This window comes from Atractosteus spatula, chromosome 25 (assembly GCF_055471065.1).
Source record: "Atractosteus spatula isolate fAtrSpa1 chromosome 25, fAtrSpa1.hap1, whole genome shotgun sequence".
Taxonomy (NCBI): domain Eukaryota; kingdom Metazoa; phylum Chordata; class Actinopteri; order Semionotiformes; family Lepisosteidae; genus Atractosteus; species Atractosteus spatula.
In genome coordinates, this window is record NC_142730.1 from 7,690,425 (window position 1) to 7,970,384 (window position 279,960).

At 49.8% G+C, this 279,960-nt stretch overlaps 13 protein-coding genes across 15 annotated transcripts; 10 read left to right on the forward strand and 3 right to left on the reverse strand.

Moving 5' to 3' along the window:
• The first annotated feature begins 9,483 nt into the window (after positions 1 to 9,483).
• Positions 9,484 to 28,685, forward strand: lingo4b (leucine rich repeat and Ig domain containing 4b). Of its 2 annotated transcripts, none has more exons than XM_088905169.1 (3): positions 9,484 to 9,550; positions 24,378 to 24,496; positions 25,548 to 27,533. In XM_088905169.1, the coding sequence occupies exons 2-3, from the start codon at positions 24,389 to 24,391 to the stop codon at positions 27,396 to 27,398; spliced, it is 1,959 nt and encodes a 652-aa protein (XP_088761295.1). In that variant the 5' UTR covers positions 9,484 to 9,550; positions 24,378 to 24,388; the 3' UTR covers positions 27,399 to 27,533. The 2 variants fall into 2 exon arrangements, with proteins under 2 accessions (XP_088761295.1, XP_088761294.1); XM_088905168.1 differs by lacking the exon at positions 9,484 to 9,550 and adding an exon at positions 13,926 to 14,329 and having other exon boundaries at positions 25,548 to 28,685.
• A 7,555-nt stretch (positions 28,686 to 36,240) lies between these two features.
• On the forward strand, positions 36,241 to 53,424 carry LOC148815284 (semaphorin-7A). Its single transcript, XM_088905171.1, has 14 exons — positions 36,241 to 36,478; positions 38,521 to 38,660; positions 39,421 to 39,483; positions 40,033 to 40,128; positions 40,677 to 40,782; positions 41,541 to 41,648; positions 42,775 to 42,914; positions 43,912 to 44,090; positions 44,686 to 44,794; positions 45,413 to 45,614; positions 46,792 to 46,907; positions 47,040 to 47,212; positions 47,833 to 47,888; positions 48,777 to 53,424. Exons 1-14 carry the CDS (start codon positions 36,388 to 36,390, stop codon positions 49,121 to 49,123), a joined length of 1,926 nt encoding a protein of 641 aa, XP_088761297.1. The 5' UTR covers positions 36,241 to 36,387; the 3' UTR covers positions 49,124 to 53,424.
• A 1,142-nt stretch (positions 53,425 to 54,566) lies between these two features.
• On the forward strand, positions 54,567 to 61,784 carry mrpl9 (mitochondrial ribosomal protein L9). Its single transcript, XM_088905173.1, has 7 exons — positions 54,567 to 54,861; positions 55,795 to 55,954; positions 56,063 to 56,187; positions 56,833 to 56,886; positions 57,760 to 57,861; positions 58,400 to 58,483; positions 61,361 to 61,784. The coding sequence occupies exons 1-7, from the start codon at positions 54,763 to 54,765 to the stop codon at positions 61,505 to 61,507; spliced, it is 771 nt and encodes a 256-aa protein (XP_088761299.1). The 5' UTR covers positions 54,567 to 54,762; the 3' UTR covers positions 61,508 to 61,784.
• Positions 61,785 to 63,747: 1,963 nt separating this feature from the next.
• Positions 63,748 to 81,263, forward strand: tlr18 (toll-like receptor 18). Its single transcript, XM_088905167.1, has 5 exons — positions 63,748 to 64,014; positions 67,429 to 67,552; positions 72,434 to 73,441; positions 75,116 to 76,289; positions 77,061 to 81,263. Exons 3-5 carry the CDS (start codon positions 72,465 to 72,467, stop codon positions 77,505 to 77,507), a joined length of 2,598 nt encoding a protein of 865 aa, XP_088761293.1. The 5' UTR covers positions 63,748 to 64,014; positions 67,429 to 67,552; positions 72,434 to 72,464; the 3' UTR covers positions 77,508 to 81,263.
• Positions 81,264 to 91,428: 10,165 nt separating this feature from the next.
• On the forward strand, positions 91,429 to 93,158 carry s100a1 (S100 calcium binding protein A1). 2 transcript variants are annotated; one of them, XM_088905174.1, is made up of 3 exons: positions 91,429 to 91,497; positions 92,235 to 92,401; positions 92,936 to 93,158. In XM_088905174.1, exons 2-3 carry the CDS (start codon positions 92,261 to 92,263, stop codon positions 93,086 to 93,088), a joined length of 294 nt encoding a protein of 97 aa, XP_088761300.1. In that variant the 5' UTR covers positions 91,429 to 91,497; positions 92,235 to 92,260; the 3' UTR covers positions 93,089 to 93,158. The 2 variants fall into 2 exon arrangements, with proteins under 2 accessions (XP_088761300.1, XP_088761301.1); XM_088905175.1 differs by having other exon boundaries at positions 91,450 to 91,493.
• Positions 93,159 to 94,166: 1,008 nt separating this feature from the next.
• Positions 94,167 to 101,251, reverse strand: prcc (proline rich mitotic checkpoint control factor). Its single transcript, XM_088905172.1, has 7 exons — positions 100,093 to 101,251; positions 99,175 to 99,222; positions 98,487 to 99,047; positions 98,016 to 98,114; positions 97,165 to 97,311; positions 96,946 to 97,011; positions 94,167 to 96,085 (listed from the first exon to the last, which is right to left on the reverse strand). Exons 1-7 carry the CDS (start codon positions 100,522 to 100,524, stop codon positions 95,999 to 96,001), a joined length of 1,440 nt encoding a protein of 479 aa, XP_088761298.1. The 5' UTR covers positions 100,525 to 101,251; the 3' UTR covers positions 94,167 to 95,998.
• A 1,687-nt stretch (positions 101,252 to 102,938) lies between these two features.
• On the forward strand, positions 102,939 to 114,030 carry LOC148815289 (hepatoma-derived growth factor-like). Its single transcript, XM_088905176.1, has 6 exons — positions 102,939 to 103,419; positions 110,615 to 110,691; positions 111,087 to 111,225; positions 111,809 to 111,985; positions 112,502 to 112,747; positions 113,523 to 114,030. Exons 1-6 carry the CDS (start codon positions 103,333 to 103,335, stop codon positions 113,541 to 113,543), a joined length of 747 nt encoding a protein of 248 aa, XP_088761302.1. The 5' UTR covers positions 102,939 to 103,332; the 3' UTR covers positions 113,544 to 114,030.
• A 4,964-nt stretch (positions 114,031 to 118,994) lies between these two features.
• Positions 118,995 to 136,412, forward strand: mrpl24 (mitochondrial ribosomal protein L24). Its single transcript, XM_088905557.1, has 6 exons — positions 118,995 to 119,049; positions 119,796 to 119,988; positions 121,028 to 121,123; positions 121,980 to 122,083; positions 134,555 to 134,685; positions 135,559 to 136,412. The coding sequence occupies exons 2-6, from the start codon at positions 119,806 to 119,808 to the stop codon at positions 135,693 to 135,695; spliced, it is 651 nt and encodes a 216-aa protein (XP_088761683.1). The 5' UTR covers positions 118,995 to 119,049; positions 119,796 to 119,805; the 3' UTR covers positions 135,696 to 136,412.
• Positions 136,413 to 136,414: 2 nt separating this feature from the next.
• On the reverse strand, positions 136,415 to 144,181 carry mettl25b (methyltransferase like 25B). Its single transcript, XM_088905556.1, has 9 exons — positions 144,064 to 144,181; positions 142,869 to 142,999; positions 141,716 to 141,837; positions 140,890 to 141,106; positions 140,074 to 140,136; positions 139,273 to 139,410; positions 137,785 to 138,833; positions 137,456 to 137,640; positions 136,415 to 136,861 (listed from the first exon to the last, which is right to left on the reverse strand). Exons 2-9 carry the CDS (start codon positions 142,989 to 142,991, stop codon positions 136,674 to 136,676), a joined length of 2,085 nt encoding a protein of 694 aa, XP_088761682.1. The 5' UTR covers positions 142,992 to 142,999; positions 144,064 to 144,181; the 3' UTR covers positions 136,415 to 136,673.
• Positions 144,182 to 144,201: 20 nt separating this feature from the next.
• On the forward strand, positions 144,202 to 151,257 carry isg20l2 (interferon stimulated exonuclease gene 20-like 2). Its single transcript, XM_088905558.1, has 4 exons — positions 144,202 to 144,373; positions 145,333 to 147,114; positions 148,391 to 148,591; positions 149,988 to 151,257. The coding sequence occupies exons 2-4, from the start codon at positions 145,855 to 145,857 to the stop codon at positions 150,117 to 150,119; spliced, it is 1,593 nt and encodes a 530-aa protein (XP_088761684.1). The 5' UTR covers positions 144,202 to 144,373; positions 145,333 to 145,854; the 3' UTR covers positions 150,120 to 151,257.
• A 9,096-nt stretch (positions 151,258 to 160,353) lies between these two features.
• On the forward strand, positions 160,354 to 189,384 carry bcan (brevican). Its single transcript, XM_088904936.1, has 14 exons — positions 160,354 to 160,517; positions 165,908 to 165,990; positions 166,816 to 167,202; positions 167,933 to 168,107; positions 169,098 to 169,225; positions 172,222 to 172,515; positions 172,892 to 173,896; positions 175,501 to 176,763; positions 179,443 to 179,550; positions 181,419 to 181,577; positions 182,231 to 182,313; positions 183,132 to 183,276; positions 185,076 to 185,258; positions 186,499 to 189,384. The coding sequence occupies exons 2-14, from the start codon at positions 165,915 to 165,917 to the stop codon at positions 186,618 to 186,620; spliced, it is 4,128 nt and encodes a 1,375-aa protein (XP_088761062.1). The 5' UTR covers positions 160,354 to 160,517; positions 165,908 to 165,914; the 3' UTR covers positions 186,621 to 189,384.
• Positions 189,385 to 190,076: 692 nt separating this feature from the next.
• Positions 190,077 to 197,690, reverse strand: hapln2 (hyaluronan and proteoglycan link protein 2). The gene is made up of 5 exons (XM_088904937.1): positions 197,612 to 197,690; positions 196,184 to 196,543; positions 194,574 to 194,690; positions 193,014 to 193,199; positions 190,077 to 190,354 (listed from the first exon to the last, which is right to left on the reverse strand). Exons 1-5 carry the CDS (start codon positions 197,688 to 197,690, stop codon positions 190,077 to 190,079), a joined length of 1,020 nt encoding a protein of 339 aa, XP_088761063.1.
• Positions 197,691 to 215,497: 17,807 nt separating this feature from the next.
• rhbg (Rh family B glycoprotein) lies at positions 215,498 to 234,029 on the forward strand. Its single transcript, XM_088904938.1, has 10 exons — positions 215,498 to 215,845; positions 225,032 to 225,218; positions 226,048 to 226,198; positions 227,318 to 227,465; positions 227,985 to 228,151; positions 228,447 to 228,584; positions 229,634 to 229,767; positions 230,393 to 230,514; positions 230,841 to 230,914; positions 232,100 to 234,029. The coding sequence occupies exons 1-10, from the start codon at positions 215,656 to 215,658 to the stop codon at positions 232,184 to 232,186; spliced, it is 1,398 nt and encodes a 465-aa protein (XP_088761064.1). The 5' UTR covers positions 215,498 to 215,655; the 3' UTR covers positions 232,187 to 234,029.
• Positions 234,030 to 279,960: the final 45,931 nt, after the last annotated feature.

A 279,960-nucleotide genomic window follows, 5' to 3' on the forward strand; every position in this document is an offset into this window, starting at 1 on the left:
CCTTTGATTTCATTTCTGAACCGCCAATTGACAATCAATAGGAACCTGGTTTTAAACTGGCCTTGCAGCGTCTTCTGTATGGAGTTTGCGTGTTTCATATGGGCCTCGTGGGTTTTGTCCGTTGACCTCCCACAGTCTAAAGACCTTCTCTGTGGGTTAACGGTGTTTCTAAACAGCGCCGGCCTCCCGCTGGCGTGCGTGTGTGCGAGGCGATGGAGTGACGTCTTGCTCGCACCCTGCGCCCTGGTCTGGATTCTGCTCCGACTCCTCTCGACCCTCTCAGCACAAAGACATTCTGATAACAGTTGTGTAGCCAGTCAATAATCAGCATTAACGCCGTCATGATCGTAATCCTTTTCGAAAGACGAATTTATATCGTATGATTGAAGAGGGCTTTATCAATGTGTGCTGCCCTTCACCCGTGATTGGAGCCGTATGAGTACAAGTCAGCAAAGTTATTGACATTAGTTCTATACGGCCAGAAGATGCCCGCACTTCTTTACGCAAAGAGTAGTGGGGGTCGTGAACAAGTGTACCTCGCCGTGCTGTTGGAAGAGTTCCTTGGCGAAATCTACAGAGAAGCCAAACTCACTAGGCGCCCTGAATGGCGTACTCTCGTGTATAACCCTACCAGAGGGTATTGGGGTCGAGCGGCAGGAGCAGGATATTAAATGTTTCAGGTCAGCTTGGGTAGCCTGCGAGCAGAGCCGAATTACTGTAATGATATACTGCGGTAGCTGTCCTAAACACAGCTGGGGGAAACCTGGAAAATGCTTTACGTTAGCGGGAGCTGAGAGACTTACAATCAAGTGGCACGTCTGAGCTCATGTACAGTACTTGACTGCAGTTGTCATAATATTACAGTCACCACATCGAGAGTTGAACTCGGCTTCCGCTGCTGTCAGGAAAGAAGCGCTTCTTGTGCTCAGCTTAGGTCCGATTGCCCTTGTGCTGCCGGGCCTGGATCCGGACTGCTCGGATCTTCGTCTTTGCACAGCTCACAGACCCCCGTCAAGCATTCCGCCTGGGATCTGGGAATGCCCCTGGAACAGAGAGCACCGAGGTGGGGATTTTGTCACGATGCAGTTTCCAGTGTTACTCAGACCCCTATGGCCCAGGAGACATGTGTCAGCGCTCGATGTATATCACAGGCTCCCAGCTGTCCCGTGATGTTTCATATACAGTGCCACTCACCCCCTTCCCTGACGGATTATCAGACACTGCTGTCGCGTGTCTCTCGAGTAGATGACGTCACTTATCGAAGAGATTCTGATACAGCGTCTCGGGGATCGTCTCCGATAGGCAATAGATTGTATCCCTCAGAAAAAAAAGACACCTGAAGAAGAAACCATACCCCAAACATTGATTATGTCTTCTTTTTAACCTTACAAGGTGATATTAATTCGTTCTTGTTCCAGAATCGACAGACTCGGTATGATGTGTAAATCTACGAGACATTTGAAGTATATATACAGTATATACTGTATCTGTAGGAATGCATACCGTATGACAGGTGTTGCATGCAATGCTCTATGTCTTTAATCCTGCCCAACAAAATGAGTTATCTTGTTCTTTCATGTGTAATGCTCACAGGTCTTGTGCATCGCCTTAGAAACTGAGCAGAAATAAGCTGGTACGCGCATGTGTACAGGCTTGGGAAAATGCAGCTGTGATTGTTAAGCATGTGATAAACTATGGGATTTAAATTCGCAAACATAAAGGTAACAATAAAGAAGCTTAAAATATACACGAATTAAAACAGTGACTGACAATTTGCGATCGATGGAACTGCTGTTCGATGACCTTTCAGTTCTGGAAATGTAGTTTTAACTCTGCCCACCCCCCCTAGTGTCCATCTCCCGGCATTACACAGCAATTACAGGCCTCTTTTTAAAAAACAAATCATGTGCCAAAACAGCAATTCGGAGGCTGTTCAAATCATGAATGCTACTATTGTCTGATCTAAAGCCTGTGAGTATATTTCATGAATCGAATTAACTCGTGAAAACTTTTTTAAAGATTTTTAAATTCAATTAAGCGTGGCTAATTTTGCGATTAGGTTGGATTTTGGGAAAGGCCATTTACGTTTTGGATTTTAGTGGCAAACGCCTGCAAATGTTCTGCAGACCGGCGTTCCTCTGATTACAGTCCCATGATTTTTTTCTGAAAGTCCTGCGATTACGATGTATTTCTCATAATTGTATTTCAGTGTTGTTGGTGAGACAATAACAGTAAACGTGCGCAACTTGTGCAAATTTTGAACTGCAGCTTCGATTCGGTCGCCTCACAGCGCTTTACAAGATTCACAAGAAATGAAACTTCAGTTTGCTTTAAAAAATCCCAATTTTATTAGGCAAGCTGAGAACAAATTCTCATTTACTAACGACGACCTAGAGATACGTGTACTGTATACAGGCGATCGTTCACCAGAGGAATTAAGAGTCTACAGTCCTGAGCAGCTTCTTCAGATAAGAAGTTGGATAAGTTTTATCTAATGCACGGTACATAAAGAAACCGCATAGCAACGTATTTGTCGAAAGATTTATACTTATAGCAAACTTTCATCATACATCAATAGATTTTACCTATATGTACATATCAGATTTATAGTAGTTCAGGTGGGTAGCATGAGTCAGCATGCGTAGTCTGCAAAGGAACAAGTAATAGGTTTATTCCAGGCTGAAAAGAGAAGAAAGAAAACACAACGTTCCGGCTGTGGAGCCTTCTTGGCTCTTCTTGGTTCTTGTTCCTATAAAGTTTATAAACGTGCGTGGAAGGTTTTCCGGGCACAAAATCGGACCAGTCCTCTCCCTATTGATTCTGTTACAGGTAATTTTAGAACGGAAGGGTGATGGAGGGAGTTTTCAGTGACTCTGACCTGCCTTCTGGCTGTGAGCTCATCACAGCCCCACTGAATCAACGGTTTCCTCTGGTCTTGGGGCCGTGACACAGCGGCAACCTTGACTCAAAGTCAGTAGGTCATTTCAGCTGCAGGGCTCATTCCTTCTTCGCTGCTGGTCACTGTACACGGCTGCCTGGCTCTCCGGTCACCCGGAGTCTGCCTGTTCACGCACATCCACTGATTTAGGTCACTATCACACCGCCAGGGGGCGCCACTCAGCCAACACCACTCTTTATTAAAGGGATGGCTGACGCCGATCCAGGAGAGCCACAGTCCAGTAGTTACTATGGGCTGGGCTTTTTATCCCCTTTAAGTGCTTCTAATATTTGTAACAGCATTAAATAATTAAGTGCAAAGTGCAGCATTTGTTTCAGGTATTCACTCTTTATCAGACCTTAATGACTGATTTGAACTAACTGAGTGGATGAGAAATCAAAATTCATCTCTAATTCCCATGTCTTAATGAGGTCCTAACTGAAAAGCATCTTCCAAACACGCAGGAACTTAGGCGCTGGAGGGTTGGAACAGTCTATCCACGGCCATGGGTCCGCCCCCTACTGGCAGGAGACGGAACTGCAGCCGGAGCTCCAGTGGGCTGCCATTGGGCTCGATTGCCAGACGGACATGATAGGGGCCCAGGTTGTGAGCAGACTGCTCTGGATGTGATGTAGCCATCACACACTCTTGATGTATTGCTCTGTCGTGTTTGTTGCCGTGCTGTGCCACGCCCATTGCAATTACTGGGCCATGCATATTCGGGGGCGACACCTCGTTCTGCAGAAGCCTGGGGGTGTCAGAAATGGAGTGGAACCAGAGACGTTGTTCTGTGAGCCTGTGTGTGCTGCTCGTCTGCAAATTGCACTCATGAGCAAAGATTCTGCTGAAACCGCACCAGCAGTCTGAATTGCTCCAACATGACTTCCAACCCCCTCCCGGAAAAATAAACGCTCTCTGAACAATCATTTTGATTAGAAAGCTGATTACCTTGAGCAGAGACAAGCAGCACAAAACATGTTTGGCCGATGTAGCCCGTTTGGTAGTTAGCAGGCAGTTGATCCAAGTGTCCCACATAGCAGACACCAGGGGATCGGCTTCAACCACATGGCAGGGCCGTTTGTTCCACACCCCCACCACCCTTTGTGTAAAACAGAGCCTCCTGATCTCCCGTGTAGTTTCCACTGGAAACCTTTGGTTAACGGTTCAAGGGTGGCGTGAAACAGACAAGGCGTGGAGATTTGAGAAAAGATGGGAATGTCTCTTTAACAGAAAAACAAAAACTTGGATAATCTCTGCTCTAAATTTTAGCCTCTACCCTCGGGCCTTTAGAAACTATAGGCGTATTCCAACAAAAGTGTGAATGCTTAACTGCTCTTTAAATCTTCTTCATTGCCAGCAATTGCTCTGTTTATGAGAACTACTTAACAGAAGTTTTGAGTCTGAATATTTTTCACAAAATAACGCAGCTAAACCTAATTCAAATGGATCGTTTTTCCCACCCTTTCCTCAGAATCGTCGTTTTAACAGTGCATATTAGCCTTGTTGATGTTGTTTTTGGCTTGGATTAGCAGAGTATGCCAGAGACTTGGAGACGGACCCGACATCTACAGTAAACACAGATAAATTACAGTATTAGACAAGGGCCCGGGAAATATCTGTGAGTAAAAACTTCTGTTTCTAAGAGGCGTTTTTGTCCCGACTTCAATAACTTGAATATACACTTTGAAAACATGGATGTGACTTTTTGATCCCCTGCAAAAAAAAAAGAAGGGAGTGTTATTTGTGTGTCCTGCTGTTAAACTGGTGTGTTTGACCCCCACTTCTTGAATCCACATCTGTTGTTGTGCTGCTGTGGTTCCTGTTACACTACGGGGCAGAAAATCTTTTGGAAGCACCGAGCCGCCCCATGAGCCTCCGCTTCAGTCATATGATGTTTCCCATGATCGGGTCACGAGATTTCAATTTTAGTTTCGCGAAACGACCACAAAAAAAAAATCAGTTAGGGCGATTACATGACGTCATTGCATTGTTTTGACTCCCAACCACGAAACGCGGACGTTCGGCAGAATTGGACCGCGCGTTATTTTTTTTTACAAATCAAAATACTCCCAATAGTATTGCGAACTTTTTGTGCGTGTAGTTTGTCCCCACACGCATTCTTAGGCGCGGAGTTCATCTCATCTCCATTGAGAGCAGTGAGCGAAATTTAAGTTTTTTGTATTTTTATTTAAAGAACTGAAAGTAAGGGACTTAATAAAACGTTGTACTCATAATTTTATCTGGAATTAAATGTTATAAGTCTTGCGTAAACTTTACACTTTAAGTGTATTCCAGCCTAGAGCACCTTTCTCGCCCTTTCTAAATACTCCCTTCAGAGCGCAGACACAGATTTCCGAATTTAAAAACAAACAGGTTTAACTTCTCATTTATACCTGTGGCCAAAACCCTGCTCGACAGAGGATTCTCCTGTGCGTGTGCACGTGTATTGTTTATCTGCGTGTTTTCTTTATATTTTCTGCTGCGTTAAAACAAATTGCCCCTTGGAGGCGTCCTCTACTCTGTCGCCGCAAGCCGTCTAATAAAATACCACGGGAAACCTGTAATTACAAGTTCTGCTAAGAAAAGCGAGATGTATTTCTGTGCCGCTTAATTGCTGTTCTACAGATAAAATCGTTCTCTCATTGAAAATCTTTGATTAACTTCATTAATAGTAAGAAACGCCTTAGCCATCGTGAGAATGTGTCACCAATGTAATTAGTTCAACTTGTGTTGTTGTTCAGCGCACATGCTATCAGATACCACCGGTTATGACACATCTGCCTCTCGGGGAGAGAGAAAGATTGTTTATTACAATGGCAATGTTAATCTTTAATGAGGGGCCTTACAGACGCCTGGGTCTGAAGAAAAGCCCTGCTTTCTATACCATGACTTTGAAATATTCATCAGGACTTAAACGACACTTAATAAACCGCTCGGTGACTTTTCCCGATGGCTGGTTTGACAGAGCGCGGCTTGTCAGATTGGTGACAAGGCGTCTGAAATTCAGACAAGGACGAAGAATTCGGCGAACGATTCGGTAGTTTGATAGCTGTAGGAGAGAAAAGAGACTGGCTTCAGGCGCTCGATGTATTCCCGTTGTGTATCGAATGCCAGGTTATATCACATCTACTTTTAGTTTTGCTCTTTAGGTTGTTTAATAGAACATATCGGCACAGCGAAGTATACATGTCACTTGAGGGAAAATGTGTTCGTGTTTACTGCTCCGGGTGGCGCTGTACACGGAAGCCTTTGCAACACCGATATGCTTCCCCAGTTTGTTTCCTCACCGTGATGATTCTTGCAAACTCTTTCTATGTGTTGTTTCCTCTGTCTTTTCCTCTCGTGGGTGTGTCTGTGTGTGTGTGTGCCCTGAGATGGACTGGTGTCCCGCCCAGGGTGTGCCCTGCCTTGTGCCCGTTGCTTGCTGGGATAGGCTCTGGCTGCCCTAAGATCGTATGAGAAAAAGGATGGATGCACTGCACCAGTCAGAAAACACAGGAAAAAAAGGTGAGAATTTTGATGCTGCAAGATGAGTCTTGGAAAAGTAATTTGTGTGAATTCCATGCATGTGATAGTTCTATAAGTAAGTTTATTTCTCCTTCCGTAAACTTTACCTCAGAAAAATAGGTTGTTTGCTATCAGAGCAACTCTCGTGTTGATTATAGGTCACATACTGTAAATAATGTAAATGGTTGACACAGCATAGTGCAGTTATGGATTCAGATTTTATTTAAATTGGAGTGAGCTGTCTGGTTTTTAAAATGGGCATTCTAGGATTCTTCTAAAATCCTCTGGATGGGATTTGGGAGTCAGTGAACCTCTAGGACCTATATAAACTATACAAGTTCAATATTCTGTCTGGCTTGCAGCCCTTTGTAAGTTAAGATCACGCCTGAATCATTACAACCTTTTACAGGCACAGTTTAGCCAGGCGTCTTTTCTGCTTTTTGAATTTTAACTTGATTTTTCAGGCACAGTAGTCATCAAGGGAGCAGTCTGGAGCTTCACTCTTCAGTCACAGTCTCTCAACAGGCTGATGTATCTGGAGTCACTGAGCTGTCACATGCCGGGAGATCTCTGAGGCCACTTGTCTCAGCAGGGTGAGGGTTAGTCACCGCCGATGGAAGTCAGCAAGCATGTGCCTGCATCTCATACTGTACCAGCCTTGTCCTTATATAGAGAACTAGGCCAGCTGCCTGCCAGAAACCGGTAAAAATAACAGAGAACATGATGTCATGTTTCTCGTGGAGCCCAGGTGAATCAGGGAGCAAAATGCCCAGTCAAGTCGTCTCTCTAGTTTTGTTTTTTCATGCTGTTTTTGTTCTCATGTCCAAAATACTAACAACCCCCTGGTCAAAAGGCCAGGCAAGGCTTGTCTGGTCTGGAGGAGGCAGGAGACAGACTTTTGTCACCCCCCTTGTCCTGGACTATCCCTCAGACCTCAGCCCACTTGGACATAACAGAATATGCAGAACTGTGCCAAACACACCCCTGTTCTCACCATAGCCTCGGCTGAAGGACGTGCACTGGAGACGTGTGAGCTAGCAGGATTAGGCTAGCTTTTCAGATCCTCAGGTAACACATGCCTATGCCCTGTCACATGACTGGACTTAACACACACAGATCTAATGATGAAAGGTGTATCTTATAATATATACTGTATATACAGGTGTCTGAACAGTGTAAAGCAAAGCAGAGGACTAACTGGAAGTGCACTTGAAACCAAGAACAGCAAGCACTTCTTTACACAAATTTAATTACTTGGTTAATTAATTAACATGAATGAGCCGCATAATACATGTAGATCATGTATTCTTTGATACAGGTAGAAGGACAGACAGAAGCAGCTATAGGCTGGTGAACCTTTTGTCTGGAGTTTGCTCGCTCATCCTGTGTTTTTCTGCTTAGTGCTTCTGGGATAGTCTCTGGGGCGCCGCTCTGGGATGTCAAGAAACGAGCAGCTTTCTGATAAGGGACGTCTACAGTCAGACTGCTGCTGTGTGTGCAGTGACGAAGGCTGACCAGAAGGTGGCACTGTTGCATCTGGAGCAAAGCTCCTGGATCGCTCCAGTCCCGTGAATTTTAGAAGTCACTCATTTCTTTGGTTCAGGAGCACCTGTACTGTATGTCATACAGCCCCCGAGGACACAACAGCAATACGATCCCTGAACCGAACAATCAATTACATTTCTTATTTTAACACAACACCCATTTAAGTGATCGCAATTAAATTGTCCGCTGTCTTAAGAAGTGATTGACAGGTGATCAATAAAACCCCCTGGATTTTGAGACCTGCTCCCGAATCCAGAGCTGGAGACCCTTGATCTCAGCCCGAAAATACAAGCCAGCCCCCCAAAAAGGGGGTCCGCGAGGACAGAGGAGGCTGCTGTTCTGTTGGCTGTAGTTTCTCTCAGGTTCTGTCCATACTTTGGGAATTTTAAGGCCTCAAAGGGCTTTTTTTAGAACATCACGGTCAGAACTCAAAACAAGCTATAAACTCAATTCGGCATGAAGTCGCGCTGCTCTAATTAAGGCCTGGAGAAGATCCTGTTTTTCTTGGATCGAGAGCACAAAAAAAGCAGGACAATTGCGTCCTGAATATTCCGTATGCCAGGATGCAGAGATTTTTTTTTCTTATTTGGAAAATGTTGGTTTTTTTTTTTGGTGCAGCATGACCCAAATTGTTCACACAGTCTGTATTTTAAGCAAAAAGCCACCGTTTAGAAGTCAAGAGAAGAAACCCCACACTGAAACAAATGTGACATGAGTGGAATGAAAAATGGAAATGAAGCAAATGTAAAATCCCTCATTTCACTCTGTGGTGGAACCGCAGGGGAAAAAAAGCTATTTGTGAACATATATGCTGATGTGTTGTTTAAATTAGAAATCATCTTTTATTTTTTATTAAAGATCCTACTGACTTAGATTTGCCAGTTGAAGGAGAGGACACAGAGGTTCTGCACACCTGCCTGACCCTGCCTGCCCGCACATCATAATAATAATAATAATAATAATTGCTTACACTTATATAGCGCTTTTCTGGACACTCCACTCACAGCGCTGTACAGGTAATGGGGATCCCCTCCACCAGCACCAGTGTGCAGCCCCACCTGGACGATGCTCTAGTCTGCTCCCCACACACCAGCTCTCAGTGGGGAGGAGAGCAGAGTGATGAAGCCAGTTCAGAGACAGGGGTTATTAGGAGGTCATGACTGGTAAAGGCCAGGGGGGAAATTTGGCCAGGGCACCAGGGTTACACCCCTACTCTTAATGAGAAATGCCCTGGGATTTTTAATGCCCACAGAGAGTCAGGACATCAGTTTTACAAATCATGTGAAGGCCGGCACCTTTTTACAGTACAGTGTCCCCATCACTATACTTGGGGCATTAGGACCTACACAGACCGCAGGGTGAGCGCCCCCTACTGGCCCACTAACTTTTCTTCCAGCAGCAGCCTTAGTTTTCCCCAGGAGGTCTCCCATCCAGGTTCTGACCAGGCTCACACCCGCTGAGTTCCGGTGGGCTGCCAGCTGGGAGCTGCAGGGTGGTGGAGGACACCAAACCGCAAAGAAGATCTGCCAGGAATCTGCCCCAGGCTCGAGCCAGCAACATGTGAGCACGCAAGGCTCGGTCTGCACTCTGTGCCAGTTTAACTCTCGGGTTCTTGGGGAGCTCTGTGCCAGTACTGAGGGGATGCAGGAGGTAGCAGGTTATATGAAACTATGTGTTTCGAACCGACGACTTGCCAGGGATGAAGTGGAGGAGAACTGTGAGCCCCAGTCAGATAGCAGAAGCTGGCTATCAACAACCTGGCCAGAGAAGGGTCCTTATCCCCTCATCCGCCTTAAGAAACATGTTTCACACAAATGGGGGTAAACGAGTTCTTTATACAAGCTGCAGAAAACATACATTCTGTTCTTTTGATCATTGGCGGGCGGCTCTGATGCACTGTTAAGCTTTCAGGTGTGTGCTGGTTTGTAGTCTCTCCAGGTGAGCCCTGAGGGGTTGCAGACGATGATCAGCCTCTACAGCAGCGGTGAAGAGAGCTGTTCGGTATCTGTAGTGTCCTGCGATCTCCACCACCACAGAATACATTTCTGCTGTGAGAGGTGGGTTCATTTTCCCCAGCGGGCTTGTTGGGCACAGGCTCAAACCCGTGTCTTGACAGCAGAAAGGATGTTGTCGTTTACCTCCATTGTTTTAATTACATTAAAACCCTAATGGTGGCGCCCAGCCATCAAGAAGAAGGTCGGAGGAAAGAAGCTGCTGGGCTCTGAGCCAGGAAGCAGCAGAGTTAGGAAGAAGGAGGTCTGCTGGAATGAAGTCAGCTCTTTCTGGAGCTCTGTCAGTGCTGTAGGTGCTGTAGGGGCTGTAGGGGCTGTAAGTGTTGTTGGTGCTGTAGGGGCTGTAGGGGCTGTAAGTGTTGTTGGTGCTGTAGAGGCTGTAGGGGCTGTAAGTGTTGTTGGTGCTGTAGGGGCTGTAGGGGCTGTAAGTGTTGTTGGTGCTGTAGGGGCTGTAGGGGCTGTAAGTGTTGTTGGTGCTGTAGAGGCTGTAGGGGCTGTAAGTGTTGTTGGTGCTGTAGAGGCTGTAAGTGTTGTTGGTGCTGTAGGGGCTGTAAGTGTTGTTGGTGCTGTAGGGGCTGTAAGTGTTGTTGGTGCTGTAGAGGCTGTGGAGGCTGTAGGTGCTGTAGAGGCTGTAAGTGCTGTAAGGGCTATAAGTGTTGTTGGTGCTGTAGGGGCTGTTGGTGCTGTAGAGGCTGTAAGTATTGTTGGTGCTGTAGAGGCTGTTGGTACTGTAGGGGCTGTAAGTGCTGTAGGTGCTGTTGGTGCTGTAGGTGTTGACAAGTATCAGTTAATAATCTCCCATAGTTATTCACAGGTATGCAAGTGATACAATTTGAAGGTGTTCTGTTTCAAATGCTTGTAATACCTGTTTTATTCCCTCTTGACATGACTTGTCAGTACTCAGCCATGCGTACCTTGTGTAAGTGTCCGATGCTTCCTGCCTCTCGTCTTAACACACCCCTGTCTCTGCTGGATTTGGCCCCACCTGAGCTCTGAGTCACAAGGGCTAGTGGAAGCTTTTAAGTAACATTTAGACTTTGTGTTGACCTGTTTCTGCACTCTTCCCTCTGTTTCTAAAATACTCCAACTTCTGGAGAATTGTTTCCAGCTACTCTGCCAGGAAGAAATTTAAGCTGCCTCTTCTCAGTTTGCTTATGAAGAGTTTGCTTGCTTATTTCTTAACAGGTGAGCAGTTTTTAATGAGCAGGTGGGAGTGACCGTGTATCACTTGCTCCCCCATTGAAAGTGTCTTTTTTTCCTTCTGCAGAGGTCTGGTTCTTTCCATTGTAGGCACCACACTTGAACAAGTGGCAGGCGATAGGTACTGGATTAACATGATTAATTTAAAGGAGCAGCACAAAGGAACTAAGCCTCTTTAGTCTTGAACGGGGTGGGGTGGGGGGTATTAGTGATTTCAAATTCCATCCAACCTTCCAACAGCTGAAAGCACATTTAAAAAGATCGCTCCAATAGGGAAATTATATTAATTAGCCTGCGCTTAAGAGCTCCACTGGAGTAAAAAGCTGATTAAGGGGTTTGACAGTATAGACTTGTGATCAAGATTTACCCCTTTATCCTACCCCTGTCCCATTCTTCCACCCACTTCGTAGAACTGCCTTGTTCTGCCTAGAACTGCCTAGCCGGAGCCTAGCCCCTGTCCAAATCAATTCATTTATTTTTGGAGCATCGCTTGGCTCCTTTCAAAGTTAAAATACCGTCCACTCCAAGTAAGTAGAAATAAATCCAAATTTCTTTTTTCTTTAAACTCACTGGGCTCAAAGCCATTAAAACTCTTTAGGCCTGCAACATCCTCGCTGTTTTGTCCTGTTCTAATGACACACACAACCTTGCCAGAACTGTTTTCCCAACAGCACTAATGGACTCTGAACCCAGGGTGCCTGTGTGCACTCAGATGAATTAGTTTCAACAGTCTCTCTCCCTCTCTTATTTTCCACAAGGAAGTGAGTTTTACGCCGCCTGACTGTTGAACGTGAGGAAGCAGAAGGCTGTTCCCTATCAAATCTGTACTGCTGTACAGTTTGTGCTCCCAGTTCACAAAATGGCAGCACAGAGGTCCCAAAACACGGAAATCTCTCGAAAATGTTTAGATACTTCTGCGCTACAGCGAGTTCAGGCAGCTGCCTGCTTTGATTTAACATTAGCTCAGAAATCAGGGAACAAAAGAGCAATTTGTAAGCAAGGTAATGGGAAATAAAGGTTTGTATATTATTATAAAGCAATGTTGTTCCTGGTGACGATAAATAAAGACCACGTTTGATCTGGTATCACTCTTCGCAGGCTGAGAAGCAAAAGAAAAATATTTTCTTCAAAGAGTAAATGTTTTTTTTTAACCAAAGAAAAATAAACAAACAAAAAAATGAACATTTTTCTTTTCCCTAGGACTGAATAGGTAAAGATCTGTCCTCGGAACAGGACGGGCTGTGGGACAGACCACAAAAAAACAAAGTACAAGCAAACCAGCTCTGTAGAGCGACGAGCCACTTCCCCTCCTGACCCCACTGTTCCATCGCCACTACAGGCACGGCCGGAACGTTGTGTTTTCTTTCTTCTCTTTTCAGCCTGGAATAAACCTATTACTTGTTCCTTTGCAGACTACGCATGCTGACGCAGCTCCCCACCTGAACTACTCAACCCTCATTTTGGTTTCCGAGATGCGTTAAGAGCTTGATCGCGGAACTTGATAACCAGCCCTGTCTTAGCTGAGCTCGTTGGGTTTTTTTTTATCGTGATTGGGAGAAAAAAAAAAGTTTATTTTAGTTCCACATTTTGAGAAAGTCCTGCCCTTGTCCCGTGTCTACCTGAGGGCGGCGCCACTTCAGCCAAGCCCGTTATTTCACAGTGTGATCAGCCCTGCCCCCGCCGCGACACGGACCAGACCGGTGCGCTTCGCGTCGCCGGGAGCGGGGAACCCTTTCAACGGACGCCGTGTCTCCCTGGATATAATAAGAATAATAAAGAAGGGGGGGGGGGTCCGCCGTCTTCAGGGAAGTGAAACGCGAGACCGGTGTCCGCCTTCGCTCGGCCGGTCCACCCCCGATTGGACAACAGGACTGGATTCACGGAGCTTAAACAATCACCTGACGCGCCGTCTGCCGCTCTCCTGCATGAGCTGAAAGACATCGCCGCCCCCCCTCCCCCCGCTAATCTTCCCTGGGGGGAGCGTGTGCGGGGCTCGGCGATGGGTGGACAGCGGGGTGACCGGTAGCGCCTCATTCTGTAAGAAGAGGAGACGGTCCTGCCGTGACGGCTGAGTGTGTTCAGTACACCTGGGGCTGGGGATCGCGCGTAAACCCAGTTCGCCTGAACACCGGAGGCTGCTGGTCACCTGTTGTTTCTGCTCCGTCCTCATGTGCAGATCTGCAGGTGGGGGGGTGTAGGATACAGCACGGACAAGTCCCTACGCGCGGCTGATGTTCTTGGCTGCGGGGGTGTCGTCCGTCGTTTATTTCAACCCCCCCCCCTGGCGGCTCCCCTCCAGGCTTTTAATTTCGCCTCCAGCTGCCGTTTCCCTTAAATCCCTCCGTTTGGCTGACCCGTCCATAACTACCCATCATCCCTTTTTTAAATAAATACAGCTACCCTCCCCCCCTCCACACGCACAACGAATCGGTTGTCTTGGCTGCCCGCCCAATGTTGTGGTTATTAAAAAAGAAATGAAACCCCACAGCACTCAGTGGGTTTCACTCCCAGCTCCTTCCGTGCGCTCCGGCTGCAAACGGGCTGTCTGACAGCTCGCAGGGACCCCCTGTACTCTCTCTTTCTCACACTCCGCCACGCTCTCCCTCCCTCTCTCTCTCTCTTAATTCCCTGGAGCGGGGAGAGAGTCCACGACTCGTGGGCCGGCCCCCCTCCCTCTCTAACGGAGAGTACGCAGCTGGGCTGGAAGGAGGTTTTCCAAACGCGGGACAGGCTCGGCCAGGACCGTCCAGCCGGGTTCTTCCACGGAAAGCGTCCCGGCATGAGCGCTTGATCTGGACCGCGGGTGTCGGGTGTGTTACCGCGGAGTCGAGGGAGGGGGGGTGTGTGGTTCAAGCGCGGGTGGGAGCACTTTCTGGTCACTCCGTTCTCCTCCTCCTCCTCCTCTCCCCGCACCCTCGCGTCCAGCCCCCGCCCCCAGAACCACACGCCGAAACCCCGGGTGTCGCCGCGATGTAGACCGGGGCACCGCGGGGGATGGCGGAGCGCCGGGGAAGGGATTAGTTTGTGTGTTGGGGTTTTTTTTTGTTTTGTTTTCCGCCTGATTGGAGAAGAGCGAGCGAACAATGAGGACCTTTCGCTTTCCAGTCTGAAGTTGAGCCGGGCACAGGTAAGTTATTGATCGATCCCCCCCAGAAGAAAAGCAGGTGTTTTTTTTTCCCCGCTGTCCCTCGTAGCAACATAACCCACATTTCGGGTTCGTGCGAGCACAGGCGCTCCTATCCCATAGGGGACCGTAGTCCTCTCTGGAGCCGTTTGTAGTATTTAATGATATTGATGCTGAAAACAAAAAAAACGACTGAACATGTTAAATCGGTTTTTAATCTAGAACCGTGCAGAAGTGGATTGTTTAAATCGGGAATTAATTAAAAATCATATTGATGACAGTAGGCCTAATGCTGAGGCTTCAAATACCCGTGGGGCAGTTAAAATTGCTGTCTGCCCATATCAACTTTAAGATTGGCAGGCTGTGTTTTCGTAACCCTAACCCTAAGTTAGACAGTAATTTCTGTCGAAATGAGATACTTGCTTGTTGTTTTGCACATCGTGATTAAACCGCGTAACCGAGTTGATCATTTTAATGGCCAGGCGTCCGGAGCACGGTCCTCGTTGAAAGATGTCTGGGGTTGGTCGATAATGTCAGTGTAAATCGAACACCGCTCATGAACATTTGACAGATCAGGAGACGTCGCCTACCTTCGTTTCACTGCGACTAAGCCGAATTAATCACGCCACGCGCTTCTGTCGTTGCCCCGCTTGTAAAAAGGTTTTATGAAACCGTGTGACCTTTCCAAAAACGTTATTTCTCAACGCCAACACGACGTAACGACAGGGACTGGGTATTTTCTCATTCCGCAGGGTTAGTGCTGGAGCAGGACACGTTCACAGCTGGCCTGCTATGAGAGCCCAAAGTAAGGGAAGACATTTGATTGATGATAAGGCCGGAATGCGTTGTTGAGCGTTATTTCTGTCCTTAGAATTACCCGAGGCACTGTAAAACGTCTTGTGATATTTAAACCGATTAAGCACTGTTGCTTGGGACTAACGTGGCCGATCGATGAAAATTCGCTGTTCATAAATTGAAGGTGACATGAACGGTCCTCGAGTTATTCTTAAACATATTTGGCCATTTAAAGACACAAGTACCTTTATCAACACTTATTATGACTCAAATGATTTCCAAGAAATGTAACCTTACCCGACTCCGTGTAACAGTGCTTGCATGCTTAGATAACTCTGAATAGGCTAAAGCAACAGATCACATATCTAGAGCACTTGTGTTCCCTGGACAAGAGTATTTCACCTCCCTTCGGCGGCTTGTGCCGTAGTACCCTGCGCCGTCTCTTACCTCTCAGCGTGAGTTGCGAATTCAGAGCACAAGGAAGGTTATCGAAGACGACGAGATCATTAAGCCTGTTTAGCAGATCATTGACTTTTAGACTAATCCACTCATTTCTCGGAAGTGCTCGGTTTAAAGGGAGTGTCTGGGTAGATTGAAATCTCACCGCTCCGACCTTAGATCTGTATTCCACTGCACGCCAGAAATCATTAAGGTTAGAATCAAGAGGGGGCCATCTTGTCCACGTTTCTGGTTTGGCAGATGTGAGGAACCACTGGTTCCACACTCCTACCATCCTTTGTGTAAAGAAAGTAGCTCCTGTTCTTCAGTCCTCAACGCACAACCCCCCCCCCCGTTTCACACTTGGCTCTTGCTTGTGTTGATCCTGAAAAAAAGCGTCGTTTGTACTTTATCAGCTTTGTTGTACAATGGCTTCGTTTATTCAAAAATCCTGAACGGGGAATGGAATATTTTGGACTACGTGTATTAAGTACCCTCATCGTTTCCTCTGTTGAAGACTAGACAGTAAGTTCCTTTAGTCTGTCAGTGGTGTTGTCTTTGTCAAACGCTTCCTCTTGAGTTCATAGCTTATAAAATCAGGATATTGCTTGGTCAGTCAGTCTCCCCTTAGCTGGTTGTCCAGGGACTTTGTAGGAATGATTTAATTACCACTCTCTGAATGACATCAACCATTGAGAATTCTCTGATCCTTATAAAGCTTGTGGGAATGAGTGGGGGTAGCATTTACAAAGCCATTAGCATCCTGTGAGGTGCAACAATGAAATACTTCCCCCCAACTATTTCCTGTTTTTGTGGCTGGCTGTTTTTGGTGGAATGCTGAGCTAACACAGCATACAACAGTCCAAGTAAGGAAAATGACATACTTATATGTATAAAATAATGGGAATCATGCAGAACGTATAATGATTATATTCTTCAATTGCTGGATATGCAATGAGGGTCAGTTTGGAAGTTATTCTTTCCGTTAGTTGTGTTCTTTCCTGGAATTCCTTTCAGCGTCTGCAACTGGAGAAGTCGCCAGTCTGATTTCACGATTGTACCAGAAGCCTGTTTTATGGTTATCTCATTAGAGAAAATTGGAAGATTAAGATGTTTGAGTCGTCCTTGTTGGTCGTGTAGCTCAAGCTGGTGTTGAATAAAAACCCTGTACGTCTGGAGGGCTTGTTTGCAACGGTCACTTCTGCTGCCTGTTTTTGTGTTCATATTCATGTATATACTTCCCGTACATACACACAAAGTAGGTCTGTAGATTAACATGTCTAGGATTTCAGATTAGGCTTAAAAGATTGTTTCTCTCCCCCTAATGTTTCTTCAATAAGAGGATGTTCCATTTCGGACTGCAGTGCAGCACAATCCTTTCAGGATTCTGAATAATTGAAGCAAGACCCCCCTCGTAATCTCTTTTGTTAAAGACTTCAGAGATTCCGTCTTGAGTGTCCCGCAGGACGGGGAAAGGACTTTTCAGATCTGTCCTTTTGTATGTGTTGGGAATTGTATCCACCATGGAAGGGCAGCAGCTACCTGTGTGATACATCCTCACCTGCACTCTCGCTACACAGTAAACCGTCTGGAAAGATGAGAAATTACCACACTGGTTAAATTGAGGGGGGGGGATTTTAGAAGGCTAGATTAGCTATAGTTATATTCATTTAGGCAGGACACTGGAGTTCACACCCCCTGTTCTTACAAATAATAGTAATAATAATAGTAATAATAATAATAATAATAATAATAATAATAATAGCCAATACTGCAGCACTGCGTCAATCACTTACACATAATTTAGGGCAAAGCAAGGGGCGTGATTATTTTGCCAGACAGTTACATACTGTTTGGCTTTAATACTGTTGCAAACTATTCATCAGTGTTGTGCTATTTTCTATTCTGAAGAGAAATCAGCAGTTCCTATTTTAATTATTGAAGTAGTGCTAACTTGTAGTGGTAAAATAAGTCCTATATTCTGCACAGTACAGTATTACGCAATGCACTCAGGAGATGGTTATGGAATACTATCTCCTAGTAGTATATTATTAAATACTGTTTCATTTTTGGTGGCTTAATATAGCATCCCTACTGCAACCATTTAAAACTTTACTGTATCTTGCTCTTATAACTCATTAGCAAGCAGCGCTGATTACATTGGTGCACCGCCTACACTCTGTGCTGGTTAAATCAATTCATCCTTCCATTTTTTTTAACCAGTTCATCCAATTCAGGCTCATGGGGCAGCTGGAGCCTATCCTGACAAACAGCGGGCGCAAAGCGGGGTACACTCTGGATGGGCCAGTTATTCTCAGGGCAAACAGAGAAACAAATTTACGCACGCATGCACGCACGCACAAGGGCCAGTTTTCCTTGCAGCCAATTAACCTGCCAGTATGTTTTTGGACTGTGGGAGGAAACTGGAGCAGCCAGAGGAAACCCACGTCAACACGGGGAAAACATGCAAACGCCACGCAGACAGCAGCCCCAGTCCAGGGCCCCAGCCCCGCTAGGCAGCAATGCTCACCTCTGTGCCACCCTGCCCCCTCTTTACGTGAATATCAATTCCGATTACAGCCCCCACCAGCAACGCACACACATTCTCTGTCTGGCTTTGTTCCACGTGCACGTCACTAGGCCAGCACTTTACTGAGACTCCTCTGTCTTTTAGTGAGTGCCAGGTGATCTTCCTCCGGGCCAGTGACTCTGTGCCCGACAGCAGTTAGTCGGGCACCACACTAGTGCGTAACGGCAGGGGCACAGTCTTGGCAGCACATGACTGTGCCCGTCTGCTCAGCCAGAATCAGGCGAATCGGGACAGCTGGGGGCCGTGCACACAGGGAGCTGCTGGGAATTGGAGATCTAAGGCAGCCTGATCTGAGGGTCTGGCGTTCTGCCACCGTTGAGTAACGAGCTGACGAGGCAGGCTTACCCCCTTGGCACTGGAGAGGGAGGAGAGGGAACAGAGCAAACAGGACACCACCATGCAGCTGTTTCACGCGCGCTGCTGCACTGAGCTCCCAGAGTGCAAGACGTCCAGGCACCGCATCTGTTTGCTCAGTTGTAACTCAATACTAATGAAACTACAGTTCCCTTAATTCTGCAGCAGATTGTGCAAAATACTTTCCCAGAGTTGGTCATTTGTTATGTACTGTAGATGGGTCTTTGTAAGGAGAGGAAGGTCCCATCTCTCTCTTCCTGCTGAATGGGCTGTCGTTTTGCAAAGCGCGTGAGCAAATGTGGACTTCCTTTATGTGACTAGTCGAGCCCCGTCGCGCAACGCTGTCTTATTCGGTCTGCGTTCTCTTTTACTGTTTTTTTTTATTGGTTTTACTGCATTCCTGGCCCGTCGGTCCCAGGGATTTATTAATCTCCTCGGTCTCCCAGCGAGCGGCAGCTCTGCAGCTGCAGCTGGGGAAAAAAAAACAGAAAGCAATCTGCCGATGAGGTCTGAGTGGGGCCTGTGACAGTGACCCACTTCTGCCGGTCTCTGGGAAACGGGGACGGGTGACAACGGCGGCGGCCGGGTGGGGACTGGGGGTGGTGGGGTGGAGGTGGGGGGCTGAGTGAATGTTGCCTTATTCTCACAGGGAAGTCTCGAATCACGGATGAACATCCCTGCGCTTTGTAACAGGAGAGCGATCCGAAAACAGCATCATGCAGCTTCCATCAGTTGAGCAGGACTCAGCAGAATGCTCCTCTTGTAAAGAGGGTGTATTGTGACTCTGATTATTTTGCGAATTACGTGGATAAGAAACGTATAAGCACAGCTACAAACAGGAGGAGGCCATTTGACCCATTTAGCTCCTTTGGTAGCCGCTAGCTAATTGATCTGAGAATCTCATTCGGCTGCTTTTTTTTCCCCCAAAAAACAGAACTTGACAGTTTCAGGACAGACGGGATCAGTCGGGAGATAAACAGAAAAGCAGTGCCAGGAGAATGCCCGTCCATCCCTGCCCACAAGCTATAACTGTGCCAGCAGTGCGATGCTGATACACGCGCAGCATTTCAGTTCCTACCAGAGCTTCTTGTCTGACCCAGGATTGTGAAAGGATATAATTTATCAAGACTGACACCTTGTTAATTCCTCCATTCCTGTGTTCCTACTGTGATTCCTTTGTAATTATCAGTTGTTATCTCTGCATATTTTTTTTTATTTGAGATATTCATGAGCTGTACCATCCAAAGCATTGTTAATGGGCTTCAGAGCATGGTGTTGCATTGATTTCCTTCCCTCTGGCTCCTCAAGCAATGCTAGTGACTGATCTAGCCTATGCGTCTGACAAAGGGTCCTAATATTTTGGACAGGGAGTATTGTTAGCACCACAACTGACAGCTGTCAGAAGACCAGCATGGAAAAGTGATTTGTTAAATGACTGATCGGAACCAGATCATCAAGAGGCAGGACGCTACAGGCCATTTTGAGTCTCCCTCCCCCCCTACCACACACACAACACACAGAAATACCATCAAGTGCACAAAAATAACTGGAACACAAGGGCACAGTTCTGCAGATCACCGCTTGGTTTTAAAACCTAATTGGTTGGCGGCGGAGTTTCCCGTTGGCCTATAATTAGCGCCTGTGGGGTGCAGGAGTTGGGGGGGGGGGGGCCCAGATTTGCACCCCCCCAACACAACAAAGGAGCAGAGACTGAGAGAACCCCTCTTCCTCACTGGCCTGCGCCCGGCCAGATCAGGGTGGAAACCCACACTGAGCGTGTATGTGTGGGGGCGCAGTCTGCACTGTGGGCGCAAACCCCTATCTCTCCCTCCCCATTCACTAGAATCTTGAAAAGGGGAGGGTGCCTCTTGGAGGGCTAGGACAGAAAAGCCCGCAAACAACTGAAGTTTGCTCCTAACAAGTGGACTTTCACCTTTATATAGTGAACAGATATGAAGTGAGTATATGGACACAGTGTGCTAATACGTACATTTACCCCATCATTTCATAGAACTCTACTGTGCTTTTAGAACAGTGTCCCTGTTGCCTAACTGCATTTCACTCTCATTTTACCGCGGTACCTTCCCCACAAGAAAGTTTTTAGATTTTCAGCTTGTAGGGTTTGGAAAATTTAGGAGAAGTCCAAATGCAACAGCTTGGCTCGCGCTATGCTCCCAACTATTTCCAGCAGTGGAAATCCCAAGGATCTGAAACTCACGGTATTCCTACACCCTTCGGTCAGCGCCTTTCAAATCAGCTTGGTATCCCCCTCGACGCCACGGCCACCCCAGCCTGCTGAACCATTGGAAAAAAAAAAAACCAAAACGCAGGGCTGCCTTCCGCGGGAGCTCGATCTAAAATAAAACCCAGCCGAGATGCCAAGACCGGAGATCGCGCCTACCCGGGCCGTCAACACCGCCGGTACTTCCCCGGAGTCGCATCTCATTTCGTAGCGACAGCGCTTTCGGAGCCCAACGCGACTCCCCCGCCGAAAGCTCGGCGCTTCTTCCTCGGCACACCTGCTCGGTCTCGTCCCCGGCCGAGATGGATCTCGTTTACTCGGGCAAGAAGCGCAAAGTAAATATGGCGGTGGGACGCGCCGCGATACTGCTTCCAAGTTCCTCTTGGTGCGGGAGACGTGGCCGGGAGTAGAAACTGACCACCGAGGTCTTCTTGAGAGGGCTTTTGGATCACAAGATTCCGCGCGTCCGTTTTTCTACCTCCGACTTGGTCATTTTGTTGCCTTCGAACCCCGCGAGAAGGGACCGGGTCAGCTGTGCTGTTGGATAATACATTAAGTTTCCTACTGTGATGATCACCATGGCTGTGTACTGTAGGTGTTTCGGAATTGGGGTGATTCCTTCCCGTTCTTGTGGAAAGACAATTAGGAAAAAACCCAACCGACCCAAACATCGGTGTTTAGGCGTGGAAATGAACCTGGTCGTTAAAAAAAGTAGAACTTTTCACAAAACCAATAAATAAAACAACCTTGCAGAATCTCCCCCTGGGCCATTCAGCTAAATCGCCCAGTAAGTATCCAAGATGATTGAATTGTACTGCTGGGGACTCTGTAAATAATACTGGGAAACTTCTGTCTGTCATAACATAAGCTATTTGGATGATTTTCAATGACTTACTTAGATTCTGGAAGCAAATGCAAATTGACACAAAACCGTTCGTTCCTGGACCTTGTTGGCCATTCATTTTTTTTTTAATGCGCAAAGGGAATGACTGAAGCTTTCTGGGGGGAGTTTGCATGTTCTTCCCATTTCCCAGTGGGTTTCCCCCAGGTTCTTCAGTTTCATCTGCTCTCTACAGACGACATTAAGGGGGGAGTGGGTGCATGTGTTTTCTCTGGCACGAGCCGGCATAGCATACCAGGGTGGTGTTTCTGCCAGCGTCCCATGCTTCTGGGATAAGCTCTGGGTTAAAAGTGGAATCTACATGGCGATACAGTTCAAGCAGAGAATAAGAAGCGTTTCTTTACACAGAGGGCTGTGGGAGTATGGAGCTAGTTGCACAGCCTGGTTGTTGAAGCCCATTCCCTTATGTTCCTACATAAGACTTGAGAGGGCCTGCATGCTTGGAACAGGCTCACCACGCTCTCGGACAGATTACTAATTACGCCAGGCAGCTTGCTCTCTGTCTGCACGGGGTGAGGGGCTAAGAACCGTGGGTACATGACTCTAAGTTCTCATACATTTCTGAGTTACCAGATACTGAACTAAGATCATAACCCCCCCCAGTTAGGAACGATCTTTTAGAAGGAAAAATTGGATTATTCCTTGACTGCTTAAAGAAATATTAAAGTGGTTGAAATAAAGTTAGGAGACTGCTGGAGGGCACAGGTGTGTGTTCAGGCCGGATCTGAACGAGGGGAGTCTCTGTATGTAACCGGCTTTAACGCTGGAAGTTGCATAATGGACGAGTTTGTCTAGTTGACCTTCCTCTGATGGGAAGGAGGTTAAAAAAGCACATGGTGGGGGTAATTCAGGGTAGGGAGGGGACAGCCCAAGAATCCGAAACATCCTCTCTCCTGGAGTATAATTAGAGTTTCCAGCTCTGCTAATCTGCCAAGGGACATCTCAAGCACCAAGACGCACGGCCCCCCAGTCGGAGCTGCTATGCAGGGGCAGGAGAGCTGCAGTCGCTGTCGGGTGGTCAGCTGGGGGCGCTGATCCAGAGAGACAGCGGGTCCCAGCAGGTGAAGGAAGCGATCACCCGCACGGGTGTGGGGCACACTGCCCGTGCGGTTCCTTCACACCGGAGCGCGGAATGAGAGCTATGGGGAACAGGCGGACCTCCCAGCAATCTCGGTCTGAAAGGTGGGAGGTGGGGGGGGCAGAAATGGACAAAACTCCCTGCCCAGCCCCCTTCCCGGAGAGCCCCTGCCCCACTGGTCTTATACAGGTCACCTGTCTGGTAAAGGCTGGGGACGCCAGTGGGGGAGTCATTAATTAAGTACGCCAGGTAATTAAGGGAGTGCTTGTCCGGGACAGCTGAGGCGTGTGCCGATCTTGGCTCCAGAAGATCTCCAGCTGAATTCCGTGTCTCCCGCATGACTGAGCGCGATCACACTGTTCCAAGCCTTTAGAAATTGATGATGAGATGGTGGGAGATTCCTGGCCTGGGGGACTGTTTTTTTGTTGTTTTCGGGCTGCCGGGAATGGAAAAAGAGTAATATGACAATACTGAATTGCCTGCGTGTCTTCTGGCTCTAACTGGTTTTTGGTTTTAAGCAGAAGGTGTCCAAAAGGATAGCCCTTAAAGAGGTGGCTGGTGCTCTGAGCCAGGGGCAGGGGGTATGGAGAGCCACAGTGTATAGATAGTCTTTATAGGTCAGAAGATCTGATCATGTTAATTTTCCCTAGTTGGGCAATAGATCAACAAGATCACTGGGGGTCCCCAGCACTAGGGATGGACACCAGTCGATTAAATGAGTTGTTACTGTCATTTACAGCCTCCCCAACTGTGATTCCTGTACTACTGTGGTACTTCGTCTCGTCGTTCTTTGTGGTTTCTCATCTGATGCTACTCCCTGCTGGTTAACTAAAAAAAAAACGATACTGTGGGAGAAGCCTCTTAAGCTGATTTGAGGGACTGTGAAGGGGAAGCTGATTACTGTCGGTCTGTGCTCTCAGACTCATTAAGGAGATGTTTGCACAGTGCTCATTTTCCTCCAGCTCTGGGAGCCGTAACTAGAGCTGTAGGTGAAAACTGTAGGTAACACAGGTTTGAAAAATGTTTGGGCAATGTTGTTTGGGCAATCCTGTCCACTTGGACTAGTCATTTCTTGGAAGAATTTAGCCATCCAGTCCTATAACATTCCCACCTCTTCTAGAAACCCAACACTCTTTGTGTAAAGAATTGTATCTTCAGGCCTAAATGCAGTTCAGCTCTGAAATATCCGCTGGTATCTTTGGGTCCTTGTATTTCTGGTGAACTAGTTTGCTGGATTGTGGCAAATTAAGTAGGAATTTGAACAGGAATTCATAAAACGTAAAGCATTCAGTAATAAGGTCACAAATAATGTACCTAATGTCTAGTAACAATGTAATATGAGCCCAAACTCCTATTGCAATAAGTCAGAATCATTGTTGCCTTTAATATTTATCACCTTTTTTCATTTGGTGCAGAGTGATTTTAGTTCTTCACTTTCCTGCTCTGCAATGGCTTCATGGTACCTGCAGTAGACATGGAACAATCGTTTATTATTAACTGCACAATCAATGAAAGCCTTTAAAGGGAAATAAAGCAAAGTTATTAAATCTTTCAATCAGAATGTGTTAGAGAGACAGGGGTACAATATTGTCGGCAGTGTCGATCAATCGCGTTGCGCTGATCTGTCTCTTTGCCTCTTGGTTCTGCCCCCAGGCTGTTTTCGGATGGTATGCTATTGGGTGAAGGAGAGAGGACGCCGAAGGACCGGAATCTGGACATATCCCAATCGGAACTCCGCTGGTAATGAGAATCTGCAGTCAAACGGTGTATCGGTGAGTCACTCCACTGAAAATAATTAATCTGCAGTGCCCATAAAGCCCTGTGCCAAGTCTGCTTGGCTCCAGCACCATCATCAGTACACAGGGCGTTTGCCCTCCAGAGGGGCGCATATGCTAGAAATTGTTCACTAGAGCAAAGCTCTTGGTGAATTGCCTTGTGCTGACCAATCCCAATGGGTCTCTCGGCTAATGCAACGGCTAACTTTTAATGAAAACAACCTGACAGGCTTTGCACAGGAGAAACCTAATGAACGTGGACAAAGAAGAGAGTTTCCTTCTCTTCACGATTTCACGAACTCCCCTGGCAAGAGCAGGGAAAGCGACTTGGCAGGAGGATTTTGCGGCGCGGGTTATAAAACTGACAGCGTGGCGCCGCAGCCCACGCCCCCCCCACCAGCCGTTGTTGTTTACCAACCTACCCAGTGTGAAATGATTACGGGCAAGAGGAGGGCGTTGAGTCCGGCGTGCTTGCTGGGATTTTTGTAGTTGAGTGGTATGTTGGCTCTCTCATCCAGGATTTTGTTTTGAAGGATCCTGGGGGAGTTGTGCATTGTAATACGACAGGGCAGCTGGTTCTAGATGTGAAAAACTCTTTGGGCACAGAGCTGCCTTTGGGACGTCTCCCCTCTGGCGTCCTGGTGGTTTTGTGTTTTGTGCTGTGGCTCGACGTGGGGGGCGTGTTCAGTGTGGAGGCGGAGCCCTAGATTAAGGGTGAAGTGTTGCCTTAGCAACCGCAGCTGTCCTGGCTAATTAACTATGAGCCTCAGCTGTGGGGCCCTTTCAGACACACTGAGCACCTCCCCGGAGGGACGGGCAGAACCCCGCAAGGGGAGGACCTCCCAGCGACAGCCCCGGAGGGGACTGTGTCACGAGCGTAAAGCCGTCGTATTTCTTCTTTTTATTTTCTCCTCTTCCGCCGTGTATCCCCCACTGGGACAGGTTGAGTTCTGTTCCTGTTCTGGTCTCGCCCTCCTTTTCTTGCAGGCTGGGCCCGGCTTTTTCCTTTTGGGTTTATGCTAGCCTCACACCGGTTCCTTCCCTGCAGGCAGGAGACAACATGTTCCTGGGCGCGGGGCTCCGCTGGACAGTTTGGCTCCTCTCCCTCCTGGCAGGGCTCGGCACCCGCGCCTCCGACACCCCCTGGGCCTGCCCCGCCAAGTGCGACTGCCACCCGGACCTGCGGGAGGTGAACTGCTCCAGCAGGCGCCTGACCGCCGTGCCCCCGGGCTTCTCCGCGGACGCCCAGCGCCTGGACCTGGCCGGGAACCGGCTCAAGACCCTGGGCAAGGGCCAGTTCGCGGGCCTCCCGCAGCTGCGCGAGCTGGAGCTGAGCGAGAACAGCATCTCCCTGATCGAGATGGAGGCCTTCCAGGGCCTGCGGAGCCTGCAGACCCTCCGGCTGCGCAACAACCGGCTGAAGATCCTCCTGGTGGGGGTGTTCTCCGGCCTGCCCAGCCTCCACCTCCTGGACATCAGCGAGAACGAGATCCTGGTGTTCCTGGACTACACCTTCCGGGAGCTGGCCAGCCTCCGGCGCCTGGTGGCCGGCGAAAACGACCTGGTGTTCATCTCGCACCGGGCTTTCTCGGGCCTGCAGAGCCTGCAGGAGCTCCACCTGGACCGCTGCAACCTGACGGCCGTCCCCACCGAGGCCCTGTCCCAGCTCCAGAGCCTGTCCCTGCTCCGCCTGCGGCGGCTCAACATCAGCGTCCTGCCCAGCCACTCCTTCCGCCGGCTGTCCCGCCTGCGCACGCTGGAGGTGGCGCACTGCCCCCTGCTGGAGGCCGTGGACAACAACAGCCTGTTCGGGCTCAACCTCACCTCCCTGACCATCGCCGACTGCAACCTCACCTCCGTCCCCTACGTCGCCATCCGCCACCTGGTGTACCTCCGCTTCCTGGACCTGTCCTACAACCCCATCTCGGTGGTCCGGGCCAACCTGCTGGGGGACCTGCTGCGGCTCCAGGAGTTCCACCTGGCCGGGGGCAGCCTGATCCGGATCGAGCCGGGGGCCTTCCGCGGGCTCTCCAGCTTCCGCCTGCTCAACGTCTCCTCCAACCGCCTGCCCACGCTGGAGGAGGGGGTCTTCCACTCCGTGGGCTTCCTGAAGACCCTGCGGCTGGACGGCAACCCGCTGGCCTGCGACTGCCGCCTGCTGTGGCTCGTGCGGCGGCGGCGGCTGCTCGGCTTCGACGGCCGGCAGCCCTCCTGCGCGTCGCCGGAGAGGGTGCAGGGCCGCGAGTTCCGCGACTTCTCCGAGACCGTGCTGCCGGGCCTCTTCACCTGCCGCCAGGCCCGCATCCTGGACCGCAAGCCGCAGGAGGTCCGGGTGGAGGAGGGCACCACGGTGCTGTTCTTCTGCAAGGCGGACGGGGACCCCCCGCCCTCCATCGCCTGGCTGACCCCGCACCAGACCCGGCTGTCGCCCGCCGGCAGGATCCGCGTGCTGGCCAACGGGACGCTGGAGGTGCGCTACGCCCAGGCGCAGGACAGCGGCACCTACCTGTGCGTGGCCAGCAACGCAGCGGGCAGCGACAACCTCTCGGTGAGCCTGCAGGTGCGGGGCTTCGCCGCCGGCGCCCGCAACCGCACCGCCCCCTTCTTCCCCGAGGGCTGGACGGTCCAGCCGGAGACCCCCGCCTCGCCCAACGCCTCCTCCCAGGACCCCCGGCCCTTCCCCTTCGACGCCAAGACGCTCGTCATCGCCACCACCATGGGCTTCCTGTCCTTCCTCAGCTCCGTGGTCATCTGCTTCGTCTTCATGTTCTTCTGGAGCCGGGGCAAGGGGCAGATCAAGCACACCGCCACCATCGACTTCGTGCCCCGCAATTCAGTGGGGGGGGGCGGGGGCGGGGACGGGGCCGACGGGGGGCGGTTCACTATGAAACTCATCTGAGCGCGGGGGGGACGGAGAGGGGAGACTGTTTGCGCAGGACCGGAAGTGCGCGCGGGCCAACCGCCCCTCCCTTCCCGCCCTCTTCCGGCAGATTCCGCGATCTTGCTGTCCAAGGCGAGAGCTGCCGAGCCGATCTCTCGCTGCGGGGGAGAAGGGAGCACACAGTGTGGAGTCCTGTCGTTGTCTCCGGATCTGGATGGATGGGATTGGGAGGAAGATCTTGCTCACACTTTCTCAGGGGGTGAACATCTCCTCCCTTCAGCCGGAGGTGTTAAAAACGAGGGGGCAAATGAACTAGCTGGGTTCTACGCAACGATGAAAGTATTTTCTTTCTTTCCATTTTCCCCGAGAAAATAAAAGTAATGCTTGTGAAACCTAAACTACGGAGCCCTTAAGGGGACATAGTGTAACAGTTATGATGGTGCGAAAACAAAACGTGAACTTTGTAAAGAAATGGGTCAGTAGTAATGCGAGAGATGGTAATGTTTGTTTACATGAGGACGCAGTGTCGGGCCGGATCGGATCATTCATACAGTTTTGTGTTCTCCAAGGAAGGAAAAACCAGTACAATAACCGAAAACGCGGAGCTCAGACATCCAAAACTACCATCTTGTACAGTCTTGCTATCGTCGCAGGCGGGTTAAAAAAACACCCTTTGCGTGACGTCACAACCTTCGCGCGGGTGTCGCGGACCGCAGTGGTGCGCGTGCGAGATGGAGCCCGGAGATGATTATTTTTTTAATCTAAACGTCATCTTTGCCAGGAATCGCGATTATTTTAATGTATTTACTTTGTGTTTCGTTCTTGAAATCTGGTTTAGATACCAGATCTTTTATTCCAACCCGAACAGTCAATTAAACAATTTACCCAGCTGTTCCCTAAATTCCACACGAAACGTGAACTTTTTTTAAAATGGTACAATTACTCACCGAAACAAACGGAGCCTAATTAGATGTACTACGGTTATCCAGTTAATTAGACTACAGATGCGCCGGAGAGTTGTAATTCAATGAAATAAGAGACCCAGAGCAATCCAGGAACTGAGCTTCAGACTCCCGATTAAAAAAACAACTTTATTTTCTGATGTTAAAAACTAAAAAGCTCTTGCCCACAAACAATGGAAATGTAACTTTCTCCAGATTGATTTTTCACAGATTAGCATTTTGACCCTTCAGCCCTAAAACGAGCTCAGATTATGCAGGGTGTTCCGTTTATAGTTGACATATTTATGTAATGAAACAAAATTTGTTGAACCTCATATTAAATTACGGTGCATTGAATTAAAAACACGCAGGTTTGTTGTTTTTTTTGCTCTTCGCACATTACAGGTCTACTTCTTATAAACGACATGTCTTAAATAATGTCCATAACCATTCATAACCTGTCATTAACAATGTTTTGAAAGTTGTCATCTTCAGATTTAACAAGGATCAAACAACGATTTTCTGCACTTTTCAAACCCTGCATTTTCACATTTCCAGGCTTGCTCGGATATGTTAACTATTCTTCTATAACTATGTATTGTGTCATTCTAACTATCCAATAATTCACAGACGTTTGTAACTTGGCCGTTACCCATGCGATTAATCAATCAGAGAGTGGTATTAGTATATAGCGCCTTGCACTCCAGAGCATTCTCAAAGTGCCACGGGGCCAGAAAGGAGACGCATGCTGATGCTCTGTGGGCAAAGTGCCCTGCTCACTCACTTACTATACAATCAAATAATAAAATAAAAATCAGTTCTTTCCCCTGGCCTGCTTTGCCCCATGGAACTGTTACAGCTGTAACTAAACAAAAACAAAACAGAAACTTCAAGTACTAAAATATTGCTCTCCGATGTTAAAAAGGACCCACCCCCCAGTTTAAAAAAATGAAAATACTATGCTTACACTGGTAGCAGATCTTGTTGCATGGAAGGCACCTTGACTGTAATTTAAATGGGGCTACACAAACAGTGACCCCTCCAGTCCACTCCGCTACACAAGCGTGCAGCTTAATACCCAGTTGAGAGTAATAAGGGTGATAGGGTGGCGCAGTGGTCCACATTGCTGCCCTGCAGCTCTGGGGCCCTGGGTTCAGTTCCTGGGGTGCTGTCTGTGTGGAGTTTGCATGTTCTCCCCGTGTTCACATGGGTTTCCGCCAGTCTGTCTCTCCTGCAATGGACTGGCATCCCGCCCAGGGTCTATCCTGCCTTGTGCCCATTGTGTCTGCAACCCTGAATTGGAATAAGTGGTTGGAAAATGGGATTGCTAAAGCAATCGAAGAACAGTTTGTATCAAGATATTGCCGTGGAGCAGCTAGGATGGGCTTGAAGGGGGAGCAGCCCTGATTTCAGTGACGAATCTAGTGGCAAAAACTCTTTTCTTTCATGTGCTTCTCTTAACTTCTAACTTACTTGCAAAAGTACTCCAGCCACCATGTTACCATCTCTGAACTGGCTTCATTACTCTGCTCTCCTCCCCACTGAGAGCTGGTGTGTGGGGGGCGTTCTGGCACACTATGGCTGCCGTCGCATCATCCAGGTGGGGCTGCACACTGGTGGTGGTGGAGGGGATCCCCATTACCTGTAAAGCTTTGAGTGGAGTGTCCAGAAAAGTGCTATATAAGTGTAAGCAATTATTAATTATTATTATTATTAAATGATCATTTAACAATTACATTTTTTGTAATGCTTCCTCTTCAGAAAAGTTTCTGAAGTGAAGTTTTTATCATGCAACCAACAGGCTCTGCCTATAACCTGTTTTTGATTGTTTTTAATCATTTGATTTAGTCCATGTACACAGAAATTACATTCTTTTGCTTCTCTGTGAAATGTAAATAAGAGAAATGCTCTTTTTTCTCACTTCTTTTTGCTACCACAATTGTGAAAGACAATCTTTTTTTTTGCATTTTAAACGATTAAAAGCCTATATTTAAACTTGTGCTCCCCGTGTTCTGTGTTTGATCATCCAGACTTTGTATTGTCCTCCAAGTTTATTTTGTGAATTAGGTATTTTATCTACAAAACAAAAGGTTCAGAACCTTCCCATCTGAAATAAGTTCTCCAGGTGTTCATTTTATAAGGTTTAATATAAGGTTATATTATAAGGTTTATAAGGTTTACAGGAAGGTTTCAAAGCTCTGGTGTGCTGCAGATCGCCAACACTGGTTCTGGAGAGCTCCAATCTAGCTAGCCTGATCCATCTCCTCAAATCATCTTTTCAATGTCTCAACACTTGGGACGATCAAGCAAGCAAATTAATTAAGGAAACTGAAATGTCAGTAAGTGACAAGCAATCAGGCTTTCGTTCCAAACGATCTCTAAATTACTTAATTTACCTCATCGCCTGCCAGTGGCTCACAATTAAGACGATCAGATGAATTAGACGCCGCTGATTGAATGGAGAGCTAGTCAAGTGAACTAGGACCGCGTTTCCCGTTCCTCGTGCTGATTTTCCCTCCCCAGAGTCGTGTTGGCAGCAGTAACGTGTCTCTCAGGTCTCGGTCTGTGCCGGTATGGGCCTTCAGCGCTCTCTGATCACAGGTGGAAAAGAGTCTTGTGAGGGTGAGCGCATGCGCAATGCACGGGCTCGTATTCTGAGAATTTTCATGTTTCTCCCCGTGTTCGTGCGTGTTTTTCTCTCACAGGGAGAGACATGCTGGTAGGTACATTGGCTTCTCTGTAAGTGGGCCCTGCTCTGAGTGTGTGTGTTGCCCTGAGATGGACTGGCGTCCCGTCCAGGGTGTGTCCTTCCTTGAGCCCGTTGCCTGCGGGGATAGGCTCCGGGTCCCCTGTGACCCTGAAACGGATTTAATGTTTAGAATGGGGATGGCTCTTTTCTCCTCTTTCCGTGTTCTCGAGAAGCTGAAGTTCTAAAGACGCCTATAAAACCCACGGGACAGCTTTCCTCGGACTCCGGAGTCGGGCACGTTCATTATTTTAAGGCGTGATAAATTATTGGTCGCAGAATGAACAGAGAAACGACGCGCGAATCTACTTCCGTGTTTGCAGTAATGGGCGCTGCTTAATTCTTTTTTTTAAAAAAAAGGGACAGCGAAAAAGCCACTCTTCACAGGTGTTTATTGCAACCATAATTGTAACCGTGCTCAGGCATTCTAGAAGAGCAGTTGTTTTCCTCTCCAGGACGTGACAACGGCAGAAACACGGGTCCCGCTCGCTTTACTATGAAGTCTGCAACGCTGGTCTCTCGCGCGCTCAGCAGAGCGTTTGAGAGCTCAGAGGGGATGCTGGGATTCTCCGGGGTCCCAGCAGGCCGGCGTGCTCCTAGCTCGCCTATGCGAGGCAGCAGGGGTAGGTTAAGAGTAGGGGTTCCCAGTCCTGGTGACCCCCCCCCCTCCCTCCCACACACACCCCCCAGCAGGTGTGTGTGTGTGTGTTCCACCGGAGCGCTAAGTTCCACAGTCAGACCCTTCACTGACTTCAGAAGAATAAGATTCATTTGAGCTGTGTGTTCTCAGCGCCTGGACATGTTGGAGCTTGAACGGTTGTGTTTTCTAAGTGAAATAAAATCCCACTTTAATGACTAGAAACAATCATGCAAATATTCCGATGAGGCAGCTGCTCAGGTCAGGGAAGGCCTCGGTTATTATCTGATGAAGGCGGCCTGGAGTGAAGACCAGCAGGGCGTCAGAACCAGAACCGGATACCGATCTAGAACAAAAAAAAACGTGTTTCAGTTCTCCGTCGAACCTCTTTTGATGAAACGGTGTCTCTCGGAGCCTGTCAGCCGCTCTCGACTTCAGCTTAGTGGCCAGAACCAAACCCGGATCGGTACCGAATGCCTGTCAGAGGGTCACTGATTTCGCCAGGAAGAAGAGTTACCCGACCGCGTGAAACCACCTTCACGATGGAGGAGAGGGAGCTGACGGGTAGCGCTGTGCTTCTGCCTGCTCCCTTTTGTGCAAGGTGTTGTGCCCGGGGGGGGGGGTGTTCCTTTTGCCAGGTACGTGATAGTTCATTTTAGTAGCCGGTGACTCTGTTCAATAGAAAAAATAAATAAACGCCTTTTCTTTTTGGATTACAAAACAGAAAGTCCATCTCGGGTTTTGGCCGCCCGCTTTGAGGGGGGAAAAAAAAAAGATTTTATTTTTCTTGTAAAACATTTGGTATGAGTTTGTCAAAAAAATGGCGAGCGCCGGTTGTTTTGTGTGGGTTGACAGATACTGTTTGACCTCTTTATTCCGGGGGAATCGCTCAGCCAGACAGCCCAGCGCACTTCCCCCTCGCAACAGACCTCGCTCAACAGTGGCATCGCAAAACGATAAAAAATAAAAAGCATCAAGTTGTTAGAAATGACTTTAAATGTGACAGCCCTGGTACAGTCACTCTCCACACCGTCGCTTGCTTCTCGGGCTAAAAAAAAAACAAAACACGACGCTGTGTCCATTCCCTGTTCAGCAAGACACTTATTTTCTGCAATAGCCCAGAATAACCCAGAAAAAAAATAATAATCACGTGTATGACAAGGGATTTAAACCCATTTGGATTTAGCCCGCGTGTCTCAATCCCTTATATAGGTCTGTCTGGTGCCGGCTGTCACTCGTATTACCCGCGGGTAGCCATTCGCTTTCCGAGCTCTCTGCTCATCCTGTTTTTTGTTCCCTCAGACGGTATAAAATTATATATCCTCCGCCCCCCCGCCTCAGCTGTGTTTTAAACACGTTTTTGTGTGAAGTAGGCCGCCGCCGCCACCGTGTGGCGAAGCGGCGCCACTGCGCCTCTCCGCGCACCTCGCGCTCGTTCCATTCGATCTTGAATTAAAAAAACAAACACAAAAACACTTCCTGGAGCCGAGGAATGTATCCGACCGCTCGTCTCTGGAGAGATGCTCTTTTTAGGAATGGGGGGGGACTGGTGTTTGGTTGCTTAATCGTGTTTTAGTATATTTCTCTGCTTAGGAGCAGTCTTCGAATGCAGCTTTACAGTTTAGTGCGCATTTACGTCGATTTTTTTTCATATTGTGCTCGACTTGTTTGCTTATTTGCGTGAGACGGAGAGAAATAAGCCATTGGCAGTGATTCTGTGAAGAATGGGGTGCCACGGTATGAGGAATTTTGGGGTCCCCAGTCTTGAGGGACCCCCCCCACATCTGTTGGGTCTGCTCCAGCCCCGCTCTGTGTTACACAATTGAAATCTTCACGAACTGAATTGACTTCATAACAGGACAAATCTGGACCTGCTTGTCACTCTCGGACGTGCTGGGGTTTGTATGGCAGCTACTGCGTTTCACGAGTGGAATAAAATCCCAAACCTTTGAGGAGGAGAAGGGGGGGAAAAAACGGCAGATATTCCGAGCAAGCGACCCGCTCGCTCCGCTGGAGCTCGGCTGCAGGGAAAACCAGGAGGCGGGCCGGCCCGCGGAACCCGGATCGGCAGTGCCTGGGCTAAGACCCCACCCAGGCTCCGCCAGTATCCCAGTGCCCCCAGCTCCCACTACCGCACACCCCGTCCTGTCGCTTTTCAAGAAAGAACTTATTTTTCTTTTCGCGAATAATCACAAAATCGAAAACTTTACATGAATATATACCTAAAACGCGACAAATGAACGCATCTCGTTAAAATTAAAAAAAGGGCAACAGTTACATAACAGTATCTACTTTTGTTCAGGTGCATCTTTTTCACGTCATTGGAGTCGCCTCCCAAAAAAAATACCCAACAAATGCCTTTTTTTTTTCCTTTACACAATAATCAATATCACGGGGGTTTGAGGCCCTGTCCTCTGTTCCCCACTGATCTCCTGCTTCCTCCTTCCCTGTTCCCCACAGATCTCTGACGTAAGAGTTTTCTCTGATAACGGACAGGGCTACCTGCGCCCTTGACTGGAGCCTCGCTGCCTTTGATCGTCACCGTGTTCCTCGCCCACCAGGGGGCGTCCTTTCCCCTGTCCATTGTGGCCCAGTGTCACACACGTCGGAGGGCAGTTGAACAGGAGCGATGCTGTATACGATGAAGGCAGCGGTCAGGGAAGACTGAGGTGAAAGGGCCTGTAACCAGTCCTCAAACTGGGCCCAGAAATCCTTGGCAAACTGGCAGGACCACAGGAGAGGGGTCCCGGTCTTCTCCTTACCGCAGGCCGCTCTAACGCCCAGCGACGCCCTCGCCTGCCGTCTCAGCAGACGGATCGTGCTGACTCGGGACGGGTCCGGGCTATTGACAGGCGCCGTGATGGAGCGGTGCTGACCGGACCCGTCGGGACAGCTCTTATAAAACGATGACTTGGCGCTGACACCGCCACGGGTCGGGAACGATTTTGGAAGATCGGTAGACCGACTAAATAAAAACCTTTTCCCCTTAAATGAGAACACGTCCCCCCCATCACCACCACCACCTTCCCACGCAAACTCAAGGATCTCCGCCTGGTCACTACTTTTCCCTGAAAGATGTGCTTCCATGTGGATTGCCTGTTTCCAGTGACCAGAATGAAGCCCGTGGCTAATGAAAGCCAGCCACAAGTGCACGTCAGGTCGGTTAGAAGGCAGTATTGTTAACCGCAGCAGAGCGGGTTGATACTGGCCCTCTGTGGCAGTAGAGGGCAGCACACAACATTGCCGCTATCCAGCACCCCTCTAAAATACGCCCTTTGGTCTTCGTCAAGACCTGAGTTATTTCATTGAACTCATTACATATAATTCACTCTACCTACAACGTTGCACAGTTCAGCATATTATATTTTCGAAGGAACAAGTAATAGGTTTATACCCTATATATATATATCCATAAATATAATTCCATATTATATTTTCTGTCTGGGTATCTGCGTCAGCAGGCGTAGTCTGCAAAGGCACGAGTAACAGGTTTATTCCCTGCTGCAAAGAGAAGAGAGAAAACGCAACGTTTCGGCTGTGGAGCCTTCTTCGGGTGAAAAACGTTGCGTTTTTTCTCTTCTCTTTTAAGCATTGAACAAACCTATTACTTGTTCCTTTGTAGAATAATTTTGGTATCTTACAATCTCCAACAGCTTCATAAATAGAAAACGGATTACAACTCGGATCAAGTTTGTTGACCGAGAGCTCAGTTGCAATGGCAGCCCGAGGACGCCAGGGGGCGCAGATGTGCGTGACCAGCTCCATTACCTCATTCCAGCCTTAACTGAACTAGCAAGGCACTAGACTGGAATATTTGCCATTTAGGTTTTCTACTTAAAAGCCTGGGGGGGGTCAGTATTTTACTTGTGAAATGCGACAGTTTAACTGGTGACTTTCGACCTGTGCAGGAAACAGTCGAATGAGCCCTGTTGTTAAGATGGTTAAGGGTTAAATTTGTTAACTGAGAGTGGGGCTGGAAGAAATCCCTGCAGGTTGTGTGTGTGTGTGTGCATGTAAGGTAAGTGTGCGAATATGTGTGTGTAGTGAGTGTGTGAGTATGTGTGCATGTACTGTGAGTGTGTGTTGTGTGTTGTGTGTGTGTGTGCATGTAAGGTAAGTGTGCGAATATGTGTGTGTAGTGAGTGTGTGAGTATGTGGGCATGGACTGTGAGTGTGTGTTGTGTGTGTGTGTGTGTTGGGGAGGAACTCCAGGAAAAGAACTGAGAGCTCTGGTCGTCCCATTTTTCACAGACCTGCTTCCAGTGGCTTATTCACAACCACCTCTCGTGAACAATCACGAATGTGCTTGAGGCAGAAGTTTTAGGGAAGCTGGAAACTTTGTCCTCTGTAACCTACGGCTTCTCTCACACACACACACACACACACACACACACACACACACACACACACACACACACACACACACAACACCCCTCCTCCCCCCCCCCCCCCCGCACCCTCTCTTTTATTCTGAGGCGGAGCTCGATACCCCCACTCTCTCAGACGGAGCTAAAAGGAGCAGGAGGGACGTGTAGCCGACAGAGGGTGCAGAGTACAGTCCGTGGGCGGGTCAGGCTCGGCGCGGTCCAGCAGAGCAGCAGAGGCAGACGACAGCCGTCCTATCCCGCGGCGAGAGGGGCGCTATCCGAGCGGGCAGCCGTGAGCACGAACACGAAAGGAAGGATGCGGACTTTCGCCCTGCTGGGCGCGCTTCTTTCCCTGGCCTGTTGCTGGGCTCCTGAGAAGCAGCCCCGGCTCCAGTTCGTCCTGCAAGGTAAGGCGACGCGCAGCGGTCATTTTCACGGCGGTCATTCTCGCGGCCGCCCACCGCGAAAGCGCCTTCGTACACGAGCGAGGGCTTGTCTTGTTCTCCGAGTCGCCGTCACGCGTGTTTTCCATCGGTCTGCGGGGTTGAGTGGAGAGAGAGAGGAGGTGGGGGGGAAGCTATCGATCAACGCAAGAAGAGCGCGAGCGCGCTCCCCCGGGGCTCGCGGCGATGCACCAGGATTTCTGGCTTCTGGCCGCGAGACACGCTTCGGCTGTGCTGGGGCTTCCTGCAGCGCGCGGCACCACCAGCGCTCATCATCATCATCGATTTCCTCTTCTGTGAAAACAACCCGTTCTTACATCCCGTATTGCTTTGGGGGCTTTTAACTGACCGCGGCTGAAAAAGGTCGGGCTGGACCCAACCGGACGTGGGAAAGGTCACGCATATTTCCTCTTGCTGAGGTGGGACAGGTCTCTAGCTCAGTGCCAGCAAGCTCTCCTCCCGTCGGGAAGAGGCGAACGAATGAATATTCTCACGCAAGAAAACGCATATTCTCAGCAGTGTTACTCCTAGCGCTGTGCGTCAGCGCTGTTGTATTGGCACTCGGACAGGTATCTCCGAGCAGAGTTTTTGGCGCAGTGCACAACGTGCCCATAACCCCTCCCCCCCCCCCCCCCCCGCAAGATTCAGCGACACGCAACAGTTAAACGCGACGGGATTTTTAAATCTGTGAAGGAAAATCGCCGCATAAAAGTCACATCTCGGTCATTGTCCTAACGACAAGCGCGTGGGATTCAAATAGCGGCGAACTGGGAGGGGGGGGTCGGCTGTCAAAGTGAAGAGGAAGGGTCGCCATGGAAACAGACTGTGTTTGCTGTGGGGGTGTGACGGGACGACCAGAACTCGGGGTCTGCAGTGGCCGCACTTTCTCTGCATCTGCAAAAAAAAAAACGCGCTTCTCTGAGGATAGAATTATGTTTAAGTGGGGCGAATTACGTTCACTCCCCCCCCCCCCACCGCGCGGTCGGTGTAGAAGAGGCTGTTTCCTGAGGGCGACGCCGGCTGGCGCTGCGGACCTGCAATGCGGGTGCCGGAGCCGGAGCCGGACGAGGCCGGCGGGGACTGCGGCGCGAGCGGAGGGGAGGCCCGCGGCGCCCGCGAACCGCGACTCGCCCCTCGCGCGGCAAATGGGAGAACGCGAGGGTGGGGGGGGGGGAGGTGTCCGGCGGAAAATTCCGCACTGTCCGAGACCACGTCCCAGCATCCCCCTTCCCCCCCCCCCCCAACCCAACCGATCCCCGAGTGAAAGCATTCCAGACACGTGCCTCTCTTGCCGCCGCTGGTGACGTATTTCCACCCATTCCAGACCCTTACAAGATGCATATTAAGACAGAGCCCTTGTTTTGAAGGTTAGGAGATATGTACTCGTGCGTTTCTTGATTTCGCCTTGCGGGATATTGAACGTCTGCGGTGAACGGAACAGGGTGATGCCCGTGCGAACTGGTTTGTCGCTCAAACGCGGATCTAGCTGGTATTCTCGGGAATCACGGCCTCATCAGTATTCTCAAAGGCGCTGATCAACAGCAGCTTTCCGAGTTTGCGAGTCTGCCAAGCTGGCGGCCTTGCTAATTCAAACCCTGGTAGCGACTCGGCTGCTCAGAGAGAAGCCGCCGGACATTCAGCACCTCGGACAGCTCCCGGCTCCGACCGCGCCCTCTGCTGCTCGCTGCTGGCAGCTCGTCCTGTTGCAGAGTCGGCCCCCGCTGTCTGCGGCAGATCGCTGCGCTCCATCTCTGCCCGCACGCTGTTGAGACATTCTCCAAATGAAAATGTTTTCTTCTATGATTCTAACTCGTTTATTGGGTGTTTGTGCCTGATTAAACTTTTCCTGCTGCAGTTATTGAAGATACCATAACAAAATATGAGTCGCACCCTCAGTAATTTTAAACTTTTATTAATCGTGGTACAGCATGATAGAAACCGAGTCCTTAAAGCATTTACACTGTTTTTTTTTGTCTCATGTAAACGCACGTTAACGTGTTTTGTAGAGCCCGGTCGATTTATTTTCCCCAAACCGGAGAACTACACGACGGTTCTCCATCAGGATGGCAGTGACGTCATCTACATCGGGGGCCAAGCGGTCGTCTATGCGCTGAACTTCACGGACCTGAGGGCGAAAGACCCAAAGGTAAAGACCCAGAGGGTGCAGTTACAGACTCTCGGCGAGAGGGGGCGGCATTGCGACACGGGATATAGCCTGGCAGGACATGGGGGGGTGGATTCGCTCTGGAATACACCTGAAAAGTAGCGTTGAAAGAACTGTTTTTTTTCTGGAGGCATTTCCCATTTTTGACAATATCAAGGTGTCGTGGCCAGATTTCCCCCTGGCCTTTACCAATCATGGCCTCCTAATAATCCCCGTCTCTGAACTGGCTCCATCACTCTGCTCTCCTCCCCACTGAGAGCTGGTGTGTGGGGAGAGGACTGGCGCATCATCCAGGTGGGGCTGCACACTGGTGGGGGTGGAGGGGATCCCCATGACCTGTAAAGCGTTTTGAGGAGAGGACGAGAAAATTGCTATATTAGAAAAGATTATTAACCCCAGCTGCTCCAGGGGCGCCGTATAAATGGCTGACCCTGCGCTCTGACCCCCAGCTTCTCTCTCCCTGTCTGTGTGTCTCATGGAGAGCTAGCTGGCGTATGTGAAAAGACAAATTCCGAATGCAAGAAAGTTTATATGGCCAATAAAGTGATCTTATCTTATTAAGACATCAGAAGCTGGCTGAAACAGTCAGTTCTGGGAGAACCGTGGCTGAAGGTTGATGAGCTGGACTGCAGTTTGATGGAGCTGCAGTACAGAATGTGTGGGACGCATGTCGTGGTGAAGCTGTAGCCGTGGTGCCATAAGGAGCTGCTCTGTGCCAATCCTGTACTGTGTCCTCCTCCAGATCCTGGTGACTCTAGACGAGAATGCGAAGGAAGCGTGTCTCGGGAAACCCACTGTGCTGAAGGTACGTGGGCGTGCCGGCCATCTGGAGCTGCTTTCCTGGGATCATCCCTGCCAATGCCGTAAACGCTCGGCCGCCCGAATAGCACAGGCGCCTCATTATCCGAGAGGAAAGGATCCGGAGCCCGACCGTGTCGGAGGTGTACAGTAATCGCAGCGTTCCCTTCTGTTGGAGCGCCGGGCTGGGACTGAAACCAGGAAGTGTGGCGTCACTTGTGAATTCAGTAATGCTGAACTGCAGGGGGGTTGATCTAGAGGCGTGTGTGTGCTGTAAAGGAGCAATCCAGGCCAGGCTGCAGAACGGATTGCATTGTGTAATTCTGACATGGGCCAGAAAGCAGCTTGTTCCTGACTGCTGTGCATTGGTGAGGTTTCTGGACTTCCTCTCCTCAATGAACTATTTTAAGGGCTGATTATATTTTACACTTTTAGTTCCTGTTTGTGGCTGTGGAGGAGAGCTTCTCTATGTCATTAGGCCCTTTATACTTTGATTTTCGGTGGTGAGTGAGCGAGATAGGTTCATGCCTTGCTGTGTTCCTTTTGTGCTCGCCAGGAGCAGTGTGAGAACTTCATCACCGTCATTCAGAGGGTCAACGACAGCCTTGTGGTGTGCGGGACGAACGCTGGCTCCCCCAAGTGTTGGCTGATGGTAAGTGTTTCCTGTTGAGCCGCCTTCAGAGCGGAGAGCTCATGCCTCTTTTATAGGGAGACGGAAGAATACAGGAGTGAGTCTGAATGAAAAGGTGACGTTCATTCTGGCAGCTGGTAGATGAATAACCAAAGAATGCACCTGTCTTTTTCTCATGGCTCCCACAGGGCCAGACAACCACATGACCTGGAAGCTGTTTGCAGTCTCCCACAATCCCCTGTGCAAACATGTGTCTCCTGTTGTCCGTCATTTAGGACCCTAAGCATAATTCCCACAATTCCCACTTGTGTTTCCAGCTCCTTGCCTTACTGACGACCTTGAAGACATGTCCTGGGTCGGCCTTTTAAATTCCTTTCAGGGTTTTGCAGACCCAATTCAAGTTTCCACAGAATCATCCAACTTCCGGGCTCCGCACAAAAGTCCGCCCCCTTTCCGTCCTGGGATGCAAGCAATGGATCATTCCATCCCAAACAGACTCGGGCAGATTTGGGAAGCAGACCCGGTGACTCTGTAGTTCCTCGAACTTCACACTCCTCGTGTCTGTCTAGGTGAACGACACCGAGCTGAGCGACACTACCACGAATGGCCAGATGATGGCGCCGGCGGACATCTCCCCACCGTTCCCTTCGCAGAGAGTGGTGTCCCTGTCAGCAGGTACGGCGGCACGCTGTCTTGTTTTAACAAGAGGCGGGGCTGGGCCTTCAGGGCCACCCTAGTGCATCACTCGTTCAGGCAGGCGGAGCATTTCAGCAAGGCGATGGACACTTGTCACAGCTGGGTGTTTCACTAAGGGCCATGCAGGTGACGAACAACAGCAGTGTCTCGCCTGGAATTCAAACCCACAGCCTTCTGGCCAAGAATCCAGAGCTCTAACCATTGTGGCACAAAGCACAGGCTGGGTGAAAAGTGTCAAGTTAGCTGTGATGAACGATTACTGGCCCGATAATCCACTCTGATTATCAAGGCCTTCTTTTCTCGACCTCAGGTCTATGGGTTGAACTTTGCATCTCACTAATTGCATTGAATAATTGAGACTCATTATTTCAATGAGAAGTGCAGCTGGTCTTGATCTGTTGCTCGTTGAAAAGTATCTGCAGATCCTTGCAGGATTCCAGCGCCCTCTGGGGATTGAAATCACCCCCCGTGCTGCTCTGTGGGGTCTCGGGGCGAATTAAAGCCATCGCCATCTCTCTCTCTCGGCGGTCCACAGCCAGCGGGCCAAGTTCCGGTCTGGCTGCCGGCCCGCCCAGCAAGACGAGAGGCGTCAGGCTGTGTCAGTCAGCCAGCCAATCAGGGGGCTCCATGCAGACAGCTCTCCAGTCACCAGTCTGCAGCTCCGCCTGGGTGGGGTGTCTGAGGATGGGAGCTGAAGGTTGTTTTTTTTTTGTCTCTTTTGCCGGTCTCTCCCGCAGAGGGGAACCTGTACTCGGCTCTGTCTGCAACCGGGAGACAAGGCGGCTTCATCCGCAGAGCCTACGGATCCCAGAAGCTGCTGAAATCCGAGGATAAGTGGCTGCACAGTGAGTGGTGGATGTGGGACTTGCAGGGGGGACGGTGATTGTCAACCCTTCCATTACCTCCTGCGTCGTGGTCCGGTTTCTCCTGGGGGCGCTTGCTGGGGGGGGGTGTTCCCTACTAAAGATCCCGTTCCCCTTAATGGGGTAGAGTCGGGGGCGTCTAGGCTAAATCCACAGACGAGCTATCGAATCTGCTGAAAGGTCTCAAGCTGCCTCTCAGCTGTGACTTTTACCATGAGGGTCCGAAGATCCTGTCCCGGGTCTCCCCAAAGTCTTCCGAGGAATCGCTCTGGGTCGGGCAGGGACGGGGGCTGAGTGGGGCTGACACATCGGCTATGAACCCACCAGCCCAAGGAGGCTCTGTGCTTCAGGGCCCAGTTTTCGGGGTACACCCTGCAGAGAGAGGGTAGCATTACAAGGCAGAGCAGGGTAGCGGGGATCCCCAGACCCACTGGTTTGCATTCCACCTGAAATCTGCACTCGGCTCAATCCTTAATTGAGCAGCCGAGAAGCTTGATTGGAACCCCTGTGGTTGTTATTGTTATTTTTTGTTACTCAAACCTTGGAGATCTTCAGCTATTTATGAAGCTCAAGAGCTCATGGGCAACATTCTGATGCATCTAGGAACTGGAAACAACTAGAGAGCTCAGATTGACTCTGCTATGTGGGCAATAAAGGGTTTGATTGTCTGAGAACCAAGAGCTCAACCTGAAAGGACAGTCGACTGGCAGCAGTATTTACTTGCAGCTGTACGCAGTCAGTTCCAGAAAACCAAAAATCTTGATAAAAATTGCTTTCTTCTTTGCAAAAGTTGTCAACTTTGCCTATGAGAGCTAACTACTGAGCCTATACAGTCATCTTATTTACTTCTATTTACTGTTTTTATACTTATATTTAATATCTTGAATTGCTGTTAGACATTAGTGTGTGGGGGAGTGTTTATGAGGGTTATAGGGTACAATTTGACTATACATGAATTTGGCTTTATCCATTGCTCAGAATCCCTCACCCCTGAGTAAGTTGTGAATCTTCTGTATAGCAGCACTTTGGGGGTGTCCCCAGGGCCAGGAGGGGGATCCCCTGTGGCTCGTGCAGTGAGATTGATCAAACCACCACGTCTCTAACACAGACCCCCAGTTTGCGGGCGCAGCAGTGATTCCAGCCATGCCCAGACACCTGGAGGAAATCTACTTCTTCTTCAGCGAGATCAACAGGACGGCCACCCCGGATGAAGACCCCTACAGGGCGAGGATTGGGCGAGTGTGCCTGGTAAACTGGTCTGCCTGTCCTCCAGCAGCAGCTTAGGAAACATGTGACCAGTCCCAGTCAGGGCGGGGCAGGCAACTGCATCATCACGGCAGCCAGGGGAGCTGGGAAGGATGTCATTGGTCAGTGTAGCTGTTGCCTCATTCTTATTGGCTGGGCAATCAGTCAGTTACACCTGGCGTTGAGGGGGAGGGCGGAGCATTCTCCTGCCCTGTTTAAAAAAAGCCACCCCTGCAGCCTCAATGCTGAATTGTGAGTTGAGAGGTCGAGAGGAGTTTGAATCAGAGCTTGAGATGAGACCTCTGAAGTATTGTTCTGTGGTCTCTGGTCAGAGGCGAGTTCAGGAGGTAGAGCCCACACCCCTTTGCTCCTTAACACATATGAATGGTTTATGAAGCAGAGACAGCAAGATGTCTCTGATCTCTCTGAGTGTTGGGCTGCAAGGAGTCACATTTCATGAAAACCCTTTCATCACACTTGGAGAGGACACTCACAAGAGGCATCTCCCACAGTGTCCCAAATTACAACAGGGTTACAGCGGGGTTTATAGTTCACGTACATCCATGGTCACCCTATGTTAATACCATTCATGCATGGATGCTCATGAGTGACAATTACCGCTTGTATTGGGATATATAGAAATACCTCCAGTTACTTCTGACACATGTCACAGACAGCAGGTGTCTGTTTCAGTGCACTCAAGCCAGGTCAGGAGTAGTGTGCCCAGGCCAGTCAGACCTCAACAGGAGCATGAGGTAACTCCTCTAGGAGATGCCCAAGAAGCAACAAGGAGGGCAAGGGATGCTACAGAGACATGCTGTAGCTATGAGCTGTAGGAAGGAAAATCTCTAAGCCTGTGTAGGAAGACCAGGCAATAGCTTGAACTGGGAGTAGTTCTCTCTTCATTAAACTCCACCGGTTCCAAACCCGGGACTGAAGTGGTCGGTGCCGAGTCTAAACGTAATCTCCTTGAGCTGCTTGCCTCTGTGTCCTTGGCCAGGTGGACGAAGGCGGCAGCAAGACTGTGCTGCCCGACTCCTGGACCACCTTCCTGAAGGCGCGGGTGAGGTGCGGCGTGGAGGGCACCCCGCAGCAGTACAACCGGTTCAAGGAGGCCTATGTGCTGACCAGCACGGATAAGAAAGTCGGGGTGCTGTACGGGATCTTCTCCAATGCCTGGTAAGATGCCCAGGGCAGCGGTATCAGGCCCTGGTCCTGCAGAGCCCAGATCCCTCTGGTTTCACACAGGTGTCCTCAGTCGGTGACCAGGAATCACTGGAGGTTGAACCAGTTGGAGCCTTGAAGCCAGCAGTCGATTCACTCGATGGATGGAGAGGTTTGTCAATGGAAACTGCTGTTGGAATCAGATGGATTCAGATCAGACTGAAACCGATCTGGTCAAGCAGTGAGAGTGCCTTCCATTGCCAAAATCTTGGGTTCGGCACGGGCTGATGACTTTCACCTACCTGATAAAGCAAGATTTGCATCTCTGATGCTGGGAAGAGGTGGTACAGGTCAGAACTGGAGATTCAGAAGCAATGGTCAGCTTTTGCTTCTTTTCAGGGGGACACGAAACTTCTATTTACCAGAACGGCTCGTGTCCGAATACCTGCTCCTTCAGGTTTACAAGCCAGGGGAGCCCCTGCGCCCCGAAGTCGGAATGATCATTTTGAGTGCAGAGACGCCAGCCACAGTGCCGTCTTTCAGTCTCTCTGAATGATCACCCCCACTTCCCGGAGCCGTTTCCATCCTGTCCTGTCCTCTCCTGTCCCAGGGACACCACCGTGGTCTGCGCCTATTCCATTGAGGAGATCGACCAATCTTTCGGTACCTCCAAACTGAAGGGGTACACCAGCCCCTTGCCGACACACCGCCCCGGAACGGTAAGGCAGTCCCATGTCGCTATTCCTAGTAGAAATAGTGGGTTGACTGGCATTATGATGCACGTACAAGGAGAATACTCTGCAATCCGGATGCAGCAATCTAGGAATTCAGTGTCCTTCACCCTTCGGCACAAAGGATGCAGACAGATAAGCTGGATGCAGTTCAGATGTGTGAAAGAAAGGGCCGTACTGCAGAAAGGGCTCCCTGAAGACAGGGGCTCAGCCTGAGCAGGGCAGCTCTGAGAAAACGGACCAGTGCTTACACATACAGTAGGACTGCTGCACGCCAGCTGTGGCAGGAGACGGAGACCCTGGAGCCCGTCTCAGGTTTGCAGCCGGATCACATGCAGGCCCCTCTGATCTGACCTCTCGGGGGCTCCTGCCTTTACAAAGCGCTCGGCACGGAGCCACGGGACTGGAGGATGCATCCGAGATCAGCCTGGGGTCTTCGGGGGAGGGTTGGGAATGATGTGCCCGGAGTCTTGGAAAAGGATCCTGTACCTTTGTAAGTGTAGGAGCCACTCGGAGAGGAGAAAATAACAGGTCGGGCTGCAATGCCCTTGGCCTGCCCCCTGCCCCCTGCGTCCACCCTCACGCTGCCTCTGGCCCTCTTCTCAGTGCGCCTTCAAGAATGTGACCTCGGGCCTGGCCGCCAAGACCCTGGGGGTGATCCGCGACCACCCCGAGATCGAGGATGTGATCCGCCCGTTGGGGAAGCAGCCCCTGGCCCTGCTGACCAGCGACCACTTCACCAAGATGGCCGCGGACACGGTGCTGGCGGTCAACGATGAGCACTACAGTGTGCTGTACCTGGGCACAGGTGAGTCGGGGAGCAGGAGGGAAACCAGCCCATCCATAAGCTAGGACTAAACCTGGTCCTAGGCTCCTACTGTAAATCCTTCATTACAATTGTACAAAGCACCCCAAAACCCTTCTAGATTCAGAATTATTTTTCATTTATTCTAGCAACTTGTTTTTAGCTACGGCAGGTGAAGCTAGATCTGTCTCTGGGGGGTGCTTCTGTTTCTCACTCCAGATGACACTTCTGCTTACTGAACGATCGGAACAGACCATCGGGTTAAGTGGCCAAGAAATTAAATCGTTTGACATTCACAGCTTTAGCTAGTGATGATTTGAGTGGGAGGGCTCTGATTATTTGGATGCTCCTCAGTGTTTTTTATTAATGGTGTAAATTACACGGTTGATGGTTTTTAAAGAGGGCTGCACCCGGAAAATATTTTCAGATCCGGGGTGAAGGGGAGTTTTTTCCTCGATTGATCACAACGGACCCCAGTGTTTGGAAGCTGGAGGATTTCTGAGATGGATAAGCTGCAGAACCAGGGCCCGGTAACAGCTGGGAAGTAGAAAAGAACTGCAGTGCAGACCGAGGTGCCTCTTTACACAGAGGGTGGTGGGAGTGTGGAACAAGCTGCCCAGCCGGGTAGTTGAAAAGGTTACCCCTGGAAACTCTGAAAGTAGACTGGATGGGAGCCCAGCAGCTCAGTAACTTTGCAAACTTGATGAGCTAAAAGGCTTTCTCTCATTTGTAACCTTTCGGGAATTCTTGAATACTTGTGTGAGAGATCAGGGTCAGACGCAATAACATGATCAGATGAATCATATTAAACATTTGTGGAACTGTGAAATACAAATGACCTTTCTGTCTCTTTGCCTTAGCTAGCCTGAAGGAATAATTCCAGGCCAGTAGATTAAGAGGTACATGAGGCACCTGCAGGTTCTGCGGCATCAGATTAGAACTGTTTATTCATCAGAGTCATGTGACGCATCTCAGCGAGTTTTTGGGCTAGTTCCTGAAGCCTGTGGCCTGGAGTAGGGTTGTTTCCTGCTCGGCCAGATTGCGCTGCCAGGTGGCTGCTAGGGCACTGACAGCAGAGGTGTTACAGGAGACACTCTGTGCAGGATATGGCGGTGGCCAGCAGATCGCTCTCATTGCAGGGCAAAGAGACAGGAGCTAAGGGTTTTCCTTCTTTCCTCAGGAAAGGGGAAGGTTTTGAAGGTTCTGCACACCATCGAGGAGGTCTTTATCATCTCCCAGTACTCCCTGTTCGCCGCCGAAGCTCCAGTCAGCCTGATGGCCATCGACTCCCAGAAGGTAACTGCGTGTTCTGCCTGAGCAATAAGCCGTACAGTGCATTTTGTCCCAGCATTCTTCCACAGCGCCCCCTGCTGGTTAGGGTACACTGGGAGACGGTGAAGAGTTTTCTCTTCCTTTTTTTCGGGACAGGGCCACCTCTATGTGGGGACTTCGCTGGAAGTCCAGCGCCTCCCCCTGGCTGACTGCCAGCGCTACGGCAACACCTGCAGGGAGTGCGTACTGTCCCGGGACCCTTACTGTGGCTGGGACGCGGCCAGGCGCCAGTGCACCGCCATACCCCCAGGATACAACTCCAGCTTCGGGTACGACAGGGGATTCCGGGCTGCTCCAGGGGAGCTAAATTAAACTTGCAATTAATATCTCCCACACAGAGGAAGTGCTATGCCTTTTTACCGTTTTTGTCTGCGACATAGGGGGGCTTATAAAGTAGAGCAGAGTATTGGTAAGGGTTCAGGACTTCTGCTGCAAGGGTTGCAGGTTCAAATCCCAGTGGGGTTGGGTGCCGTCGTACCTGGGAGCACGGTACTCCACTCCAAGTCGACTGATCGGACCCAATGAAGATTTGTCTGCCTGCCAGTTAACAAGCCACAGCTCCTTTTATTTTGCCTTTTGTTTTTCCAGAGTTGCATGTCCAGGTTACAGAACGCAGAGTGCATGAGAAAAGACGTCTTTGGGGAAAGGAGTCGTAGGCATTTTTACTTTTAATGGAAGAGAGGTGTCAGAATGTTAACTACGAGCGAAGGACAATTCCAGGTGTGTCGCTTACACGGTGGGAGAGGCTCATGGGGAGGTATGGGGGTTGTGTCTGCTGGCATCCTGTGGGGGAAGGATACGGTTTTGGAAAAGAGGCGGACAGCTTGTCCAGCCCCCTGCAGGCGAACCACGAATCACTGGACTGTTGTCCTGTCTTTATTCCCTGCAGGTCCATCCTCCAGAACCTTGACCAGTCCAACACCTCCGTGTGTGGGGACTCTGCAGGTAAGGACAGCCCAGCTCCTGCTCCCGCCAGACCTCTGCAGTTTCTCCAACCACCCAGCCCTGTTAACGTCACGGACCATTGACTTCGGAAATCTGATGTTTGTTTTTTTTTTGGCCTGGTACAAAGAATCAATCCTTATGTTTTAGATTTCAGTCTGGTATGATCAAACTGCCTTACAGTGCTGGGGCCCTGGGTTCGATTCCAGACCTGGGCTGCTGTCTGTGTGGAGTTTGTATGTTCTCCCTGTGGTTGTGTGGGTGTCCTCTAGGTGGTCTGGTTTCCTCCCATAGTCCCAAGAGAGGCTGGTGGGTTAATTGGCTTCTGGGAAGACTGGCCCTGGTGTGAGTGTGTGTGCTTGCGTGTGTTGCCCTGTGAGAGACTGGCGTCCAGTCTTGGGGGTACCTGCACCTGTTGCTTGCTGGGATAGACTCTGGCTGCCCTGAATTGGAAGAAGTGCTGAGAATTTTGGGATTTTCCACCTGGTCCCACCTTGATCCACGTGTTTCTGGGATGGGCAGCAGGTTGGCTGTGACTTTCCCAATGGCTTTCTGATGTGGATGGATGGAGAGGTGGATAATCCACTTGCAAAAAGATACAAACCACAGAGAGGAAGCAGTGTGGTCCAGAATAGTGTGACCTTCAACATAAGCTCCGGTGTTTTTAAGTGTTTTAGGTCAATTTTAGCCTGTCTTCCTACACCTCATAATAGATACACCATAGAAGTTTGAACATTTTATATGGCTTTAGTGAGCAATTTTCATCATCCACTAGAGACAAAGCAATTAGGAATATTACAGTGTGTGTTGCTTCTGTAGCTCCACGGAGTTTTTGAATATGGCAACTTGTGCAGGAAATGCGGTGCCTGACTCGGATTGTGGTTGTCCCAGATCTGAAAGCCCCCAGCACCGATCCCAAAGAGGTCCTGGTGAACCCGGACGGTCCGATCCTGCTGCCCTGCCCCGTGCGCTCCTACCACGCCTCCTACACCTGGGAGAAGGATAACTGCCAGAAGCGCTACCCCTGCTCCATCAACGGGGGGTCCTGCGTCCTGGCGCCCACCCCCGACCTGCCCCTGAAAGATGGCGTCTTCCGCTGCATGGCGCTGGAGGACGGGCACAAGGAGGAGGTCGTGTCCTACAGGCTGGTGCTCAACAGTGCCATCCCCGCTGGGCCCGCGCGGGCCTCCCTCCTCCCCTCGCTGCTCGTGGCCGCCGCCGCGCTCTGGCTGATGTAGGACCCCCGTGCCGCGCTCGGGGTGGGGGGGGGGAGGTAGCGCCGCCGCCGCAGAAAAACGCCCACTGGCCATAACGAGGCCGAGCCCCATTCACAAAGCACTCACATTGCAAATTATTAGTCAAACGCCGCTTCGAGGGGGACGCGAGGCCGCCCAGGGGGTCTTTGTTTGTGGAAAGAGGCTTAAACGTAGAGGTTGTGTTTTTTTTTGCAAGCTTTTCATCCAGGTTCTGCCATCCCGGCCCGAGCGGTGTCTTGTGCGACGATATGAACCGCAGTATTTCTCTCTCCCCCCCGAACCGAGACGGGCACTGACTTCAGCGATACAGGGAGGGGTGTGATGTAAAAAGGGGGGATAAAGATGGAAAACTGGTAATTAAGTGGGTTAATTTAACCAAAGTTAAGGGGGGGGAGAAAACCAGACTGCAGCTGTTGTTAAACATTCTGGTGGTGGGGGGAGGGGGGTGATTCTGCTGTACCTAAGGGCAGGGTTATGAAGGGGCAGGTCTGTGACACTGTGGATCGGGGCTGTCAGTTTCTATAGTTAAAAAGCCCAGGTCTCTGCAGAGACTTCTTCTTGTCCACAGCGCTAATCTGAATGGAGCAGTTTGTGTCGGAACCCCCCATCACACACACACACACACACACACACACACACACACACACACACACACACACACAAGCCATGCTTAGAGATTCACTGTCCCCTGCATTTTTGTTCCAACTGAACTTTCAACGACTTAACGGAAACAATCAGAGGTGCGGGAGAGATGACCATTCCTTCGAGATCTCCTCTTGTCGACCCCTTCAAGACAGAGACACTGCACCACCTGCAGAAGAGTGACTGTGGTCCCACAGCCCTGTCGTCACCATTCTGCATCTCGCTTTTAAGCGCTTTTTTTCCCTAACTGTCTTGATTCTTCCCCCTGCTTGAAACACCCAGTAGCAGATTCAGACAGAGAGGTGAGAAAAGAGATATACCAATGAGACAGCACAGCAGTGTGGGCAGGTTGAAAGCTTGTGGTGTCCTTATTGCGGAGGGCCGTGTGCTACACGGTTTAAAACCAAATGTGGTACTGACTCCATACAGTCGGAGCGTCTTGGATAAAACCAAAAATCCTGTTTACAATTTTGCACAAAGACGGTACGTTACATGTACACCGAGCACAAAACGGAACCGCTGGTAAAAAGGGGGTGGCCTGACACTGATGCTGGGGGAGAAGTCTGACACTCCAAGCCAGAGAGTGGGAAATCTGTCAGTTTTCTCAATGGGAGGAGGGGACAGTTTTAGGGCAGCATGGTGGTGCAGAGGTTAACACTGCTGCCTTGCAGTGCAGTGGCCCTGGATTCAGTTCCAGAGCTAGGATGCTATCTGGGTGGAGTTTGTATGTTCTCCCTGCACTTGCGTGGGTTTCCTCCCATGGTGCAAAAACCTGATAGTGGGTTAATTGGCTTCTGGGAAAATTGGCCCTAGTGTGTGTGTGATCATTTCCCCTGTGGGCGGGGTCTGCCACTATCATTTCCTGTGTGGGCGGGGTCTGACACGGTGTCATTCACTCTGTATCATTCCCTCTTGGTGCAGAAAGCCGTGTAAACCAGCAAGCAGTTTAGTCACAGGCACCACTCAGCACTGGTTATAAAGGGTCCAGTTGGAGCACAAAGCTGCAGATGCTGGGGTCTCTCAAGAGCAGGATTTGGAATCACTGGGCGAGAAAAAGTGCTCACTCCAAAGGTCATACTCAGGCCTGCTGAGCAGCACCGTTCTCACAACCAAGCAACACTCCCCCGTCTGCGAACACGTCATTGTGCGTCCACTCCGTGCGTGTGCAAGTCCACCGGACTGGAAACAAACCTCGTTCTGGACCTACGGGACTTGCGTGCGAGAAAGTGTATCTTCATTGGCATGCCAAGCTAAAACCGATAACGTGTGACAGTTACAACACGAACACACGCAGCAGCACAAAAGAAGGACGCTTCACACAGCAGGCGGTTTCCTATTTCCCCATCCTGGCCTAATTGCGCAGGCAGCCCTGTGCGTGCTGCTGTACGCATCAGCAGCAAAGGTCAGGCTGTGTCATTTGTCAATCTGTCAGCACACAGCAGACAAGCACGTCTTCCATCCCATGATGCCGTGGGAAAGGTGACAAGCGTCTGAAACTAGATACACAGGGATCCTCCAGTCGGGACAGGAGCCACCTCTTTACACAAAGAGTGTTGGGTGTCTAGAACAAGACGCTCCCGCAACGTTGTTGAAGCCGACACCCTGGCTTTCTTTAGGAAAGGGCTGGGTGGCGTCCTTTGGGACAAGAACATACTATCCTCCAAACGAGCTCCATGGGCTCACAGTGCCTGTTCCCCACTGAACGCCAAGGCATTCTCATGCTTACTGGGAGCTGAACACCATCTTTACCAAATGAGCAATGAGGTGTTAATGAATTGTCCCATTAAATGATTAAAAGCTCAGCTGGAACAAAAAGGGGGATCTTGTGGGGGGGTTCTGAAACCCAGTATTGGCAGAATGTGTTCTGGATGGGGGGGGGGAGGGGTCTCTGTTGTAGTTAGATGGGGTGAAACTGCTATCCTCTATTCTGCCACCTGTCTTACACAGATAAGACACGAGGCAGACATGACAGTGTGTTTGACCTTTCACTGGCCCAAAGCAGATCTAGATGAGGTTTGTGCAGACAGTGAATGTATACATCAGAATAGGCTTGGAGTGGTTCATCCCCCCAGCACCTTCCTGCCCTCCAATCGATTAATAAAGCCCTACAGTAAATTAATAAGTCCATTTAGAACTAACAGTAAGCAGGTACGAATTTCCAAGGGGGAAGTGAAGCTTGACACTGGTGCCTGGATCGAGTGTGCTCTGAATCACCTCGTTGTCCTGTCGCTCTCTGTACATTGCACTTCCTGTCTGTTTGCCAAATCGCTCTGTTCGCTCTGCAACCAGTCGTAGTTCCATTCCAGGCGGCCCTGCCCGCTGGCGCCCATCCTGTGTGCCAAAAGCCAGCCCCCGCAGGGTCGTGGAGAGATGGGGAGACCCACACGGAGACTATCGCCAGCCAGCCAGCCAAAACCAATCGATCTACCGAAAAACCCAACCGTGCCCTGCAGCCAGAGAGGAGATTCGAGAAGCACTCCTCTTAGATGCTCAGCTTCTGAAAGGTGGGGGCTTGGCAGTAAAAGGCAGAGTAATGGCCAGGCAAGTGCGGTGAAATTGTGGCCAAAGCAGGGTGAAGCACAGAGAGATGTGATGAAGCCGGTACAGAGTGTAGCAAGGGAAAGCTGTTCTAAGGAAAAGTGGAACCGTGATCTGCATTCTTACCACAGTAATCCTTCACAAGAGGAATCTTCAGATCTTCCTGTCTTTCCTGAACCTCCTCTTTCTCCTACATGTATCTCTTGGGAGTAGTGTTTACACGGAAATTTTCAGATTTGATTATCAGAGCACTGTATCTAACCCCAGGTTTCTCATTACTTTATGAAACGGTCAGGGTTTTTCAGTGATGTCTCCTTTAGGTTTATGTACACTCATTCATTCCAGCAAGTGGCAGATGTTTACAGTACATTTACTCCTTTTAGACAAGAGTTTCCCAGTCCTAGAACCTGCAGGCCGCACACACACACCTGCTTCTATTTGCTCCAGCTAACCTAACACAACTGAACGCTTCATTGACTTAATAATGCAATTCTTTGGACTGTTTTTACCTCTTAAGCATGTTGGACATAGTATTTTATTTAACTGTTGCATTTCATAACTAACAAACTTCTAAACGTTTGAATAGAAAAAAAAGCCTTGTAAACTATTTCAATGGAGCAGCTTGTTAGCTGGATGAAGGCTTAGGTTAACCAATTAATCCCGTCTGGGGGGGAAAACAGCAGACGTGTGGGCCTTCATATCCAGGATTGAGATTCCCTGGATTTAAAATACAAGCTGTGAGATCCATTGGAAACTGCAGGAGACACGGCAGAGAGCAGCCCCCGTACATACTAGTGCTGAGGTTGACACCACCCTGTGCTCAGTAAAGCCCGTCTGAGGTGTTACTCAGCTCCAAAGCAGGAATGTTTTAGTCACTGTAAAACGCACTGGCTGTGTGCGCATAGTCTCTGAACCATCGCATTTGCCAAAAGCTTGGGAAAGCTAATCATGCCTCTTCATGCATATGTACTTTTGTATAATTTTTTAAAAGAGTATTTATGAAATATAAATATATGTAAATGTGAAGAATCAAAGAATGTTACTATTGGATTTCCCTTTACCAACCATGGTTAGTAACTGAATTAAAAGTATTAATTAAAGGCTGATTTTGGGATTGTTTTGTCTTTATTTTGAGAAAATAATTAAAAGCACCGCCTGATCAGTTGCCTTCTGGCAAGAAACTCATGGAGAGAAACGGGGGGGGGGGGGGTGCAGATGTGCTCCTCGGCCACGCCCACTTGTCAGCATTTCAGCCAATAGGAGCAGAGGATGGTCTTTCACTGATGTCATGGCAACCCAGAAGTCTGGGAAGTTGCAGGACTCATGATCATGCTGGAGTCTCCAGCTGCCACCCAGCCTACCCCCGCGTCAGGAGCCCCATCCACAGCTGATAGCAGTGTCACTCAGGCTCAATCCAGCAGCATACATCTTGCTCTGCAATCTGATCCAACAGCTTTCCTGACTGAGCGTTTCTCTGGTCCAGGTCAGAGGTGATTGCCAACATAGCATAAGATAAGCAATTTACCGCCCAATCTGCTGTTTGGGCAGCCCTGTCTAGGGCTTATCTGTCACAATCACGGACGTTTTGGAGCTGGATAGATTTGGGGAGGCCCAGGCTTAGTAGTGTAATTCTCCGTTTCCTGGGGCAGAAGAAAAAGCCAGAATTGCCCAGGAGTTCCTAGGAAAGTGGAGTCAGGGGTGGTCCTGAAATTCCTTGGAAGGTGGAGTCAGGAGCTGTGGCTTGATGCTAGAGTTGCCCAGTTCCTAGGAAAGTGGAGTAAGGGGGTGTGTTGGTCACACCAGATAGGTGCTAGTATTTGTTTTAGTTGGCCTGCTAAAGTTCTGAAATTCTGCATCACAAAAATAGAAAGTGATTATTATATACATAAGGCAAATATGTGCAGTGAGATTCCAAATGAAATTAAATCACCTATGTTATGTTATACTTGGCCTTTTACCAAGTCTTTTACCATAGATCTAGAAACATTTTCTCCAAAACCATGTTCTCGGTGGCAGTAATAGTCCACAGAGTCCAACATATAAAATAATAATTTTCTTTGCTACAGTGTTGGTATGTTGTAAGTGCTCATTTACAAAAACTAAACTAAAAATAGTCACAAAACAAAAATATAAAACTGCCAGCAGCGAAATAAGCAACATCAGTTCTGCCATTGTCAGACAAGTGTCATTTCTGAAGAGGGAAAAAGTCGGAAAGAAACAGGCACCGCATTGGGCGCCTATTGTCGTCCATACTTAGCGTGGGGTCCTTCCTAGTCGGTGTCGCGCTGTGTTCCTACGTTCCACGGTGAACTTGCCTTGCTGCAGAATACACACGCTGCTGGTTTCTCCTTTAATGTCACTGGACGGAACCAGTAACTGTAAGTAAATACAAATCCCGGAGATAGAGGCAGGGAAAAGAGGTAACACGGTGGGAGGACGCCATGTGGGGCTGGAGTCGATGCGCCCTTGACGGTGTGATCCGGGACTTCAGTAAAGTGCTGGTGTCCTCGGTTCGGAGCTTGTCGCAGTCAGTATGCAGGGTAAGTCGATTTTGCGTGTTTTTTTTTGGTTATATATTTTTGAATCTGACATTATTCGAATCTTTATGAATCGCCACGTGGAAATCGACTCGTTTGTTTGCCTTGCTAGTATCGGATGCAAACATTCTGAAAGAAAGCTGCGTCGCACGATGCGTGTAGTTTTGAGTTCCTAATTTTGTTGGCAGCGTATAGCATAAATATTTGGTTCTGGTGGTCGTATTTACAAAAACATTAACAATCGTTTACTTTTCAGATTAGCAGCGTGCATACCCAGAATTCGCCAGGTGATGACTTTACCCCCATATCTTGCACGAAATTAGAGCCTTTTTGTCTCCTGTTATTTCTAACCGTAGTCCACACTGTTAACCAGTCACGTTTTTAACGTGACTGGACTATTCTTTAAGTAATGAATGACGTTCTCTCCATTTATAAATCCAAATACATCAAACCTAAAGTTTAGAACTCCAGCCGTACCAGAATGGCCGTATATACTATGACTCATCTAGAGCTAGAGGGAACGTCTGATTCTCACGCACAAGATGAATCTGGATATTGTAAAATGCTTTCCTCCGTTTTTCTGCTTTGACCATTCACACGCAGTTTGTGAGTGTTATTTTCCAGTAATATGTTTACTTTTTACTGATGTGCTTTTCCCTGTCTCCCAAGAAGTGGGTTCAAAAGTCATGGGAGCCGGAGTTGCAGGCTCCTGTGTTTGCTGATGCCTCGGTATCATTGCAGAAATGGCTGGACAAGATCCCTTAGATCAAGCAACCAGACATGGCGTGGTCACGCCTGCAGCGCAGAAGGAGCTCTCTGTTACAGCTCTTTCTCTCTGTGACGGCAGCTCTAGGCCTCGCCGCCCTGCGGGGTTTCTGAAGCGGTGGCAGCTGTGCCCAGAGCGGTCTGATCGCTGGCTCTTCTATCCCTGTGCAGCAAACAGTGGTCGTGGAGCGCTGGTGGCAGGTTCCGTTGTCGGAAGAGGGACGCCCCCCCAGGCTCCACCCCCGGAGGCACCGGGTGTACCGATTGGTGGAGGACACCAAACACGGCCCCAGGGAGAAGCTGGAGCTCATCCTGACGCAGACAGTGCCCAGTAGGTAGCCGACATCATGCTTGGCACCCCCCCCTCCCCCCGCCGGAGAGCTGTGTTCTGAGAGCTGTGTTCTAAAGAAGCCCCCCGTGGTGTCGTGCTTGTTTGCAGAGCTGGGGGGCCGCGGGGACGTGGTGTTCGTGAAGAAGTCCCTGGGCCGTACCAAGCTGCTGCCCGAGGGCCTGGCCGTCTACGCCTCTCCGGAGAACAAGCAGATGTTTGAGGAGGAAAGGCGGGTGAGGGCGTCTGCCTAGTGTCGTACCAGGGTCGCTGTGAGCCGTGGGCACGCGAGTCCAGCCCTCGAGGGCCGGAATCCAGCAGGGTCTGCAGGTCTCTAAGCCATCAATAGCTCAAGACCTTTAAAAAAAGTGTTAAAGTCATAATCTGATCAATGAAGTCATTAAGAGGTGACCAAAATGGGGGCAAAAACTCCTAAAACACTGTGAACTTCCAGGAGTGGAGTTGTGCACCACTGCTTTAAGTCCTCTGATTGTTCAGATCCTAAGCAGAGGGCACTTCTGTTGTCTCTGTGGCTTCCCTATCACTCCGATTCAGTTAGTTCCTGTTTCTTATTGACTCAGTCCCCTGGAGAGACGAGAAGTACAGTCGAGTGAGTAGCTGTTCTGCAGCCTTGTTACAGTGTCTTCCTGTAGAAGCGCCCTAGAAAGTGCTGCCCTCCTTTCAAGGAGTGCTTCAGAAAATTGAGATCGACATCTGCTTACGTATGGCTTCTTTCTTTCATCAGTCCACTGTATGCACTCATCCTTGCGTTTGGCCCTGCACCCGAACCGGATCGGACTGCCGTGCAGTGGGATTCTGTCGCTGTCTGGAGTGTGGGGGCACAAGTGTCCTGACGCTGTGCTCTTGTTGTTTCTCCGCAGAAACTTTGGGAGGGGAAGCCGGAGGAACGGGTCCAGACGCGCACTGGAGAGCTGGTGAGTGGGCTGTGAGCCAGGCGGGATTCGTCCCGCGTTGCGGAGGTGCTGCACGCTGATACCCCCCCATCTTCTTAGTAGACTGGGACAGCACGCTGATACCCCCCCATCTTCTTAATAGACTGGGACAGCACACTGATACCCCCCCATCTTCTTAATAGACTGGGACAGCACGCTGATACCCCCCCATTTTCTTAATAGACTGGGACAGCACACTGATCCCCCCCCCCAAATCTCCTTAATAGACTGGGACAGCACACTGATACCCCCCCATCTCCTTAATAGACTGGGACAGCACACTGATCCCCCCCCCCAAATCTCCTTAATAGACTGGGACAGCACACTGATACCCCCCCATCTCCTTAATAGACTGGGACAGCACACTGATACCCCCCATCTCCTTAATAGACTGGGACAGCACACTGATACCCCCCCATCTCCTTAATAGACTGGGACAGCACACTGATACCCCCCATCTCCTTAATAGACTGGGACAGCACACTGATACCCCCAAATCTCCTTAATAGACTGGGACAGTACACTGATACCCCCCCATCTCCTTAATAGACTGGGACAGCACACTGATACCCCCCCATCTCCTTAATAGACTGGGACAGCACACTGATACCCCCCCATCTCCTTAATAGACTGGGACAGCACACTGATACCCCCCCATCTCCTTAATAGACTGGGACAGCACACTGATACCCCTCATATCTCCTTGCCACACTGGGACAGTGCCCAGTGCTGGTGGAAGTGGTGAAGAGGTGGTGGGGGGGAGGGGGGGGTGCTTCTGTTGTGGCCCAGCGGGTTCAGGGGGATGCCAGGAGCCCCGTGACGCTGTGTAATCCTGGGGCGTGTCTGTGCCCGCAGACGGTGCAGTATCTGAAGCGTTGCCATTTGGAGGTGGGGATGAAGAACAATGTGAAGTACGAGCTCACCAAAGAGATCGTGTGTCGCCAGCTGCTGAGGAGGGTGAGGCAGAGGAAGATGGGTTTGTCTTTCTGCATTTCTGCAATCAGCTGTCAGATGCTGCTTTTAAAGTACTTTGTTAAAGTTTACCGTGGGGATAATCTCCAAGAAAAACGCTTAGGGGAAGGAGCTTGCCTAGTGAGCAAGACAGCAGCTGCTGTCTATATGGTCGAGCAAGAGCTTCAATCCCACTACTCAGCAGGACAGTTGCTACACCTGGCCTGTAGGGGGAGCTGTGATTTACATGACAGTGTTATTCAATTCAAGTTCTATTGTCCTGCAGAACAATACAACAATAAAAAAAAAATCAACAAAGTCGTGGGGGAAAACAATGCTTCAGGTTATAAGAGAAGAATTTTCCATTGTTTTACAGTGAGGTTGTGGAGGGAGTGTCAGATGTTAATTACTCTGCTAAGGACTACAATTCAAGGGCAGGAATAGGAGGAATTTCAATTTGAAAGGAGCGCGATAGCCTCTCTCCAGGCGTTGTCCTTCTGTCCTCAGTGGGAGGCTCTGCCTGATCTCTCTTTCCCTTCTGCAGCTTGGGGTGTTTGTGCCGCCTCACGCCCTGAGGTTGCCCGATGAGCCTATCACCCAGTGGGGGGAGTACTGGTGTGAGGTTACGGTAGGTCAAATCCCGTGTGTCCTTGATTGGGGGGGTGGGGAAGAGGCTCGGTTCTGGGGGCGGCCAGCGACGGCTGCCTCTCTCTCCCCCGGAGGAACTTCCAGCATCACCTGGCTTTTTTATCTGGAAAGAGCTGGCAGATTGTGTGCGTGCTGTAAATCATTTGCCATCCTTGAATTCCAAGGCAGCTACAGTTCGCTGGAGACGCCAGAATTTGGAAGCGGCACAAAAAGACCAAGTGCCTCTCCAGCTACACGGAGCAGGGAGAGGCTGCCTGGTTTGGTGGGAGTCTGGTTCCTGCAGTCACACAGATCTTATAAACTTTTGCACCGGCTCCTCCAGACACCATGACAAGACAGAGAACTCCACTACAAATCTGACGGGGCACAGCTGAAGGCTGTATTAAAAGGGAACTGCAACTCTATCTTTATATTTTGGGGTTAGAAAGAATGGGCATTGATGAGGGCATTTCAGACCCCAGTGAAAGTAAAATGTACACAGTAACTTGTAAAACCTTCCATTTACCTAAAAAAATAGACTACATTTCCAGATATGTGCAGCACCATGTTTAGCAATTCAGAACAAGGCAACCAAACTTCTTTAATCCAATTAAAAATATTGCTCTCGGCTTCCAGACAGTTTTGCCAACAAATGCTACTTGTTAACTCTGCATGCAGATCACATTGGAACATTTCTGCGGTGAAATATCTGCTGTACAGCCTGTACTTATTCGCTCGTACATCACAGTACATTAGTCGTTACAGGGACTAGTGAGCAGGAAGGGCTGCTTCATGTCACAATTTGCATAAATTCTAGCTCACACCGGTGGCGAGACCTGGGGTTCACGACAAAATGACGACTTACAGTGCTTTCACAAAGTGCACAATTTTGTGCCTAATTCTGAATTTGTAAAAATGTGCGAAACCATCAATTTATTTTGTTACTGAGATTTAATAACTGGTCCGTGAAACTGCAGTTCCCCTTTAACACTCCAACCGTCTTGACAACCTAGTATCTGGAGCAGAAAGGCAGACCCAGACAACTGGCTGTCCCTTCAGTTGCTAAGTTAATAGTATTAAATATTTGAAGAAAAGTATAAGTGTAAGCTTAACAATATTGAGGCTTAAGTAAATATCCAAGAAAACTACAGAAGGCACATGTCTTGTTTAGTCTTAAAAGAAAGCTATTTATAAGACTGATGATGACACGTGCTATATTTCATTATAGTACGCAATGCCAGTAAATTTCAGATATAAAAGAGCGATTTAGATCTCAACCCATGTGAATTTCACTGCCTCTGCAAATTCATTCCCCTTGTGGTCGGACAAAGGTGTTTGATAAATCCGCCCGCACACTTCATTTGGAATGAAATAGTAACCGTACTTGCTATAAAGCAAAAGATCGAGCTAACAGAGTTAAAGGATGCTTGAGGTTCCTGCATTAAATACCCTAAACTATTAAACATGCTTCTTAAAGATGTAATATCTTTATCGGTACATTTCATTTCCATTGAAATACATTTTAATGAGATGATAAGGCCAGGCTTGCATACATAATGTTTATAGCGCCTCCTGCTGGCCGACGTGAGGGCCTGCAAGGATAGTGCAAAGCCAATGGAGCTTGTCCCTCCTGCCGTCAGACTGTTTTCCTAATGTTCCTCTGTGGCAGAGGAGCCCCACCTGGCGCACACCACTTCTGTCTGTGCTTAAGGCTAATTGTACGTTTTCCATTCTGCTCTGACTGGCCAGATTATTAGAACGACACCACTGCATGGGCTGCTGCCAGCAGCAAGACCCCCACTGGATGTCCACCACTAGATGAGGTGGTGGACAGGCCAACCAGTAAAACTGCGGGGGCAGATGGCTCTGTGGCTAAGGATCTGTGCCTGTGGCTGGGAGGTTGCTGGTTCGTATCCCGCGGCCGGCAGAGGAATCCTACTCTGTTGGGCCCCTGAGCAAGGCCCTTCACCCCAGCTGCTCCAGGGGTGCCGTATAAATGGCTGACCCTGCACTCTGACCCCAAGCTTCTCTCCCTGTCTGTGTGTCTCATGGAGAGCAAGCTGGGGTCTGCGAAAAGACACATTCCTAATGCAAGAAATTGTATAGGGCCCAATAAAGTGATCTGATCTTATCTTAACTGGAGACATGCAGCACAGTTGAGGTTTCAGTGAGGGTCAGGGCTTTGGACCCGTAACTGAAAGGTTGTGGGTTCGAATCCCCAGTGAGACTCCCTCCAAGGGTGTTGTTGCACCCTTGAGCAACGTACTTCACTCGAATCATCCCGATAAAATACCCAGCTGCATAAAATGGGTGCCATTTTGGATAAAAGCATCAGCCAGATAAAACACCATGGGGACTGAGATCTGGGGAACTGTGCTGCTGCTGAGAGCCTGTCAAATTGAAAGGGAGTTTCTAATGTTTTGGCCCACCAGTGTGTGTGTGTATATGCATATTCCAAGCAGTCATAAAGCAGAGCGGAAACTGTTTGTCTAGATCTGTTTATAAACCGTGCTGCTTTGAAATTGCCATTGAATAAATATCGCCCAACAGACTGGGCTGTTCCAGTTCCTGCTGGCGGCAGGGTCTGGTAAATAAGCCGGCACCAGGTGCTGGACGGATCCTTGCTTGTTATCTGGTTTTTAAACAAATCTGCATTGAGGAGGGGAGGCATTTCAAAAGAGAAAGGTAAATGTTTGTCTTCAGGTCTCCAGGGGTGGGGTGGGGGTACCTTTGTTTCCCAGGAGTCCTTGTTGTAGCAGCATGCTTCTTTAAAGCGCCCCCCCCCAAAAAAAAAGAATAGAGAGGAGGGGGCCCAGCAGGGAGACGGCAACACCTGAAGTGATCGTTCTGTCTCTCGCTGTTTTTTCCGGGCACGCAGGTGAACGGCCTCGATACTGTCCGCATCCCCATGTCCGTGGTCAACTTCATGAAGCCCAAGACGCGCGCATACAAGAACTGGCTGAAGAAGGAGCAAGCAGAATCCCAGGATTCCAATCAGGATGAGACTGGGAAAGAGGACTCTTGATTGGGATGGTGGTGGGGGGGTCTGCCCTCACCCCCACACCTCCTAGCCCGGTGGCCGTAAACGGGGTACAAGCTTCTTGTGAATACCACCGGCTGGGTACACGGTTATCCGCTTCCGGGTTTGTGTGATGGAGGTCTTGTAAAAGCAGCAGTGCAGTGCTCTAGTCCAGAGGTCCTGTGAAACCACACCGGAAGCAAAGGTCTCATCACCCTGTCAAAATGTGCGCTGTGCAGTTCAGGTCACAACCTCTGAATTAAAAGTTAAAATTGTATCGACCGTGGTTCCTCCTTCATTAGGGGAAGCTGATCCGCCTTTATTTCAGTTTTGATGATGATCTTTGGACTTGCAAACCTTGAAGCTGTTTAAAGCCCGTGTCACAGCTGGCTGAGGAAGTGTGGGCTGGCCGGGGGAAGCTAAAGAGTGTCGCGCAGTGTTCGGAAGCCCCTGCGAGGTGAGCTTTGTCCACTGGAGCCGGCGTAACACTGAAATGCTTCCCCACCCCAGCCTCTGCTCCTCAATTTCTTACCTATTCTTGCAAAGCCCTGGGTCCCTTAAGAGGATGAATGAAAAGATCTCATTCCTGAGTCCAAAAGAACAGGGGAGAGGTGTTGCAATGTTTTGACTGCAGGAAGTGAATTTTATCAGAGCTTCCTGGGCTCTTTGTTTTGTCTTGGCTGATGAGTGCAGTGCTCCAAGAAGAGAGGTCTTTGTTTCTTAGTGTTTTTTTTTTATACAAGAAATGTTCCACCTTCCAGAATTCCACGTCTCGGGACGCGCTGCTTTTGCAATGCAGCTCAATTGTCACGAATTGAGAACTTGGCAGCTACCACGTTCTACCCAAAGATTACACAAAAGGGCGCAGCTCTTGTCCTCGAAGAGGGATGGGTTATTTTTTTCTCTCTCCGCGCACAGCTTCGCCCGAGATCGATCTGTTTTCGTTTCCTGTAAGCTGTGCGGGATGTAGTGTTGACAGGGAGAATACGAGGATCCCGTGTCTCCTTAGAAGTCCCAATTTGTGATGATGAATCTACCAACTGAGGTTTGCAATACGGAAAGATGCTTTTCCAAAACCCTGTGTGCCTTCAGTTTAGGCTTAAAGATTCCCAGGACAGCTCCTAGTCGCTTACAGGAGCGCGGAGGGGATCAATAACTGCAGAAATGTCTGTGCAATAACGCCGTGCTACAGTATATCTTCTTGTAATGCTGACTGTACGGTAGTGATAATGTACGCAACACTGTGAAGGCGCGGTGTATCCCCTTAAAATTATTTACGTGGAACCAGTCGGAAACACGCACCGATCGATACAGAAATTGAAAATGTATGGAAAACGAGCTCCGATAATCCTAACCTCATGGACAAAGTAATCGCTTGGAACACAATTACTTGCGCCACTTTTAGATCTCCGTTATCTATGTAATGGGCCAGACACGGTGGAATTAAACCAACAGCTCAGATAGGGGCTGTGCGCTTTAAAGTATACGTGCGACTCGTGACGCAGCGAATGTACATATGAACATACTGTAAATATACTTACAGGGCTGTTCTGCGTAACAGCTCTTCTCTTAACATCATATTGTTTTTGGGATGTTCAGAGGAAGAGCGAGGATCTCACAAATGGAAATAACAAAAATGAATTATTGCAGTCATAAAATATTGAATTCTTCTGCTAATCCTTGTCTACCCTGTGGAGCGTTAGGAATCGATGCTTAGCGGAGCGCACCCCAGGCCGAAAACTACATTTATAACTTAATTTCACCCGCGTTTATGACCTAAACTTTAGAAGAGAGAGAAATGCTTGTGTAAGCTGCCAAGACGAATGAATAGGTCGACCCCTTTTTTTTATCTGACTTCATTTAATGTTTAATTGGCGATATATGTGTCAATATTTCACTAAAGCTGCGTTCTGCGCCAGTTGTGTTCATTCACTGGCTGGCTAGGAAGTGGTGGTACGACCTGTGTTTTTACTATTGCGTGCGCAAAGGCCCTGTTTTGTACCCTACAGATCGTTTTAAATGATATGCTTAACCGCAGATATCCGCCTCTCAGCCCAGTGTTGATACTTGACGGTCCTTTTCCTTACGCCCTAGTCCGGCTGGAGTCTGCGTCGTTTAGTCCCGGCTGCCGGGAGTAAGTTACTGGCTTCTTATTAGCTGTTTGTCATATCCCCGCCCCTCCCTCGGCCTCGGCGCTTGGCGTCTTTCCAGTCTGGAGTAATAAAATTGAAGCTGACTTCAATTCCGGGCGGTAGGGTTGCATTCCAGTTTTGTGTTTGGGTGGAATAGCACGGCGTGTCTCCGTCTTCGCGGCTACTGACTGTGGGAGGTGCGGAGTCGTTCAGCGGCGCCGCCGCGATAAGTTCTGCGCGCACCTGGAGAAGTTTGCCAGACCTCAAGACGGAGGAGCGCCGACTGGCAGTGCTAGAACACCGTCTTTCCATTTCAGCCGCTGTGCTGAAATGAAAGTCCCTTTCTTTCACCCTCCGAAGGCCGGGGCAGTTCAATTCAAGGTAAGTGAGATGAAGAACCGTTAAACGTGTCCAATTTCTTTTAAAAAATATCCACAAATTAGGTTGCGCAAAGCTGATCGAGACAAAAGCTTGTCAGTGGATAAACGTGAGCTTGCTGTTAAACTTTTGTATTGAGCGTTAAAATAAGCTTTTTTTTAAGAAACGAGCACAGAAGAAATTGTACGAACGGAAGTTTTTATTTACACGATATCTTGAATAGCCAGACTGGGTGCGAGCTGGTTAATATGAGGTTAATTATAAACCTACATGGTCTGCCCAGCAAGCAAGGTTAGAATATTGCTTTTGCTTGGCTGTGTGCTTTTATTGTCAAAAGCCCTGGCGACACCTTATACAATGTAAAAGTCCCGATAGCCGTGCATAAAAACTGATTAGCTTGAGAGGAACAGAACACGATGTGTAACAAAAAAGTCCATCGGAACATATAACGTTTTGCTTTTGCTAAGAGTTTTCTTTTCATTCCTAATTCCTAATACATTCCTAATACGCACCGTGTCTAAGGGCATTTAATGCCATTATTTTCTTAAGAGACAGGTTTATCCAGTTTTTAATTTTACAATCTGAAAAAAATCGCGTTAAATAAGTAAACGTGAGTTTCATGCAACTCGTTAATGAAATTGCAAACAATACTGGTACATCCTGTATGAACAAAACTATATATATATAAGTGACATACTGTATGTTTACATGGGAAGCACACTGCGTACCTATCCGGACTCTTGCAGGAGTGATGCACTTCGCTCATTCAATATTTTGCACTGTCGCCATTGTGGATGTTAGCCACTGTTTAACGCGCGGTATGTCTTATGGCACAGCTGGCTCACTAAATATCAGGGGAATCACTTCTACCTCAGACCCCATGGACTGTTTTCCTCCCTGTTTCTTCCGATTGTGACAGTTGCATTAAACGGGACGTTAAGAAGGTATCGACAGCTTCCCACCAGGCAGATCCTTTTCTGATTCTCCGGTCGGACAGGAGGTTTTAATGCGTCACACGTAACCTGGTTCAATAGCACCTAGGGCATTGAGCAACTCAACATGTCGATCTTGGATGTTGTATGGACCGAATAATATGTATTATGTATGTGTAAATGTAATATGTTTTATTGTTTTTGCTGTTGTTTTTTTTTAATCTGGGCTGCACTGGAGCAAATTCCAATCTTCTTTGTTGACACGGCAATAAAAAGTATTGGATTGAAATTGAATTGTGTTTAATGAGCCGGCTGTGTTGCACTCAATCCATGTTCCTTGAATAGGTGCTCTGTGTGTCCCAGAGAGTCTTGGCGGTCTGGATCGAACTTGGCATGGTCATCCAGCTGTTTCTCGGAGGCATTCAAGGAGGCACATTGTTCCCCCCTCCCACCACCCTCTGCGCAAAGGAGCGCTTCGTGTTCTCCGTTTTCAGTGTACTTCAGTGTAGTTTCCTCTTGTTCTCTCTGGTTCTTGTTGTAAGGAAAGCGATTGATAAGGACCTTCAGATCTTTTAGTTTCAAACAAGCAAACAGGGGAAAAAAATAGCCTCTTTCTGCTTGTGTCCTTTCTACTGTTCGACAGGAGTGCACAGCGCACATTCAGAGCTTCCTTAAATGTGAACAAGAAGCTGAACTGTCTCCCCTCTCATGCAGACAGCGCTTTGGACAGCCTGCCTGTGTTTTCAGGATCAGAGAGGGGATACTCCTCCCATTGGTGTTCCCTGATCTCATTTCCCCACCAGGTCCGAAGCCCAGCTGTGTCAACACGATTACAGGCTGCATTCCTTCCATCACACTGGCTTGGCTGCTGCCAGTGAATCCCAGTGGGCTGCCAGAGCAAAAAGTCATTGCTTTTCAGATTCTTGAGCTAGCACGCCAAGTTTGTTTAAGGCAGTAATAAAAATCTGCCTGTGCAACTTGGACATACATTTAAACTGAGAATCTTAGAGAACTAGATACCAGAAAGCAGAGAGCTGGCATAAGTAAATGGGCTTTGATTTATATTGTATTACAAGACTATAGATTTATAGCAGTAGGAGGCGTGAGAACATCTTACTACGGAGAGTTTATCTGCTTGTCCTATTCCAGTTCACAATATCTGGAAGATTTAGCAAGGTGAGTCGTAGTAAGGGTTTTGGAAATATAGTCAAGACTACACTACGCAGTGGAGGGGGTGTTGATTCATTGCAGAGATCGCATCGTGGGAGTATTACGAGTTTTTAATATACAGTAACATCAGTGTGTGATCGTGACCAGCCAGTGCCGTCGGGGAGCTGGGCGGAGGTCTTGCCGAGCAGCTGGTGAATCTTGCAGAGTGCTGGCAGCTGCCCTTTAGTCGTTATTGTCCAGCTTCGTTGTAGCAACAGGAGATCAGAACCTGGAAAAAAAAACGTTTTTTCAACAAGCGCGTCTTGTGCTGGATCTGGAAGGTCTGGTATGAGGGAGGCAGTGACGCGCTCACGCTAAGAAAGGGAATGTAGCCCCCCTTGCTCGGTGATATTTCAGTTCAATTCTGTCTTTGACGGCAAGATTTCGAGTTGAATTTCCAGCCGGAGGAGAGCCCTGTACACTGCCTTCTCTGCTTAAAAGCACTGTTTGCCTTGACAGTCTCAGAGATGCTGATCTTTGGGACCTCAGACCTGTCCTGTACTGAGTAAGAAGTGGATTATGATCACCATATTAATCTAGAGATTGTGGTCTGTAGCCCCCGATTCTCTCCCTGTTTAATCTGAGAGAAAAACTTGTTACTGCTTGGGAAGCTGCTTGCAGATCCACTGAATTGATTTCCCTAGACTGTAGCATCATTCTGATTTTCCCCAAGAAAACCCAGTGATCATACCTTCACCTTAAATAACAGGATTGTATTTACCTCCCCCCCAATTACAATGCTGGGCTGCTCACACTGTCCTCTTATCTCTTGATTTCAAAAACACTCTTGTCACTGTTGCCTCTCCTCTCTGGCCCTAAAGAACGCATAACCAGATGGAAATGTCACCAGATCTAATCGGCTGTTGTCCTCATTGCCGTCCAGCTGCTAAAGACAAAGCATGAATAAGGATGAAAACTGATTTAGAACACCAGCAGACTTGGCTGTCTCCATGAAGAACACTCCACATTTCATGGAGTTACTGCACGAGAACAGAAGGCTTGATGGGATAGCTTGTTCCACACTCCTACAACCCTTTGTGTAAAGAACTGTCTCATCTTCATGGTTTTCAACCCATACAGTTTCCTCTTGTTTCACTGTTAGGTTTGAAATGAGCTGGTACAGTAATGGCTCTTCCACGTGTCTTTGAGTATGAAACTCAGAATCTTTTAAAACACCCTTGCCTTAAGCCCGTGCAGTACTATGCATTTTCTCCGTTCAGATTTCCACTGATTCAGGGTTTGATGAATGTTTTATTTATTTTTTTCTCCCCTGCAGGTAATTTTTTCTTGGCAGGGTCACACGCCAAGAGAAGAATCCGTGAACGAGGAAAAAAAAAGGCGCAGAGCATGACGCAGCTGAAGAGGAGGTCTGAGTAAGGGGAGAAACAGCAGGAAAAAAGGTGAGTGATCTGCGTTGTGCATAAGAGAGTGCAGACTGTTTCCCTTGGCTGTCATGAGGAAGCTGCTACAACAATCGCCTGTTTTGTAACTTCGGAGACAATCGGGCCTCGTTGTGCTGGCAAGTGTCAGGGAGAGTGGGGTGGGGGCAGTAGATACTGTGACTCCGGGAAAGAGCAGAAATGTTTCTTGTGCAATTGGAGGGGGGGGGGGGGTGTAATTTCTCTGCTGCTGGTGGAAAATTAACCAAAGAAACAAGGAAACACTAAAATACCCAGCGCTTGTGCCAAGACCGTGTTCGACTAAGACTTGGAACTAAATAGGTCTGGCATGAGTTAACCTGAGGCACCAACCTGATTGTTGTGTGTCAGTGTTTTGCCTTGCAGCACGGCGAGGTTGTTGGGTTCCAGTTTTTGTTTTTTGGCACAATAAATGATGCAGAATTTCAGATACGTTAAATAAAATATGGAAATGTCCACAGATCCCAGGTTTTACTGTAGTCCTTTTTATAATAAGCTTGAATATGCTGTCATGAGGTCTGATTTGGATTTAGCCACCTTATTGGAGAATTCTTATTAAAATTGTCAGCGAACAGTGGTTTTGCATGCAAAAGGGCAGAGGTCTTCTGCAAGGCAATGTTCATCTGGCAGAAGCATGACGTACAGAGGGGCTTTAAGTGGATTTAAGGCAGTTCCTGTTTTGGCAGACCTCTAGGAATCTTGGTCTGTCTTGACCCCTGACCTATGACCCCTGCCTCCCTGTGCCTGCCAGCCTAGCTTTAAGGTCAGCCCCAGAATTTTCCTTGCCCCCCGTCCCATCTTCTGCTCTTCGGCGGTTCAATAAGAGTGGTTCTCAGCTCCGCCCTCAGAATCCAGAATGCCGCAGGCCTCTTAAACTTACACAGTACTCCAGGCCACATAAAAGTAAAATTCAGCTGGGTCAGGTTTAGCATGTCTCACTATCTGTTTTAATATGATTCCAAGGTTGATTCTCAGTGGTGTGGAGCTGCTTCAAACCTGGAGTTAAACCCCAAGGAAAGCAGCATGGATCCCCCTGTTTTAGAATATCCATAAAGGATGAGTATCGGGCTGTTTTGACTAAATACTTAATGCAGCAAAGAGCAATACTGGAGGCCCTCTAACAGAAGACTAGATGCCCAGATAGCATATCGTGGGATGAGGGGTAGTGTGAGAAATGTAAAATGTGGGAGGGTTTGGAGGGGTCTGGAAATGTCACTGGAAGGTTGCGGGTTCAAATCCCGATGGGATAGCTGTTCTGTGTAATGGGTAAGAATGTAAGCATCTGCGAAATAAATAGTAAGAAAGTGACCAGCTTTCTTAAAATAAATATGCTCATCACTTGTAACTCAGGGACTTTAAAGCTTTTGATTTGCGAATGAGGTGCCATGGTTCCTTTCAAGCTCTTTATTTTTTTAATAGAGTGGCAATATAGTAAATAAGTGCCTATATAGTAATAGGAGAATTTATCCTGGAGAAGCGGGTTCGGGAATGCTGGGTAAAAAGAAAACCTCTCCTAAAGAGAACCAGGGTTTCATCTCGCAGGCGAAACACTTGGGACGAAAATTGGAAGGAAATAGTTTGGATCAGTCCAGCAAGTTAATTTTAGCTGAAAGAATTGAGTGCCAAAATCCAGGATTCTAGGCTCGTCTGAAATCCATCTGTTTGTCCAGTACAGGGTTGTGGGGGAGCTTGAGCCTATCCTAGCAAGCAACAGGTACAGGGGAGGGTACCCCCTGGCTGGGACGCCAGTCCATCACAGGGCAACACAGACACACACACACACTCACACCAGGGCTGGTTTTCCCTGAAGCCAGTTCGCCTACCAGTATGTCTTTGGCCTGTTGGAAAGAAACTGGACCCAGAGAAAGCCCACAAGAACATGGGGAGAACATGCCAACTCCACACAGACAGCACACCTGGGCCAGAATTGAACCCGGGACCCCAGCACTGCGAGGCAGCAAAGCTATCCACTGCACCCGCTTGTCAGAAATATAACTTTGAATGCTAGTGTTCTGCCCAGGGGACGTACGCTTTGGGTTTCAGACGCATTTGGATCTCAATCTGAAGCATGGGAAAGAAGAGGACAAAGCTTCAGTTTAGAGGGATTTCCCTCCCCTATGTTCCAGTTAGAAAATCTCATTCCTTGTGGTTCTGTGTCGCAGGGCTTTCGATGTGAGAATAGCGATCTCTCCACATCTTGTTTCCCGTTCCTCACCTCACACTATCACATACTCAAGTTCGGACTTTTTCCAGAACATACGTTCACTTTTTACGAGCATTTAACCCAGGGAGTTCGTCATCCGTGATTGTGACCTCTCGCTGTTATCTCTGATGTCTTTGGTTTGCCAGCCACTATGTGAAGGTGATCAGGCACTTTTTCACTCTGGGCCTCAATCACCCGTGAAGAGAGACATTCCACACATGTTTGTCATAGCAGCTCGCAGCTCGCAGCTCGCGCTGAGGAGAGTCTTTGTTTTTTGGCTGGGGATCAGAACGGCAAGCAGAGTTGTTTATACGCACCTTAGCACTCCTTGCCCAGCGCCATTCGAATTCTTTTCTTGGGTTTCTAAATAGCAAGTTTCATGGTGGGAATAGTACTTGATACCCGTCTGATGCGCAGAGAAAGCTAAAACTGAATTTAAACACATGACTGGCTCAAGACGTTTGAGCAGGGAGCTGTCTCAGCATGCATAGGCTGCAAAGAAGCGTGTAAAGATTTATTCCATGCTGAAAGGAAAAGAAAAAAAATGTGCAGGCTTTTGAGCCTTTTTCCAGGTGTCCTTTCAGGTCTTCAGCCATGAAAGGGTCTTCACCGACCACATTTTGAGCTCTCTGACCAGGTGTTAAAAACTAGGTGTAAAAGGATGAGCTCCATCTGTGGTATAATGGAATTAATCTTCCAGGGCTCCCAAACATTACAGCGACCCAATCCTCCAATCAGCACTGAACCTCTGGTACAGGGCGGTGTTAATTTTGAGGGACACGCTTCTCCTCCAATCAGCACTGAACCTCTGGTACGGGGCAGTGCTAACTTTGAGCGACATGCCTCTCCTCCAATGGGCACTGAACCTTGGTACAGGGTGGTGTTTGCTTGTGATGTGTTGCCATGTACAGTTGTGGGGCTTGTAACTATGAGCCGAGATATGAAACACATGCAATTAGCGATTCCAAATTTGGCATTTTAATTGGCATTAAAACAATAATTGGCCACTCTATCCTGTATAAAGAATGAGTCATAAAGACTAACACTTAGTCATTTAAGTAATAGCTGAGTGTTTTGCATTCGCACACTAGTCTTCATTTTAATAATGGGACATAAAAATTAATCTAGCCTTTTCACAAGGCTAAGGAGGGAGTCTGAATAGGTTTTTAACTTTAGCTTTTTCATTTGCCGAATCAGTGTTACCAGCCAGCCATGATAAAAGTCACTATCTTTTCTACCCAGCTGGTATTTGGATGTTTTGCTGTTTTTGTTTTGGGATTTGTTGCGTGTTTTCTGGCTGCTTCATTTTTGCCTGGTAATTACTCCAAGTCTGTGTAACCTGTGTCAACAGTGTTAGAAGAAATAAAGACACAGTCAGCAGTGGTTTCTGGTCTTCTTATTTCCTTCCAAGTGCAAACGCTGTTCAACAACTGTCAGGCTCTAGTACTGCAGTGGATATTTCTGATGGAACGAAATGGAGCTATCTTTCTTTTCAGCCCTCTGGTGCTGGTGTCCCACATGTCTCGAGAAGCATGTTTCTTTGTGGGCATCGCATTAACAAACCACACCTGTTCCAGTCTCCGGGCCTTTGGACTCGGGGTGTCTCTTCGTGCACCAGCCTTGCGCCTGGCTGGCGGTGGGACTGGTCTCCCTCGAGCCCCCTCCGAGCTCGCTCCTCTGTCACCCTGAGAGAGCAGCAGCTGGAGCAGTCCACATGCCTGCCACCTATTGCCTTACCTTTTTTTTTCGTTGTTGTCTCAGATTTTTTTTTCTCGGGGGGGGGGGGTGTTTTGCTCAGAATCCCGCTCTGAAAACGATTCCTGCGTGCCTCCTTCTGGAGGGAGTGCAGGCGCACAGGCAGCAGGGATGAAAAGGGGGCTGTCGGACCTGACTGCAGTCTGGCGTTCACTCTTGTATAAACACTGGGAGTTAAATGGGTGTTGTTGTTATTCTGGTGAACAAGAAGTGGAAAGCAGATGAGTCTCCTTTAGGAACAAGTAATAGGTTTATTCCAGGCTGAAAAAAGAAGTTTCTTTCTTCTTTTTTCAGCCTGGAATAAACCTATTACTTGTTCCTTTGCAGCCTTCGCATGCTGACGCAGCTCCCCACCTGAGTCTCCTTTAGACTCCCTTCCTCCACTGGACCTGGTAGAAGGCTATGGGCACACACCTGGACAAAACCTGGGGTTCGTACTCCAGGTCCTGCAAGTTTCTGGTCCAGCCCAGGTCTCCATTTCAAAACAGAATCCCTAATTGACTCAAGAAGGGGATTAATTGGAACACAGCGTGTTCCATACTAAAACTGGTACTGTTTCGTAAAAATATTGCAGTTTAATAGACTGCATTTCAAGAAGTAACACAGAATTCCAAACCTTGGGGTAGAAAAAAAAATTCCAATCAACTTGTTAGTTTGTTTTTCCTGTTACATTGACACCTTTGCCAAAGCTGACTCGCTCGCTGACTTGGCTCTCGCAGAAGCTTTCAGCGGGTCATCGCGAGGTCACATTTCTGTTCATAACCAGGGGTTCAGAACAGGGGCTCCTGCCGGTGATGATCAATAAACAGCAGAGGGCTTGAGGAAGGAGCGCAGAGGGACATTGCTTATGCAACTCTTGGCAACCATATTTTATTTTTATGCCCGTTCTGTGTCTTCATCCACAGATCTAAGAGAACAATGTGAAGGCAGACCCCGATGTCGAGCTCCCTGAGAGTGACTGCATTGGCGAACCTTCTCCTGTGCGTCTGGGTGACCTTGGTCACCGTGCCAGCCACTGCCGGTCAGTTCCCCTGCCCCGTGTCGGATGGCGTGTTTGCGAACTGCAAGGGCGCCAATCTGCAATGGGTACCAGCTGGCCTCCCCCGCTCTCTAGAGGTCCTGGACTTGTCTTACAACAGGCTGCGGGCCATAAGGAGGGCCGATTTTGCCCACCTCTCCCGCCTGCGGGATCTCAGGCTGCAGTACAACAACATCTCCCACATCGAGGACGGGTCCTTCGTCTTTAACGCCCTGCTGGAGCACCTCAACATCTTCAACAACTCCTTGAGGGCCATCCCCCACAAGGCCTTGCAGCCCCTCGTCAAGTTGAGGTCCCTGGAGATGTCCAACAACCTGTACGCCCAGGCCACTCTTGACGATGTCTTCTCCGCCTTCACCAGTCTTGAGAGTCTGTCTCTGGGAGGTCCTCTGGTCCAGAACTTGAGCCGGGGAGACTTCCGAGCCTTGCAGAAGACCCGGTTGGGCAAGTTCGCCATCAAGGCGGGGACCAGCTTAGTTCATTACGAGTCTGGGACCCTGGCGGGCATCCAGACCCGCGAAATGTGGCTTGACATCGCTCTGGATGACAGGCCTGAGATTTTGCCCAACATTCTGCGGGACTTTGCCGGGAGTAGTTTTGCACGCCTCCGCTTCCGAAACCTCTTTGAGTTTAAGTATTACACGGGAACAGAGGACATTTTCCTGGGGCTGAGGGCTATAAAGACTAACAAGCTGGTGTTCTACCGGGGCAAGTTCAATGAGAACCTCTTAAGGATGGCTCTCCTTAACATTCAGGGCTCACAGATTAAAGGCCTGGAGCTGGTGGCTGTTGACTTTGCGCGTTCACCCAGTTTCGTGGATAATGGCACTGGATCCAGCGTGACAGACCTTTCCTTGGATGAACTGGTTCTCTCGTAAGTTCTTTGCCAGGGTTGCTTCAGAGTCGCCAAGAGTGGCGAGAGTGTGGAACGAGCTGCCCAGCCATGCTGTGGAAGCTGATATCCCGTGTTCCTTTAAATAGCAGCTGGATGAGATACTCGGTTCAATTAACTACTAACAGGTTTGCTGGCCCAGATGACCACCTAGTTTGTAACTGTGAACACTTACATTGTTGAATTTCTCTGTCACACACTTTAACAGATGACCACCTGTTTCCCTATTCTTAATGATGTCTTGCTGAATAATTTAGAGGGATCAGAAAAATAACACAAAAGGGAAAAAGGTAGCTTCACAAATATAAACAGTCCCTTTCTTGAGGTCCTGTAAGCACCAGCTGAGTTTCCAATATGCAGATTGCAAAAAGATGTTCTCTTGATAAGCAAGGTGGATACAGCAGGTTCCTGTCTGCTTTTGGTCTTCTTGATTTTCACCAGTTTTGACACTCTTAACAGGTTACATCCCCTCACCTGAGTGCATCAGTCATGAATCATAAATTAATCAAAATGACGCCAGCAACTTTTCATCGATAACCCTCAAGATTTTTCTGACAACCCAAAACTAGACTAGATAAGCTAGAAAAGTATCTTTTGAAGCTGACTGTATTTCGGATGTGGCTTAATCTAAAATTACTTTGGGAATGTTATCTTTCCATGCTGCTTCTGAAAAGGGTAAAAGTGTGACGTTGTCGTGTCTGAAACTGGTTTCAATGTACATGAAAGGAACGATTGTGATCATTTTCTTCTACTTTCCATCTCTTACTGGTTTTTGTGAGTAGCCTCCTTAAAATTAGGAGTTAATGCTGCACTATGCAATGGTTTATTCAACCTCTCTCTTTCACAAGTTGGAACTTGTCTGGTCTTGAGAAAAGATTCTCCACCCTATAAGTGAAGCTGTAACCATCAGCACTCTGTTTTGAACGAGGACATTCTGGTCAAGAGCCCCTTTCGACACACGAATTGTACACATTCACATAATATAGCATGTATATATATATTATATGCGATATTGTATAGCGCCTTTAAAGGTGGCTTCTCAAAGCGCTTTACAGAATGACAACAACAATAAATAAAAGAAAACACCAGATAAAACACAATTACAATATACAGAGGAGACAGTAGATGGTGGTAACAAGTATACTAGGAGCAGAGGGGTGAAGAATGGAACCAGTTCAGTAAAGGCTCTTCTAATGAAGAAGGTTTTGAGTCTGGATTTGAAGGAGTTTAGAGAAGGTGACTCTCTGATATCCTTGGGCAGAGAGTTTCAGAGCTTGGGGGCATAACAGGAGAAGGCCCTGTCACCCATAGAGTATAAACGGGCTTGGGGGACAGTTAGGAGACCAGAATTAGAAGGTTGCGAGGTGGGGAGTAGGGCGATAATAGTTCAGACAGGTACTGAGGTGCCCAGCCATGCAGAGCCTTATAGGTGAGCATGAGGATTTTAAAGTCCACACAGAATTTGACAGGAAGCCAGTGCAAGGACTCCAGGATAGGAGTAATGTGATCACTTGCACTAGACCTGGTCAGGATTCTGGCTGCTGAATTTTGGACATACTGCAGCTTGTTCAGAGTAGATTTAGATAACTCGGAAATGGTTCAGTTCTCGATGCTAATGTGGCTAACGAGCTGGGGTTTTTTTTTTTACCTTCACAGCGACATCAGCAACCCGGACATCCTGCGCTTTGACTGGCGCTTCACCTGGTTCAGCAAAGTCCGCAACCTGACCATCAGGAACGTCAACTTCAACTTCGTGCCGTGCGATGCCTGGGACGAGCTGAGGAACGTGGAGGTCATGAACATCGACAACAACCGGCTGCGGGACAACTTCCTGTACAACCAGAGGTGCATCTACAAGGACTCCATGCCCCGCCTCAGGAATTTCGATGCCAGCGCCAACGAGCTCACCAGCCTGAGTACGCTGGCAGCGCTCATGGCCGAGTGGCGCCAGCTCAAGGTGCTGGACCTCAGCTACAACAAGCTTGGCTCCCTGGAGGAGTCCTGCACCTGGAGGCAGAACATCACCAAGATGATCCTGCACCACAACACCTTTGACCGCAGTGTCTTGGACTGTTTGCCCACCACGCTGGAGTACCTGGACCTGTCCTACTCCAGCCTTGACCAGCTGGACTTGAACTACTTCCAGAAGGCCACCAGCCTCCGGGAGCTCCTCCTCAGCGACAACAAGATCAAGTTCATCCCTTCCGGCTGGAGCAGCCCCAGCCTCTGGTCCCTGGTGGTGGACGGGAACTCCTTCGGCCTCATCAACACCGGCTCCTTCCACAACATGCCCAGCTTGGCTTCGCTGAGAGCGGGCAACAACCCTTACCACTGCACCTGTGACCTCCACCACTTCTTCCAGGAGACCCTCGCCAGAGGGACGGTCAACATCACCGACTGGCCGGACGACTACATCTGCTACCACCCCGAGCCTTTGCGGATGACCTCCGTAGACAGGTTTTCGCCTGGGCAGCTGGCCTGCGACGTCAGGCTGGTGGTCGCAATCTCGGTGGTCATCACTGCCATCGTGGTGCTGGTCATCGTGCTGCTCTGCTACGCCTTTGATGTGCCCTGGTACGCCAAAGCCACCTACCAGATCCTAAGGGCCAGGTATCGGGCTAGACAGGAAGGAGACCTCTTGGGGCGGGACTTCGCCTACCATGCCTTTGTCTCCTACAGCCACTCGGATGCAGAGTGGGTGCGGGATCAGCTCCTTCTCCGCCTGGAGAGCTGCGAGCCCCCTTACCGCATCTGCATCCACGAGAGGGATTTCATGCCGGGGAGGTGGATCATTGACAACATCATCGAGAACATCGAGAACAGTCGCAAGGTAGGGGGCAACCTTCTCGTCCCTCTCCGCATACGTCACGCTCGGTTCTCCTGCTCCGTTTTCAGAGCTCCCCAGTCAGAGGCATTAACCTGAAACCTTGGTTTGTGGGGGAAGCAGGTCCTGGGTTGGCTCGCTCTTGCAGAAACCCATTTTCCCGGAAGAGTTCTCTAACCAGGGTGATAGGAAGTGGTAGGGGGAAGTATTTAAGTGGTGCGCAGCCCTAAACGCCTCGGGCTTCTACTGTGAGCTTCAGAGAGTCGGCCGCTCCAGCTGGAGCTTTCCACACAAGTAACAATCGCAGTAATTGTAATAGTTTGAGGCTGAAGTTGTGTACTGAATAAAATCAGTGACCAAGCTTAAAATGGACATCACTTTGACCACCTGTCTAGTCATTCCCTGTATGTATTGTAAAAGTAACATTTTTTCTGTTATTTCTTCCTTATCAGTTAGTTTCATTTCCAGATTTGCAATTATTAATCCAGCTCCAGAGCAGACTGGAAAATGATTAACTTACTATTGTTTGGGGTTTTTTCCATGAAAAGCATGTAGTCTCACCATTCCTAGAAACCAGCAAACATCTAAGAACATTATGTTGTACGAAGAAAAACATCTAAACTTGGAAAAGGAACAAGGCTTAGAGATTTTCTTAATCACCTGACTCTGATGACATGACATTACACAATAGTTTGGGAGTGGAACAGTTTTCCACTTACTCTGTTATGTTAGCAGTTCTGTCCATGAAACTCCCCCCTTGTCCTGCTTGTCTCCAAGGTCATCTTCGTGCTGTCCCACCACTTCGTCAACAGCGAGTGGTGCAACTACGAGCTGTACTTCGCCCAGCAGAGAGCCATCGGGAAGACCTTCCAAGACGTCATCCTGGTGGTCAAGGAGGCCATTGACCCCGACTCCTTGCCCAGCAAGTACTGCAGGCTGAAGAAGATGCTGAGCACCAAGACCTACCTGGAGTGGCCGGAGGAGACCCAGAAGCACGCCTTCTTTTGGGCCCAGCTGTGCAGCGTCTTGGGCAAGCCCACACTCCGGGGTGAGAGGCAGGGGAGCCGGAAGGACAGGTCCCCATCCTCGGATTGGGAGCTGATGACAGAGCTCCCCCTAGAGGAGGGAGTGGTGCCTAGCGGCCGAGCGGAAGCTGCAAGTGTCTCTCAGAGTGTGGCTGGGGAGCTTGACAGTGGGCCCCCGGCTGTCCAAGTTTCTGTGTGACAGCAGACGTTTTGACTTTCAGCACTGTGTTTGTGCTCTCCGGCAGCTTTCTGGGACCTAATTTTGTATGATTTTTGTTTGTTTTTTTCATTGAGGTATCAATCTGTTTTAAGTATAGCATTGAAGCATACAATACAATAGTATAGCTTACAGACTTTGCAGGAGAACCATCTCAACTGCTGGTTACATTAATACAAGGAAGATGACTTCTCAGACTTTGCATATAACATTTTATGACCTTCGCTACTGATTTTTTTTTGTGAAGAAATCCTATTCGCATTACTACCTTGCAGTCTGATCGCTTCATATCTCAGAAGCAAGGCTAGGCCTGGTTAGTTCCTGGGTGAGAGACCATTAAGGAAAAGACGTGGCTGCTGCACTGGGGTGTTGGTTGACCAGTAGGTGGCGCTTTTCCTTCTGGATCAGAATATCCAAACAAGTATCCCGGAGTGATGACTGGACTGGGGACATTGTGCTGTTGGAGGTGCTGTCCTCCAGATTGTATGTTGATTATTGAATGTCCCGCGGTGCTGTTAGTAAGGGTTGCAATCCCTCTTTGAGCCTGCTCAGTCTGGTCTCCCTTAAGTTCCTCCTTCATTCAGCTGATGAAGAAATTTCCTTAGTTCTCTGCCAGTTCTGCTGAGACTAATGACTAAAGAATGAGGGGACCTATTTTACTTAAATGTTATAAGTATTCAAAATCGGACCTGCTCACAATCAACACTGACATGTGAGCCAGAGGGGCCAAGTGGAAGCTACAGGTCACTTTAAACTCGGAATGGGACTCTTTACACCAAGGGTTGTGGGAGTCTGGAGCAAGTTATACTTTTGAAGCTGCTAGCCTGGTTTCCATGAAGACAGTTCTGCTACAGATGAATGAGCGACAAGCGACGCAGCGAGCGTGCTGGTCTGAATGGGCGCTTGGTGCTTTTGAGCCGGGGGCCTCAGGGCTCTGAGGTCTTGCTCTGTGCTGATGCTGGGGGTCTTGCAGGAAGGGACCACACTGAGTGTTACCATTCAGGAACGTTGGGTGTTGAATGAGCAAAGGTTGAGAGCCCTTCCCATGTGGACACGTAAGATGTTTGAGGATCCAGCGTGCCTCTTCCTCAGACAAAGAGAAGAATATGGTCGGCGGTATTGGTGCTCCGCTCCTCGGGACCCAGGGTGCGAGCCGAGAGTGACCTGCGGGCTGCACTGTGTGGCTGTGGTGAAGTGTGGCGAGTGCCATTAAAATGAACGGGTGTCTCGGTGACGTGCCCTTGCTGCCAGAGGCCAATGTGCTTGAGCTGGAGGGTTGTAGTTCCTGTCTTCTCCTGTAGGCCCCTGTCCTTACTCATCCTGCAGGCTGTAGCTCAGAGAGGCACAAGCGATATAAAAAGTACAGCTGGCCTCATGACATCCGGTGCTGATTTCAGGAAGTATTTCTCTTTCCTTTCAACAGTTGTTTTTAATTTAGCCAGATTTGGTGAGGATAAAGTTTTCCAAATTTCTCTCCCTCTGTTTAAGCTTCTTCTAAATCCGGTTCAACTGTCAGGGTTCTTCTAAAAGCTTTTCACCTACATTGGTCCCAACCCCCCCACTCCCCATCTTTCAAAAGTATGTCAAGTGAGATATTCGTGTTTTTTTTTCCCTGCTTTGAAATGTTTACTGATTGATTATGGGGAAAGTGGAGAAATTTTGCTTGAGAGCAAAAACAAATCCTTTAGATTGGCAAATCGGCGACAGCCGGACAGGTTTGTGTCTCTGACTGGCCTTACAGCTGAACTTTAAATAGTACAAGAAAATCAGAGTAAATGACGAGCAGGCCTTGATGTCCATCACTGAAAATACAGTTCTCAGTGAAGAAGACCCAAAGCTGTACAGTCTAGCCCAGTGGTGCCCGGTGACCCGCCAGCTCCTGCTGGGTTTGGTTGCAGCCGAGCTCTCAGTTCCACAGACAAACCCTTCGTTGACTTAATAAGAATAAGATGAATTTGAGCTGTGTGTTCCCAGCTCTTACACAATGTTGTACTTTGTAACTGAAATAAAACCCCAAACTTGTGAGGAGTAACAAAATGCAAATATTCCAATTAAGCAGCTGCTCAATTAAGGTCTCAATTATCTGAAGAAGGTGGGCTGGAATGAAAACCAGTAGGTGTGGGGGTCACCAGAACCAGGATTAGGAGCCATTGGGGTAGAGCAAGCGTCTCCACCTCATTCCGTTTAGCCTTTCTTGCCTGTTTCTAAAGGTCAGGAACACTTGGACGTCTTTCAACGCAGTACCTAGCTGTCTGTCAGATCCCTTTTTTACAAGTTTATTTCTTTAATTCCAAGATTCCAGGCGATGGGTGGGGTAGGCTGAATTGTTCCAAGGCTGCATGCTTGAGTTGTGAGAGTAACAAGGCTGGTCCTGTCAAGCAGGCAGTTGGCAATGAAGGGCACATTATTGAGCTCATTATAAAATTTGTGCAAATGGTACAGTATGTGTGCTTGCGGTTGGGTTTGGTTCCTCTTAGACATTGTTTTTTCTGTTACGTGAACACATTCGCCAAAGCTGACTCAGTATTCCGTTAAAGGCAGCTCCTAGTAGCTGTGTTCCCAAACTGGGGAGGGAAGTGAAAACAGATTGGAGGGCTGAAGTCAATAAATGTGCCTGATTTTGGACCCATCCAAAATGGTTTCAGGGGCTCAGCCAGAAAAGCCGCTCGCTTGGAGGTTTGTGGCCCAGCCATCGCGGGTTCGAGACTGGTTCACACGATTGCATGCTACCATTGGCATTAGGCGGTGAGCGCGCTCTCTGAGCTCTCGCCAACACGGCAACTTCCCAGCTGCCTCCAGGATTGCGGTGATGTCACTGAGGGACGCACCTCTCCTCCAATCAGGGCGCACTCCCCTGTCAGGCACCACAGAGCTGCCAACATGTCTCCAGGCCAAGGAGAGTCCGATTGGAGGAGCCAGTCTGCACATCCTCAACATCCCGGGCTCCCTGTCCCGTGCCAGAGTCTCACAGGAACTGGCAAGTCCAAACTGGGTGGATGTAAAATTAAAGCTGTTCAAATGAACTCCTACTGTGAATGTTGTGTCCTAGAAGTGTTATACTTGTGCACTGACCATGATTTTCTTGTGTTTCGGGTAAAATATGTTTTTTTAATCCATGCAGTCGTTTACTGGGGTTAGGTTTTGTAATTAATTAATAATGAAACAGGGATGGTAGCCGGTGGATTTTGCCACACCTGGTGATCTGCAGCTATAGAAGCAGCACCAGGTTTTGTTGACAGCTGTTACCCCTTTCTTTTGGGGGTGCACGACACCTTTGTGGAGCGCCAAGGCTGGTTGGGTCGCTGGAAACTCTGGGTTTTTTTGGTGCCGGTTCTGTTGGGGCAGCTCGGCCTCCTAACTGAATGGAGTGGCAGTGAAGGGACCGGCCCCACTATGGGGCGCCAGCTGCCAGCCAGTCAACCCGACCGCGCAGTCAGGGCAGGGCAGCCCCCCTGCGGGACGAGCTGCTTTCAGAGAGCTGCTCCATCAGATGCTCAATGTGCAAGCTGGAGTCACCTGCCTGCTCCCCCACCCCCCAGAAAAAGCCCCCCGGCAACTTCAAGTGGGTGACGACAAATAAAAATCCACAGCGTGCCTTCAGGTTGCCTTGGCACTAAGAGGGGGGCAGAGTTCTGTCGCTGTGCCCATGCATGCCTGGGTATCACCCCCTTCTGTTGAAACGATATCACCTACGGGTGAATTTATGTGTGTAAATTAAACATCTTGCGTTACCTCTGATCTTTTTCGGGGTTTTTTTCTCTTCTTTCCCAAGAAAAGAGGCAAGATAAAAGATACCCCACGTGAACAGAAAATGAAAGAGGGGAGGGCTGGGCAGTTAGTGAAGGAGTGGGACTCTGGGGGTGCTCACAGGTTTTGATGTTAGTGAGGTGCACTTTATAGGGACAGTGAACCCCCCTTGTCTCACCCCTTCCCTAGCATTGTAAAAATGGAGTGTTTTGCTGCCTTTGTGAAGCGTGTGACCACTAAGATGCCCAAGTGCATTTAAGTTAAAAAAGTTTAGACAGTCCTAACACTCAGCCTTAGCTTGTTTAATGAATAGGCACACTCATCACACAATCCTGATTTGTGAGATTTTTTTGTTTTTGTTTTCTAAAAATAATTTGGAATAGATAAGATTGCAACACTGTGTTTAGATATCCTAGAGTCAAATGCCTGAACAAAAGGACTGGATTCTGGGCTATGAAAGACAGATGAAGCAGATTGTCTCGCTGGATCACGGCCGAGTGAATCTCAGTAATTTGATCATTGCTATCACTTGATCAGTCTGTCCAGGGCACCGCGCGCTAATGATCGATCACGTGGCTTTAGGCTTTGGGTTTCAAGAGCTGTGCAGTGGAGGAACTTGGTTGGACTCTGCGTAGTCATTGGATCCAGTCGAGGTTTTATGTTAAGCAAATTACACTAAGTGAAGGCGACAAAAGCCTGATGTTAGATATTGTTAACTTTACTTACATCTCGTACTGTATACACATGACGGAAACGATTAATCAAAGCCACAGTCTTGAAGGATGGGCAGTGGCACATGAGAATTATTTGTCTCGCCAGTAGGTGTCGTACACTCTCGGGCTATAAAGACCTCTTCAGCAGTTGTGCAACAAGGAAAAGAGGCTTGGTTGGAATTTAAGAGGGTAACCCTTTAAGAGGGTACTTAAACACAGCGCTACGTCTTATTTTACAACTTACTGGCAATCTGATATTGTCGTCCACTTCCGTAGTATATTGCCCAATCTTCTAGAATTGCACTTTTCTGTTCCTGGTAAGGAAAAGGAAGGATATAATGTAAAGAGAGTGAGGCACGTCAATCAGGCTGTTAAAGAGTTTCAAACCTTTACACGGTCGTGTGACCATAAATATGGAGCAAATACCTGACACTTCGAATGCTCCCACAACATGGTAACTTTTGTTTTTAAATAAGTTTTTATTTAAACACCAGAATACAAAAAAGGAGACAGAATAATAAAATATATACAGAAATGGGCACTTGAAATCCAGAGGATTCACAATCGTTAAAACTAAAAATGATACTTTTTACATATTTCCATTGTAGGTCTTGCCTTTTGATTCTTTAAATTTCGAATAGAATTTAAATAGAAAAGGAATTCAACTTTAAAAGCATGAATAGAGGGAGCAGTGTTAGACCATTTACATTTGTGGATAATGTGGCCAAAATAATTCACAACATGGTAACCGGCCCTGTCAAGCTCACAGCCTGACCAGCAGCTGCCGCGGGGACGAATTTAAAACTTAGGTGAGTTTCATTTTGTTAAACATCGCGTCATTCTGGGTCTTGATTTCTTCCCGGTTTCGTTTGGGACAGCGTACAGATCGGCGAAAAGAAAGTGAAAGAGGTAGAGATAGGGGAGTATGCGTCAGTCTCACAGGACACGTCCAGTACAGCACAACAGATAACAGCACGCAGTGTAGACGGTACATTTTTCTGGTAGGAAAACAGGAAATAATATATAATGCCAGTATGTACGGACAATAAACTGAGCAATAAATACAAACATAACGAGAATCAGTCTGAAAAAAACCCGAAAGAATACTTGTGCATTTGCACGAGTGTTTATTACTCTTGATATAATCTGATTTGGTGTCATAATACATATATATTATATATTTATGAAATAGCCCATAGGAGTACAGCACCATCATCGATCTCCTTTAAATCTTAGCATCGGAAAAACTGGATGGGGTATCTCAGAAACTATTATGTTGACTTCTTTACTCACGTTTATGCACTGTAATACATAATCTAAAATACTAGTTACATAATGACTACAATGACGAGAAGCAAATCTTAAATAGAGCTATAAACATCTATTTATTTGAACTTTATTGCCCACTGAAAACCGAATTCCCTCCTTGCACAGCAAACTTAAACCGCAGCGGTTAAGCTCCTCTTAACTCGCTGAGCTCCGCTGATCAGCAGCTCCGGTGCCGTATGAAACATTCCCACTAGGTGGCGCCTTCAGCTCACTTCTCTCTCGGCGCCCTGCTTTTTTTTCTGTAGTCCGAGGTCACGCGGATGTAGTTCAGGGATTTGCAGTGTTAAATGCAGCCTTTGGAAAAAAACTGGAAATGGACTAAGACAACTGAAAAACTCTCCGACTAAGCGTCCCTTCTTCTAAATTGCTTTGATGTCATGAAGAACTTGGTTGGGTCGGACCAAAGATTTTTTTCAGCCTGTGCATGGTAGTGAGCCCCTCCTGCACCAGAATTTAGAGCCCTTGTCATAAGTCACCCATTTAAAGATTAGGAACATCTTAGCCATTGATCACTTAAGCAAGCGTCGCACTGAAGAGAGCACTGCTAAGGATTTGTGTTCCTTGCTCTCTGTCGGGATCAATCTCTATCACTAACGTAATGTTTTAGTAATGTGAGATGTGTTGCGTTGTTGGCTTGCAAACGTCCGCAAGATGTTTTTTACACGACTGAATGCGAGAGCGGGTAAAATTCGACAGCAGGATTTCCGGGCAGCTGGAGTTCTGAGAAATCTCGGCACAGGCGATACCCCCATCTTTTCTGTCCGAACAGAGGTGAGTTGTTGGAACTGTGCGTGTTGCCGTGGGTAATATTTCTCCAAGAACATTTTAGCATACATACGTATCTGTCAACAAAGAACTCTAGGATCAATAATAGGTTTTAACAAACAAAGAAAAGATCAACCCAGGAGATCTGAATGAAACATCTGCGCTAAACAGCGGCCTGGAGAGTTGCAGTTTGGCGCAATAGCAACCAGAAACCGATATTCGTTTGCAAGAACATCTGAAGTAGCCATGTGTTCGGGTGAGTGAGTGCTCTTTCGTCACGTTTACAGGCATCTCTACTCGAGAATTGTAGTTTAATAATTATTATTATAGTTGGCAGATGAGTTCATCATAACTCGGCACGCGGTGCATGGCACCCCGGCGTCCTGGCCAAATTTCCCATTGGCCCTTACCAATCATGGCCTTCTAATAATCCCCGTCTCTGACCTGGCTTCATCACTCTGCTCTCCTCCCCACTGAGAGCTGGTGTGTGGGGAGCGGACTGGCGCATCATCCAGGTGGGGCTGCACACTGGTGGTGGTGGAGGGGATCCCCATGACCTGTAAAGCGCTTTGAGTGGTGTGTCCAGAAAAGCGCTATATAAGTGTAAACAATTATTATTATTATTATTATTATTATTATTATTATGAGCGCCATCTATCTCGGCAATATAAGAGCCACACTGAGACGGGAGGAAATTCACCATTCGCCAGCCTGAAGAGCCCCTCGGAGACGGGCTGGGGCATCACAAAAAGAGCCGAACCTGTCAGCGTGTAAGCCCGGTGTCGTATCCTAATCAGACTCCCCTGCATGCCTCTACCCCCGCCCCCTCCGAAGTGGACACGTGAAAATTCCCCCCTTCCTCTCTCTCTCGAGGGATGCACGATTTCTCTCGCCGTCCGCATACTAAACGATTTATGGGGTTGATACAAACGCACAGGGTTTTTGTGTGCTTTCTCCCCAGTCTCGCGTATCGATAACGCAAGCTTTATTTGTTAATCGTGCGGGGGTGATTTTTAGATTACTCGAAGTCCTAGCAGACGCATTAAATACAGCGAGAGGCCGAAATAAACAACGAGATGCTTCTTGATAGCGGTGAGTGACGACGGCAGAAACGCGCGCCGTCTCTATGGATATCATTAGTTATCCCGGGAAGTTTTGAGGAGGGCAGGTGGATTTCGGACGGGGGGGTGGGAATACCATTTTCCAGGTGTATGCTGAATTGGAAGGTCGCCAGTAATCCCACTATGTGGGTTTGTTCACATTGCATTTACAGGGGATCACGCTGGCGTGCGTCCTCTGCTGTTTTCACAGTTCATCACTAGCCGAGGCCCTGGTATCGTCACTGTCTGCTGTAACGGGAGTCGACACACGGCCTCACCCGCTGAACTGACGGGGACCAGATTGGCGGAATCGATAAGGGGTTAAAAATACCCAGCCAAGACAATTGATTTTCTGATTCTCCCGTTCCGGGCGTAACGGGAGACGAGGGTTTTCGGTTTCCCGAACAAAAGCGAGGTCGCGGCTCTCTGTCCCCCCCTGAGGTCACTCCACCAGAGCTTCTGCCGGGCCCCGGTCGCCTTGGCAACGCGCCGCGGACCAGATGACTGATTTTTTTCCGCGCTCCCCCCCCCCCAGGTGGGCACGTGGGCAGTCCCGCTACAGCAGTACAGACTGCATGGAAAGAGGAGAGGTTACAGAAGCCGGACTGAATTATACCATCGATGAAATATAATAATAGGAGAGCTTTGCAGTCTTTCGCCACGGCGTGGACATCTATCCAGTAACCCTTTTTTTTTCTTAGAATCACGCCGCAGTGTCGGTTTACACGTATTAATTGAGTTACACGGTAGTTTTGTCTTGCTGGGCAGCCATCCTACATTAGAACACGGCATATAAAGTGCTTGTGTTACCGAGGGTGTTTGTATTGTTGAGAGGAGTGGAATGGAGACGACTTTATGACTTTATGCATAGAAGCCCAGTTCCTGACAAGAATAAAAACCCTCTCGCTGGTCTGTGTGAATCTCCCCGCCTTCATTAACACTTACGCTTATGATTATACACATTACTTGACCAACGACTTACAAATGTTTTCAGTCTTTACAACGGTGTAAATAGACCTATTGGAAAGGGTCTGTCAGGGAGTTACTCAGTATTTGTTATAGGAGACGCCTGGCTTATATCATATTCATATATATATATATATCATGCTATAAGAATGTTTATCCCGAGACTAAAACTCCTGATTCTCCGCTTTCCTCTTTTTTATGGAAATTAGTTCGATTGGATTTACTGATTATCTGCTGTTCTGACGTGTTTTTTTCTTACTGGAATATTTAAATATTTCTTTACCGTCCGAATGAAACCGGAAGAACCGGTTGCCTCAGCAGGCACTGTGAAATCTTTTTACTGTGTCACCAAGTAACAGCTGCTATACTGAATTACCCATCCACGCACTTTCTAATCAATTCAGGGTCGCGGGGGAGCCTATCCCAGCAAGCACCGGGCACAAGGCAGGGTACAGCCTGGACGGGACGCCAGTCCATCACAGGACACACGCAGGCATACCCTCACACTAGGGCCAATATTCCCAGAAGCCTATTAACCTCCCAGCATGTCTCTGGACTGTTGGAAGAAACCAGAGCACCCGGAGGACACCCACGTGACCACGGAGAAAACATGCAAACTCCACACAGACAGCACCTACGGAATTGAACCCAGAGCCCTGTGCAGCAATGCTAACCACTGCGGCGCCGTGGCTCCTGCTACACTGAATTTAATCTTTATGACTGCCAACATTCAAGTGCAAGTTTTTTTATTTGATTTTAATGGGGTGGGGAACCTCTGGAACATTGAACATAAAACGTTTTACAAGCAGACGTGGCAGAAACGGGAAGATGTAGTTATTAATCCAGGAATTCAAAACGGAAGGATCCGTGTTTGTGTGAGAGATTTGTTTTTTTTTAATGTTAATTCTTCGGTCTGTATTTGCGTTCTGTGTTTGTCAAGAGTCGGGCCGGCTTCGCGTCGCTGGTGTTTAAAGAGGCATCTCGGCTTCGTGTATAAAGCCCTGTCCGCTCACCCCCCCGACACCCCCAAACATGGCCGTTTTCCAGCTTTTCTCATCCTCTGGGCTGCGAGACGACCTTTCTGGGGGGTGTGAACCACGCCAGATGTTTATAGAGGGCAGATCACTTCAAATACAAATTAGCTTCAGTTTAAGCCATAAACCAGGCTTCTACTGTATAAACTTCGGGAGATATTACTAAATATTTGAGGGGAGATCAAACCAGACTCATTTTCCAGAGGCAAAAAAATCTTAAACTCAGGCAAGCACAACAACTACTTTGTAAGGTATGTTAAGGTCAACTTAACGTGTAATTTGTCGTGCATTCTTAATTTTACAGCGAAATGACAATACATATATAATGGGGAAATGAAAGGTTTATTCCAGGCTGAAAAGAGAAGAAAAGAAACACGACGTTTCGGCTGTGGAGCCTCCTTGTTCCTTTGCAGCCTACAATGCTAACACCAGCTACCTACTTGAACTACATAAACATATAATGCTATCTCCCTTCTCTTTCATTCTATAGCTATGGACTATCTGAGGTTTGAAGAACTGACCAGCGTCAGCGAGTGCTGATCAGGGGTGCGAGAGCGGGTTTTGAGACCCAGCCGGGTGTAGCCGCGGTTCAGCACCGCCGACTGCAAGACGAATTGTTTGCCTCGTGCAAATAATTGCTTGGCCGCTTGTCACGCGGAAGAGCTCCACGGGGAGTCACGCGGCGATGGGCTCAAGATCTGCTCTTCTTCTGGGCCCGAGCACAACACCGAGGCGCAGGAGGAGGAAACTGCAATGGAGCCAGTCCAGTAGGGAGACAGGTTTACTTGAGCCCGAGAACCGGGACCCTGGGATTAGCGCCTTCCAAACACAGCGTCGGAGAGTGTTGGACCACCGCGACTGGTCAGAGAGGAGTCAACTGATAACGCCTGAACTCTTCTTGAATGTTTTTTTCTAAATATATTTTTTAAGTGCTGCTCTGAAGCGCTTCCTCAATAGAAAAGTCGCGCTTTGCATGAAGCAATGCGCACAGCGTGCTCTCATTGAATGTCTGTCAAAGTCCATCTTATACCGCGGGCGCCGACTATCAGCAATGATGACCGGCTTTGCCTTCTGCACACACACACTGATCGCTGAACTCTTCCGCGTAAATAAAGTAAAATAAATAATAAAGTAAAATAACCAGAGGCAGGGAAGGGGGGGAGAAGGAACACAGTTGAATTCAGTTCTCGTGAGAAGGCGTCCTGCGCTCAGCAGAGCTGACGGAAGCGGAGTACAGTTACCCCTCACTCAAAGAAAGTAGCCTCTGACACATGGCTCGACTCCTTACTGTCAATCAAAAACTCATTCGTGCCTCCAGAACCTGTTTTTATTTTATATGCAAATACCTGACTTTTCCGTTTTAATCTTTGTTTTTTTTTTTCCTGCTGAGGGGACTCGAGATTCAGATCTCGTCGGCGCTCTGCTTGTGCAGCACGAATGCTCACCTCGTGTCACCTGAGATGGAGGGCAGCAGCTGCTGAGCCTGTTTGCATAGCTTTGCGTGTCCCCGGGGCGTCAGTTCGTCAGTGCGCCAGGTCTGGCCGCAGCCCCGCCTGCCACAGCGGCAGGATTCCCATGAAATTGTCAGAACTATAAATTCATGGACACCTGTATGGGGCAACTTACCTGTGGGCAACTGCATGCATGAGGAACTTCTTTTTTAAAAAGTGGAACTATTCACAGATCATTAGGAACAAAACTCCTTAACCATCCTTCCATTTTCTAATCGCTTGATGCCGGTTCAGGGTTGGGGGGGGGGCTGGAGTCTATCCTGGCAAGCAGCAGGCACAAGGCAGGGTACCCCCTGGCTGGGACACCATTGCATCACAGGGTACACACACACACACACACACACACACACACACAAGCGCGCATTCCCAGAAGCCAATTAACCCACCAGCACAGTCTTTGGGCTGTGGGAGGAAACCCACGCCAACCCAAGGAGAACATGCAGACTCCACACAGACAGCAGCCCGGGTCCAGAACTGAACCCAGGGCCCCAGCGCTGCCTGGCAGCACGGCTGACCCCGGCGCCACCGTGCTGCTGGAAGCCCTCAACGCGTCAGTGGCAATTTCCTTAGCTGAACAAGACACCGGCCTGATCAGTCAGTTTCCAGGAACGGACGGAAGGAAACCGTGATGCAGCGTTACAGGGCCTGGAATGGAGGAGGCGATCTTCGGGCTGCTGTCGCACAGTGTAGGTCACCAGGCGTGTGTCCTTTCCGGTTTCACACTCAGTCTTGGTAAATAAAAGTACGTAATAAGGATTGTTAAAAAATGAACGACGTCATCACCCTCCCCAATTCAACCTCCTTTCCTCCCAGTTGAAAGAGAGTCTACCGTTCACACGCAGGTGTGGGACTAAGATACCCGCTCTCAAACAGCTGACAGGTATGGATGAAACTTTCAGGTCTTGTGCTCGACGTTGCGTCGGTAGTACGTTTGCGATAATAAATGACTCCTGGATCTGGGTCTGCGCCGGCTGACGTTCTGAGGTGCCCGACAGCCTCCTTTCTTCAGCGGGCTGGGGGGGGGGGGGGGCGTCCCGAGCTCCCCTGAGCTCCTCCCACCCAACGCGACAGGGCCGAGCTCGGGCGCTCGCACCTGCGGGGCCCGCGGGTGTCACTGCCCTGATCCGGGCCGCCAGCGATTTGAATAACCCCGATATCGTTCCGTCGTCCAGACAGCGACCCCGCGGCGCGTCCCCGGCTCGGGGCCCTCTGCCATTCGCCGGGCTCATCGACGCAGGAGAAACGCGCTGTGGAAACCGCGGAAGTGGTCCGAGACAGATCACTGCGTGGGACGGCCTCGACTGCTATAGCAACGGAGACTGCAGCACGGGGGGCACGTCTAATTGGGAGCTCCTAGCAGCGCGCGAAACACTGATTAATCGATGAGATTACTGTACCACGCCATACTCGTTTGAGAAAATACGGCTTTTAATGCCTCGTGTTTTGCTACAGCCCCGAGTGACGTTTTCGGAACACCTGCAATTTCCCGAGGCTGGCCGAGGACTCATCTAAGCCGCAGAGAGCACACCTCCCCAAGGAGGCGTGCGAGCATGTGAGGGGAATAAGCGAATTGTGTTTACATCGCCCGCAGAACTCCCTCAGCCCGACGGCTCCGACTCCAGCTGCGCTATTTATAGCCGGTGTCATCATTTCCCTGGAAGTCAGCCCCCCTCACGGGGCGCGAGGAGGAAGACGTCCCCGTAGCAACCGCAGGTGCCTAGCGTGTGGGAGTGTCGCCGCGGGAGTCCGCAGGATGCGCTCGGCGGTGTTCTGCCCGCTGGCGGGTATCGCCGAGGGATTAAAAATCGAGCAGGGAGGAGGGTCGCTCATGTGCAAGCCAAGCGCCGACGGGACGCGTCGTCCCTCCTTATAACTCATTCCCACATGTATCATAAAACCGAGAGGAAGTAAATATTCTACCTCCCCTCTGAAATCAACGAGTTGTTTGTTTGTTTTTTTTCTGGCGTCCAGGCGCTGCGATGATGCAATAAGGCATTTTAAATGACACGGCGACGCTTGAAGATATAATCACGATCCTAAACGACACTTTTGGCACGGGGGCAGTCGGCTGCTGTGTCCTGGAGAGCCAGCGCTCTGACCATAGCTCCTACACGGACATAGCTCCTTACAAGTCAGCCTTAAATCATCAGTTTGCGCAAAGGCCTGTTAAATGTGGCCCCATTTATTAAGGAACGGACAACCGTGGTCACTGAAATGTACAAGACGCCGGCTGTCCCTTCTCAAATGATCCTTAAACCAAACACATCACCCGCTCCACTCTGGCCATGACATGGGTCCTAGTTTGTTTGGTTTTAAAAAAAAAAACAACCTGACGATTTAAAGATAATCTTAATTATCTCCGGGTCCTATGACCCAGTAGCGTGACGCTGAAAGACTGAAACAGATCGTAATAAGGATCATCGAAAACAGTGTTGAAACATTCAGTCCGGTTGCGTCCAAAACCTTGAACGTTGACTTCGGTGGCGAACTCGGCGGAGGTTCACTAAATAACTCGTTAAAAAAACAGCGCCCTGTTTTGGGGGAGCCCCGCGGAGAAGCCCCCGCTGACGGGGCTGAACTCAGACGATCAGGCGGGCAGTTTTGTTGTTGTTGTTTTTTTTCCACGCACGGCCGCCAGAAGCAGCTGGCGTGGCGCGGGCAGGGGCTGTCGGTGAGGGAGGCGCTTAGCTCTGATTTCTCCGCGCTGATGGGCGCAGGTGCGCTGTTGCTATATAACGGGCTCACCACACGCCTGTGGGCAGAGGTTTCCTGACGCTTGCGAGTTCGGGGCTGCTGCGCTTGTGTAGGTAAGTACGTGTCGCACGACAGCGTTGTTCTCTCTCGTATTTATCAGGGAATTCCGGTTTGGTTAAGCGCTCTATGCTGGTAGGACGTTATATCGGCGCTGCACAGAATTTCATTTCTAGTTCCAATCGTTGAATAAGTGACCCATTGTATTAGTACGTCTTTCAACGAAACGGTGTGTTGGAGATCTGATTGGTGGGTTGCCTTTTAATTAACGTCTTCGTATTGTTGCCTTCCGATTATTCTTTTTAATATCCCGCGACTTGAATCGGGAAGAAATTAAAGATTAATGGCTTTATCGGTCTGGAACTCTTGTACGGCCTCCAATGTTTTCTCCTGCGACACTAGATCCTCTTGCAACGCTGACAAAAGCGCGTTCCTTGCATTATTGATGCCGGCCCAGCGCTCTGCTGGACGAGAGAAGCGATGGACTGAAAGGCCGTCGGACGGGCGTTTTCTCCGAGCCGGTTTCGTGCGGAGTCGGACGGTTGCGGCGCTCGCGGGCGAAGAATCCCCGCAGGGCGCCTTGGCACGCGCCATACAGCCGGACAACGCCTCGAGGGCTCGCACCCCTGCGGAGGACGAGCGGCTACGCCGTTTCGCAGGGTGTTAAAACGGGGCCCTTCCGCCCTAGGGCTTGGCTCGCGCGGTTTAATTGGCGCTGGTCTCTTACTCTGGGGCTAAACGGAGTCCGACAGCTGCCGCTCTCGCAATAACGATAAACGTCTTTCGCCCGCAGGTATCGATAACCGTCACCAGTCCAGGATGGTCTCCCAGCTGGAGAGCGCGATGGAGAACCTCATCCGGGTCTTCCACAACTACTCGGGCAAGGAGGGAGACAAGTACAAGCTCAGCAAGGCCGAGCTGAAGAGCCTGCTGCAGGGGGAGCTCAGCGACTTCCTGGCGGTGAGTGCGGGGACGCGGCTTGTGCCTTTTTTTAATGCGATAACTTCCTCGGTTCCATGGCAGTTAGGCGCAGCGTGCACATAGCGAATAATAGCTTACACTTGTATAGCGCTTTTCTGGACATTCCACTCAAAGCGCTTGACAGGTAATGGGGATCCCCTCCACCACCACCAGTGTGCAGCCCCACCTGGATGATGCAACTGCAGTCATAGTGCGCCAGAACGCTCCCCACACACCAGCTCTCAATGGGGAGGAGAGCAGAGTAATGAAGCCAATTTATAGATCAATTTGAAGAGCAGCGTGTTGCTCGGGGTGTGAAAAGCCACACAGACGCACCCTGCGGGTGTCGCGCATTTCCTCGCAAAAGGTCTTTGCTCTCTCTGCTGCTGAGCAGACTGGTGCGAGGACTACTGCCGGAATGCGCGGCGTGAGCTCCCCCTGCTGGTGGAGGAGGGGTAAGGTGGGTGTTGCTCCAGTGGCAAAAACTCTTCCAGCGGCTCCATGTCGCCTGACTCCTCTTCCTCCCTGCCTCAGGCCAGTAAGGACCCCATGGTGGTGGACAAGATCATGAAGGACCTGGACGAGAACCGGGACGGCGAGGTGGACTTCCAGGAGTTCGTGGTCCTGGTGGCCGCGCTGACTGTGGCCTGCAACGAGTTCTTCGAGGAGGGCCTGAGGAAGAAATGAGCCTCTCGGGTGGCGGGGGGCCCTGGCCTCCAGTCTGTGCCTTTCTTCTAATAAATGACATAACCTTCCAGCTGCAGGCGTCCTCCTCTCTGTGGGACGGGGGGGCTGGGTGTGCTCCCATAGGCGGGGAGCGTGACTCGGTTTAAACTGGCCAGGATCCGTTGAGCTGTCTGGCTTTCTCCTAGCAGTTCAGTTGCTGGGCATCTCCCAGGCTGTGGGGGCTCCTGTGTGAGACGGCCTCATGGGTTTGAACAGGGGGCCCTGCCTTGTCTCTGGCTGCTGGATACAAGCTGCTGCTGCTGCTCTCCAGGCTGGGGGCTGCTTCTACTGAAGCAGCAAGCGATTTCACCTGAGACCAGGCTGGTGCCTCCACCTGCTGGTCAGAATGTGGTAGTGCAGGAAAACTTGATGGAAAAGGGATGGAGCCCGAGGAGATCTGCTCCAATTTCACTATTGAGGAGGGGGGGGGAAAGCCCTGAACTGGTTCTCAAGACGCTTGAGTTAAAGATCTTTTAATATGGGCTCAGTTAGACTTGGAAGGCACTATAGCCCTGCTACTCCTGGAGTGTCTGGGTTTATGCCCAGGGCCTACTGCCCCTTTACATTTGTCACACTCTTGAATATATCCAAGGAGTTGTAAGATACAGATGCTTGTATGGAGCCTTCTCTTTACAGAACACTGAAGCAGGTTCAATACCAAAGCTTTACTGGGTTAGGCTCAGTAATTTCCAGCTGTTCTTTTGTGAGATGAGTGGCACAAAAGGTAGTGATGATGCATTGTTGCACTGGGACCCTGGGTTCAATTCCACCTGGGGTGTTTGCTAGGTTTCCTCCCACAGGCCAAAGGCCTATTTGAGGGTTAATTGGCTTCAATAAAATGGGTCCTGGTGTGAGTGTGGGGGTGCTCTGTGATTGGGCTGGTGTCCCATCCAGGGTGTATCCTGAGATAGGCTCAGGCTCCCCCGTGCCCCTGAACTGGGTTAGAGGAAAGGGAAAATTCAGGGGGTGGGGCTGAAGGAGAAGAGTCCTGCATCACTACAGCCAGAGTCAGAACAGTCCAAAAAAAAAAGTCCATCCTCATATCAAGACGTTTATTTTGGTTTCACAGTTGTCATACATAACAGGTGGCGCGGATCTCCTCGGTTACAATGCGCTCATAATCACAGTCACACACATCGCAAATGATGCTGCGCCAAGAGAGCTATTCTTTGTACATGAAGGGGAAAATTCACATATGCCACGGCTGTTTGGAGCTGCACTCTGTAACGGAATTGAAGGTACAGGTACACATCTACATCAGTTTAGAGAGAATATTGCGCGTTATCAAATACCTTGTCTCCCTCTCTGAGCGCACATGAAGGGTCCTTTTCCAGGACCGTGTAAGAACATGGGTCGTCCCCCGGTAAGTTTTCCTTCAGGGTTTCAACCGGCTTGGTGAGTATCTGCATTTTTAAGCTGGAATTAGTTCTACACCCCCCCTCACCCTCCCCAGGAATCGCCAGCCATTTCTGCACCCACAACTGCTTGACTGAGTGTTGACAAAGAGGACTTGCAGACCCCTGTGGCAGAGATACTGGGCTCCTCAACACCCTGCACGACTCCCATCTGATGTCACTGCACGCCCCCTGGTTCTGGGGAAGGCCCCAGTTCCCTTATGTGCCCAGAGGCACTGTCGCCATCTGAGGATCCCCAGCCCCAAGTCACCCAGGCTTCGCTCTTGAAGAGAGCCCTTGAGCAGAGGTGGCACACACGTCAACCCAGCAGCGATCCTTCTAAGTGCGAAGCACACTGCCTCCCAGAGGCCGGTCAGCTTTTTCAAACCGTCCAAATCCGCTCTGGTGTAGCGGGGCGACAGCGGGAGGTGGGAAAAGCCCCAGATCCGAATGGCACGGGTGAGCGATCCAGCTACCGCTGGGTCTCCTGTGCTGCTCTTGCACGACAAGCGCAGGAGCACAGCCAGAGCCAATCGTCTCCAGCTGCCGTCTGGGCGGATCCTTTCCGATTCCTTGTGCCCGGCGGAGAGAATTTACCAAGACGGAGGGCGAGTCGTTTCCTGGCTCAGTCCCAAGGTAAGATTTTAAAGATCGTAGTGGAGGCTAGATGGAAAAATAACTGCAGGAGTGCTGGTGAATCCCCAGGGACTGCAGCGAAGAGATGTCAGATTAAGGGTTTTGTGTGGTCTGATTGCCTTGCCGGGCTAATCCCAGAGTTTTGTGTCAAATTCTGCAGAGAGATGCTTTAGTGAGGGAAGCGAAGACGCCCAGAGCTGTTCACTGAATCGTCTCCTCTACTTCTGAAAGTATCCTTTCAGCTTTTCTTAAATAAGGAGGGCACTGATATAAATTCACAACACCCCTCCATCATTTCGGCCTGAAGTCCGAGGCCGCTTCACGCCATCCGAGTTTTTAAATCCGAGTAGTGGGGACGCACAACAGCTCAGCCCTAAAGGAGTGTGATGTACAACTTTTTGTTTTTTGCCTTTTATTTCCTAGAAATTTCACACCCCCTACTACAATACCAAAGTACAAAAATAGGGAAACTAGGCCTGTACAGGATTATGTAAATAAGACCAGAGAGACCATGAACAACGTAGCTAGAGGCAAACAACCGCAAAAAAAAAAGAGAATCCAATTTTTAAGTTAAATTCCCACAGTTACCCTGAGTCATAGTCCCCCTCCCCCTGTAGTCCTGGTACTATCCAAATTTTTTGGTGACCGGAGAGAAACTGAAGGCCATGGGTCCACCATTTTGGCTCTGGTAGGGGTTATTTGACTATTACAAAAGGCATGGGGAAGAACCAAAATGGCAGTCCAACATGCTGTCGTCACCTTGTTTGTCTCAAACACCTGGGTGTGGTCATGTTCGCCGGACATTCTCACCACTCCCAGCCTTCAGCCCCTGCGCTGTCGACTAGAAGCCATATTTGGCTTGTGTTTGCCGTCGGGTCAATTTGTTGTCAGCCCAGCTGTTCTTCAGCTCCAGCTCACGTTCCTTGGCCTGCAAAACAGAGAGAAAAGAAGGGCGTTTTCAAACCAAACATACCGGCCAATGGCCAGCAACCTCCTTGTGCTGAGCGGCCAATGGCCAGCAACCTCCTTGTGCTGAGCGGCCAATGGCCAGCAACCTCCTTGTGCTGAGCGGCCAATGGCCAGCAACTTCCTGCTAGTGCAAATCCCAAAATGTAAACTTTTTTTTTACAGGTAGACTAGTGTAGATTTGGAATGCCTGCACATGTGACAAGACAGGTGCAGCTGCTTAAATATTTTAGCTTCCTAGTTTTCCATTTTCATAATGTCCTGTCTGATTATCAGCACACGCTTACCATTCCATAAACAGGCAGATGACAAGCCTAACCAATAGGACTCATTAGTGCTGACTCATTAAGAGTCACAGTCTGCCACAAGGTCTAGTTTGCTAAGTGACTGTGTCCGCTTTACTTCAGAGAGGTCCCAGAGCCTCCTCTTTCACAGTACGGCTTGATAAACTTGTTCAAGATTCCAGCATCAGTACAGAACTGCCTCATAACACATTTTCACTTATCTCCTAGGGAGTTATGTGCTGAATGGGGAAACTTCTGCTGTCAGTCTTACATATTCCTTTTCTTAATTCTTAAAGCCTCAATCTTCAGCAAGCAACTGACACACGTCTCTGCAATCTGTCCTCGTAACCTTCCATCTCCAAAATGGGTCTTATTTGGAGTTTGACAAGGATGCCGCCCAGGAATGAATAGATCTAGCTGTCCTACTCTGTCATTCCACAAACCCCAGTACTGCAATCTGTCTGCGCCTGTGAGCTCACAGGGGGGCCCCAGTCTGACCAGGTGTAACGTGCGCTCCCCACCACAGCGACACTCGTACCTGGTGGATGAGATATGTAATCTGGTGTTTGCGTCTCTGCTGTCCCGTGGGCTGGTCTCCTTTTTTCTGCACGTCCGACCCAGAACAAAAAATAACACAACATGAGTTTGCATGAAAGGTCACTCGAGGACTGGAAATGAGAAAGTGGCGTCTCTCGGGCTTTCCCTGTGTGGGATCCTGACTAATACCACGGCGTCAGGGAGCGCGGAGGCGGCCGACCTTGCTGAAGGACTTGCGCTGGTCCTTCTCCTCCGTGATGGCCTTGGTCAGCCACTGCTGGCTGCCGCTCAGCTGGTCGTCCCCCTTGATCTCCAGGAACTTCACCTCCTCCTTGCCTTGGTTGCGCTTCCCTTGCAGACGCCGGAACTAGAGGGGGGGAAGGGGGGAAGAGCAGAGCCCTTGAGCGGGGGGGGGGGCCGACTGCGCCTGCACGAACTTCCAATTCACATCACAGAATAGCCGAAACTTCCACGTTGTGCCATCCGGAACGAGGCGACCAAATCCAACAGAAATATGGCTCTCGGCTTCCAGGACAGTTTTGCCAGCAAATACTATGTACTTGTTAACCCTGCCTGCAGATCACAGTGGAACACTTCTGCGGTGAAATATCTGCTGCAGAGCCTGTACTTATTTGCTCGTACATCACAGTGCAGTAGTCACCACAGGGACTAGTGAGCAGGAAGGGCCGCTTCAGGTATCGACTCTTGCAGACTCTTGCTCTCCCCCCATGGGGAAGACCAGGGGTCTGTGTCAACATGGCGACATACAGTACTTTCACAAAGTTCACAATGTTGTGTTTCATTCAACATTTGTCCCTTTTTTTCTTTACGGTCAAAGAATTGATTTTTGTTTCTGAGGTTTAAGAACTCGTCTCAGGAATTTGGACGGCTGTTCCCCTTTAAACACAGCAGCAAGCAAGGAGGCACAGCACAGCGATAACAGATCAGCTGCCTCGGCAATGTTGAAGCCTCGTTTTACTCCGCACGCGTGACACGCTCAACGGCGCAAGCGAACACGCTTGTGAGAAAACCAGGCTGAAGAAAAGAGCACGTTCATCGCGGCAGTCTTACCGCCTCGTCATCGATGAGGGAGGAGGAGGAGGAGCCAGGATCTTCCGTTCCAGCCAATCCGGGATCGGCTTCCTGGTAGTAGCCACCGCCGTAGTAATCCTGGCCAATGAGAAAGCAGCTCATTAGAGTGTGACTCAGGGAGATGTTGCCTCAAGGGGCTGGACATGTGTCATACGCATAAATTGAGCCCCATGTGCCAACAGAGGACTATTTAAAATAACCAGTCAGGCTGATCATATCATTAGGTCTCAGTGCTGGGCTCGCTACAGGATGCTAAGTTTACGATCTTGGAGGGGCTAAGATCAAAAGGCACGAGGCATCCCTGTCGTTACCTGATTTGCAAGCTAGATGACTAGGTTCATGCCAGTTTTCAACAGCTCATAGTTTGAAAACGTCTGTCAGTGCGGGAATCGAACCCGGGTCAACTGCTAGGAAGGCAGCTGTTCTCCCCCCTACACCACCAACGCGCACCTGGTAGTACGACTCCTGGGCCGGGCCCTGGATCCTGGATTCTGGATCCTGGTACTGAGGATAGTACGTCTCCGCCTGCTCCTGGCCCTCCCAGGCCCCCAGTCCGGCGGGGCCCAGGGGGGCCGAACCGAAATCCAGCGGCGCGTCCGACTGGAAGGCGGCCTCCGTCCCCGGAGGGGGGGGCGGCGGCACGGAGGCCAGCCCGGGCTGGGGCGCGGGCGCCGGCACGGGGGGCGCGGCGGGCTGGGAGCTGTCGGGGAGGGAGAAGTAGTTTTCGGGCGCCAGCTCGCCGTCGCTGCCTTCCTCCTCGTCCTCCTCCTCCTCCTCCTGCGCCATCTGGCGGGCCAGCTGCAGGGTGGCCGACTTGGCGGCCGCTTTGATGGCCGAGGGGGAGGCGCTGGCGCTGGCGGCCGGGGCCACGGAGCCGGAGGCGGGTCGGGCCGGGGCTTTGGGCTCTGGCTGGCGCTTGGTGAGGGTGTGGGGTACCAACGGGCGGTTCATCTCTTTGGCCACCAGATTCCGGGGCTGGGGCAGGAGGGAGGACAGCCCCCCGCCGGATCCCTGGAGACGGGGGAGAGGCGGAAAAAAATCAGGGAAATAAAAAAAAAGGGCAAAATCGCCCTTGATCGTAAAAGAACCCCCCCCCCGACTTCCGCCACCCCGCCCTCCCAACGCGAACCGCTCCTACCTGAGGGCCGCTCTTTTTCCTGACTGGCTCGTCCTCGTCCGAATCCGACTGGCAACGACAGGAAGCAAAAATGAGACGCGTGCAGAAGACGGACCAGCCGATCTCTCCCGGCCACGGGGAGCAGAGAGACAGCAGAATTTGGGTGATGTAAAACCAGAACAATAAGAACAACAACAGACTGTTACCCAAGATCCAACAGCACGTTTCGGGCTGCTGTCAATAAAAGGACATGCTTAGATGGTAAAGGCGCTTACTCGGAGCACAGGTGAGCTCCGGGGTCAGTTTAAAACAAAAATCCTCCAATTACCTGCCTCAGACATCTCGAGATCCCTGAACTGCCAGTGGTTACAGCGCTCAAAGTCAAGAACACTGCTGCTACAAACCTCATTAACCTGCGCAGAGCACAGCACCACTGTGAAACTCAACACATCATCCTCCTGATTCTCTCCCTGGGACGCTCCTCCTGGCCGCCTGTGTTCCAGTATAAAGGCTCAGCTTCTGCACTGAACTCTTTCGTCAATCAACAGTCACTCGAACTCTACCTTTTTAATGGAGCCGTTCATTGCGAACGCTCCTCCCTCTTAATAGAGGCACGCTAATTGGCGAGGCTGGGGACTAAAGACAATCATTCTTGTTTCGCAAGGAGAGAATGAAAGACACCCCCTGGCCAAGCTGGTTTGTGAGTTAATTCATTGGAACTCCTGATCCAGATTGCTGCAAGACAGAATAATCAACCAACCACGTAGCATTACAATCGATGAGGGGCATCCAAGAGAAACTTTTAGGATTGCAGTTAATTCTCAAAGATGCTGGGGTGGGGACGAGCTGTTCTGGAGCAAGGGCCCACGATACTGAGGTCGCAGGCTGTGGTTCGACCTCCAGAGAGGGAGGGAATGAGGTAAAGGTCGGGATACTCACCTCCCCTCTCTCGATTTCAGGAATGCGGATTTTGACGGGCTCTGTCCGCTTCTTGGGTTTGGGCAAGTTGAAAACCAGCCCCCCCGACGGCGAGGGCAAACTCAGGCCGGCCCGGGACGGGGGCTGGAAATTCGGGATCTCGGGGTCATTTTCCTGGGACCACTCCGGCCGGGGGGGACCCTGATTTGGGGGCGCCGGGTCTGGCCCCTGGTGGACCCCGATTCTTCCCGCACTGTCCCTGGGAGGGGGGAGGCTGGCCCCCCAGTTTGGACCGGATCTGGAGGGGGCAGGGCTGCCCGGGGTGGCGTTTTTAGGCGTGGGCAGGCTGGAGAACAGACCCGTCGTCTTGGCTCCTCTTCCCGGACCCGCGCCAGACTCGGTCGGGTCTTCCGAATCGCTCTCGTCGCTGCTACCGTACGCGACCAACGACATGACTCGGACTGTCGCTATAGGACAAAAAACTGGTGGTGGGGCGGGAGAATAATTACAATGATACAAATGCAAAAAATATATATATTAAAAAATAAACAACTGTGACACTCAGTCTAAATCCCTACCCCTTTAAACGTAAATCGGTTAATTTATTTGCGAGAAATTAACGATTCTTCTGTAACTGAACCCACTGTGTTAATGCTACGAATGGGTATTCCTGCTCATCCAAACGTGTTAACACCTAAATTCGGACCCTATGCGGACAGAATGGTTTTTAGGGCTCTTTATCCAGTAATAGCCGCCTCGCACTGTTTACGAAACCTCTAACGACCGTTCTCGTCGGATGAGACATGACCCACTTCCAGTCCAGCGCTACATGAAATGTAAGAGCACGTCCGTCGCTTTTCTGCCGAGAACGACCGCGAATGCTTTTGCCCCTCGGCTGCTCTCAGATCCGGTACAGAGCTCGAAATGGAGGTCGGCGGTTGAGAAGGAACCGAAGGCCGCGCTGGCTCATTTCTCGATCGTTCTCCTCCCGCGTCCTTGCTGCTACGCCAGCCGGCGTGTGTAAACGCTCTTCTCCCCTTTCGCTTCTTTCTCCTCCTTACGATTCCAGTCAGACCGACGTTTTCGTCGATTTTGCCGTTACGTTTGCGAGTTCGAGAGGCATCCCAAAGCCTTGCAAATCTGTTGCCCCCCCCCCCAAGGAATGAACCACAACTCCCACAATGCCACACGAGAGAGAGGCGAAAACAAAGCTGCAGAGCAACCTGGGAGTTGTAGTTGACCTTTCAAAGGGGACCGTCTTGGCAAGCTCTGTGACTTTGGGTTCGTGTTCTGTATATCACGGTCGGTTTTGTTTTCGAGCCATAAAGCTACTGTATGAACACCATTAGCTGGGTATTTTTACGAGTATCATTGCTTGTGCAAGCAAGGTTAAGCAGCCACAGTTAACTGAAGAATGAATTTCCCACAGCATTCTAAAACAACGGAATCCGATTTTTTAAATATATATGACTTGAACATTGTATATATGACCCTATAAGCTTTATTATGTTCATATATCTGGCATGTATGAGTTTTTTAGCCATTGTCTTTGCTTTCAAAGGTGCTTTCAAGAGGCGCGTCTCCAATTTAGTTAGTGAAAATACGGTTTTTTTCCAAACGCCTTTGAAATACATTTCCCATCACGCACCGAGCCCTCGCTGGGGCGTCTGGGAGGAAATTGTAGTTCCTCTCGCTTTCTGTAATTGGCTTCCCTGCTCATAGCGCTGTGCCCGTTCAAAAAATGGGAGGTGAAGCAGGAAACAAAGTCTCCATGAAGGGCAAAGACGTTGCCTGTCTGCAATAGGTAGCGGGAGGGATGGCTAGGCCAATTTAAAACGGATATGGATACACCTGTATATGTGTGTCCGGTCCGAGCAGCTGTGCACATCCAAACTGACAAAGTGGACATTTTCTTACAAACGTTTGTTGAGAAATCCCGTGAGTTGAGGTATAAATTGAGGTAACGATATCAGATCGAAGGACTCCTTCATATATAGAAAAAACAAACAAACATGAGCAGGTTAACTGATATGTGTTAACTTGTCTGTCCAGAACATATTTTAAAAAAGCGACTGCTCTCACTTGGGAATTTACCCTTCAAATATATCCGATGAGACTCACAGCGTGAAGTCAATATTACCATCCTTAGAGGAAATTTAATTCAAATCCAGTAGAGATCAGTAGCTCCTTTCTAATGAAAGTGGTATTTATTAGTATGCAAAGGAACAAGTAATAGGTTTATTCCGTGCTGAAAAGAGAAGAGAGAAAACTCTTTTTAGCATGGAATAACCTATTACTTGTTCCTTTCCAGACTACGCATGCTGACGTAGCTACCCACCTGAAACATTTATTAGTTTGAACTAGTATAATATGTTCAATAGTTAAAGTTTACTGGTGTTCTACTCGAGTGTAAACAGTCGTGTTGAAAGTGACGCGTAAAAAACTGATCTCAACTGGTTTTTGAAAACTTGATCAATTGAAACAGGACACCAGTCGAGTCACTTTTTTGTCGAAATGTCGACACGATGTAACTTGAAATTATTAGTATTTTGACTTCAGTACCCTAAAACTGCAACTCTTACACGGAAATGTAACTTAAGATGTTGTGTGTGTCACCTAAAAGGGTTTCGAAAACAGGGCTGCGGTGACAGCGCGGTTTGGAAAGTCCCATGCACAGCTCCGCTCTCGGCGCGTTGAAATGCGACGTTGCCCTTTTAAGAGGTCCATCCACGGCTCTGAGTTTGACTAACCAGGCCTGAGGCGGTTACCGGTGGAACAGAACAACCTCCCCCAGGAAAGGCCGAAGTAGTCGAGAGTCGCTGCTGCCCGACGGTATAGGAGGGGGGTGTCGCGGTTCGGAGGAGGGAAGCAGTTCCAATTTCAAACAAAAACACGGAGATAGATAGGAGAGGGGGGTTAGGTCCCTGGAACCAGCAATTACACCGAAAGACAGAGGGGGCAAAGAAGCTGCAATTGGGAAGAACACCTTGGCAACTTTGCAAACAGCGGTGCAGCGCGGAAAGTTTGCAATTCTCTCCGGCTCGCATAGAAAATCTGTCCTGTATTTTTCTCTTTTTTTTTTAAACGCGTGACTTAATTGTGGTGCAGAAAAAACGCGGGGTTTGCATTTGTTTTCTGCGGGAGCTTTGTAAACTTTCTTAAGGGGTGGGGGGGGAGAAGGAAGAAGATTTATTTTTCGGATTGCTTTTTCTTTTTGGAACTTTTTTTTTATTATTCCTATCATCATTACTGCTACAGAACATGCCCAGGTCGAGCAGGCAAAGGGAATATAAGCCCGGCGATCTGGTGTTTGCCAAAATGAAAGGTTATCCCCACTGGCCTGCGAGGGTAAGCGACGCTCCAAAGTCTTAACTTTGTGCCTGTCTTCTCCCTCTTTTTTTAATCTGTATACATGTTTGCTTTTATCCTGTGTTGCAAAATGGATCCCTGGTGGCGGCAGTGTGTGCTCTAAGCCTGGGGCCTACCGCTGGTGTCCGCGCAAAGTTTATCCAGACGCCGGTGGGGTGGGGGGGGGTAGGCAGGAATTGGTATTTGTTGGCCAAATTATTAGCGAAACGCAGCCCAGCCGTGCGGTCTGTCGGTCGCTCTGGTCCGGCGCCCAGCTCGCCGCCGCTCTCGGCGCGGCCTACAGCCCCCCGACGTCTCTCCGCGCGTCGCAGCCGCACACGGAGCAGCGCGCCGGGGGCTCGCCTGGGCAGCTCGACCGGGCGGCTGGGGAGGAGGGGGGAGGAGAGCGGGGGGCTGGGGGCGAAAGCGGGGGCTCTTTCACTCCTGAAAGGCAAGAAACCCGGCCGGCACTGGGAAGTTGAATTTGGCCGCATTTTGTTGTAGTTGTTTTTTAAAATAAAGTAACGCGATACTGTCAATGACCGGGTGGACGTTGCGCCTTGGGGGGGTGGGGGTGAGATTTTTTTAAAAGAAAAGTTCTTTTTCAGCAGCGGTTGGGAGAGAGGCCGTCTTCACCTCTTTTTTTTTTAAGTTACACTACACGGCTTGTCTCTCAGCCGCTGTTTATGAAAGTTAAGATGCCGGCTCGGAGAGACCTTGACTTGGCCGCTTCGCGTATTTTGTCTGTAACGTGTGTCCCTGCGCCCCCCCCTACGTGATATCAAAACCACCGAGGGTCGCCCCGGCGGTCTGACCGGCTCCTTCACCTGCCGTTCGGGAATGTGCAGTCAAGCTACATTTCTGACTTCCACGAAAGTTTTTTTTTTAAAAAAAGGGGGAAAATACACGTGTGCGTTTTTCCGGCAATGGTGGGCATTTATAGCGGGGGTGATCGAGAGCGGTGCCGCAAGTTTCTTGTTGTCGCTGGGCCAGGAGGTGTGACCGCGGGGAGCGTGTTTCTTGGGGGGGGGGCTCACTTGAAGACAGGGCTGAGGGCGCCCAGCCTCATGTGAGCCTGAGAGGGGATGAACCTGTTGCCGTCCACGAAAAGGCCGCGCACTTGGGAAGGCGGAAAACCGCGCCGTTCACGCTGAGCGGTGACGCCGAGCGCCGCCTGGGATGTTTTCCCGGGCGCTCCTGCCTCGTAGTGCCTGTAGTTGGGAGAGGCGCGCTCTGCCCAGTCCAGCGGAAACGTGCGCACACGCCTCCTGTATTTCCCAAGGACGACGACTCGCGTTAAACCGAGCGGTCCTCACTTCTCTGTGGTTTGGGGTTGGTGTGTGTGTGAGGTGGGAGGGGGTGTTTTTTCACGTCACGGGCCACGATGTTTTGGCCGTGGCAAGAAAGCACGCAAACGGGTAGGACCGGTTCTGCATCAGTGTACTGGAGCATTTTTCCCCGTCTGACAGTGCGCTTTTCACAGACGCTGTCCTGTTTCGAGTGCATTCTTGGGGGTTAATGTTTTTGGCCGAAGAATTGCATTTTTCTTTCCTTTTGCCGCCGCAGCATATTTTGAAAGTTGCACATTGTTTCTTCCCTCTCTGTCAGAGACGGTCCAGCGAGTGTAAAAACATTTCCCCAGTGTTGGTGTCTTTTAAGCTCTGTTGTGGACCCCTGGGTACCAGGTGCTGTACTTTAAACCCAGTCTGCTTCAGACTGCTGGAAGCTGCATAAATGGCTCCTGCAGTGTTGCTGAACAGTTAATTTGCAGTGGATAATAAGATAAGAGATGAGATCACTTTAGTAGCATATACAGTTTCTTGCATTAGGAATTTGTCTTTTCGCAGACCCCAGCTTGCTCTCCATGAGGCACACAGACAGGGAGAGAAGCTGGGGGTCAGAGCGCAGGGTCAGCCATTGTACAGCACCCCTGGAGCAGCTGGGGTTAAGGGCCTTGCTCAGGGGCCCAACGGAGTAGGATTCCTCTGCCGGCCATGGGATTTGAACCGGCAACCTTCCAGCCACAGGCGCAGATCCTTAGCCACAGTACCACCACTCCGCCCCATTCAGTAAGTGCAGCAGTATGACTGCTGTCCTGCTCCCATCACCAAGGAGCGTGAGGTTTCTGCCTCCTCCTGGCGTCTGCTTTGCCCCTGTGCTCTGCGCAGTGAGTTGATGTGATCCCAGGGAGTGATCGATCCTGCGTCTCTCAGGAGAGTGCGCACGCTGTTCCAGTCGGACCTAAAACGCAGCAGTCGCCGAGGGCCTTGTGGAGAAGCTGCAGGCCGGCCCGGTCTTTCCTTGGGTCTGTTCCTTCTCCAGGCTCAGCTTGTTGATTTTGGGCCCTCCTGGCCTGTACCGGGGGGCCCGATTCAGAGAGGAGCCCTCCCCCCCCCCCCCCCCCCCCCCCCCCACGTCGGCCAGCACGATCTGTCCAAGCCCGCGTTTCCCGCCTCTAATCACGGCGATCGCCCAGGATATGAGCTCTGGGCTGGTTGGTTTTTGATTAGTCATCGAGTTTCCTCTGTGCTGTTAGGTGCTTTCCTTGCACACACACGCACGCGCGTGTGCATACAGAAACACCTACCCTGAGAGGCAGGAGATTAGCCTGCCAGCCTGTTGACACTAGTTTGCAGCTGTATCTTATGTAGGGCTGCGGCTAGTGGCCTTGACAAGTTGCTTTGGGGGTGGGGGGGGCTGGTGTTGCTGGAATCCCGAGTTTAGGGTAAAACAAAAAAGAGGCACCGTGACGCCATAGAGCCCTCCGGGATGGCATGTAAACCGATAGGGAGAAAGCCTGCAGCAGGGAAAACACAGCTTAGGCAAATGAGGATTTCGGTATTGATTTTTGGTGTGATCTGAGCTGTCATGGTTTCTTAATCAAACTGGGGGGGGGGGGGGGGACTTTTGTTGTGCTGTAGGGTCGGTTTACTTGAACGTGAGTTCTAGAGCCACATTTCTTGCCCCAGCACCAGTGCTGTCAGTGCATGGACTGGGTTCCCTGGGCAAGATCTAGACCAGAGGGGTGCCCTTCCCCCAGTCCTCAAGGGGGCGCTGTCCAGCAGGCTGCTCAGGTCTCTTTAAAATTCCCAGGCTCTCCAGAACAAGGAGGGGCTTCAAATTTGTCTGATGAGCAAATAACAAGCCCAGTTGGAGAAATGAGGTCCCAGAGGGAAAGAGAACCCTGAGAGCCTGTGGGACTGGAGGTGTACCCCCCTGTTGTAGCGATGGAGAGCTCTCCAGGCCAGACCTGGCGCGGCGACCACCTCGCTTGTTATCGAGGGAAGTGCCGAGCGCTGATGGGCTTAACGACCCCGTAGTTGTCGTGAGCTTTTCCTGTAGGCTTCATTTGCAATTAAATCGCAATTAGCACTTTGGAAGTCCGTTTAAAACTGAGAACAGGAGGCTCTTCTGTATGCAAAGGGTGGTGGGAGTGTGGAACAATCTACACCTGCATGTTGTTTTAGCTGATATCTAGCTATTTCTTGAAGGTAGCCAGGATAGGATCCTCAGATCCGTTAACTACATCAGCCAAACAGGCTGGATGAGTCAAATGTTTTCTGTTATTCTTTTGAAATGAATTTCAGTCTATATTGATTGCATGTTGATAAAAACAAAGTGGATTGCATGATAAGTCTCATCTAGTTCTATGCGACTTCTTGCCTTGGGCTGCTTAATGCATTTGAGTGCAAATGCATTTGAGTACAAGTACATTTTTCTGTTCTGTAAAGCAACCTCTATCCTTCTTCCTCTCTATGTCGAGAACTATATCCTGTATCGCATCAGATGACTAACAATAACTAGACACCTTGTGTCGCAGGACAGACAGACACAAACATGCACACCAGAGCCAGGTTTTTTTTACGGAAGGCAGCAAACCTACCAGCATGTGTTTGGACGCTGGGAGGAAACTGTAGCACCTGGAGGAACCTGCGCAACTGAGGGGAGAACATGCAAACTCCACATAGACAGCACCCCAGGTCCAGAATTGAACACGGGGCTTCAGCACTGAAAGGTAGCACTGCTAACCACTGCACCATTGAGCCTCCCATATACTCTATATACACGCAGAGTAATTGGTCATAAAGAAGTTCCATGTAAAAATAATCTTGAATTTGTTGCCCTTTTAGGTTCTTATCAGACTTTTTATTGATAAGAGACTGCTGTTTCAAAGTCAATTGTGTGCAGACCCCCTGGTCGTGTTCCCTTATACAGAAAAATAGATGTTTAAGCTCTGTGTAGGGGCTGTTGGGTATTCTATTTAAAAAGGCAGATTTATTTTTTCTGTTTTGCATTTCATTTATGGTATTGCTAATCGCAGAGCTCTGTGCTGATCATTCCCCCCCCCCCCCCCATGAGTAATGATAAACGGTAGTTCAGGTGGGTAGCTGCGTCAGCATGCGTAGGCTGCACAGGAACAAGTAAAAGGTTTATTCCTGTGCTGAAAAGAGAAGAAAGACAACACAACGTTTCAGTTTTAATTTGCTATGTCTCCGAGAGCCCAGCTGGAACAAAAACGTGCGTCGGCTTTAACGAGGAACTGCTGCAGTACCATGTGTGGCTGCAACGGGTCACATTCCCATTCTGTCGAAGTCTGTTCCATTTTGGGTCTTGGCAACAGCCGGCAAAGGTACCCTTTTCAAGTCAGTTTGCCTGGATGTGCCATCCATGTTAGTCAAAAATCAGGCCTCGTTGACCTTTTCTTTAAGCATGCTTACGGCTCGGGGGAACAAGAAAACCCGGGACGGATCAGGATGCCCTGCAAGCTGGCAGCTGGTCCGTCTCGTTTGTCCTCTCGGTGGGCTGGGGGAATGTTTTTCAGTCAGGAAGCAGGGGAGGCAGGGGAGCTCGCGGTGAGTCAGGACCAACCGTCCAGCCTGATAGCTCTGTGGCTGGGCTTCCTGGCTCAGCTCGGTTACAGGAGTCGCAGACCTGGGGGAGGAGCCACACTCTTCCGAGGCGTGATGTCACCGTTTGTCATAACTGTAAGGAAACGTGTTGAATCATCCAAGCTCAGTTGGTCTGCGGGGGACGCGGGGGGGGGGGGTGCTCTGTTTTCATTGCTCCTCTAAACGTCTTTGACATTTTGAACATAAATTAACCAGTTCTCTGTTTGTCTTCTTAGGGATTTGTAGCAAGTGGAACACACTGAGGTCATGTGGGGTTGAGAGAGCCGAGGCACTGGGAGAGACAGAGGGAGGCAGTGTGGGGTTGAGAGAGCCGAGGCACTGGGAGAGACAGAGGGAGGCAGTGTGGGGTTAGTGGTGAGAGCTGAGGCACTGGGAGAGACAGAGGGAGGCAGTGTGGGGTTAGTGGTGAGCGCTGAGGCACTGGGAGAGACAGAGGGAGGCAGTGTGGGGTTAGTGGTGAGAGCTGAGGCACTGGGAGAGACAGAGGGAGGCAGTGTGGGGTTAGTGGTGAGAGCTGAGGCACTGGGAGAGACAGAGGGAGGCAGTGTGGGGTTAGTGGTGAGAGCTGAGGCACTGGGAGAGACCGAGGGAGGCAGTGTGGGGTTAGTGGTGAGAGCTGAGGCACTGGGAGAGACCGAGGGAGGCAGTGTGGGGTTAGTGGTGAGAGCTGAGGCACTGGGAGAGACAGAGGGAGGCAGTGTGGGGTTAGTGGTGAGAGCTGAGGCACTGGGAGAGACAGGGAGGCAGTGTGGGGTTAGAGGTCGGATCCAAGGAAGCCGGAGAGCAAGTGATAGGAGCAGGCAGGTTAAGGATCTGGATTTGGCTGCTAGCAAATGCAAACCCTGAAAGCACAGGAAGAGCACTGAAACTCAGGGGTGTGACACAGTACTAATGACTTGCTCGAGAAAGCAGAGAAGCTGGAGTGCAACTGATTTAGCATCTTGTGCGGTTTTTTTTTTTATTGCCGTGGGCGTGTCGCATCAATTATTTTCTGTGCCTGTTGCATTTTTGCGCGTTGAGTCGGAGGGAGAATGCAGATGGAGTGTGTATGTGTGCCTGTGTGTGAGCAGAGGCAGCCCCGCCCCTACTCCGTTTTAAACGGCAGCAGCAACAGGAGAGCAGCCGGAAATCTTTATTTGGCAGCCAGGAATCCCGGGATGAGAGCCAGGAGAGGAGGGTGTGTGCTGCCGGACAAGAGTGGCTTTTGCTCTCCCCTGCCAGGGAAGGCTGTGAGGCCTGGTGGGGACAGCGGGGGGGGGGAGGGTGTGAGGCCTGGTGGGGACAGCGGGGGGGGGGGGGAGGGTGTGAGGCATGAAGGTTTAAAGAGAGACCTCAGAGCTCATCCCTTTTCAAATCCGAGGGCTCAGACGGCCTGCTCTAGTCTGGAGCCTGTCCCGCGTGTTTGTGAAATCGCACACATTGGGCAAGATCAGCAGGCAGAAGCCTCAACGGCTGTTAGGCGGTGTGCGAAGGAGTTCTGTTTTTTTTTTTTAATACAAGCTCATCCGGGTTAGGGAGAGCTCACTTCATCGATGAGTGGCGTAGGAGCTGGGTGGAGCTCTGGGAAGCCGAAGCTCGCCCCCCCCCCCCCCCCCCCCCCCCCCCTCCTCCGGCCCTCTGTGACTGACCTGTCCAGTCAGGGGCGGAGTGGAGCTCGGGCAGGACGGAGAGCAGCTCGCACTCGGCAGCCCTGAATTGTACCGGCATGCCTGCTAACGGCGGGGGGGGGAGGGAGGTGAGGCCAAGCTGTGTTCTTTGGGGACTGACTTGGGTTCTGCTGATGCATTGCAGTTCGGCCCATTATTGGACCAAAACAATTTGGAGGCAAAGGTCGTCAGTGTCAGGTAGCATCTCGTGTAGTAGCATGGATAGCTGCAATAGATCTGCATCCCCATTCTAGAGCTGTCAATATACAGCGGTGCGCTTTGTCTCCCGAGAGCCCAGCTGGAACAAAAACGTGTGTCGGCTTTAACAAGGAACTGCTGCAGTACCATGTGTGGCTGCAACGGGTCACATTCCCATTCCGTCGAAGTCTGTTCCATTTTGGGTCTTGGCAACAGCTGGCAAGGGTACCCTTTTCAAGTAAACTTGCCTCGATGTGCCATCAAGTCTGACCTGCTGCTGGTTTGTGTACAAGGCGGTGCGTCGTGTGACATGGCTGAGGACATGACCTGCCTCTGTTGCGGGTGGGGGTGGGGGGTGACGAGACTGGGGTTAAAAGCTGGTGGGAGCGACATTTGTACAAGCAAAGTGTGGTGAACCAACGCTGTCTCCTCTTTCCGCAGATCGACGAGCTGCCGGAGGGCGCGGTCAAGTCCCCCTCCAACAAGTACCAGGTGTTCTTCTTCGGGACCCACGAGACGTGAGTAGTGTCGCGGTCGGGGAGGGGTGAGAGGGCATGGCCAGCTTGGCGTCGCTGCCCGGGACAAAACTCGTTCTGCCTAAGTGCTTTGTGACTTAGGTGCACAAACTAGAAAATGATGAGATTCAGTTTTCAAAGGCCTGTACCTGTTGGTGTAAAGAGATCTACCCAACATGTTGGACCATTACAACCCAAACACCTCTAGCTTGGGGTCAGCTGTAATTCTCATTCTAGCTGAGCTCTCCATGACTTCACTGAATCATGTGATCATCGTTAACTGTTTGTAGTGTCGTTATACAGTCTTCCTAGGATTTAGCCGGTAGCAGTGGGGGGGGGGCGGTGCTCTTCTGCCCGGAAAGCGTGCTTCACTGCCGTCTCTCCTTCCCATCCTGCAGGGCGTTCCTGGGCCCCAAGGATCTGTTTCCCTACGAGGAGTGCAAGGACAAATTCGGAAAGCCCAACAAGAGGAAAGGCTTCAGCGAGGGCCTATGGGAGATTGAGAACAACCCCACCGTCAAGGCGTCGGGGTACGAGGTGAGGCCCGGTCTGTCGCCCGGGGAGTCCGGCCGCAGCACCTCCCTGCCCTGTGGCTGGCTGGGCAGGCTGGGACTCATCGCCTCCCTCCCATGGTGCAGTTCTGCCGGCGCAACCGAGGCTGCTGGGAACCCTGTGGTGGAGGGTGCGGAGGATGGCCTCGGCTGTCTCGATCTCTCCTGGGTGTTGGTCTCAGCTGGACTCTGTGGTTGGGGCGTTGCGAGTCCTCTGTCAAGTGGGAGTGCCTGGGCAGGGAAGGTGCGCTGGGACTGGGTCGGCCCGGGTGAGGACACTCTGCTCCAGGCCTGGCACCGGCATTGATGTCGGCCCGAGCCACCCCACTCCTCCAGGCGGTAGCCATTGAGCTCTCCTCGCTGTGCCTCTGCAGGTTGGGGGGCGTGGGGCTCCCCGCCAGAGAACCGGGTCTGAAAGCAAGTTGTGGTTCCAAATCTGGCCGATGTGTAATCGCCAACCAATGGGCAGTTCCACACTGAAAAGGGCTGGGCGGCAGACGGGGTGTGTCGCAGTGACGCTGGTCGTCGTGGGGTCGGGGTGTGACCTTTGCTCTCCCCCCCCTCTACAGCCCACCAAGAAAGAGGACTCTGCCGACGAAGGGGCCGGGGACGCGGCGGCGGCGGCACGCCCCGGGGCCCGGGAGGGCGGCGCGGAGGGCAGCAGCGACGAGGACGAGGGGACCCTGGTGATCGACGAGAAGAACGAGAAGGGCGGGGCCAAGCGGCCAGCCGAGGACTCGCTGGAGGTGCGCCTCGTCTTTTCTCGCCCCCCTCCCCCCCCCCCAGTGTGAGAAGGGGCAGTCTGCCCTTTGATCACTTCCTTTGTTTTAGGGTCATAGCCGCGAGGAATGGGAATGAGAGGACTTGGGCATGGCCAGAAAGATGACAGGCTTAAGTTAGTGTGTACAGTTCGTGGCGGCTCTGCTTTAGCTGGGAGTCTCATGGAGCTGATGCCTCTCCGGGACCTGGGCAATGGCTGCTCGATCGCTGCAGTGTCCGCTTTGTACGCGACGGTAGCAGCAGTGGGTTTCGGCTTTTCCCTTCAGCGCAGACACGGATCATTTATATGGAGAGATCCGGTTGCAGACGTCCAGAATGTGCGCAGCAGCAGAGCATGAAACGGGGTGCACGACGAAACCTGAAAACTCTCTGCCCTTGGTGGTGCCGCTGTCCAGAATCCCCGTTCTGTGCTCTACCCCTACCCTACCCCTCCCCCCCCCTTCCTCACTCGGAGTCGTTTCCTTCTCTCTTCCCTCTCCCAGAGCTCTCCGAAGCGACCCAAGGACTCGGAGAGCGAGGCGCAGGGCGAGACGAAGGCGGAGAACGAGAAGTCGGACGCAGAGGAGGCCGGGCGAGACCATGCAGAGCCCGAGGCCAAGACCAACAACGCGGGGGCGGAGCCTGAGGCTCCCGTAGCCACTCCCCCTTCTGCCACTCCCCCCCGGGGTGGCGAATCAAAACTGGAGGGCCAGGACGCCGCCCCCGAGGGCCAGCTAACACCAGAGAAGGTGATGGGAGCTTAACCATTGTCGTCTATGAGTGCTAAGAGACTATAGAGTCAGGGCTTTAACAAACCTGTTTTCTTAAAAATAACTGCAGTGGATGTCGGCAGGGTCGCAGACCAAAGATGGGCTGTTTTGTTGCTGGTAACTAGACTTCAAACCCGATCAAAAAAGAATAAAAGAGCTTTTTTGGAGAGGGTTTCAGCTTCACCAGCTTTGAAGGGATATGTGCTTGTTCCAGACACTGGAAACCCTTTGCGTAAACCAAAATGCCTGCTGCTCTTGAATCAGTCCTGCTATTCTGTTCTAACTCTTGGGCGACTCATTGCAAAGTCATGTTTCATCGGAGTCCTTGCTTATTAGGGCAGCCGCGAGTGGCCTGCATATCCCATCAGTCTCAGTGTTGGGCCCCATCAAAACTGGAGGTGGTTTCAGAGTAGCTCAAGGCCCTCTCTGAGTGCAGGGTGAGCCCTGCAGAGGTCACTGACCGCAACGGGCATCTGAGATCCCCCTAGCTGCGGGGGGGGTGGGGTGATTGACGGCCACTGGGTTGGGGTGGGTGTGAGTTCCCAGGGTCCTCTCCACATCTGGTGCAGGAACGAGAGCTGTGCTTTTTATACATAAGAGGTAGGAGGCCCGCTTTATCCAGGTGAAGTCCAGCAATCATGTGGGGGCAAGCAGGGCTGCCATTATGCTCTGTGTCATTAGATTGTGTTGATTAAACCCTTGTAAAGTGTTGGTAAGGTCTTTAATATCTCCCATTCTCTCTCTCTGTCCACAGGCTGCAACAGACAGCGCCTAATGTGAGGATTCTCCAGCCGGCCAGCACTTCCAATGTATTTGGGAGTTATAAGCGTTAAAATTTGACAGAATTCCTGTTTGAACTCTTAGTTTCTGCAGTTTAAAGTAATGGTTTTAAAAAAAAAAGTAAAATAATCTCATGCCAGTATTGGATAGAGTGGTCAGGGATGGCATCTCAGCTTTGAAGATGCACCGCCGAGACATAATTAAGAAGTGATTAATGTTTTAACCTTTTTAAAAAGGGGGTTTTGGAAAAGAAAACATTCAAAAACAAAGTGCAATTACGTTTTCTGGGCACCAGGCGGTGCCAACCCTTTTTCGAACAGTGAGGGGACAGCTAGCATAACTCTCGCGTCTTTAAAACATTTCAGTAATCAAATTATTCCATTTGAAAAGAATCTTTTGCTAATCATGTTTAATATGATGTTTTTAATTCCGATATGTTAGTATGAAGATGTTAAAATTTGCTATTAAATGCAGTGTTTGGCATACAGACAGTTGCTGTGCTTTATCAAATGAACAAATCTCAGTTTTAAGGTGTAAAAATGAGATTTTTTTTCACAAAATTTTCTTTTTTGATTGAAGATGTGGCCGCCGCGCTCTGGATCGTTAAAGATTATGCTTAATTAGCTGGATGAGGCTTGTGTGCTATGTCACATAACATCCAGACTTGACTTACAAGGCAGAAATAAGTGGAAAGCAAATATTCTGAAGTCAGACGTGTTTCGTAGACTTTTAGGCCTGGAACAAACTTTAGACAGTAATAGACTCAGTACCTGACTGCACATGTCTCCTGGATCAAAAATAAAATTTGGGGCAAAACGAAAAAGACAATATCCAGGAACTAGGTTGAGCAATTTAGCGACAGGCTGTTTGGTTAGAGTACTGGATTTAAGAAGGGGGAGGATGTTGGTTAAATTAAGTTGTAAGAGATTCTGAAATCTTAGAGCTGCTCTGCACCCCATGTAGTTTGATCACGTCACTGCATGAATATAAGGACAAGCTGCTCTTTCTTAAGAAAAAGTGCAAATGAGCATGGGGTTAAAGGAACAGAAGGTGGCGATTCAGGGTGGCACAGTGATTAGCGTTGCTGCCTCACAGGTCTGGGGCTCTGGGTTCAATTCCTGGGGTGCTGTCTGTGTGGAGTTTGTATGTTCTTCCTGCGTTTGTGTGGGTTTCCTCTCTCAATCTAAAGGCATGCCGGTGGGTTAACTGGCTACTGGGAAGATTGCCCCTTGTGTGAGTGTCTGACTGCCCAGCAATGGACTGGCGTCCTGTCCAGGGTGTACCCTGCCTTGCGCTCATTGCTTGCTGGGATAGGGTGCAGCTCCCCCCATGACCCAGAACTGGAAAAAGTGTTTAAAAAATGGATAATTGGAAGGGGGTGGTTGAGTTCTCAGACCTAAAGGCAATGCGGCAAGGTGAGAATGATGTTGAAACATTCCTCAGGACAGGAGAAGCCGGGCTGTGAAGCGGCCAGGGAAGTATGATCTGGCTGTCAGGCAGAAAGAGCAGCAGATAATATCAGCTGAAATGCCGGCGGGGGCAAAGTTGGTCTGATACAGAAGTCAGTGTGACAAGGGGGTGTTGAATGTTAATCCCATAAAATCTGCCAACCAGCTTTCTTTTGAAAGGTTTTGTGAGGCCTACCTGTAATGAGTTTCCAGTCTTCTTGCTCTCTGTTGTTGACAGTCCAAGCCTCCTGCCAAACTATGATACCCCTTGCCTTGGGGCTTGAATGGAAGCACTAACTGAACAACATTGACGTCTCGCCCCAAGGAAAAGACCCGGGATCTTTCGCTACCCATTCAAAAGCCTATAGTGCTGGACTTTGTTCGAACCCGGGTCTATCGCACGACAGGCACTCTTAGGCTCCACTGCTGCCGCAACACAAGGGTCCCAGTCCGATGACCCGTCCGCATAAACCGCAATCCCTCTGGCCAGCATTACTAGACGGAGCCTTTTTTTTTTTTAGCATAATGATCCAAAGAGCGATTTGTATTTTTTTTTTCCTGCTGTGATTTGCATTACGTTTGTAATTGTTGTTGAATGTTTAAGATGATGGGGCGGGGGGGGGGGGTGGGCGATTGGGCGGGTGGAGCTCTCGAATAAGAGCCCACAAAACACAAACACCTTGCTAGCAGAGTTTATCTCCAATTCCAGGTGGAATTTATCACAATGGGAATGGGATCTTTCCCCAGAATCACGGATGACGTTTAGGGAGACTTGCAGGGCAGTGTAACTTGAATGTTGCTCAGCCCTGCTCCTGGAGTGCCCCTCTTTCTTCTGGTTCTAATCTTTTTGATAGTTGATGAGGTCCTAAGATTTTTTCTTTTTTTCCCCCCCGTTGGATTGGAATTATAATGAGCATCAGCCCAGTGTTGATTCCTGAGTTTCAGGCCTCTCTGTTGTTTTGGGTGTCTGGAAATAAGGAAATTGCACCTCTGCAGATGAAGACTCCCTGCCCCTGGTCATCATTTTTAATAGTCTACTGCCCCGAAACAACAGGGCAGAGACCACTCGATAAACTATCTGAAGACAGGGTGGACAGAGGTGATTTTGGAAACTCTGTTGTTGGGTAGCAGTTCAGTTCAGAACAGTTCAGCAGAGACTAGAGTGTGGAAATCGGTTAAAAACAGGACATCAGCCAGTTGAGTTGGGGGGCTCAGACAGTCTTATTAAGAGATCAGTTGGAACCAGAAGAGATGGACTCTTGAGGAGTAGGGTTGACAACCTCCTAGGGCATAGGTGACTGCAGAGTGCTTTTCAGCTCCCTACCCAGTTCTGCAGCTTCGAAGGGAGATTTCTGGCAAGCTCTAGTCTGGCCCGGTCATAGATCACTGTTAAAAATCGCTCTCTAAAGGCGTGTGACACAAAAACCGTTATTAAGGAATCGGTTTTAAAGTAATAGATCATGTGGACCAGTTTTCTGAATACCCTCCAGCTGTTAAAGACCACAGCTGTCCTAACTGAACAATTGGCTGAATTAATTTGGGGTTCTCCAGGACCTTTAAGGCGACCACAGCTCTGATGTGGTGCCACATAATCGATCCCCTGATGTTTGGTGTATTCGTGCCTCTGGGCGAAATGTATCCCATCTCACGTCTTGGTCAAATAAAGAAAACATTTTCTTTTCGGCTGGTCTGTATCTCACCTAGCAAAGAGACGTACAACTTTAAAGAACCGTATGTATATATTCTGGAATTTTAGTGCAAGACCTGGAAAAGTAGAAGTTTTTTTTTCTTGCTGTATTATTTAAATTTCCTGATGCGCGTACCGAGCCGAGGCTAAAGCAGTCTGGACACCGGAATGCACTGCTTAATAGATTGTCACGGATTTTTAGGGAAAAAGTTTGGAAGGTGGGCAGATTTGTTTTTGACGCCCCGGAATTCTTCTGTGTGGATCTCTTTGCTGAGGCTGCAGAGTGTTTTGGGGGTGGTTCTGCAGATCCACTGTCCTTTCTTGATCTGAATCTCAACACACACAGATCTGTTCTGTATGACCCTTTTGATTGAGGGTGGTGACTTTTTGTAGATTTTTTTTAAGTCTTTTTTTTTTCCCTACTACTCAGTAGAGATGTATTTTGTATAGCCAACAGAGACCATCTCCGTCTCTCCCATCTTTTTCTCCCTTCCCCTGTTGCCCTGCCAGCCACCCAGTGGTCGTTTCTGGATGACAAGTGAGGAAAGAGGGTCGAGACGTGGAAAAGGTGGCTTCTTTGTCTCTGCGCAGAAAGACGCTCCACTTTGCTTTCAGATTAGTTCTCATGATGTAGCTTTCAATCCAGTTGGTTAGAACAATAAACCTGTTTATTAAAAAACAACTCTCTGTGCTTTTTTTTTGTCTTGACTGTCATTCTTGCTCCCTGGCTTTTTTGTTTTTGTGGCTGAAAAGTAAATAAAGTTTTTCCAACTATTAGGCAGGAAGTGCAGAGGGGGACATGAATTAGTGTAGCGCACCTAAACACTGGTGAAGGACGTCATCTAGCTTGTCCCACCAACATACTTCCTCTTGTTTGAGTTTTTGCCTGTTCAGATTTCAGTGGCTTTTCTTTGATTTAACCTGGAAAATTCAGCATTCAGAGCAAACTTGGTGCAGGACTGAGAGGTTACTAAAGTACATGAAGCAAGACCCAATGTTAAGTAAAGCCACTGATACTGACTCCTGACCCTGGAGGGGGCGCTGTGTCTCCTGGTGTTTATTTCGCGTAGGAAGCCCAGCAGATCGGGTGGAGGAGTGAGAAATTGCTGCACCAGTTAAAATATTGGAGTCCAGGCTGTACAATTTATGAAAATTTATGAAGGACACTGGGGTTAAACATTCCTACTCCTATAAAAAAAACAGGTTTCAACCTTGTGCAGTTGTTGCTTGACTATAGTTTTGAGAACAGTGCTTTGTCTATTATCACTGTTCATGTGCAGACACAAGCTGGACTTCCTGTTACAGTTGCAAAGCTGGTTAGTGTTTTCATGGGACCAGTTGCTCAAATTGCAAACGCTTTGCTCAGTGAATCAGAGCAGCTGACTGTGTGGGAGTTGTGGTCACAGTTCAAACTGGTTACAAGAGCCAAATGGCTTCATCTTGCTTGTGACCTTTATTTACTTGCCATGATTAGTAGAGTTAGTTTTTTTTCTGGCCAGCATTTTTGCTAAGAACATTTCAATTAAAGAGTTGTTCATTTAGCCTAATCAACTTGTTTCAATGAAAGCTAAGAACAACAAGAGATTGTGTTTGATAGAATCAATCTATGCTATGCCATCCTAAGCCAAGAAGTCAATGACTATTACTGCCTTTGAAAATTTAAAACAGAGAAAAAATATTCAGATTTAACTTGATATAACCTGTCTTTTGTATCAAATCTCAGCTGCCTGAAGGCCAAAATTCACAATAAAATTCCTATGATTGCTATTTGTGGAGAAAAACACACTAAGGCGCGCATCTTTCTCCTCGTTTGCTATATAAAACGCGTGTAGGTTACATAAAATGGCCACATGAAGGCGGGTTGGCCTGTTGACTTTTGTAGTCTTTATGAGTCAACCACATCTTGTCTGGAGCTACACAGCTACGAAAAACTTCAAGTCCCAGAATGCACCGTACATCTAATGTCGTTTCAAGGGCACCACTGTGCCGTATGCTTTAGAAAAGCTATATCTCTTTTTATTATTATTAATATTGTTATTATTATTATTATTATTATTATTATTATTATCAGTATTACTTTATTAGTAGTAGTAGTCGCTCTTTCAGAAGCTACGCGAATTTAAACAACATTTCCCAGGGCGCACCGGGAATCGGATCGAAAGTAAATTCGTTTTGAATGAGAAACTTTTTTTAAAAAACTGACAGATATGTCTGGGTTAAAGATACTTGCAGGATTATTTAACTGTCATTGTCTCTTGGCTTAAAATGAAATAACCTGTTTATCACGGTTGTCATGAAGGTTACGAAAGGTCACAGGTGAAGGTTCATGTGGTGCTGCATGCGCCGCGGAGCACCTTGAGGAAGAGGTAATTTCACTTAAAATGAGGCTTTAATGCATGATCAAACTGTATGTTTGTTAATAACTGGTTTTTAATAATTGATCCGGTGAAAATCTATGATTTTTAAAATCTAAGTCGAAGTTGTTTCAGTGTCACATCAAAAATGGACTTTGATGCTGTTTTTTGCCCCATTTTTAGATGTGACCAGTTTTAAAGAGGGATAGAAAAGTCACATTTCACAGCTACGTTTTAAATGCTGCGATGTAAAAGAAGTGGCCAATTCGCCCGATAACGTACAGCATAAAAAACAGACATAGTTAAACTGTTAGTTCAGTCTGTAAAAATCAAGCGTTGTTTAAACAATGGCTGCGTTTATATACAACAAATTAAACACCTTAATTATACATAACCTGATTGAGAAAAGCACAGAATCTATCTTTTCCCAATAAGTTGTGATTCTACTTAATACTCCTGTCTAAATACTTAACTCCGTCTACGTTATGTGCTCATACAGCGATGCATATAGCGATTGTTATGTTTTCTTTGCTTATCATCCAGTAGTATGCGCAGACAAGGTTAATCGCATTTTTTGTGTGTGTCTCATGTAAAGTGTTGCACTATACCTGCAGTTCTTCAGTCCTAGAGAGTTATTGCGTTGTAGCTCGATAATGGGGAATCTGCAGGCTCTCTGGGACGGTATGATCAAAATCCAGGAGTCAGGGTTCTGATCGGACTCTGCCGGGCTCCCTGACCTGGTATTTGTCGTCCTTCAGTCCCGACACCATGCGACTGACAGCTTTGCTCGCCATGGCTGCCCGCATCAAGGTGCCCCCGGGGTACCGCTACGGCACCAACCGGCCCTGGACCATCAACGCCCAGAGGCAGAACCCGCCGGGCAAGAAGAGGAGGAGGGTAGCGGTGGAGCCCATCGCCCCCGAGGACTGGCACGTCTTCAAGGGAGACACGGTGGGCACGCCGGCTGGCATGGGAGCTGGGGATGCTGGGAAACGGGGCTGTCGTTCAGCCCATCAAGTCTTATTCGGTCGTTAGTGTTAATAGATCACCAGGATCTCATCCGGCCGTTTCTTGAAAGAAACCAGGGCATCGTCTGCAACCGCATGGCTGGGGAGACTGTTCCATGCTCCCACCACTCTTTGTGTAAACAAGGGGCCTCCTGTTCTCAGTTTTAAATGCACTTCCACACAGTTACTGCTTGTGTCCTCTGGTTTGTGTTTAACTGTTCTGCCTGAGGACGTCCGGTGGGTTGACTTTGTCAGTGACCGTGGAGGATTTGGAAATCTAGTATCGTGTTTCCTCTTGCTCCTCTCTGCTCAAGACCGAAGAGGTTCAGTTCCTTTAGCCCGTCGGTGGAGGACATTCCTATAAGCCCTGAGTGACTGGTTCCAAACTCTCTTCGTTTCCTTAGCTTGTGATGTTGGGTGACACTTCGAGCGCAATCTACCAATAGATAGAAAAAAAGGGCTTAAAGCTCTCTTAAGATTGTTCCTGTTAAAAAACTGAGTACACCTCCATTAACCACTGAAATCAAAACCTCATCCTCGTTTTCTATTTTAATAACGCACCTTCTTGTCTTCCCACCAAAGACGAGAGTTTGCTTGAGTCCGTCTGCAGAGTATCATGGTTCTGATTAACTTTTTTTTGTTGTTGTCTTGCAAAAATGATCTGCTTGATCCAGGGGTGTTTCTGTATGACTTCAGCTCTGTCACTGCTCTACTCTCGATCGCAGCGGGGGGCTATGATGTGGCTTTTTCAGGGCCGGGTTTGCAAATCTTGGGTATGATTGTTCCAGTCCCAGCATAGCTGCTCTGCACTCAGTGCTACGCAACGTCTTCTCCTGCAGGCCCTTGTGGACAAGGAGGTGGCAGAAGCGATAGAATTTCACTGGCATTTCATTCAAAGGCCACTTTCATTTCTCTGTTTGCATTGTGAGGAGTTTGAGCTCTGAGATTCGAATTCTGATCTGACCCACTCCTCCTTCGGCCAGGTGGAGATCCTGTCTGGGAAGGACAGCGGGAAGCAGGGAAAGGTCAGCCAGGTGATCCGGGCGCGGAACTGGGTCATCCTGGAGGGACTCAACACGGTAAGGGCGCCGGCGGCCATGTGGAAGGACCGGGCGGAACCAGTCTCGTTCCTGATCCGCACGCGAACGGCCCACACTGTGTCCGTTCTTCTGGTCCTGTTGCTCTCAGGAATGAGGATCAGTCGAGTGATTGATGGTAGGATCAGACTCCTGGGAGCACATTGTTTCCCAGTTCTGGTCCTGGTGACCCAGGCATCTGCTGGTCTTCATTCCAGCCCAGCCTTCATTAGATCACTGAAGCCTTCATTGATCTAAGCTGCTTAAATGGAATATTTGCCTCTTGTTTCTGGTCACAACTTTGGGATTTTATTGATGCAAGAGTTAAAACTCCAACATGCTGGGAACAAACAGTTCATATGAATCTTAATCTCCTGAAACCGATGAAGGGTCTGACTGTGTCACTGAGGGCTCGGCTGGAACAAACCCCAGCAGGTGCGTGGGGGTCACCAGGCCCAGGACTGGGAACCACAGTGCTAGTGGAACAGACGTTAAGAGTGCATATTTGCCTTCCCCTGGCTTGGACCTTTATAGTATCCGTCTGCGTGTTGCCTCGGACTTTGTTTGTTGAGCTGACTGGGAGCTTGGGAACCTTTATTGTCCAGGATTATCAGCAGGCGGAGTCTCAGCTAGCTCACTTAGGCAAAGGATTGGACCCTTGGAAACTGGTTCGGTCCTGGGTTGTGGGTCGTTAACTCTAGCAGGGTCACCCCGACATTCTCAAGAACCGGGTGAGTTTAAGGGTTCCTCGGAGGGTACGGTAATTTGGGCCCCCAGTGGGCAGCCCAGGGCACCTCCGGTAACCAGGTGGACACAGGTGGCCCTGGTTGGTGACTGGCCTTTGTCATCCTGTTGGCAGCACTACCGCTACATCGGAAAGACAGAGGACTACCGGGGCATGTACATCGCCAGCGAGGCCCCCCTGCTGCTCAAGGACATCGCCCTCGTGGACCCATCTGACAGGTGAGCGGTGCTCAGGTCTGATAGTCTGACAGGAGAGCGGTGCTCAGGTCCGATAGTCTGACAGGTGAGCGGCGCTCAGGTCCGATAGTCTGACAGGAGAGCGGCGCTCAGGTCCGATAGTCTGACACCTGAGCGGCGCTCAGGTCTGATAGTCTGACAGGAGAGCGGTGCTCAGGTCCGATAGTCTGACAGGTGAGCGGCGCTCAGGTCCGATAGTCTGACACCTGAGCGGCGCTCAGGTCCGATAGTCTGACAGGAGAGCGGCGCTCAGGTCCGATAGTCTGACAGGAGAGCGGTGCTCAGGTCTGATAGTCTGACAGGAGAGCGGTGCTCAGGTCCGATAGTCTGACAGGTGAGCGGCGCTCAGGTCCGATAGTCTGACACCTGAGCGGCGCTCAGGTCCGATAGTCTGACAGGAGAGCGGCGCTCAGGTCCGATAGTCTGACAGGAGAGCGGCGCTCAGGTCCGATAGTCTGACACGAGAGCGGTGCTCAGGTCTGATAGTCTGACAGGAGAGCGGCGCTCAGGTCTGATAGTCTGACACCTGAGCGGCGCTCAGGTCCGATAGTCTGACACCTGAGCGGCGCTCAGGTCCGATAGTCTGACAGGAGAGTGGTGCTCAGGTCTGATAGTCTGACACCTGAGCGGCGCTCAGGTCCGATAGTCTGACACCTGAGCGGCGCTCAGGTCCGATAGTCTGACAGGAGAGCGGTGCTCAGGTCCGATAGTCTGACAGGAGAGCGGTGCTCAGGTCTGATAGTCTGACAGGAGAGCTGTGCTCAGGTCTGAAAGTCTGACAGGAGAGCGGTGCTCAGGTCCGATAGTCTGACACCTGAGCGGCGCTCAGGTCCGATAGTCTGACAGGAGAGCGGCGCTCAGGTCCGATAGTCTGACACCTGAGCGGCGCTCAGGTCCGATAGTCTGACAGGAGAGCGGCGCTCAGGTCCGATAGTCTGACACCTGAGCGGCGCTCAGGTCCGATAGTCTGACAGGAGAGCGGCGCTCAGGTCCGATAGTCTGACAGGAGAGCGGCGCTCAGGTCCGATAGTCTGACACGAGAGCGGTGCTCAGGTCTGATAGTCTGACAGGAGAGCGGCGCTCAGGTCCGATAGTCTGACACCTGAGTGGCGCTCAGGTCCGATAGTCTGACAGGTGAGCGGCGCTCAGGTCCGATAGTCTGACAGGAGAGCGGCGCTCAGGTCCGATAGTCTGACACCTGAGTGGCGCTCAGGTCTGATAGTCTGACAGGAGAGCGGCGCTCAGGTCCGATAGTCTGACAGGAGAGCGGCGCTCAGGTCTGATAGTCTGACAGGAGAGTGGTGCTCAGGTCTGATAGTCTGACAGGAGAGCGGTGCTCAGGTCCGATAGTCTGACAGGAGAGCGGCGCTCAGGTCTGATAGTCTGACAGGAGAGCTGTGCTCAGGTCTGATAGTCTGACAGGTGAGCGGTGCTCAGGTCTGATAGTCTGACAGGTGAGCGGCGCTCAGGTCCGATAGTCTGACAGGAGAGCGGTGCTCAGGTCTGGTAGTCTGACAGGAGAGCGGTGCTCAGGTCTGATAGTCTGACAGGTGAGCGGCGCTCAGGTCTGGTAGTCTGACAGGTGAGCGGCGCTCAGGTCTGGTAGTCTGACAGGTGAGCGGTGCTCAGGTCTGATAGTCTGACAGGAGAGCGGTGCTCAGGTCTGATAGTCTGACAGGAGAGTGGTGCTCAGGTCTGATAGTCTGACAGGTGAGCGGCGCTCAGGTCCGATAGTCTGACAGGAGAGCGGTGCTCAGGTCTGATAGTCTGACAGGAGAGCGGCGCTCAGGTCTGATAGTCTGACAGGAGAGCTGTGCTCAGGTCTGATAGTCTGACAGGTGAGCGGTGCTCAGGTCCGATAGTCTGACAGGAGAGCGGCGCTCAGGTCTGATAGTCTGACAGGAGAGCGGCGCTCAGGTCCGATAGTCTGACACCTGAGCGGCGCTCAGGTCCGATAGTCTGACAGGAGAGCGGCGCTCAGGTCCGATAGTCTGACAGGTGAGTGGTGCTCAGGTCCGATAGTCTGACACCTGAGCGGCGCTCAGGTCCGATAGTCTGACAGGAGAGCGGCGCTCAGGTCTGATAGTCTGACAGGAGAGCGGCGCTCAGGTCCGATAGTCTGACAGGAGAGCGGCGCTCAGGTCCGATAGTCTGACACCTGAGTGGCGCTCAGGTCCGATAGTCTGACAGGAGAGCGGCGCTCAGGTCCGATAGTCTGACAGGAGAGCGGTGCTCAGGTCCGATAGTCTGACAGGAGAGCGGCGCTCAGGTCTGATAGTCTGACAGGAGAGCGGCGCTCAGGTCCGATAGTCTGACAGGAGAGCGGCGCTCAGGTCTGGTAGTCTGACAGGTGAGCGGTGCTCAGGTCTGGTAGTCTGACAGGAGAGCGGTGCTCAGGTCTGATAGTCTGACAGGAGAGCGGTGCTCAGGTCCGATAGTCTGACAGGAGAGCGGCGCTCAGGTCCGATAGTCTGACAGGAGAGCGGTGCTCAGGTCTGATAGTCTGACAGGAGAGCGGCGCTCAGGTCCGATAGTCTGACAGGTGAGTGGCGCTCAGGTCCGATAGTCTGACAGGTGAGCGGCGCTCAGGTCCGATAGTCTGACAGGAGAGCGGCGCTCAGGTCCGATAGTCTGACAGGAGAGCGGCGCTCAGGTCTGATAGTCTGACAGGAGAGTGGTGCTCAGGTCTGATAGTCTGACAGGAGAGCGGTGCTCAGGTCCGATAGTCTGACAGGAGAGCGGCGCTCAGGTCTGATAGTCTGACAGGAGAGCTGTGCTCAGGTCTGATAGTCTGACAGGTGAGCGGTGCTCAGGTCTGATAGTCTGACAGGTGAGCGGCGCTCAGGTCTGGTAGTCTGACAGGTGAGCGGTGCTCAGGTCTGATAGTCTGACAGGAGAGCGGTGCTCAGGTCTGATAGTCTGACAGGAGAGTGGTGCTCAGGTCTGATAGTCTGACAGGTGAGCGGCGCTCAGGTCCGATAGTCTGACAGGAGAGCGGTGCTCAGGTCTGATAGTCTGACAGGAGAGCGGTGCTCAGGTCCGATAGTCTGACAGGTGAGCGGCGCTCAGGTCCGATAGTCTGACAGGAGAGCGGCGCTCAGGTCCGATAGTCTGACACCTGAGCGGCGCTCAGGTCCGATAGTCTGACAGGAGAGCGGCGCTCAGGTCCGATAGTCTGACAGGAGAGCGGCGCTCAGGTCCGATAGTCTGACACCTGAGCGGCGCTCAGGTCTGATAGTCTGACAGGAGAGCGGCGCTCAGGTCCGATAGTCTGACACCTGAGCGGCGCTCAGGTCCGATAGTCTGACAGGTGAGCGGCGCTCAGGTCCGATAGTCTGACAGGAGAGCGGCGCTCAGGTCCGATAGTCTGACACCTGAGCGGCGCTCAGGTCCGATAGTCTGACAGGTGAGCGGCGCTCAGGTCCGATAGTCTGACACCTGAGCGGCGCTCAGGTCCGATAGTCTGACAGGAGAGTGGTGCTCAGGTCCGATAGTCTGACAGGAGAGCGGCGCTCAGGTCCGATAGTCTGACACCTGAGCGGCGCTCAGGTCCGATAGTCTGACAGGAGAGTGGCGCTCAGGTCCGATAGTCTGACAGGAGAGTGGTGCTCAGGTCTGATAGTCTGACAGGAGAGCGGCGCTCAGGTCCGATAGTCTGACACCTGAGCGGCGCTCAGGTCCGATAGTCTGACACGAGAGCGGTGCTCAGGTCTGATAGTCTGACAGGAGAGCTGTGCTCAGGTCTGATAGTCTGACAGGTGAGCGGTGCTCAGGTCCGATAGTCTGACAGGAGAGCGGCGCTCAGGTCTGATAGTCTGACACCTGAGCGGCGCTCAGGTCCGATAGTCTGACACAGGTCCGATAGTCTGACAGGTGAGCGGCGCTCAGGTCCGATAGTCTGACAGGAGAGCGGCGCTCAGGTCCGATAGTCTGACACCTGAGCGGCGCTCAGGTCCGATAGTCTGACAGGAGAGCGGCGCTCAGGTCCGATAGTCTGACAGGAGAGCGGCGCTCAGGTCCGATAGTCTGACACCTGAGCGGCGCTCAGGTCTGATAGTCTGACAGGAGAGCGGCGCTCAGGTCCGATAGTCTGACACCTGAGCGGCGCTCAGGTCCGATAGTCTGACAGGTGAGCGGCGCTCAGGTCCGATAGTCTGACAGGAGAGCGGCGCTCAGGTCCGATAGTCTGACACCTGAGCGGCGCTCAGGTCCGATAGTCTGACAGGTGAGCGGCGCTCAGGTCCGATAGTCTGACACCTGAGCGGCGCTCAGGTCCGATAGTCTGACAGGAGAGTGGTGCTCAGGTCCGATAGTCTGACAGGAGAGCGGCGCTCAGGTCCGATAGTCTGACACCTGAGCGGCGCTCAGGTCCGATAGTCTGACAGGAGAGTGGCGCTCAGGTCCGATAGTCTGACAGGAGAGTGGTGCTCAGGTCTGATAGTCTGACAGGAGAGCGGCGCTCAGGTCCGATAGTCTGACACCTGAGCGGCGCTCAGGTCCGATAGTCTGACACGAGAGCGGTGCTCAGGTCTGATAGTCTGACAGGAGAGCTGTGCTCAGGTCTGATAGTCTGACAGGTGAGCGGCGCTCAGGTCCGATAGTCTGACACCTGAGCGGCGCTCAGGTCCGATAGTCTGACACCTGAGCGGCGCTCAGGTCCGATAGTCTGACAGGAGAGCGGCGCTCAGGTCCGATAGTCTGACACCTGAGCGGCGCTCAGGTCTGATAGTCTGACAGGAGAGCTGTGCTCAGGTCTGATAGTCTGACACCTGAGCGGCGCTCAGGTCCGATAGTCTGACACCTGAGCGGCGCTCAGGTCCGATAGTCTGACAGGAGAGCGGCGCTCAGGTCCGATAGTCTGACACCTGAGCGGCGCTCAGGTCCGATAGTCTGACAGGAGAGCGGCGCTCAGGTCCGATAGTCTGACAGGAGAGCGGCGCTCAGGTCTGATAGTCTGACACCTGAGCGGCGCTCAGGTCCGATAGTCTGACAGGAGAGCGGCGCTCAGGTCCGATAGTCTGACACCTGAGCGGCGCTCAGGTCCGATAGTCTGACACGAGAGCGGTGCTCAGGTCCGATAGTCTGACAGGAGAGCGGTGCTCAGGTCTGATAGTCTGACACCTGAGCGGCGCTCAGGTCCGATAGTCTGACACCTGAGCGGCGCTCAGGTCTGATAGTCTGACAGGAGAGCGGCGCTCAGGTCCGATAGTCTGACACCTGAGCGGCGCTCAGGTCCGATAGTCTGACAGGTGAGCGGCGCTCAGGTCCGATAGTCTGACAGGAGAGCGGCGCTCAGGTCCGATAGTCTGACACCTGAGCGGCGCTCAGGTCCGATAGTCTGACAGGTGAGCGGCGCTCAGGTCCGATAGTCTGACACCTGAGCGGCGCTCAGGTCCGATAGTCTGACAGGAGAGTGGTGCTCAGGTCCGATAGTCTGACAGGAGAGCGGCGCTCAGGTCCGATAGTCTGACACCTGAGCGGCGCTCAGGTCCGATAGTCTGACACCTGAGCGGCGCTCAGGTCCGATAGTCTGACAGGAGAGTGGTGCTCAGGTCCGATAGTCTGACAGGAGAGTGGCGCTCAGGTCTGATAGTCTGACAGGAGAGCGGCGCTCAGGTCCGATAGTCTGACACCTGAGCGGCGCTCAGGTCCGATAGTCTGACACCTGAGCGGCGCTCAGGTCCGATAGTCTGACACGAGAGCGGCGCTCAGGTCTGATAGTCTGACAGGAGAGCTGTGCTCAGGTCTGATAGTCTGACAGGTGAGCGGTGCTCAGGTCCGATAGTCTGACACCTGAGCGGCGCTCAGGTCCGATAGTCTGACACCTGAGCGGCGCTCAGGTCCGATAGTCTGACAGGAGAGCGGCGCTCAGGTCCGATAGTCTGACACCTGAGCGGCGCTCAGGTCTGATAGTCTGACAGGAGAGCTGTGCTCAGGTCTGATAGTCTGACACCTGAGCGGCGCTCAGGTCCGATAGTCTGACACCTGAGCGGCGCTCAGGTCCGATAGTCTGACACCTGAGCGGCGCTCAGGTCCGATAGTCTGACAGGAGAGCGGCGCTCAGGTCCGATAGTCTGACACCTGAGCGGCGCTCAGGTCCGATAGTCTGACAGGAGAGCGGCGCTCAGGTCCGATAGTCTGACACCTGAGCGGCGCTCAGGTCCGATAGTCTGACACGAGAGCGGTGCTCAGGTCCGATAGTCTGACAGGAGAGCGGTGCTCAGGTCTGATAGTCTGACACCTGAGCGGCGCTCAGGTCCGATAGTCTGACACCTGAGCGGCGCTCAGGTCTGATAGTCTGACAGGAGAGCGGCGCTCAGGTCCGATAGTCTGACACCTGAGCGGCGCTCAGGTCCGATAGTCTGACAGGTGAGCGGCGCTCAGGTCCGATAGTCTGACAGGAGAGCGGCGCTCAGGTCCGATAGTCTGACACCTGAGCGGCGCTCAGGTCCGATAGTCTGACAGGTGAGCGGCGCTCAGGTCCGATAGTCTGACACCTGAGCGGCGCTCAGGTCCGATAGTCTGACAGGAGAGTGGTGCTCAGGTCCGATAGTCTGACAGGAGAGCGGCGCTCAGGTCCGATAGTCTGACACCTGAGCGGCGCTCAGGTCCGATAGTCTGACACCTGAGCGGCGCTCAGGTCCGATAGTCTGACAGGAGAGTGGTGCTCAGGTCCGATAGTCTGACAGGAGAGTGGTGCTCAGGTCTGATAGTCTGACAGGAGAGCGGCGCTCAGGTCCGATAGTCTGACAGGAGAGTGGTGCTCAGGTCTGATAGTCTGACAGGAGAGCGGCGCTCAGGTCCGATAGTCTGACACCTGAGCGGCGCTCAGGTCCGATAGTCTGACAGGAGAGCTGTGCTCAGGTCTGATAGTCTGACAGGAGAGTGGTGCTCAGGTCTGATAGTCTGACAGGAGAGCGGCGCTCAGGTCCGATAGTCTGACACCTGAGCGGCGCTCAGGTCCGATAGTCTGACAGGAGAGTGGTGCTCAGGTCTGATAGTCTGACAGGAGAGCTGTGCTCAGGTCTGATAGTCTGACAGGTGAGCGGTGCTCAGGTCCGATAGTCTGACACCTGAGCGGCGCTCAGGTCCGATAGTCTGACAGGAGAGCTGTGCTCAGGTCCGATAGTCTGACAGGAGAGTGGTGCTCAGGTCTGATAGTCTGACAGGAGAGCTGTGCTCAGGTCTGATAGTCTGACAGGAGAGCGGCGCTCAGGTCCGATAGTCTGACACCTGAGCGGCGCTCAGGTCCGATAGTCTGACACCTGAGCGGCGCTCAGGTCCGATAGTCTGACACCTGAGCGGCGCTCAGGTCCGATAGTCTGACAGGAGAGCGGCGCTCAGGTCCGATAGTCTGACAGGAGAGCTGTGCTCAGGTCTGATAGTCTGACACCTGAGCGGCGCTCAGGTCCGATAGTCTGACACCTGAGCGGCGCTCAGGTCCGATAGTCTGACACCTGAGCGGCGCTCAGGTCCGATAGTCTGACAGGAGAGCGGCGCTCAGGTCCGATAGTCTGACACCTGAGCGGCGCTCAGGTCCGATAGTCTGACACCTGAGCGGCGCTCAGGTCCGATAGTCTGACAGGAGAGCGGCGCTCAGGTCCGATAGTCTGACAGGAGAGCTGTGCTCAGGTCTGATAGTCTGACACCTGAGCGGCGCTCAGGTCCGATAGTCTGACACCTGAGCGGCGCTCAGGTCCGATAGTCTGACAGGAGAGCGGCGCTCAGGTCCGATAGTCTGACACCTGAGCGGCGCTCAGGTCCGATAGTCTGACAGGAGAGTGGTGCTCAGGTCTGATAGTCTGACAGGAGAGCTGTGCTCAGGTCTGATAGTCTGACAGGAGAGCGGCGCTCAGGTCCGATAGTCTGACAGGAGAGTGGCGCTCAGGTCCGATAGTCTGACAGGAGAGTGGTGCTCAGGTCTGATAGTCTGACAGGAGAGCGGCGCTCAGGTCCGATAGTCTGACACCTGAGCGGCGCTCAGGTCCGATAGTCTGACACGAGAGCGGTGCTCAGGTCTGATAGTCTGACAGGAGAGCTGTGCTCAGGTCTGATAGTCTGACAGGTGAGCGGTGCTCAGGTCCGATAGTCTGACAGGAGAGCGGCGCTCAGGTCTGATAGTCTGACACCTGAGCGGCGCTCAGGTCCGATAGTCTGACACAGGTCCGATAGTCTGACAGGTGAGCGGCGCTCAGGTCCGATAGTCTGACAGGAGAGCGGCGCTCAGGTCCGATAGTCTGACACCTGAGCGGCGCTCAGGTCCGATAGTCTGACAGGAGAGCGGCGCTCAGGTCCGATAGTCTGACACCTGAGCGGCGCTCAGGTCTGATAGTCTGACAGGAGAGCGGCGCTCAGGTCCGATAGTCTGACACCTGAGCGGCGCTCAGGTCCGATAGTCTGACAGGTGAGCGGCGCTCAGGTCCGATAGTCTGACAGGAGAGCGGCGCTCAGGTCCGATAGTCTGACACCTGAGCGGCGCTCAGGTCCGATAGTCTGACAGGTGAGCGGCGCTCAGGTCCGATAGTCTGACACCTGAGCGGCGCTCAGGTCCGATAGTCTGACAGGAGAGTGGTGCTCAGGTCCGATAGTCTGACAGGAGAGCGGCGCTCAGGTCCGATAGTCTGACACCTGAGCGGCGCTCAGGTCCGATAGTCTGACAGGAGAGTGGCGCTCAGGTCCGATAGTCTGACAGGAGAGTGGTGCTCAGGTCTGATAGTCTGACAGGAGAGCGGCGCTCAGGTCCGATAGTCTGACACCTGAGCGGCGCTCAGGTCCGATAGTCTGACACGAGAGCGGTGCTCAGGTCTGATAGTCTGACAGGAGAGCTGTGCTCAGGTCTGATAGTCTGACAGGTGAGCGGCGCTCAGGTCCGATAGTCTGACACCTGAGCGGCGCTCAGGTCCGATAGTCTGACACCTGAGCGGCGCTCAGGTCCGATAGTCTGACAGGAGAGCGGCGCTCAGGTCCGATAGTCTGACACCTGAGCGGCGCTCAGGTCTGATAGTCTGACAGGAGAGCTGTGCTCAGGTCTGATAGTCTGACACCTGAGCGGCGCTCAGGTCCGATAGTCTGACACCTGAGCGGCGCTCAGGTCCGATAGTCTGACACCTGAGCGGCGCTCAGGTCCGATAGTCTGACAGGAGAGCGGCGCTCAGGTCCGATAGTCTGACACCTGAGCGGCGCTCAGGTCCGATAGTCTGACAGGAGAGCGGCGCTCAGGTCCGATAGTCTGACAGGAGAGCGGCGCTCAGGTCTGATAGTCTGACACCTGAGCGGCGCTCAGGTCCGATAGTCTGACAGGAGAGCGGCGCTCAGGTCCGATAGTCTGACACCTGAGCGGCGCTCAGGTCCGATAGTCTGACACGAGAGCGGTGCTCAGGTCCGATAGTCTGACAGGAGAGCGGTGCTCAGGTCTGATAGTCTGACACCTGAGCGGCGCTCAGGTCCGATAGTCTGACACCTGAGCGGCGCTCAGGTCTGATAGTCTGACAGGAGAGCGGCGCTCAGGTCCGATAGTCTGACACCTGAGCGGCGCTCAGGTCCGATAGTCTGACAGGTGAGCGGCGCTCAGGTCCGATAGTCTGACAGGAGAGCGGCGCTCAGGTCCGATAGTCTGACACCTGAGCGGCGCTCAGGTCCGATAGTCTGACAGGTGAGCGGCGCTCAGGTCCGATAGTCTGACACCTGAGCGGCGCTCAGGTCCGATAGTCTGACAGGAGAGTGGTGCTCAGGTCCGATAGTCTGACAGGAGAGCGGCGCTCAGGTCCGATAGTCTGACACCTGAGCGGCGCTCAGGTCCGATAGTCTGACACCTGAGCGGCGCTCAGGTCCGATAGTCTGACAGGAGAGTGGTGCTCAGGTCCGATAGTCTGACAGGAGAGTGGCGCTCAGGTCTGATAGTCTGACAGGAGAGCGGCGCTCAGGTCCGATAGTCTGACACCTGAGCGGCGCTCAGGTCCGATAGTCTGACACCTGAGCGGCGCTCAGGTCCGATAGTCTGACACGAGAGCGGCGCTCAGGTCTGATAGTCTGACAGGAGAGCTGTGCTCAGGTCTGATAGTCTGACAGGTGAGCGGTGCTCAGGTCCGATAGTCTGACACCTGAGCGGCGCTCAGGTCCGATAGTCTGACACCTGAGCGGCGCTCAGGTCCGATAGTCTGACAGGAGAGCGGCGCTCAGGTCCGATAGTCTGACACCTGAGCGGCGCTCAGGTCTGATAGTCTGACAGGAGAGCTGTGCTCAGGTCTGATAGTCTGACACCTGAGCGGCGCTCAGGTCCGATAGTCTGACACCTGAGCGGCGCTCAGGTCCGATAGTCTGACACCTGAGCGGCGCTCAGGTCCGATAGTCTGACAGGAGAGCGGCGCTCAGGTCCGATAGTCTGACACCTGAGCGGCGCTCAGGTCCGATAGTCTGACAGGAGAGCGGCGCTCAGGTCCGATAGTCTGACACCTGAGCGGCGCTCAGGTCCGATAGTCTGACACGAGAGCGGTGCTCAGGTCCGATAGTCTGACAGGAGAGCGGTGCTCAGGTCTGATAGTCTGACACCTGAGCGGCGCTCAGGTCCGATAGTCTGACACCTGAGCGGCGCTCAGGTCTGATAGTCTGACAGGAGAGCGGCGCTCAGGTCCGATAGTCTGACACCTGAGCGGCGCTCAGGTCCGATAGTCTGACAGGTGAGCGGCGCTCAGGTCCGATAGTCTGACAGGAGAGCGGCGCTCAGGTCCGATAGTCTGACACCTGAGCGGCGCTCAGGTCCGATAGTCTGACAGGTGAGCGGCGCTCAGGTCCGATAGTCTGACACCTGAGCGGCGCTCAGGTCCGATAGTCTGACAGGAGAGTGGTGCTCAGGTCCGATAGTCTGACAGGAGAGCGGCGCTCAGGTCCGATAGTCTGACACCTGAGCGGCGCTCAGGTCCGATAGTCTGACAGGAGAGTGGTGCTCAGGTCCGATAGTCTGACAGGAGAGTGGTGCTCAGGTCTGATAGTCTGACAGGAGAGCGGCGCTCAGGTCCGATAGTCTGACAGGAGAGTGGTGCTCAGGTCTGATAGTCTGACAGGAGAGCGGCGCTCAGGTCCGATAGTCTGACACCTGAGCGGCGCTCAGGTCCGATAGTCTGACAGGAGAGCTGTGCTCAGGTCTGATAGTCTGACAGGAGAGTGGTGCTCAGGTCTGATAGTCTGACAGGAGAGCGGCGCTCAGGTCCGATAGTCTGACACCTGAGCGGCGCTCAGGTCCGATAGTCTGACAGGAGAGTGGTGCTCAGGTCTGATAGTCTGACAGGAGAGCTGTGCTCAGGTCTGATAGTCTGACAGGTGAGCGGTGCTCAGGTCCGATAGTCTGACACCTGAGCGGCGCTCAGGTCCGATAGTCTGACAGGAGAGCTGTGCTCAGGTCCGATAGTCTGACAGGAGAGTGGTGCTCAGGTCTGATAGTCTGACAGGAGAGCTGTGCTCAGGTCTGATAGTCTGACAGGAGAGCGGCGCTCAGGTCCGATAGTCTGACACCTGAGCGGCGCTCAGGTCCGATAGTCTGACACCTGAGCGGCGCTCAGGTCCGATAGTCTGACAGGAGAGCGGCGCTCAGGTCCGATAGTCTGACAGGAGAGCTGTGCTCAGGTCTGATAGTCTGACACCTGAGCGGCGCTCAGGTCCGATAGTCTGACACCTGAGCGGCGCTCAGGTCCGATAGTCTGACACCTGAGCGGCGCTCAGGTCCGATAGTCTGACAGGAGAGCGGCGCTCAGGTCCGATAGTCTGACACCTGAGCGGCGCTCAGGTCCGATAGTCTGACACCTGAGCGGCGCTCAGGTCCGATAGTCTGACAGGAGAGCGGCGCTCAGGTCCGATAGTCTGACAGGAGAGCTGTGCTCAGGTCTGATAGTCTGACACCTGAGCGGCGCTCAGGTCCGATAGTCTGACACCTGAGCGGCGCTCAGGTCCGATAGTCTGACAGGAGAGCGGCGCTCAGGTCCGATAGTCTGACACCTGAGCGGCGCTCAGGTCCGATAGTCTGACAGGAGAGTGGTGCTCAGGTCTGATAGTCTGACAGGAGAGCTGTGCTCAGGTCTGATAGTCTGACAGGAGAGCGGCGCTCAGGTCCGATAGTCTGACACCTGAGCGGCGCTCAGGTCCGATAGTCTGACACCTGACAATCTCATATATCCTCTACAAGCAGAGGGTTGTAAAGAAGGCTAAGAGCATAATGGAGTGTGTGTCTCACCCCCTCCACTGTGAATTTACACTATTGCCATCTGGGAGATGCACAAGTGTAAAAGTAACAAACGGAGGAGATCTCTCATCTCCCACTGCAGTCTCGCTCTTACACAGCGTAATGTTTCTCTTCCCTAACACTGATGTATTGGCTTCTCTGTCCTAATGTCGGTTGTTGTATTGGACTGAGCTAGAATAAGGCTGGAACTGAATTGATCAGCATCTTACTTGGCGCACCAGGAAGCCCACGGAGGTGGAATGGCGCTACACGGAGGAGGGCGAGAAAGTGCGCGTCTCCCTGAGAACGGGACGGCTCATCCCCAAACCGGTGGTCCAGCGACGGGACGGGATCGTGCCCGAGCAGTGGAATGGTGAGAGGCCGTTGGGGTCAAGGAGCTGGCTGCCACAAGGGGGCTCTGGGTAGGGGATAACTGATTCTGAAATCACCTTTGGGCAGTCCTCGGGTCGTCTCAGGACACCTGATCATGGCTCCCAGTCCTCCCTGAAGCCTTTTCTCAAGCCTGCTTTCTGAAGCCGCACTCAAATGGTGCAGTGTTTTCTCTCTGGCTTCTTGTCCTCACAGCTATCAGGAGGAGCACAGGGCACATGTAGGATCGGTAATGTCTGAGCTCACAGGAGGAGCACAGGGCACATGTAGGATCGGTAATGTCTGAGCTCACAGGAGGAGCACAGGGCACATGCAGGATTGGTAATGCCTGAGCTCACAGGAGGAGCACAGAGCACATGCAGGATCGGTAATGTCTGAGCTCACAGGAGGAGCACAGGGCACATGTAGGATCGGTAATGTCTGAGCTCACAGGAGGAGCACAGAGCACATGCAGGATCGGTAATGTCTGAGCTCACAGGAGGAGCACAGAGCACATGCAGGATCGGTAATGTCTGAGCTCACAGGAGGAGCACAGAGCACATGCAGGATCGGTAATGTCTGAGCTCACAGGAGGAGCACAGAGCACATGCAGGATCGGTAATGTCTGAGCTCACAGGAGGAGCACAGAGCACATGCAGGATCGGTAATGTCTGAGCTCACAGGAGGAGCACAGGGCATATGTAGGATCGGTAATGTCTGAGCTCACAGGAGAAGGTTGTAAGTTGCAGGCGTCATAATAGACAATAGTGAAATGAACAGAAATGTTTTCATTGAAGGCTGAGCCCACTTTGCACAGAAAAAAATATGAAAAGTGAGTTTGTTCCTGAAATGCGGGGAATTTGTTTTTTCCTGTCAGATGGTCCCAAGGACACGTCCCCGGAAGACGCACTGGAGAAGACCTACACTGCATCGCTGAAGACCTTCGAGGAGGAAGTCATGGAGAAGATGGGCATCGTGGAGACCAGGCGCGCACGAAAGAGCTTCTGGTACTGAAGACCCAGCCAGGAGAGGAGCTGATGGGCCGTTTTTTGTTCCGAAAACAGCCTTGTAACTTCGCTCTGCTGATTTCCCCCCTGGGAGGAAGTTGTGCGAGCTTGATGACATGGCGTTGGGTGGGCTCAGAAAGTGCGACCTGCAGGCTTAAAATTCTCAAGGTTTTAATTTGAGGATGGGGCAGCTCCAGTCATGCAGGGCTGCAGAGCCCTGAGTTTTCATTCTGCTTCAGATCTCTCTTGATTAAGCTTAATGATCTGGATCACAAGCCAAAGCCACAGGTCACCTGTTGTACTAGGTCTTCCTCAGCTGCTAGTTGAACAGCACCATAAAAAGACCTACGGGCTCCCAGTCCACCAGCACTGGAGCTGAAGACCCTGTACAGCTACTGGGGTTCTGCCACCACTTGTGTAACATTGGGCAGATTTTCTGGAGTCAAAGCAGGCAGCCCCAGCCCTTCAGTGCTTTACATCTGTTCTGGCTTCCCTGCCACACTCTCAGGCTCTCCGGCTAATTAACATCCAGCAATATTGACTTGATGGGACAGCAATCTGAGAACTCCAGAGGGTCTGTTTAGTGATATAGGTTTCTGTTGAGGTCTTGACCGCTTTCCATAGGCCGTTAGTTAATGTCTTGAATGCTCTTTGTCAGTTCATCACGAAACAGTGCTATTTAACATTTTTATATACATGCAACAATAAAAACCTTTCAAAAACATATCGGATTACTTCGCAGTTTTATTGAGGATTATACATTTTGTAAAACGGTACTTGACAGATATAGGGAGGCATTTCTCCAAATGATGTACTTAATATTTAAAAACGTCAGTGGGAGGACGGGTTTCATGGAAAAACGGAAGAGTCCTGTGGAACAGCTCCGAAACCCGAGGCCCTGATGTATCGCCGCCGATGTGCAGGTCGAAGGCCTGTGGGCGGGAGAGCTGAGCAATGGGATAGGGAATACTCCCTATTCCAACAGTCAGCTCCCTTCCTGGGGCCATGTCCCAAGAACGGCTCCCGGATGGCAGACAGCAGCTCCCCTGGGAACGTCCCGGCCATCCCGCCGGGCTCCGCGACCCGCGCTCCCGGCCGGCTTGACCGCGAGCAGGACCAGGTTCCGGGGAGAGAAGTGTGGATCGAAGAGTGGGATCAGCTGGCTCTCCAGGCCTGGCAGACAGAGAGAGCAGGTCGGAGAGGTGAGGGAAATCCTTATGGATCTGATGTAAAAGCAAACTGCTGTTCTTGCAGATCCCCAATTATTATTATTATTATTATTATTATTATTATTATTATTATTCATTTGGCTGAGGCCTTTATATGTTCTGCTACAGCGAAAAAAAAAACCTAATTTATTGAGGTAGAAATGTATAAACCAGGTTTTCCTAACTCAGGGAATGGGCATATTTCGACAACTTCCACTCTTTTAATAAGTTCTCTAGTATTAGGAAGAAAAGAATACCTTATATTACTCTGTGTAATATAAGGTTGCTCTCCGTGTGGTGATTAAGAGGTGTTGAAGTATTCTGTCTGATCTCCTGACACACTGCTGGTTACACAGGTGTGGATAAGGACACACTGTCTGCTGCAGGTGCAATTACTGGCATCCTGGATGTGAAACTAGGTTGTTCTCTAATTCATGGAAGAAATGACAAGTACGTGTCCTCATTCATTTACAGGGTGACATTCTTGTCTCTGCAGCTACATATATTTTCAGATGAAAACATGATCTGGGGGAATCAGACGGGGCAGATGTGCTCTCACCTCTCTCCTGTAGGTAGAGGATTCGGTCCAGCAGTACCAGCGTCTCCACCACGGGCGCCAGGAGCAGGGCCAGGCTGAAATACACCACCACCTTCCCCTGCTGGGACAGCATGGCGTCCAGACTGGCGCTGTCCAGTGGGGGATCAGCCGGCAGCCCCACCCGCCGCAGGCCCAGGCGGGCGTACCTACGGGTCAGAAGGATCTGGACGTGAATCGCGCCCGCCTCTCCGTCTTGGAGTGTGTTAAAACCGACCGGGACACATGCGTCCCGCAAAAGGACAAGGAATAGTACAATAACCAGGCTGGCGTCTTCCCTCGGCTCTACTCACTCTGCAAAAGGCAGCTCGTGCGCCTTCTTTATCGTCTGGATGCCAGGCCTTCGCAGCTGCGGTTCGATCCGCCGGATCACAGTCTCCAGCACGGCGCGGTAGCAGTGGGTCTTCAGAAGCCCACTCTCGCTGCGGAGTCGCTGGGCGTAGTCCTCCAGGGCGTGGCACGCCCCTTCCCGCGCCTTATAGGACAGCTGGTGTCCAGGCAGCGCTTTGACGTAACAGCTCATTGGATACCCAAAGCTGGGGCCCTCCCCCTTCAAGGTAGCCCCTCCTCCGTGGGTGGGGCTGGGCGGAGGTAGGACTCCGGGAGGGGTGGGGTTGTCAGCCGTGCTGAGCTTCATGTAACAGCAGGCCACAGATGTGATGCCCACGACGTCGGGGCAGTTGGCAAAGTGGCGCAGGAGAGCAGAACTCAAGTCTCCGCAGGCGTGGAGGCCGGTCAGGATGAAGCCCCCTGCTTCGGGCCCGTTTTCTGCCACTGGTGCCCCCACGTGATCCAGACAGAGAGACTTGCTGCTGGCGCAGCAGGGAAAGCGGGCAGGGCAGTTCTGTTCTGGGCTCGCAGTCAATGGACTTGCGTTCTGATCAGGATTACAGTTTGTCCGTGAGGGTTTTGGACTTGGGCAGAACTCTGCGTCTTCTCGATCCTGGTTCTGAGAGCACTCAGAGTGCACCCCTGCCACGTCCCAAGTCTTACCTGGACCAATGTCCTCTGGAACAGGTTTAAAATTCAAGCCTTCACAGCAGTTCTGGGGTTCTGATCTCAGCTGTGTGCAGTTCCCTTCCCCCCAGGCCCGGTCCTGGCAGCCGGGTGGTGTCTCTGGAGAGACAGGCTGGCACAGAGGCGGGGGCTCCTGGTCTGTGTGTGGCAGGCCGTCCTCGCGTCTCTTCTTCCTGTTCCCAGGGGTGCCAGCCTGCACACCCTGGCCCTCGGCCCTCTGCAGCAGCTTTGTGAACTCCTCCCATGATGCCCTGGGGTTGACCCACCCTGACACATGACTCGGCAAGGGGCCAGTGGGCAACAGAGAGACATGTGCCCCCCCATTCTAAAACAGGCAGCAGAAAGGACATGTTATTATGACTGGGAACCTAATCTAAAAATGGAAGGCTAATTGGGTACCACATAATCATGCCCGATACTAGAAGTATCCAGAAGGCCAGAAGTTATGGACTTTCTTCCATAAAAACAAGGCTTTCTTCCACATTGATGTGCTAAAAGATTATTAAAATGAGCCCTCTCCCCCCTAAACTTGCTGTGTTTGTGTCTCCTCCATTATGTGCTGTTTTAATAAATCAGAGTAGGCCTTTTGTAGGCCTTTAACAAGACAAGACTCTATGATTGCCTCTGATTAGAACTATATTGTGGCACTGAGTATCTCAGGCAACTGAACCAGACTAGGAATAAAATGTATTAACTAATTCTTAAATGTAAACTCCTCTCCCCTTCCCGTTATTCCTAATCTGCTATCCAGCCTAGTTTCAAACCTTTCGCTGGCTCTCCTTTTGCAGTGTGCACAGCAGCTGTCTGTCAAACTTGGCGGCCATGGAAACGAGGGCGGGGTCAGCCTCCATGCCAATCACAGACAGGCCAAGCCCAAAGGACAGGAAACGAGTCAGGTGACCCTGCAGGAGAGGGAAGAAGAGACACGCAGCCAATCAGAAGGTCAGGGGATTCACAGGTAGGGCCCACAATTACTTCACTCTGACAAATTGGAAATGACATATACAATATGACTGAACAGTCTGGAACACATGGTTAATGTCAGATTTGTAGGATGCAGAAAATTGGTCTATATCTGAGAGATCTCATATATAGAAATATAGAATCCTGGATAGACGGTGGAGGAAGCCAGATGAATTATTATGTGGTGGCTGAAGGCTTCAGGTTACAGGCTGGCTTTATAACATACATTAAGTTACAAGTTCAAAGACTTCCGGCCAAGGTAGTGATGTCCATCCATCGAATTTCTAAATGCTTCATCCAGTTCAGGGTTGCAGGTGGACCCCGAGACTATCCTGGCAAGTAACAGGCACAAGGCAGGACACATCCCCGACGGGACGCCAGTCCGTTGCAGAGGAGACACACAGACATAGGTAAACACGCACACATCAGGGAGAACATGCAAACTCCACACAGACAGCACCCCAGGTCCGGAATTCAACCCAGGGCCCCGGCGCCACCGAGCCGCTTGGCTCGTAATGTCATTTTGGTGAACTTGACGACTAGGTATTGAAATTTCAGTAAACTACCCTGCAATGCAAAGGAAATGCTGCCTTTATGTTTACCTGGCCAGACCCCACATCCACAACCTTGCGACAGTCAGTCAGGTCAGAGAGCTTTTTCACCAGCTGAGAGATAGAGAAGAGGGGAGACAGATTAACCATCGCTAAAGCAGTCCCAGAGACTTACAGCTGCTCTGCTGGATTGTATGTAAATCTTTAAATACACCAGGGGCAGAACCATTATTTTAACATCAGAGCAGTTCTCTTAGATATCTCTTAGTTCTCTTAGATATATAAGATGGCTTAGATAATGTTAAGAAATGGATGCACCACAATTTTTTCCATTTAGACTCTGACAAGATGGAGGTTTGGGGAGAACATGCGAACTCCACACAGACAAACCCCAGGAACTGAACCCGGGGCCCCAGTGCTGTGAGGAAGTAAAGCTAACCCCTGTGCCATGGTGTGGCTCATATCGGTGGATATCCCTCTCAATCTACTGCTGCTTTTGTCTTTTCCAGGCCCTAGTACTTTTATTACTGTACTGTATTTCAGCTGCATTCAAACAAGCTCTTAAGTTATCAGACCTTGTATAGACTTACACTTGTATTCTCTAGCTAATAATTTGGGTTCATATGCTACATCGGTCTGTGTTAACATTTCATTTTTTGCCTTCATCTAGATTTTCTTTTGTAAAGCACCTTGAAAGGCACTATATACACTTGGTATTTGGGATCAGTTCCCATTCCCATTCAGTCAAGTCAGGACTGGCTTGTTTTCAGCAAACACATGCACGACAGGTCAAACCCAAGCAACATGCCGCCTGGAACTGGTCCCCGAACCCGGGCCTCTCGGGCACGGGACCGTCTCTGCACGTACTGCTCCCAGCTGCCGGATCTCGTGCTGCTTCTTGGGCTTGACGTGTTTGCGGAAGATGTGGGTCAGCAAGGAGCTCTGGCAGCGGTTCTGCCGGAACTCCGCCGGCCGCCCACATCCCGCCCCCTGCGCCGCCTGTCGGCAGGGCATTCTGGGAAAGGCCAGGGCGTGTGCCGTCTCTCTGAAGGCCAGCAGCGAGAGTGGCCACACGGACGCATAGCTGGAACAGACGGGATAAGAACCATTCTTTTAACCCGGAGGGCATGAAACGGTATTTCTGTCCCGACACATCCTCCTTTGGAGGTTTTCAGCATTTCAGGTTTTTACACACCCACAACATTAGCGGGGTGGTGATTAGTGCTTAGGACTTATAACTGGAAGGTTGCAAGTTCAAATCCCAGGTGAGACACTGCTGTGAGCAAGGTGCCTCACACAGACTGTTTCAGTAAAGTGCAAGTAGGACTCTTTGGATAAAAGAATCAGACAAATTTAAACAACAAAAATGTCAAACTAAGCATAATAACACTTATTATGGTTTGTCCATGTGTTGAATACATAATGGTTGCTATTGCACCAGTCACCTTTTTTTCTTTACTAAAGCTTGAGCATCAGTGATCTGCCAAATGATCTGTAATACCTGAGTTTTAGAGTCCACTACCAGGATCTCTTAGGTGAATATATCTCCTTCAAAGGATACATGACCAGCGTCTCTCAATCACAGAACTCTCATAAATGTGAAAGCAACATGATGGCACAAAATCTGCTGTTATTCTTTGTTGTTTTAACCACAATCCCCATGTCTATAATGGTAATTATGAGTTGCTATTACCTCCTTCCACCTTTGGGGGTGCTGTCCAGCAGCAGGTCTGCTATCTGGGGGGCTGACAGGTTGCACAGGACCTCCCGCCAGGCAGGGGGCAGTGTGTCCCAAAGACTCTCACTGAAAAACTCCTGCAATGTGAAAACAAACAACAGCTGTGGGGAACTGCAAGAAAGTGGCAGGAAGCTTCCAAGAGAATACATTATTCTACAATATAGAATATATTATTTTAACATCTAGAACAGGGATCTTAAACTCAGTTCCCAGAAGTCCGGGTATATTTTCTTTGTTTCCTCCAGTCTGATCAGTCACTTAAAAAAATAACAATTATTTTCTTAAGACATTTTATAGAGGACTTTTCTTAAACGTCTCTAGTTGAATACTCAAAATCGGGTTTACTCATACCTGGGTCTTTTCCAAACTAGCGCAGTGGTTTGATACAACCAGCTCCTTAAATGCCAAATCAATCCTGGTAAAGAACTGGGGAGCAGTTTGTAACAAAATACTGTAATGTGGAGAACTTAAAGGGCCACAGGTTGACTGTACTCGAAATAGTCAATTCATTTTAAGTATAATCACGTGTGGACTCAAGTCAGTAATTATACCAACTACGGCAGCTTGGATGGAACAAAAATCCAAACCAGACACCTGGCCTTCCAGGAATGGAGTATGAGTTAAAATCGTACATCATTGGCCTGAGCAAAGAGTACTCAGTCGTGACGCAGTTCACCAGCTTCGTCGCCATTGAAGAAAGGGATGAAGGAAAGCAAGAATGCAAGAAGATCTAGATGCCAGGTCCTCCAGGGTGATAATCCACATTCTGGATTTCGTAGGTCATCTAAAATCAGCAGCGGCACAAGGCCTCAGACTGGCTGAAGGAAACAGCAGACCTGGCTCATGGGTCATTTTGGGTAAGCTTCGAGGGGGTTCAGGCAGTGGTTGGTGGCTACAAACACCTTCAGGAACAGCAGCGGCTGATGCTGGCTGGTTGGTCCAGTACCTCCATGGAAATCTCTGTGTCCAGTGGACTCCCTGGTGCTAGCTCGGCATGGGTTGTGCATAACATTTTTGTTAATCTCAGAGCTAAACCAGCTCCTCTTGATTATCACCGTACATCTTACGAGACAGTGGCTTATTGAGCACCCCGCACATGTGCACTCACGATGATATAAGAGTCGGTGATGTGCTTGTACCGCGACAGGAAGGAGGTGATGCTGGCAGCCAGGTGCTTCTGCTGTTCTGCAGAGAACGTCTGGGAACTGATCGACACGCCCACGGCAGTCATCAATGAGCCTAATGTAAAAAAAGGAGAAAAAAATCCAGAATGGGTATTTCAAACGATTCCATGTGTGGGGGAGTGAGGGGGTTGTATTTCCCATGATTCCTTGTGTGGGGAGTGAAGGGGTTGTATTTCCCATGATTCCTTGTGTGGGGAGTGAAGGGATTGTACTTCCCACGATTCCTTGTGTGGGGAGAGATGGGGTTGTATTTCCCATGATTCCTTGTGTGGGGAGTGAAGGGGTTGTATTTCCCATAATCCCATGTGCAGTGAGGGTAAGGGTTGTATTTCCCATGATTCCATGTGAAACTGTTATTTTACAGCTGGGGCTGCCAATCTAGATTCCCAAGGTTTGTTTTTTTTCCAAATCAACAATTCACCAAGGGAGTCACCAATCCCTCACAGGACACTAATCACTTAAGGGCACCCCAAAAGAGGTTTCTGCATTTTGGCTCCCCTCCACATCAGCTGAGAACATCACAGCACCGAAAATATTTACAACTGTGAGATGATGGCAACACATTCTCTTACTCAGGAATACCACAATGTAGAAGATAAACGAGACTGCCCTTTTTACAGGTGAATCCTTTTTAAACCGTTATTAGAACAACTGTTGGTGAAATCTGGGGGTTAATACTCAAACAGATCCATCCAACTGGGATTTAAAGTGGTGGGATTTCTCTGCTCTGACAAAACTATGCACGATAAAATCTATCAGACACAATTCTAATTATGACAAAACCGTATGGACACGTGAAATGCCCTCTCAGGCTTAGATTAATTGTAAAAGATTTATAGTGTATGGAAATTCTAACTACAGAACGTAAAGAATCGATTTCATTTCACCTGGATGAGATATACAACACATATACATATAAACCAGGGTATTTTCAAAGTATTAAAAGTATTTAAAATCTCTCGCTTAGCAAATATTTACAGATGTTTTGAGAATTAATACTAAAGGCGAAAGCGTCTGATTATAGGAGCATTTATTCGGAGAAATATGTACTGTAACTTTTATGCCAGTTGACGGTAAAAAAAAATAACTCTTCGGGACAGTGGAAGTTGTTTATTTTACCTCGTATACACACGGTTGTAATGGAAATAAGTTATCACAGAAAATCGCGGAAAGATGCTGCTCATCTGTTCAGGCTGCTACTTTCATGGAGTTTCTTCGGAGAACCAGGAACTACTTGTTACCATGACCTTTCACCCCGGAAATGGACCTGTTGTCAGGGGGTCATCGTAGCGCGTGTTTTAGACACGTTTCTTGTATATTTCTGTTTTGTTTTTATTTTTTTGTAAAATTGTACAGTTTAGAGGATAATATTTATGCACGTAATAATTAACGGCATTTCTTTGTATGGGACTTTCTCACATAGAACATGGTAAGAATTTTATTTTGAAGCATCTTTCCTGTGCTACCCTTCTGTCTTTTTACATCTTGTATTATTACTACAGCGACACTACTTAAGAGAAAATAAGATGGGTTTTAAAAGGTGCTTTTATAACGTAATTCCCAAAGGTATTGATTTGGATTTAAAGTTTTGCCGTGACGGTTTTGCTGATGGTTTGGTCTAAAATGTAAAAGTGGATATATTATTGCACAAATCAAAGGGGGAAATCCAAATATAATGAAAATGTAGCAATAATATTAAGCAGAAATGGTCGAAAGTGCTTGTGGGGTAGTTTAGAATAGAATAAGCCAGCAAAGTAATTTAAGTCCTCATCGGTTTTGTGATATTCGTGAACTTCTGAGATGCAGAGCATCAGAATTGGAGACTCGGTTCCATTTTGCTCGATTACTATTCGTAAATTCTTGGGATCGGGAATCTGAAAGAACTAGTCTTGACCCCCCAACTCCGTTTCTCTTGCCGCTTTCCCAGTGTAATGTACACGTTTCCGGCTTGCCCACGATGTAATGCCTTAAGAAACACATTACACCCTGACTAAAAAAGTCATTATCGTGAAATTTGTAACGCATTCAAACATGTTACTATGTAATTATTATAAACAGTTTATGTAGCAAACATCTGTAGACTGTAGATCAATAACAATATTACGAGACAAACGTGTGGCCGAGACTGATCTTTTTTTTTTTACTACCCTAGGTTAAGGAAGCTTAAGCCTTTTAATATTCAAAACGACATATTGGGCTTGCGTTTACCCCTTTGTCTTTTTTACAGACACATTTTTTTTTCTCGATCCACGATTTGTGAGATTTTCTGGAGCGCTCTGAACTCTGTCCGCTTCCTCAGACTCCGCAACGTCAGCAGGTTGTTGAAGGAGTAATTTCTGCATTTTTGCATTTCGATCTTTTGCATTCTTGCTGTTTCTCCCTCTGTAGGTGCCACCTTAGGAGTTTTGACAGGAGGAAGAAAAAAAAACGGTGGGCGTCTCGCATCTCGCTCCTCTCCCCTCCCTGTGTTGTACTGAAGGAGACCTGCGTTTTTATGGAGAGTCACAGAGTCCACATCGTTAAAAAACAAAACAGAGAGGGCAACCATCAGTTATGGACGTGTTTTAAGTGTTGTTAAAAAGAAATCCCTCCCTGCACCTTAATATTAAAATGTCACCCCCACGAAATCTGACATTTTCCATTTGTGCCTTGCCCCTCGGTGCCAGGACTGCATTCCCTGTGTGCAGGTTGGTGGTCAGTGGTCACTGAGCCTCCATTCTTCTTCACCCCTTTGATCTGTTGACAATGGTGAAGGGCTGGGGTGGAGCCGAGTCTTAATTGCCCTGCTCCGGGGGCAGGTACGGGAATCAGCTTTTTGAAGCCCCCTGAAGAAGAGCAAGCCACCTGGTATTTCTTCAAGCCCGGACCCCCCCTGACCCTCGTTAGCGCCCTGCCCTTTGACCTTCCGGCATGTCGGACATTCTGCTCAACCTGGACTTCAGCTGCGCGGGGGGCTTCGGTGGCACGGAGAGTGAGCCCCACGCGAGCAGCAAGCACGAGCGCTTCATGAGGAGCCGCAGGTACCTGGAGAGGAAAGGTTGCCTGAACAAGAAGCAGATTCCCAAGCACAGGCAGAAACACACACAGGGACAGGGACAGGGACAGGCCCAGGGACAGGGGCAAAGATTGGGACAGGCCCAGGGACAGGGACAGGGGCAAAGATTGGGACAGGCCCAGGGACAGAGACTGGGGCAGGGACAGGCCCAGGGACAGGGGCAAAGATTGGGACAGGCCCAGGGACAGGGGCAAAGATTGGGACAGGCCCAGGGACAGGGACAGGGGCAAAGATTGGGACAGGCCCAGGGACAGAGACTGGGGCAGGGACAGGCCCAGGGACAGGGGCAAAGACTGGGGCAGGCCCAGGTACAGAAACTGGGGCAGGGACAGGCCCAGGGACAGGGGCAAAGATTGGGGCAGGCTCAGGGACAGAGACTGGGGCAGGCCCAGGGACAGAGACTGGGGCAGGGACAGGGACAGGGGCAAAGATTGGGGCAGGCCCAGGGACAGAGACTGGGGCAGGCCCAGGGACAGAGACTGGGGCAGGGACAGGGGCAAAGATTGGGGCAGGGACAGGCCAAGGGACAACGACAGGGGCAAAAACTGGGGCAGGGACAGGCCCAGTGGCAGGGGCAAAGATTGGGGCAGGGACAGAAACAGGGGAAGGGGCAAGACCAGGGTCAGAAGCAGGGACGTGTTCAAGGACGGACACCAATGCCCCAGTACACCCCCAATCACACCCCTGAATCCCCCCACCCACAGCAGAACGGTTCCCGTTGCACTCCTGCGCCCAGCCGGCCACAGCTCGCTACCTCCTCCGCCAGCAACCCGCACCCCAAACCCCCGCCCCTTTCCCAGAGCCCCCCGCCCACCACCGCCAGCCCCGCCTTCCAGCCCCCCGGCGCGCAGCTGCTGAGCGAGTTCCAGAGCGGGCTGCCCCGGCCGGGCCAGCCTTTCAAGTGCGTGGCGGTGGACTGCGAGATGGTGGGCACGGGCCCCATGGGCAAGCGCAGCGAGCTGGCGCGCTGCAGCATCGTGGGCTACGACGGCGACGTCATCTACGACCAATACATCCTGCCCGTCAACCGCGTGACCGACTACCGCTCGCGCTGGAGCGGGATCCGGCCGCATCACCTGCGCCAGGCCACGCCCTTCCAGGTGGCCAAGAAGCAGGTGAGTGGGGTGGGGTGGGGGTGACCTTTTTCCTCCTGCCGTGCCCTCGATGGGGGTGCAGCTGTTTCAGGCCAGGGCTTTGCTCTTCCGTCACACGCCCAACCAGTCTGGCTTCCCCAGTGGTGGTTCCAGTCTGCCACCTGCTCCTACGCCGCTCGAGAAACAGAAGGTCCTGCAGGCGAGCCAGAGGCCTGACCCGTCAGGGTCGTCAGGCTCAACAGACGCAGAAGCCGGTCTTGCCAGTGTCCCTCCCATGCCGATGCCTTCGCCCAGCGCGACACGCGTAGCAGGAGCAGGCGGCGTGGAGTGGAATGAACCGAAGTTGGAGATTTTAGGGCCTAACGCAATCAGAAGTTAAACACCGGAGCCGGGGGGGGGGGGGGGGGGGGATTGGATGTGGCAGTGAGGTCTGTATCGCCCTGCAGCTCCCAGCTGGCAGCCCCACTGGAGCTCGGCAGGTGTGAGCCTGGCCAGTACCTGGATGGGAGACTCCTGGAAGAGGTGCTGCTGGAAGGGGTGTTAGTGGGGCCAGTAGGGGGCGCACACCCTGCGGTCTGTGTGAGTCCTAATGCCCCAGTATTGTGGGTCGGGGACACTATACTTTAAAAAGGTGTCTACTTTCAGATGAGATGTAAAACCCGAGTTCCTGACTCTCTGTGACTCCAAAAGAGCAGGGGTGTGACCCCAGTGTCCTGGCTAAATTTCTCCCTGGCCTTTACCAGTCATGGCCTTTACAGTCTCTGAACTGGCTTCATCACTCTGCTCTCCTCTCCCCTGTGCATCATCCAGGTGGGGCTGCACACTGGTGGTGGTGGAGGGGATCCCCATTACCTGTAAAGCGCTTTGAGGGGAGAGTCAGGACCTCAAACCTAATTAACAAAGTTTTTAATGAACAAAGTTGGTGTAAATCCTAATGTAAACAAAAATGTATACAGTAGAGCACACTGAATATAATTGAACAGTATGGCCTCTTGAACTGGAGACGGAGTGTCATGCAGGTCCGTTGTGTGTTTTGGTTAACCTTGGTCTCTTATGGTAAATGTGCGCCCTGTCCTTGTGCCGCTCGTTAGCGTTAGCGATCATAGAGAGTTGAGCCCTTCTCGGTGAGGAAAAGGCACTCTGCCGTACCGCTGGACTGGAAAGACAGTCCGCTCGAGGGGGGTTGGTGGGGGGTCGGGTGATTGACGAGTCGGCGGCGGCGGCGGTGGTGGGTGGGCTGCACCCACTGCACCCCTGCACCCCTGCGGTCGGTCAGCGTTGCCTCTCCCGTTGCCAGATCATGAAGCTCCTGCAGGGGAAGGTGGTGGTGGGTCACGCCATCCACAACGACTTCAAGGCCCTGGAGTACTTCCACCCGCCGGCGCTGACCCGCGACACCTCCCGCATCCCCCTGCTGAACGCCAGGGCCGGCCTCCCCGCCGCGGCCACCCCCTCGCTCAAGAACCTCACCAGGGCCATCCTGAGCCGGGACATCCAGGTGAGGTGCAGGGGGGTTTGCAGCCTTTGTCGACAGACTCTGTATGGGTGCAAGTGTGACGACTGGTCGATCGAACAGCAGGAAAGGCCGTGGGGGCAAAAACCAATAGTCTTGAACGTACTGTGCGGCTGGAAAGTGAAGCAAGTGTGCAGTTGGGACCAAAAACATGGGGTCAGCATGTCTTAACACAAAGAGTGGTGGGTGTCTTGGGCGATATGCCCAGCCATGTTGTTGTAGCTGACTTTCTGAGGGCAGGCTGACGATTACCACCAGTAACCGAGCAAGATGGGCCGAACAACATCCTGTTGTTTCTAACCCTTCCTCGTATTCTCAAAAGAACTAACACCTTACGACACTGAGTGGGAAAATGTCACCTGCTCATCCTCTTTGTCTGCCCGCTTTTACTCTTAATTGTGTTAACGAGATTTTTGCAAAGTCTGATCTGCTTCTCTGCCACAGTGTTTCACACAAAAAGGCCCAGAATCTACATCATAAAGCGAGCCAGACCAGACTCTTCTCTGTTAAGAGCTTTGAAAAGATACCTTTAGCGAAGCCTGGCTGGCTTCTCGAGTGTGAGTTTGTAGAAGGGAACTGTTTGCTCTAGGATAGACTGCGGCCAAGACCAAGGACCCTCGCGCTCACATGCACCATGGGGGCAGTCCTGCGCAGTCCTGTCCTGAACGGTTTTGCCCCTGTCCTCCAGCTAGCGAGAAGCAGAGGGAAGAGAGACCCCCCCAGGCTTCCGTACGCAAACGGCCACCCGCTCACATGTGCACTTTAAAGAGCTGCACACGATCTGTACTTTCAGATCCTCTCCATCCGTCCATACAGACCAACATGATCCGCAGCTTCCCTGACGAGTCAGAGGTTTTAAAGGCCCTGCTGTTGGGAATACAGTTGTGTATACAAGATCTGAGGCATGGCAGATGACTGTATTTTACCATTTGGTAGCAGAGTTCAGTGTGGAAAGGTATCATTTATAAATCCGAACAGTCCAGTAATCACTGTTAGTGTGCAATAAGTTCGCTTGTCTATGCGTATCTAGGGGAGAACGTAAGTAAAGCGTGTTTGTGGATTGTCCATCAGGTACACATACGCTTTCTAATGACGTATAGTTGGCTGCTTCCCTGAGCCTTTCCGGCCACCCGGATCAGGCCTGCTCCCCGGAAATTTCCAGCCTGGAAAGCCGATGCTGACAAACAAAAGCGTTTTCCGGCAATACGAGCCGCGCTGTCCCTTTCCCTTCTTACTTGTCCCTTGTGCACACATCCACGCGCACACACATGCCTCCCGTCGCCGGTGAATTTAACGCCGGAACTTTGCCCACGCGGCACCGGCAGTGTTACCTGTGTTGACGGCAGCCGCGGGGCGTCCTGTCTTTCTCTCGCATCCTCAGGTGGGGAGAAAAGGGCACTCGTCCGTTGAAGACGCCAGAGCCACGATGGAGCTGTACAAAACGGTGGAGGTGCAGTGGGAGAGCACCCTGGCTCGGAAATCGAGCACCACGCAGGATGGTGGAGGGGTTTAACGGGGAAGGGCCTGCGCTGGGGTTTGGGTGCGTCTGTGTGCCGCAGGGAGGCCGCACGGGGGTTCGTTTCTGAAGGGCAGCGCTCGCCAAGGACTCTGCCACCAGCAAAGACCTGCCCGGTCCCTCCGGGCTGACGTTGAACCTCCTCCCAGTCTCCCCCTCCTCTGTGTCAGTGGACAGGCCAGCCCTCATCAGCGCTGAAGGACCAGGAGCTTGCTGGCCAGGAGCCCCGATCCAAGTGTCCCGCAACGAATCGAGAGAGAGTTGCTGCGCTCAAGTGTGTTTCACACTGATCCGGTCTTGGCAGGGCACAGTAGGGCGAGCTGGATATAATGGAAGTGGGGCTGTGACTGTTTCCTCTCCACCACTTTGGCACAAGGTGGCGCCAGATCTCTCCCCCTCGGCACCCACCCTCAAGAGCAAATTCAGCTCGGCCTTTATGAGTTTTCCAGCTACTTATGGGAGTGAAATTCTGGCAGTGGGTGGAAAATGGCACTGTTTTTACAAGTGCTTCAGCTGTTTTCTTTTCCTTTATCTTTTTTTTTTTAACATTTATAATGGAAATATTGAAGATGATTCCATTTTAACAGTTTGATTTCCCGTTTTAAGTTCCCGTTGGGGATTGCTGGTTAATTCTTCAGTTCCCAGACCACACCTGGCAGGGCAGAGGACTCCAGCATCTTCCAAGCTCGGTCCGGCTGGGGAATGTTCTCGAGGCCGGAAGGAGCTGTTCTGACCAGTTGCTGGAGCCCATGCTCTGCGTGTCTAAGCCAGTTGGGACTTTTCTCAGCCACAGAGCACCACCGCAGGCTGGATCGCACTCTCCCTAGTCCCTCCTGCTGTGGCCGAGCGCTCATTCGAGCGCAGTCTGAAAGACCTCATCGTGACGCTGTCTTAACCAGGCGCGGGGCCAGAACGCAAGACGATGGATCGCACGCCCAGCTCCCCTCTTCTTTTTTTTGTCTTTGCAGTTTCAGGACCTTGATTTACAAAACGACTTTTGTTCTGAAAGCGGGGATTTTCTCGCACGTGACAGCATCCCAGAAAGTATTCGGCAGTTCTCCTTTGCAATTCGGAATGATCTTATTGAATTTTTTTGTTTTAAACTTGCCTGGCATAAAAATACAGATGTTCTAAGTATGTTTATGGTTTGTGGCTCTTTTTCTTTTAATTGTGTTACATTATTTTTGCTGCGCCGGGCACAAATCGTATTCTTTTTTATTAGTGCATCTAATAATAATCCTTACACTTTACATAGTTCTTTCCTGGACACTCCACTCAAAGCGCTTTACGGGTAATGGGGACTCCCCTCCACCACCACCAGTGTGCAGCCCCCACCTGGATGATGCAACGGCAGCCAAGGTGCGCCAGTACGCTCCCCACACATCTGTCACCTGTCATCATATCAACACACCCATCTGTCTCCATATCTGCCTCTTAACCTTGGTGTTTCTCCACCTGCAGCTGACCAGTCTGCGTGGCTGTCTGTCCCCTCCAGTGCTCTGTTGACAATCTGTCATCCACATGTCTTTGTGTGCTTCTGTTTTAGACAGCCCTATCACCTGCCTTTCGCTGGCAGATCTAGTTCTGTGTGTCTTTCTGCGGTTTTGTCTGTCAATAATCCAGGACGAAGGTGTCCAGGCTTGTGGGCTGGAGTCCAGGTGGGTGATTTCCGTTGCCCAGTGTCGGTTTTGCCCCCTGCCACTCCTCCCCCAGTGGGAGACGCTCAGGGCCCTGCTGGGGTATTGCCGCTTGCCAAGCCTGCCGACCCCGTGACTGACGAACCCGAGAGGTGCTTTGCGCCCCAGCGCTGACTCTCCCCGAGCCCCGATCCTGGCTTCTCCGGGCGCCTCCCCTGCCCGTGTCGCCCCATCAGCGCAGACGGCGGGCTCGAGGCCGGACACAGAGTGAGGGAGCCCCCCCAGCACTTCTGCTTCCAAAGCAGGTAAGAACACCAGCACCTGGTATCTGTGCCGACGACACCCTGGGGGGGTTCGTGATCTCCGGGCACTTGATAAACCTCGCCAGCACCTCTCGGCAGAACGTCTCCAGAGCCCTTTCTTGTGTCTTTCTCCTTCTCCGTTGCCGCCCCCAATCCCCGCTGGTGTCCCCAGAGAAACCCGGAGGCCTGGAGATCTTCTCGAAAGGGCATCTCGGGATTTCATCGTCGCCCTGCGAGTCGCCTGCACTGCCTGCGGAGAGAGTTTAGGGGAGACAGGAAGCGCCCCCCTTTCTTTTCCTGCTGTGCTTTCTCGGGCCTGGTCTCACGCGTACGGGGCTGGGGGGGTGGCCTACCGTTGGCACCTCGTATTCTCCGAGAGCCCTGCCAGGCACGCACCATGGGAAGCTCCTTTCAGTTTGCCCCGGGGGCTGATGGGAACCGAACCGGCGCCGCGGCGTTTCAGTTTTTTTTTCCCCGTTTGTTTTTTGCCGAAGATCCTCTCTCCTTCCCCCGCACACACTGTCTCCCTTTATTAGACCCGCTGGCACGACGCTGGGCCTGGGAGAGAGCGCATCAGCACTATTTCTCAGCTGTGAATTCGACACTGTCACATTAATTCAACATTTACTCCCCTGCCCTCCTCCCCCCCCCCGGCTGCCACACACACACACACACACACACCTCACCCGGCTCCCATTCCAAGCCCTTCCTGGGCCTCCGGATGCTCCGGCGACAAGAAGAATGGGAATTCAAAGGAGGATCCCCCCCCCCCCCGCCCTCCCTTCCTCCATCCCGTCTTTCCAATTCATCGCCGCCGCTGCCTCCTTTTCTTGGATCCCCTTCCGCCGGCTCTTCTTCCGAGTCTGTGCCAGGGGCTGCTTTCCCGAGCGACACCGCTCCCCCCGGGCCCGGTGCTGAGCCCCTCTCCGCGCAGGTGCGCCCCGGGGTCCCGTCCCGCTGCTCTCGACTCCAGCTGAGCGCCGTTACCCGAGCGAAGGCTTGATTGATTGATTGATTGACTGATTGATTGATTGAGCCAGCCAGCTGCCGGATTGCAATTCCTGCAAGTTTCCCCCCCTCCACCCCACTCAAAAGCTTGGGATTGTATTTAATTTCTGAAAGGTGAGAGTTAAAAGTTGAGCTCCCACGCGTTTAAAAGCTTGAAACAGTTCGAATTAGCAATGTTTTAGGCTACATTTTAGGCTTTGTTAAAGGGGCTGGGCTGGCAGCCCCTTGTGTGTGGGTGTGGAGGGGAGTGGGTGTGTGTGTGTGGGTGTGGAGGGGAGTGGGGGTGTGTGTGTGTGTGTGGAGGGGAGTGGGTGTGTGTGTGTGGGTGTGGAGGGGAGTGGGTGTGTGCGTGGGTGTGGAGGGGAGTGGGTGTGTGTGTGTGGGTGTGGAGGGGAGTGGGTGTGTGCGTGGGTGTGGAGGGGAGTGGGTGTGTGTGTGTGGGTGTGGAGGGGAGTGGGTGTGTGCATGGGTGTGGAGGGGAGTGGGTGTGTGTGTGTGTGTGTGTGTGTGTGGAGGGGAGCGGGGGTGTGTGGAGGGGAGCGGGGGTGTGTGTGTGGGTGTGGAGGGGAGCGGGGGTGTGTGCGTGGGTGTGGGAGGGAGTGGGTGTGTGTGGAGGGGAGCGGGGGTGTGGGTGTGTGTGTGGGTGTGGAGGGGAGTGGGGGTGTGTGTGTGTGTGTGGAGGGGAGCGGGGGTGTGTGCGTGGGTGTGGAGGGGAGCGGGGGTGTGTGTGTGGAGGGGAGCGGGGGTGTGGGTGTGTGTGTGTGTGGGGGAGTGGGCCTCCAGGACCAGAACCGGGACCCCTGGTCTAAGGACTGGAAGTGTGATCCGAGCCTCTGCCCGTTGGCTCGTGACGAGTCTTATAGCGCCTTTACTGATCCAAATGAACACACGACCTGCGACGTGTGGACTGCGCCGCATCGCAGAGCCTCCCCCCGCCCCGGAGGACCCAGGAAGCGGCTCTCTCCCGCAGGAGCGCGCCTGGGCGTCACTGTCACACGGAGCGATCGACCCAGTGCTGGAGCCCGAGCCCGGGACAGAAGTCGCGCCGATGTGCTTTGGCAGGATGGGGGGGGGGGGGTGGCAGCCGCATCGTTCATATGGAACTTCTTAACGTCATCAGAGCCCGGTTTGGTCTCAGACAGCAGACGCTCCCAGCCGAAGACCTGAACCGCAGCAGAATGGGACCATTATCTGCGAGCTGCGTGTTTGGTTAGCCCCAGCTATTACCAGCCCTTCTGTCTCGTAACGGGATCCAGTGGAAATCTGCACAAGTCATTACTTTGAGGTTTTTATGCAGGAGATGGTGGAATTGGGGTGGGGGGGGGGGGGGTTATGGAAAATAAGAGCAACAGCTCTGAGACTTGTAGAAAAAAGACTGAATCCCTCAACCCCCCCCGTCTATTTAATAAAGTCGTTAGCAAAAGAGTCGTTTGATCACTGACGTCTTTTTTCCTGGGGATGCCAGAGAGAGCTATTAATGGACTCTGTGGCCTTTCTCTCTTGCCTTTTCCCATTCCCAGTGTGGATTTCTGGCAATCTGAAACTCATCCCATCTGAAACGTAAGGGATAATTTGGCCAGATTAACTTTTTTTTGAGCTTTCAGCCAAACCCTGACCAGGATCCGGGTGGCTGCTTGTGTGCAGAATTTTAACCCCTTTTTCCACCATCTGCAGTGGCTGGGTCGGCACATACGAGCCACATCCCGAAAACAGGAGAACTGCAGGCAGCATATGTGAAGACAAAAAGCATTCCCATAGGTATTTTAAGTGCTTTACTCCCAAACGTCCTCACCTGCTGAGGCCCTTGCAGATCAGTACCAGTGAGCAGTGAGCTCCCACGTGTTTAAAAGCTTGATACAGGGAGACAGTTCAAATCAGCCCTGTTTTAGGCTACATTTCAGGCTTTGACTGTGTAAATAAGGGGCTGGGCTGGAGGGTGGGTCTGGTCCAGTGTGATCTGGAGGTGCTTCAATCCAATCAAGCAAATTCTAAGGCTCCTGCTGGGTTTCCCTATGGGTTTTTTTAACGCTCATGCTTTTGTGCCCATGTTCCATCCCTGTGCTGGGAGCCCCCAGGTCACTGTGTGGCGGAGATCGGAAAGGACAGGGCTTGTGGATCGGGTTCGCTCCTCTCATCCTTGGCAACGCGACGCGGGAATCCCAGGTGGAGGAGAAGCCCGTGGGGAACGACATTCCTGAGGCCCGCAGGCTGCAGAGGGGAGGTAAATCAGTAATGAACGGGCTTCCTCACTCTGCTCTCCTCCCCACTGAGAGCTGGTGTGTGGGGAGAGGACTGGCGTGTCATCCAGGTGGGGCTGCACACTGGTGGTGGTGGAGGGGATCCCCATTACCTGTGCAGCACTGTGAGTGGAGTGTCCAGAGGAGCGCTATATAAGTCTCAGCTTAATTGAAAACCAAAACTGCCCCCTGCCCTCACTTTTGTGAGATTCTGTTTTTTGCAGCACATTTTGGGTCCCATTTCTCCCCCACCACTCCCACTCCCACTCCCCGGTGCCCGGCTGGCAGGGGAGAAGCGAGCTGGCAGGGCGCAGGCTGTGCTGGCATGCGGGGTGCTGGGATCTGTGGCAGTGAGGTGTGAGGTGCTGGGTTTCGCCCCAGTGCTCGATCAGTCCACTGACGGGGTGGGGTGACAGCGCTACACCTGACGATGGGTCAGGCAGTAAACAGGACGCCCCTGCACTCCCACCGGGCCAGCTGACTCGGGCACTACTGCAGACGACTATGTCCCTGAGGTCCTGATGCCAAGGGCTTGCGGGTTTAAGCCCAGTTACAAAGGCTCTAGCGATTTGCAGACTGAATGGATGTGAAGCAGAAAATGTGCTGGAAGTGCAAACTTTTTAAAAAATGTATATAGATATCTCACTGTGGAGTTTCTAATTCGCACGTACCAGTCTACAGCAGATCCTAGGCACCTGGGGTCGGCTTCAGGGACCGAACGGGCCGACACGTCGTTCAGAAAAGGAAAGATTTCAAGATTCAAGAACGCTGTCCTGCGAGCTCGGCTGGGGGGGTTTCAAAACGAGCGCGTCAACGAGTGCAAAAATGTACCCCCCCCCCCAAAAAAAAAAAATCACCCTCCCCCCCATCTTCCCGGGGGGCGGTGAGGTGAGCTCCAGTGCCCAGGGTGGTTTTGCACTCCTCTGCCGCGCCGCCCAGTACAGAGGCCGGATTCCCAGCAGCGCTGGCTGTTTGGTCTGCCCCCCCCGCTGGTGCGCCCGTGTTAAATTCCTCCCCAGCCTAACACTTGGCGATCGCTGCCGGCGGGGCTCAGCGGTACAATGCTGCATTCACGCTGCGGCCCGACTCCTCCTCCTCCTCCTCTTCCTCGGCCCCGCAGTGACTGCCCCCAGCGGCGTGAGGTGCGATCCGGGCGCAGCTGGGGTTTCTCGGGTGAGGGGTCCCGGCAGTGTCGGGCTGAACAGTGGACGGGGGGCTGCTGGGTAGGGCCGCCAGTGAGGACCTGGCTCAGCGTGCGTGTCACAATAATAATAATAACTTTATGTATATAGAGCCTTTAAAAGTGGCTTCTCAAAGCGCTTCACAGAACAAAGACAACAATAATACACAGAGAGAGGAGATTGTAGAGGCGGTCTCGAATACAGAGAGGCAGACAGAGGACCAGCTCAATAAAAGCCCTTCTACAAAAAAGAGGTGGTTTTAAATCAGGATTTGAAAGTATGTGGCGCCGCTTGCTGCTTAAATTGCCTCCCCCCACTCTTATGGGGGGTGAAGTACTTTGAATTGAAATAATTAAGCAGCTGGTTGATTAAAGCCCAGAGAGCAGCAGGAATGACGCTACGACGGCCTCTGGCCTGCTGGGTCCTGTCCATCTATCAGCCGCGGTCAGATACCGTCGAAAGGGGGGGGGGGTTACTGAGCACTGAAGCGCCCGTTTTCCAGTCGGGCGGCCGGGGGTCGAGCCTTCGCAGGTCGCGCGAGGAGGCCCGCGGGGGGGGCGCGCGCCGGCAGGTGTAGCGCGGCGTGCGCGCGCGCGCCTCCGAGCCGGCGGTGCTCCGCGAGACTCCAGGCGGCTCGAGCATCGTCTGCAGCATCAGCAGCTCGCGGACGCGCGTTCCGCACACACAGGCTCCAACTTTCCCCCGTCCAGCTCGCCCTCTTTTTTTTCACATTTCTTTCACACACTTTTCTTTCTCGGGATGTGTGTGTGTGTGAGGGGGATCTTTCACATTCAAAAGGGCTTCCGAACTGTTGGCATCCGTTTCCCCCCCCCCTCCTCCCAGCTTTTTTTAAACTACTCTTGGACTGCCAGCGTGATGTTGAATTACGAATAGATTCATCAAGCGGCGTGATTACTCCTGGCAAAAAACATCTTTTTATTTTCCTGCCCCCCCCCCCCCACCACCACACACACACACACTCCCTCTCTTCTCTCCCCCCTGTTAGGAAAAGAAGAAAGGAGGTTTTGTAGGAGTAAAAAAAAAAGAAGTGGGCAGTTCATTTTTTTGGGTCCTCTCTCCCGGTAATTTCTCTGCCTCGCTCTTCCTCGCCTCCTCCTTTCTCATCCTCCCGACCAGCCCCGGGTCAGCCTCTCTCGTCTCGCGCTGTCCTCGTGCCGGGAACATTCCCCGCACCCGCCGCCGCATTGACCGTCCGGCTCGCGCTGCACCAGCGCGCGGAGGGGGCGCGAGGAGCCGCACCGGCCCAGGACACCTGCCGTGACGGAGCAGCCGCCTCCGGACAGACCGCTTCACTCACTCGCTCGGGCAGGTACCCCGGCCTCTCTCTCTCTCTCTCTGGTTTTTTTACTTTCATCGGCTCGTCTGGAAGTAGCACTGCCGCGACACCTAAGCCGGGGCAGGTGAGACATCCACCTATTGCGTATCACGGAATTAGAGAGCAATTCCTACACGACTTATGACGTGAGGAGACGGCCGTGGTGCGGTTTCTGCTCCGTTCCGACCCGCAGCTCCCTCGCCAGGGCCGGTTCGTTATTCCTCGAGTGACAGTTCCCCTCCGTGGCTTCCACTCGGGGTGTCGGGGCCCCGCGACCCCAACACGCCCGTAAGCGCCGTCGGCTTGGCTCCGCGAACGTCGCGTTTGAGAGGCGGTTAGGCGTCCGGCTCCAGCTTCCTGAAAGTTTACCGTGTTTTCACCACGGTGCGGAGTGTGCGGGGGAGCGCAGCGAGGTAACGGCGGAAGCCGAGCCTGAGGTGACGCAATCGGCCGGAGACCCCGGCGAGGCGAATGCGTGCTCTGTAAGCCGGGAGTCGGGAAAACTTGGAAGACGTTGATCACCGGACGTGCGATCGAGCGACTTATTTAACTGGAAAGGTGTGTGTGTGTGTGTTGGGGCGGCGGGGTTACGCAATAATTTATCGGCTCAGAAAAAAAAAACGCAGTTATATGTATTATTCACGGTTTCACACGCTAATTCGGCCGGGGCTGAATTGTGGGGCAGCGCCGGTGTGTTTCTGTAGCTGAGAGAGATACAACAGCCTCCCTCGCGGGCCGGAGGTTCAGGAATGTCCTGGAAGGAGCTGTGTGACCCCCCCTCCCCACGCCTGATTCTCACCTGAGCAAGGGGGGGGGGGGTTCCCTTTTCTGGACTGTCCGGCCCGCACCTCGGTATTAGCGACCCTCCCCCGGGCAAGGAGGCAGGCCGATAGACAAACGAGGGTCTGAAGTTGGCGGAGGAAGACGTGTTGGGAACGTCAGGAGCGCAGCCTCCCCGCTCATCCGCCGTCTGCTCCCTGCGTGCGGCTGCGGCGGGAGGACAGGGGGTGTCGGGAACAGCGGGGACGGCTTTCCTGAGTTGAGTTCGTGGGGAGCGGGGGCTGTTCTGTCCTGCGTGTGCGTGACGCGGTGGACTGCCCGCTTCCTGCCGTGGGAGACAGGCGAGGACACCGCTGTCCCTCAGTTTGGCTGACGTATTTGTTCTGAACGCCGCGTGTGCCCCTCTGAGCAGCTGGGTGGTCAGAGAGACGCGTCTGGCGCAGGGGCACGACAGTCACGACCCTGCCCCGTATTCGAACTCACAGCCGCCCAGTAGGAGACCCAGTGAGCCGACCCACTCTTCCACACACTCCCAGAGCTGTTTGTTCTTAAGAGCTGATCCAACCTGCTTATCCATCCATCCGTTTTCTAAACCGCTTTATCCCATTCAGGGTCGCGGGCGAGCTGGTGTCTATCCCAGCAAGCAACGGGTGCAAGGCAGGGTACAGCCTGGGCAGGACGCCAGTCCATCACAGGGCAACACACAGACACTCACACACTCACACCGGGGGCCAGTTTTCCCAGAAGCCAATTAACCTGGACTGTGGGAGGAAACTGGAGCACCCAGAGGAAACCTTCACATGGGGAGAACATGCAAACTCCACACAGACAGCACCCCCAGTTGAACCCAGGGCCCCAGCACTGCAAAACAGCAATGCTAACCAGGACCCCGAGACAAAAAGTGCCCTGACATAGGCTGCTGCACCCGTAGGGGAAAGACTGCCACCTACTGGTCTCCCTGTGTTACTGCATGCTGGGTTTTCCCCCATATCTGCCAGCTCAATGCTGACCAGCCCCAGCCTCTCTGCAGGTGACGGAGTCAGACTTCAGCACGACGCGCTTGGCTGGAGCCGCTTGACAGGCATCAGACTCCTGCGCCACACTAAATAGCTTCCCCCCCAGCCGCCAGGGCCACCTGTTCGGCAGACGCAGCCCTGTGTGTTCAAGGAAAGACGTTCAGGGTGTTCAGAATCTGAGAGGAGCGCCGTGCCGTGGTGTAAAGAGGTTTAGTGAAAACTAAATGCATGCCGGATCTTAAAACTCTCTGTCCAGCTGCACAGACGACCTCGAGTATTCCGAACGCCCTGCGTATGCCGCTCCTTTTCCAGCGAGCGGAGTGCCGAGGGAGGGAGCGAGGGACTTGAAGATCAGTGCAGAGACAGAAACCCCAGTGCGAGCCTCCCACGCACGCCCACACACTTTATAAGAGCTGTGAATTGCACATGGAGGCCGGACACCGCGGGGGTGTCTGTGGCTGGCGCAGACAGTCGATCAGGCTGGGCTCGGCTGGCAGGGTAGTAGTCTGTAGCAAAGGCCAGGCTCGTGCGGCTGACCTGCAGCAGGGTAGAAGGCTCGCGTGTTAAATCGTTGACCCTGAGTGTTGCCGTACTGAAGACATGGCGGCAGGGGGCTGGTTTATTCGTGCTTATCCACTGTAACGAACAGGGAAGGGGGGGTCAGGCTAAGAGAAACGGGACAAGAAGGAGGAGCCTGCAGTGCTCATGGGAAATCTCGTCTTTTTGGCCCACAGATACCGCCTGTCTTTCCATCCACCCGCCCAGTTGCGAAAGGGAGCTCAGTCTTTTGACAGCCAGGCACAGTGCAGTCATCTGGAGCGCCAGCCAGCAAGCAGCAGGTCGACCAGCGAACCCAGGTTATTGCTCTGGTTACAACGCAGACGATTGTGCTCGAGGAGTAAGTACTGCGGTTCAGTATTTCGAGATTCCTCAGTGTCCCTACTCCAGACTGAAGATCCTCAGTACCTTTCACCTGTCTACATATGACATCCCTTTCATACTTAGATAATAAGCTCACTTTATTGGCCATATACAATTTCTTGCATTAGAAATTTGTCTTTTAGCATACCCCAACTTGCTCTCCATGAGATGCACAGACAAGGAGAGAAGCTGGGGGTCAGAGCGCAGGGTCAGCCATTTATACGGCACCCCTGGAGCAGCTGGGGTGAAGGGCCTTGCTCAGGGGCCGAACAGAGTAGAATTCCTCTGCCGGCCATTGGGATTTGAACCGGCAACCCTCCAGCCACAGGCGCAGATCCTGAGCCACAGATCCTGAGGCACAGATCCACCGCCCCGAATTCCTCTGGCCACTCTTCTTCAAACTCTTTCGACGAGCCCATCATCCTGGTGTGGTGACCCCCTGAATCACTGAATCACATGCAGTGCTCCGGGTGAAGACACACCTTCGTCTGTTGGGTTGACATGCTTTCAGACCCCTGAGTGGTCCAGGCAGTGAGGATTCCTGTTGAGGGAGCTGGTTAGTCTCCTGAGGTTCAGAAATCAGTGGTTTGAATCTGAGTTCCATCATCGTGAATCCCCCTAGGATGCAAATCCCCTAATCCTTGGTACAAGATACTGCAAAGTGACGGGGGGGCTCAGTCCTTCTTCCTAGGTGTGTTGGACTGCTGCGTATTAATAGCGAAACATGCTTCAAGAAGCCAGAGTGCTTTTGAATAACGGCTTAAGGCAAGCTATGTGACTAAGCATTTATTAATTTTTTTTTTCAACCAGTGTGATGAGACTTAAAATCTCACAGCTTTGCAGATGCACAGCTGATCAGTTAGTTCTGAGCTCCCAGGCTTGGAGCTGCTCCTGTTCATGAGTCATAGAAACTGGAAAGATTAGGAGGAGGGGGGAGGAGAATTTCCCAAAAATAACCTCGCAAGAGGACAGACATTTCTTCAGATACCTGTAACTTCACCACTAGCCCCTCAAAGTCACACCTTCAGTTTCCCTGGCTCAGCTGCAGGCACCGCGCAGGAAGATCCCTAGTTCTAAATGCAGGCGTGTTGTTTTGATAACGGATGATTTCAGGGCCTTGGCCTCCATTTGTCAAGATGGTTCAAGAGAGTGTTTGTGAGAAATATCGAGGTCAGGTGAAAGGGACAGGAAAGTTCTGAAATGATATGACAACAGCTGCTTGTAAAACCCCTGTTCGGACGGCACCTTACCTAACCATAGTCCCCAGAACGCAGAGCTGCAGATTGTTGGCTGCTCCCAGAACTGTCTCTAAACAGTTTTAAATCATGAGCTTTCAGCCAGGGATTCGGGGATCCCCTAGGATCCTTGGACACAGACCAGGGTGTTCCCAGGAACAGAGGGAAGAGGTCAGTGATCCAGTGTAGCACAGCGGTGCCGTACCATGGACTCATGACCGTGCAAGCGATCAGCCTGCAAATTGTTTTTTGTGACTGAACAGATGCCAGATGCTGTATTGCCAAGGGAAAATAATCCTCACGCAGTTTGCAGTGGTGCTCTTGTTCAGTCCAGACGTGAAAAGAAACATTGTCTTCTGCGATGTATAGATGCAGACGAGCTGGATGTCTACATGCTCTTGTCAGCTGTGGGTGACAGGGCTCCTGTGAGCTCTAGCATGAACAGGTCACATGGCTGCAGGGTGAAAGGTGAAAAGTGGAGGTCCTAATTGAAACATCAGCCTTAGGATTTTCCAGGCAGGAAATAGAACATCCTTGATCCTTCAAGGGAAAGAAATGTTCAGCTTTATAAATATGTAAATGCAGAAATAATAGATTCCTTAAAAACGTTAACCAAAACCAGGTTTCTTTGAAATGTGTTCTTGCAGAATACCCTTGTACACTTTGTACACAAACAGGCTTCACTTGTTTGTTTTAATTCTGTGCAGTGTAACAGTGAGTTTTGTAGACGTACTCACAGTACAGACCGTAACGTACTGGCTGATGAGACTTGAGGCTAACTGACGCCGTGGGAAGACAACATAATTGACACGGTTCTTTATATTGTGACCATAAGACTACTGATCTTATTATTCGGCCAGCAAAAAAGACTTCGAACTGTTGAGATCCAGGTCCCTGTTGCTTATGGAAAGAGGTCAGGAAACACAGAACCCCCAAAAGTGGGGGAAAAAAGATTTTCCATTCTCTTCATTTGCCTCATCCCTTCCCTGAGGTCCGATGTGCATTCTCAAAAAATAATCTTGTAACAGTGGTGAGCACTGCAGTTAACGCTGCTGCAGGGCCATAGCCCTCTTGTCATGTGGTCATTCTTGTTGGACAAGGTTACATGCACTTTGAGGCTTCTGTGTGTGTGAGCAGGCCATCGGGATGTGGGATGAATCAGAAATGAGGTATTCCTGCCAGTCAGCACTTCTAGGCTTTTTTCCCACTAATTGTTCCGGTGGTGGGGTGGGGGGGAGTCCAGAGTGATGGAGCTGTGTCACTGGGGCTGAGGCGCATGGGGAGGGGGGAGATGATGTGGCTGGTTGGCATAAGATGAGAGAAATGAAGACTGGTACTGTGGAACAGCAAGGGCAGGCTGGGGTGATGTTCACAACTGAGGCACTGGGAGAGACAGAGGGAGGCAGTGTGGGGTTAGTGGTGAGAGCTGAGGCACTGGGAGAGACAGAGGGAGGCAGTGTGGGGTTAGTTATGAGAGCCGAGGCACTGGGAGAGACAGAGGGAGGCAGTGTGGGGTTAGTGGTGAGAGCCGAGGCACTGGGAGAGACAGAGGGAGGCAGTGTGGGGTTAGTGATGAGAGCCGAGGCACTGGGAGAGACGGAGGGAGGCAGTGTGGGGTTAGTGATGAGAGCTGAGGCACTGGGAGAGACAGAGGGAGGCAGTATGGGGTTAGTGGAGAGAGCCGAGGCACCTTGGTATCTTTAAATCAAGAGCTGAAGGAAAATTGCTTTCTGAATAGGACTCTGTTGGAGTGGAGTAATCCTGCTGGTTTTCACAGACACCTAGCAAGCTAGATGGTGAACTGTGGCTCCAGTATGATCAGTTCAGTCTCCTGACAACATTTCCTCTGCCCAAGCCTGTTGGGTGTTCAATGTCTGTCTCCAGCTGGCTTGACTGGCCCAAGCTGCTGCCTGAATGCTAAGGCGTTTCCCCTCTGTTCTCGAAACTGCTGAAGAGCGCTCATCTGGAGAGCCAGAGGAGTGGAGGCCCACTGGCCCCAGTTAAGTCACTCAGTATTCCAGACAGCCTGTTCTTTGTAACGATGCCCTGTCTGAGTACTTCTGCGGTTCAGATCTCCTGTTCCCAGCTCTCCCACAGTCTGATTCCTTTCCCCCCTGGCTGATGGAAATGTGGTTGGCGTGGACGTGGGCCACTCCGTGCAAGAGGAAGGGAGTGGGGAAGGATGAGTGGGTGGAGGGGGAAGGGGTAAAGCAGAGAACGTCCCGTCAAGGTCCAGATGCAACTCGTGCACAGATCACAAGTGGAGCAAAACTGAAGGAATCCATCCTGGCCCTGGCTTCCAAATTCAAGTAGAGCAATTTGCAATTAAATACCACACCCTCCCCGTTCTTGCAGTTAGTGAAGCATTTTTGCATCATAAACGTTTTCCTCTAATTTCACTCTTGACTTGGGTATGAGTTACAGCAGGGCTGAGGCACAGCTGAAGGTGGTGTGGACACCCCCCCTTCCCTCTGACTGCATGCACAGCAGCCCAGCCGAGGGTCTTTCTGGCACCACAAGTAAAGTTAATCTGCACATCAACAGCTGTGGGGCTGTGATATCACTTATTATGTCATCAGTACAAGAATAACTAACGAGACATATTAAACTCAGAAGTAAGAAAGGGACAGTGTTCAATACCAGGTCGCGCTCTAGGCCAAACGTGAACAGTGCTGCCAGCCGAAGGCGCGATATTGACAACCACCTTAAATATGCGTCAGGGTTAAGGGCTGAAGGGGATCTCACTCGTGAGAGCGCTCGGAGCAGAAAGACGCCACCCGCGTGCAAACTAGTGGATCCTTGTGAACACAGTAGGCCTGGCTGTTCACAAAAGCCCCTAGCAACGGCAGCTAACGGAGCTCCCAGCCTGCCCCGGTCCCCAGTACTGCTCTGCGGCGACAGATGTCTTCCGAGTCGGGGCTCTGCAGGCGGCTGACAGGAGACGGACGGGCCTGCATCATGTGTCGGGCGTGGGCCGGTGTTGCTCACCAGGTGGGGGTGGTTTGGTGGAGGTGGGGGGGTGATGATGTGCCGTCTGGGGCTCCCAGAGAGAGGAGAGAGAATGAGAGCCCATCAGAATTCGTCTCACGCGGGCGGGAAGTTTCCTCGCCCCCGTCTCCCCGCACACTAACTCAGTCAGAGGGCTTTTCTAAAGCGGTCTTGCCGACAGCTCGAGACGACGCACGCACACACACAGTCTCCCAGGAATAAATCTCGAGGCCAGCTACACTGTGTTCCTTTCTTTTCCTCGCCAGCCTCTTTCCTTCCCGTTTTCTTTTCTTCTGCTCCTTCTTGCTGTTTGTTTTTTTTTTTTGGTCTTCTTTCATCCCTGGGCCGTGATTCCTCCTCTTTGAGTTTCTTTTCCCACCCTGTTCTCTCGGCGCGCTATTTCTCCAGGCCTGAAGTGACCTTTCGGGTTGAATTTCAGGATGCGCTGCGGTGGGTCTGCGTGACCTGCACGCCGGAGGCTTGGAGATCGTTTGTCTCTGAAGCTCGTTGAGTGCCAGTCCACCCCAGTCTGGGTGAAAGCACGACGCCGGGGTGTTTGTGTGTAAAGCCCTGCCACATTAGAATGAGCAGCCGTCTCCAGTAGGGCAGTGGGACCGGGACAAAAGACAGAGCACAAAGCAGAGCTGGCACAAACCCGTCAGGATGGAGTGCCCAGGAAGGTCACCCTGGACAGGACACCAATGCAATCGCAGATACTAACACAGACACACTCACACCAGGGCCCACTTTCCCAGAAGCCAATTAACCTACCAGTATGTTTTGAACAATGAGAGGAAACCCACCCAAAAATGGGGAGAACATGCAAACGCCACTCAATAGCACCTAAAGAATTGAACCCAGCGCCCCAGCGCTGTGACCACTGCGCCTTACACATGGTATTTATGGAATAGGCACAAAGCAGTGTGAAAACAAAAAACAGATCCTCTCCCAAACCATTTTCTTGAACAGTGGGCCATGTGAGTTAACTCAGTGACGCAGATCCTTCCTGCGCTGTGGGATTTTTATTTACTTCCCTGGTCTGGCCCGGGCACTCAGAACTGGTTTCAATCTTTCCCCTCTCCCTCTGTGTTTTAATCACTTGGGCGTCATCCCATTTCCCTCCTCCCTATCCTTGTCTCCGCAGGTCGGAAATGGCCCTCGCTCTTCTCCTGTGCGCCATCTGTCCCCTTGTCCTGGGCAACTCCTACAACTCCAACCCAGGAACAGGTACTGTATGACCCCGTCCCCCTGCCCACCTGTCTGTCTTTGCCAGTCCAGACTGCTGGCTGCGGGCCTGGCACCGGGATGGGCTTGGCATGACCTCTCGTGCTTGGCCTGATCTCCTGCCCGGCGAGCTCTAATACCAGCATCCCCCTTGACCCCCCCCTCCTGCTGCAGTGCAGGCTGGGAAGCGCCTGGAAACGGGCTGTCTTGCCCAGGCGTGTGTGGCTCCAGTGTTCAAGTGTTCCTACAATAACACTAGGGAGTGAGGCATCCACATAAACAGGAACTATGCAATTTGACTCGTTTTAGATAACACTTCAGGGGAATCAGCTGCAATTCATTAGTGTCAGCCAATCATGAGGGACACCCTATGATCCCTGGACCCTCAGACAGAGGGAAGCAGTCAGCGCGGTGTGTTCATAGCAGTTTCATTTCAAACTTTACGAGCTACACGCTCTCTTAAAGTGTAAAATATGTACACCGAACATCATTCATCATGTATCATTTTCACTCTGGGATGTTTACCGCCTATCGATACGGCAGTGCAGTGGGAGACTGGTTCCATTCCCTCTTTCTGATGATAACCCAGCAGAAAGATGCCGACAAACCGGAGAGACAGTAGGGAAAAGCTGCTACCGCAGAGAATCAAGGCCTGAGCTTGATTTCCCATTGCATCCCTGGGAAGCTGAGGTCCTCTCTGTAGGAACAAGATAAATTGTGCCCTATTGCCAGGGTTTTGCACAGACTGGGCTGGTAAGACAGGCACTGGTAGGGATTGCCATTGCTCTCTGATACCTGACCTGTTTAATACCTGCCCTGTGATTACAGATGATGTGAGGCTGCTGCAGGTCACCATCCCCTCCCACTCCGTCATGGCTGGCACCCTGGGGGGCTCCCTGACCCTGCCCTGCCATGTCTCCCTGGCCCAGCCCACCCCCCCCACCTCTGGGCGCCGGGCGGTGCTGGCCACGCCCCGCGTCAAGTGGAGCGTCGTCTCTGGAGGCCAGGAGGTGGAGATCTTGGTGGCCAGGGGTCAGAGGGTAAAGGTCAGCGAGGCCTACAGGGACAGGGCCTCCCTCCCCTACTACCCCTCCTCCCCCGGTGACCTCACCCTGCGGCTGGAGGCTCTGCGCTACAACGACTCAGGGATCTACCGCTGCGAGGTGCAGCAGGGCCTGGATGATGACCACGACCTTGCCCGGGTCAAGGTCAAAGGTGAGGGGACACAGGGGTGTAAGCCGATCCCTTTTAATACGCAGAGGGGAGGAGCGCCTTGCATGCAAGTCATATTCATGGCAAAGAAGTAAATATCCTGTACGTAAAGGATGTTGAGCATCAGGTTCTTTGCTCACAGCCCTTTGCCTATCAGTTCAAGTTCAAGTTCATTGTCATATGTACCTGAGCACAATGAAATGCTTACTTGCGTGTTTTCCTCACATGACAAATGACGTAACAGACGGCATAACATTGACACAGAAAATGAAATAACAAATAACATCACAATTCTTGGGCAGCAGCAATAGTTTTAACCAGCAGTGGCAGTATTTGCACTTTAGTGCAAAATAAAAGTGTTGGCAGTGTCTTGAGTTCAGTGCAAAACCGAGGGGGGAGGATTTAAGAGGTGGGAGATTCTGCCTCCAATTGTCATCAGAAGAACATCAGACATTTTGTGTTGTGAGTTTTTGTTCTCCCTTTACTCCTTAATCGCACTGACGCAAGGTTATTTTTAATGGACTGAATATTGTTTGCTAAAAACTACATTTACTTGTGAGCGTGGCCTCTTTTACATTCGCGGAGCGCTCACTTGTCCTCGCCCGCTGAGGAGGTCCTGTGAGTTCGGTGCCCGAAGGCGCCCGGGGGTCTTGACGCGTGTGGGAGACCTGCTCCCTCCGGGTCCGTCTCTCCGGGGCTGTGCTGATCCGGCTGCTGGCTCTGCGCTGTGCAGGGGTGGTGTTCCACTACCGAGACGCCTCCAGCCGCTACGCCTTCTCCTTCGGGGACGCCCAGCGGGCCTGCGCAGACATAGGCGCCTCCATCGCCACGCCGGGGCAGCTCCTGGCAGCCTACTACAGCGGCTACGAGCAGTGCGACGCGGGCTGGCTCTCCGACCAGACCGTCAGGTGAGCAGGCAGAGCAGGGAGGACAGCTCATGGGGACAAGCGTTCAGGTTAAATGCTGAAATGGTTCAGTCCGGCCCTCCTTACAGTTAATAATAATAATAATAATTGCTTACACTTATATAGCGCTTTTCTGGACACTCCACTCAAAGCGCTTTACAGGTAATGGGGATCCCCTCCACCACCACCAGTGTGCAGCTCCACCTGGATGATGCGCCAGTACACTCAACACACAACAGCTCTCAGTGGGGAAGAGAGCAGAGTGATGAAGCCAGTTCAGAGAGGGGGGTTATTAGGAGGCCATGTCTGGTAAAGGGTAGGGGGGAATTTGGCCAGGGCACCGGGGTAACACCCCTACTACCCTGGGATACCCTGGGGATTTTAATGACCACAGAGAGTCAGGACCTCAGTTTTACAAATCATCTGAAGGACAGAGGCTTTTTACAGTATAGTGTCTTCATCACTATACTGGGGCATTAGGATCCACACAGATCATAGGGGGTGCACCCCCTACTGGCCCACTAACACCTCTTCCAGCAGCAACCTTAGCCTTTCCCAGGAGGTCTCCCATCCAGCTCCTGGCCAGGCTCACACCTGCTGAGATTCATTGGGGCTGCCAGCTGGGAGCTGCAGGGTGATGCTGGCTCAAAGGATCTGATCAGCTAAGACATACTGTAGCATGCCACTGCCAAACGGCTCGGATGGGGGGCGTGTCATCAATGTGTGCACGTCCTCCTTCTCCCTGTGGGTTTGTGGCTGCAAAGCTGCGCCACACTATACATTTACCTATTCCAATATGGGTGGGTATAAAATAGAAAATAATTCTAGTTTCCAGTTCTTTTCTATTTCATCTAGATATTTGTTCTAGTTAATAGGGGAATTCACGATTCAGCGATAGGGTGGATAGCAATGAGAGGCCACGTGCAAAGAGAGGGAGAATGAAACCACATAGTGGTGACACCTGATGTTGTCGACACTGTGCACACTTCGCAGGTATCCCATCCAGCTCCCTCGGGAGGGCTGCTATGGCGACATGGATGGATTCCCTGGAGTGCGGAATTATGGAACCCAGCCGCCAGAGGAGCTGTACGATGTCTACTGCTATGTGGAGAACTTGCATGGTAACAGAAGGGTTTTATTCCTGTTTAAATGGTGCTATCACACTTGAAAGGGGTTGACACAAACAGGTGTGAAAAAAGATTGGGATACTGGGCACCTCTGCATTCGTTTTCCATGAGGTCTCGCTAAATGTGACCCTCATTAAGGCCTCATGGAGGCTCCTGTACTGAGTGCAGACTGGGCGCCACAGCTCAGGACTCACTGGTTCAAATCCTCATTCTGAAAAGGGGATCCCCCCCAGCGCCCAATTCCATTGTATTACTGAATCGATCCTTAATTGCTTAATTAACCCAGGTGCTCATGATCCCTCCAACAATGAATCAATTAACAATTGCAGCAAAAAAATTGCAGTGAAACGGAAATGCAAAGTTTAACCATCTAAGCAAAACAGTTGTTTACTACATATTTTACCAGTTGACCTAGATCTTTCTGAGAATGAAAGCACCAGAAATTATTTTAAAAGTCAGCAACAGGGCTATTGCTAAAAGGCTAATAACTTCTGCACCATACACCCTTCAGTTTCCTTGACAAGTTAATCATCTCGGCTATAAGGAGCTGATTACATAGTCACATGAAGACTGAAATGCAAAACAGTCAGTTTCTATGGAAATGTCTCACACGATTTGAGAAAGCATTGAGGCCATGTGCTTCACTGATACTGAGAGAAGCAGAGAATTCCTTGTGGTCCACTTGTAAGTGGGGGTGCATAAGGGAAAGAAGCTAAGCTGAGCAGGTCTGTGCCCAAAGTGTCTGGACAGGAGGCAGGCTAGGCTATGTTATGTACAGTAAATGTGATCTTTCAAGGTTTCCATTATTGCCATGCATTAAAATTGGTTACAGAAAAGCCTTACAAAAAAAACACAGCCAATATTTTTACATAATCATGAGGCTGCACCACTGGTTTTGATTCCTGTCACTAGAGTGGTTTTGATGCTGTTCTGTCAAAGGGGTTTATGGAATGGTGCGTGCTAATTGGTCGATTGGCATTCCTGGCACTGCCCCTCCTGATCACAAGCATTGTCTCTGGCAACAACATAAACAGTGCGGTCGCTCTGGGGTCCTGGGTTTAATTTTGGCCTCGGGAGTCTGTCTGTCTGTGTAGAGTTTGAAAAATGTTTGCTTGGCTTTTGGCTGAGAGCTCTGGCTCACTCCCAGAGACATGCTGGCCTGGTTTCATTGGCTAAACTAAATTGCCCCTTTCCCAGTGGCTCTGTGATGGTCAGCAGTTTGTGTGCTCAGTCCTGCCTTATACCCTGTCTTGCTGCGACGTTCGCTAAAGTCTTTCTCAAAGTAAACGATGGTTGGAAGAGGTGTTTCTGATGATACATAACAACAAGGCTCGCTCTTTATTTCTTTAAACTGATTCTGTAAAACAAAGCATAGTCATAATAGAGTTTAATATACCATAGTCAATGTGGAGTGGTAGTTATAATAAAGTAGTATATATCATAGTAATGGTAGAGTGGTGTATACCATAGTCAAGTGCAGTAGTAGTCATTGTACAGTGGTATAGTCATGGTAAAATGGTATGTACCATAGTCATTGTGGAGTGGTGCTTATAATACTTATAATAAAGTAGTAAATATCATAGTCATGGTGCAGTGGTAGAGTGGTGTATATCATAGTTATGGTCCAGTGGTAGTCATGACAGAGGGGTATATACCATAGTCATGGTCCAGTGGTAGTCATTGTATATAGTGATATATACCATAGTCATGGTGCAGTGGTAGTCATGGTAGAGTGGTGTATATCATAGTCACAGTACAGGGGTAGTCATGGTAGAGTGGTGTATATCATAGTCACAGTACAGGGGTAGTCATGGTAGAGTGGTGTATATCATAGTCACAGTACAGTGGTAGTCATGGTAGAGTGGTGTATATCATAGTCACAGTACAGGGGTAGTCATGATAGAGGGATCTATATCATAGTCACAGTACAGGGGTAGTCATGATAGAGGGATCTATATCATAGTCACAGTACAGGGGTAGTCATTGTATATAGTGATATATACCATAGTCATGGTGCAGTGGTGGTCATGGTAGAGTGGTGTATATCATAGTCTCAGTACAGGGGTAGTCATGGTAGAGTGGTGTATATCATAGTCTCAGTACAGGGGTAGTCATGGTAGAGTGGTGTATATCATAGTCTCAGTACAGTGGTAGTCATGGTAGAGTGGTGTATATCATAGTCACAGTACAGTGGTAGTCATGGTAGAGTGGTGTATATCATAGTCTCAGTACAGGGGTAGTCATGATAGAGGGATCTATATCATAGTCACAGTACAGGGGTAGTCATGGTAGAGTGGTGTATATCATAGTCTCAGTACAGTGGTAGCCATGATACAGTGGTGTATATCATAGTCACAGTACAGTGGTAGTCATGGTAGAGTGGTGTATATCATAGTCACAGTACAGTGGTAGTCATGGTAGAGTGGTGTATATCATAGTCACAGTACAGTGGTAGTCATGGTAGAGTGGTGTATATCATAGTCACAGTACAGGGGTAGCCATGATAGAGTGGTGTATATCATAGTCACAGTACAGGGGTAGTCATGATAGAGGGATCTATATCATAGTCACAGTACAGGGGTAGTCATGATAGAGGGATCTATATCATAGTCACAGTACAGGGGTAGTCATTGTATATAGTGATATATACCATAGTCATGGTGCAGTGGTGGTCATGGTAGAGTGGTGTATATCATAGTCACAGTACAGTGGTAGTCATGGTAGAGTGGTGTATATCATAGTCACAGTACAGTGGTAGTCATGGTAGAGTGGTGTATATCATAGTCACAGTACAGTGGTAGCCATGATACAGTGGTGTATATCATAGTCTCAGTACAGGGGTAGCCATGATACAGTGGTGTATATCATAGTCACAGTACAGGGGTAGCCATGATACAGTGGTGTATATCATAGTCTCAGTACAGTGGTAGCCATGATAGAGTGGTGTATGTCTTAGTCGTGGTACAAGCTCTTTTCTCCCTGTGCTGCAGGTAAGGTGTTCCACGGTTCCCTCCCTGGCAGGATGACCCTGGAGGAGGCCAAGGTCTTCTGTGCATCCCACGGGGCAGAGCTGGCCAGCACAGGGCAGCTGTACGCTGCCTGGAACGACGGGCTGGACCACTGCAGCCCCGGCTGGCTAGCTGATGGCAGCGTGCGCTACCCCATTGTCACCCCCAGGGAGCGCTGTGGAGGCTCGCAGCCCGGTGTCAAGACAGTCTACCAACACAGCAACCAGACAGGCTTCCCCGAACCCCACTCCCGGCACGATGCCTATTGCTTCCGAGGTCAGAGGGCAAGTTTAACTACCTTTACTCATTAGCTTGCATCCGATGAGCTCTTACCTGTCCCTGATGCCACATTGTGTACCTTACAGCGCTGTAGGCACGAGAAGCATGAAGTTTGTGTATTATTCACCCCCTCTAATTTCTTCATTGGCTTTTTGAGCTAACGATTTGTTCATTATTTGTGAATTATTTCTCAATGAATCCTTTCCTGCAGCCAGGGAAGCCTCTCCTCGCCAGGTGGCAGGGGTGTGCCCTAAGGCAGCTGTTTCTTGAAAAAAGCCAGGGGGATCAGCTTCAACAACATGGATAGAGAGCTTGTTCCAGACACCCGCAACTCTTTGATTAAAGAAGTGAGGCTCTCCCTTGTCTCCCACAGGCAGTGAAAACTCCCACACCGAGACCCCCGTGGATTACCACGCGACGGCGCCCGAGGACATGGGGGCCATCGTCACCCTGACAGACCGCCTGCTGGAGTTCAGGCTGGGGCAAGAGAGGGAGCAGGTGGAGGCCAGGGGCACCCTCGACTCCTTTCCCGTCCTCGAGGACCCCATCGCGCCTGAGCGGGGCCAGGAGCAGCGCGGCGTGCCCCAGGCGGAGCATCCCGTCCCAGCAGCCTCTGCGCCACAGCCCCCGGAGCCCGCAGAGCCCACCTTTCCCGACAGCCCCCAATCCGGGGGTCCCACCCCCTCCTCTGGCTTATCCGGTGGCAATCCCAGACACTACCATGCCATGCCGGGCAGCAACCCGGAGTCCTCCATTCCTGCCCCTCCCCGGGAAGGATCCGTTGGCAGTCCTGCGCACGAAGCTGCGCCCAGATCCGGTCCGGAGTCCGGCCGGGCCACGTCCCGCTACGACACCGTGGGGGGCAACCCCAAACATTACGCTGCCCTGCCGGGGTCACGCCCGGAGTCTCCCGCCCCCACCTCTCCGCCCGAGACTGCCGTTCCTGGGGGGAACCCCAAGCACTACCAGGACATGCCTGAAACCCAAGGCGAGTCGGGGACGCCCGCACCCCCGGATGGCCCATCCGGGGATAATCCCAGACACCACGAGGACGGGCCGCCGCCCGCTTCTCCGACTCCTCGATCCGTGCCGACTTCGGAGGGGAGCATCCCGGCCGGATCTCCGCACGAGGAATCGGGAGCAGATCCAAGCTCCCCTCGGGCCCCTCTCACCCCCCACGCGGAGAGCTCCACAGCAGCCGCCCCGCGTGGGGAATCTGGGGAGCCGACAGCAGGCGGTCCGGACGCTGGGGGGGTCCACCCAGAGGGAGGGGTGTCCTCCGTGACGGAATCCGGGGATCGGGACCGGCTGGTCAGCCCCTTCCCTGGAGACACGGAGGCGTCCGGACCTGTGGAGCGAATCCTCCTCTCCCAGCCCGGTGAGTCCGCCATCATCCTTCACGGCACATCGCTCCGCGGGTCTGCATTAACACGCCGGGAATCTCCCCGTGCTTGTACCGCTGCTAGAAATGAGAAATCAAGGAAAGTTGTGAATTAACGAGGAGGTCATTCCGCCCATCTAGCTCTTTGCTTCCTAGCTGGCAATCGATCCAGGGATCTCGTCCAGCTGTTTTCGAAAGACTCAGCTTCAACAACCTTCCGGGGGGGCCGCCTGCTCCAGTCCCCCACAACCCATCGCGTGACGAAGCAGCTCCCGTCCTCGGTCTTTAAACGCACTGCCTTGCAATTTCCCCTCGTGTCCCCGTGTTCATGTTTCACTGTTTACTCTCAAGAGGTCCATCAGTATGCCAATTAGGTGTAGGGAGGTCTCCGCTCAAGACTGAAGAGGTTAAGTTCTTTGAACCCGTCAATGGTGGAAATTGACCCTTAAGGCCTAGAAACTCACTGATACAGTTCAGGTTTTGCAGTGTCAGTCCCTGAAACATAGTCCCCAAGACCAGGTGGGGCATTTTTCACGCCTGTTACCCTATTTTAAGAGATTGAGGAGATCTCAGACAGCCTATACAAATACAGGGATTGACTTGTGGTTCAAGCGCCATTTTGTGAAGCGTAAATGTGTACATTACGTGTTTGTGCAGCTCTAGGGGGCAGTTGTTAGACTTGTGACCTTTCACCTGGAAAGTGGAGGGCTCAGTCCCAGGTCAGGCACTGCTGTCCGCTTGGATTAGACTGAGAGCTTCACTAAGCCCAGCTGTGTCAATGGGTGCAAACGCAAGAACTTTAATTTGCAGGTTCATCACAATCTCATACTGAGTGGAGGAAAAGGACAAAACCTGCATTAAATCAGATCTCCTCGATATACTTAGGTATAGGAAGAAACAAAACCACAGGTATTATTACCATTTGGTAGCTAGAAGTTAATTGAACTAAGGAGCTCATCCAGCTGTTTCTTAAAAGATGCCAGGGTATTGTTTTCAACCACATGGCTGGGTGGCATGTTTCATACCTCCACCACCCTTGGTGTAAAGAAGATCCCCCTGTTCTCCGTTATAAGTGCACTTCCACACAGTTTTCACTTGTGTTCCCTGATTTGTGTTTTGCTGTTCATTCTGGAAACCGTCTGCCTTGACTATGTGCCCTTTTCGGAACATGGCTGGATTTTATAAAATGATCATCCTGAATAAAAATTGTATTCTTGAAATCTCATGTTTTTCAAATGATTTAAGCTAAAACAAAGATAATAACTGGAAAAAAAACTAGCAGGAAAGAAAATCTTCTGAGGATGCTAAGAGCTTGTGATTTTAGGTCTTGGGGACGCAGTTTTCACAAAACTACTCCTGAAGAAGTCATGAGTTCTCTTTCTCAGCCCCTCTGCTCTCTCACCCCTAAACAGTGTCGGATAACTCTCTCATCTCCTGGAACACTGTTGTACTGTATTTTTTGTTGGTGATCTTTGTTTTTCTGGTAGTGTTGTGTTGGACTCTGCAGCCAAACGAATATTCCACCAGGGGATAATGAAGCTTAAAATTAATTTGAGAAATTCAAGTATACGAGAGAGTGAACCCCAGTGTTGTTTCCACAGGCGCTGACCCCACGCTGCAGCTGCCGGGCTCGTCCTGGCCAGAGTCCTCTGCCCCAGCACAGGAGGCTGGGGGCACGGCGGTCGAGATGCTGGTGGGGCCAGTCACAGAGGTGCCCGCCGGGTCAGCTGACATCACCGTCCCCGTGGAGCCTGAGCTACAGGCCAGCAGCGCGGGGCCAGCCGTGTCTGGTGTCCATGAGGGTGGCCGGCCCAGCGGCCTCCCAGTCAACCTTTTGACCTCCCCAGCCCCTCCCACTGAGCCCCTCCCAACGTTGTCCCCCTTCTGGCCTGTGTTGGTTGAATCCAGCACCCCCGGTGACCTTGAGACCCATGGGCCAGAGATCCCCTCTGGGGAGCCGCAGTCTGGCTCGGAGCACCAGGAAAGATCTGTGGAGCAGGTCGTCTTGGAACAAACACCCGATCGCCTGCTCCCAACAGCAGCTCCTCCTGCTGAAGTCGTGTCAACCCCAGAAGGCAGTCAGGAGTTAGAGCCCGACCTCTCCCTAGGAATTCCCTTGGAGCCAGAGCCTTCTGGAGACCTGGGGCAAGTCCAGGAATCCACTTCATTCCAGGAGGCATCTGTTGAGACTCATATAGACTCTGGGGAGGGTTCAGCCATCAGCGAGGCTCCAGATCTTCTGGCTATGACCCTGGCACCACCGAATGCCACCGTGGGGCTCTATGAGACAGCCAGCACCACCAGCGGGGAGCTTCCGAGCACTCCAGCCACCTCACATGTGGAAAACAGTGGGTATGAAATGGTCAGATCCCCCTCAGAAATCCCGACTACAGAAATTGGGATCACCCTTCTGCCCAGAGAGCTGGGAAGCCCAACTGGGGACTCACGGTCACCCACTGTGCCCCAGGAATCCCGGATGCCTGATTTGGAATACAGCGGGGACCATTCCCCTGTGCCTGAGGGACACCACCCCGACGTTTCAGCCCAACCAGACCTTACCAAACACACCGCCCTCTTCCCCACGACTGGACATCCCACTGCTGACACCACGACCACTCCAGCCCTCTTCCTGCTTGCAACCCAAAGCCCCTCCAGCACCCTGGGGCTGAATTTTACCACTGAATCCACTCCCACGGCCGCTTGGGAAATGGAAGGGTTTCACGAAACCGAGACCACCTCGGCCCTGCAGACGCCAGTCGGCACCACCCAGCCGGGGTCCGCAACTACGACAGAGGGTGCCCCTCCCCCCTTGCCTGCCTTGCCTAGTGAAAGTGCAGTGTTAGGACGGGCCTCAAATGTCTCAGGTAACGTCTCCAGCACTCTACCGGTCTTAACCACCCTCGTGTTTCTTCTCGGCTTCGCAAGGCACTAAAACACCGACTCTGTCTCTACTCCCCCCACCCCCACCTCTCTCATTGTCCCACCACAGCCACGCTCCTCACTCCCACCTCACTTCTCCCTGTGTTCTCGACTGCTCACTATCCTTCTCCGTCTTACTGTCCACTCCCTGTCCGACCCACCGACCGGGCACTGAGAAAGGGACGGCTCCGCCTAGCGTTTGTCAGACAAATCTCTCTAGCTGTGCATGCTGCTGTGTTTCTCTCCAGGCTTGACTTCTGTGAAGTATGTCCACTTTTGACTGATGGTTTCTGTGAAAAAAAAAAGAAAAAATCTATATTAAAAGAAAGTGTTTTCTTTTTCTACCTTTTGAGAGACGTCCTCTCTTCCTCTGCCTGCTTGTGTTATCTGTCTTCATTTCCTGTGTCTGTGAGGGGTGGGGATAGAAACTGCTCGAAATCGTATTCGGTTACGATGGGGGGGGGGGATCTCTTTCTCAAGTAAGAGTTAAAAGAACAGATAAATTGAATTGAAGTTTCCCCAATCTGTACTGAGAACTCTGCTGTGTCAAGGTATCTGAATAATAAGGTATCACTATCACTGTGACAAGGTATCACTATGGTATATAAAGAAGAAATTTTACAAAGACTTAAATGAGGAAACACTAGTGATCATAAGTCTTTCCAGTTTTTCTTTTTGCTGTGCAGAACACAAGGCAAGAAAGAGATTCAGCTGGACTAACATCCTCAGACAACCACATAATCAACCAATGCATCTTCTACTGCCGTAACCAATATTTATTGAAAGATTCGGAAGTGGTGCATGAGCTTTAAATGAGAGTAATTTACTAAAAGCTTAGTCGGGATGTGGTAGCTTAATTACATTTTGATTAACAGTCCCCAGTCAAAGTTACCATAACGGAGCAGTGCCAACACTGTAGGTGAATAGACAGCTTGTTGTCAAGGCAAGTCCAGGCAAAGTCCTGCTTTCAGCAGGGACAAAGGAACACACACACACACACACACACACACACACACACACACACACACACACACACACCAGACATACACATACATACTTTTGTTCAAATGTAAATGGGGATCCAAAATGTCAGTGGTGGGAATCCAGTGTTTTAAGACCTTCTGGCCTGAGACAGGACCATTGATCTTTTTCCTATTTTGGCAACTGGTGGGATTCACAAAGCTCCAACTGTTGGCTATTCCTAGGATGAGAAAGTTGGGATTGCAGTGTTCTTGTAAAAAAAGCACTCCTTTAAGATGTATTCAGTGAAAAATGCACACACATATATATACATGGTTTCCATTTTGTTAACCTTATTTAAGATAAACTGTGATATAGGCGAGTCCCATAGACTGTAGCATATTTAACTCTGAAAACTAATAAAAATGCACCAAAGATCAGTTTTACCAATATAACTTCCATGCTCCTGGGATAGATCAGGTCACCCTGTTTTAAAAGAATTTTCAACACCTTTAATATTTACAGGGTAAATATCAACGCACATACGGAACAGGAGAGGACACTGAGCTTTTAAAGACGTGTCCTTCCCAGTTGTACTCAGCGAACCGAGGAACAGTCTAAAATTAAGTTCTGATTGAAATGGTGTGTTTATCATGAGCCTCTCGTGCGGTGAACTGTAGGCTCGGACTCTGCAAACCAGGGTTCCTTTGTAAAAGAGACGTTCTGGAGTCAATGATATTTTATCCTATATTATTATCATATTTTATATTTTATAGTTAAACAAGAGCTGATTAAAAAGCAGAGAAAATAATGTGCATGGAAGCATTATAATTATCTTGTCAAGACTTGGCAAGAATAATTTTCATATATATAATATACATAATATGTAGATACATGCTGTATTCTGTAATGACAATTATATTCGATCGTCCGTAGCACGGAATTGCAAAGCATTGCGGTTAGGAGCAGAATGCATTTTGCCAGGAGTAACTGCACGGTGCCTTTAGTGAAAATGAAGTACATACACGTCCGACATGAGAAACAAAATACTCCAGCATATCCCTTTGACAGTAATGTCGTCTGCTATCCGGCTTCTATTTCCAAGCCTTCTGCACGTCCTTCGCAGTGAGAAGCTCGTCTGCGGTTTTGCGTCGGCAAGGCGGTGGTCTCTGGCTCCACCTGCTGGTCAAAGCAAGACATTGCTTGAGTTACTGAAGCTAACAGCCCGCTGTAAATTGCTATTTCAACCGGCTCTTCGTATTATGAAGTGGACAGCTTTGCACCAAACTCTGGGTTTCAGCGGGGTGTGTTGGAGGTCCCACTTGAATTCGGGGAGTGAAGGAGCGGTGGTGTTTGGGTGTGGGACGGGGGAATAAACGCGAGTGCTCTCAGTCTTGTCCGTGGACACTGCCCCAGGCCCTCAGGGTGGGAAAAGCGGGCAGTTCTGCCCTGTGTGTGGAGTCTGGCCCCAGCGTGGCTGTCTGAAGTTAACGCAGGGCAGCCGAACCACAGCGATGCCTCAGAGAGGACAGGGAGGGGGGGCTGGGATTGGACTGGATCGCGGCGCGGGAAGAAGGAAGGAAGCAGTCCGGGGTGCAGCCGGGGCTCTGGGGAACCCGCAGGCAGCGCCCCACCAGCATTGCCCCCCTCTCGCTGTGTTTCAGACGCCTGCCTGGACAGCCCCTGCGCCAACGGGGGTACCTGCATCGAGAAGGGGGACTCTGCCAAGTGCCTGTGCCTGCCCACCTACGGAGGGGACTTCTGCGAGACTGGTAATGCTGGAGATCGACTGCTGGTTTCATCTTGATTCTTTTTTTTTTCTTGATTTCTGATCCTGTTTTCAAAGAGACACTGTGGGGGCCACTCTGACCCTCGGAGAGCCACAGTCATGGTGCTTTTAATGGGGCACCCCTTAAGTCAGGGGACCCCAGTCCTGGACCTGCAGACCCCCCCCCCCCATCCACACACACACCTTCTGGTTTCTGTTCCTGCCCAGCTCTCCGTTACACATTCGAACCCTTGACTGATTTAGTAAAGGGATCCATCTGAAGTGTCCAAGTGTTTTCAGCTCTTACAACTTGTTGGGCTCTTGCGGGTCATAAATAAAATAAAAAAGCTCAAGCTTTTCAGTAGAAACCCCCCCACAAATATTCAAATATCCAACAACTTATTAGGTCAATTAAGACATCAATCAGGCCAGTCAAGCTCATGTTGAACTCATGCAGGGGTCTGTGTGTGGGCCTCTGGGATTGGGCACCCCTGACTTGTAAGTGTACCTGGACTGGGGTCGCAAGGACCAGAATCGGGAACCCCAAAACTATAAGAGTACCTGGGCTGGGGTCCCCAGGACCAGGACTGGGATCCCTTGGTTAACTTCTAAAAAGTCGTGATGAAGACCGACGGCTTCTGCAGTTCTGGGGTTTTAATGATCCTTAAATCCTGGAAGACTGCGGCTTGGAGATGATTCATTCCAAACTTGGAAGAATACCTTCTGAAACCTGCTGGACAGCTGCCCTTCCAGAGTAGTGAAGACCCCCCTCTGCTCTGCTTTCCAGCTTTTCCCCAGAGAGGCTCCCTCTACACAGCTAAACAGCTGTTCACTCCAATTCACAGTTTACAAACGGCATTTCGGCAATGTCCCTCTTTAAAGACAGACAGATCTGCAATTGATGACCATTTTTTTACGGATCACCCTCTTTGCAATCGAGAATTATCTATGAGATGGCCCCGCTCCTGCGACTCCCTGGCCAGCGAACACTGTGAGGGAGATGACCTTCATCCCTCCATCCTTTCTCTGTTCTCCTCTCCAAGCCTATCCCAGCAAGCAACAGCCACAAGGCAGGGTACACCCTGGACAGGACGCCAGTCCATCACAGGGCACACAGACACACACACACACACTCACACCAGGGCCAGTTTTCCCAGAAGCCAATTAACCCACCAGCATGTCTTTGGACTGTGTGAGGAAACCGACTTGACTACGGGGAGAAACATGCAAACTCCACACAGGCAGCACCCCAGGAACTGAACCCAGGGCCCCAGAGCTGAGAGGCAGCAATGCTGACCACTGTGCTGCCTGCGGGCCTGCCTGTGACCCTCAAAACCTGCCTTTGAATCAGAACTAGTGCTGTCTTCACTGGATAATCCTTAGGATTTTCTGTGTCTATTTAAATGACCAACAGCTCAAACCTGTGCAGAAGGGGATAAGCTAGTCCAATTAAACTTCAATTGGATCAGTTTAAAACTTCCAGCTGGTGAGGAGCTCTTATTAGCTTAATGTGACATGGAAAAGACACTAGATTCCAAACTTTGAGGGCCTGAGCTGGTATTCCTTGCAAGAGGGAGTGGAAGAAAACCTGGCCTGTAACAGCAAATACCACGGGCATCTGGCCAATCAAGTGCCTTCTGTCAGAGCAAAATACTCTGCTAGTGGCACAGCCTGGATTCGAACTACTGACATCTGGACTATAAGGCTCAAATGGTGCTCCATTCCTGGCTTAGCTCTGCATAAGGCCTTCTGTGCTAAGCATTGATATTAAAGATACAGGTTCAAAAACAATTCATTTGCACAGGACATTATTCAGGGACCATTTTCATCCTTGTATGTATCTCTCTCTTTCTTTATCTCTGTCTGCCGCAGATCTGGAGCACTGCGAGTCCGGCTGGGAGAAGTTCCAGGGCTTCTGCTACAAGCACTTCAGCCACCGGCAGGGCTGGGAGGTGGCCGAGCAGCACTGCCGCATGCTTGGGGGTCACCTGGTGTCCGTCATGACCCCCGAGGAGCAGGACTTCATCAACAGTATGGTTCCTACCGTGACACCCACAGCTAGACACCTACACACTCTCCTGCACAGAAACCCCCAAAGAAGACCTTTCTGACCACAAGAGCATGAGCAATAATGACCAATGCAATATCCCAACTTTATGCAGTACTATAAGTGTTTGGTAAGCAATAGGTACTTTATGAAAAGAGTGGTGGGGGTCTGGAACCAGTGGCATTTAGAACAGCTGCCTCTTGAAGGATCTCAGATAATCAGCTGGCTTGTTCCAGACCCCTGCCACTCTTTGCGTAAAGCGCCTCATACTTTCCAAACACGGCAGTGCTGTACAAAACTTGGGTGATTACAAGCTAATATTTTATTGTCCATTTGTAATGTAACAATCCACATTGCTTTCCAATCATCGGAGCAATGTTAAAAGGTGTGGCAGTTAGTTTTCAGTGGATGTAGAGCTTGTAATTGGTCTGAAAGAACTCCAAGGGTTAACAATAATGTGCTGTTGCTTCACGTCCCTTCCTGACAGCCTGAGTTACAGGGGAGAGTGGGAGTAGGTGGCTGGTGAAGTTTTTAAGTTGTGGTATTGTGATAGCTGTGACCCCAGCCCACCTCTGTTAGCTCCTGATCTTCCGTGTGACTCGCATTCCCGCCTGAACTGACCTCTCTTCCTTCCCAGATCAATATAAGGAATACCAGTGGACGGGTCTGAACGACAAGACTATCGAGGGAGATTTCCGCTGGTCTGATGGGAACCCCCTGGTGAGTCCGAGACACTCTTTGAACTGAGACCCAGAGATCCGCTAGGCCTTTCAGACATGAATTGCCGACAGCATCTGAGGGCAAAAACATGGGGGCTGGTTTTAGAGGTCACATGGCAAACCTTCCATTGGAAAAAGAGAGATCATCATGATTTTCAGCCTTTTATCAATCCGGGGGCTGTATTAAGGCGTCTGCAAGACACATCTATACATGTTGAGACAGACAAGCAGACAGATAAACAGGCAGCTTGCTTATCTGCTTGCTTGCTCTACCGGTTTGCTACCTGTTTGCATATCTGCCTGCCTTCCTTGCTTGTCTGCCTGTCTATAACTTTATGTTTATGCAGCATAATATTCAGGATTTTCTCCAGTTTATCTATTTCTATTATTCCACATGTTTCTTAAATTGTCCCAGCTGCTTTAAAAAAAACCACGGTACCAAAGCAAAAGATAAGATTGGACTGCCACACATCCAGTCGTTTTACTTCTCATTACGCCATAACGACAGCACATTGGGACTTGATTTCCCAGTATTTGCGTCCCCCCCCCCCCCCCCACCATGATCTGTGCTCTGATCAGAGTGGATAAAATCAGGAATGGATTCAGCCACTGCAGCAGGTTCATAATGCCGGGAGCATGGAGGCAAAGCCGAAGGTTTCGCTGGAGCTCAGCAGTGCCCTGTCCAGACCGCACACAGAACACTGCACTTCCTGTCTTCTCTTCCTGTAAGAGTATATGAGTAACCGTTCGTCTGGGAGCAACGTGCATGCCTTCTGAGCCTGAATGCTGTGTCCTCTCTCTGCACCCCACTCTGGCCAGCTGTATGAGAACTGGTACCGCGGGCAGCCCGACAGCTACTTCCTGTCCGGAGAGGACTGCGTGGTCATGGTGTGGCACGACGGCGGGCGCTGGAGTGACGTGCCCTGCAACTACCACCTGTCCTACACCTGCAAGAGGGGCACCTGTGAGTATACACCTGGCACCATAGAGCTCTTTCTTGGAGCTGGAGTCAGAAATTAAAAAGGCTAGCAGATCCAGGGGTTAAGATGACCATGCTTTGACGAGGAGGTTACCAGTTCAGAGCTTCAGATGAGACAACAGCAGCAGCAGCAGTTACTCTAGTCTAGTTGCCAGCAGCTACATCAGTCCAGCTGGTAGCCCCACTGGAGCCCAGCAGGTGTGAGCCTGGCCAGTACCTGGATGGGAGACCTCCTGGAAAGCTAAGGTTGCTGCTGGAAGAGGTGTTAGTGGGACCAGTAGGGGGCGCTCACCCTGCAGTCTGTGTGGGTCCTAATGCCCCTGTACAGTGACGGGGACACTGTACTGTAAAAAGGCATCTTCCTTTGGATGAGATGTAAAACCAAGGTCCTGACATTCTGAGGTCATTAAATACCCCAGGGCGTTTCTCACAGGGAGTAGGGTTGTTCCCTGGTGATCTGGCCTCTGGGCTTTACCAATCATGGCCTCCAAATAACCCCTGTCTCTGAACTGGCCTCATCACTCTGTTCTCCTCCCCACTGAGAGCTGGTGTGTGGGGAGTGGACTGGCACATCATCCAGGTGGGGCTGCACACTGGTGATGGTGGAGATGAGTCCCCATTACCTGTAAAACACTGAGTGGAGTTTTCAGAAAAACACTATATAAGTATAAGGAATTATTAATTATTAGTCTTGAACTCAAGCATCAGTCGTACAGCTTAGCTACTTGTACTCTCACACATCTGCTGTCCTCTTTCATTCACACACTGGCCAGCAGGTGGCGCTGCAGACACTGTATCCTGGACTGTCGCACAAACAGAACTTTTTTCCTGTATTTTGGAGGTGAAATGTTTTTTGCATGGATGCTTAGAAATGGAACTTGTGACTGTAGCACAAAAAAAGCAACGGCCTTGCCCTCTAGAGAGAGCTCGCAGGCTGGGTTGAAATCACTCTTCCTCCCCCTTGGGGGTCCAAGTGACTGTGAGAGAGAAGCTGGGAAAATTTTAAATATTCACTCCTGTGGACCGATCCTATGGAGTGCTGAAGCAGGGATTCAGGATAAGGTTACAGAAGCTCACTTTCCATGGAAAGAGCAATCCATTCAGTTAATAAATAACAGAACCAAGAGCTCATGAGATATTTTTAACGTGCAGATAGAATATATGAGTAGGTGTCCAATATGGTTGGTATCTTCGTAGAAACTGTATGGAAGAACAGGAGTCACTTCTTTACGTAAAGGGTAGTGGGAGTGTGGAACAAGCTACCCAGTCATTTTGTTGAAGCTGATACCCTGGGCTTCTTTCAAGAAACATCCATCCATTTTCTAACCGCTTCATCCAATTTAGGGTGGCAGGGGGGTGCAGATCCTATCCCAGCAAGCAACAGGTGCCAGACAGGCTTCACCCTGGATGGGACGCCAGTCCATCACAGGTCACACACAAACACACACACACACACACACCTGGGCCAGTTTTCCCAGAAGCCAGTTAACCCATCAGTGTCTCTTTGGAGTGTGGGAGTAAACCGAGAGCACCCAAAGGAAACCCACACAAACTTGGGGAGAACATGCAAACTCCACACAGAAAACTCACTTTCCCTTGCTGCAGTGTCACCCCCTTTCCAGGAACCCCTTGATCCTCTGATCAGTTAGCCGCTAACTACCAGATAGGCCAGACGAGCCCCATGGCCTCCTCACACTTGGGGTCTTTCTGGTGCTTGCTGCCCCTCCCCCCCACCATCACGCTCTCTCACGGCCTTCGCTTCTGTCTGTGGTTTTTCAACGCAGCGTCCTGCGGGCAGCCCCCCGTCGTCGCCAACGCCATGATGTTCGGGAAGCCGCGCGCGCGGTACGAGACCCACTCCGTCGTGCGCTACCACTGCAAGGAGGGCTTCCTGCAGCGGCGCGGCCCCCTGGCCAGGTGCCTGCCCGGCGGGGTGTGGGAGCGGCCCCAGGTCGTCTGCGTCCCAGGTGAGCGCCGGCCGTGCCGCCCCGAGCAGCATGCAGGGGTTTTGGGGGGTTTGAGGCAGAGCCGGTTTTAGGGTTCCGGCTAAAAACTGTGACTAAGGATCTTCCAAGGGTCCGAGCGCTGCTGGGGTAGAGGTTGGATGAGTTGTTGTGAGAAAGCTGAGACTTAAAGGGGAGCTGCAAGGCTATTTTTTTAATTTCGGGGTTAGAAAGAATCAGATTTGAAGTGTATATATATAAAAGGGAGCTGATTAGGAATGAGCTACTACCAATCTGGAGGGATCCAAAAAAAAGTTATTGACTCCAGATTAACTGAATTGTCTGGTATGAACATTATTGTGAGTTGAGAGAGGGGTATACAGAGTCTTCATTTTCTATGATCTGCTGAGGTTCTAGTTCAGTTCACACGTGTTGTGTATTTATAAAGAATGAGAAGGTCATTGGGCAGGACAGTGGCACAGTGGTCAGCATTACTGCCTTGCAGCACTGGGGCCCTGGGTTCAATTCCTGGGGTGTTGTCTGTGTGGAGGTTTGCATGTTCTCCCACGTTTTCTTTGGTTTGCTCTGGGTGCTCCGGTTTTCTCTCCCACAGTCCAAAGACATGCTGGTGGGTTAATTGGCTTCTGGGAGAGTTAGCCCTGGTGTGAGTGTGTGTGTCTGTGTGTGCCCTACGATGGCGTGGCGACCCATGGTGTACCCTTCCTTGGCCCATTCTTGCCAGGATGTACTCCAGCTTCCACATGACCCTCAATTGCATGAAGCAGTTAGAAAACAGATGGGTGGATAAGATTATCTTACGATGATCTTGTTTTTAAAATATCTCATTTTACGTGGAAGCTTTTACAAATATTAATCTTAGTCAATGTAGTCGAGCTACAGTTGTGATCCCAGGTGCCTGTAGCTATGATGCGGGCTCTGCAGAGAGGAGAGAAGGAAAACTGAAACAGAATTGAAATGTGATATGTTCTGTTTACAAAGAGCACAAGAGCCGTTACTAGTGAAAGGAGGGCCTTATGCCCACCAAACCTGTTTGCTAGCTAATTAATCCAAGGATCTAATCTAGCCATTACTTGAAAGAAGCCAGGGTATCGGCTTCAACAACATGGCTGGGCAGCTTGGTCCACACTCCCACCACCCTTTGCGTAAAGAAAGGCCTTCTGTTCTCCAGTTGGTGAAGAGCAGGTCGTCTGGACGGAGGCTGACATTGACGACCGGGGGTTTGCTTTTGCTCCTTGCCTTGCAGCACCGGCTACTTCTGCGCAGGACAAGCAGGTGGCGTCACCTCCGCCGGAAGACGTAACTGCGGCCGCGGTCAAGGGACAGTCGGACGAGACCGGCGACTTCTGGGAAATCAAGTGGAATTAAAATCCCTTTCCCGGTTCCTGTGCACCCCACCCCCACCCCCACTCCCACTCCCACTCCCTCCTATCAATTCACGTCACGCAGACACTGACCTCCCTTTGACAGGAGAGCTGGCGTTCTTCCACACCGCGCCCTCCCACTCCCAGCACCCCTCGGTGCAAACCGACAACCCCCTCTCACAACTGACAGCGTCTGCATCTTCCTCTGTTGTTCCACTTGTTTGCGGCGACACAACGTCTCTCCTTTGTTTCGTCTGACTGTTCTGTTTGCTCTGTCTGACTCTTCCACCCCGAAACGACTTGTCAGGAGCCAGCGGACAGGAAGTGGGCCGGGGGTAGCAAAAAAGAGTTACACCCATGCCTCGCAGATCCAAATGACGAGCGCTGTGCGTCAGTAAAATCCTTCCCCCGGCTCATTTCCTGCCACTCACAGTTGAGAAGGCGTTTTCAGGAAGGGGTGAAAAAAGCACAATGCAGATGTAGTTTGTTCTTCAGGACTGCGAGGGGGCCACATTCTGCAAATTCAAGAAACGATGAAAGAGTAGTTCAACCTTATCAAGTCATCTCGGGTTCCAAAATTCCAGCTATTCCGTGTTCCAGCAGCTGGGCTCTTTTGAGTAGCGCACACCCTGGACCGTTGCAGCAATCTGTGCTTTACCTAGAATTTACCATGGCTGTGGGGGAGGGAGTGGGAGGACCATGCATGAACGATGCTACAGCTCACCTGCTGATGTGGAATTTGTCACTGAGCTCCAAAGCCAAGTCTTCAGACGTGTTGTTTCAGCTGTGCGTAAAAAACACCCAACTGGTTCCAAATCTTTCACCCGGCACGCCTGTCCAGCTCCTACTTTTTGTAGCACAAGCTTCTGCTGAAGGAGGCCGAGCCGCAGAGGCTGTCGGCTTTGCTCCCCCGCCAGTCTGTGTGCATTAAGGTTGCTCGACGCCGATAACCCTCCTGAAACCATTCTAATTAAAAGCTTTATGTTATAATAAAGTTTCTTAGAATAAAGTAGGTATTTGCATCCTCCTAACATGTTACGCTTAACCACCTAACATTGCTAAGCCAGCATCTTTCACAAAATATTTATGGGTGCATTTTCTATTTTCTCAGAAGTTACCCTTTTTAGCTGTTTTTTTTATAAAAAGAGAAAGGCTTTTTTTGAACATGGTTTCATATTTATATCATGGCCACTGGATAATAAAAATTGCCCTTCGTAGAACAGGATTTAGTGTATTTCTTACATTTTCTTCATTGCCAGCAGTTTTGAAGTATTTTCCCATGTTTTTACTGTTTTTACTGAATGCTACTATACTGGACTAGGATAACGGAGGTTAACAGGTAACATTGACAGAAGTGGATTTGCTCCATAGAGCATAGACCTGCACTGCATATGTACATATGTAGGTAAAGTGTTGCATGATCACAGGTTACGTGTAGTAAGACAGTAAAGCAAGGAAAAGTGTGCCATCAACCAGAGTAAAAGCACAAAACTGCCACACACACGTACCAGGCTGGACCTTCATAAGGGAATCACGAAGTTGTAAGGTTAAGACTAAAACCCAGCTCCACATCCTCCATGTTCATCTGAAAGCAATATGACTCAATGCCTATTTTCACCTGATCAGTAGGGGGGCGCACTTACAGAATGAGACAAATCAGCTTCAGACATTTTTTCAAATCCATTTATTTACTTCTGTTGTCTGTGGGTGGTGGGGGAGGGGGGACTCCACCTTCGCTACTTGTGTGTACCCCCAGAAAATGGGATTTCTTAAGACTGGAACTCCTGAATTCAGAAGTTCACACTCCAACTGCTAAAGGTGCCTCAGTATCTACCATGCACTTTTATGTTTTTTTGTGTGAGTAATTTATTTTTAGGGCTTGTTTTTTTTTCCTGTTTTGACTTTTTTTACATAGCGTGCTAGTGCAGAGTGCTAGCTGGAGGCTAAATGTCCTGCAGCTGGCTGCGAAAACTGTGCAATGTGCAGTATGTAGCACGACTGGCTGCAAAAACTGTGCAGTGTGTCTAGTATGGAGTACAAGGAGCTGCAAGAGAATACGAATACAGCAGCTGTCCCTACTGCAAAACTCTGTCATTAGTTACACAGCTTCGATCTCAGCATATTAAGCATATGAGAAAATCTGTTGTTGCATGCTTTTTTCACTTTTCATAACTTGCATTGGCTCAGCTATCAAAATGATAATGGACATCTCTCGGGAACATTGCAGAAATTGTCTTCTCTCTGCATTAAGCCTCTCAAGCTCTCTGACTCCTCTCTGACGCAGGAGGGCCCGTTGCACCAGTAACCCTTACTTGTACTTCACGCTGGTAGCAGAAGATTATGCCAGAAATATAAGACAGGAAAGACTCAAATTGAAGAAGCTGTGAAAAGATTAAGGTGTTGACATGATCTTCTAGACAGAAAAAAATCAAGTCCTGCATGCTTCAGGGTGTCATCTGGTATAAGGAACCTGCAGTGTCCTTCTTAGTATCCCAACTGCTGTCTCTCTTAAGAATTTTCGGAGCAATAAGTAAACCTTTTTTCTTATAAATGCAAAAAACTTCAATCCTTATTTTTACTGCCTCAGCTTGCTTCTCACCCATCATACCTAGTTTGATTTCTGTGAGCTTGACTTTGTTAACATTGTATTGGAATTTGGTACAATGGGTTTTAGAACGTGTACAGAACCAGCAGTGACCCAGAGGAGTTTTTTTTTTTGTAATGCGATATTCAATAAAAAGTGTGGATACTGTTTTTTTAATGCCAAACTCTCTCCTGGTTTGTGAGACCTAAAGGGGTGGGCTGGGAGGCTGTGTCTTGTGTTGTTCTGGCAATCCTGGATCAGAGCCATGGAGCAGAAAAGGGAGACTTTTTGAAGGTCTGGATTGTGTTTGACGACCTCAAACGCAGCACAGAACCACAAGAAAAATAAAACCACGCAAAAGCAGCTCAGAACAAAGCAGGAGGAGGAACTATCCCTTTTCACTTTTAATTGGCTTCTATTTATTTAGCAATCAGGCAGTGCAGAGCAATGAACAGTGATTGCACAATACATTTTCATTCAATTAAGGATTTTTTTACCCTCTGCGTGGGATTGAACGGAGGGTGAAGGAGGATCATATTTAGGGAGCTGAGGGAGCACAAAACACGTGGTAAAAGCAGGAAGCAGGAAGGAAGAAGCCTTACAAACGGGCAACGCGAACCAGAAGCCTTGAACGTCTGGAGGGCACAGCAGCAGGGAAAGCAAGAATGTTTAGCATGCTGTAAGGCTAGCTGATTCCAGCGAACACACGGACACGTTCTGATCTTTTTCTGTTTCCTTGACATCAGTATCTCCTGCGCGATACGAACAGGACAAAAGCCTTTGCCTGCTGCGCAGTTTTCTCCGATTTCCTCCGATGAGCTGTGGCGATTCCTCCTGAGCCGCTGCCTCCCTCGGCTCCCCTCCAGGCCCACGCCGCTACCTGTAGCAGTACACCCCGTACTCCCGCAGAGTTTTGTTACGGAAGCCAAAACTGCGAACGCCGGGCTCTGGGAGCCCCCCGCAGCGCTCCCGCGGGGCGGAGATGGGGTAGCGGACGCTGCCGTCCTCCAGCCAGCCCCCGTCGCAGCGGTCCAGCCCCGCGAAGCGCCAGGCCGCGTACAGGTGCCCGACTCGGGCGATCTCGGCCCCCCGTGCCCCGCAGGCCTCCGCGGCCTCCGCGTAGGTCAGACGCCCCTCGATGTAAAATACCCGGCCTGGATCGGGAGAGAGAGGAGAGAAGAGAGGTCATGACCCTGACCCCAACCCCTAACCCTAAGAGGTCATTTTCGCCCGGAGGAAAGCGTCGTGGCCAGCTGTTCCCTTCAGCACGGATGAGCCACTGTTTTCCCTGCCCGACAGTTTGTCATCAAGGCCAGCTGCTTTTCCAAGTGCCACGGTGCCTCGATAGCTCTCGCCCCCTCTAATTAGAAACCCCAAATCCGTGCCTTATCTCCTTCCATTCTTTTTTACACCTCCTGGCAGACAGGTCGTCACTGAAAAGCACCACACGGGTGAGGTCCGAGCACGGGCTTGAGAGGACGCCCTGCACTCGTCCGGGATCGAATGCAGCGATCGGCTTCTCCACAGCACCTGCGCTTGCCCCCAGCGCCACCCCTTTCCCTGGCATCTGCCCGGGCGCCAGAGCTCTTCTTCCACGCAGGCGCAAGGCCATTTGTGGACAGCGGTATAAAATGAGGGGATGCCACTTTCTGTTTCCAGCAGGGCCAGGTCAGGACGGGCAGGCTTTTACACCAGGGCGAGCTTGAACTTCCCCTGCTGTCTCTTCAGTGCAGGATGAGGGCCGGGGTGGAACAGAGCAGCTGATTCTCTGAGCGGTTTGTGTGTTTGCACTGTGGGGGTGCGTCCTGGAGGCCTTCTAGAGAGATAGAAGCGCAGGCGTTTGCATGCAGCAGCAGCAGCAGACAGATCTGCCGCAGCTGTTTTTAGATCATTCCTCGCTGTAAAGTCTCACAGGCTAGTTGCAGAGTAAAATCGGCCGGTCGTGGAGTGAGACTAGGGTCAGAGTTAGAGCAGGGAAGCAGCAGTTATATTTCCCACGGGTCTAAGGAGTGAGCTCTTCTGTATGTGAAGCCAGATTAGCTTTTCCTTCTGGTTAAGTGTTAGAAGGGAGAAGTGACAAACAGCCCTCCCTCATTGAGGTTACTGCTGGTGGGGGAATCCGGAGAGGCAAGAACAGGCCACACAGTCAGGAAGGTTTGTACACCAGGGCTAGTCCTCGCCGTCCAGTTTTTAAAAACTTCCCTGCCATTTATTAAATACAGATTTATTCCGGCTCCAGCAGATAGACTGCAGGGACCCTCTCACGGGGGGTGGGTCTGCATAGGTCCTCCGGTGCCAAGCTACTGGTCTAGGGGGACCAGCCACAAGGGGGCAGTGTGGCACAGGATGCCTGTGGCTTCCCCCCACCCCCGGCTCTGGTTCTGACTCACAGTGCCGGAACCTCCTGGACCTCCATCTTTCGGATCACGGGATGAAGCGACGGCTCTTTCGCTGGCCGGCTGGCAGCAAGCGTGGGGGCTTGGGATGAAAAAATCATATTTTCCTGCCCCCGAGCCCCGCGGGCTCCTCTGTCCGGATTCCTCGGCGATCTCCCTCTCTCTCGTGGGAAGAATATTCCACTGGAACATCCAGTGACATTTGGAGTCCTACGGCCTTGAACGGGAGGGGGGGGGGGGGGTGGGGAGGAGGTATTACCGGACAGAGTGTGAGACCGAGGAGCGGGGGCTCCCCTCAGACGACCTTTCTCGGGAGACCGCAGACAAGAGCTGCATTGTCCCTGAGGCTGCTGGCAAGGCTCAGACCTGTGCAGGGAAAGGTCAGGCTGCAGCTACACCAGCCATCTACGTCCCACAGCCCAGCCCCAGAGACCTGGCACGTGGAACAAGAGCTGTGACAGAACCAGGCAAGTCCATGATGCACAAGAAGCCCTTTTCAAGCCCCTTGCAAGTCCAGAATAACCTTCCAGTTTTGCAGCCGTAGTTCTGCACCGCAGGAGGGGGCTAGCTAGTGACCCAAGAGTAGTGCCCGCTCAAACAGCAGCCCCAGTCTCAGCCCAGACAGTCGCTCTGCCACCTCTGGAATGTGACCCAGATTGCTCAGTTGCATTACTGTCTGAAAACCGTGGGCCAGAGTTTCCTCGACTTGTGTGGGACACCTGTGAGCTTACTTGCTCTGCTTTATTGCTCCAGAGGGGAAGTTTGTTTTGCAAGCAGTACAGGGCACATCGCAGCACACGATACCTTTAACACAACATGAACCCGTTGACAGATAAGAGACATACATGTATGGTGAGAAAGAATATATATTAATAGAGTAAAATATTCAATCAATTGTCCAGACTGAGCAGTGGGACTAAAAGATGACGTAGTACTCCTGCTCTTGAGTAGGTCTAAATCGACGCCCAGATGGAGGCAGCTCAGATTCTCTGTGCACGGGGGTGCTCATGACGGTCAGTGATTATTAGTGCTATCTGACTGGCGTAGATGCCTTCCAGCGGTAGCTGTTGCGCGCTGATGATTTTGCTGTCTATCCTGCTCCGTCTGTTTTCACTGCCTGTATTAATGGGACCAAACCAGGACAGATTCAACGAAAGCTCTATGGAGTAAAGCCATCGAACTGGCGCACGGGGCAGTAGGAGTGTGGGATACCCAGCGCCCACGATCCGACCGGGGGGCCTCTCGGAAGCAGAGCTCGCCCTCCCTCCTCAGGCTGATCGAAGAGGTCAGACGGCCATTTTTCCAAACTGGGGTAAAACAACGTTAGAACCCTTCGCAACTGGGACTGACCCGGAATTACCAAGACGGGGCGCCCCCCCCCTGCCCCCCCACGCCTCGTGTCCGGCGGGCGGCTGACCTGGGGCGGGAGACGTGAAGCAGAAGGCGTCGAAGCGGTCCCGGGCGGGCTCCTTGGGGCCGTAACTGCGGATGCCCGGCAGCAGAGCCCGCCCCCCGCAGGGCTCCCGGGACTGGATGATGGGATAGTGGACGGTCCCGTCGTCCAGCCAGCCCGCGTTGCACCAGTCCAGCCCCTCTGTCCAGGCTGCGGACAACACGACAGCGACACTCTGCATTGGTCTCCGTGCAGGTGGGCAAACGGGGGGTGCATTGATCGGTCAAACCACATTTGTGAAGAATCAATAATAATAATAATAATAATAATAATAATAATAATAATAATAGGCATAGTGAAGCAGTGATTATCATTGCTGCTTTGTAGCCTTGGAGCTCTGGGTTCAATTCCAGACCCGAGGTACTATCTATATGGAGTTCGCATGTTCTCCACCTGTTTGCACGGGTTTCCTCTGGGTGCTCCAGTTTCCTCTCACAGTCCATAGACATGCTAGTGGGTTAACTGGACTCTGGGAAGACTGGCCCTGGTGGGAGTGTGTGTGTTTGTGTATCGGCCCTGTGATGGACTGGCGTCTCATCCAGGATGTGCCCTGCCTTGCACCCATTGCTTGCTGGGATAGGCTCCGGCTCCCCCATGACGTTGAATTGGAAGAAGTGGTTAGAAAATAAACAGATAATACTAATGCTTTTTGCCTACAAGCTTAAAGCACCTTAACCCCTTCTTAAATTGCAGGAGCTAGACTTGTTCAATAGTTTCCAAGTGGGGACAAACAACACTTAAGCGGGTCAGGCAATCGCCTACTGTAACACACCCCTCTGTACAAAATCCCACATCCCAGTCATCGTGCACAATAAACTGTGTCTCTGTGCCAGTTTACTTGCCTTCACAGACAGGTGTGGATTACTGTGACAGCAACTGAGTGTGAACCTGGAACAGGTTCTGCTCCCTGCTGTTTATTTACACTGAGTTACAAAATCGCTAATCTCTGTATTGTGCTGTGAGAAGTTGCACCTCTCTCTCAAGTTGTGACTTGTGGCGTAAAATCCCTCGCCTCATGCTCCTGGTTTATATTGGGCAACAATCTCATGACGTAACACAGTAGTTTCTTGGGCAACATCTAATATACACACTACCTGTCTGGTTAAGTTTCTGACAGACAGACAGAATAATAAACCTTACTGACAGCCGGGTGGGGTCAGTGAAGCAGCTGGTTCAATCCCCAACATCACCTCCTATCACAGCCTGAGCCGGAGGCCATCCCGCTGGGGGAGTGGGGACAGGGGTTCGAATGGACAGCCCCTTTTTCTTTTCCGTCCAGAAACAGACCAACAGGGGATCCCCCAATCTTTGAGAGAGCCGGCTGAGGAAATAACTGGAGCATACGAGATGCCAGAGCCCGGAATTAAGAGATGGTAGGTATTTGGTTTTTTTTCCCACTCAAACGTGCATGCAGTAGTTTTTAAAAACTCAGACCCTAGCACATCTGGAACTGGAAAACTCCCCCATCACCAACCCCCACCCCCCCCCCCCCCCCCCCCCCCGCCTGCTCGCCATCCCCGTCACCTCTGTAGAGCTGTGGGTAGGTGGCCAGTCTGGCGTCCTGTCGCTCACAGGCCTCTCTGGCCTCCTGGAGGATGAACCTGTAGCGGCCTTCCTGACTCTGGTAGGGAAACACCAGTCCTGGGGGGAGGAAGAGAGGGCCCCACCCTCCGTTAGCAGCAATCGGAACAACAGAAGAGTGGGTACACATAGCTAGAGGAGGAGTCAAGGAATTAAAACATTTCTAAGAAGGAAAGCTACAGATAATCATGGTGTTGGGAGTTGACAGGCCTGCTGGCCTGAAGCTCTTTGAAGGTCTCAGTTGAAGCTGTTGGTCCGAGATGATCGGAGAAGCTGTTCCACAAGCGAGGAGCAAAGACAGAGAAGGCCCGGTCACCCAGAGCTCGTAGTTTGAACGTAGCTCTGGGTTCCTGCAGCAGATTCAACTGACCGGATCTTAAAGAGCGGGGTGAAGTTTGAAAAAGAGGAAGGTCAGTGAGGTGGATGGGACCTTTGCCTTTTACAGCCCTGAAACCCAGGAGCAATACTGACCCATCTGGCCGATTTGGGAGTTAACAGCTAATTGATCTGATCAGCTGGTCTAACCTACTTAATCGAGCTAATCAAGGAATTTATTTTGCTCAGCACGTTTCTTGAGAGAAGCCAGGGTGTCAGCTTCAACAGCACGGCCGGGCAGGTTGTTCCACACTCCCACCACCCTTCGTGTAAAGACGTGCCTCCTGCTCTTGTTTATGAATGCCCTTCCAGCTCCAGCTGTTCCCCATCATGCTCCTGTTGTTCTCAGAAGGTACTTGGCTCTTCCTGGGGTGCAGGCTTGTTTTCCACCTGCAGTACAATGAGCCCTGAAGCCCAGTCACAGCAGCCTCATAAGACATGCCAGTGATATTTGGGATTCAGACCTGTAATGATGTGTATCACCCCGAGGTGAATTTTACTTCGGCAAATTGGCTTCGTGCGGTTCCGTCCTCGAGCTTTTCTGCCGCGGATTGCGGAAATGCAATCCTAATGCTGTGTTCGATGTTAATCAGGCGTGCTTGCTAGAGGGCACCCTGATATTTGAAGAGTCCCGTGTAGTAAAAACGCCCTGCAGCACAGTAAAACCGCAGTGAAAAGGAAAGCTCCACCCAAGAGAGCGGCTCCCAGGGCGTTCATCGCGCCGTCTGTAGCCCTGCGCGACCCGGAGAGCACGTGGCTCAACGCCCCCGCCCCCCCGGCGAAAGGACTGCCGGTCCAACACCCCCCCCACCAACATTAAATTAAACAGCTGGGCCAGCCGGAAGCAGCTTGACCAAACTCTTGTCCACTACGCTACAGCGACCGAGAACCCGCAGTAAGAGCTCAGTCGGTTCACCAGGGTGAGCTTTCATAAGGACAAGCGTCACCCAAGCTCTACTGCCAGCGGTATCATATCATTTTTTTTTAAATAAAATAATACATGATGACGTTCTTTCTTGAAATAACTCGAATGCGCGAAGTTGACTTTTGTTTTTGAAAGCCGGGACCGCTTCTTCGTGACGCACTAGGAATCTGCTCTGCCGGCAGGATGTTGCTTCGACCTACAGCAGTTTGTGTTCGAGTTACTCAGACGCCGCGGGCTGCTGCTGCTCGCCCACCTTCTATCCTCAAGGTGAGGGTGACGCTCTCGTCCTCCAGCCCGTTGACCAGCTCGCAGCGGTACCTGCCGTCGTCCTCCAGGCCGAGGTGGGTGATGCGCAGGGAGGCGTCGAGCGTGTGGGCGCGGCGCAGGGAGGCCCGGGGCCCGAGGGAGCCGTACCCGCGCTGCTCGTGCCCGTTGGTGATGAGGATGATGTCCTCCACGCCCGGGCGGTGCGGCTGCAGTTTGGTCCACTTGACCTTGTAGTGCGCGGGCCGGGCGCGCAGCAGGCACGGCAGGGTGGCGTTCGCCCCGCGCCGGGCGCTCACCTCCGCGTACACCGGCGGCTCCAGCAGGTAGCGCAGCTTCTTGGGAGCGGCTGGAAATGAGCAGAAAAAGGTACATCGAGGCCGAATCTCAATCTCCTTCTTCGAATCTTTCTGGCAAAATGCCTTGCCAGCTAGCCACCCAGTGCTTGGCTTTTTCGGGGCTCTGCTTGAGAAAAAAAACTTTGCCATAACACTATAATGTTAAATGAAGGAGGCAAACTGGGACCTAACATCAAAAGCTTAAACGTTTAGACAGTAATAGGTTTTTAAATTCCCAACGCACCTAAATTCGGTTGCTCTCATAAGTTGTCGTGTAAGACTCATGATGCATAATGTCTCCGCCTGTCTCCTGTCTGAAGAGTATGCATTGAAGGTACAGTAAGGCTATTTATATGAGCAGGGTTTACGTGAGGCATATTTTCAGGAAACAATGACTCGTCGTTGTGTTTTTTGTTATTGATGCTTGTTCAGGTGATTTTTTTGTTCCTTTTTGTATCGGAATAAGTAGACGGAACAACAGATCGTCTCAAAGCAGTCCTGGTCCAACCCCCGCAAAATGAGCCCCCATGTGCTGCACAGTTTGCCTTTGCTGAACACAGGTCAGAAGAAGTTGTTTTTCTAAAACATTCTAAGCCTAGCGAGTGGATATCGTGTCGTTGTGGTATTTCTTCGAAATCCGTAGTATGTCTGTGTTGTGGAGTATCTGGTGGGCACAGAGCGTTCTAAGGCGTCACAGGAAACGTAAAATGCCCCCACCCAAATATAACAACTACTTGAAGTCAATTATCAATTGGGAAGAAGTTCTCTTTCACAATGACGACCTGGCCAAGAGCCGTTTCACAATTGCACAGGAGACAAAGTAGCGAAATAAAATAACAACCGATAAGGACGTGGAAGACGAGCGTGTACGAGGTAACGGGATTTGCTAATATCAGCGCTGTGTTGCGCAGAAATGATTTAAGTCACGGGACAGGAAACGCCCTCAGATCGCGTGCTCTGCAGCTTATTCGTTGTCCGAACAGGTTATATCCTCACAAGGGTCGCTGGTCTTGGAAAGCTCAGCCTGATAAAAGGACTTGAGCAGCCCGGTTTAAAGACGAGCAGGGGCGACGACCCACCTGGTCTGTGATAGTGATGCACCGCTGAAGTCCAAGCAAAACTGGCGACGACCCAGGTCAGCAGCACCCCCGGGTGCATTGTGGGACACTGACGGCCACCTCTCTTCTCCCTGTAAAACGACAGACGTTTGTCACCGACCACCCCGGTCTCTAGCGCCTCCCTCTGGACGTATTAAGGAAAATACACTGGGCTGTGTCTGCAGCTCTGTTGATCACTTCGGGGCTAACAAGTGTAGGACGATCTCCTGATAAACCCAACTCTGAAACAAACAGGCAAACATTGCACCTCAGTTCTAACTGCGTTCGAGTGCCAGAAAGATTCGGGGGACCTGGGCCTCCTGCTCACTCGCTCACTAGCAGCTCAGCGCTGCGGGGGCCTAGTCCGGCTGTTTCCCGAAGAGCCGCAGGGAATCTCACTCAGCAACATGGCTGCCCAGGGCGCTCTGCGTCTCCACATGCTGCTGCCGCTGTTTCACGAGAGCAGCTCGCCTTCCTGTGAGAGGCTCTTCGTCGTTGCTTTCTCGTAATGAGCGTCCTAGATCCACCCATCTGCCCGAAACGAAAGATGGGGCTCCATGAGCCCCCTTCCCCCAAGCAAAGCTCCTGAGCGATTCTCTCCCTGTCGCTCAGTCTATAGTCTCAGCCCATCCGTCGCCCACCAGCAGTCCGGTGGTTTTGAACAGTTCGTGCTCTGGCCTGTGGGAAACCAGGAGCTGGGGCGGAGAGGTGTCGCGGACGTCTGCTCTGTATTGTGCATCTCTCGGAACTGACAGAAAATGGCAAAAAACCCAGCAAGGTAACCTACAGCAAGGTGTAGTGCAGCAACCAAAACATAAGTGCAATAGCATTGCAAATGCAAAAGAGCACTGTGTTCCGACATAACACTGGCGTGCACTCCTCTGCAGTGTCCTTGCCCTTCAGGACTCAGCCTTCCTTCTTCTCTCCTTCTTTTGTGACTAAACCAGGGGTCTCGGACTCCATTCTTGTGGGCCTTCTGGCTTCTGTTGCAACACCAGTAGTCAGTTAAACTATTAACTGATTCATTTCTTAGTTTGCTGAATATGGGATTTTTACGGTTGATTTGTTTAAACCTTCCCTTCATGAACGTGCACCGTTGCTTCTGCAATGGCTAGGAACCAGCTTAGTATCGCAATCGGACAGTAAGTTCAATAAATCCAGCGGCACCTTAACCGAGAGCTCAGGTGGTCCCAGAATCGGAAGAAACCGGATCCTCTGGGACCGGGGTTGGAGTTGCACACTCCCAGCATGAAATTCCAGTCTCCTCCCTCTTTCTGGCTGTTGGCAGTGCTGTCCAAGCTCTGCCTGGTTTGGAATATTAGTTACACCTTGATGTGGCTGCAGGTGAGCTGAGCTCATCAATTGTTTCTCAGGATCTTGAAGATCCAGAAGCGTGTCGACAGTTTCCCATGACGGGCAGCAGCTGAGGAGGCTTGTTTTGGTCCGGTCTGGTTTTCCTAGAGCCGTTCCCCCTTAAGCCCCGCTGCAGTTGTCTTTGAAATGCTTCACCGACGGTTTTTGTTTTTGCATCCTCTTTCGCATGACACCTGGTCAGCGTGCTTTGTTGTTCAGCTGTTTTTTGTTGCAAAGGGATGGATACATATATATAGATATAAAATAAACAGATCGATTTGCCTGCTTGTAATTTACAATTTAGAAGCTCAAATGGCAGAAACGTCTTTTGCTCCTTTGCAAAATTTGCTTGATTTTTTTGCCTGGTTTTCATAAAAACCCATGCTGAGTTTTTGGATACACGTTGAAAGATAAGGAACATCACCTCGTGACTTTTGCCATTTACCTTGTTTGACTTATAGCCTTTAAACCTGTACAGTTCCGCTGGGAAACCTGCAGCAAAGCATTTGCACAATAGTAAAAAGAAGCTCCCCTAGTCAACCCATTATTCTATAAAGGCTGCAGTAACAGTTTTTCACACAAGGCCTGACATTAGTGTTTTGTTCACCCTAGCACCTGGTTTGGAGTGGTTAAACAGACACATCTGCTTAAGAAAGTCCGGCTGTGGTTAGCAGAAAGGATTCCTCATCACAAACACAGTGTGCACTGCACCTCAGGCTCACCTGGGGCTCAACGAAACACCCGACTTCAGAAACGCCTCTTTCTCATCCCTCCCCCCAACAAAAGAGAAGTCGCCGCACCATTGATTAACGCCGATGATGGGTTCTTTTTTCTGCATCGTGAGCGAGGGACACCCCTCTCTCTAAGCCCTCACTGCGGTATGTTCTGAAAGAGACAGTAACAGAGTCTGACCTGCTGAAGTAGACTTGGCTGCGGCACTTGTGGGTTGCTTGTGGTCACCCTGTTATTCCCCCCGGCAGGCAGGTTGGCATCCGAGTGATCAGGGCACTGCCAGTTGCGATGGGGCAGTGGCCTCTGTCTCTGTTCGACTGCTCTCTCTCACTCTCTCTGTGGGCTCTGCGGAGCCCTCCTGTGTTCTGGCCAGGGAAAGTGTCAACAGCCTTTTTTCTGTGCTCCATTCCAGATGTTAATGAGAAAATCACAAGCCCCTATTGTTTTGGCAGCCTGTTCCCTCTTCCGCAGTTCAATATGGGGACATAGGGAAAATGAATAGCAGTGGGGAGGGGGGGCGCTGGGCGCTGGGGGATGTGTGGCCACCTTTGAACTGGGATCTTCTCTGATCTGAATCTGTCCCAGCACTGGGCCTGGTGTCTCTGGGTCTGCCATGTACTGCTGTACTGCCAGGATGCCTTTGCATTCCCTGTTTTGAGTTGGCATCCTCCCCCAGCTCAGTGGGTGGCGTCATTTCCCACGCCCTCACCTGATGTGCTGTGCACTGAGCTGCTGGCTCAGAATGGCTGCTGTGAGCCTCCCAGCCCAGGTGGGGCTGGACTTCAGTGGGGCTGAAGCAGGTTCCCTCCTATATGTGTAGCGCTGTGGCATCCTTTGGGATGAAAAGTGCTTTATAGTTGCGTGGAAGAATTATTGCTCCTTTAAAAGCTCAGATCCCCCTGACTGTGCTGTGCAGGGTGGGCAGCGCGTGGGCCTGACGGTCCTAACAGTGAGACCTCCTCCGGGCCGCTGCAGGGGCTGAGCTCCAGCCGAGCCGGGCAGCGGGCCAGCACAGATCCAGAACAAACGAGCTGAGGCCCGGAGAGCAGAATCTGGGCGCAGGAGATGGAGGAAGTCTCTCCTCCGGACCCGCCGAGCACCTGGTGACCAGGGAGAAGGGGGCAGCTCGTGCTCAGCCGCTGAGGGGTTAAGTGGGACGAGAGCAGAGGTCTGTGTGTTCAGAACCCTCCTGCGCATGAGACCCGCGGCACAATGACTTCATTGTGGGAGCTGCGGCCTTTTTTTTCCCTCCCCAAGGAAAACAGAAAAAAATGATATAAAATAATGGGATTCCACTGCCTTCCCTGTCTCCCTTCTCCATTGTGTCTCGGCATCAATGGGTTTCATTCTCGGGCACTCACGGAGGGCTATTAGTATTCATGAGGGTGCCTCTAGGTGACAGCTCACCCCCTGTCTGCCTCTCTCTCTTTCATACTTCCTGTCTCTCTTTCTCTTTCCCTCCCTCTTGGTCTGTTTCCCCTTCTCTCTCTCCTTCCCTGCTCTCTCTCCCCCTCTCCTCCCCTGTCCTGCGGTTATACAGCAGGCAGGCTGGGGAACTCTTCCCCTCTCTGGGGTTCATAGGGGGCAGCTGGCTGCCTGGTCCCAGGAGGCTCAGAGGTCTTGGAGGATATTGAGAAGGTGGGCTGAGTGCATCGGTCTGTAACTAGCAGCAGAGAGAGTTTAAAGGAAAATCTGTTGCATTGGTTTTTCAACACTTTGTTTCTGTTGCTTATGCATAAATTGAAGGCATTGCATCTCATGAAGGCTCAGCCCCTCTCCTCCGTCTGAAACAATTCTCAGGGTCAGATCATCAAAGCCCAAAACTCGAACCATTCCAACTAAAAGGCTTAAGCATGAACATCAAGGATCTTTTTTTTTAATTTAATGTTGTAATCGACTGCAGAAGACATCGCAGTCGTCAGGGGAGTGTTGCATGACCATCAAGTGTTGTACCATAATGCCTTGCAAAAAAAATGCATTGCAAATAATGCATGGTAAAAAAAACATTGGAAGAATATGCAATAAAAATAATGTACTGTAGAGCATGTATTTCAATGTGTTTCAGGTAATGCACTGTAAAAAACGCATTGGAATATAGTCTAGAAAATACATTTTAGGAAGTGCTTTGCATTTAAAATGTTTGACAATAGTTCGTGTTTTGTGGGATTTGTCAGGGTGCGAGGTTGCAGCTATGATTTCTGGGAGAGGAGGAGGCAACGGTGAGAACCAGTCAGACTCTTGGCGAGCTGAGACACGTTGGCAGAGCTGAACAGCGGCCAGATGCTTTGCTGCGATAGGAGTGGTAATTTTCAGGTCAGTGACCAGACCATAGAATTGAAGTTCATGCTTGGCTGTATCTGGAAAGCTGTTATTTACTCTTTTTTTTTCCCCACAGACTGTTAGCCCTGGGCTAATGGCTGGTTTCTGCATGCATTTTCCTGTTGTACTGTACCTCTTCTGCCTGTCCTGTCCGAAACTGCCTGGCTGATCTGTGTTGAAAGTCCACACATGGCAGATCACCTTATTTTCAGTCTCTAGTCTCTTGTACTTCTTAAGGAGCTAAGGCTCTTAAGGTGACACAATTTGAAAGTATTGGCAGTCGCCCCTTGGTTCGGTTCTGACTTTCTATCTTCTGGTCCAGCTTTCAAATCACATGTACACCACTGCATGCTGGGTAGGCTTATCAATGCAGTCAGCTTCTGTTGACGTTCACTGGTTAAGGGGTTTAAGGACCTTGTTACTACTAGGATCCCAATTCAGATCCTGACCCTCTCCCTGATCCAGTGGGTCAGACTCCCAGCAAGTTAATGCATATCCCTGTGTCCCGTCTTGGGATGTAAAACTCCTGGTCCTGCTGACTATGGAGTGACCAGCAGACAGATTCCCAGTTGCTTCAGAATCAACAATAACATTATTAATATTTAAAGCCGATCTACAGGTTGATAGACCTCAGCTGTTGGTCCTGTCAGTTCAGATCCACTGTGTGGGAGTGGTGATATTAGAGACTGAATATAGACTTTAAAATACAGGGTGTGTGAAGTTTCTCTGTATTTCTGGGGACCCCTGGTGATTTGCAGACCAGTGACTAAGAGCAGCTGTGTGGAATGAACGTTTGTTCCTGACTGTTTGAATTGAAAGTCAGTGTAGCCTCCTGGTGGTGGAGGTGTGTAAGTATTTCTTTGCTCTGCCGTTTGATTTCTTGTTAACTTCTCAAAGTTTACCCAAAAAAAGTCAACACTTTTACCCTAGCAAAGTTGTAGATGAGTGACGGCACAAGTCTTTGTTGTCATTGACAAATGTCATTCACACCAAGTTCAAGTCAAACTGGCTGAGCTGATGACGGGCTGTTGCTGGGACAGATGACGGGCTGTGGTATTAATTCAGATTAAGTTAGCTGTGATTTTTCAGGTGGAGGTGTAAAACTGGCACATCACGCATTGTGATTTCAAAGACCGATATTGACATGCACAGGTTCGGGTGTGGCGAGTATACTGTCAGCCTGATTTTACCAGCTCCTGGCTCAATTTTCACTTTTTTTCCACAGCCTAGTGAAGTAATAATGCCTATAGACTAAAATAATTGCCTGTTCCATGACAAAAAAAGGTTTAATAATTGTGTTAATTGTGTGCAGACCTATTATTAAACTTTTTTTGTCATGGAACAGGCAATTATTTTAGTCTATAGCCATCCCATTTGTAAGTGGCAAATGTTCAAGAATTGACTTAAGCCTTGGATTTCTTTACTGCACTGTGCCAATAAGGTCGTGAACCTCAGACACGCCCCTCTGCCCCTCTGTGATGTCGTCCCCTGACCCGCTGCTCTGCACAGCCTGTGCAGGAAGGTTAGGGCTGAATGGAGATGTGGGATGTCTTGGGGCATCAAGCAAATTGCATGAGTCACAGGTTTTCCAAAGAACTGAAAGTTTTTCAGAGGAGTTCTGACTGATGTTTGTGCCTTAAAGCTCAGCCTATGCACTGAGCAAGAGCCTTTTCTGGTTTATCTTCTCATGAAACCACAGCAAACCTGTTCCCTGGCTTTGAAACACATTTTTTAAAATATATTGGAGCCAGCATGAGTATTTTACTTCAAACATCACTGTGCTTCTTAGTGTTAATTTACACACATACCCATTTCAGAAAGCATTCAGAAGTATCTGAAACCAAATTTAAGTTCAAAATCCAATTCTGAGACTTGTTTTTTTATCAATGTATTATCAGTATTGTCAATATATTGCCTTTGAATTTGAACCCATAGGGTGTTTGCCAAGCTCATAATAAAACAACATGTAAAGTAAATGTAATTTACTGCATAACAACTTCTGGGACGGGTAAATATAATTAGAGAATTTCCACTATGTAAATTCGCTAATTATCATTCTGACTACGATTTAATTCAGTACTGATGCTAAACAGCAGTGTCCCATTTATTCTGTTGGAAAATCTAATTTGCATTCTTTATTAAAATAATGGATTTACATCCTACGGTGTAATAAAAGTGACTTCAGGAATTTGTGTGCAGTTTCAGAGCTCTAAATGTGTCCTGCTTCTGAGCAGGGTGTGAGTGTGTACAGGTCGTACATTACAGTGGAGAGAGGAAATACAATGTTATACCATGGATTCCCAGCTGGATGCACTTGAGCTTCATTGAACATTTGTAAGAACAGGGGCATCTAGGGCTCAGAGACCAGTGACCAAGCACATGCTTATCCAGGTCCCACAAGAGCGCCACCTGGTGGAGATGCTCAGCTAGTGTTGCTTCCAGCAGTGGCCACACCCTCTGCTGGCCTGTGACTTTCACTGTGGACCTCCTGCTGACCCTCTTATGCATCCTACACCCGAGGGAGTGTGATCAGGGAGAAGGTGACCGCTGGACCCAGGGACTGGAGGAACTGTGACTTTCTGACCCGTGAGTTTTGAAAAGAGTCTCTGAGATTCACGTCTGGCATCCAATAAAACTCCTTAGCTACCTGCCGGTCTGCAGGGGGAACCGAATGAGCTCAAGGAGAAAGGGGGTTTGAGTATTGTTTCTTGCTCTGTAAAAGCACCTTTTTGTGTGGCAGCTGCTTTCTGTGGCTTTTATCCGGCTCGGTCCTGCTTCTGCTGGCCCGCTCCGGGGTGCGTCTCTCAGATTTCCACAAAAGGGGGAGCAGCTTTAGGAGACATGACGGCTCTCATTGCTCCAAAGCGCTCGGCCTGGGGGCAGCTTGATAGCTTGGTTAATAGAGCTCATGCAATTTGTTGGAGCTGTCTGGTGTTCATCATAAACCACAAAACCGGTTCTTCTCCGTGTGGCAGGTCATGTAAAGATAAGTCACTTAAGTAAGAAATGCACCTGGATAGACAAAGAAAGCTCCTACCATGTTAAGCTGGTCTTTTTTTTCTTCAGTAATCCCTTACTGCTGTTGTATGGGTGTCGGGTTTAACGAAGGCACATGTTTTTTGTTTTTTTTACAAAATATAAATTATGGAATAAAGTTTACCCATCTTACAATGAGTACACACTCTGACATAGTGTAAAATCTCTCCTAAAAGAATGATTGTCTGTTTTCAATCATTGCAGTGTGCAAGTGGTAGGTGTGGCTGGATTTGCCCAGTACAGAAAGTCCCTCCAAGCCCTACGATGTGCTGAAGTCCATGTCTCTTTTCCGTGTCCTGGCTCTGAAACTGTTGGTTCAATGCTATACAGGAGCTCAAAGGAACAGGTGTTCTCAGTCCCTGTACAAGGCCCACAGTCCTTTCCAGTGCTCCTCTGTGTTTGCTGGATGAGGGTCTTCCTTGTGTTCCACGGTCCGTGTTTTGTGAGGGACATGAGCAGCCACAGAAGCTCACTGTGATCATATAGGGGTCAGCAGGTGCATGGTTATGTCAGTCCCACACCCCTTTGTGGATCAGTGTTCTTCCCCCTAGTGGGAGGTTGTAAGAGGTTCTGTATACCTTGTACCTGGAGGCATTGCTTGTCACACATGGAAGACAACAGAGATGACATGGCCCTCCCTTCCCTCTCTGCCCAGCTCATGACACTGATGTGCTGTCACGTTCTTGGGCAAATACGCGTCACTGATCCTTCCCAGCATTCACTGCTTTGCACCCCTCCACCACCATGATCACCACCTTCCCAGCAGCCCTCATTTCACTTTCCTGTAGTGGAGGGGGGGGGGGGGGGTGGAGTTCTGTTCACCTCACTCTCATAGCCAGATGGTCACCCTTTAACTAAAATAAGGGATGGCCTTCACCCCGAAGAATGCTGTGATCCCAGTGTAAGGATTAAGAGGTGTCTGGAAGTGGGCTTATTATTCACCCCTCCCTCACTGCTCTGCTGTTAGGCCCTGTTTGTTTCCAGGCCTGCCTTCTGAGCACTGGAGGGCTGTGGTAGTGAGATGTGCAACAATGTTGTTCTTAGGTGGCAGAGGCTGGAGGCTACATAATGCAAAGCTCTAGATCAGTGGTTCCCAGACCCCGTCCTGCAAGAGCACTGTGTCTTCTGGGTTTTTCTCCAGCCCAGTTCTTAATTGCAGCCTAATTGATTTAAGTTTTATTCAGTAATATAGACATATAATTGGCTTTACAGTATATCTCCCTACAGCAGTTAGAATCCCCTTGTCAGTAGTTTTTTATTGTCTCTTCGGTGCTGTCTCAGGGGCATTTCACAGACTGCGTCTGTTGTGTTTTATATAGGCCTGTTATACTGTTTCCTGTTAACTCATTCCAGAGTACCCTGGCGTTCATTTGTTTTTTTTTAAATAATTTGTATAAATTCATATCCGCATCGGAATTGCCCCTTGATGATTCAGATATGAATCGGCCTGCAGTTCTGCCTGCTTCTGCCTATTACAATGTGAAACTACAGGAATTTAAAAGAGGATCAGCTCCTGACTGACTGACAGTACGAATTGCTTACACTCATATAGCACTTTTCTGGGCACCCCACTCAAACTGCTTTACAGGTAAGGGAGATCCCCTTCCCACACACCAGCTCTCAGTGGGGAGGAGAGCAGAGTGATGAAGCCAGTTCAGAGATGGGGATTATGAGTAGGCCCATTTTTGGTAAAAGGCAGGAGGAAATTTGGCCAGTACACCAGGGTAACACCCCAATCCTTTCCAGAAATGCTCTGAGACTTTTTAATGACCACGGAGAGTCAGGACCTCAAATTTTATATCGCATCCTAAAGCCATTGCCTTTTTTACTGTATAATGTCCCCATCATTATGCTGGGGCACTAGGACCCACACAGACCACAGGGTGACCACCCCCTACTGGTCCACTTGTACCTCTTCCAGCAACAACCTTAACTTTCCCAGGAGTCTCCCATCCAGGTACTGACCAGGCTCACACCTGCTGAGCTTCAGTCAGGCTGCCAGCTGTGAGTTGCAGAGTGATATAGCTGCTGGTGACAAATGACTGTCACGCGTGCTTTGAACTGAGTTTTTTTTGCACATTTGACTTCAGGAATGCAACTTTTTTTTCTGCCTTTTGTTCTTCGTCTGTCTTCCAGTGCTTTCTTGTCTTCTCAAAACAACTCTTTGCCTGATAAATAATCTGAAGACATTCCTGAGCAAATGTCTGTGGGGTCAGGCGCCATCCCAGTGGCAGCTGACTGAAAGCCGGCGCTTGATTGGCTGATACAGAGAAAGAGGTCGCCAGCAGGTCACAGGTACTGCAGTTGGCTCCGCCTTCTGCACTCACACTCACCCCTGACTTCTGATTGGTGGATTGAGGGTTTCAGGACAAGTTATGATTTGTAAATTGTTACGCAATTAAGAAAATGGAGACTGCGGAGATAAGAGTGAAACTTTTAAACTTTCTGTACTTATCGGTCCAAGAGTAACAAGCTCCCTATCTTGCATTCCCAATCCCTGTGTTTTCAAGCAACCAGAGACAACATGGTTACAAGCTTGCCTGGTGTTAGGAGTCATTTGGTTTGACTTCTGCGGTTGCAGCAGGCTGTTCCACGTTACTGGCCCTTGACCCAACAAAGCTGCCCATTGAGCCTTTGAACTCCAGGCCATTCCAGTGTTTGCTCCTGCTGGCCTACATCTCTTGACCTCACTTGAGCAAATGATTTTGCGGTTCACACAGTATTTCCAGCAAATATTGGAAATACTCCTTGGATGAAGACCTCGAGCTGCTTCCGGTCGAGGGATTTGCACACCGCAATTCAGGTTCAGAACCGATAACAGCTGGCAAAGGGTCTGGTTTCAGGGTGATTTCAGGGTCACTAGGTACACCAGGCCACAGGGACCAGCAGGGACACCTTGGTAAAAGCTGGCTGTAGAGACCTGTGCCCGTAAAATGATGACGCAGCTTTTCCCGTCTTTCTAACCCAGCCGTGAGAGGCCAGCAGGGTTCAGTGTGTTGCCGACTGTGTCCGTGGCCAGGATTGTGCTGTGAACGGGCGGCCAGTTCTGCAGTCAGTTGGCCTATTCAGCGTCCTGATACACGTGAGACCATGAGCACCTTGCTTTCGTGGTCAGCAATGGAATCCACTAGGAGGGGCTGCACCAGGGAAGTGCATAACTGTCTTTATGGACACCAGCAGCAATCATTGTCAAAAGAGCGCCCTCTGGTGTTTGCGGTCTGCACATTTGCTATTTGTACCAAAGTCAGTGGCCCAGTTTTCACCTTACAGTTGTGTGAGTTGGCTACCTAACTCTGGAACATTTATGTAGATACATAGGATCAGTCTTGCTTTGGTTCATGGCAGCAGCCTAATCATTTGTCATATTGAGGCTCAGCAAATCAATACAGCTTCCTGAATGAAAGCTGTGCCTTGGACATCCCAGTAGATTTCAAAAGGAATACATTTTGATTAGGATGCTAGCAGTTAGTAGGATGTCTTGCAATCCAGTCTATGGCTTTCTTGATGTGATGTTTAACAGGAAACAAAGCACATTTGTGGGGGAAACATAAGAACATATGAAAGGTTTCTACAAGAAAGGAGGGTGACCAGGGTATTGCTTCAACAACATGGCTGGGCAGCTTGTTCCACACTCCCACCACCCTTTGTGTACAGAGGGGCTAGGGCTTGACCCAGTAGTCAGGGCAAGACTCTTCAGCTGTCAGTGCTTTGGCTTCAATGCCTAACCCTTTCTAGGGCCTCTCGTGTCCCGTCCTTTTGACAGCTACTCAATGCTTTTAACCCCTTCACCCCCTCCGCCCCTGCCTCGGTCTTCTTGAGGCTGCCGTGTGAAAAGAGAACAAAGAACATGAAACTGGTGTTTTGGCACGGAGCAGCACATACTCTTCCCATGTGACAGTCATGGATCTGATAGGGATCTCCCCCAAAGGAATGTGACCTGATATCTCCGCCCATGCAGGGTCACTGTTCATACCTGCCTCGCTCCCAGCACCTTCAGCTTGTCGAAGGGGCTTGGCGAAGTCCCAGCTCAGAAACTGATCTAAACCGCTGAGGAGATACAGCCACTGTGAACGTTCGCACCTGTGTGCGCCACACCCTTTGTTCCACGGCGTATGGCGCCTTTCAGGGTGGCTTGGGCCTGCTTTGCTTTCTGAGCACATGAGTGTCAGAAAGTCACGAGCGTTAATGAACGAATGCCTGTGGCAAGATCTGAATGATGCAAAGCAGAACTCTCATTTTTAATCCTTACACGCTGGTCACATGCTGCATTGTTGATGGGGGATTTCCCGGCTTTTCCCTCTTTCCCCTTTTCCATCAGCAGCAGGCCCGTCTCTCCCCGAAGGGGTGAATGAAGCTGCTGTTGGGGTCGAAGCGAGCTTGAAGCGAGTGGGATTATCCCCGATTACATAACAAGACCAGCCCGGGCCTGTCCTTATCAGGGCCGCCATCGCTCTGTAAAAGTTCCTGCAGCCGCGGGGAGTTTCTGGGTGCCCTCCAGACAGCCCTCAGCCACGCCGCGATCCCGCATTTCACTACGGTGCAGGTCGATGGGTAGATAACCGAGGCCCCGCGGCACGCAACGCGAGGGGGCCGATCGCATCCAGACCCTCCCCTCGGGCACGCAGGTGTAGGCAGTCGAGCCTGTCAGGCCCCTGGCGGCCACAGAAGGGAGATCCTGGTAAACATAGGAAAATAGTAGTGAATGTGAAATCAAGTCATTACCTTAATTTACCTGTCATTACCTGTGTAATCCTCAGGTGCATGGCCACAGTCGCACAGCGAGAGGTTGCTAGATGGCATCCACTGTGGGCAAGCTCCGTGCTCTCCAGGTAACAGGGCGAGATGCACCTGGATGAGCAGTTCACAGCTGTCAGTGGGGATCCTGTAGTGTCAGGCTCAGTCATCACGGACTGTAGCACGAGAATTGCAGATGCTTCATTCTGGCCCAATCAGCCCGCCACAAGCGCATCATTTTTTATACCCATGGCTGCTGCTGCTCTTCAATGCAAAGCCTGATCCCCAGTTTGGGGTGACCTTTTTCAAGGTCGTTGCTGTGCACCTCAAGCTCTCCCGTTTTTTAGAGAGCTCCATTTTCCAGAACATGCATTTTCAAGAGGATCATTAAGCAGGCCTTTCGGTAAATTACAATTTTGGGAGCAGGAACCGCAGATGCAGACGGGGACTCCAGGAGCAGCTCTGGAGGAGCTGGACGTGCTTCTGCCCAGCACTTGAAAACCCGCCACCCGCAAATCGGTGGCATTTCTCTGTCTGTCCCACTCATTCTCAACTGCTCGCGCACAGCTGATTCAGCAGTTTAAAGGTGAACCTCGTGACTGACATGGCGAAAAGTCACCTGACACCCAGTCATACAAAGGTGCTGCACGCCCAAGCACATAGAAAAAATGACAGAAACTCCAGGCATCCGGACTGCCTCCATCTCAGAGCAGTCAGGCGTTTCTGACATGCGCTTGAAAAGATGCATTTGGGGTTTCTGGTTTTTAGTTCTCGGTTGTCCACAGCTGCTGCCTAAAATAAGACCCCTTTTTCTAAAAAAAACTCAGATAAAAGCGATTTTGTGTTTGGAGTTTTGCTGTAGCCTGGATACTGTGGCTTAATTAATCCTCAGACCCAGGCAAGTCTCCTCTTTGAGAAGACACTCTCATCGCTGTTTGAATTGTGGTGCTGAAAGGCCGATTGCATTTGTAGTGGAGCATCGTATGTGAAACTTTGTGACCTCAGTCTTTTTATCTTGAGTCTTGGGCTCAGGCTGCACAGTGGTGCAGTCTTGCCTCACAGTGCCAAGGTGGCGAGTTCAATTCATGGGCTGCTTTCTGTGTGGAGTTTGCATGTTCTCCCTGAATTTGCGTGGGTTTCCTCCCACAGTCCAAAGACATGCTGGTAGGTGGCTTCAGGGAAAATTGGCACTGGTGTGAGAGTGTGTGTTTGTGCCTGTGCTGCAACAGACTGGTGTCCCGTCCAGGGTGTGTCCTGCTTTTTGCCCATTGCTTGTAGGGATAGGCTTCGGCTCTCCCGCCACCCTGAATTGGAAGAAGCAGTTAGAAAATGGATGGATGGATCTGAGGCTCAACACATACAGAACATAAAGCATCTAAATCCATTGTACGGCACTATGAATCATTTTAATGCATACAACGAAGCTTTTGTGACCTGGAACATAAAAGATTTATGCGGGTTTGATTAAAATGCTCAAGATTCTGAAAAGCGCTGACCGTGTCAACCCGGAGAACTCTTTCAAGATCAGCTCTGACGCAGGGACTAGGGAGAAAACAAGTGGAAGTAGATTCTTGGCACGTTCAGGACGGAAAATAGGAGATATCTTTGAACACGGAGATGGCAGATGGAAGAACTAGTTCATCGTGATACTTGATATTATCTTTTGATTGCCGCTCTGAAAGCAATCAAAGCACAAGACTGGGGAAACTGGCTCCTTTATGTTCCTAGATTCTTACAGCAAAGAGTTAACTGGTACGTTGTGACAGGCAGAGATCTGCCACAGTGGCACCTACCCTGGGTGGCTCATCATGCTTTTGAGTTTTGAGACGCCACGCCTCTTGCTTTACAGATCCCTGGAGTAGATTGAGAAATTCTCAGAATTCATTTTTTTTTAACTTTAATCTCTCCGTTTAAAAAAACAACAGCAGCGGAAACATCTCTGATCTGGGGTGCTTGCGGACCGGGAGATGTGTCTCGGCAAGAGTCGGGCACAGACACGTCTGTGCACATCTGCCAAAAAAGAGAGGGGTCGCATCACTCACCAGGACTTATCCATCAGAAGTATGTGCTTTTTGATATGCACGGGAAAAAAAATGCTGTTTTGGTTTGGGGAATTTAAACTATTGCCATTTAAAATTGAAGATGCCAGATATTAAGTAGTGGCGTACGGTCTGCTTCACAGCCAGCTGGTTCAGTGTCAGTGACGTGATCAGGACTCTTCCCTTCCTCGATCTGGCCACAGTCACCACCCGGACCTCCCACAGCGCTGTGGGGCATTCAGGAGCGTAGACGTCCAGAAAGTCCACCAGTCTTCACCTCGTAGACAAACCTCATTAAAGCAGGAGGCAGAAAGCGGATATTCTGATGAGCTTCTCTCAAGCTTTTGGGACTCCAGCCTAACCAATCCCTGCAGCAGTTGGCCAGTTGTGTACCTGTGCTTGAGGAATCCCAGTCTTAGTCACGATGCTGCAGTAGGGACCTGAGCTGCTGATGTGTGAGCTAAAGGCTCTGATTGAACCAGGAAGGACTGTTGGGAGAGTGCAGTCCCTCCAGACGTCCTGAAACAGCCCTAGTGTTTCATGTTCTACCAATAGAATTAAGTCATCTCTTATTCCCGCGGCTACTAACCTGCTCCGTTTGGGCATTTTATTTTACTTTATTTATAGATGTATTTTCTTTCTCAATGTCCATGTAACTCTTATTTGTTAATGGGTTCATGTTGTGCTAAAGGTATTGTGTAATGTGTTACGTCTTTACTCGCCTGCAAAGCACATTTCCCATCTGGGACAGTGGAGGAGTTGAGCGTTGGTAGTGTGGCTTGCGACACCGGGCCCCTTCTGGTGTAGCACTGCCCCCCCCCCCGGAGAGGGTATTCTGTCCCTAAATGGAGGTCAGAATGGATTCATCTTGCCTGGTCAGTCAGGTTTCCTCCAGGGCCTGAGTTTGTCAGCTTCTAGGTGACCGCCAGCTTCCCGGAGAGCAGTGGAAAAAGCCCGAGATTTCACTTGTTTAAACTTCTTGCTCTTAGTATTATTTCATTTAACTTCATATGCAGTATAATGTCAAAGTTAGCAGCCACAGACGATGTTTCCTTACTGGGGCTCGTAAACAGGGTATAACTACTCATGTTGTACATATAAAATAGTTATGTAGATCTTTTTGTTTCTGGCAAGAAATACATTTAAGCTTTACGGGGTGTTATAACATTTTAAAAGTAGCAGCGACAGAAAGCTATGATTCCCTTATTGCTGGCTCATCAGTAGTCAGTAGCTACCTCTGTCCGTCCATCCATACATTTTGTAACTGCTTCTTCCAGTTTAGGATCGGGGTGAGACTATCCCAGGAAGCAACGGGCGCCAGGTAGGGTACACATTGGACATGATGCCAGTCCATCACAGGACACAGACGCACCAGGGCCAACTTTCCCAGAAACCACTTAACCTAACAGCATCTCATTGGATTGTGGGAGGTAAACACAGTCCATTGGCGATACCCATGCAAGCATGAGGAGAACATGCAAACTCCACACATACAGCACCTCAGGTCTGGAATTAAGCCCAGGGCACCAGTGCTGTGAGGCAGCAATGCTGACCACTGTGGCAGTGTGCTGCCTATGATGTTTAGAAAAGATTAAAAATAACTTTTTCACGGGGTTGATCTCATGACATTCGACATGATGGAAAGCCATGTGCCTCGTCAGTGTGTGGTAGCTGTGGCCTGATTTCTGTCTTCTGTACCCTGAACTGGAATGCTCCAACATGATCCTCAGCCCGAGTGTTTCTTCTCCCATTTCGCCTTGGGGAGTCGTTGCTGCTCAATGCAATTAAATTGTTCAGACTGGTCCTGTCTTTCCCTGAGCTAGATGGGTCACCCCAGCCTGCGCTCAACAATGATATCATCCATGGCTCTCTGTGTACTGATTGGCTGTACCCCAGTGCTATGCACAGCACTGAAAGAGCCCTGTGGGACAGCTTAGCACAGTGACAGAAGCCATTGGGATGCAAGTAGCTGGCATTTGGATAGTGGGAGGGATTAGGTGTACTGTAGTGCTCAGGGCTCTGAACGCTGGAGATGAAGGGCATGGGATCAAATTCCAGGAGGAACACTGGTTTCACTTAAAATGCTGTAGTGAATTCCCTGGGTCTCCAGTTCATCAACGTACATTCAGATTAGTTTTCAGATGGACTTTCCTGGAATAATGAAGGAAGAAACGTAAAAGGACCATCTCGATTTCAGGATCAGATTAGTTAGAAGCACGGCCTATATCCAGTGTACAGCCCTATGATCGGGCACCAGAACAGAGTGCCGTGCTCCTGCACAAAGCGGTTGGACAGGTTTGGAAAGCAGATGGACTTTCCTCCCTTTCTCCAAGAACGCCTGAGGTGCCCCAGTTGCTCCGAAAAAAATCCGCTGTGCTGTTGTCCGTTTGAATCTGATCAGTGTGAGAGGGAACAGGCCGGTGCCTGAATGAGTTACAGGCACTGTACACAAGCGCGAGATTGGGCAGCGATTACGGCGAGGCCAGCGAGTGGCCGTCACGCATCGCTGGGCGCTGTTGCCCAGTAAAGATGTGCGCGGCCCGGGCCCTCGCCATCGCCAACAGTGCTTCTTTGTGTTTTGCGGTCGGGGTTTTGCACGGGAGAGGTCATCTTGTGTTTATGTGGTTTTGGGTCAGAACTACAATACGGAGAAGCGAGGGGGTGCGTCCGTAAACGCAAATAAGGGTGCTATTTTTAACCGTTTTGACATTAAACTTCATAGGAAAAACCTGTCTGACTTTTCATAGACTTTACACTAATATATTCATGTGATGCATATTCATATACATAAAATAGTACTACAGTGCAACTTCTTCCAGTAGCACTGCTCGTAGTAAGTCTAACGCCTTTCACATTTTAAAATTTCTGTAGATTTCTTGCAAACCGTATTTTATAAGATTTTATCCATTTCTGTCGGTGGAGATGACAGACCCACCCAGTGGCTGTTTCTGGGGTAATGAGCTGTCCAGCTCGTTGAAGATGGGCGGGGATGGACAGAGATTTTGATTTTTATGAACTTTTCTTTTCTTTTCACAAATCAGTACAGAGGACAGACAGAGATGAGCTCGGCATTGGCCTGGGTCTCACGCACAAGTCTGGCTTCTCCCCTTGTTGTTTCGGCTGCCCTCCAGGAATCCATGCCAGGACCTGGGTGCAGGTCTTTTGCTGGTTTAGTTTGAGCTTATTCTTTTTTTTTTGAGTCCTTGGTTTTGAAAATCATGTACTTTAACTGGAATATTTTAACAGCTGCAGCATTCAGAATATTGTTCAGTCTCTCCTTGCTCATTAAGAATTTGCTCCCTTATTAGCTCTTAATAGAGAGTCCGATCTCTCTGTGAAGAGAATGATAATGTACCAAACACTCCAAGCATGAAGCTTTTTTTTTTCTGCTTCACTCTGATGCATTTCAGCTAACTCAACTAAATGAGCAAAGTTGTGAAACCGAGGAACTGGCACAGGACCGATGGCAAAAACACTTCTTTAGGGAAGTGCTCACGGGGAGGGGGCGGGGCCGCTTTGATACCTGCGCGCCTGGTGTACTTCATTAACATATAGGGGGCGGGGTCGTTGCTTTTCCGCTGCTCTGATTGGTGCTAGGGCGTGGCCAAGGTGGGGCTGGGGGGCGGGTCCCTCTTGTCTTTAAAATCTCAAAAACAATAAGGAAACAGCAGTGCCAGCTCCAGCTCCCCGGGGTTTGACAGTGGCAAACAGCCTCCTTCTCCTCTCCCCGGAGCGCACCGTGGATCTGTGCCCCCGCACGTTGCTGGGTGAGCTGCCTGATTAGTTGCGGAGCGCTCCGGCCGAAGAGCAGGAATGTCCGGCTACAAGACCAACATGCGGCTGCGGCTGCCCGTGACGTGCATCATCCTGCAGGTCATTCTCATCATCCTCTTCGCCGTCGTGGTCGAGTACGACTACGAGACGGACGCCAAGAAGTGGCACCAGTACCTCAGGAAGCACAACGAGTCGAACATCGAGAACGACTTTTACTACCGATACCCCAGTGAGTACTGAGGGGGGCTTGAACACGGGAGGGCTGGGCTGACAGGACAGGGGTGGGGGTTCTGCGGTCTGTCTGGCTCTGAGGGCTCCTGGAGGGGGGTGACTTTGTACCCTTCTTCACGGACTGTCCACATGCGTTCCGTATGTTCTGCCGTGAGAGCGCGTTTGCAGTGAGACACTCGCACGCAGGCGGGGTTCGCCGGCTTCAGTTCTGAGAGAGCTGGCGCTGGTCTCGGCGCATACACGGTCTTTCCTATGATCTGTCTGAACTGATGCAAATGTAGGAAAAGCGCTTCTGGAGAGAGCGAGCGATTCCGTACAGGAATGCCAGGCCCTGGGTTGCTTGTTTTTCCCGGGGGATGTGAAGAGTTTATCGTTCCGTCAGTCAGGATCCCGCTTCACCACGTTTCTCGCCACGCCTTTACCACAATTTCACTGCACCTTTACTACACTTTCACTGCGCCTCACTGTACGTTACTGCGCCTTATTGCACTTCACTTTTTACTACACTTTACCATGCTTTTACCACACTTTCACTGCACCTTACGACACCTTTGCTACACTTTACTGTGCTTGCTGCACTTTGCCGAGTCTTTACTATTCAGAACTATGCTTTACCACACTTTCACCTCTCCTTACTGCTCTTTTACAGCACTTTACTGAGTCCTTACTCCTTTGCCTACTACTTTATTACACTCTACCATGCTTTTACCACACTTTCACGGGACCTTACTGCATCTTTAGCACACTTTCACTTCACCTTACTACACTCTGTTGGGCCTTAGTGTACCTTACTTCGCCTTTACCACACTTTACTATCTTTATGACACTTTACTGTGCCTTACTGCAGCTTGCTGTAGTTTTACCACACTTTACTGCGCACTCGGATTGTCAGCTTACTCTTTTTTGTGGTGGTGTACCATAGTAAATCCTTACTGGTGTTGATCTTCTTTGTCCTGATTTCGGAAGACCAAGCAAGCAGTCAAGGGCTCGTGTGCTTCCTGAAGGCAGTATCCCGTATTCCTGCAGGATCTCGACTGGTCAGCAGGCTTGAATTTCGGTCAAGAAAGGAAGTGTACCCCGACACTAAGGACAGCTTGAGGGGTGTCTTTCAATCATCAAGTGTCTCATAACTCGCCGGTCTAGGGCTGTAGCAGCTGCGCTGTTGAGTTCCCACAACATTTTAAATGACTTCATTAAAAGTGTGTTATTTCAATGCTTCACAAACACACGGGATAAGAGCCCATTCTCCTGGTTTTCTGTACATCGGATTACTGAGCTTCCCAAGTAAAATCATCTAAACCCGTCAGCACAGTATGGCGCCCCCAGGTGTGTCTGTCCCTCAGATGTCCTGACCGGCCCATCCAACATCAGGAAGGTCAGAACTGAAGATTAAACTTACTGTATGATTTTTTTTTTCCTGACTTGTAACAGTCACAAGCGATACCCCTGGACACAGTTCCTCAATCTTTTCATTGTTTTCAATGTTTTCTTTCTCAATGAAAGGCAGCAGCTGCAGTTAACAGACAAGCGAACTGCTATATTATCAGCTGTTTTAAGCAATGGTGTGTTCAATAACCTAGATTAGATGCAATTGATGTATTTGCTGTATAGCAATGGATAGAAATCTGAAGAATGTGAGCTATAGTTTTTTTTTCTTTTCTGCTTGTGCTGTATGCATTTGCCTGAGGTCTTCAGGCTTTTGTAGATCCTGGGACCCGCCATCCATTTTCTAACCGCCAGAGCCTATCCCAGCAAGCAACGGGGCGTAAGGCAGGACACACCCTGGATGGGGACGCCAGTCCATAGCAGGGCAGACAGACTCAGACACACACACACACTCACACCAGCGCCCGTTTTTTCCCCAGAAACCAAATAATCTCCTAACACGTCTTGCTCCTGTTACCTCCCACAGTCTTCAGTCTTTGGGCTCAGGAGAAACTGGAGCACCCGAAGGAAACCCACGTGAACACGGGGGGAGAACATGCAAACTCCACCCAGACGGCACCCCTGCTCCCGACTTGACCCATAGGGCCCCAGCAATGCTGACCACTGTGGCTCCACATTGATATCTCATCAATAAAAGAACCAGAGCAAGGGGTGGGAGACGTGTTGAGAAACGGTTTGATGAGCATGCTGACGTGAGGGTTGTAAATCTGGTTCTAACATAGCTGAAGGACGTTTTTGCAGACCGTGTTTTATGCAGGCTGACTTCGGATCCCTAGACAAAAGCCAATTAAGGATCTGGGAAATCAGAACGGAATGCGCTCGGATAAAGGCGGCGCTGTCGGTGGTTTTGGAGCCGAGATCTGAGATATTTAGTGTTTTAAGCGTTGAAAGAGTATTGAACGAGCTACGGCCCGAGAAGTCTTCATTTCGACGAGGGAAAACACCTCGCCAGTTTTAAAGGGTAGAAAACAGCGAGCAGCAGACCAGGCAAGGCGCGTCTCCTCTCCCCTCGCCTGCCAGAGAGCTGGGAGGAGGGCTGCAGAGTTTTGCAAGCGTGAGAGTCCGGGGGAAAGCCTCGGGGCAGGGGAGGGCGATCGCACTAGAGAGGACAAGGCGGTAGAGTACGATCTTGAAAAAGGACGGAATCCGTCTGTCTGGCGGATAGCCGGTTAAAGGTCTTCTTGAAGTCATAAAGAGGGGTAATATTTAACCGCACCGGTGCAACAGAACTTCCTTGCCGGGGTGCTGCAGCCTGTGAAGTAGTCAGGCAGAAAGAACTATAGACTTGGCAAAAAAAAAAAAAAGCGCAGCCGCAGCAGGAATGATGCGGGCGCGTTAAATCGGTCAAAATTGAAATGCAGACGAAAATCGCTGTGTCTTTTATCTCTTTGCCGGGGATATTCAGTCACTTCGTCCCGTGGATCAGAAACACCTGGATTTTATCCTCCACGGGTGAAAGGAAAAGATACAGTCCGGCCTGATAGTATTCTGGGAAATAAGTCATTTTTAAGATAGATACAAAAATAGTTATAAACCGCCTTCACATCATGTCAATTCCTTGTTCTCGCTCGGTCTTCGTAATCACCTTTTTTATCGGGCGGGGCGCTGGCTCTGTGGCTCAGGATCTGCGCCTGTGGCTGGCAGGTTACCGGTTCGAATCCCGCGGCCAGCAGAGGAGTCCTACTCGGTTGGGCCCCTGAGCAAGGTGCTGTGAGGAACAGGAGTTCTTCATTCAGACCCCTCATGAGCTCAAGAACGGCGGCCATCGAGTTCGATTGGTCATTAGTAGTTGATTGATCTGAAGTAATGATCTCATTCAGTACTTTGAAAGAAGCCAGAGTATCGACCACATGTCTGGGCAGTTTGTTCCACTCCCCCACCACCCTTTGTGTAAAGAAGTGCGTCCTTTTTTTGTTTTGGTCTTCCAAGGAAGGATAAAGCGGTTATTGAAAATGAGGGGTGTGTATGTATAAATACAGAGCTTGTAATGAACCATTTCCCTCAAACGTAACAATAATAGAGGTGTTATTGCACGCTTTCTTCTTTCGGAGCAGTCCATGCGGGTGAAGGTATGAAAATCGTGCTGTTTTCATATCTCCCTGTTGATAAGCAGTGCAAACCCCTATTTGCTATGGATGAGTTTGTGCAGGAGGTGTTGTGTTTCTGTACAAACACAGCTTTAGACCGCCCTGTGCTGGTTCAGTTCACCTGCTGTCTCCCCCCCCCCCCGGCGCAGGAACAGGCGCGTCACCAGGCTGGTCCACGTAGGTGCGCGCTCGTTCCGCAGGCTGCGTGGGCCACTTCAATCAATCAATCAATCAATCAATCAATGTTTATTTATCAAATGCACAACAATACAGCAATGGCTGTCGGCAATGAAATGCTTTACCCGCAAGCTCGCAAGGACAGATAGGACAGAAGGCGATAGAATTAAGGATACAGAGTAGAATACAATAAACTATACAATTTACAAGATTTAAGATAACATCACTTTATTGGCCATATCCAATTTCTTGCATTAGGAATTTGTCTTTTCGCAGACCCCAGCTTGCTCTCCATGAGACACACAGACAGGGAGAGGAGCTTGGGGGTCAGAGCGCAGGGTCAGCCATTTATACGCTGGGGTTAAGGGCCTTCCTCAGGGGCCCAACGGAGTAGGATTCCTCTGTCAGCCGCGTGATACGAACGGGTAACCTTCCAGCCAGAGGCGCAGATCCTGAGCCACAGAGCCAGAGTTTACGTCTCCGTTCCGAGTCCGGGCTACGACCTTCCCTGACTTCGCCTGATGTCATCCCAGCTGCGCGCACACGGCTGCGGGCTGCACGACCTGGCCAGGTTCGCTGTGAGCTGGCGGACGGACCGCCCCGCCCCACTGTGCGCCTGTGCGCGCTTGCACAGGAGTCTGTAGCTGCGCTCTGGGACTCGCCTGGTGAACAGGAGAGAGGATAGACTCACGGCGCACGATTTAACCCCTGCCTCATCCGCAAATACCAGCTGTCAGAAGTCTTCTGTCCTAGCTATAGCCGTGACACGCCCGCATATAACCTGTCTTCCACTAGCACGTCAGCACCTCTTGTCGAATACCACTTATAAACATAAACATATGTTAAACACAAACATCAAATCAACCAGAAACATTTCAAGTAGAAACACTCCGCTTTAAGCGCTTCTGGTTGACTTGATGTTTTTGTTTTAAAATGGGTGCCAGTACTGAAGAAAATGACAGGATTTATAGTTTTTGTTTTCACTTTTATAGACGTCTAAAACGCGCGGGGCTTTGAACGGGATTTTGGATAGCGATGAAATTTAAATAAAGCGCAAGCTAAATCTTGCATCGTACGGTTGTGATTGTCAACCTGAGACGCCGTATTTCATCCGTGTGATGGGACAAGTACAGGTTGATTCCACGCCGAGAAGTAGAAAAGGGAAACGCAACGTTTCGGTTGCTGAGTCTTCTTCAGGTGTGTCTTCACTTGTCCCTTAGGAAGTTACTACGCTGACGCAGCTCAACACTCGAACCTTGTGTCAGTCTGCTGGCGGCTTGGCTCCGTTTGTGCTGAACTGGGGAAGGTCCTCCTTGTGCGCGAATCCAGGACAGCCTGCGCTCCCACTCCGGGATTAAACCGCGTCTCCTCTGCGCGCGGGTTCGTGGAGCCGGGAGATGCGTGTGTTTTTCATCTCGTGATGGAGCGAAACCACCTGCAGCTCAGAGCTGTGTCGCCTGGCGGTTTCCAAACTGTCCCGTTGCGATCAAGGCCGAGGCGAGCGAGTGACCGCCACTTCGATCGCAGGGCGATGGTCAGCGTGTGTGAAACTGGGCTGTGGCGAAAGGGTATCAATCAGATGCGAATGATCAGTCCGGCAGACTGTTACACGTGTAAAACCCTTAAGAACTGGGCAAAGTTGTTCGACTGGTGCACGGAAACCAACTGTAAATTGCATTAGGTCATTAAAATCTCCTGAGATAAGCACCTAAACAAAATGGCCGATACACCTCTGGCGATCTTTAGGAGTCCGACTGAAAAATCTAGATGGATAAAATACGGGAACTCGCACTGAAGCATAATACCGAACAGCATTAAAACTACGAAAGGCATGTGCAATTTCCAAGCAGAAAGAGACTAGACAGTGCTGTATTCGCAAGCTGTGGCCGAGCAGCAGTTACAAGGAAACACCTGTGGGAATTAACGGGCCAGCGATCCATGAACAGTAAACGGCGGTTTGAGAAAAACGCCGGCAAACGGCTCCGCGCACCAGCGAGGCGGAAACGTGCCGCCCAGCCGCCGCAGTACAGCTGGGAAACTCGTTTTTGTCGTTCCTGTCGCGATGAAAGCACCCCCGAAGGCAGTTTCGGGCATTACAGCCACAAAACAAAAGTGCACAGTGTCACGGATGCATCCTTGGTTTACGACTTTAACGCGGGGGTGTGCAGTGGACGGAGAGGACCGAGACTCTGGGATAGGCCCACCCAAACATAGGTCCCCCACCACAAGGGCGGTGATAATTTATATAGCTACCCTGGTCAGGGGTGCAACCAGAAGGGTGTTTGACTCGCCACTCACCCTCTGATTAAGACTCCAAAGCCCTGACCACTACTACGGGCTGTACAGGATTGCAGGCCGGGGGTAAAAGGACTGATTGGAACTGCAGTTTGAAAACCAAGTGTTCGATGGCAGATTTCTCGCTTGGAGCAAAACACAGAGACTTGGGTTTGCCAAGTGCAGCTGTAATTCAGCTCTAACCCTCGGACAGCCTTAAAGATAACCAGTCCCCCTTCTTCAGGAGAATGTCTTTCAGGGCGATTTGAGATATAACGGCACTGCTCATTAGGGGCATCTGAGTTTCGCCAGTGGGCAGAGCTGAAAGAGGTCATGTAGCAGCGCATGTGGTCTACCGTCTAGACAGGTTTGGATGAACAAGAAAGAATGCAGGTTGGGAAGACGAAAACCTGGCGGAACCGGTTTGAGCTCGCTGTGCGCTTCGCGCAATGGCTGCCTGCGGCAAAACTACTTGACTGCGGATGTAGACCTCCCAGGTCGCGCCTATTGGAGTGCGCGCATTGATACGTGTAAAACGTTCCAGTACAGTTTGACGTCAGCTCGGACTGCGAGCGGTCGCTCTTTTTGGTACAGTAGTTGTGTTCAAGGGTAAAACACACCAGTGGAGTTTTAAAAATTCGGTTAACAAAATAAAATAAATATTCAAGTCCTCCACCTCGAGGACAGATCACATTTTGCCGCTGTGAGAGTCCGAGTCTTTGCTTTTTTTCCTATTCTTCTGTCAGGCTCAGTAGGTACAGTAGATCACAATCAAAAAGAAACTGTAGTAGATGTTTCTGCCGTGTGCAGTTTTCTGAACTCTATTGCAAGTGCTTTCGCACACATTGAAACCCGTCCCGTGTAAATGTAGAGAACTGTGAAGCAGACAGCGGGAAATTCAGTGATGTCACCCAAAAGTTGTATTTTATACGATGTGTTATAGGGTGTGCACAGACGTCACTCACAGATGGGATCCTTAAGCAAACCAGGAAACCAGACCTAAGTATATTTATAGATGGTTGTTGCTGGAAGAGGTCTTAGTGGAACCAGTAGGGGGCGCTCACCCTGCGGTCTGTGTGGGTCCTAATGCCCCAGTATAGTGAGGGGGGACACTAGACTGTAAAAAGGCGCCTTCCTTCAGATGAGACATAAATCTGAGGTCCTGACTCTCTGTGGTCATTAAAAACCCCAGAGTGTTTCACGAAAAGAATAGGGGTATTACCCTGGTGTTCTGGCCCAAATTTCCCCCTGGTCTTTACCCATCACGCACTCCTAATAATCTCTGAACTGGCTCCATCACTCTGCTCTCCTCCCCACTGAGAGCTGGTGTGTGGGGAGCGGACTGGCGCATCATCCAGGTGGGGCTGCACACTGGTGGTGCTGGAGGGGATCCCCATGACCTGTACAGCGCTTTGAGTGGAGTGTCCAGAAAAGTGCTGTTGAAGTGTAAGGAATTATTACTGTTGTTGTTATTATAGGATAAAGTAGGTCCACTTTGTACTGGATACAAAGTTCTATAGAAATGCAAAGAATTTATCACTTCATTCCCTGCTCTGGGCTCTGGGAATTGATCTGACAACAGGAGAACAAGCTCCGTTCTTGAATGTTCAGATCAGCGCAGTCATGCAGAGAAGGGGGGCAGCAGACAGTCGGGAAGGCTGGTGCCCTCGGCGGCCTCTTTCAAGTTGTGCCAGGGCAACAGCATGGCAGAGGCAGCTTGTTCGCCCGCTGCTGGGGCACAGCGATGAAAGGTTCTCAGAGGCAGGCAGATTGCAGCCCCAGTAAAGGCACATGAGGATGTGTCTGAACTGGTACAGAGCTGGGAGGCCGGTGCAAGGCAGTTGATGCATTTTAGAAAGATACACTTTCTAGAGCCAAACAGCTTGTGTGTGTGTGTGTCTGTGTGTGTGTGTGTGTGTGTGTGTGTGTGTGTGGGAGGGACAATCAGGAGTGGGGGTTGCTATAGATGCAGTTCACACTACCTGACCAAATACACTGACATCAATAAACTGTCCCCAATGTTTAGTTACGCTAATTGCATTATTTGCCGGTGCAGGTCTGTAAAGAATTTAATTGGGTGATTGACTGGCTGCTGTAGCACAAGAGGAGAGAATTGTTGACCGATCTGACTTGCGGAGGTGTTTGTAGATCAGCCGGCAGGCCAATGTGCACACCCCCCCGAGTGTGTGCTGGCATAATGTGAGTGACCGCGCAAACAATGATGGGAAAGCTGTGAACAAGGAAGCAGAACGCTTTTTTTCCCTTTTGTTTTTAAAACGGCAATTTCAGATCTACAGAATGTGTTCTTCAAAACGCTGCCCCAGAGTGGTACGTTTGTATTACTTGCATTAGCTTTTGTCCTTGAACTGGCGGCTAAAAAACTTGGACTTGCATTGGAGGAAACAAATTGCTGCTGGGCAATTCTCTGAGGACCACTGTTGACTGGGTTGGGCACCAAATCCAGCAGGAAGCTGCTATAGTTCAGTTGCTCTGTGGTTTCCTCACATTTTATTTTTGATGAACTTTTATTAATCAAATTTAATGGATTTGATGTTAGCGTGCTAAACATTTACAGCGATAACCAGCAATATCCACGTAGGAGCTGGAAATATATCCAGGAGGGAATTGCAAATCCTTACAGAGAATGAACGCACAAACCCTACGGTTAGCTTTGCAGCTTGTTGACACGACTTTACAGTTCTTTAAAACCCTGTAGCCATGTTTGCTTCCAATGTGCAATTGCTTTTGTACTGCTTGCGTACGAACACAATGTAAGAAGGTCACAACCAACAGGAGCCTGTTCAGTCTAAATTGCTCATTCGGTTGTTTTTTTAATGAGTCCGAGGATCTTGTCCAGTCTTGTCTTGAAGGATCCCTGCGGCAACAGCCTGGCTGGGCAGCTTGTTCCAGACACTCACCACCCTTTGCGTAAACAGTACTTCCTGCTTTCAGGCCTAAATGCATTCCCAGTTACTTCAGATGATATACAGGTGCAGATATAGCAACCAGGAAAGTCAACGTGGCCTCTCCTCCTTCTTTGACAGTTCTGGTGCTCTTATTTCAGTCACGAGAGATCGAAGAGTTCGGATGCAGTAGTTCTTCTTGTTGGAAGTGAGGGGTGTTCAGGTGCCCAGGACTCACGCGTGTCCTGGCCTGTTGGAGCTCGGTGACAAGTGTCCCAATCTCTTTGCGGTCAACAGGCTTCCAGGATGTCCACGTGATGATCTTCGTGGGCTTCGGCTTCCTCATGACCTTCCTGAAGCGCTACGGGTTCGGCAGCGTGGGCTTCAACTTCCTGATCGCTGCCTTCTCCCTGCAGTGGGCCACCCTGATGCAGGGCTTCCTGCACGGGCTCCACCATGGCAAGATCCACATCGGGGTGGAGAGGTGGGCACAGCGCTGGCACGCGCACAGTACCCACACAGTATATATACACACACAGTACCCACACAGTATATATACACACAGTATATAAACACACAGTATATACATACACACAGTACCCACACAGTATATACACACACAGTACCCACACAGTATATATACACACAGTACCTACACAGTTTATATACACACAGTATATAAACACACAGTATACATACACACAATATAAACACACAGTATATACATACACACAGTACCCACACAGTATATAAACACACAGTACACACAGTATATAAACACACAGTACCCACACAGTATATAAACACACACAATATTTATATATACGCACAATACACACAGTATATATACACACATCGGGGTGGAGAGGTGGGCACAACACACTATATATATATACAGTATACTATATACGCACACAGTATATATATATTCACACTATATACACTCAGTATATAAACATACTATATATATACACACATCAGGATGGAGAGGTGGGCATCCACACACACTCAACATACACACACGGACAACAAGGGCATGCATGTGTAACAGGGCTCAGTGCACTGAGTATGTTCCAGAAGAGCTGCACTCATCACATAACACACACCCAAACGCATGGCATACACACAGGAGTGCACAGACCGAATACAAGCACAGGACCATAATCACACTCAGAATGTACCGCATGTACTGATCTAGTCTGTCCAGACCTCAAAGACAGACACTCCAAAGTGCGCCTCATTTCTTCTGATCTCTGTGTGGAGAAGCAGTGGGGTCCTGTCTTTATTTTGGTGTGTCTCTTCCCTCCCTCCAGCATGATCAATGCCGATTTCTGCACGGGCTCTGTGCTGATCTCCTTCGGCGCCGTGCTGGGGAAGACCAGCCCCGTGCAGCTCCTCGTGATGGCTGTCTTTGAGGTGACCCTGTTCGCAGTCAACGAGTTCATTCTTCTCTCTCTGATGGGGGTGAGTGAGCCGCTGTCTCTCGGAAGCAGATGCGGCACCACTCCTGTCTTTCCCATGAAAGCAGAGCTGGTCCTTCAATACAGATACACATGACTTTATGAATGGGATGAGAATGGGAGAGAGCTGGGAGTGATTCCTGACTGATCAGCAGGAGAGTGAGAGAGCTGGGAGTGATTCCTGACTGATCAGCAGGAGAGTGAGAGAGCTGGGATTGATTCCTGACTGATCAGCATGAGTGAGAGAGCTGGGAGTGGTTCCTGGCTGATCAGCAGGAGAGTGAGAGAGCTGGGAGTGATTCCTGCCTGATCAGCAGGAGAGTGAGAGAGCTGGGAGTGATTCCTGACTGATCAGCAGGAGAGTGAGAGAGCTGGGAGTGATTCCTGACTGATCAGCAGGAGAGTGAGAGAGCTGGGAGTGATTCCTGACTGATCAGCAGGAGAGTGACAGAGCTGGGAGTGATTCCTGACTGATCAGCAGGAGAGTGACAGAGCTGGGAGTGATTCCTGACTGATCAGCATGAGTGACAGAGCTGGGAGTGATTCCTGACTGATCAGCAGGAGAGTGAGAGAGCTGGGAGTGATTCCTGACTGATCAGCATGAGTGACAGAGCTGGGAGTGATTCCTGACTGATCAGCAGGAGAGTGAGAGAGCTGGGAGTGATTCCTGACTGATCAGCAGGAGAGTGAGAGAGCTGGGAGTGATTCCTGACTGATCAGCAGGAGAGTGAGAGAGCTGGGAGTGATTCCTGACTGATCACCAGGAGAGTGAGAGAGCTGGGAGTGATTCCTGACTGATCAGCAGGAGAGTGAGAGAGCTGGGAGTGGTTCCTGACTGATCAGCAGGAGAAAGAGAAAAGGTAGTGATTCTTGACTGAATATGCTATATAAATTGCAAGGAGTTCATAATTTTTCTAATAAATATCTCTTGCAAAAAGATCAGCAAGATCAAGGAACAAAGCTGTTACCACAAGCAGTCAAGAAGATGCTTTCTTCACAGCACGTAGAAACTGATGTTATATTTGATACCCGACATCAGAAAGCATTTAATTTTAGAGACAAAGGTCTCCTTTGGGGCTAATGCAGCTTGGGGAAGTCTGTACATGAATGCTGTTGTTCCCAGGCGAGGGACGCTGGCGGATCCATGACGATCCACACTTTTGGGGCGTACTTCGGCCTGATGGTCACCCGCATCCTGTACCGGCCCCAGCTGGAGAAGAGCAAACACAAAAATGGCTCCGTCTACCACTCTGACCTCTTCGCTATGATTGGTGAGAAATTGAGCTCTGTGGTTGGTGAGAAATTGAGCTCTGTGGTTGGAGGGAATTGCGGTTTGTATTTTGGGACCCATGATGAGCGCAATGAGAAGTTTTGACATCAAATCCTTTAGGCTTTCACCATACCGGTGTGACTAGTGGCTTATTTTGTTGATCTGACTCTATCAAGGCCATCGGCATCCAAGGATTTATCTTCTTTTTCAACCCTCCATTGCTAAAATCACCAGAAGAAAACAGCTGTTTGGTCAACTAGATCCTCAGTCAGCGATGTCAGGGATAGCGTCACTAAGGGAGCTGGGAGCCATTCCTGATAGGCTGATCCTCAGGAAACACAAGAAGTTTATTGTGTTCTCAGCTTCTGGATTGAACTAATTACTTGATGGGACTCAAATATTTGTTTGCCCAGGACTGGACAGGGTCAGGATTTACTTATACTCTTAAGTGGACACAGCAATTGTCTCATGTGTCCACTGTCTGTCTCATTGACAATTGCTTCTTTGTTCTGGTCTTCAGGTACCATTTACCTGTGGATGTTCTGGCCCAGTTTCAACTCTGCCATCACGGCCCATGGGGACGACCAGCACAGGACCGTCATGAACACTTACTACTCTCTCGCTTCCTGCACGCTGGCCACCTACGCCATGTCAGCGCTGGTCTGTGGGGAGGGCAAACTGGACATGGTGAGTTTTTCATTTCTCTGCTGCCTCTCTCATACACCCTGTACACCCCATACATTCTATACATCCCATACACACCTGATACACCTCCCCCACACACACACCTGATACACCTCCCCCCCACACACACACACACTCACACACCTGATACACCTCCCACACTCACACACCTGATACACCTCCCACACACCCTTACACACCCCACACCTCAGTGGGGAGTTCAGGTGGATCTTGGGAGACCCTGGATGTCTGCGCTGTGCCGAACCCTGATAATAAGTAACCTTCACCCCGCCGACAGGTCCACATTCAGAATGCCGCGCTGGCAGGGGGCGTGGCGGTGGGCACGGCGGGCGAAATGATGCTCACGCCCTTCGGCTCCATGGTCGTGGGCTTCCTGGCGGGCACCATCTCCACATTGGGCTTCAAGTACCTCTCGGTAAGAGAAGCCCTTCCTCCCGTCAGTTCTGCACTTGTGAAAACACTTTCGTTTGCAGTCCCAGAAATCAATCAAGCCCGATCTCTTCTGCCCACGGTCAGTGGTGAATACCACCTCCAGACCCTTTACAGAGTCAGGGGTGGCTGAACCTGTCATCTTTATTGGTTACAGCACTGGATATTTTTAATCCACTGTCCTGGGCAACTGTCATGGACTTGGGCTACAGACAGTAAGACTCTGGGTCAAAACTGGCACATCGGCACTTTCTCTCCTAATTGTATTACTAGTTCTGAATCAGCCGAAACTGTTTCCCAATGATGGCGTATTGATGTTCCCTTCAGCGTATCGAGCACGAGATGTGCAAGACAGAGCCTTCTCCTGCTTTGAGTCTGCTGGTTTTAAAGGGGAACTGTAGCATTATTTTTATATTTCTGGGTACAAAAGAATCGGCATTGATGAGGGCATTTCAAACCACAATGAAAGCAAAATGTTCACAGTAACACATAAAACAAATTGGCACCACAAAATAATTGAATTTCCAGGTATGTGCAGCATTGTATTCTGCCATTCAGAGCGAGACATCCAGTGAGGTGAAGCGGCCCTGTGACATTGTAAACAAGCAGGCTTGTGAATACATCACTTTTAATCCAGTAGAAATATTGCTCTTGACTTTGAGACGGTTTTGCAGACAAATACTTCTTACTTGTTAACTCTGCATGCAGATCACGTGGGAACATTTCTGAGGCGGAATATCTGCTGCACAGCCTGTAGTTATTCGCTCGTACATCACAGGGCATTAGTCATTACAGGGACTAGTGAGCAGGAAGGGCTGCATCACGTCACCATTCGTGCAAACTCTCGACAGAGGGGCAACTATGTAGTACTTTCACAATGTTCACATGTTGTTCTTAATTCAGAAAGCTGTCGACTTTTGCAAGACCGTCAATGACTTTATTTTGTGACCGAGTTTTCTTAAGCGGTCTGAGAAAGTGGGAGTGCTGCTCTGACCCCCGCGCTGCCTCCTCTGTGCCCCTCTCTACCCCTCTCAGCCTGTCCTCGAGGCGAAGCTCAAGGTCCAGGACACGTGTGGCGTCCACAACCTCCATGGCATGCCGGGGATTCTGGGAGCCATCGTAGGGGCGATCACTGCCTCTTTGGCTACACACGATGTCTATGGAGACGGGTAAGGACCACCTCTCAGATCGGGCTTGTTTTCTGGGCTGAAGGTGGGGCGTACTTCTCGGACCACGCACACGAAGCCACGCCACGAGGCACTGAGAAGCACGCGGGACGTCCCGAGCTGAATCGTTCTGACGGGGAGGGCATACCTGTGTGGCTTATATTTCACTCCCTAGTTATTGCTGGGAGTGGACTCAGCCTTTAAGCCACTGGCGTCTTCCTAATTGAAGTTCAAGCAGGGAGCTGCACCAGCATGCGTAGGCTGCAAAGGAACAGGTAAAGGTTCATTCCATCATCAGTTCTTGACACACCTGGAGAAGGCTCCACAGCTGAAACCTTTACCTGTTCCTTGACTTCCTAATTGGGTGGGCGGGGAATTAAAAGAATCCTTTCCAATTCCACGTGTATGGAAAGTGAGCATCTGGGAACACAGGAAGGGATATAAATGGGAGGAGCCAAGTGGTCCGCATGGTGCAGTGGGTATTTTATTGGCGCTGTCCTGAACTAGGCGACTTGGAGACGCACAGAAGGGCAGGCGGCTCTAGCATCGCGTGGGCCTGCACAGCTGGGCTTGCAGTAGCCTCTGCGTGGTGGCCGTGGTCTCAGGCTTTGCTGTCTTGGCTCTGCAGGATGGAGGAGGTGTTCCCAGACATCTTCAGCGGTGAAGTGACGGCGTTGAAGCAGGGCTTGAACCAGGGTCTCTCCTTGCTCATCACGCTGGGCATCGCGCTGGGGGGCGGCATCATTGTGGGTGAGTGGCCGGTGGAAGGGATCGTGAACTGTGCCACTCTGTTTAGGACGTTAGAGGTGAGGGGCAGTGGCAGACCTGCACTGGCAAAAACTGTGTCCTGATGGTGGCCCAAGTTAATGGCCATCTCCTTTAATTGCACTAAATGATTCCAGTCACCTCTCAATGTCTGTTTGGCAGGCAGTAAGTCAGATAGGGAAAGCGTTCGTTTGCATGGACCGTAAAAACTGCAGAGCGATTGTGTTCAGGTGCCTAGTAATGAGCTGCACTCTGACTGCTGCAGCTCATTCCTGATGCACCAAATTCCCCTTTTCTCTCCGTCCTGACAGGATTCATCCTGAAGCTCCCTGTCTTCGGATCCCCTCCTGACACCATGTGCTTTGAAGACGGGGTCTACTGGGAGGTACGGTCTCCCGGTCCAGTGCGCTGGATTAGTCCGGTTGGAGTCCCAGTCTGTCCTATTGCACTCTGTTAAAAAGCCTACAGCACCCGTGCAGTGTCAGGTTAGATGTGCCTGAGCAGTGAGATAAGACTTATGTGATGTTATTAGTCTCAAAAAGAAGAGGTCGGTAATTGCTAATGGAGTCGTCACTTAATTTAGCGTGTGATCATTTGAGATCTTCCATCTCTCTGTTCTCTTACCACTTCTAGTACAGGGTCGCGCTGGAGCCAGAGCCCAGCTGGACCAGCAACGGGCGCAGGTCAGGGTACCCCCTGGCCAGGACGCCAGTCCATCACAGGGCACACACAGGCACACACACACACTCACACCACGGCCCCCTTTCCCAGAAGCCAATTTACCCACCAGCATGTCCTTGGACTGTGGAAGAAAACCAGAGCACCTGGAGGAAACCCACGCAAACACAGGGAGAACATGCAAACTCCACACAGACAGCACCCCAGGTCCAGAGTGGAACCTAACCACTGCACCGCAGCACCGTCCCATTCAAGATCATCTGAAACACAAATCTGAACGCAAAAAACGCAAAAAAACCATTTGCTTGATTGCTTAAATTTACCCAGTCTCTCGAAACAGGCCAGACCAGTGCGCTTTATTGAAGACTAACTGGAGTGGGGCTCTCCAGGAGGTCGTTTCTGAAGCGAACGAAAAAAGAACTCTTGGGAGGGCAATGCAGGGATGTGTCCACACGGTGGCAGCGTTGCTCAGATATTGCAATGAGTTTTTATTAAAGTTGGTGTTGGCCGTTTGGTTCCAACACCGGCTCGGTTGAGAGGGAAGTGATTTAATGCGAATTAATCGATTTTCCGTGCAAGACATTCAGTTTCATGGGTAAGTGATTGCTTTGCCTGTGGTATTACAGTCTTTCCGTTCAAGTCCATCCTGACTAGAACTGACGCAAATTCGGAAAGAATCACGGTGGCATTCTGCTGTCCACAGTCAAAACTGTTGTCGAACTCACAAAGGGAGATTTATTTCTTGGGTAAGTCTTCATATGAGAGGAGTCGGGGATTAGGAGTGGGTAAACGGCTCCATGAACCACATTGCATGCCCGATAAGGCAGAGCCAGGGCTATTTCTGTCCTGCCTGCTCGACCCCCCGCCTTTCAATCTGCCTCGTGTTTTCCAGGTGCCAGAAGAAGACGAGGCCCACGACGAGCTGACCTCGGTTCGACACGAAGCCCCCGAGGAGACGGAAAAGCCACTCAACGGTTAACGCTCAGGAGGAAGCGGCGCCGAAGCTGTCCCACACAGACACCCCCACACACCCGCCTGCACACGCACACTAAACTGAAGAACACGAGCTTTTTAAATTCGTTTTCTGGGTCCTTTCTGACTGAGCCACATCACCGAGCCGTGGAATCTCGTCTACCGTCCTGGCCTTACCTTGGCGTGGTCTAAGACATTCAGTCAAATCAGCTGTCCTGTGTCCTCTGTGTCCTGAACGGATGTGCTCGGAGCCACAGGCTCAAGGCTCAGGGGGCGCTGGCAGTCCTGCTCTCAAGGGGCTCTTTTTTACAGCTTTGTACCCCAGAGGCCACAGCGAGCGCGTCCGAAGAAAACTAACCGCGCTACAGCTGCGCTGCCTCTCGCCTGAACAGAAAAACAAAATGAGTTAAAAATCTTATCTGCTGCGGTTACGCTTTTTAATAGAGTCCCTTGTTTGCCAAGCTGATACCTGAGGTTTCTAAATCTCTGAATTCCATGAGCACGGTGAGCCTTTTACAGCCAGTAAAATTCCGTTCCCAGCGTCTACACTCACACACACACTAAATAGTATATATACATTTTCAACTTAGTAGTGAAGTGGTCTTGTTTCTTCATTTACCACGCTCATTTCCCCCCAAAACACGTGAATAGAGTCACTTGTTTGACGTCCGCTACGCTCAAGCAAACATGTTCTGTTAACATTTTCATGTTTTTTTTTTAAAAATACGACCCGTCGGCTCGTTTGATTCAACCAGCGTCTCATTTTCTCGTCGCCTCTCTGTCTTTTGGGGCTTCACTTTGCGTCCACTGAGACAGAACGGAGTAAATTCAAGTTTACCGATTCCTTACACGTTTTTCTCTACGCGTATCGTACGAGATCGCCGGCGGAGCCGGGACAGTGGCCGATACGATTCTGAAGTGCTTGTAAAGGACGTAGAGAGCCACCAGGGGTCACTGTTGAGCCTCTCTGGTACACTGTTTAGAACCAAACCTGTCTTTTAACTAGAATAGTTCAGTTCAGGGAGTTCAGGGAGTGTGATTTGAAAAGAGGAAGAGCTTTGTTACTCTACCCTACCCTGAAGTTTTTTAAATTAAATCTTTAAAATTCGGCTTTGCATTTTTAAAAGATGGGGAACTATTTTTTCCTTCTTTGAACGAGAGTTGAGATCGTTTAAGATGCAGCAATATTTTAATCTTTTTTCCCCCCTGGAAAACTGAGAGATATAATTCCCTCCTGAGAAAAGATAACTTTAATGCCTCAAAAGCAAAGCCCGTTCTTCCTAATACTCTTTTGAGAAACAGTACAACATGGAAAAAAGAAATTGGTTTCGCATCATAAATATTTTTACGTGTACAGATGACCGGTTTGAAATGTAGTTAAAAGTTCGGCTCATAACCTGCCCTGTCTGTTTAGTAGATTAGCAGATTTCTTCATTAAATTTTCGCTGTTATCTCAGAAACGACCTCTTCATGTTTCTCTATCAACTTCCGAAACTTTGTTACACAACACTGTTACATTAAGGGCAGAAAAAACTAAAAAGATTTAAAAAAAAACCGAAAGCAGCTCTTTGAGTAAACAAACAGCCTCAAACAACAGCAAACCTCGCCTAAAAAAAGATTCTTTCCCTTTTGCAAAAACTAGAAATAAAAGCCATGCCAATACGAGACGACTTTTTTTAGCAGTAGGCTGCGTGCTTACGGCTTCTGTTTCAAGTGTTTAAACTATGGGTCTGAACTGTAGTACCGTGGCGAAAACCCACGGAGAAAAAAAGCTAAAATCATTGTATTCTCGATATTCAAAAGGTAAAAGTTGAAAATAAATAAAGAATTTATGGCTCCTTTTTCACAAACGGTATTGTATATTCTGTTTATTTCACGTGAGGCCCAGAATCCTCTGCACTCTGTTGGCGTCTCACTTTTAGCGTACGAAGGGGTGAAGATCTGGGAGTCTGGGAGTCGGGAATAAACTGACAACAAGACTGCTTTTCGCAGAGGGTGGTGGGAATATGGAACTTGTTACCCAGCCATGATGTTCAAGGCGACATGCAGGCGTCTTTCACGAAACGCCAAAAACGGGCTAGATGGGGCTCGTTTATCGCGTTTGATTTTTTTAATACTATTTAAAAAAAAACACCTGTTTCGTTGATGAGATGAGAGAATGACCACTGGCCCCTTCATCTTTTCTCGATTCGTTTTGCTTGTTTAACCACGGCTTGCTTCTGAGAAGCAATTCTTTACACAAAGGGTGGCGGGTGTCCGGAACAAGATGTCCAGCTGTTCTGGCTGGGTGGAATTATCAGATGAGTTACAACCAGTCCTCCCCTTTGGTATCCTTCTTTATACCATTAAATCTCCTTTCTCAGGAGACTGGTTTCTCAGCGGGGGGGGGGGGGGGGGCAGCAGATAGCCAAACAGCTATTGCCGGACTTCGAGCCTTCCGATGAATTATCTACTGAGTACAGCGCTTCTTAATGAGCCCACACCGCCTGAGGTTTCAAACGTGCACGCTCTGTGGACAGGGAGACCCCGTTTTGCCAGCGAGTCTGAAAGGCGTCATCTTGTTCGGCAGAGCGCCCCCTGTCGCCACTTGGCTCACCTCAGCGTCGACTCTAACTTAGCGACTAGTTTCCTTGTTTTGTCGGGCAATTGAAAACGATGCTCTCCGCAGAGCAGATGATAATCGCGACGGTTATCGGCGACGCGGTGTGTTTTAAAAATGACGAGCGCCTCGTTTGTGCGAGAGGGGGGACAACACATCATTTCTGCGCTCCGTTCTTTGGACCAGCGGTTCGGAATGGCAGGTTCTGAAACTGGGCTGAAGGAGTAGAAATGTAGAGTTTGATCAGTTGATATCCCAGGCAGAAACGCTAATTCGGTGTAACGTTTTGCCTGTAACGGGGCTGCAAGATTTAAAAAGCTAGGCTACTTCAACTGGACAGAATTTGTTGGTGTTCCAGTCGTTGAGGTGAGTGTGTGTGTGTGTGTGTGAGGGGTTTCAAGTGATTATTTTTTGACGACCCTCCATCGGTGCATAATCGCCAGACAGCCGTTTTTCTCATCCAGCAATTAAAAATCTGTTTTACTTTGTGGAGTCAACAGCGGGGGGCACTAATGAGGCGTTCACGGCGGGTCCCGTGGGCGGAACTGAGCAGGCGGGCCTCCGAGCTAAAGCAAAGCCGCTAACGGCACAGGGCACAACTGAGCCTTAGGCTGCACATCCCCTTAAAGAGACAATTCATTTCACACTCGTCCGCTAACAGTCCTAGCACAATTTCACTGTGTGGCTGCATCCGAGCCATCCTATGTAACAAAGATCAAACTTAAAAAATGTATGTTCTTTTCATATGAAACCCCAAAAAACACCTGTCCATTAGGCAACAGTTATCTGGTATCTCCCTCCTGGAGCAAACTTTCTTTTTAGTGTTGATCTCTTCCCTTGTGCTCAGAAGCCTATTAACAAATATGTACTAATAGGTTAATAGGATTCTTGTGATATTGGCCCTGGTGTAAGTGTGCATGTGATTGTGGTTGTGCATTGCCTGGGACACTGGGACTGGGAGAGACAGAGGGAGGCAGTGTGGGGTTAGTGGTGAGAGCTGAGGCACTGGGAGAGACAGAGGGAGGCAGTGTGGGGTTAGTGGTGAGAGCCGAGGCACTGGGAGAGACAGAGGGAGGCAGTGTGGGGTTAGTGGTGAGAGCTGAGGCACTGGGAGAGACAGAGGGAGGCAGTGTGGGGTTAGTGGTGAGAGCTGAGAGAAAAAAGTTTATAAATTGGACCAAATGAGCAGGGAGGGTGGTACTGAGAGCTACATTCAGGGATTCATAAAATTCCACCATTGCAGAACACACTCTCCAAAATAAATTCCAAAAACGTAAGGGTGAAAGTTTCTCTGCACGCGGGGAGGGGGGGGGGTACCCCTTGTGAATGAGGGAGGGCTGGCAGGACTCGCCAGGATCAAGCAGGGGTCGTGACCTCCTCCTCAGCGTGACAGGGCAGCTCCACAGCACACGCTCTCTGAAACGGGCGACTAGTCAGAGTGTGACCCCTGAGGTCAAGGAAAGGTCAGGGAGGTCAGTCTTTATTAACTCTGGATTGAGTGCTGGGAGGCTCTCCGGCTTTGACAAAGGATAGGATTTACAAGGCCTGGGTGAAAGCAGAGGTGACTGTGCTAATTGTCAGGCCCCGGCTCAGGAAATTCCTGCTTGCAGATGAGGCCTGGCCTTGGGACAGTGGCCAGGGTTTGGCGAACGTGACCGCCCCGTGAAAGACGCCGGAAAAGCCAGGAAATTCGCACCTGGGAGTGAGCCAATCCGGGCCCGGGGCTCGACCCTGGCGGTCTCAACCTCTCAATACCGGAAGCAGCCAGGTAGGCAGAGGGAACGACAGCACAGCTGGAGACTGGAAGGAAAAGAGGTGGAGCAGAACTGGCCTGTAAAGGAAAGGTAATTATCCTTAACGAAGGGATGGGTTACATCAGCGTGAGCAACCGTGTCAGACAACGAGGGACAGAGGGTGTCAAGGGCCCGGAGAGGGGGGTGGGGAGAAATGCAGGATTTAGGGAAGGAAGCCACGGGAATTGTCTCATGACACTCCGTCTCTGGGAATCGTCCTTTCCCCAGAACCCGCCCAATCTTGTTACAAAATCACAAACAGCCCTCTGTGGGGGTGAAAGCCCTCTCTCCAGCTCCAGCGCTCGTTGGCACCCTGCTCCTCCGCCCGGGTTTCAAACGCGCGCACGCACAGGGTGAGTCCACTTCCTGTGGGGGCGCCGCTGCAGCAGGGGGGCCCCACAGTCCTTTTCTGTGTCCTCGCAGAAGTGGGGAAATAAAAGAAGGAACGCAGCCGCCGCTGCATTTTAATTAGAGGTGGGGAGAGCCAAAGGCGAAATAATAAAAAGGCAGATTCAATACAAAGGAGGCATTGGGGGGGACTATTTTTCTCCCCTTCCTTTATCCGTCACTACGGCGCCGGCATACATCAAGCCGAGGGGGTGTGAAGTGGCTCTGAAGGGCGGAGCGCAGGCAGAGCTGAGCAGGAAATGTGTCCCGGTCGCTCGGGGAACACTGAAGTGCCAGCGTGCACGTGTGCATGTGTGTCTTTATGGGGTAGATGGTGTGTTTTTGTGTTTTTGGAAAGATGTGCAGTAGCATACATTAGCCAGGGGGATGTGATATCAGGACAGAATTAGGAGCAGCTGATACATTGACTAGGTTCTTTGAAAATAAACCTTTCCTTCCTTTCATTTTGCTCTCGTAATAATTCCTTTCTCTTCTGCAGAAGAGACACCCTTCTTGTCCATCTAGCTCGTTGCGTTGTTATTCGCTCATGGATCTCATGCAGCCGTTTGTTGGAAGAGGCCAGATTATCAGCTTCAACAGCATGGCTGGGCCGCTTGTTCCATACTCCCACAACTCTCTGCGTAAAGAGGTGACTCCTTTGGCTGGAGGAGATCTTGGAATCGATTGGCTCAGGGATCTCCACTCCATTTCTCTCTAGTCTTGCGGATCAGTAGGTCAGCTTAGACCGTTAGGTAGCTAGTAGCTAATTGAAATAACAATCGAGTTCTTGGAAGAGGCCAGGGCATCAGCTTCAACGGCATGACAGGGTAGCTTGCTCCACACTGCCACAACTCTCTGTGTAAAGAAGTACATCCTCTTAGTTTCCTTATAAGAACATCATGTAATGCGAGCATGCAAGCATGCGTTCATTGCAGAGGAGCTGAAGGGGTTTGGTTTTTGTGTAGAACTGGATGGAAAGACGCATAATCTTGGGCTCACGAGGGCAGTGAGCTCATGTCGTCCTGATGGCTGTCCTCTCACTGTCTCGGGATTTGCTAGGTTGATGTTTCCAGAGCGGCAGTGGGGCAGGGATAGCCACGAGCCTCTTTTTCTCTCCGCAGGCAGCAGAGCCTGTGCTCTCGGCAGCCGTGCGAGAGCCACAGCCTGGCCGCGGCCTGTGCGTGCGTCTGGTCTCCTCCCCAGCCCCTCGACAGGGCGCCCATTCTTCAGCAGCCTAAATGGGGACCATTCACCAGAGCGCTGCTTTTATTTCTTAACTTCTGTTCGTGCTGAAGGGGATGTGGGACTGTCTGGCAAAAGAAAGAGAGAGAGAGAGAGAGAGCACAATCCATTAATCTCTGGAAGGGGGCTGCTCACTTCATTAGAAATAACATCCCCCCCCCCCCCCCAAACAAAACAACCCCCCCCCCAGCAGAGCTCTGAGTGAGAAGGAGCTGGTGCCCCGATATTAAAGCCCAGGCGTTGCTCTAGTGAGAAGCCATGGTGCTGCTTTTCCTCAGCTGTAATTCAATCACTTTGCAGCTGTGTGCTGTGTAAACCGAATAGAAAACATATTCAGTTCATTCGCAGGAGCTCAGAGATCCCACGATTCTCAGATGTTTGCAGGACCCTTAGTGTCCTGCTGATGTACCCACCCCCCCCCCCCCCAACAGAGGACACTTCTTCTGATTCAGTTATTCCTTTTTAGATCCAGCAGGCAAGTATATAGCTGCTGGCATGGCCTCATGGACCTCTCTGTGCAGCACTGAAAAGCTGTGCTTCTCAGTGGACACTCCTTTAACCCACAGGCTGTATGTGGTTGCTCTTCTGTGCACTCATGCCAGAGCAGCAATAAAGCTGTTACAACATGGCGATCAAGTGTACACAATATTTTAAATATGGTCTTAGTAAGTCATTGTACAATTTTAACATAACCTGTTGTTTAAATACTCTGCTGTTTGCTATATACTATACTACTATACTGTCAGTTCAGGTGGGTAGCTGCGTCAGTATGCGTAGGCTGCAAAGGAACAAGTAATAGGTTTATTCCAGGCTGAAAAGAGAAGAAAGAAAACACAACGTTTCGGCTGTGAAGCCTTCTTCAGGTGTGAGGGTATGAGCTCACACCTGAAGAAGGCTCCAGGTTTCTTCTATTCCCAAACCTAATGAGGCCCTGCTGTAGAAACAGAAGCTCTGTCACCTACCAGTTTTAACTCATTACGCTCCAGCTGTGCTTTCGGGAGAGACTCAGTGTTTCCCACTGATATTCAGGTCTGCTGGTCTTGAAGGGCAGTGGCGCCTTTGACTGTTCATCCAACCCTGGACTCTCAATGACATGACATCCATCAGCTGTTCAATCAATTGGTCCGCATTTCAACTCCTTCAGGGTCTTTACTCAAATACAGCCTCCAAGAGCAGGACTCAATTTAAGCCAGGGGTGTCCAACTGCAGTCTAACCACTTGTTCTGACTGCTGTATTTGATTCATTTATTCTCTTAAGTAGGCATCTCTTTAGAGTATCGCAAGTCTTGCATGTTGGTGGTTTAAAAGGTGGTGTCCTGTCACGATAACACTAGCTCTTGAGCAGAATCACACCCTGCCTCCGATTCTCTGCATCTAGTCGATGACGAGCTCCACATGTTGTTATCCATGTAATAGCCAGGATAGGATCCCATTATGAGCAACACAAAGGCGCAGTGGTCAGCATTGCTGCCTTGCAGCGCTAGGGGCCTGGGTTCAGTTCCCTGGTGTGCTGTCTGTGTGGAGTTTGCATGTTCTCCCCAGGTTCATGTGGGTTTTATTTCCTCCCACAGTCCACAGACATGCTGGTGGGTTAATCGGCTGCTGTGGAAATCGGTCCTGGTGTGAGCGTGTGTGTGTGTGTGTTAGTGTGGCGTCCTGTCCAGGGTGCAACCCTGTCTTGTGCCCGTTGCATGCTGGGATAGGCTCCAGCTCCCCTACAACCCTGAACTGGAAGGAGTGGTTAGAGAAGGGATGGATGGATCCCAGGACACTAGGGGAAAGAGTGCGCACTCCCGACACTAAAGGTTCGTGGGCTTCAGTCCCTGCTGTGGTTCTGTTTGGGCCGGGTCAGCGTCACCCAGCTGTTCCCTTGATGCACGGCTGTATAACGGGGCGCCTGGTCATCGCCCTCAATGCACATCTATTCTCGATAAAGCTCTAGACCGAAACCCCTCCCGTCTCAAAGCGGCAGGAGGATCCCTTTAAGCTACCACGCGTGTTTTAAACGCCTCGGCTCTTTTGCGGTTCCGTCTGTCCCGCGGGTTTGTACTCGACGCCCTCCGTCGCGCCCGCGCCTCCTGAGCCGGCCTGCGCGGGGACGAGCCCTTTTCTTGTCCGCGGCCGGGAGGCTGGGCTCGTAACCGCGGGGCAGAGGAGGAGGAGGAGGAGGAGGAGGAGGCGGGGCCGGCGGTGGGGGGGCTCGCTCGCCCGGTCGCTGCGGGGTCCTGCCTTCGTCATAGCAGGTGGGGGGGGGGAGACAAATCAACGCCAGCGATCTAATGAGGCCTTCAGCCTCTCGAAGCTGAGTCGCAGGGAATGGCTCTCGTTTCACACCGCCAATTAACTCCGGGGGCGGGGGGCGGCTGAGGGACAAATCTGTTATTATCATCTCGGGTCGCGCTGCAGCAGAACGGAGCTTGAAAGAGAGACTGAACATCTCTCAGGGGCGCAGCGCTGGCCGTGGGGGTGCGGTCTGTTTGACGCTGTTTGGCGGGACCCCCTTGTATGTCAGACGAGGGCCACAGAAAAGGAAAGAGCCCTCCCCGGCCTGTCCGTCCGTTTTCCCTCCCCGCTTTGACACGGACAGTCGCCGCGGACCGGGTGGGTGTGGACCGCAGGACGCGCACACGGGGAGAATTCATCAACACCCCTCAAACCCCCCCAGCGTGTTTTTGGACGGGGGGAGGGAACCCCCTAAACACAAAAACACGGACGGGTGCCCTAGAACTCAATTTTGCCCAGGTGCTGGCAGGCAGCAGCGCCAGCCAGCCTCCAGTACAAGGCCGTGGGTGTGTAGGGTATTCGTATTCGCGTGTATTTCCGTATTTGGGATGTATCTCCGTTTGTATAGCAGTAGAAGAAGACGCTCGGTAGTTGTACCACAGCTCATGGGCTCCGAGTTCGAAGCCGGTCTGGGGGTGGAATCTGTCTGTGTGGAGTTTGCACGTTCTCCCTGAGGTGTCGTTTCTCCCCCCCCCCCGGTTTTCCTCCCACAGTTCAAAGACGCGCGCTCGTGGCAAATGAGGTCCCCCCACGCGCGTGAGGGTGGGTGACCCCTGTCGTGGCCAGGGGGTCCCGTTCAAGGCGTTTCCTCAGCTCGTTCAACGTTGTGTTTTAACTTTATTGGTTGGTTTTGCGCCTGAGGGCCACCGTAGCCCCGCGAATCCAGAACCGTCCACTAATGGCCAATTCAAGCCTCAATCCTCAACAGCTGTGTCCCAGAGCTCTCCGCGCATGCGCAGGACGAGTCGAGCACGGAAAGCTACCTGCAGGTTACGTAGACCGTGAATGACGAATTGATAGTTTTCGTGGTATAAAAGTCACAATGCAAGTTAGATCATTTTAAACCGTAGTAGATTATATGGCACTTGTGCTTCGGTTTGTTGTGAAACTACACCCATCTCCCAAGATTTCTGGAGGCCACAGGTTTCACCTGAGAAGAAAGGTAGGAATGCGTCGACGTTTACACCAATAAAATTAGAATAATGCCCAGTTCAGCAAGACACAGACAGAATCGCAATCCTTCGTTTGGCAACCACTGACTTTCAGACCGACTGTGTTCTCCCTTCATCGTAACGGCGTATGTTACTGCTTGAGATAAAAACAAGCATTCGCCATTTCAAACCTTTTGAAAACTGTTCAGAAGCGCTTCGCTGTGCAGCCCCACGGGAACACAGCGCATGAGCTCGTTTGTGAAAGTACCTCTTTCTCAACATTTACTTCTAAACGGGTTTGTTATACAGGCGTTTGGGTGAAATATTAAAAACAGTGCTGTAACTACAGCAGACGTACGCCGTGTAAAACGCTCTGGTAGATGTTACCAGCAATGTGAAGCGGTAAATAATGGTTAATGAGCGAGCCCTGGTCACGTAGCTTGGAGACCCAACAAGAAAAAAACCCGTAACACATCGCACTTGTGCCATAATACATTATTTTATGTTGCGATATTTATGATACACTTTTGAAGCGCTTAACAATAAAACAACATCGTCCGCGTACAAATGAATCCAGTCAATATGAATTGAGAGGTAGTGGGTGAAGTGACTTGTGAGACGGGATGTGAACACGCGTGGGTAAGGGACCTGTGTACGAAATGTTGAAGTTCATCAGAAGCATTAGGTTTGGCAGAGGACAGAGGGCGATTCGCATAAGAATACGTAAAACAGCGCCGTTTACTCTCGGCAGTTAGGGTGTAGTAGCTTACTAGTGAACTGAAGCAACTCGTTTATTTTTTTCGACACTATTCTATCAACAACGTTGTCAGCCAGATACTTAAATCTGTACTGTTAAGACATCCAGTCCGAGGGGAGAAGGTATATATTTCCTTCTGGATCTGTGAACACCACTGGATTAAGTATCTGGTTGAAAAGCGGGTTTTTTTTAACGCTTTGCTTTTTTTTCTCACCTATTGATGATGTTAAAAACCCGCCCTCATTCGGAGGGTTTCCTAATGCTCGGCCTTCATTGTTAGACCAGTGGAATGGCGCATGGGCGTGGAACACGGACACCAGGGGGAAGGCCAGGGTGCCTCCTATTAAAATCTCCTAATTCCCCTGGCGTTACTTGACATTTTAATAGAGCCCCTTCACTCTGAGGTGCTGCTGGTGGGGGGGGGGTTAAACCGGGAACAAATAAACTCGCCCCCCCCCCCCCTCCTCCCTTCGTGTCCTGCCGCGCGCAGGTCTGTGTGCCTGGCGGGACACGATCACTTGACCTCGCGGTAATTGGGGCTCGAGACTCCGAGCCCAGGACAAATGGCCGCGAGAGGAACCGGGTGGGAACTCCTGCCCCGAGGCCGTCTCCTAGGCAACCCTCCTCCACGATCGGCCTTCGCCTTTTTTTTATTATTTAGAGACCAATGAGCGCCCCCCCCCCAAAAAAAAAGTTTAAACGAGGGAACCAATTGTTTATTTTCATTTAAAAAAATTTTTCCCCATCTTCGGCGCTACTCCTATATTTATAATGAGGCCGCCAGCCTGGTTTGAAACTTCCCGAAGTTAACAACGACGTTTTCACACGCTGGTTCGAAACCCCTGCGACAATTAACAGCAGCCACGGTATTTAGCGAGATAAATAACTCGAGTCTTCCTAAAACCTCCCAGCGCCTCAGGATGATTTAGCCCAAGAGTATTTGAAATGAGAATAATGTCGTCCTAGCTGGTTTCGCCTCTTCAATTGAAGCGGGATGTTTCTGGTGTAGCGCAGAGATCTGATTTGCTATTTAACACTCTCTACATTTGTGGGAGCGGTTATGTTGCCTATTTGTATTCATCCAGTAGAATACAGCCCAATGCATTCCAATGCCCGGCGAAAACCGACTTTACACAAGTTACCGCCAGCGGTTTACTCTGTTCTCATTCTTGAGCAGTTTATTTTTATTTCTAATGTAATGTAATTATTCACAACATGTGAAAACATTGTAAAACAAAATCCTTCTTATCGCTCCTTGGTTAAGTAAAACAGTGCAAAGGCTGTCTTGCCTAATGGCTACGTATAACGATGGTTTCCTGTGATGAATGAAACAGTACTACCACTCAGCACGCGTTATACTTTGTTTATACTGAAGCATTTTGGGGGGAAAATATGTGCATGCGTCTGTGTTAACACACGATTTATAGGGGCCGGAGCTCTCCTCGTGAGAAAGGGGGGCGTGCGCGCCCCCTGGGCGGGGGGGGGGGGGGGGCGGCTGTTTGTTTACACTTTCCCACGGTGCGGTGCCAAGCGCCCACCGCGCTCCGGCCAGCCGCCTGCAAGAGCGCAAACCTCTCCGGAGCGGGCCCTCGCTTCTGCCGCCCCGACCGGCTCTCTCCCCCGGGCTCCGCTCCTGCTGCCCCGCGGCTGCCCCCTGCCGGGGGAGAGAGAGCTGGTAGCCCAGCTGGCGGCGAGTGTTCCAACCGCTTCACGCTGAAGGGCCCCGTTAGAACAGGCGATGGCGGGCGTGCTCAGCATAGCGCTGTTTGTTCTCGGAGGAGAACTACAGAAAACGTGTCTAAATCGTGAGCTGTTTGTTACACGGTTTTTTTTGTACATGTTTTTGGTTTGCAAGGGGTCGTGCAAAACGTCGCATCAAGCCTCGGCTTAGTGATCGCAAGATCAAGACGCTCCGCAATAAGGCTGAAACGCCTCATGTCTTGCCATACCGTTTGTTTTCCCTGCAAGTGCCAGATTGCGGGGGGGGGGGGGGGGTAGGTACGGTATTTGAAGGAAATCGATCAAAAATCGACACAGTTGATGTTATCCAGCACGCGATCCAGCCATCTATTTAAAAATCGATCGACTTTTTTTAGAAGATCGGCGCCTTGTACTTCCGCTGGATTCGATTATAGCCTGGAAGAACGCTTTTTTTGTTGTTATTGTAATAACTTAAGAAAAAAACGAAAAATGGAGAAATAAAAACATCTTCTGCGCGGGGGGGGGGGGAATTTTATAGTTTAATTTAAGGACCGAAAAGCAGTACTGGAAACTGGCAGAATTTTGCCTTTTGGAAGTGCAATCGCAACTAATTGAGTTCCGATTTCTTAGACAAGAAAATACAGATAATTGTACTAATTTTCAAGCGCAGAGCGATATCTTTCTAATAAGGCAATACTTTCGATTTAATGCTAGGATAAGGATTCCTAAAAGATACACTTTCGATTAAAAATGAATAGCATTTGTATTACAGAGCTTGGCTTCATGGAGGGAAACGCGCCTGGGATGTTATTTTGCATTTGCCACACCCGTGATAGCCCTTAAAACACGGATTAACCTCTTTTTCATTTGTTTAATAACAATAATAAATTATTGCGTCTCCTATTTACGTACTATAATGTGAGATATAAGAATTATGTCAATACAACAGTCTGCGTGTGTCCAAGACGCCATAAAAGAAATTTTAAAACATTTCGCAACCTTTTGTCTACTACATTAATATATAATGAACCATCGCGTGCAAGAATGATGGAAAATGATCTTAAAAAATTCTCGCTAATCGAAATCCTTGTCTAGCCCATAAAACGTACGCTATCGGGCATCGTCTCCGGTGTTTGTACAGTAATTGTTGATCGCGCAGTGCATTGCGGCGGGATGTTGGGGTTATTCGGCTGCGCGGATTAATACCCGTTTCCTGCCAGCAGAAGCAAAACTGGGGTCAGATTGTTTCTGGAAGACGTCGAACGGGAGAACACATCTTCATGGGGGAAAAAAACATTTTAAAAAAATGGAAAACGTGGACGCTTTATTTGCTGGTGTGATGTAACTGTTCTGTACGTGATGTATTCCTTTTAAAATATATTTTTATTTTTATATATAGGCCTGAATAGAGAGAAGGTCGAAAATATCTTATAGAGTTAAAAAGATGTAATATTATTGTTTCGGATAAGTGTCGAACACCGAGCTTTTTCCCCGATCCGCCTTGAACCAACTGATTTTAAAGTCCCTTTTTTCACCCTGTACACTATTATAACTAAATTCTACTTTTTAATACTCACAAAACGTAATCTGTGCACTCTAGTTTTGTAGAATAGAATACCGTGATAATACAAAGTTTTATATTTACTACAATGATATTAAAATTGTTGTATTACCAAACGTTTCATTGAAACATTCATTAATACACCCCGTTAAGAAATTACAAAAAGTTATTTGTATTTTATTAATAACAGTAATAATACCTACAGTTCAATTAGACGTCTAATACGATGCTGAAATGTAGTTGTAATAGACGGGCAGGTTGTTCAATCTGACCCTCGGTGTCTGTGGTGAAGGTGCTCGCCGGATCAGGTACGCGAGCTGTTCTTAACAGGTAGCGCGTCACAGGGAAGGGCGGTATTATCCCTTTCTGGTCAAGGCTGGGTGTGCACGCTCCGCGCAGACACAGCCTGCGAGCGAATACGTGCACATAGAAGCGTGCTTTGCCAAATGCCCTTTGAAAGCTTTCAGCCTTAAGTAAAGGCGGTTGATAGCTTTGGGTTCTGGTGTCGCCTCTGCACTATTAAAAAAAAAAAAACCCAACACGTTTTTAGTCCGCAACAAACAATTATGATATACTTGTAATTAATATTTTGGCTGGTGATTAAATTAAAAGCGCCTTAATGTACCAGGAACAACACTGTACCTATTTATACCGCTGGTTTTTACCAGTGTGGTCTTGCTCTAGACGAGTATACAGTACCAGGGACTCAACTGGCAACGCTCGCAGTTAGACTGACACTTGAAGCGGTGCTCCAGACTGATCAGGAATTGAAATTCGCGTTCGAGCCGAATTAATCACAGATTAATATAAACAGGTCGGAATAAAAATATCAAATTTGCTTTTAAACATTCCGTAGTAAACGACACACATCGGGCACGCCTGGAATAACCTGCCATCACGAATCTCCATTTTTGGAGGTTATTGGAAAAATTAACTCGTCATTTGGTCAAACTGAACTATAAATTTTATTAACAAATTTGCGTTGGCAGACTCGTGATGGTGTACTATATGAAGCTGTCTATACAGAACTTGCCCTATTAATGGTCTACTGTAACTATTATACTAGTTATTCAGCATAAAATAGTCTTAAAGCGAATATTTACTGAATTTAATGCTCGGGTAAATATTACCCGATGTAAATATTACCGAAGATGTAGTTCCGGATCATTTGTCACGAGTTTGACATTTATTTTAAACGTCATATTCACAATTATAAATAAAAACAACTTTTTATTCTCCTCGCCTTTAAACCATTTTATTCAGTATCTAGAGGTTACTGTTGAGAGACGTGTAGGGCGGTATACTATGAACAGTAGAAATTTATTTGATTGATCAATCGACAACAAATATAGTACTGCTTAATCTTTCAGTGTTTCCTGGGGTATCAAGCGAGATATACAAACCAGCTTCCAGTACAGTCATTATCAATGTTTGCTCCCGATACAGTTTACTGATACAGTACTGTACACCCTCAGTGTTGTTATAATAATATAATAACATCACTTTACAATTATAATAACCCTTTAAAATTTTTTGCATTAGGAATGATCTTTTCGCATACCCCAGCTTGCTCTCCATGAGACACACAGACAGGGAGAGAAAGAAGCTTGGCGTCAGAGTGCAGGGTTATTTGTTGTTATTCCGTATATTGCTCGAAAAGGGACATCTTGGAAAGACTTACAGTAGAGCAGCTATCTGAAAATTTAAATAAACATGGGTGTTTTTTTTTTCGGTTGCTTATTTTCAACCCGAAACCGCACCAAGAACTTGGGGAATTAACAAATATCCAACGTTTCTCAAAACTAAAGAACGTCTTCATATTTACCGATAACAAGAACAATATTGATTAAGGATAAATCCTGACTAGGACAAACCGAACACCACTATTTAGGGCTGAAATTAGAACAAACAATTTTTCCATCATGACATTTGTAACGGATTTTCATCTTCATCGTCGGGTATCTGCGGTTTATAGATCTGTCCACTAAATTGCCTGTTTTTGGCGAGCGCCATGATCCACGTCACACGTAGCGCCGCGCTGACATGACGCAACTGAAGGCGCCGGTCCTTCTGCGCTGCACCGGTCATTTCGCTCTGTGACCGAGCCATTCGCTTGCCGCTGTTAAGCGTGTCACCTTATTACCCTATGGCTTGGACAATCAAACCTTACTCGGCCCGCGGGCCAAAATGTACAGGACATGTACACTAGAGATCTCATTACGCACTGCTGATAAAAAAAAAAGATCAAGTCCCTTTCAGCGGATCTCGGCGCGTACAAAAACAGTTCTTTCCTCCCTTTGTGAGAATCCGGGGAGAGCAGAGGCAGGCTAATTGGTGTGAATAGCCGGCTCTGCGTTATTTACGGGTGCTGATTTCAGCCCGAATGCGTGTTTGATGAGGGAGACTCGACGCCTCACACCCCATGATCCGAACTGAGCGCTGGTTTCTGAATCGCGCCCTGTTTTTTTTTTTTTGATACTGCCAATCATCCTCTATTGCCTGCCTGCCTGGAGGCCGAGACTAATTACTGCCTCTAAAATGCTAACGACGCTGTTGCAAAACGGGCTTGGCACACACATACACAACACACAAATGGGCGCGCACACGGACACAATACACTTTGGTCTTTGACAACTTCCCCCCCCCCCGTTTTAATTGGGTAGCATTTCGGGTTAGTGACCGTAACCGCGCCGTGGACCTTCTGCGCGAATGCCTGTATATACAAAAACAAAGAAAGAAACTAAAACAAAGGCCCTTTGGTCCGGACATTGTGCTTCGCCAACCCCGTTTCGTGTAATCAGGGGACCCTGTGTGTAAGAGACCGAGGAAGGAGGTCAGGGGGTTTAGAGCGCATCTAGTGAGCCGGCGAGAAGGGCGCGTTCCCAGGCCGCGGTCACATTAAAAGCAGAAGACACCGGCTACGGCTTTTCTGTGTAATGAGGCTCGCCGGGCTCCGGTTAGGGTTTCGCGGGTGAAAGGATGCGGGGCTCGGGCCTTTCAGAGATTCAGAGAGGCCGGGACCACTGCAAATGAAGACCCCCCCCCCCATCCAAATGCATGCAAACTGTATTTTCACCGGCGTTCAGTTTTTTTTAATTAAGATACAGAAGCAAGGAAGGTATTAACTATAGCACCGAGAGTATAAAAAAAAGTCCAGCTTTAATTTGTCAAAACTCGAAATGTAGTCTGCATAGCCAAGAGTTGCAGACTGCAATGCTTATAAGTCTTTGCTGGGAAAGTGTTTTTTTTTAATATATAAATGCTACCCTGGCCTTAGTGTGCGTGCTGACTGGTTTAGAATTAAAACTTCAGGTTTTGTGCTATGTCGGTGTTGGCCAGACTATTCGGACGATTCTGGCTCATTCTAGAAGCGTGACGGTTCTTAATTTGCTTTAATTACTGACTAACAATAATACACAATGAAACGGCGATATTAGGAAAGAGCCCACGCTCCAGGATCTCTTGGACAGGTTTTTTATCGGCCTGCAATCTGATTTAAAGTCTGAGGAATATATCCGCTTCAGGAGCGCCGGCTCATCAGCTACTGTATGTCCGCTGAGGTTTCGCTGTCGTACTTGTCCTCAAACTGTGTAGCCGCCGATCGCAGATCCTCCTTGCTTAATTCTCTGAAATAGCCAAAGGGGCACGATTGTTTCGCAGTGACTCGAGTCGGCCTTTCAAGACCCGATCTGATGGAGACGGGTATGGCAAAGAATACACTGGCTCAATATTGGTGTCCAGCATCTGATTGAGTTGAGATGCTGCCACCGGCAGAATATTCAGATGAAATGCCAGTGTTTGGGGCTGCTGTTTTTGATGCAACACGAATCGTTCGTATCCCACTAGAATCAGCTGGATGTCGTGCATTCGGTGACTTCGCCTCTCCCGCGTCGGCCTGCGCGTCCACGCTCGCGCCTGTTGTCCGGCCGCGAACTTCCGCTGCAGGTGTGATGACTTATTTAGCGCATGCGTCGTGCTGTTCTCCCGGAAATTGGCAATTAATGGCACCTAACAAGAAATTGTTAGGCTTAAAAACTGTAGTGGGAGATCAGTTTGTTTTATAATTTTTTTTTTCTTCGAAGTCGGAGGCACCTCTTCTGCGTGAGACAGGCCCGGCTGTCCCCCACGCTGTCCAGAGCCGTGTCCGTTCACGCTGTCCGAGGGAGTCGGATTGTTTTTTTTGAAGGAAGAGATGGGCACTCATCTTTATCTTGATGATAAGGCCAGCCTTCGCAGGCTTACAGTGCACGTCAATTTAGTCATGTGAAAGCAGAATTTTCAGTGTCTACAGACAACTCTTACTGCCGTGCGCGTCCACGAGGCGCTGCTCTCTTCTGTTTTGTCTGAAATATATCTTTTTTGTGTGTGTTGAGGTCTAAGAGTGTGAAATGGCGCGCAATTGGGGGGCACTGCGGTCTCGAATGGCCTCGGTATTTCCCACCCCATTCGTTTTTCCTTATAGGTGCGCGTGTGTGTCGGAATCACGCCCGTGGAAGGGTTTGCTGGAATACTGGGGAAGACATGCTCGCGCCCCGGTCTCTCTGTCCGCGCTCTGCGCTCTGTTCATCGAGGGCAAATCGATCAGTGTTCCCGAACAGTCTGCTTGTAACGAATTCCGTGTATTACAAACCTTAGAGATCTTCCTGTATCTAAATACCAAGTGCCTTCGAATCACGTTGGGAGGGAAAATAATTTCTCAATATCCTAAACGTATCCTGAGGGTTTTATACATTTTAAACAGATCTAAGATGAAACAGAATTGTCCGTAAAGTGCATCGATTTGGGCTTAAAAATAAGCGAACGCAGAAAATGCTGCTTATGGCTTACGATTGTGTTTTAATGTTTCAACGATCAGCCCCCAAAGCGAAATCTCCACTTTTCTGTTCATTAGAATGAGCAAAGATGTCTTATCTTCTGAGGTGCTTTGACCTGGGTTTTGTGGGGATCCCTTTTCAAGAGGTGACACTCTGTAAGCACCCGCCAATATCAGCAGACCGTTAATTCAGGTGCAAATTTACAAAAATAGAAAGCTGTTGTTAATTGCATTATATTAGCTGGAAGAATGTACCTTAACGGGTCGCGCTTAAGTATTGACAACACAGGTCGACAGCGAGTGCGTCTAGTTCACGGCACATGTGTGGGTGAAACGTGTCCACTAGTTCAACCAATCGGCTGTAACAACAGCCGTTAAGTTTGATCTTCATCAAGGAATGACTTAATTAGATCTTGCGCTGTAATAAAGAAGTACAGTATAGAACTAACACGGTCGATCCATTAGATCTTTCTTACGGTGGATTCATTTTAAAGACGAGTATAAAATCCGAAATCTGAGGCGGTTTCGTTTAGCTTGCTCTGGACTTTTTAAAGACGTCGTTTTGGCATTTACATGTAACTGCTAAAAAAAAAAAAAATACTATTATTGGATTTTTAAAGTGTCCGTACAAGTGCTTCCCTCCCTCCCTCCTCCCGGGCTGACGCGCTTAAACCTCTGGGACCCCGAGTCGAGTCGGACGAACCCCCTCCCGCCCCCCCCCAGCCCTCGAACAATACCGCATTCACGCTATTCCTTCCCCTTCAGACAGAGTTCATTAATAAGGACCGGATTAACGGGATCACTTGAGTTCCACCAGGCTAAAGGCTCAGACACTGCCTGAGCTCATGACCGGCTGCGGGTTTCCACAGGGCAGGATAAATAGGCTTTTAAGTCTTATTATTTTTTCCCCCCTCCTCGCCATCTTTTCCTCGAGCCCCAGCTTGGGACGCTTGCAAAAGTGGAAATTCGGTTTTACGAAGGATAACGCCCGTTTAGAGTCGTTACGGTAATCGTCGGTTCACGGTGCCTTCGTTATAAGAGAAGCGCCCTTTAAAACGTCAATTAATCTCACACACGGATCCGAAAACGACTCTTAACGTAAGGTTGAGAAATAACCCCGTTGTAGTTGTACAATGCCAACATTTTGAATGACAAAATCCCTTTTCCCGGTTGTCTTCCTGTTGACGTGGGTTGGCTTGTGACACTACGGTTACTTACAGACTGTCAACACAGTGCTCTTGTATCATATCTATAGTTAACCGCTTAATTATGGTTAAACTCCTCGATCGCGTTATTAGATGCCTAACTCGACATCGATCCCTTGATATCAAGATAAGCATATGTTCGTTCATGTCGTGGATTAATGTAGCATATTGTATAAACGCCGCCATTTCATTATTATCAAATGCGTGCAGTAAAAAAAAGTGACCTAAACCTTTAATTACAAAACAACAACGCATGAACCAAACACGGGTGGTTTATTTTTAATGTTCAAACAAGGGAATCATGACTTTTGCCTTTTTTTGCTTGCTATAAGACAGATACCGACAGGGGAAACGTTTCGAGGTTTGTCTTCTCGCTGTAGCTGTGAGGCGCGCCAAAAGGTGTTTATATTCCCTCCTCTTGTGCTTGGACACAGTTGGTAGCCGGCGTCTCGTTCCTTCATCTGATTATCGTGGGAAGAGACGGGTTGATGGGGTGCCGCGTCTGAACGTGGGAGAGATCTCGGCAAGTGGCGGAGTTGCCTGTCAGTCACGGGTGACAGGCGGACTTGTAGCGCTCTCGGGTTCACAGAGCGCTAGAGAGGTGTTTCTGAAGCTGTCCAGGAGAGGGCGCGCATGTGCAAAACTGAATAAACGCAAGGCGAGCGTGAGAACCGACCCACTACGACACCCCAGCTGTCAGGAACGGGGAGATCTCGAGCCTGTTCACAATTAATCCTACTCCTTTTGGTCTCACGTGGCCGTGGATTTCTCTCAGAAGTCTGTAATTAAGAACTTTTTTTTTATTTTGCGCCGGCCCAATCCCTTTGGTCTCTTACACGCTCCCTGCTTCCTTCGTGAACGGCGTAGCTATAATCATCATCGCTTTTAGCTGAACGAAAAAACCAACCAACCAAAAATCTCTCTGCAAGTTTAACCTCAACCAAAATCAATCGCCCCAAACCCTCGGTCATGCAAATATCTGCGGCGCCGTCACCTATATATCCGGGACTGTAATATCGCACTAAGGGGGCGTCTGCAAATTTCATGCACCTCGTAAACCGAGAGATGGCTAATTCGTTTCGTGCTGCATTAATAGTGAGGTCTTCTGTGCAACGCGTTGATGTAGGGCATAGAAAACACCGTATTTTTTATTAATCGCAGGCTGTCCTTTTATAGGCTTTAAAATACGCCTTTTTGTTCGTGGCGACACAGGAGGGACAGATCCCAACATGCGGGGGGAGAAGGGTGTGTAGAAGGTTAACAAAGCCTGTAAACAGTTAAGAAAACGGGTCTATTTCGGCATCAACAGCTGCGCGTAAATATCCGCGTCTTTTCAGTAGGGACACGAGCTGTGGGACCCGTTTCAGAAACCTCTGGCTTATACGACTGCAAACACGGGCGCATGAAAACGGACAAATGAATAAAAACATGATTGAAACGTGCTCTCCTCCGCTGTCGTTGGACCTCCAGACACGCAGAATTGAAATCTGAAAAAAAGCGCGTTCCCATCAAGCAGGATGCATCATGACTATATAATATTGATTAATTGCATCACATAAGGGTATAATGAGGCAATTTAAATGAGATCAAAAAATGACTTCTACATTGTCGGTGTCGATGTCCTGGTGGTTTTCAGTGAAGCGATCTAAAAAACGTGATCTACGTCGCGACTACTGATTTATCTGAAACCACATATACTATACGAAATAAAATAATAAACGTTGCTTTGTCTCGTAGATCTGTTAATATAATATTTAAACATACCTGTTAATACCTATCAGATGCAAAGAACACATTACAGAGCAGTTTGTTCAAGGTGAAAACATGAGTAAAACAAAAAATATGAAAGGTTATTTTATTTCCTTTTTTAAATTTCATTAGAATCATGCAAAATGCTAAAGACGTTTTGTTTTGTGTTTTGGACAAAACAAATACACCCACGTCCATACACGTCATTTTATTATTACATCATCTATTATTTGAATACAGTTTCTTTATTAAAGCTGTTGCCAAGTTTCATCATGAATAAGGAAAGGAGCACATCTACTTGAACAAGAGCGCCACAAAAATATTAAGGCTCGCTCAAAATATTCGTTAATAAAAATAAGAGCACAAAATACGCCTGCTGATATTTGATAATGAAGGTTACTATTTTCAGTAACAACATTAACAATAATATTGAAGCGTTTTTTTCCATCCAAAAAATCGTTTTATTTTCTTTTACATTATTAACACCTTAATTCGATGCCACACGTTTAGTCTTAATTAAAAGGGGTTTCGAGAACAGTTTTATGAAGTCCTGTGTAATAAATACGTCAGGCATCTATACACGTTTTTTAACTGTTTTTTTTACAAGACATTTGTATAGTTGAGGTGTAATAGTTCTGAATATCTAACACAATGCAGTTTGTCTTCATAAGACATAAACGCACTATTGGTTATTAACGGCAAACGCATACCAGTGTTAACCCATAAATTGACTCGTATAGTCTTTCGACGTCTTCTTAGACTAACCTGTCGAATGCAGAAGGTGTAAATTAGCGCAGATGTGTGGGTGTCAGGTCTGAAATAATCAAACCTTGCTTTAACCAGGTGCGTGGAAAAATAGTATATTTTGTACAGGCAGTACTGATATAGCCATCTCGTGTAAAAGGTACTCGTCCTTAACTGTTAAGAAATATAGTTGCCTATTAAGGCAGCGAAGTGCACAATAACTATTATTCTTCTTATTTATTAATGCGAATTGCCACTGAGCTTCTGTCAGACCCACTTTTAAATCTCATGAATGTCTGCGTTGTGACGTGAAAGTATGTAGAAAATATGAAATGACTCTGCCGTGTGCGGTTTTATTAGTAAATAATTTTATTATAAGTTTATTAGTGTATTTATTAAGGCTGTGAAAGGATCAGATGCCACAGTCAGGAAACTATCGGTTTCGTGGCGATGTCTTTGCCTCTTTCTCTCTTAACAGTTGTTAAAATTTCTTCTGTAAAATTAACTTCTAAAGAGGCCGGACGACCTTTCCTCTTAATTCAGAAACCTCAATAGCACAGTGATACAGGTATTTCGAAATGGTAAATGAGCTAAATTTAGCTAAATGTAAAATCCCATAAAGCTTTGCGTAGTAGACAGTGTTTTCTTAATTAATGGCTAAACATTCCCAAACCAGTCAAGTAACGACCCCACACCTTTAATAGCATTTTAATAGTAGTATAAAAATCAGTTTTATTTCTATTAATGAGACAACTGTAGATTCACGTTTCCTCTCACAGTATTTTTGTAATGCGAAAGCCGACTGCTATGTCTGGCGGTGTCTTGTGTATAACGTTTAAAGAATAACAGAAATCAATAGAGAGCTCACATCGGCATGAAAACGGAGCTCAGGAACGCAGACGAAGTGTGCTGGTCTAGTCTGGCCTTTTCAGCGCGCACACACACACAAAAAACCTCCAATGGTTTAGAAAAAAGGGCCCGCTTTCACCCCCCGTCGTAAGCCCGTCTCTCATGTATAAAAAGGCAAAAGCGGTGCCTTTTCCAGACGTGTCCCGTAGCTCGATCGCCATAGTTGGCGATTCAGTTCAATTTCACGGCCTGTCACGCCGCTCGTCTCTCTATCAGACCGGGGCCTGTCTCCTGTTCTGAAGCGGCGGGAGGATGAGTCTCGTACGGGCTGCGGCGAGGCGGGAAACCCCCTAGTAGCGGGTGGGCTTTTGCGGCAGCCCGCCGGTTCCTCCGCCCCACGGCCTCCTGTACCTCGACTTGCCAGAGACATCTTTTTGTCCGCCCGAATGTTTATTATTTTTTTAAATTTAAAAATGTAGTGTAGGTACTACAATGGCCCGGACAATAAATCGCCTTGTAAACCACACGGTTGAACCGTAGTTACAGGGCGCCGTTCAACAAATAAAGTCGTTTTTAATAATATATATTTTTCCCCAATTCCCCCTTGGGCCCACAGATTATTTTCTTTCGGGTGGTGAAGTATTTTTTTTTAAATCACCGGAGGAAATCACGGTATAGGAGAAAGTGATGACAGTAAAAGGGTGGAAGATCGGTTCTTGTTGAAGGTCCCTTGCGTTTGGTCTAAAACTGAGCAAATCAGTCCGGGTGAGGTTAATTACATCACTCTAACATGGTATGGTAAAATCGTATCTGTTAATGTTTGTAAAAAAAAAAAAAAGAGGATGCCTAGTTGTGATTGTTTTTTTTTCTAATGCGTTGTCTAAAAAAAAAACCCGATAAGACTCCCGCTGCAGGTGTTCCAACTAGCAGGTGTGTGGGGCACCAGGACCAGGATTTTGTTTGGTGTTAGTTTTTAAGGATTGCATTTCATAGGCAAAAATAAAATCCCAATCTCCAGTTTCCCTGTCCAGCCACTTGTTTAATCTATGAAGGCCACGATTAGATATGTAAGGTGGCCAGCAGGTGTTTAGATCATGCCCTGTCCTCCTCTACCCCTTTCTCAAACAGCCTGCTTTGCAGACTCTACCTGCTCTGATATGTTCTGTCTGGCATCTGCTACATTCTAAAGCTTTTTTTTTTATTTTTAATGTAGCAACAGGAACTTCTGCAAAGTAGGTGAAGGAGCTGAACTTGCAAACCATCCCCCCCCCCCCCCCCCCATAATGGCTTATGAGCACTATGCCATTTTATTTTTAGCTCATTCCTAAATGAAAAGGTGTGAAGGTGGCAGTAAGTCGAGCGTTTTCAGTTCTCCTGTGGAAGCTTCATACGAGAGATGTGCAGGAGTTTGTGCGACGGAACACAGTGTAATTAAACTGGAGACTGTTCTAGACAAAGACGATGGTGTTCAGGAAGTTAAGACAGACCCACTGAAACCCTACAAGTGATGTTTTCAGACGTTGTACTGTTATCCTGCTGAAGTTAAAAATGCGAACTGCGCATTACTTTGTTAGTTTGCAAGAATCAGACTTTGCCCCCTAATACAAGCATCAGTTCTGGCACTGGAAACCGAAAGAGTCTCCCAGTTTCCCTGGTTGCCGATACATAAAGAGCATGTGGGCACAGTTCACATTCCAGATGTGATCCTGAACAAAGCACCCCCACTCATCTGTGGACATGGATGCTTTTATCTTTGGATAAACGCACCAGCCAAATGAATCAGATATCCCAGGTGGTAGTATTGTGCCCCTCCTCTGAATTCTCCAGTAAGCAGCCGGCTGATTTGTGCCACTGGCCGCTGGGCAGAGCGGTGGCTCTGTGGCTAAGGATCTGCGCCTGTGAGTAGAAAATTACCGGTTCGTATCCCGCGGCTGGCAGAGGAATCCTACTCTGGTGGGTCCCTGAGCAAGGCCCTTAACCCCAGCTGCTCCAGGGGTGCCGTGTGCTCTGACCCCAAGCTTCTCTCTCCGTCTGTGCGTCTGTGTCTCTCATGGAGAGGAAGCTGGGGTCTGCGAAAAAGACAAATTCCTAATGCAAGACATTGTATAGGGCCAATGAAGTGACCTGGTCTTATCTTATTTAAAGGGATTCCATGTCATTTTAAATGAGTTTGCTCTCCATGGACTGAGTGGAAAATGTCTTCTCACTATCATGTGAGGTTTACAAATCTAAATGTTTTCCGCAGAGAGCTGCTCACAGCTGCCCGCCACGCCCCACGTGATGAGCAGATGTCAGAAGGCTGGAGACCGGAGCGAGTGGAATCATCTAATTTGGAGCTACAACCCATAACTGAGAAGGCCTCCCTTAACAGGTACAAGTCCAGCAGCTTCCACATTTGGTAGTCTGCTGGACAAACCAGTTCTGTAGTCTCTTCTGTAGCAAAGCCACACTAACTCAGTTTCTTTGTCCCTTCCACAGAAAGCTAACTGTTTTAATCCAGCATAAAGAAAAGGTATTATTGATACTGTCCTTCTTGTAGGAGTGAATGAAGGTGTGGGACGATGTTGGTCTGTTTGCTGAGCCAGCAACCGGAACAGAGACTTTTCCTCTCGGTGTGTTGGTTTTAAAGAAAGTCAAATCTGACTTTTTGTACATCTTTTGTAAAAAAAAAAAAAGAACTTTTATAAAAAACACTCTTATAAAATCTACTAGAAGAGAACACTAGCATTCTCAGTGACGGCTATTGGAGAACAAGCAATATTGTGCAGTTCTGTATTTCCCCCAGCTTTGCCACGTGTATAGTGTATATCTTACACTTGCTTTACTAATTTGCTGTGCTCTGTTTGAGTGCGTCATACTTTTCTGTGATTCACTAGTCTTTCACTGTACCACTGGGCTTTGTTGCTTTTACCCCAGTTCCATTGTGATTTACTGCAGTATAATCTCCCTGGGGTTTACTGCACTGCACTGCAGTTTACCTGGCCCTTACATTGGCTGCCCTGCAGTTGCCTCCCACAGGGGAAGTTCTGTACCCCTTGAAAAGGAATTCCAGAGCTGAAACCCAAGTGCCAGGCCTCTGCATCTCATAAAGTGTCAAAGGATAGAAAGCTGCCCAGTCAGACATTCATGTCAAAACGCCTCTTGTTCCTTCAGTGGCACTTGTGGACTCCACTAGTCCTGAGACCAAAGAAAAGGCGCATTAATTCCTCCGCATGCAGACAGAGACACAAGGCTCCCAGACAACCTACAAGGTCCCAGTGACTTGCAGACAGACTCAGGCACCCCTTTACTCCCCGACAGAGCCCCTTTGTGCTTTGGGTATTGGGGAGTGATGTGATGGGTGAGGGGGGGGGGTGTTGTCACAGTACTACAGCCCTCCCTCTCTGTCACCCCTTAATCTTGTGCCGTCACTGTCGAGATGTCACTCACAATGGACTTTTGTTTTTGCAACTTGGGTTTGTCCTTGCTACAGTTTTCTTTTTCATTAGTTTGTTTTTAAAGTTGAATTTTAAAATTGATCTAAAACGATTGTTCCTTAAAACCCTGTAACACAGCTGAAGTGCTACACAGTTTCTGTAACAAATTATTCTGGGTTTGTCATCTCGGTTTATCACCAAAATAGGTTAAGAGGCATTGTAAGAATATGAGAAGTTACAGGCGTCCAGCATGGCAGAAGCTGTAGCTTAGTCTAAGCTTAGCATCAGTCTTTCATACAGCAGATAATACAAGCACCTCTTTCAAAGACAAGAAGATCCTGGAGAACCCAAGTCTAAGTCTAAGCTTAGCTTAGACAGTGTAACTTAGCTGTAACTAAGGTACAGCTTCTGCCACCCTGGAGCCCTGTAACTTCAATCCTGAAACCACTGTCTAAGGTAAGCTTAAGTTTAGATTCAGGATTGAACCCGCACAAGTCTGATCGCTGTGGCGCACTGCTACCCCACTAGGGGTATGAATGAGCTATTCCAGTGCGCCTCATTCTGTGTAGTGTGGTTGTACTATTAAGCTGCCACAGCAACACAGAGCAACACTGAGAACCGCTTGATTCCTTAAACTGATGCTTTTAACCAGACTGACTTACATTTGCATCCATTTGTACAGCTGGGGGATTTTACTAGAACAATTTGGGCGAAACACCTCACACAAGGGGAACTCCAGCAGTGTCTCCCCTGGGATTTGAACCCACAACCTTCCAGTTACCAACCCAGCACCATGAGCCCTGTGCCACACTGCTACCCAACTAGAGAAGGATTGTATCGCACTCCTCAGATCTTAATGAGTTGATTGTATCAATTTAGTAACGGGTCTGAATTTTGCCCGCTTTAAATCTTGTAGTCATTGAGGACCAGGAGTTTGCTGTAAAGTTTGTGAGTCTGTGGTTCTCCAGGATCGTCTTCTCTTTTGAAAGAGGCGCCTGTATTATCTGCTGTATGAAAGACTGATGCTTAAACATTTGCTCAAGCCATTGTGCCCAGGGTGTCTATAATTAATTATCTCAAAGTTCAGCTACAGTATACATTCTGTAGGAAGCGGCAAACTATTAAAACGCTGTTAAATGCTGCTTATTCTTCAAGCCCGGCTCCTGTCTGACGTGATTGAGTGGCTCAGCACAATGGAGTGGAAGGAAAAGGTCAAGGGTTTGGCCCCAGATAATCAATTAAACACTTCTTAAACTACAGTAGGTTACTTATACAGCAGGCTTGATGCTCACTTAACTCAGCAGCGGTTGCAAAAAGTCGAAAGGTGAGTCTTTACTGGGAGGACAGTGCAGTCATACGGAGGAGCTGATTGACTGAAGGAAGTGCACACTCGATCATTAAATCCATTGCCTTCTGTTGATCTTTCCTAGATCTAGTTCACTTTATGATAATAGCAATAATAACAGCAACCATGAAGATTAGGGAGCGGGTTGTGCCAGAATCTATCAATAGGACTGAAGGACTATTCCTGAATTTGCCCTCTGCACTCATATGCAGTTTAATGCACTATGTTATTGGCTGTATGTGAGAGGAATTCCTTGTAGCGTCAGCTTGTAAGGCATCTAGCCTGTCATCTGATGGATCAGTCCCAGGGAGAGGCCCAATCCAGCAGGTCTTGTGAGTCACCATGAAATCACCAGTATCTCAAGATGTGGAACAATTAAACCGGTGGTGAAATTAAGTAACTATAAGCTTATGTAGGACTGAAATCTAAGGACTTTACAGCCCTCAAGGATCAGAGTTTTCTTAAATGAACAGATGACGTGCTTGATTTATCAATTGCTTACAGGTTTGCTGGTCTTTAGAAACAGGTGACTATAAGACTCTGCAGGGGTTCTCTGCTTTCAGGGTTGAAGACCACTGGTGCAGGGTGACCCACAAGACTGACTGGACTGGACCGGCGTCGCTCCTCAAATGACCACTCAAGATGTTTCAACACTTGGCATTTCAGAATAAAATACATATTCCTAGCATATGAATAGAATTTCATATTTGGCACCTGGAGCCCCTCGTGTACAGTATCAACCCAATGCACCACTAGAAACAAAGGATGAGGACAGACAGAGGGTGAAATCTTCTTCGGGCCCAGTTGGTAATGAGCAGCTTATTGATCTGAGGATCTCATCCAGCTGTGTTTCAGGCAAGAAGCCTGGGTATCGCCTTCAACACCATGGGCAGCTGGTTTCACACTCCCACCACCCTTTGTGTAAAGAAGTGCCTCCTGTTCTTGGTACTAAATGCACCTGCACGTCTTTCCATTTCTGCATTGGGGGGGCTCATGACAAGAAAAAACAGGAGCCTCCCCCAGTCCTGCGAGAGAAATCAAGGTTGTGGGGCGGCGCTGGTCGTCCCTGACCCTGTCTGGGGAGTAAGTGGGCGCTGGCTGGCAGCGCCGGCACTGTGCGCCCCTCCGCCGTCAGCAGGAAGCCCAGCCTGCTGTTGTTCTGCGGCAGGGACCCGATCGGGGCGCATTAGCATGAGAAAGCCCCCGAGTCTCTGTGAACCTATTTGACCTCCGACCTCCGTCTTTGTGCGGCTCAGACGGCACATAGCTTTAGTTGGGGGTGGTGATGGTGGTGGTGGTGGTGGGGGGGGGGGGTATAAAAAGTACCCCCCCTCTTCACTCCACCCCACCCACACACTCGCACTGCCTTCCCCATTCTCCTTTCTGGCCCTAACTGTCTGGGTGAATAAAACCATGGAGGAGAGAGATGAGACGGGGGGGGGGCACTCAATTAGATTATTTAATATTGAAGTCAAATCCCAGCCCCCTCCCCCCCCACTCCACTCCAGACCTCCACAAACACGCAGGCAGACGCACTCCCACCCTCTCGCCCAGACAGCGGGCTACGGGTCTTCATCTCGTTTGCTTTTATGCTTGTGTCTCTTCCACACCCCCCCCCCCCTTTTCATTTCAATTAAGAGCTTTAACCCCTCGACGTGTCCTGCGTTAGTGGGCTGAAGCCGTGCGGCGCCTGCGCGGAGGCCTCGGGCTTGCGAGCTCCGTCGTGTTGGTCCGCCGGTTCCGAGACCCGGCCGTAGTGTAGTAGCGGCAGCTGCCCGAATCTCAGACAAGTCTAATCACGTCCAGCGTCAGCGTCCACGTTTACTGAACAACTCTTTTTCGTTCTGGAAGGTCATTGTCAAGACGCTCCGAACGTGAATTAAATAATTTCAGGTCCAGTCGGCCAAGATTTAAATCGGACAAGTACTGGTTTATTCTAGGCTGCAAAGAGAAGGAAAGAAAATGTTCCGGCTGTGGGCGAAGAAGGCTCCACCAGCCGAAACGTTCCTTTTTTCTTCTCTTTTCAGCCTGGAATAAATCTTCACTTGTTCCTTGCCATTTTTAAATCGGCAGCCGTGCCTCGGAAGTTTCTGTTCTCGTCAGTCATACTTGAATTCTGTGCGACGCTAATTCGGTGGAAGCGTTCAGGAATTTGTGTATTTTCTTTGAAATTCCCTACCAATCCATTGCAGCACGCGTTAGTGAGGAACTATTCGGTCATGAGTACAGATCGCTGTAATTGATTTTTTTTTTCTCGTTCTGTCGAACTTTTCTGTGAGTCGAAGCTGGTGAACTGTACATATGAAGTAAAACGACACAAAACCACCAACTTCAAAGTAAAATAGATTACAGTTTGGGGGGGGGGCAGCTTTAGAGCCTACAGAAATCGCACAGGCTGCTGGGACGGAAGTTTGTCCTGTAGTAACGGGAAGGTATTGATAACCGTGTCAGGATGGGCAGTTGCTGATCATTATCCTTTGAAGGGGCAAAAATCACTTTTAAGATCATCCACTGGCGGGATATCGGAGCGCCTAGGCTTTGAAAACGTCTTTCCCTCACTTGAAAGTACCGATGCTCTCCGAACAAATTATTAACATTGTTATATATTCAATGTTTTATAAAAAAATGTTTAAACAAACGAAACAAAGGCAATTTACATGGAAAACTATGTAAATGCAGAGCTCATGACCTTGTTATGACGAGATTTTGAATGTTTAACCTTGTTTTACGAATCCTAGGAATTACTTGAGCAAACCCTGACCTTATAAACACGTCATTCTTTGTTCTTCTTACTCAATTTTTTCCCCATTCTCTACTCTAGGAAAAGTCTTTCAAATTATAACAATACACAAGTGTAATATGTCGCGTATTTAACATTCCAGAAAATCACCATGAACAGTTATCACAGTTCCTATGTTTTCCCAGACGCAATCGCCAAGGAAAGAGATGAATGACCGTCTCCGAATTTTAGAATTTCTGGACACGTTATTCCAAGGAACGGAAAAGAAATATCTTTATGAAATTGTGTCGAAATGTGCAGTGTAATTTTTATGTCAACATTTTCTCACGAGTTGTATGCGGTTTTGTTTCTCTCGTGGGCAAAGCGAGTTTGAAAGACTCGTCAGCTCTGAACACTACCTGCGTCTGTTCTTGCTGCTCTAAGCTCGTGATTGCTATTGTTCGTTGCATCTGGGTCCTGAGAAAACAGACGAAGGACAGATCCGAGCCAGCTTGCCAATTACCGCTGCGTGCCAATAAAAAGATGGCGCTTTGCTCCGATTGGTCAGACCGAGGAGGGTATTCGGAGTGATGAAGTTGCTGTGCATTATTCCGCAGCTGAGGACGGCCACACAAAGGTTAAGCGACCGGCTCATCGCTGGAGCTGTGCTAATCTACAGGGCCTGACCTGCTAGCAGCCGAGGTCAAGAGGCACTTGTTGGGGTCGTGACCTCCTGTGTCAACCTGACGCTGTGAGCACACGGGCCCCGGGTGATGGAGTTGAAGGGAATTAGCAAGGAAGTCAGGCACTCTATCAGCTTGGACCACGCCTGCCAGCAGGCCACAATAACGCATTCAAAGGGGTCCGATTTTTTTTTATAAAGCTGCTTCCGTACAGCCGCCTCCACCAACGTTCCTGAAGAGCATCGGTCCAGGAGGCTTTCTCTGACGGTTAGGACACTTCTGCAGGAAATACATTGGTTATTGGCTACCACAACCTGGGTGTCACTCACCCTGGTCATGGAGAGCCCCAATCCAGTTCCTCACCCTAAATCACTTGTTCGTTAATGAACACTAAGCAACTGATCAATTATGCAAGGAATAGTTGCTTAAGGCTGAAGGATTTTCTGATTTTTGTTCCCAATGATCTCTAAATTACCTGTAGTGGTGAATGTACCGCTTGTTAAACTGATACTGGATATTAATGATTTGAAAAGCTATACAGGCATATAAAACCTGTAGGACTGGTGTTCTAGGAATAATTCTTTAAATCTGAATTGTACTGGTGCAAAGCTCTCTGAAAGGTTAGAATCTAATATTGAGTGATTGATCCCATTAGGCGGGTAACACTGCAGTCTTGCACCTCTTAGCCCTTGTGTAGCTGATTCTGGACCGGGGCACCTTCTGGGAGGGGTCTGCATGGTTTCCTGGCTCAATGATTTTATTTTTAAATTGCTCCAGCTTCCTCCCATCCTATCAATATATGCTGGCTAGCTTAATGTGTGCTTATGTTGTCCCCGTGTACTTGTCTGTGCCTTGTGATGGACTGGTGTCCGAGCTACAGTCCTGCCTCATTTTCATCACCTGGGTAGGCTCTGGGTTGCTATGCATTTTTCCACAAATGCATAGCTTTCTGACAGTGGCTGGACAGGTGGGTGAAACTCAATAGCATCTTCCCTTCATTGGCCCTGTTGTGGCCAGTGGCTGGTTCTACTAAACTGGTAACACATGAATCACTTGCTAGGAGTGGGTCGCATGTAGGCTGATCATGTGGAAGAATGCAGATTGTGAAGCGCATATTTCAAACGAGTGACGGTTCAAAATGGGGGTGCAGCCAGCTCAGTTTTGCAGGGGAATGCTGTTAAGACGTCCATCACTCTTGAGTAGCATCTAAAGAAATGACAGCCCTCTAGGTAAGAAATATCAACTCGTTTCAATCAGAATTGTTTTATAGTTGCACTGTGCTGCTGTGATCCGAAGGTGGGTGTGCCATCTGCTTTTATACTTGACCCAGGAGCCCCATGAAGGGGTGTAAGCAGTCCAAGGGTCCCTACAGCTGAATGAGCAGCCATCAGTGTCGTTTTGGAAAGTGCATCGCCACAGCTTCGATTATGGCTGACGCGGGAATGTGCCGCCTGCTGCTCTGCTGCTCTTGTTCCAGTTCTGAAGCTCTTGTTCGCTTTGCAGCGGTAACATTGCATGAGGAGAAAAGAATGGTAACAGGAGTTAAGGTAGTCGGCCATAAATAATTCATTGATCCTCACAGCCAGTCATGTGCACAATGGGAATTAACAAGGCTGATTTACAGGGAGAGAGGTAGGCTTAGTGTCAGGAGGGATTGATCGGACTTTGGAGAGGGGGGAGAGAATTAGCCCCCCCCCCCCGCCTTGGGTCCTGTGGCTCAGGTAGCCCTGCAAACTGCCTGCATGGCTGGGGGATTAATCCCATCACGCGGGGGGGAACGGAGATGTGGGGAAAGAGAGGGGATTAGCACAAATACCTGAGAGGATCAGTGGTGTTGAAACACGCAGCCCTCGTGTGGGACACGCGCTGCCCCACAGGGCAGAGTGGGTAGGGCCCGCCGTGGTGTGGTGTGGTGTGGTCCTGGAGACGCACTGAATGAACGCCATGCAGAGAACTTCGTGAATCCCACCATTTGAACTTTTTCCTCAATGGCTGCCATTCTCCGTGACCTCTCCCGCCTGTTGCTGGAGGCCGAGCTGCTGAACGTATTAATGTCATGATGCGTGTGCTGTCTGACTTTATTTATTTCCGATATGTTCTCTGTCAGAGATGGCTGACTTGAATTTTTGTGTGGTTTTTCAAGCATGTTCCGCCTTACTGGCAGTGTTGTTAAAGCAGCATTCAGATGGTGCCCCAGTACGGTCTGGGGTTGTCTTGTCACATTGGTGGCTGTCTGTAATGTTCCGATGAGTACATCACAGCAACTCTTTTAGTCCGCCTTAGGTCACTTTGTGATGGATATAAAAAAAAAAACCTGTTGAATTTGTCACCACCTTTTTTTCTCAGGTTTACTTTTTGCATTGTCTTGAAAAGTCATTTGAAAGTAAAAATGGGTCCGATTTCCTGGTGATATGTTGGCGTCTTCTCCGCATTGGGCTCAGGGTTTAGTCACACTCCAGTGTAACGTACATTTTTGTGCCATTTGTGTGTAGGAATTCCACGCTAAATTGACCAATTTGAACAGTCACACCACTGGGTGACGGCATCGTTGTGGTTTGTCTACTGGCCTAATGGTCCTAATTGCTTAATTAAGCTAAATATTTGGGTAAGAGATCACCTGCATAGTGGGCCCAAATCAATTGCTCATCTGTTGACTCTAGCCTTTCAGAGCTCCAGTTCCTGATCCTGGATGTATTTTTTATAAATTTGAGCCAAGTTACTGACCACTGTTTAACACACTGCACTGTGGATAATGAATTATTTTGGTTGAACAACCTCCCCCTCCGCCCACATCCACCACCAGTTTCTCAGCACGTTAAAAATCAAAATTCAGAACTGTACTTCAGGTAATTGGATGTTGAAACCAGCATGCTCCACTGTCAGCAGTGAAGGTGTGTAGGAGATGGAACATATTAGTGAGACCCCTAAAAACCTCAAAATTCCTTTTCTCTCTCGCTAGGTGCACCAGTTTCTTTCCTTCCTTTCCAAAGGCAAAAGGCTGTTTTGCTGAATCAGTAGAGAGTCTGGCAGAGTTTCAGTGTCTCCTGCCTCAATGCAGGATCGGCTATCCCCTTTGTCCCTCATAAATACCAGCTGTGTGGCTGAATATGATTTTAGGATTTGTTTTAGTTTGCATTGGGCGACTTCTGTAGCTATCCCACCAGCCTTCCCTCTCCCCCCAGGCCTGTGCAAAGCAAAAGGAAGCCAGGCATCTTATTCCCATTGGCTTTATGCGACTAATGTTACTCATTTATTAATTAGGAGTAATGTCTAGGAAGATGCATGTAGGCACCACTAGGGGGCCAGTGTCGCTCCTGACAGTGACACACATCAAAGAGTCCAAGTGTTCTGTCCTCTTGACCTTCCTGTTGTACGCCAGGAGGTCAAGGGTGAAAAGGTCAGAGGAAGCACAGAAGTGTTGCCATGGTCCCCGGTGTTGTTTTGCCCTACCCAAAACTCCTGTCCACACCAAAACAAACGTGCATAGCGCTGCAGGCGGCATGCGTCTTTTAACGCGCTTATGATCTGAGCCGTTTCTTGAAAGCGACATGCTCGACACCTTCCGGTGCATTCTACACCCCCCGTCCTCTTTCAGTAAGGAAGTAAGACCACTGCACTTGGTTATCGAAGACACGCTCACGTCTTCAGTTGCCCATTGGGAGGCCAGGAAAAGTGTCCTGTAGGAGAGTGAGGTGGACGGTTCACTGTGGGCTGAGGGAGAGCTCTTCTATTGAAACTTCTACAAGCGTTAAATATACCCTCAGGGAATACAAAACTAGCACCCTTAGACTCTAAAATCTCTTCCCTAACTTAAACTTTAGGACTGTGCATGTACGTGGATCAGGCACTCTAATATTTGGAGAACAACTACAGTGGTGCATATTCGTTAATTAGCTCTGTGTAGCGAGTTGTGAAAGGACTGACCCATCAGTGCAGAGTGATGGAAAGAATTCTTCCTTTAGGCTTGTTTCAAGTTTGATGGGGAGGTGTGCATCGCAAGCAAAGCAGGCTTTGATTAAAATGTTGTTTTTGGCTTAATTTGAATAACCATATTCCTATTACACTGCTGTGTAGAAATTTATCTCCAGTAAATGATGCTACAAAAGTCAACCCAGACAGTGAAATAGCCGGCAGATCCAGATCTGAGCTACAGTAAGGTGTAGGCAGTGCCTGTCCTGGTGTCTTCAAGCAGTGAACCAGAATATAACCAAGTAGTTCTTGCCCAAAAGGTACAGCAGGTTCATTTTGGCTCAAATGTCATTGTTTTTCCCCGCATTGCCCTCTCATTCAGTAGGGGGTGCTACAGTGTGGAGAGAAGTCCGCTGCTGTCCTAACCCCCTCGCCCCACACACTTTCGAATTCCTTCCCAATAGGGATGTCCATCCTGAAATCAAAACCGCTCTCTAAAAGCCTTTGCCTCATGCTAACAACAGTCCGAATACAGGCAGCCTGTGTTTGGGCTTTGCAGGTGGGGTCTGAGCCAGAGCCGCAGGCAGTGTTTGTTAAAAATTGACGGCTTCGGGCTTTGTTTCGAAGGCCCCTTCGTCAAAATGCGAAAAAATAACCCTGGCTAGAGAAGACCAAAGCGAATCTCCTACCTGATCCGAGTCGATCTCATCGGCGTTCGTTTAGAAATCCTGGAATTTCTGCTGGACTGTAGTAAAGGCATCGCGCGTCTCGCACTGGGGCAACTTTCAAAGACCTCAACCCCCCTGGCAGGAGGAGAGAAACTGTAGGTTTATGAGCCACCCCACAGTCCCCTTGCTATTGATCCAATAACAAGCACAGCCTGCCACCCCCAGTACACCCAAAACTCACATGGAAACTGCAGTTACCCCAATTTATTCTGTCCTGTCTGGCACACTGTAAGCGTTTGGCAGCTGAATGCAGAAAGAGCCATTGTTTTTCTGTTTCGGGGGGGGTGAGGGAGACAAAGGGAGTTTGTGTTTGGCTCCGTTTGAGTCTGGGAGGGTGTGGGGGGGGCGGCTGAGCTGAGTTAAGATGCAGACAGTGACTGTCGACTTGAACTTGAACCCCCTTAAGTATTCCTTGACCCCAGTCTCCGTTCCCTGACTCCCCTCCCCACCCTCCAACACCTCAACAGTGGAGTTAACCCTTTGTGTGCCTTGAAACCCCCCAGCCATGCCGAGCTCACACACACATTCCCCTGCTGGTACATCCTGCTTGACTCTTCCTCTGCCTGTGGGATTTTCCTGCTCTCCCTAGTTGGAAATGGCTTTGGAATACTAATGCAGGCTTAGTGATGAGATTCCCAAGCGATATGGTACTTGTCCCTTTTCTCTGGTTTTGTTTCTCAAGCTCTGAAAACCAGACTTTTTAGCTCCTGGGTCTGCTCATGCTGGGACTGTAAATTCCAAGTAGACTGATTGGGGAAAACTCAGTCTGATCCAGTTTTTTTTGATGAATGCACAAGCTCCTCTTTTCAGGTCAAGGTGATCAGCTCCAGTGGCTAAGTTTTAACAATTATAATATTTGCGTTGATATACCACTTTTCTGGATTCTCACATCAAAGCGCTGTACAGGTCATGGGGATCCCCTCCACCACCACTAGTGTGCAGCCCCACCTGGATGATGCTCCAGTCCACTCCCCACACACCAGCTCTCAGTGGGGAGGAGAGCTGAGTGATGAAGCCAGGTCAGAGATGGGGATTATTAGGAGGCCATGATTGGTAAGGGCCAATGGGGAAATTTAGCCAGAACACTGGCCTAATGAGAAAAAAGGAATGATTATATTTGTTTTAATACAATTCTGCTGGGCAGCAATTAAACTCAAAGAGAGAAAAGACACAAGAAGTCTGCATTTTATCACAACAAACTGCACTTTTGCCATGCTCACAGTCTTGTTTTTTAGAACAGAAAAAAAGATTATAAATGAGGGGAGGTCATGTTGACCAGCTACTTAGTTTTACGTTTCATAAGCTAAGAGATCTGAGGATTTCGTTCCGTCATTTCTCCAGTCGAGTTGCCAGGGTATCGGTTTCAACATTGTTCCAGACTCCCACCACACTTAGTGTAAAGACTTAGCCCCTTCCCATTTTCCAAAGCACGTCCGCTTAGTTTCCACTTGTGCCAATGACCTTTGAGGATTTAGATGTTGCTGAAAGGTGTTCAAATTAAAGCTACAGAGGGTATTTTTCTCCTGTCCAGGTAAGAAGAATGTCCGTTTTGAAACTGTTTGCAAGGACCAGCGTTCTGCTAAGTGCATACTTCTGGGGAATGAGCAGAGAGTTCTCCAGCACCCGATAACTGCAAGGGGCTGATGAGCTATTCAGCTTTTGCTTCCTAAAGGAAGTTTTTCCAGCTATCGTTTCTGTAGGAGTGCATCTCCCTTTTTATAAGAAATGAGTTCCCAATCAATTCCTTTCTAAAAGAGATTTTAATATCCTTCTTTTTACATTGCACACAATTCTGTTGCGGCAGGAGCTGACAGCATCATCTTCAACATCGACGGTCTGCTCCTGCATGGAAAATAAGATCACTGCTTATTTAAAGGGGATCTTGTTTTATATTTAAAGTCCCCTCTTTTCCCTGCTGTGGGAACACAGTCTCAGGATTTTCTTTCGAGCTGCCAGTGGGGGTGGGGTCGGCGGGGGGGGGGGGGGAGTCTGTCTGAATGTTTTTCTCATGCCTCCTGTCTGGTGAAAGGCGTGCGTAATGGTCCTTCAAGTAATGGAATCAGCCCCTTCAGAAACAAACAAGGGAGCAGGGAGGGGGGGGCATTCGGGTCTCACTGAAAGCATTTGGGTCCAATTTGCATATGAATGACATCACAAACGAGGCCAGGGCTGGCTGGCGAGCTGGGTGGGTAGGTAGTGGGTTGGGGGTGGGCTGTAATGCTGAGAAAGACATTACTTAACCCAGAACATGCACCACAATATGACACTTTCACTCCCCAACCCCCTTGTCCTTGGCTATAGGCTTAATTTCTTTAAAAAAAGGGGGAACTTGAGATAGGAATCCATCAATCACTCATTCTTTTAGCCCTGTATTCATTAAGACTAATTGCTAGGATTCTGGGTGTGCACATGGGTAGCGTTTTCACGGCCACGCCTAACTTCCTTCCTTCAGAGGTGAAAATCGGTCACTTGTTTTCATTTGACCAAATCTTGGCTCCGTAAGGCAAAATCGCAAAACTCTAGAAAACCCGTTTTCGCTGATGCCCCGACTTTGTAAGGGCCCGATTGCTAAAGCTAATTAAAACCACCCAAGGAAGGAAATGTCACTCTGGCATTTTTAAGGCCCTCTTTTTTTTTTTTTTCCCCCCAATTCTCACGAGGTTCAAGCCAAATGTTCAACTCCCCCAGGCTGTTCATTTCAGCGGGGGACTTGGGGCGGGTGGGTCAAAGTGTTGCTGACTCCATCTGGGATTTAACACCAAGACTTAAGCAGAGGCAGCATTTCACAAACCCCCTGGATCTTCTTGGCAACCCCTTGTCCCATCTGTGGTCCGAGGTAAATGTTTTCCTGTGGTAGTGGGGTGTGGGTTGTTCTATCCCACATGCTACACTGCTTCCTGGCTGGGAGAGTTCTCCCAGCTGCCCTAAATTGTGCTCCTGAGAGTTTTAGCTGGATTGTTTCTTATTCCGACACGAGCTGCAAGCCCTACATATAGCTTAAGCAGGACAGAGTTTGTTTCTTTTTGATCCAGTACTATTGATATTAGTCTTATCAACCTATTCTTAAAAGTTCCTTAATAGCACTGTGCTGCACAATGTCAGAGAAACTGCTGCTTTCCTTCAATAAAAGCCAGCGTGTTTGGCGTGCGAGTCTTCCGAAAGAAGTGTGGTTTCGGCACCGCAGTGGAGAAGAAGCATCTTGGGAGCACTCTGTAAAAGCGAGCTGTAACTTCATTGACTTTGTAAAACATTTTACAGAGGTGCAGAAGTGTGTGATTAGCCGTAATAGAGGGAGGCGTGTGTTTGAACAGTGGCCTGGTGACATGAAGTGACTATTGTCTCCGCTTTATTGGTTGTTAAGGCACACTGCCTTGTAAAGTGGGGAAGAGGGTTGCAGGATTCAATACAGGCGAGACAATAGCCTCTGCGACTGGAGCTCCTGCTGTGAGTGGGAAACAAAGGTGCTGAGCTCTGGGGTCTGCTCACGCTGGGACTGTGTTCTAGCTGGGCTCATTATGATTGTGTTTTAATGGAATGCTACTGGACCGCACAGTAGCACAATGGTCAGCATTGCTGCCTCTGAGTGCTGGGACCCTGGGTTCAATTGCAGACCCGGGGTGCTGTCTGCGTGGAGCTTGCATGTTCTCTCTGGGTTTGCGTGGGTTTCCTGCTACAGTCCATAGACACGCTGGCGGGTTAATTGGCTCTAGTGTGAGTGGGCGTGTCATTCTGAGTGCCCTGTGATGGACTGGCATCCTGTCCTGGGTGTGTCCCGACTTGTGCCCATTGCTTGCTGGGATATGCTTCGGCTCTCCCACAACCCTGAAGTGGTGAGAAATTGGATGGGTTGAACTCGATGGGCTCCTGTAGGGTACCAGCTGCAATGAACTTACCTGGTTAAATAAAGGATTGAATTTAAATGAAGCAGTTGCAGGCGATCGTAATGTACAGGCTCAGTGAAAAACGAAACTCTCTCTTCAGAAAGCCCTTTTAATCTTGATTTTTAAGGCATGACCCACAATGGTATGTTTTATTTGTGATGTCCAGACATGGGCACAAATGAGTTCTGTGTAGCCAGACAATACAAGAGGCACTCTGGTACTCCATGGGATCTGCCACCTCAATACCAGACATTTATTCAGAACTGAATGACGACGATACCGATATGTAAAACTCTTGATGATTTCTCAGACCTTTTTAAGAGCTGCAAAATGTTTAAAAAGGTTCAATCAAGCACATAGCTGGCTTACCTACCCAATCTCACTGCTCAGGGTTGCAGCTATAGTTGGCTTAACCCAGGTAATTTAAAATCTGTGAATTACAGGTAGAGAATACTAGTTTCCCCCCCCCACACACACACACCTCCTTCAGATTTAGATTTTAAAATGTCTTTGTCCAGGGTGCTGCTATGAGCAAACTGGAGATTTCACCCACTGTCACCACAACCTGCCCAGATCATTAGCCTTTCCCTGCCTGAACAGCAAAGGGCGTCTAATCTCCTGGTTTCGTTTATTTGTTTATTAGGCTTTATACACCTGCTTCTGGCAGCTCGACAGAATGAGTACAGCCGGAAGACGCACTGCCCGGATGAGAAATGCAAATGAGACTCTCTGAAAAGTTGTCTGGCACCCTGAGCTAACAGTGCTGGCACAGTGTAAATACGACCTGGTGTAGTGAGGGGGGGCATTGCTGTGATGGGGGCATCCCATCACAGCATTGGGCTGTGCCGTCTTCGAACGCTTTTGCACATCACATTAGAAAGTCTGGATTTCATTAGAGCTGAGCTCATGCTGCTGCAATAGTAAAGCACAGGTGAGGTAGTTTTCTGCTTCAGTGGCTTCTGGGGCCTTTCTACAAGATCATTGAGCAAGAACCCCTTCCTCCCAATTTTAGTATAAATCAAACCGAGATTCACGATAGCTAATGATAATATACTCATCTATCCACCCATTTTCTAACCACTTCTTCCAATTCAGGATCGCAGAGGAGCCAGAGCCTATTCCTGCAAGCAATGGGCACAAGGCAGGACACACCCTGGGTGGGACGCCAGTCCATTGCAGTGCATTGTACACACAGACACAAACGCACACCCTCACACTGGGGCCATTTTTCCCAGAAGCCAATTAACCCACCAGCATGTCTACGGATTGTGGGAGGAAACCAGAGCACCTGGAGGAAACCCATGTGCACATGGGGAGATCATACAAACTCCACACAGACAGCACCCCAGGAATTGAACCCAGGACCCCAGTGAAATGTGGCAGCGATGCTGACCACTGTGCCACCCCTAATATATCCAGTGGCTAAAATATTAGAAACCACTGATCAAAGGAACAGACTCTCATTGGCAAATAAATATGATCCTTATGGGGGGGTCTCCAATGTTTTGTGACAATGAGCTGTAATGGTAAAATAGTCAGATAAGTCAGAAGTGCATGTTGGTGGGTTCTCTGTGAGATCCCTCAGAGCCGAACCTTGGTCGCAGAGTACTGATGTTTTCACACCTCTGGAAATCTTTGCCTTGTTGCGAAGGGATGAATTCCCTGAGGGATCCAGGAATTCCTTAGTCCTTGCACAAGGAACTCTTGAGCAACTGGCAGCCAAGCTTGGTCCTGAAAATCCCCTGTTCTACAGGATTTCAGGATCTAAAACCTGAAAACTACGGTCCTTTCGATGGATTGTCAATAATCGCTTCCATTTAATAGCTAAGGACCATGACCACCAGCAACCCTGAGGCGACTTGAGGATCTAGGCTGCTCAGCCAGTACAAGTGTTACATTGCTGGTAACCATATAGAGTTGGGATCACATTCTCCTTCATGTTTTACTGACAGCATTACCAATATGGGACCAATATAGTCTTGTGAAATGCATAGAATGAACTTATGATCTGATGATTAAGATATACCTTAAATTACAAATCAGTGTGTTGTATGAACTGATATTAACTAAATAACATTGGTATGTGCCTAATAACGTTTGTATCACTTTGTTAATATGTTTAGGAATGCTCTTTTCAGGTAGCTGAAAGGGCTTGTGTGTTTACCAATGTATTCAACTCAAGCTCTGTTCTCGCCTGGGGGAAGTGTTTTTCATTTAGGAGGGTGTAATGGACACTCTTGACAAAATCCCCATTAAGACTGGCCAAAGATCCCCCTTTCAGCCCATCCACGTTATGAAATGTTACTCTGCTGTTGTTGCTTTTCTGCATTAGTGAGCAAGCACATTTTTCTGCCTGTGTGCTTTGAGCCTTTCTGTGTCCACAGCCCCTGAAATGACAGGAGCATGTTTGTATTGAGAAATTGCTGAAAATTGCCACCCAGAGAGCAAGTGTCTGGAAAACATGGGCATCGTATTAAACCACTTGGGCATCATGACATGTGAGAAATGCTATTAGTAATAAATTGATAGGTTTGCACAGACCCTTTAACTCTGCAATCCTGTTCCTGGACAGCCAGGATTACCTGCAGGTTTTCAATCCAACTCGACTCTTAAAAGATCTGAGTCGGCTTGTTACTGGCTTCATTGGATCAACTGAACAGATCCAATTTCTTACAGTGATCCAGGTGCTGTTGCTTCAAGAGATCCAAAGTGGCACTCTGCTATCACAGGGCTTTAATCCTGGTCCTGGAGGGCCAGTCCAGGTTTTCATTCCAACTTGGGTTTTCCTGACCCCAATCAACTCATTGCTGGCTGAAAATATTGGTTCCCAGTCCTGGTACTGTGGACCCACACACACGTGATGGTTTTTGGTCCAGCAGGGGCCCTCAGTTACTCAATCAAACCGGTCAACTTTAATAAAGTTAATTTGAACTACTTGTTCCCAGCTCTTACACATGTTGGAGCTTTAACCATTGTATTTCCTAAGTGAAATAAAGTCCCAGGCTTGTGATTAGAAACAAAATGCAAATATTCCAGTGGCAGATGAGGGCAGTTGAGCGGTTTTAAGTGTAACTGGAAGATCAATGGTGATTCTAATTCAAGTGTTAAATCAGGTGCCCCAGTTCTGTTGCAGTAACATTGCGTTCAGTTTGTCTTGGCAGCAGAAATGCAGGGCTCTTTGGAATGTCCCCTCAGTAACTCAAAAGCTGAGCGCTATCAAGCTCTTCTCGGTATTGACATTTCCAGACAATCTGCATTGATAAGGGCCTCTGGTATTCATGTGCATTGGCTTGCAATTAATCCCTTTTCAATTAAAATATTATTGGGAATCCTACATTGCAAAAAGGCGAATTGCAGGTCAGTAGATTCAGCTTCTCACTTTTTGCAAATACACAGCAGATCTGTTAGTGAAGCAAAGCTGAGATCCATGTAGAACTGGTGCTATTGTATACCAAAAGCATCTGGGAAAACCTTTCCTTTGCATGTCTGGGGAGCCCCCTGAACAGGCTATAAGGATCAGCCCACAGTTATCCCTTCTTGACTGTGTGTGTGTGTGTGTGTGTGTGTGTGTGTGTGTGTGTGTGTGTGTGTGTGTGTGTGTGTGTGTGTGTGTGTGTGTGTGTGTGTGTGTGTGTGTGTCGGGGGGTGTAAGATATAGATGGAAACGGCAAAACGCCAACGAGAGAGAGAAAAGAGAATGCAACGCTCCTGGGGTTTTCATCGTCATAACCTTTTTATTATCGAGTGCATCAGTTCATCCAAGGGCAATGCAAGGATGTGCAACATTAGTCGCAAAGTACAAAAACTGCGAAAAGACGTTTGGCGGACCCCAAATTCTTCATCGAATACAGTACATCAACTGCTCCAGAGCCAACCTTCTTGCATAGTCTCGGCTACCTTTCGGTCCTTGGCGAAAGACTAACGAGGAATGCAATCCACTGAAACCTGTATAAATGATTTTGCGAGGCTGTGACAAACTTCCAACAAAGTCCAACTTTTGGTAGCAAAATTCTGAATTATTTTTTTTATAGCTATGGGGGTGAGATCGTTCCCCCAAACCCTTCATCTCCATTTGCGTTGTAAGCATGGGAAAAAATACATTGAAGTAAAAATCCCAATTCGATAACTGAAAGCAAGGCTTCGTTTCAGCAGTTTGCATATCCCCAAGTCATTGCATAGAGAATAAAGACAACAGCTAACTCTTTCATTCCTGCATTGCTCACCACAGCGGAACAACGCATTTAGCTGCTCAAACAGTGCAGTCTTCATTGCTTCTGCAGAGGGGTTTTCACATTCAGTCACATTTTCATCATGTTGAAGTGCAAAAAAGATGAACAATACCCTCAACTAGAACGACAAAGCAGTGCATTCCAGTAATGTTTCAGGGTACAATTACCAAACCCCCCAGAAATCACAAATGAATGTTTCCCAGGCTGTAAGAGACTAGTAACTCCTGGAAGAGAACAAATTAGAGAATTCTAAGAGTGAGAAGGCAGACGGGTTCGTAGATGCAGGATGGCTGTTGGGGTTTCTTGCTGTCTATAGACAATAATTCTTCAGTGCTTGCTCTGTGAAAGAACAGTCCTGATCTACGCTGCGCCAGGGAATTTTAAGCCCACTGATGGTGAGGGAGAGTGGCATTGATGGTGCTTAAGAACCATATTTGCCAAGCACATGTAACGGAGAAGACAGGGCAGTGATGGCATGCTGGAGATGTGCCCAGACCTGTCCAAATGCACACAGAACTAGGGCAGTGATGGCATGCTGGAGATGTGCCCAGACCTGTCCAAACGCACACAGTTCTAAGGCAGTATTGGCATGCAGGTAGATGCAAATACTTCTCCTCATCAATCTCTTTGATCTGAGTTCAACCTTCTTTATCAAGTTATCAATCAGTGATTTTTCACTTTTTATTGCTTTTCCTACTTTGTATTTCCTTTCCCGATATATAGGAAAATACAGGCACATTAATTACAGTGTAATTATCTTGGAAGGGTGTGGAACTGACACTTTGAATTACATATATTTACATATAATTCATGACTGATATTGTAACTGCATTATATAATTACTTTAGCCACAGGTAATGCTTTGTTAAGATGCGCACCTGCGTAAACATTTTGAAATATCGCTTGTATTACAGTAGTTACTCTTTTCAATACATGTAGTTGATCACTTAATAAACCTCTTCTTGAGTCAGTACAGTTCAGTCTTATTTACACTACAAATACACACATTCACGTGCTATTCAATCCTATATTTGCAACTGTAATTGTAATTTAAGTAATATCTAAAGTCTCAATCACCCATATCATTTATAGGCAAAGTTATAGATTTCTGTAAATGCCACTTAATTACAAGGTAATATGAGGGTCAACACATTGTAGTTAATGTGCTTGTATTCTGAAGTGCGTCTGGGTTTCCTATGGTGTGTCCAACACACATACATTTCTCTGCCTGTTTGACTGACTGCCATGTCCCATATAGGCTTGAATATAACAAACTGAGAACCTTCTGCAGTGCATTCAGTGCCCATTCACTGTCTCTTGATTTAACAGGTGTGTATAGAAGAAGCTCCCGAGCTGCCTTCCCAGTCCGAATCTTATTGCACAGTTCTCCGCATCCCAGGGGAAGCGTCTCTTGCCATGCCGGGCTTTACTGAACTTTTCCTAAACAAAAGGAAAGATCGCTTCCTGGCTTGATCTGTGTTTGATTTTGAGTTGGGGAGGTGAAATCGAGGAGCCAGTTTGGCACAGCCAAGTACTAGGCTATAAAACTCTGTTCTATGATTGGTGCCTTCACAGATAGGCTGATTGTACTCACGCTTGCATAACTCTTAAGTAGTGGGCATAAAATGAAAATGTTTCAAGGCCTGACCTGTTGGTATCGGTGATGAGGAGGCAGCATTTGCCTTTAAAAATGGTCTCCATCATTGAAAGGGTTCTGGTTTAGGTTACCTCCTCATCTACCACTCCCTCCCTCAATCAATCCACGTTTCAAGGCTTTGTTTTGTTTTGTTTTGATTGAGTCTGATTGTCACAGCAGTGCACTTGTGGTGGGAACACACGTTTTCAGGTACGGCTTCTGAAATCAAATTGCAGAATGCATCCCGCATTCTTCCAAAGTGGAAGCGTTAAAAAAAAAAAGGCTTCTCTTTTGTAACAGTGGAAATGTCAAAGGAAAGAGCTGCCGTAGTGATCTTGAGAGAGCCAGAAGTCTGAGAATGGCCCCAGTGTCTCTTAAAGCATTTGGATTTAGACCCATGTGTCCTCTGCTTGTGTGGTCAGGCCGAGGGTGTCTTCCTCTCTGACGTCACGCAGCAGAACCAAGAGCCGAGCTTCTGAATCCCTAGGAAACCAGCAGAGGAGCTTCAGGCCGGTCAGCTGATGGAAGCAATCCAAGAGAGAGGCTGAAGTCCACTCCTCAGTGGACTTCAGTGGTGATCCACTATAGTCTGCATTGTACTGTTATAGGCGCATCAAAGCTTGAATGCTTCAGACAGAGAGAGAGTGCTTCTTTGAAGATCACCATTCAGAAGCAGCAGCCTCTCTCAATTGAGTGCCTCAGGAACTTTAATGCGAGTTTGCTCCGCTCATCCCACACTTCATAAGGCATCCCTCTTAATCGGTGGATCCGTGCTGTTGGAAGAATGAGCCGAACCCCCAGACTGGCAAGACTGGGTTTGACCCCTGGCCTGCCCTGACTCGGCCTCTTCAGGGATGAAGGGGTGGGGGTGGGGAGAGGCCTCTCAAGTCCTTCAGCCTCCTGCCTTTAAGAAGGCAGTAAAAAATGAACAATCGAGTAACTTAAATCGACTCCTGCAAGCGGAAACGCCTGGTCCTGTAATTGAGGCAGCTTCTTCCTGGGAGCTCTGGAGGTGATTGAGTGTCCAGGTGCTGTTGAGGCTGCTGTCCAAGCGGTCAGGGGTACCCCTGGGGGTTCGAGGGCAGTCAGATAGCCAGGTGGCATGCCGTGTGTGGGCTGGCTCTGCAGAGGGCAATGCCAGGGGGCAGAGGAGTCTCACTGGCGCCGCTCAAGTAAGCCTGAAGCCCGGGCAATCGAGCCCTACAGCACCTAGAAGGCAAGAGAAATGGGGCTCTTAGTATGGCATTCTGCACATGCACTTCAGACATCAGCAGGTCTCTCGGATATTAGCAACTCCCAGAGTCTGAGCTCCAGGAAAAGCTCCTGTAATTAAAAGCCAACCCGAGTTTGTGCTGAATTATTCCCCGCACTCTTCTGTATAAATCATAATGAATGGTATAATCATTTTCATTATAAAATAAAAATGTGAAATTCAAAATAACTGCAAACTGGTTTAAAAAAAAAAGTCTGATGAAGGACAGTTTTGTAACCGTGATTGAGTCACAGGGTATCTCCAGCTCATTGAGCGAGATCATGCCTACAGGAGCACTAGTCTGAATTGAGAACGATCCGAGACCGTGTAGGAACAATGGTCCCAACTCCTGGAGGGGCCGGAGCTGTGGAGGAAATGGAGCCAATGAAAGTTTTAAAATTTTTTATTGGCTCAAGCGCAGCTCCTGCTGAGAGCAATACCTGCGACACTGCCTGCATCAGATCACTGTGGAGCTACTACGTCACGATCATGACTGAGAAATGTCAATGCTCGCTTTGACCAAAAAAAACGAGATCGAGATCCCACTTCGAATTCTGCCTCTGTACGGTTTTTAAACCCGTCTGTGACCTGTATGCTAATTGGCTTCTGGAAAAATTAGCCCTTGTGTGAGTGTGTCTGTCTGTGTGTGTGCCCTGTGATGGACTGGCATCCCATCCAGGGTGTTCCCTGCCTTGTGCCCGTTTCCTGCCTTGTGCCCGTTTCATGCCAGGATAGGCTCCAGCTCCCCTACGGCCCTGTACCGGATAAAGTACTGGAAAATAGGGGGATGGAGGAGTTCAGTTTTCTTCAGGTCTCTAATCACAGAAGGAGTCTTTTCTGCACTTCTTAGCAGTCAAAGCAAGTTTCTAATTCATTCCTCATGAGAGCAATTAATAATTAAGACAATTAATACATCATCTTAAAAAGGAAGTGGACCAACTTTCACAAACCCTTAAATATCATTAATAACATGTTAAGGTACCCTTAAAAGATCTCACACCCTGTGTCCCCACTCTAGAACATAAATTACAGATTATTTCAAAACCGAGAAAGACAGTAGCTTCAATGCCGAGTTACAGAAAGAGACAGAGGAACCATCAGTCACTATGCGTCAGCTCATTTTATGATCAGCAAAATCCCCTGGCCCCT

What these genes read in the sequence shown, in the direction of transcription:
- mrpl24 (XM_088905557.1), top strand. Translation starts at nt 119,806, where the DNA reads ATGCGACTGACAGCTTTGCTCGCCATGGCTGCCCGCATCAAGGTGCCC. An exon ending in TCCTGGAGGGACTCAACACG is followed by an intron (nt 121,124 to 121,979) that starts GTAAGGGCGCCG and finishes TCCTGTTGGCAG; the next exon opens with CACTACCGCTACATCGGAAA. An exon ending in CGTGCCCGAGCAGTGGAATG is followed by an intron (nt 134,686 to 135,558) that starts GTGAGAGGCCGT and finishes TTTTCCTGTCAG; the next exon opens with ATGGTCCCAAGGACACGTCC.
- mrpl9 (XM_088905173.1), top strand. Translation starts at nt 54,763, where the DNA reads ATGTGGGGCTGGAGTCGATGCGCCCTTGACGGTGTGATCCGGGACTTC. An exon ending in AGACGCGCACTGGAGAGCTG is followed by an intron (nt 56,887 to 57,759) that starts GTGAGTGGGCTG and finishes CTGTGCCCGCAG; the next exon opens with ACGGTGCAGTATCTGAAGCG. An exon ending in AGTACTGGTGTGAGGTTACG is followed by an intron (nt 58,484 to 61,360) that starts GTAGGTCAAATC and finishes CCGGGCACGCAG; the next exon opens with GTGAACGGCCTCGATACTGT.
- rhbg (XM_088904938.1), top strand. Translation starts at nt 215,656, where the DNA reads ATGTCCGGCTACAAGACCAACATGCGGCTGCGGCTGCCCGTGACGTGC. An exon ending in ATCCACATCGGGGTGGAGAG is followed by an intron (nt 225,219 to 226,047) that starts GTGGGCACAGCG and finishes CCCTCCCTCCAG; the next exon opens with CATGATCAATGCCGATTTCT. An exon ending in GGGGGGCGGCATCATTGTGG is followed by an intron (nt 230,515 to 230,840) that starts GTGAGTGGCCGG and finishes CCGTCCTGACAG; the next exon opens with GATTCATCCTGAAGCTCCCT.
- mettl25b (XM_088905556.1), bottom strand. Translation starts at nt 142,991, where the DNA reads ATGACTGCCGTGGGCGTGTCGATCAGTTCCCAGACGTTCTCTGCAGAA. An exon ending in TGGATGTGGGGTCTGGCCAG is followed by an intron (nt 139,411 to 140,073) that starts GTAAACATAAAG and finishes CCTCTCCTGCAG; the next exon opens with GGTCACCTGACTCGTTTCCT. An exon ending in AAAAGGAGAGCCAGCGAAAG is followed by an intron (nt 138,834 to 139,272) that starts GTTTGAAACTAG and finishes TGCCTGTTTTAG; the next exon opens with AATGGGGGGGCACATGTCTC.
- hapln2 (XM_088904937.1), bottom strand. Translation starts at nt 197,690, where the DNA reads ATGCACCCGGGGGTGCTGCTGACCTGGGTCGTCGCCAGTTTTGCTTGG. An exon ending in GCATCACTATCACAGACCAG is followed by an intron (nt 196,544 to 197,611) that starts GTGGGTCGTCGC and finishes GCTCATTTCCAG; the next exon opens with CCGCTCCCAAGAAGCTGCGC. An exon ending in CCTCACCTTGAGGATAGAAG is followed by an intron (nt 194,691 to 196,183) that starts GTGGGCGAGCAG and finishes TCCTCCCCCCAG; the next exon opens with GACTGGTGTTTCCCTACCAG.
- prcc (XM_088905172.1), bottom strand. Translation starts at nt 100,524, where the DNA reads ATGTCGTTGGTCGCGTACGGTAGCAGCGACGAGAGCGATTCGGAAGAC. An exon ending in CCCAGGAGTCGTACTACCAG is followed by an intron (nt 98,115 to 98,486) that starts GTGCGCGTTGGT and finishes CTCATTGGCCAG; the next exon opens with GATTACTACGGCGGTGGCTA. An exon ending in CCCTCATCGATGACGAGGCG is followed by an intron (nt 97,312 to 98,015) that starts GTAAGACTGCCG and finishes CCCCCCCTCTAG; the next exon opens with TTCCGGCGTCTGCAAGGGAA.
- LOC148815284 (XM_088905171.1), top strand. Translation starts at nt 36,388, where the DNA reads ATGCGGACTTTCGCCCTGCTGGGCGCGCTTCTTTCCCTGGCCTGTTGC. An exon ending in CGAGGATAAGTGGCTGCACA is followed by an intron (nt 41,649 to 42,774) that starts GTGAGTGGTGGA and finishes TCTCTAACACAG; the next exon opens with ACCCCCAGTTTGCGGGCGCA. An exon ending in GGGATCTTCTCCAATGCCTG is followed by an intron (nt 44,091 to 44,685) that starts GTAAGATGCCCA and finishes CTCCTGTCCCAG; the next exon opens with GGACACCACCGTGGTCTGCG.
- LOC148815289 (XM_088905176.1), top strand. Translation starts at nt 103,333, where the DNA reads ATGCCCAGGTCGAGCAGGCAAAGGGAATATAAGCCCGGCGATCTGGTG. An exon ending in TCAAGGCGTCGGGGTACGAG is followed by an intron (nt 111,226 to 111,808) that starts GTGAGGCCCGGT and finishes CCCCCTCTACAG; the next exon opens with CCCACCAAGAAAGAGGACTC. An exon ending in CAGCCGAGGACTCGCTGGAG is followed by an intron (nt 111,986 to 112,501) that starts GTGCGCCTCGTC and finishes TCCCTCTCCCAG; the next exon opens with AGCTCTCCGAAGCGACCCAA.
- lingo4b (XM_088905169.1), top strand. Translation starts at nt 24,389, where the DNA reads ATGGTATGCTATTGGGTGAAGGAGAGAGGACGCCGAAGGACCGGAATC. An exon ending in TGCAGTCAAACGGTGTATCG is followed by an intron (nt 24,497 to 25,547) that starts GTGAGTCACTCC and finishes CCTTCCCTGCAG; the next exon opens with GCAGGAGACAACATGTTCCT.
- tlr18 (XM_088905167.1), top strand. Translation starts at nt 72,465, where the DNA reads ATGTCGAGCTCCCTGAGAGTGACTGCATTGGCGAACCTTCTCCTGTGC. An exon ending in TTGGATGAACTGGTTCTCTC is followed by an intron (nt 73,442 to 75,115) that starts GTAAGTTCTTTG and finishes TTACCTTCACAG; the next exon opens with CGACATCAGCAACCCGGACA. An exon ending in ACATCGAGAACAGTCGCAAG is followed by an intron (nt 76,290 to 77,060) that starts GTAGGGGGCAAC and finishes CTTGTCTCCAAG; the next exon opens with GTCATCTTCGTGCTGTCCCA.
- bcan (XM_088904936.1), top strand. Translation starts at nt 165,915, where the DNA reads ATGGCCCTCGCTCTTCTCCTGTGCGCCATCTGTCCCCTTGTCCTGGGC. An exon ending in CTCTCCGACCAGACCGTCAG is followed by an intron (nt 168,108 to 169,097) that starts GTGAGCAGGCAG and finishes CACACTTCGCAG; the next exon opens with GTATCCCATCCAGCTCCCTC. An exon ending in GGTCTGATGGGAACCCCCTG is followed by an intron (nt 182,314 to 183,131) that starts GTGAGTCCGAGA and finishes CACTCTGGCCAG; the next exon opens with CTGTATGAGAACTGGTACCG.
- s100a1 (XM_088905174.1), top strand. Translation starts at nt 92,261, where the DNA reads ATGGTCTCCCAGCTGGAGAGCGCGATGGAGAACCTCATCCGGGTCTTC. An exon ending in AGCTCAGCGACTTCCTGGCG is followed by an intron (nt 92,402 to 92,935) that starts GTGAGTGCGGGG and finishes TCCCTGCCTCAG; the next exon opens with GCCAGTAAGGACCCCATGGT.
- isg20l2 (XM_088905558.1), top strand. Translation starts at nt 145,855, where the DNA reads ATGTCGGACATTCTGCTCAACCTGGACTTCAGCTGCGCGGGGGGCTTC. An exon ending in TCCAGGTGGCCAAGAAGCAG is followed by an intron (nt 147,115 to 148,390) that starts GTGAGTGGGGTG and finishes TCCCGTTGCCAG; the next exon opens with ATCATGAAGCTCCTGCAGGG. An exon ending in TCCTGAGCCGGGACATCCAG is followed by an intron (nt 148,592 to 149,987) that starts GTGAGGTGCAGG and finishes TCGCATCCTCAG; the next exon opens with GTGGGGAGAAAAGGGCACTC.